At 37.6% G+C, this 209,410-nt stretch overlaps 1 protein-coding gene and 1 long non-coding RNA gene across 2 annotated transcripts; both read left to right on the forward strand.

The window, feature by feature from the left end:
- The first annotated feature begins 18,271 nt into the window (after window positions 1-18,271).
- On the forward strand, window positions 18,272-208,880 carry LOC136019277 (connector enhancer of kinase suppressor of ras 2-like). The gene is made up of 25 exons (XM_065689303.1): window positions 18,272-18,432; window positions 19,301-19,374; window positions 82,353-82,516; window positions 104,416-104,618; window positions 105,936-106,023; window positions 113,685-113,726; window positions 118,001-118,120; window positions 129,797-129,856; window positions 133,935-134,003; window positions 146,339-146,485; window positions 156,252-156,385; window positions 158,148-158,353; window positions 163,136-163,221; window positions 163,782-164,036; window positions 172,829-172,863; window positions 181,339-181,387; window positions 184,634-184,682; window positions 186,008-186,183; window positions 187,408-187,481; window positions 193,655-193,726; window positions 204,932-205,002; window positions 205,714-205,817; window positions 207,227-207,734; window positions 208,038-208,237; window positions 208,604-208,880. The coding sequence occupies exons 1-25, from the start codon at window positions 18,275-18,277 to the stop codon at window positions 208,817-208,819; spliced, it is 3,360 nt and encodes a 1,119-aa protein (XP_065545375.1). The 5' UTR covers window positions 18,272-18,274; the 3' UTR covers window positions 208,820-208,880.
- On the forward strand, window positions 53,042-78,490 carry LOC136019278 (uncharacterized). The gene is made up of 3 exons (XR_010614796.1): window positions 53,042-53,405; window positions 76,572-76,636; window positions 77,569-78,490. It is a non-coding gene; the product is annotated as an uncharacterized LOC136019278 (long non-coding RNA).
- Window positions 208,881-209,410: the final 530 nt, after the last annotated feature.

Here is a 209,410-nt window from a genome sequence, read left to right on the forward strand (position 1 = left end):
GTGCACGCCTTTGGTCTGGGGAGCAAGGAAATGTCAGCCTCTTCAGGGAGGCAGCCCAGGCCCTGGCCTGTGTGTCACTTGGAGGTGGTGACTACAAGCACCACAGCCCAAAACACTCAAAGCACTGTTACTGTCCACGGCACAGCCCTGAGCACTTGTTTTCCATCCATGACAAAACCTGGTCAACAAACAGCGGGACATCTGATACAGCTCATCAGTGCTGACAGTGTCTGTGGTAGAAATCACATAAGGCATTATTTGGTGGCTCGGCTGTAGGAGCACTAAGAATTGGGAATCTGATTTGAGGCTTTGTGTGCGTTACAAAGCCTGTACGTAGGTATGCCGTGGCCCCGTCTTCAGTAGTTCATGCTGTAAGTCACAACATTAAGATGTTAAAACAGGCAATTCTGTGTCATGACTTCAGTCAGAACAACTGGTAAACACTTCTGCGTGACTGAAGTAAAATAATTGCTCCTGGTTATTTACAGGCAAGGAGGAGAAAAGTGGGCAATGTGCGTGTTCATTTTAAAATTACGTTGTTCAAAGTTTTTAATACTGACTCCCGACAGATTTAACGCAGTTTTTGGCCACCTAAAGTTTTGTCTATGGTTTTCCATAAGCCGTGCGGCAGGAAAACGTGCTGAATGTTTGGTCATCCACAAATAAAGTAAGACCTTCTAGAGTGTCTTTTTATAGTTGAATAGTAGTTCATGTTCTGTCCACATTGTAATTACCCTTCACCACTTGGGAAAGTCAATCACTTAATAAAGCTTAATCTGAGCTAAAAATTTTCAGTACTTGAACTGTTCCAGTCTTTATCTTCCCTTTCCTGCTGTATAAAGCAGAAGATGTACCAAGCCAGCTCTCCTCTGGTCATGTACATCTCCCTGGTGTAGCTGATGTGGAGAGCTCTGCATACTTTGAACAACTTTTGGTAGTATACAAGATACTTTGATACAATATTTCCTTCGCGTCACACCGAGTGATTGTGTGGATTAGATGTAGTAAACACCCTGGATTTAATAACAGGATTTTACAGAGAGTCCGTGTATTTTAAACCCTTAATCTAGCATTATACTGCTGCTTCCTCTACATATATCCCCTTCCTCTACATGCCATCAACACATACCTTGTAAAAATTAAATACAGCAATGTAAAAGCCCTACACCACTTTAATAGAAAGTGTTGTTTTGGAATTTGGAAGGACACCAGGGAAATATGGTACATTTTCTTCTCCCATTCTGTGGGGCTTGGGAAACAAACATGGTGAGACGGTCTCTCAAAATGAAAAAGTGTTTGATAAAATACCTCTTATTAAACTGTTAAAATGTGAAATGATACTAATACTTCTAGAGCTGTTATTTGACTAATAGTGTGCTCACGGGTGCTTTTTCTATAGTTAATACCAAAAGGTCATAGGATTGTTCTTAAAGGAGACATCAGCTGTGCATTTAAGTTGTTGAAGAAACTTGTATGCAAACTTCTGGCCACAGAAAAAATTCCTAGATCATAGTGTCGTGGTTTAAACCGAGCCACACAGCTTGTTCGCTCACTCCCCCTCCCCCCCTTTCCGCCTCTTTCCTTCCCCACCCCCTACCCCCCTCCTCCTCCTGGAGGGATGGGGAGGAAAATCGGGAGAATGTAACTCCCACGGGCTGAGATAAGAGCAGCCCAGTAACTAAGGTATAACACAAATCACTGCTGCTACCACCAGTGATAATAATGATAAGGGAAATAACAAGGGAAGAGAATATAATACCACCGCCAAACGAGTTCGATCTGCCCCCTGAAGAGAGCCCATGCCCTTCCGGGTAACTCCCAGTTACATCCTGGGCATGCCGTGCTGTGGTATGGAATACCTCTTTGGCTAGCTTGGGTCAGGTGTCCTGTCTCTGCTTCCTCCCGGCCTCCCACTCTTCCCAGGCCAAGCATGAGACTCACAAAGTCCTTAGCCAGAATAAACATTACTTAGCAACAACTAAAAACAATCTGTGTTATCAGCTCTGTTCCAAGACTGAAAGTCAAAACACAGCGCTGCACCAGTTACTAGGAAGGAGCAAAACTGCTACTGCTAAACCCAGGACACATAGCAATAGAAATTGGTCTCAGTATAGAAGGTAAGACCAAGAGCTAAGAGCAAGCAGAATATGAAAAGAAAAAAGAGTAAAGGACATGCATAAGTATAGTCATGCTAGTGATAGGAGCTGGATAGAAGAGCTGCACTTAACAATACACACAGGACAATACAAAAGAGTAAACTGGATGTATGGGATCAAAAAGCCACTGCCGTTTGCAGCAGCAGAATGACAAGCTCCAGAAAGAGCTTCATCCTATTTACTTCCTTCCCTGGTTTTTGTTTGCCCTGAGACACACCTGGAGGGAAAAAATATGGCAGGATGAAATAAAACAAATAATTCTTCCACTGCACCGACATCCACATGCTTTCTCATTCATTAATAATAGATTTAAATTAACAGAGGCTGGCAAATTGGTCCAGGAGTTTAAACAGTAGCCCAGGACATAAAAGGACTCCTTACATGAGGGAATTAACATCAAAGCGAGACTCTCTGATGTAGCTACTTTGTATTAGCTCATTAAACTAATTAGCTCAGCTTACTATTAGTTACTTAGCTCAGTATGGGTTACTGCTTCTACGTGGCAGAGAAAGCATTTCCCAGACATACGTGCGCTGGTTTCTAAGCACGGTGCGTAAGTATTCCCTGCTTTAACGGCAGCCCCATCATTCCCACATGGGATGTGGAACATGGTAAAAGCCCTATTCTGTAGTCCACAGTCAGGAACCCAACTGTCAAATAACACAATTCCTCTCTTTCCTGTGCCAAGACCTTCTCCCTTTTCCAGCAGCTTGTACCGTTTTCATACTTCTAGCAGATCATGCAGGTAAGAGCTTGGGGAGATGTATGGGAGAAGCCGGTATTGCAAAGCCCACAGTTAATCTAGTGCTTGACTGTCCCCCCACTGTGAAATTTTTGGTAACATTCGTGCTGAATCTTTGATAAGTTAAACCCTCAGAAGAGATTACTTAAACTCCAGGCTCAGGACTGACCACAGCAAAACCCCGCTTGCTCCTTTTGTTTCATCAAAAGACTATACCAGTTTTCTGAGCAGTTCCTCAGCTTGTTCTGAGCCTCTGTGGCCCTGGCTTTGGTACAAGAATATCGTGTCTGACCATGCCAATTGTGTATAGTAAAACATGTTTTCATCCTTAACTGTTTCACAAAAAATGATTTTCCTCTGAATATTTCTAAAAGAACAGCACAATTCCTGAGATGGGGTGAGACCAAGTGTATCAGGTGAAGTGTCCTCCTTGTGCGACAGCCGTTGTCTTTCTGAAGATAAAATATCCTACTTTCTTCAATCCTGGAGCATCACATATATTTTGCAGAAAGACTGTGTAAGATTAAATGTTATCACAAACTGCTATCGCTCATTAGAAAATTATCCTATTAAGAACTATGTTTACAAAGGAATCTTCCATCTCTGTCCTTCAGAGAACAATGAAATTGAAGTATTGATGGTTTGATGCCAAATAATTTTCCCTTTAGACTAATGCTGTCAGTTTATTCTATCTACGCACAGAGGAGTTTGTTTAAATGCAAATTCCTTGTTTCATGAAAGCAGGCAGTCATTTCAAAGCTTCACAGGCACTTTTGTATTAATCATTATTTGTTTGAACGATTTCCTAAATGGAGTCCTACTTGTGGTAGGACTATAGAACTGTTTGCATTGTTTCCAACCTGGTTTACTTCCTCCATACGTATAATCTTGTTTAATCCCAGTCCAGATAAAGTGGGATGATGTAATATTAAAGGGAAGATTTTTTAAGGGGAGGGGAAGGTTATACATTTTTCCCAGTTGCTGCATCTACAGTTTGTACTGTTGGGTTCCTGACAGATGCTTTTTCTTGAACAAACACATCTAGAAAATGCCCTTTTATCTCTTTTGAGTGTAAGACATGGTGCCAAATCTTTTTTAGATACAGGCCTAGCCACTGTCATCTGTGCTTGTTATCATAAGGCAATGCTGCTGTGGCGATGCACTTGAAAGCAGAATTTGGTGCAGAAATAGAGCTGTGTCCTTTTTAAAGCAAGATAAGAGCACAGGATCACAGGACAACTGTGTTGTATCGTATCAGAAGCCTTTTTCGCCTAACATCCTGTCCCTGACAGTGGCTGACGATAGATGTTTTGCGTTAAAGAACAGTAGAAACTCACATATAGAGTGTTATTCAAGCAGTCTGTATTTTTGATGAAAGAAATAGACTGTTTATCATGTTTTAATGCACCAAAGATGACCCGTGGGAATTTGTGTTTGACAGTATCAATGTATTGCTGACCGAGGAATTTCCACCTATGAAACCTTAGAATAATAATGTTAATCATTAGTGTTTATCAGTATCAATAACTAATTTTGATCTCTGTATTTTCCAATGAAAAATCTGGATTTCATTATATACTTCATCCATTGCATACATTTCATTATAAAATAATATATTTTACACTCACATGGACATTTTGATTCATTTTGTCCCCAAAGTCTGTTACTTCATCCAGCTTCATCACTCATTCTTTTTCCACCTTATTTTTTTCCGTACAGTAAATAGAATTAAAGATCAGAAAACCACTGGTAAACTTTAAAACAAGTCCCTATTTAAGGCTTCATATTTCAATAATCTCATTAATATATATTTTTTTTGCTATTAGTTATATATTTAGGAGAATATTATATACTATTTGAAATTACTATAAGTAAACCCAAGCAGCATTACATTAGTGTCAGCAACAGTGTGGTATCAGCAACAGTGTGGGTTGTGCTCTTTTATTCTGCAGTGAATAAAACCAGGGCAACTCTGCACTGCATTAAAGGGAATCTTGTTTACCACATACTTTGTTCTGAAAACTGACTTTGCCTAAATAAATCCAAAACTGCAAAAGGATGCACTAGCACGTACAGATGGTAAAATGTGGAGCATAAACTACCTCCTCTGTAGTGGCAAACTCAGTGACAGGCATGGCCAGGCCACTTACTTGACCGAGACCTGTAGCTGGGAGTATGTTGGCCTTAGGGCATATGTTTGAATGCAACAATTTTGAGTCAGAGAAGGGTCTGTACCACCAGGACTCAGGATCTCCTGATGGTTAGTCAGCTTGTCACTTGGTTTCATCTAAAAATACCAATACTCAAGCAGACGTGTATTTGTAATTAAGCACCCAAGCAACCTGGGTTATTTGAGTACGTACGTGGATAGATGGATATCTGTGATTTATGAGAGTGTCTTAGCTTGCCTGGAGTGACTCAAAAACTCATTTAAATTAACAATTTGAATCACAGAAGGGGCAGTGGCATCTGGAAAGGGCAGATGGACTTAGGTGCTTTTGTCTTTTGATGCCATTCTTCTCCCAGCCACCTATCCCAGTATTCTCTTCTAGGCCCCCCTTCCCTGGGGCACCTGGGTCCTGGCTGTGAGACCCTGCCCTGTGGGGAGCACCCATTTCTTCTCAACCCTCAGGAGCACCACCTCCACTGTGCCCTAACACATCATATTAAAACACGCTTTTTGATACAGTGGGGGAGAAAAAGAAATAGTAGCTGTTAGCAGTCTATTTCAATAAAGACCTGAAAGCGAAAGCAGCAGCAGCCTGTCGTGCTACAGCGCTGATGGATTTGCCCAGGAGACCTAAATCACTGGGGTTTTTTTTGGATTCACAGCTAATGAAAGGGTGCAGTGTGCTGCAAGCCGTGGAGCTGGAGCTCCATTAACTAATCGATTTCTAACTCTGGGAATTAAAAGCAGTGGTCAACACAATATCGTACCTCTACAGTTTCACAGGAAGCAGAACTTCAAAGCAGTTTTTTAACAGGAACATGAAAACTGGGTTACAAAGGAGACACCAAATATCACTCTGTTTGCTAAGGGAGAACAGGGCAATGAAACAGGGTGATAAATGTCTTGAAGAACTAATGTGCTTTGGAATTATAAAGCATAGAATTAAATAAATCAGTAATTGTTATCATCAGTCAGATGCTGTAGGTACAGCCCAGCAAACAGCATGTCTCAGATGCTGTGCCATAGGAGACGTATCTTTTGTATGTCTTAAAAAGGGGAAGGAAAGGTGGCTTTGTGCCATACCACAAACATATTTCCCCCTGAGCTACTTGATATATCTGCAGACGCGGTTCAATATTGTGCAGGTATGTCATTGTAGTTTGCAAAAGCAATAACGTAGCACTGTTCCCAGGTTAATTAGCTATGCCCTTCAGCAAGGATTAGGAAAGATTTGAAAGCATCTAAAGCCAGGGAGGATTCAAGAAAAGCAAATAGCCTGACTTGTGTGGCAGACTCTATTGCCAGGGATTCAACTTTGACTTAATCGAGATCTGTGTCAGCTGCATTGAGGGGCCTTCACGTAAGTCATTTAATTTTAGGTCAACATTTGCAAGTGAACTTTTTTGTATCTGTAGCATCATTTAGGAAAGGGGTAAAAAGGACTATCCTACCAGCAGTGGTGTTACCTGAGCTCTACAGAAACATTTAGACCTTTCAAACTAAATGTCAAGTTGTTTCTATTGAGTCAGATTATTGCAAATTTAAGCTAATTAGCATAACCACTTTCCAAGTCAAACCAGACCCTTGTGCTTTGCTTAAGTGGTATTAATAGGTGAATACGTTCTGATTGACACAGCCCATCATGAGCCCAAAGGATTTTTTACTCGAGGCAACAAAATTCTTCATGGACAAAACTGTAACTTTACTTTTTAATACAGAATTTCATTGTTTTCCGAATCCAAGTAGGAAACATAATCCTGGTGAAAGGGCTATAAGAGAAGGGACACAACCAGCCAGGAAGGAATAGTGAAATAGCAGTTGTGGGGTTTTTAACTACAAGACTGGCACAACAGGCTCATAAAAGGTGAAGACCTGAGTTCTAGAGAATGGAAATGTAATTCTGCTTTGTTTTCTATTGTCAACCCTCTCCTTGTCGCATCGGTATGCTGCAGAGATGCCCCCCTTAAGTGCTGAGCCTTGTGCTCTGGTTAAAACACTTTATTCTCAGTTGCTGAAACTCTCAGCCTTACTAAACCTGGGCACTGGATAAGCTGGTGTGAGCCAGGAAAGCTTGCCCTGATTGTGCATCACTTTCTAGGTGTTACAAGTGGAAATTGAGATTAAAATCAATCATGTTTTAGATCTATTAACTTGATGCAGCTAAAATTATACAAAGGGGAATGCTTATTTACAGCATAAACCCAAAATATTTGCCTGGGGAACATTTTATTGTCAAAGACATTTGTGCTACATCTAAGAATTCAAAAACGCTGTATCAACAAAGAGGGTCACAGCCTATGCAAGTAGTGACCCATCCAAATCTAATCCACGATACAAATCTGGATTTGGTCTAAAAGGCAAAATTCTTCTGTCAGTTAATGTGACAGGATCATTGCTGGTTTCCAAAAGACTTGGGAACTTTTGGGAAGACATCACAAGACTGTTCTTATAAGCCACAGTATTTGTGCATACAAGTACCGACAATCTCTTTTTGTACTTGGGCATTTTGTACAAGATGTGTTCATGTTGAAATACATGTGTCGAAAAGTTTCAAAATACTCTGAAATTAAGGAGTTGAGCCCAAGGGCTTATTCATTTAACTAACACGAGACTGTAGCTTGCTTGCGCTGGCATAGTGAGAGTGCAGGTGAGCAAGTCTTCGGAAGACAATCTTGGCTTCATATTTTTAGAAAGTGTCATTTAACCAGGATATGGTGCTCTAGTTTTGAAATCTCTGTGACAAATCCTGGCACAACACTAGATTAAAGTCAGATTGTGTGCCTGGAAAACCAGGCGCCAGCTGGGTGGCCAGCCAGTGGCCTTTTCAGATTCTTCAAGGCAGACGCTGCATCCTGCAGCATTGCACCAGCTGTGGGTAAATGTCCAAAGCCAAAGCATTCAAGGATCTTTGCCTAGCTGTCCTTGTTGAAAGTGTCCTCAGCAGCCTCTCACACTCCTATCCATGGCTTATAACAAAGGTTTAAAAACTTTACATGGGAAACCAGATCCCAAATTATCTATTTAAAATACTTTGTCAGCATTTAAATGAAATAGATAGTATAAAATGCAATTGCACAAATAATTGCACTGACAAAATTAATTGCCATATAAAGTTTTCATTTTCATTAGGCAACTCCATCTACTAGCTCTCAAAGGCTTTTTTTTCTGTATTTATGTGACAGGGTGACTTCTGCTATTGAGCCTCTCCAGAAGAACACCTCTTTTTGCATGTGTACTGATTTAAAAATAAATTGTTAATCTGAAGAATTCCTTTGGGGCATTTTGATTGTGTTTTATTTGGAGACCTGGAGTTCAAACAAAGGATTCATGCTATAGTTCTAAAAACCGTCCCTGAAAACTCCTTCCACAAAATGTATTTAAACATTTGAATGAGTGTGAAAGAAGCCGAAGATAAATATCCTCCGGTTAACTTGAATAAAGCACTTGAATAAAGCAAGATTTGCAGAGAAGCTGTGAACCTGTGAAGACAAAAGTATTGCGAATGGAAACTAGGAAGTTGTAAAATCACCAAAGGATCCCTTTTCCTTGAGGTCAAAACTGGAAAAACTTGAGTCACAATTCCTGAAAAGCTTTGGTGCCAGTGGTATTTTAACAGGAGAAGAATTTACTTTTACATTCTAATATGTATTCTAGCAGGACAATGTCCTGCCAGAAAAGTTCATCAAAGACGTAACAGCAACCAGTTTACATGGCTTTTTTCAATGAAGCAATACATTTCAAACCCAGTCGTCTTTCTGTCACTTCTTCACAGCTCAAGGTGATACGTATTTTTGTTTAAGTGTAACATCATGACATTTGGAAATTTAGGGGAAAAAGCTTTCAAGAAAGTTATCAGCCTAACCTGGTTTTAATCTTGGCATTTTCTGTGAATAAAGAGAAATAGGAAAATGAACTGTGCTGTGGAAAAGCACTAAAACAGCTTTTCCCCTAGGAGATTATAAATGTCTGTATGTATGAGCAGAATATTCAATTAACATGAAGAATGTTCTGCTAAGTTTCATGATGAAGTAGTGTGAGAAAGCAGCCATACAGCAGATTTGGTGAGCTATAGAAAAGGTGTAAGAACTTCCTTAGGAAGATACATGATTGTATAAATGTAGACATTTATTGCAAAGATAGATGCAGAGATGTGGCAAATGTGGCGCTTCATCAGTAAAATGTAGGCAGCATTACACATAAGTAACATTGTGTGTTTAAGGTTAGAATGCAAAATGAATTTATAAATAATAAATGGAGCTAGTATTAATAAGTTTACAGATAGATAAATCAGTATTTTTCCTAACTCTCCCAAATTAATTTAAAAGAGTTGCACAGTTACTCCACTTTACCAAAGAGTTAAGGAAATATTAAATGTGTAGCTTTAATGATGAAAAGTTATCATCCCAAGATTAACCTTGGAGGAACTAGGATGGAGGGGGAGGTAATATTGGAATATACAGCTTAGATTTTTATTTAACTTGAGATTGGTGCTGCAAGTGTGAGCGACGATGCCTCCAGACACCTCTTACTTCTCTCTGCCACTGTGGCTGGTTGCTGCTGCAGCACCATCTCCAGAGTCCCATCACCCATCCCAAGTAAAAGTAGGTACCAAGTTCAAAGTGAGTGAGGATGTGGAATATGAGCAGAGTCAAGCAGTGGGAGCCTTAGTCTCAGCTGAACCTAGGGAGAAGTTCCTCAGCTGCATTTATAATGTTGTATTTTAATATACCTAATAAAAAAAAGCAGGCCCAAAAAGGCATGAGGACTGGAAGCTGAATCCAGTCTAAAAACAGAATGAAATAGTCACTAAAATCATCGAGCTCTTCCAAACAGAAGGCACAGAACCTTGTCTATAGGGACTGTGAAATAAGGGTCAAGTGCATAACAGCTTTCTTGTCTGTCTCACCTTTTCACAGCGCTGGCTCACAGTGCTAACCACCTACCGAGAGGTTTTGTAGCCAAAAATTGCTGCTGCTGCTGCTACTTCAGTGAACTGAAAAATGAAAACACGACGACTCAAACTGCATGAGATATTTTCCTCCGGAGAAAACCTGGTGGACTGAATTTGACTGGGAAACTGACAGAAGCTTGAGGAGCGAAAAGAGGAAAACTTAGTGACATGGGGAACTGCTGATGGACAGATAGCACGGCTCCAGGGGCAAGGCTCAGCCATGGTCATATCTGTGTTAAAAGAGTCATGGCTCCTTTTTTCAAGACTAGGTATTTTGATACTTGCAGCTATTAGCATTTCTAATTATTCTGATAGGCAAAACAATCCCCATTAAGAGAAGAGCTAAAAATGCTAGCTGTTGTAAGGCCTCGGAGGACACAGGTCCTAAGGAAACACTCAGTATGTGTCATCAGAAATTAGAGAGCATTTAAAGAATTGTTGTAACTGTTGAAGACCGCTGAAGCAAGGAGAGATGGAAAAACTATGCCCAGATTTTAATGGCAGGGCTGCGGATGGTCTTTGTTGGCTGAGGAACATACTGTCGAGTCTGTCCTTCTCTCACAGGGAACAAAAGGACTACGTCTGGCTGCAGAGCTGTCGAGACACCCAGCAGAAGGAAGGAAATGCCGCGGGTCAGGGGGAGGAAGGCGAGCAGGAGCTGCAGATGGCAGGGGGGTTCTGACAGCTATTGCTATAAACAAGGCTTCCGGATGGCAGGTCTTAATTTTGGAGCTGAGCTCATGCAATCTGTGACTCCAGGAGAGTCAGAGGGAAATGAAAGCTGACTTTGAAACACAGCTACAGAGCTTTCCAGTTCTTGGAAATTACTTTATACCTACCTCTGCTTGATCAGAGCAGGTATTGTCACTATCTAAAATGGTTTCAGGTTGTTTAAGGGCACTTTTAAGAGAAGAGGAAAACATGATGTTGTTTGCATCCTGAGCTCTTTAAAAATAAAGCTACCATTACATATAAGAGAGAGCAGAGCTGTGTGGAATAGGAAAGGCAAAGTCCCAACAAATTAATTGCAGGAGGAAAGCTGGTTGCTAATGCAAAGGCTCCTGGTTAAGAGCAAAGAGCATGCTGCTGGGATATAGTGGAAAACACGACAGGGCATATCACCATCATCTTTTTGGTCTATTTAAACGTCAAAGCAAGTTAATTTGGGGAGACAGGCTGAAGGGAAGAAACCTTTTTATTCTGCATCCTTCTTTTGTATTACTGTTTTCCTTGTGTCAGTGTATTATTACAGAGAGAACCAAAACCTCCCAGCTCTGCATTTAAACCCAATGTTTCATCCACCAGTCATTCATAAATTTATCAAGGGCAGTATAGGAAGCTTCACATATTAAATTCTCTAAAGTAAACACAGCGAAGGCTGCAGCAAATGTTTTGATGTTAGGTTAGTCTGGCAAGTCTTAGAGACCTATATAGATTTTCTTTTTCTGGCTTTCAGATTATATCTCTCTTTCTGTTCACAATATTAAGGCAACAAAAAATTTGGCTCTAGTCACGCACCGAGACTATCTCTGTAGTCACTGCACAGCCAGTCCTCCAGGCAAATATTTAGTCTAACTAAACAGCATGAATGAAGAGGTTATTGGAGTATAAGGTAGGAGCATAATCTCTGAGGTTTTAACCAAGGCATTAGAAAGACCTAATAATAGCAGGGCTTTGCAGAGATGCTAAGATAAAGGCATCTTGCAAATGCCTCCAAGAAAAGCTTTGCCTGTCACCAGTCACTTGGCAACATGAATGACAAGCTTGGACCAAGAATCATGCAGAAAAATGAAGATGGCATAACAATAATTGTTTCATGAATCCGACATTCTCCTTGCCAGCACATCCTGAGTGACCCCATCAGATATCTCTGCAAGGCAAAATGACTCTTTTAATATTTAAGCCCATGTTCAAATATTTCTGTAAGGCAAACTTCACCATGGGATGATGGAGAAGAACAACAAAATGTTTCTTCACAGTGGAATACTTCTCAATATCATTGCCTAGATCGCATCCCAGTATTCTCCTGTATGCTTGAACTTGAACTTTTATTTCCTTTACCACCGGAGTGAGTGTCTTTCAGTAGCAAAACAAATCCCATTTGCAATGCTGCTGGACTGCTTTCTTCAAATAATAAATCTTACATGGAATACACAGATCAAGTTCCCTGAAAACATTAGGAAAATCAACAGGCAATTTTGTTTCAAAGCTTACTTTCCAGCCAGCAAATGAATAACAAGGGAATCTGCTATCAACAGTTTGGAAGTTTTATTACTGTTGTCAGGTTTCCCATTATTACTGTTTTCTTCCGAAGTAATATGGTTTACTTCATGTAGTGAGAAGCAGATGGTTTATCGTTTGTAAGTGGTTATATGCTTCTTGCCGAGGAAGCATATTGAACACTTTGAATGTTTTTATCAACGAACTATTTTCCATTTATTTACTAGAAGAACGGGAAAGGCAAAGAGAAATTATATTGTATACAAATGAATATAGATGTACTGACAGGAAATTAAATTCACCATAGTAATAATAATTCTTCATTTGTTAAAATACTCTTTCTAATATTTTCTTAAAAGAAGCTAGAGTTAAGAGCCACTCAAATTTTAGAACTCATAAATGCAAAGATTTGAGGGCCAAAAGAAGAGTTATGAAAATGTAGTCTGATCTACACAATACCTACGTAATACAGACCACTGATCCACATGGAATGATTTTGGCATCACACTGACAATTTCTGGTGAGCTGGAACTTATTTTAGAAGGAGGTTGTCCGCTTTTGCTTTCACAAATCCCCATGTTGACCCTGTGAGTGTTGATCCTATAATCCCCATGTTTTGAAAAACTGAGGGTGAATCCATTTTGAGCGCAGAATCATCTGCCCAATGCAACAGGATCCCCTCAGAAGGTAGCGAGTTGCATGGGACTCAGACAGACTTGCTATAAGATGTTTTCCTGTTCCTCCTTAGTTTAGTTACACTAGCCAGTCAGTTCTGAATTTAGCAGAATTTTATAGTAATTCCTAGAGGAATTCTCTGTGGAAAAATGATAACAAAGGATCTTTCTGCTGTTTTTCCTTGTTTACCAAACTGATGATGGCAAACTGAGGAGATAAATTATGCAGATGAGGCATCTGTATTACTAATCCTCTCTTTTCCATCAGCTCAGAGTGAAGATTTGCCCAAATATCTGTATCCTCATGACGTTTACTCTTCTGCGGGGAGGAAGCTATGATTAGCTCTGGTGGTACAAGTCTGTATGAAAGAATCCTTTTCCTTGGCAAGGTAGACGCATATTTGACAGGTGCTTCTTCAAGATGCTTTCTTCTTGTATCTGTGCTTCAAAGATTGCCCCAGTGATTCACAGGTTTGAGTGTGCCCTGTTATTTGGAGCTGTTTAGAAGACTATAAACATGTTGACGATATTAGCAAGCAGGCTAAAAACAGACGATCCTGTTTCCCTTTAATACAAAAACATCTTGGTATTCTCCGCTCAGAAAAACATTTGCAGTCCTAGTCAAAGCAATACAGAGTTCGTCTTCTGTGTGAATAAATTACTCCAATTGTAACTTCACAATGTTTTTTCTGAAGTCGATGGATTTATATTAGAGAAGAACTGTATTCTTCATGTTAATTTTTGGTATGGTTTCAGATACCTTTGATATTAATACACTTAGTGTGCATTTTAAACTCTGAATATGGCTGCAAAAAGTGATCGTTTTTTCCCAGGGATATGTAATCTGGAGAATTCATCCTACATAAACTACTGCTGACATCAAGGAATTCTGACATACTTGAAGGGCAATTCTGGGGGGGATGGAGGAGGAGAAAGATATCATGATAAAAGTGATAGCAAGATAGGATGAAATTTGCACCTCCCCTGCCCATACTATACATGTTTTGTGGCTGAACAGAGGACTTCAGTCTCAGGAGGTGTCAAGGTAGGAACTTCTGTGAACACTAAAATATGCTAAGAAAAACCACTCCATAAAACCATCTCAGCAATGTCAAGACATACTTTTTAGTAAGTGTTTATGAAATAATTTCCCTCTAGTCCTAAAAAAATGAGTATTTCTTGTATTTTTGCGATCTAGCCCTGATTTCCAAACCGTTTGCTAAGGGTGTTTTAACACCAAATTAATGTAAAGTATCATGTATTATCACCAACGCACATTAATAAAACAGTTATATCACCTAATGCAGCGTGAAAAATATAAATTTCTAATGAAGCTCCATGTAAAACTGGCATATAAATACAATATCTGAGACTGAATTGCAGGCGCTACAGTGGGCTTCTATGAAAAAGGTACTACAAAATGTTGTGGCGATAAAATCAGCAGTCAAACCGAACTGTTTGCTTCCTACTTTTTGTAAGCCAAAATGATCCTGCCTTCAAAGTTCAAAATCTTCATGAACTTCAGCTTGCTGAGAGTCGACGCAGGTGAAATCCCAGGGGGATGCTTCCAGCCATCATTGCAGCCTAGTCAAGAGAGAAAAATCTTGCAGGTGAAACAAACGACTGGCGGCCTACAAAAGGGAAGGCGATGGGTGTTTTGCGCAGCTTTGTGCTCACTCCTGGCAGGTTCCTGGCTTGCACAGATGAGTGTGGTGCCAGTAGATGGCACTCCAGAACGTGTAACACGGGCACTGGGTCTGCGGGCTGGCTGGGTGCGGGCAATGGCCTCCACTGGCCACCCCTTGTGCTCTGTTGGAGTCGAGATACTCGGAGAAAGGAAAATAAGAGCTAATGCCTCCACAGGGCTAAATACCTCCCAGTACCAGCTGGTGTTGTATCTTCTCCAGCATATGCTCACTTTGTATATCCAACCCATTTCAAAAGCAGTAGGACAGACCTATCATGCAGCATGTTAGTGTTAACCCTTGTTGGCAGTGGTCTCACCCTTCTTTACAGCCCTTGTAGGGGATTCTCAAAGCATGGGAAGCTTCCTCCAACTCTTCCAAACTTAGGTGAGGACAGTCAAAACCCAACTTTTCAGTCTGTAAACACAGGGTAAATGAAGGCAAAGGTTTATAATTAAAGAGCCTATAACCACTGTGAGCCAGGGTTTTTGTTCCTCGTAGCACAAGCTTTATTGCTATCATACATATTCACCAAAGGCAATATTTTGCCCTGCATCTTTGACACACAGGTCTTGAGAGTTATGATGCAAAGAAGAGATGGCATGAAAGCAGCACCAGGCAGAACGCAGCTTAGAACAAAACTGAGCTAATACCGTCTGTTCTTCAAAAATGTGCTTTTCCACACAAAATGGCTGTATAATAGGTGAATGTTACATGATTAAAAAATTTCATTATAATCAAGAGTTCAGTGGTCATGTCCATAGAGATTTTTGCTTATATTTCCATTAATAATATAAATCATAGATGTCCTAAGATATAACATCACATACCGCTTTTTCAGGGCATTCATGACTTAATTAATCTGAAACTGCGTGCTTATATTTTCCATTAAGGCTATCGAATGCAATGTCAAGATTTTCTTAAACTAATCTGCTTATAAAGCACTTATTTCAGAACATGCAGGCCATTTCTTCATCAAAGAATATGAGAATAATTGTTACCAAATTAAAAATGCAAGAAATATATGATTGCTCTCAGTGCTATACTGTGTTACCAGGTTTGAGCACAATCATTAACAGAAAAGTTATCGCTGGCCATGAAATACACAAGAACGTTTAACTGCTGCCCACAGTGACCATGAAAATGCAGAGAATGATGATTTAATTAATAATCCCAGAGATACCAGGCACTGCTCAAAAACTAAAGAACTACCAGCATTATTGCTGTGAAGAAGGAGAGACTCAGAACTTTCCCACCTGTATGCTCAGCCTTATGCCTTTGCTGTCAAAGATGAGAGCAGAGATTATGGCTTGGAATCACCAGATTATTTCATATAGGTCTTCGACAACAATGTTGCATCATATAGTGAAGGGTCTGTTTCCTTTCTCTGTTTCAAATGCCTTACTTTGCTCCTATGCTTATGCAGACTTCAGTCAGAAAGTATTTCTCATTTACATGACCTAGATAGAATAATAGTGAGAAAGATGTTCCTTGATCTTTTTTTCTCTTGATTTGCTATATTCAGCCTGGAAGGAAAACAGAGTCATGGGAACGCATTGTTTCTTTTATGTTGGTATTAGGAAGCAGTGCTAGGTAGATTGGGGGATAGATCTAGGCAGAAGCCTTGCAGTAAATGGGTAGAAAAACACATGGAATAGCTTTAGGGATTACACAGTTTTGCTTATTTTTAAAAAAAAAAGTTTCTTGTTTAGTGACTTTTCAAACTTGATTTTACTACAGTGACCAGGAGCTGACAATAACTATAAGGTCAGTGATTTAACTCTAACATAGCTATGTTTAGAACCGTGTCAGTAGTAAGGATGATACCTTAGTGCAATGGGTGTCTTAGTCCATGATTACTCATTTCAGAGTCATTACCTCAGCTGGCATACTGGACAACCTATATTAAAAAGTGCTATGAACTGACTTGAGCTGTTATGAAAATAGTCTGAACACATCTTGCCTCCATTTGGCCTTAGCTATTTCTCCGTTGTATTCATTACTCAGACCTGTGGCCCATCACAGGCTCCTTTTCTGATCTAGACATGTTTCTGTGATGTTTTCATATGGCAGGGTGTGAGAAAGTAATCTTTCTTGAACTAACAAAGCAAGAAGCAGAGGAAATACCCAGGTACAACTGTCCATGGACTGCCATGATGAACATACCCGTGAGGCAAGTTAAAGGTACATTTGCCTGGGTTTAGAATGATTCTTGACAAGCTGTGGCTACGTGCACTGAACTATGCAATGATAATGAAGCTGAATAAAACATCTGCTCGGGAAGGAAAGAAACAGGGTTACTTTAAAACAGCGTTTTTAACAACTTTAAATATTTTATTCCAAGAGCTAGAAGGAAGTTGCCCATAAGGCTGTAGAATCCCCAAATACAGACAAACTGTGACTAGTAATAACAAAGGAAAGGAAATCATCTGGTAGTTAAGATCTTTCAGATAAATGTCACTGCTGAAGCCTGTTGATGCATAACAGTATGAATAAATGAAAACACAAACCATCTTTGTGGTTAGCAGCCTCAGGAACAGGACATGAAAAAGGTTTTAGAAGTTCTTATCCTGAAAATTGAAGGACCGATTCCAAAATAATGGGTTTTGGTCTCTTGTCATCCAAGTGCAATTAACATAGATGGAAGTATGCCCACTGACACTGGGGCATACTTCCACACAATCACCGGCACTGATGGGCTGGAATTCAGCCTCCATGCTCTTTCAAAAATATGTCAAAATGTATATATAAAAAAAAAGTCTGTCCAGTCAAACATGGGTAGGAAACGTGAGACAAAAGAGCATTGACAGAGCAACTGTCAGATTGCAGGAATTGGGGAAATAATCCAAGCAATCATGAATGAAGATTATTTCGTGTAATTGTATCCAAGTAATAAATTCATACAAGTACAGCTTACTTCAAATTCTTCCATGCTTGTCTTGAACTTAAAAGAACTTATGAGAGGTGATCATTGGGTGAGAAAGAATTTAAGAAAGCCTGGCCCCCAGACAAACAGCTTGTGTGGTTTCCAATCTCCAAGCTGAGAAATATTTTTTCTACATATCTCAATTCTAGCCCACTATTGTATAAAGGAAGAAGTATTGTGCATTTGAAATCTTTGTCATTATTATGTCCACTGTAAACAGCCATTTAGACAGAACTAAAACTACTGAAAGTGGTTTCCCAAAACTCATAGAGGATACTGACATGCTCTTTTTTGAAGGAGAATTGATGTGAGTCCTTTTATACAGGAGATCTGTGCTCTGAGCACTCAAAATACATCATAGAATCTAATCGTACTACTTCCCAAAGCAAAAGAAAAATACGAAAGGGTAGAGTGCACCACTGAACTGAGAGTGGTACATCTCTTTGGAGACATTTCGGGGGGGGATGCCTGTCTGCATCCTTATTTATATAAGGAACCCTGAAACAGTATAGCATGAATCCTGCATTTGTATTTTATGTTCCCCCATATGAGAGAGAGAAGAGAGATCTCAGCCTGCGTAAATGAGGCAGACATGGTAATGATATCATCTTCTTACCCTGATGTGCTCGTGGAACTTGGAGCAGCGCAGGATGAACAGATGAAAGATTACCGAAAAGGAAGGTGAAACTGCTTTGTTCTGCCTTTTATTCCTGGAATCTGAGTTTCTCCCCTGAAGATAAAATAATGGGGATGCCTATCTCAGACAATGGATCATACAGAAAGCATGCATCTATTCAGTGGTATGATGCAGAACTTGTGCTGCATGAGGTGCAAAGAGTCACAAATGGGTCCAAAATGGGCTGTTTGGTACATCTCATTGCAATGTTTCACCTTCATCTTATGGAAGGGTAGTAAACTTCAGTATTGGGAATATTGAAACATTTTTTTCCTCCCTAAAAAAAGAGAGGTTGGCTAGTAGTCCCACTGCTTTGAATTAAAATACTTGCTATACTTGTCTGTATTAAAGTGCTGTAGTAGTAAAAATTGACTCTTCCATGCTGTCATTCTTTCACTATAAAATGAGCAGCTCATAGGAGGAAATATATTGGCTCTGAATGTGGCCAGAAAAAAGAGTTTTCTTCCAATAGTTTTTTTCTTGGGTAAGACTTTTCATACTGTGTTTGACATTCTGAATTACATGATTATGTAGTGTAAGACTCCAGCAACATTTTGTATTGTAGAGATGGAGATGCTCAGCATTTTGCCAGATGCCAAGTGATATTCTGATATTTATCTTTTCACTTTAAACTGAGTGACAGCATATTCACAATGAAGCCAAGACAATCTGCTATCAAGTTACAGTAATGATATTTTCCCTGATGAAGATCCCAGAGCTTGTTGGAATAACGCTCCTTAAAACTCAGAGCCTGGAATAGCTCCAGCTTGAATTGCTCTCTGTGTAATATCATTTTATATTTGTGCCAGTCTAATAAGTAGATCACTGGGTAGAGGCTTTGGTAAGTAAGTCTATACGTACTGCACCATTTCCTGGCTCTGTGCTCCAGTGTGTTGCAGGCTGTGTGCAGTGGGGGAGGTGCCAGCGCTGATCAAGCAGTGTAATTTTATACATTACTGAATCAGTGCAGGAGAAACCTGGAGGGACAAAGCATCATCTTCTCTTTGAACTGCACCGTAAAATCCGACAGCTCTCTTAGCCTAGCCATGCTTTGATACATTTTTTCTCTTCTTTTTCTGATTTTGGTGTGAATGATAAAGTGATCTGATGATGGCTCTCGTTATGGAACCTATTAGCAAGTGGACGCCCAAGCAAGTAGTGGATTGGATGAAAGGTATGATCATTTATTACCATGTATTGTCTGTACTTTGGATCCTTGCAATTTACATATTTGCTTTTGTATTCTTTGTTTTGGGAAGAGTTTATTCAGTTTAAATCATCTGTATGCTGCTTTGCACAGTAGTTTTAAAGACACAACTGAGCAGAGAGGCTGTTTCAGCTGTGCAGAATGTTGTTGGAATTTCTGCCGAGAACTGAGTAGGGATCAAATGCATTTGTTGCTAAATGCAGGCATAAAGTGTTTGTGTCTCATGGCTCCATTATTCATTGCACAGTGTAACATTAGTATGTTTGGTTGCTTTAAATTTGCCCTGATTAGGTCTGTTTTGCTCATATCAGGTGATCTGATGCAGTGCCTGTGCAGCACTTGTGTGTAGTTTTAGGGTACCACAAGGAGCATAAGGTGCCGGTGGCTGGATGAGGAATTCTGCTTCTTTACTGACATGATGTCACATTAGTCCTGATGTGTTCACGCTTCCCAGCTGCTCCTGCTCGTGCTGCTGCCATGTCCAGCACACCCGGTCCCTGTCCGCCACTGGTACCGTGGACAGTGCAGCCCCTGCCGTGCGTGGGGTGCGCGAGGGGGAGCACGCAGGGCTGAGCCTGGCTTCGCTGGGAAAACTCTTCCCGGTAACTTGACAGGAATGATGATTTCCCTGCACATTTGCAGTTTCACAACACAGCCATAAGCTGTGACATGTTTTGCCTCTCAATGCTCGACTGTGCTGCAAACAGATTGGATTGGATGGGAGGGTGAAGAATTGTTTGTGATGATGAGTGGTTTAAATTTCTCCAGTGTGGGGAAAAATGTATTTCCATGGTAGGGTGCATTAGTGTTGTTATTCATGACTTCTGATGAGCTGTCTGTCTTAGAGGCAAATAATTTCTGCTCCCTTATATAAGGAGAAGAGGTGCAAATTTTGGGTTTATGTTACACATTTCTGTAATCTGATTACTGAGCTTATTAGAGGGTTGAGTCAGATGCCCACTGTAATATCCTTAAAGCTTTCAAAGTATTATCATTAATAAGAGAACGGTTCTAATTTCATTTTGCTGAGATGCATCTCTGTACTTAACTGAAATTGGGCTCTTTAGGTGCTTATCAGACACATTACAATTATAAGCAAAGCATTCTTTTACAAGTATATAGTATTATGAAACAAATGGTATCTTGGAGAATGTATGGAGTTTTTCTCAGGTGTTTGTGAGCTCAGGTTATTTGGGAGGTCTTAAGCAGGTCATCAGGAAGGATCCTGAGACCGTTAGATACAAGACCGATTTCCATTCCCCAATGTCATTACTTGAAATCAAATCCTAATGTATGTGCAGAGGAGAGTTTCCAGTACATACAAGATTTAAAAAGTGGGCAGGTAATTATGCTATTTTAACTCATGACTTCAATTATAGCATAAATTAAATGTCAAAGTGTGTGTAAGACTTGTTGCTAATTTAAAAATACTTCCTGCTGCTTTTTTACCCTTTACTAATTTACCCTAACTAATTACATCTCGGTTAACATGAACCCATAACATCTGTAGTGCATACCATGGGAAGAAAGAAGATCACACAGACAAAAGGTTTTAAAATGTATGGAGTTGCCTGACAGTAAAATTTGTATACAAGACTGCATCCTGCATCCATAGGGATGTGTGGAGTAGGCAGTGATGTCTGTGTGCCTCTGGGCTTCAGCATAAATGAGGATAATGCAATGAACATTGAAGTATTTACAAGAGATGTGTGTTCCTTGGTAACATGAGTGCTACACATCCACAAACATAAAAGTTGCCCATTTGTCCATTTTTCCCATGCTAATATTGCAAGCCCTTCTTTTATCCTGGTGTTTACCTTTATAAATGCATTCTCCAGCTGTAGCCAAAGAAAAGCCCTAACACACATAAATGGAAGTGTACCAGAGTTAGTTTCAAACTACTTGTGAATACCTCACTTTACAAAGAATGCCCAGTTGTGGCCACTGTTTGCCTGTAATTTACATATATTCTGTATGTCAGCTCTATTAGCTGTAGTCATTCTGCTAAACAGCTATTAGTGCATTGGAGAGGTCGAAGGTCTGCATAGGCAGTAATTTTCAAGTGATAAGATAGCATATATACTGAAAGGTACATTTCTTTGACAGTGTTAAAAAGATAAAGACATTCTAGGAAAATTATCACGCCATGAATGTGGAGTGTTATCTCTACTACAGATAGCAACATGTTAATAAACAATGTGACAAATATGGCTAGTGTAATGTGCCTTTTTTTGGCTGAAAAATATGTAGTCAATCATCTTTGTTTGTAAAGCGAAAATTTCATAGGGAAATTATAGTAATATGCCTTTTAAACTTGAATGTATTAGATTATTTAAGCTATCATAGCTTATTTATAAAAGCTGCTAGCAAAGTACATGTTTTAAACTCAGATAGCAGTGAGTACCAGCAACATCAAATAATTGAAGAGAAGATGAAAAAAGTCACAAAAATAATGCTCATATTTTGAGACCTGGCTGCCCAGAATGTGTCCTTGTTCCAGTGTTCTGTTACCAGAAGTAGCTGCAGCCTAAGCCCCGACCAGGAGGGGACACCCTTCTCGTCACTTCTTCCTTAAGGAAACATTACCTGCCAAAAAAGTAAAAACTGGTAGGGTTAAAGGAACATTCTTATGACAAGCTGGCATCTTGTATTTACCCACAGTTCCTTTCTCAGGAATGCATTCAACTGGAATTCAGTTTGGGAACTGTGGACAACCTGAAAAGGCCATGGAAGTCTTTCAAAATGGGTTCTTGAGGTTTACAGAGGCTCTAGAAGTTACAGCTCCAGATAACTTTGTGCTAAAAAGTTATCTTCCTACTAACATATTCGGTAAAGTTTAGCAAATACACAGCAGAAGTCACTGTGGTTTAAAAGAAAGTTTTCAAAGGAGTGGAAAATGTTAATTGTGAAGATATTTTTAACAACAGTTTTCAGGCACTATTCTATTTTTTTCCCAGATTTCCTAAAATTTTAAATTTCTCTAAATGCTTTTTGCTTCAGAAATGAAGAAGTTTTTCTTCTGGTATATAGCCATTTCTGACACAACTCAATTTTTTTCCTGGGGGTATCTACTATGGGCCCAAAAGGCATTTTAAGAGAAAGAACTTTGCCTTGCTCAAATTCCATTGTGGCACTGTTGGAAAATAAATACAGCCATAAAGCTTTCAAGTACATGAAGAATCAGAGCAGTTTTCTAACTTGGTCAGTTTTTCCTGTGATTTAGTTTAATATATTAATGTGACACTTTAATATTTACATCTGTAATGCTCCTACCTGCAGACTTTGATTGCTTTTTGGCCTATGAACTTTCTGTGAAACTGGGTGACACTTTGGCGTTGCCAAGAGGTTATCGGAGTGAGCGCTCCTAAACCAAAGGCCGTCTGTTTCTATATGCACGTACTCTGGAAGGTGATCCTCTACAGAATTTCGGGGGCTTGGGGCACAGAGGGGAGCTATGATGCCTTGCTGCTGCCTCTGATTTGCACTTAGAATTAGTAAAAGCATGATAGTTTGTGTTTTCATTTCAGGCTGTAGACGGTGTTCTCTGTACTTATAACAGAATTTATGAGTTTGTACTTCCTAAGTGAAGCAGTTTACAAGTAGGTCATTTAAAATGTGAACTCATTTACAGTGAAGTGATGCCTCTTTCCAACTAAATAATAACTTTCCCAAACAATGCAATGCAATGCAATGAAATACAATGGAATAAAGCTGTGACTCCGGGGGAATGGAATGTTATTAAACAGCTGAAAAAAAAAAATAAGAAACCAGTTGTTTCTTAAGTACCTGCAAGTAATAACTCCACATGGAGTCAGTTATTCAAAGTCTTGGACAGCCTGCAGTGGTGGTTTCTCTCACAATGTATGCTCAGCTTTGGATACTCACTTCATAACTGCAAGGCGGTTTTTTTCCCCTTTAAATCCAGAATTTCTCCACTCTCAACAGGAGATGCAGAAATGGAAAAATAAAAATTAATTCAGTTGGTAAACTGACTAAATGTGCTGCACTGATCCTGTGCAGAATAATTATATGTTTAGCTGAAGGGTTTTCCTTAGCATGTAATTCCCTGATTTCAAGCTGGCTCATAAAAGAGAAAGGAAGGGAGGGAGGGGGGAGCTGAGAGCAAGGAAGCTGATGACGTGAGTGGACTTGTTAGCATTCATGTCACGCAGGGCTCCGGCAAACCCCTTCTCAGTCTTCCTTTGCTTTTCATTCGATCGCTACCTGTTCTGTAGCAATGTCGTAACCAGGGAGTCTCCCTCTATTTACAGCAAGTAATACATAAAATCTTACAGCATGCTGGAAACACAGCTAAATATGATGATCTACTGCAAAAGCAGCCTTATAGGTACTGAGCTGGATGATACTTGGCTTCCTAGGTCCCCCTTCATGACCTTAGAATCCCATAATACAAGAACTCGACTTCACAAGATACAATTTGAAACTTGAGTGGTTAACCCAGGTCATATCTTATTTAGAAAAATGTAGGGTTTATAACATCGTTTCAGTTCTTTCTGAAGACAAATAGGTTTGGAAGAGAACTGAGAGCCACAAATAGAGACGCCCTCAGAATTAGCTTTGAATTTTCAAGCAATTCCAATGTAAAGGTTTCACCAGTTTCTTTCTACTCTCACCAATTTCAAAACTGAAGCAAATAATTTACTGTTGTGTCTCCCTCTTGGAGAACTATGTTCCTCTTGTACTACATTTCCAGTTGTCATTAGAAAGTCACTGAACCGGAATTGCCTGCAGTTCCTCTCCAATTCCTCTTACAAGTTTCAGACTGCAGTACTTTTTAGATATAAATTTTGGCAACAATTACTCTGTTGAATGTTGTAAATTGTTTGCGTTTAAAAGGTCAGCAGAGCACACCTCAGAGTTGAATGCTTTGCAATGTAGGTGGTTAAGATCAGATTTAAATAAACAGACATAGGTACAGCTAAGTGTTGGAATAAGCTGTCTGGGCAGGTTTGGCTGTTTCCTTTGTAGGAGATGTTGAACATAACTAAGAAGAGCTCAGACCAGCATCCCTCTGGAATGGTTTATTTGCCCAGTCTGTCCACAGCAGAATGGCCTAATGTCTTCTCAAAGCTTCTGCAACTCAGGCTAGATCTTGGGATGGTTTCTTGCATATGTATGACCCTCTTCTTTGAAATATGTGACAGAGTTCTGAGAGATTGCAGCTCTAACTTCCTTCTGGATATTTCATGGTTCGTATTTTCCAGAATACCTTTCTGAGAAACTTATCCTAGCTGCAGACATAGGTAGACAGCTGGGATGAATCTGCATTTCAGATATTCTGAGAACTCGTCTCAATGGGAAAATTGCATTGGGGGAAAACTACAACTTATTTAGGAGAGTATATGAAAAAAGTCATACACAAACTGTAATCTGAAAGCTCAAGATTACAGCTCACTTTTTCTTGCAAAGGGAGCCTAGTGCAGGTGAGTTGTTCTTTCATGATGAGTAAATACGACATAAGGATACATTGCATTTTGCTTTATTCTGTTTCATTAGATTTTTTATTTTCTTTATTTTTAATTCTCATTTCTTTTAAAATACCTGCATTAATACTAAGAATTAGTATTTATAAAAGTTACTGGCAAACCATGTTTCTATTACCACCTACTGTACACATGGAAAATGGAAGCAGATGTAGTCAATATTGTCTATAAATTGTAAGCAATATAGGTGTATGCGTAATATTTAGACATAGCAGGAAAAATATTAAATTCTAGTGGAAGTGTAACAAAATCAAGTCAGACACAAAGTATTCAAGATCAAGTCAATACTCTGTTCCAAATGTCTAAAGTTCAAAAATCTTAATGTTGTGTTTTATAAGAACCTGGTGGCATAGCCTCCTGAGAACAGAAGACATGATATTCATCAGTTTCAGCGCCAGAAGCAGATATATACCCATTCCACTTTTACTAGCATTTTACAAAAGCCCTATTCCTTTCAACCTAAGAGATCAAGATATCATACAGAGTCTAGAAGACCCAGAACCTTCAAGGCTTTAACTATCTTTACTTTGAATTCAACCTCTGTTCTACTCGCAGCCTGGATGGACAGCCTAACACTTTGCTGAGTCCACTACTCCATTTTCTGCCTTCCCAGTAACCCTGCAGCCGTATTTAGAGTCACGGTAAGCTGACCTACAAGCTGGGTAGAGTATTGTACAAAGACCTCTGTATACCAGGTCTAACTGTAATATTCTATGGAAATTATTCAGCTGAGGTATTTCCGCATCCCTATCACTATTACCTCATTTTTACTAGCACCTTTTTGAGGACCAATTAGAAACTGGTCTATATATCTTTATCTTCCAAGAACCAAGTGAATTAACACTATCTCCGTAAAATGTTTCAGCAACATTTAGCAATTTAAAGGTCTAGATCTGTTATCTGGAGATTTAGGAATATGTCCTAAAATTTCCCTAACTATAAAGCAGATACATTCAGACCTTTTAAAGAAATGTAATTCTGCAGTTCTGCTTGCAGAGAGAAGTCTGAGCTGAATGAATGTCTCTCAAGTCATATCTGTCAAACCTAACTAATCTTCCCAGTCATTATATATATAAGTTTACTTTATTGTCTTGAACCTTAATATAGGCAGACACAAATGTCATGCATTGCTGTGTCTTGTAACCTTACTGTATGTTCTTAAAACACATTATGCAAATCCTCAGCTTTCTTCAGATTCTGAGCATTATAGGGAGAACAGAGCGGCAATGAGATCAGATCTGCCTTCTCCAGATCGTCATTATTTTGCAATCTATCATATTAGGAAGCAAAATTCAGAATAAATTGGATCCTGTGAATGACACATTCACACTAAATGTCAAGAAACTGCAAAGATCCTGGATCCTGCTGACCAATAATATACTTCCATGATTTCTTCCCAGATGTAATGCTGATAACATGTTCTTGCCCTAATAATTCTGGATTCTAAATTTTTGCTTGCTTTGACAGCACACACACACATTGAGAATTCTGTGTGTAACGCGCCAGAGTCACTTTTACAAGTTTATAAAATGTATATTTCTTAGAAAAATAGTAGAAAATCTCAGTATTGCGGTATCCCTGGCTACCCAAGTTGGAAAGCAGTTTTAGAAACATTACGCTTTGCAGAAAAATACGTTATGAATAGCATTTTAGTGCATGCTAGCGAAATGCTGTCTAGACAGCAGAGAGTCAGGCAAAATTCTGTTCCCGTTCTCATGTCTCAAAACCAATGGGAAGGCAGCTGCATGCTTTCTGCATCTTCCCTAAGGTACGAGGTCAGATGAATGCTTCATGTGCTTGAGTAAAGAAGTATTCCTACCTAATGAAATTTCCATACATGTCCTTCTGATAGGTTTAATGTCTTGCATTTCTATTTGTAATGAAAGAAAAAAGGCATGAGGCACAATAAATATTACAACGCTTGCATATGCCAGGAAACTAAAAAGTATGTTACCATTTGTCCTGAGGTGCTTTATGCACCTACAAAGCTTTAAAAGCTAAAAAGGAAAGAACTTATCCTTTTAATGCCATTTTGTCTGAGAACAGATGTCCTGCCATGCTGACAGAAATGGAAGTTGTAGTTCTGCTGGTGAAATTAGTGGCACCATTATATTATATTATATTAAATGAAGTATTGCACTTGATAAATGACAACAGTATAGAATATTGCTGAGCAATGATATACATTCATCCTTTCCCCCCGAATAATTTTGTAGATATCTTCTAAATGCTATTTTTGTAGTTAAGGTTCTTTCACTCAACATGAAACTTTCCCCTGTCCCCTGATGTCATTGTAGTGATGACAGGAGTTGGAAAGATGGATCCTCAGGAGTTATTGTTATAGGATTCAGAGAGATATAAAAATTACAAGGTTGTATTTGTGAAGAGCTCTACGGATGGATCAAAATGAAGTTATTTCTGATTAACTAATAGTCAAACAGCTCTCAATAAGTATCGTTGTTGACCTTCTACTCAGAAGAATTCAGTGCAATGTTCAGTTTTCCTACCCAAATTCTCCTCCGACTGTTTTCCAGTAAAATGAGTTATAAAAAGACTGTGGTACATTTCAGTTGTAATGTAGATGTACATTTAAAATAAAAAATATCAGACAGTAATGTTCAAAATACATTCAGCTTTATTCCCTACAGCCGTGACCACCTTTCTCATTCTAAACAGCGTACAAAGCCTAGAAAAATTCTGCAGATTTCAGGAGTTCTGAAGACAGAAATTGTGTCTTCTATAACCACACTGAAACTACTACAACTATAGAGAGGATTAATTTGACAATCTGCTTTTTAGCTTACATAGAAAACTGCCTCTGTTTGAGTTAAAGCAGACAGTAGTGTCATCAGCCTGACAAGTCAGACATAGCAATTATCACTTGAATGAAGAGCATGTTATAGCTCTCTCTCCCCACCAGCCTGTCCTGTTTTCTCTTTGTCTCTCTCCTGTTTATTCATATTACTCATTAGCAGTATATTTCTTGTCTTTTTCATAACCAAATAGAGAGTAAGCATCAGATTGTGAAGAAATTCATTCATTAAAAAAGTCTAGGTCTGGATTTATATATCTCAGAGAGGTTTGCAGTGATTTGGAAATGAACAGTGTTCAAAACCCAGGAGAGGTAACAAAGGGCTAGCAGTGGGTGAAAAGAGTGGAAGAAACAATGTGGGAGTGATATCTTTTCCTCCTCTGTCCCTGTTATTCTCAGATGGGTGCCTGATCCTGCACAGGAGTTTTTACTGTCCTATCATACAGAGTTCAGGTACTATCTAAACTGTCTAAAGAGCAGACACCTCTGTGCTGTACCATGTTATCTGTCCTGACATGCAAATATTTCTTCTTTCTCAAAATAACAAAGACATGTCCACATTAACCATTACAGGTAACATAAAGTGACATGTATCAGCAAATTTAGATCTTGAGCTTGGCAAACCAGGAGTGCTTCTGTATGTTGCAAATGTGAAAAATTCCACCAGAATACTCTTTTATAAATAAAGGGTTACCATTTCAACATCCTTGGATTAAGTTGAGCAGGATGAAAACCACCTGCCTAGAGAACTCTATGACATCTTCTGGTAGCTTTGAAGTGCAGTTGCAAGAGGACATATGTTGATGTTTCATTGATTCTATATTAAAAGCAAGAATGCGTCTAAGTTCTCTTTCAGACTATGAAATGTTGCTTCCCTGGAAGACATGGGGGAGGTAGTTCAACAATGGCATCTATTTACAAAATTCTTTGCAATGACTAAGAACGTATCTTATACTAGATAGGAATGTGCTGCAGTGGGCACATTCCTAAACCCAGGAAAGACATATGTAGGCATCTGTTATTGATCACTCAGCATGAACAATGAGCTCATAATGAAAATGTCCTAAATTACAGAACACTAAGGAGATATTTTAATGGGCCATTGTCAAGAGATTTGGGGTTATTATTGCCAAGCCACACTAAGAATTTTCCTTAGTTATGCAGGAAACAACTTTATGGTTTACAGAGGCAAGAAACATCCAAAGCAGAGAAAAAAACCACTTTGAAAATTACATTTGAATGTAGTTGGAGGGAACGGGTAGAGTAATGTAGGAGAAGTCCAGAACTAATAGAGAAGTTTAGATTATTCACTACTTGAATGTCATATAAAAAGAAATGGATCCACTTAGTGCAGTAGCTCAGAGATGTTGTTTATCCAGAAATAAACCTTGAAGAATGAAGAGAGCTTGTGAATAATCCACCATGGTATTTATCATTCAGAAAATGATAATTTTTCTAAATCCGTATTAAACCGAGTCATCATGGTGGCACTTCCCTCTTTGTCTCAATGAAAGTACAGGCTAATGTGATCTAAACAGATTCCAACAGACAGAGACGATAGAAAGCAGTTCATATTGCATGGTTCACTTCTGTTTTAAGCAAGAATCACATTTCATCCCACAGCTTGTATTTCAGTTAAGGATAACATTGTCCTTGTACAGTTTTTACACCAGAATGTAAAGCTTCTGAGGTGAGAAGCGCTATGTAAATGTAGGATCATTATCAGCATCCTGCTGCTTGTTAGGTTCTTTTCTTTTTCAGATCAGGTAACTGGGGACAAAGCAATACTTATGACCACAGACTAATGGAAATCTTATATACATTGTAGACTATTAACTTTTATTTAGGCTCTGGTGTCTCCCATGTAGCAGTATTTCAACATAAAACTCTGTTGTTGCATGGTTCAGAGCATTTTTTGATTGCTAGAGAGAATGTCCACAGGGACAGACAGAGTTGGTAGGGACTGGAAGAGATATGAGAGGTTCAAACCAGAGGTTCTGAACTTTAAAGATAAGTATTTCAAAAGCAACAACTCTTAATAGTGACAGGGAGACATGGTGAAATGCAGAGAACTGGCAGTTATTACCATTAGCATCTGTAGCACATGAAACTTTCATTTTGGGTGCTTTCACTTTAGAATCACAATCATTGTTCCATAGTGCAGGGAAACTGCTCCAGGAAAGGTCTGGCAAGAAATGGCTTCATTCGGGAAATAGCATCTTCGAGACTGAAGCAGTTTTCTGCACACATATAGGTTATTAATCAAGAGGAAAAACTGAAGTGTATTATTCATCATGTTTGCTGTGTTTGGATTTGAAGTGATGAAAATTAAAATAATGATCTTGACTATTATTATTAAGTAATATGAAATGGTTCGTCTGAAGGAATAAATATGATTTGGCCTGTGAAGGTTCAGACATCTGGTACAAGCATATGGGTTGGGAATCATTAGCTAATTGTTACAAAAATACAACAAAAATGTCTTTTTAATGACAGAATCAAGTCCTTCAGGAGGACTGCTCCATGTGCTTTCCTCTTGAATTAAAGCTCCTTACTGTCCTGTCATGCCTCACAGCTCTCCAAAAGCATATGCAGTGCTTGACAAGTTATTGAGTTTACTTATTTGGAAACATGTTCAAAGTAGAACATAATTCACATATCTATTGTCAAACCTAATTTTCAGAAAATGGTTTATATTGCACTGTTTTTTGTGGGTTTTTTTGGTTTTTTTTTTTTTTGGTGGTGAGTTGTCTTCTTTTCTAAATGCATCTATGTTGTGGATTCCTATTGCACTGCAATGTCAGGTCTTAGTATGGATTTAGTTAGTACGGATGTCCTGATGTAAGATTTGGTGCAAATGCTCAGGTGTTCACTTCTTTGAAGATGGAAGCAGGTATGTGACATAACATGAGCTAGTGAAAGAACTGCAGCTGTATTTTGTGTGGTCTGGCAAGATGTATAGTGGACAGGAGGAAAGACAAACAAGATGTTAATTCTTCATGATCGTTGATCTTCCCTGCTAACTTGAAAGAGTCACTCTGTGGCTGTCTTTTGCATCCATGGGCACTTAGAAAGGAACGTGTTTTGCTGAAGGGACTACTTTTTATAACAAGTACGTGCAGCATGAACATAATAAACCTTGTTTCAGAAAAATCTGATGATTTTTTCACCTAATGATACAGTGCTGTCCCCAAGCCATGATGGAGAACAGTTTCCTTGTCTAAGGCCAAACAACCTTTACAGATTTCTTTGATAGGTCACTATGATACTAATTCATGTCTAAGTATTAACCAGGAATCACTTACGGAAACAAAATTAAGTCATCTCATCATCGTAAGCCTGGTACTTTGTGAACCAGAGCCTATGGAAAAATACAATATTAATTCTCTGCTCCTTTTTTTGGGTGTATTTTGATTTCATCTTTGAATTTGTTAAGTTAAAACATCTTCACAATTTATTCAACAACTATGACTTGCTGCAATCCTCTTTATGGTAGCAATTTAAGAAAAAAAGCCTTGGGCTGCATAGCATTATTAACATTGAGAATTCCTGCTGTTTCTCAGGTAGCTGTCAGTTCAGCATAAGGAAGAAGCTAATTACTGTAAGCAGGTCAGTCAGAAAGAAAACTGATGTTTTACATAGCATTTAGAAATCAGTGTCCATTGACTTCAGCTGGAATTTGCCACTGCAGAAATATGTGGCTGAAAAAAGAATCCCCTGGTAAAAATAGATACTGCCAATATTTAACGATGTAATCTTACTAGGCTTGAAATTGGTGTTTTTCATGCCACTCAGCTCACTGGTTTGTGCTAGAATGAGGCCAGGAAGGATGATGAGGAAAACAAGAAGATGTGAATAAGAGAAAATAAATAAAAGTATGTGGGTACATATCTTCTTTCTTGATGTAACAATTTTTTTCTACAAGAAAAGTGGGTAAGAATTATAGAAAACTTCTCAGAGACTGGGCAAGATCCTAAGGAATTGTACTATAATATATTCTGTATTTTTATAAAATACTTATTAATTTTAAAAGGCTTAAATTACACTTGGGAGTGTCACATCCCTTGGAATTCAAAGGCATTTAAATACTACAGTCTATTTACTTATGTTAAAGAACCACTGCTAGACAAAAAACTTAAAAAAACTCTATAAAAATACTTCTTGTATTATATATAAATATAAAATTTCCTGTATCATGTGGTGTCCAAAAAATAATAAAGTGAAGTATTTTACTATCCAGCCTATTTCTTCCAGTGTTAAATGCTTTGATATTTCATTTTGAAGGATGCAACAGGTTAGACAATTTTACTTTGCAGCAGTTACACTGGCCTTTTAATTAATGACAGTATATATATAGGAAAAAACCACTTACGGGGATATGATGCCTCTTTCTCCTGTCACTCCTGCCAGTGTAAATCACTGGTACATTTTCACTATGAAACACTGCATCCAGCTGTTAACAGATTTATGCTTCATTGCTTACAAAACCAATCTTGTTTAGAAATAAAAGGAATTCTCTCTAATAAAATATAAAGGAAGTCCACTTTAATTCTTCATGTCAGATAATGAAAACTACTTTATTCACCCCCAGGTGACATCAACAGCATGTGCACTGAATGGTCCACTTAAATCAATGTTACTACTTCTAGAATACGCTACTATTTAGCATATTGTTTTGTCTGTGAAGCAACAAACATAAATAGTATCTGGTGGAACTGAAGTACCTCAATGGAAAAGGCACTTTTCTATTTTATTTTTTTTTTTTTTTAAAGAGAATTAAGGTAGAATTTGTAGGCTTGCTGGGCCAAAAACCGTGTTGGCTCTGTTAACCTAAAAAGCTCTTGTGGTGATCATTTGTCTGTTCATGTGTACCTCCAGACACCTATAGGCTAAGCTTGGCTGTAATCCTGTAACTGATTCGAGCAGAAATTCCTTGACTCCATCAAGCTCTCTTTTAACAGGGGTTTACAGTCTTAGTAATTATTTCTTTTTCAGATGCATTAGTTCACATTTTTACTGCTTCAAGGGAAGAGTCAGATCCTCAGAGCTAAACTTGCCTGCTAAACTATGCATTAGAAATATGGTTTTGTTATTTAAATATGTACTACCTGAATATCCCTCTTAGAAAGAGTAACCTTGTTTTTTCTTTTGAGTGTATAAATAGTGTTTTCTGAAACAACAATCTAAACATGTCTTTCAGGGTCCTGTTTCAAAAGAGAAGCAGATACAGCAAAAAAAGGAAAGCTAATCTGGTTAATAAAAATTATGAACTGTTCTGCATAGACTGTGGCTATTCTGATTACACATTTAGTTCAAGGTTTTCCTTAGCAGGCAGTTCCCTGTATTCAAGTTGGCTTGAAAAAAGAGGGAGAATAGAGAGTACAGCAGGGAAGCTGATGACGTGAATAGGCTTCTTAACATTCACATCACACAGTGCTCCGGCAAACCCCTTTCAATCTTTGCGCTTTTCATTAAATCACTACCTGCTTTGTAGCAGCTTTTCTCAAGCAGCGATTCTCTTACATTTACATAACATAAACGCTAGCAATGTGCTAAGTATCACTGTGGGATTGACATGCATCCAGGCTTCTTTGATGTTATCCTAAAAAAAAATGTTTTACATCAGCATGCAATTCAGAAAGGAGGAGGACCAGGCTGAGGAAGACATCAAATAAGACAGACAGACAATTCTGGGACGTTGTGTCTGAAGAACAAACTCTTGGAAAGAGATAGCTGGATCTTTGCAATATACTTTGTTACGTTGTAGAAAGCATTGACCTAGAATGTTCATCATTTTCAAAACCAGATCAAGCGAACATCAGAAAAAAGCCAAAAAATCTTCCTGCAACCAGCATGTACACTAAGCCAATAAATGTGGGTGCCACAAAGGAGAATCACAGCAAAAGGAAGGATCTTCTGCCATAGAAATCCCTGGACTATACAAGAGCTCTAACTGTCATCATCTTTGCCAAAACTCCTCAGTCTTCCTTTTTATTATTCCTTTTTTGCAAGGAAATACTGAATACTGAATTTTTAGGCAGACGATTATCCCAATAGGACAATGCATCTCCTCAACCAACCTTCCAGTGTATCCCTTTCTACACTGAGAATCTAACACTTTGTCACAAATTCCAACCGTGAATTCTGAAACCTAATCAGGTATTTAATTGCAGAGTTCCATCTGTTTTGCCTGGGGTACCAGCCTTCAGGTCACAGAAGTAGCTGAATCCCCTAGGCCACATGGATGTGGAAGAAGAGACACAGGCAAGGTCTGCATGTGTTTTGTGAAGTGACACAGTTACACTGCTGTTAAAACAGAACCAGGAAACTTCATTCCTAGGGCAAGGATATCATGTTAGCTTCACATTTCCATTTGTGGTATCTTTTATCACCATCAAGAAGGTGAAAATAATGATTTCTTTGTGCAATAAGTGTAGGTGTGGAGAACTAAAGCTATGGGTAATGTCCAAAACCACAATGATTTCAAGGGTGTGTTGCTTAATGTTGCTAAAAAACTTGCCACTTTTGTCATTCTCTTATTTCCCATTTTAAAACATGGAGAACTGCCTCTTCAGAACCAGCCCCATACTCAAAAAATTGTTTTAGCAATTTAATAGGGTGAACTCAGTTCTGCACTGCACAGACCTTTAAGACCAAAAAAATACACTCACTGTTAAGCATTAACTGAATGTGTAAAGTTTGCTTATTTCTCTCTTGGCACTCTGTGCATTATAGATTTTAATTAGTTCATGAATCTAGAGAAGGCTGTTTTCTGTGTTTCAGTTCCAAACGGGCTACCCAGCCTCTCTCTTTTTTAATTGAAGAAGTGCCTATAATGTTTTTTATCTTCTGCTGTAATAAATATATTGGAAAATATTGCCATTTCACGAAGAATACAGCTGTCTGCTCTACCATGTGGGGATGCCTCTGAGTCATAAGAAAACTCCAGGCAATCCCCTGTGTTTCTTCATTCACTTTACAGTACCTCTAATCACAGAATAGATTTTATGGGAATTTCCATGACATCTCTCCCTCTTCATTCTACTTTTTCCTGGTTGTTGTAATCTCACATAGTTCCTTTGCTCTTTGTAGGCAGCGGGGCAAAAGACAAGAGAAAGAAATTATTCTGTCACTTTTTCCAGGTTTCTACCTTTTGTCAGCCCTTCCACTAATGGTTATTACAAGATTAAAAAGGCATGGTTGGTTAGAATGTGGAGCACTAACACGTTACATCTGAGTTACACGATTTTCACTTCAGTTTTGAATTTCTAACCAACTGCTCCATTTTACGTGTTCCATCAGGAGAAAATGAAAGTAAGCAATTAAGTGTGTGTGTGTGTGGGGGGGGTGGTGGTGGTGGTGGTCTATAAAATTATAACAAACTAGATTCCATAAGACATTCTTTTTGTTTAGCAAGGGCTCGTTGTGCAGTACATTTTGTCTCAGAAGACTGAGAGCTTGAAACACAGGAAATAGCGTCCCAGAATACTGCCTAAATGCGGACTGATGTTTGTGTTCTCTTCCTAAAATGTCTGATCTTGCTCATCTTAAATTCAGGAGCTGAATTCAGTCTTCTTTGGAATTCAGCTGAAGCTGACACAACTCTTGTAATCACCAGTTCATAGAGGTCTTTAGAAATTCAGGAAAGTCCAGTCAGTGTCGTGCAGTTTTTCTGTTTTCTTGAACCAAGTCAGGAATGCCATCAAGGGCAAAGTCTGAATGAGAACACAACCTAATAAAAACATGTACTTGCTCTCACAGGTAAATGCTTTCATTATAAATGGGATCTTCACTTTGCAAAAGACAATTGCTATTATAAGCATCATAAAAGTGATAACACAAAGCTCTAGGGAGCAAGCTACAGAAGAAATCAATACATGCATCAACTGAGCATTTATGAGCAAAGGTGTTAAAAGAAATGACAGAAGGATCATGAGAGAAGGCACAGATAAACTACTGCTGTAAAGAAATAATAAGATCAGCATGACCAACAATATGTACTTGCAGCCCAGGAAGCCAGTTGTGTGCTGGGCTGCATCACCAGCAGCATGACCTGAAGGTCAAGGGACGCAATTCTCCCCATCTACTCTGCTCTTGTGAGACCCCACCTGGATACCACATTCAGCTGTCTGGTCCCCAACATAAGAAGGATGTGAACATGTTGGAGCGAGTCCAGAGGAGGCCACAAAGATGCTCCAAGGGCTGAAGCCCTAGACATATATATATATAGACTTGTTATCTGTGCTCTAGAGACAGGCCGAGAGAGCTGGGCTTGCTCTGCATGGAGAAGAGAAGGCTCTGGGGAGACCTTAGAGCAACCTCCCAGTATCTATGTCGTGGTTTAAACAAAAGTCATCCATAAATCACACAGTCGCTCTCTCACTCCCCCCCTTCTTGCCCTCCCCCTACACCTGGAGGGACAGAGAGGAGAATCGAAAAGAATGCAACTCCCACAGGTTGAGAAAAGAACAGCCCAGTAACTAAGGTGTAACACAAATCACTGCTGCTACCACCAATAATAACAATGATAAAGGAAATAGCAAGAGGAAAGAATACAACACCTCAACACCAGCCAACCAATAACACGCCCCACTCCCCCCAGCCTAACACTGACCAATACCTCGTCCAACCCTGCAGCCGCTGCCCTTCCGGGTAACTCTCCGTTACATCCTGGGTATGACGTGCTGTGGTATGGAATACCTCTTTGGCCAGTTTGGGTCAGGTGTCCTGTCTCTGCTTCCTCCCGGCTTCCTAAAACTCCCAGCTACTAAAAACAACAGCTTTATCAATACTGTTTCCAGGCCAAAAAATGAAAACATAGCACTGCACTAGCTACTGAGAAGGAGAAAAATGGCTGCTACTGCTGAACCCAGGACAATCTAAAAAGGCTACAAGAAACCTGGAGAAGGACTTTTGACAAGGGCGTGTATGAACAGGACAAGGGGGAATGGCTTTAACCTGCCAGAGGGGAGATTTAGATTAGAAGAAGCTCTTCCCTGTGAGGGTGCTGAGGCGCTGGCACAGGGTGCCCAGAGAGGCTGTGGCTGCCCCATCCCTGGCAGTGCTCAAGGCCAGGTTGGACACAGGGGCTTGGAGCAATCTGCTCCAGTGGAGGGTGTCCCTGCTCATGGCAGGGAGGTTGTAACAGGATGAGCTTTATGGTCCCTTGCAACCTAAAGCATTCTATGGTTCTGTGGTTCTTTGACTGCAGTCTTAATGTAAACTGCGTTTTTAATCACACTTTTTGATACAGTCAATGTTATGCAATCTACGTGGTCAAGAGTGTTATCAGAATTTGTGTAAGTATCTTTATCAGATAGTCCCATAAATAATAATAATCATCAAAACTTTCTTCCTCACAGCTAACTTTAGTATTTTCCAGCCTCCCAATAATTCTTGTCCATATTTAATTTTACAAGTATGATTTAGCTAATTTTCAGAATACAGACTATATCTTTTTGCATGAGAAATTACCTTTCTTACCAAAAGGCTTTCACTCCAAAGAAATACCTGTGGTTTAATTCTCTCTAGTGGCATTTGGCTCATCTGCCTGGAAAATTAAGATTGGTTTTGCTTACAACTTAAATTCCCAGTCACCACATTACCAGTTTGGCAGTTATGATAACTTTTACTGAATTAATTTTCATCACAAAAAAAAAAAAAAAGCCTTTTCCCCCTGGCTTTTGAAGCTCATTCTGGCTGCTGGTGAGAATTCATTAATGCTTCAGACGTTACTGGTTCCTTTTTAAATATGTTTGTCCTTTAGGGAAAAAAAAAAGAAGGTCCATCTCACTGCTTAAACACTGCAGGCCTAAGTGCAAGGTATGACAGCTGAGATACCCCTCTTTTCAGTTTTACACAGTTTAAATTTGTATTTGTTTAGATGGTTCTTGACCAGTTAATTTGTTTTGACAGCTCTGAGGGTCACATTTAGTTTATCCCCATAGGTGCCTTGTTCTGGAGGAAAATAAACTGCATTTGTCTCATCCGCTTGCCTTTGATTTCCATATTTATGTGAATAACCTCAAAATCATAAGAAACATAAGTAATAGATTAAATAAAATGTCTGTATTTCCCTAAAGCATTGCCTGAAAGATCCACTGATGGACAAAATGACCACTGTCTACACCAAATGCTGAAAAATTCTGATGTTATTGTACCCTTAAAAAAGCAGCACATCTTCCTTTACTTTATAAGCAGTCTCAAATATTTTCATAGAAATATTTACATTATGGTTATTGGAATATCTATATGTGGGAGTGAGGGGACTCAATTTGTCTAAAATGATGATACACCAGTGTTGGAGGACATTGAGTTATTGTAAAGGAAAAAAATGAGAAATGTCCTAATAGCAATTCTATTCAAACATGTTTAAGCAGAAAGTGCTATGCTTACTCTAAAAAAAATACTGAAACCTAAAATAAGCTTCGAGGCCATAGAAGATCTTTGAAAAAGAACTGCATGAAGACAGCATCTTCTAATAGCACAGCTGTTTGTAAAATAGAAGGAAATAATAAGTAGTTACTTGAGCCCAAACATCTCATGGCACTTGTGACAACAAAAAAAGAGGGTGGCTAGGATGTAATGGGTCCACACAGTTATTTGATAAAAATATATTCATATACTGATTAAAACCAAAACAAACTGAAGTTGATCTACCTTCAAAATGGCAGAGGATTTTTCATACTGCATATATGGAAGTCATTCAGCTCCTGCATGCTGCAGCCTTTCCTGTTACTTTCAGCTGTGTTCTTCCGTATACAAAGAAATATCATTCCCTATTACAGCAAACTGCATATCAGCACATGATATGTAAATCACATCCACTTGAAAACCTCTCTCTATGCGTAGGAATATTCATTCCTTTTAATAACAGGCATCTACAGCTGCCAAATATGTCTATTATTTTACAAAACTTAAAAGACTTCATAGTGTCTGCAAAGAAGGACCCCATGGGTTTGCTCATGAGTGTCAGTGACATTGGGAAATACAGTCAGGATAGAACATAAATTTGAATTACATGCCAAAAAAGGCTTTAGTTCATAGCCCTTCAACAGTTTTCTTTAAAACATTTCTATTCCAAGAACCCAGACAGCAAGACAGTGTTCCCATCTGTAGATAAGAAAAGCTGTAAATAGGTTTAAGATGTATGAGTCCCCTGAACCTTACTGGAGTTAAGGATCTTGCTTACACAGAAAACATGAACTTCAACTCAGGTTCCCACCAGACTGAATTACACATGAAGTGAACACTTTTGAGCTGGCAGCAGAAGTGAACGCTTTTGAGCTGGCAGCAAAAGTGAGTGTACTTAATGAAGGACAATCAGTTCATATCAAGATCACCGCAGCAAGCGAACTGTCCAGACTGCGTGCCTGCATGTTTAAAGGGGAAAAAAGAAAGGCACCACAAAGGGTAGATGTATCTGGCAGTTTTTCCAGAATAAAGAAGTTAGTAAAACCAGTAGCATTTGCCAAAAAATAAAAGAGAGAACATTAGATAAGAATATTAGAAGTCAGAGAAGCAGATGCATAATGCATGACTGCGAAAGGTGGTAGGCTTAAACAGTGGAACAGTAATCAATAAGATCCTGAAAGGGTTGGCTCCAAAAAAAGGAAGATTAATTCATGAGGGCAATATCTTGGCAGTGCACCGAGGGGATTCTCACAGGATCATATTTGCAACTGGAAAAGAACACACATAAGGTTATGCAGTTAATGCCTAACATTATACTGGTGCAGCCTCTGAATTGAAGAAAGAATTATATGTGTAATACCAAAGGCAAAGAGAGAACTGTATTTAATAAAGCAATAACTACAGCTGACACTACCTGCCTGCATAGGTTGGTGACTTCTATCAAGGCAGAATTCACAGAAATGTCTTTTCAGCATTTCAGTCCACTGTTTCTTAGAATTAATACAGAACCATCAGGAGAAGCTACCCTAACTCAGAAACTCAGGAATAAGCTGAAGAACTAAAGTTAACTCACTGAGGAAAAGTGATCTTGACATATATTGTTACAAATGCTGGTTTTCATCAGCTAAAGAAGACTGCAGTTTTCACAAGCAGCTACAGATCTTCAGGATCAGTTCCTGTGGAAAGTCAATTCTGAAAATTATCTGGATTAATTTAAGCCCTCTTAAACTAGTGGTGGGGTTTTTCATCTGGAGCATTTAGACAATCTAACTGAGAAAAACCACACATACGCTTCTACATAGAGATCTCTTAGGGGAAGGATGAATTACCTCTGAAAGAGGGTGAAGGAACATAGTGAAAACAGGATGACGACCTGGGTGGAGTGGGTGCCTCTTAAATACAGCACTGAAACACCTGCACTGCACATCTGGATTCAGATCCCAACTATTTTAGAGGGGTTTTGCATTTTATTTTTTTCCTCTAATGAATCTTAGGCTTGAATGGCATTTAGAAGCTTTCTGATATTCATACTAACACTTAGGGTACCAGATCTTGGTGGTGGAAGCTTGTGATGGACAAGGATAGTCCCTTGGAAAAAATACAGTCTTTTGATTCTTTTCAGTAAACTACTGGAGGTTGGGAATTATTGCAACTCTGACACAAAAGTGAGAGCTATTACATGCTACTAATATTTTCATGAAATATCAAATGGAGGAGTGGAAACCCACAAAAGGAGGAAGAGAGGAGGTAGAGCTGATTTTTCTGTCAGCTTTCCAGGTAGAGTCAATGAATGAATTCTGAGCAGTCTGAAGCTCAGCAGAGAAATGACTCATTGTGCTGTCTTCTCTGAAGATTACAGAAAGAAAGGCATGCAGGCTGGCTTTTCAAACATATTTCCATGAGACATTCTATGCATGAATTATATGAAGACATACCTACTAAACTTAATTTGGATCCTTCAGTCTGACTTGATAAAGCGTGTCTATTTAGATAGCTTTCATGGGTTGTTTAAATTCAGTTCAATGGGTTACACAGGAAAATTGCTTGCAACAGCCCTGTCACATCATAGTGGCTCAGCAGCCAGTCACAAAATGAGGTAGTGGCTAGCAATCAGTAGCTTGATGAGGGCTAGATGCCTGAAATGTGTTTCACAGATTATACCACCATTATTATACATTTATACCAACAGATCTTTATAATTTGTCTAAATATCAGGTTATTCCAACTTACTTTTAAAAATTAATCTACTGGAAATAAATGGGTCAATTATGTTCTTTCATACTCTTCTGTATTCAGCGATGGTTCGCCTGGCTTTTAAGGCAATGAATGAAGAGAGCAGTGCAGGTGCTGTGAAGTGCAAATACACATGTGCATGTGAATAATTTTATGCAGACTATTTTGGCAACGCTGAGGCAAAAACTAACAAAAGAACTTTTTGGTTTCAGAAAGATGTCACGAAAGTAGGGGACAGCTAGTTAATGGTTTAATAATGTTAACAGCCATTATCTTCTATATCTAGAAATATTCTACAATATAGCCAAGTATCTTGTGAAAAAAATTTAACTCGTTAAAGTATAGTTTTCAAAAGAAACATTTTTTTCTTTCCTTCTCTAGCACTAAAATGACCCACATGCTCCAACTGTAATTGTTTACATGTTTACTTTAGGTTTGGGCCTAAATCCCCTGTACTGCCTTTGAATAGATATTTTTAGTTGACAGAACTTAAGGTGACGTAACTTGCAGGATCTGAGTTATTGCAGGTAATAAGGACAGTATTATTTGCCATATCCTAATGAGCAGCAATAAAAGAAGTAGGAATAAATGATGATCAGCATGTGCAACAAAGACAGAGGGTATGATGAAAAAAGAGCTAGAAGAGTAAAGCAAAATAAAATACCAAATTAATGGCAATTTTTTTATAACTGCATTGTAAACAACTCGATACTCAATCTCGTAACACATACACCCCCCCCCCCCAGCTGATGCAACACGGTAATAAGGCCCATTAGTAAGTAATTGCTTAAATTTACAGCTATGTATCAGCAACTCCCTTGAATAATGCTGAAGTTGGAAAGACCTTCTCTGGGTTAAATAAACTTGATGCAATAGGTTAGAGAAAACAATAAAATTATGACTACAACTCATTATTCTGTGTAAATTAATGTTTGCTTCTGGGAACTGCAGAGAAAGAGTTTGGTGAAAAAGAGTACTTTTGCACTGATATGCGTGCAAATACTTAACTAAATCACGTTGGTGAAACAAAGCACGCTGTGTTCAACCAACACAAGCATAGTACTGATACTGCAGTTTAAAATAGGACATGCTTTTCAAAATAAAATTTTCTTCTTCAAACTTGCATTTTATTTTATATAATAATGTAGTTTAGAAGAACACATTTTGGTAAACAGGTGGTACGTTTTCAGTGCCAAATCAGCACGAAATGGCTTCTAAGAAAAATGATATTACTGTTCAGTAAATACATGTTTCTTTTTTACAAGGCTTCAAAAATGTGAGCTTCAAATTTCAGTGACCTCAGGAGTGTGTCAGTAAGAACATATATGGATGATACGGCAGTGGCCATATGAAGTGCTCCACAGAAAAATTAATCAATAAATGTGAAATTGTCTCACTCGTAGGAAGATACTATTATCTTCACTTTCTGCAAAGTCCTTGGCCGTGAAAAAATTATCCAAATTATTTAGCAGATGATGTCTTCTGTTTTTTCATTAAACTAGTGGAGAAGATTAAAAATGGCTTTACAATTTTTGATAATGTCAGTTACTGTTCTATCTTTTTACTGCTCCTGACAGCATGTAAATATTTAATGGCACTCAAAAGGTAAACTGTCTGGGGAGGAGGACCAACATAAATAAATAAGCAAGAGTTGAGTACTAAGCTGTTCAGTCTTTGGAAAAAATTTACAGTAAACTTCATTCAGTCTAATAAACTTAATTCAGTCTAATAATACAGTCATGCCTTATTGATAACTTATGTAGTCATATCCATATCAGAAACTGAATTAATATTCTCAGAGTTGCACAACCAAAGGATGTATTTCTTGGATTCCTGCAAAGATACATATATATGTGTGTGTGCATTGTGGTATCTCAATGACACCATACATATTTCTGTTGACAGAGATTAATACACATATTCCTATGATTTGATAATGTCAAATGTTTTATCTTCTTGCTTTTAAATTAGGCAGATTCAATTATAGACATGCTATCACAGTATGAACTGATCCTAGGGCAAATATTGTATTTGTCTAAGTTTCCTACCATCATCTTTATCGTGCAGGAGCAATGACGATTTGCAGTTTTTACCTCTTTCTAGTATAGTTTTTCCACATAAGAGAGATGGGATGCTTCTGTCTTTTCTACTTGATAAATGCCTTCCTCCTGATCTGATCTTCCTCCTCCCAAAATAATCTGAAAGTAAATGAAACCAAAGTTAAGTGAAACATGAAAACAGTGTGTAGGTCTCTATCTTATTTGCCTAGCACTATTTTCTATCTACCTTGGAAATTTTTAAGTTTTTTAAGCACTATTAAAAAAATCCAAGGAAAAGGAAGTCCATGTCGAGAGTCTCACAGTGTTTCTACTCCAGGCTGAAGTACGTTGCTGAATGGTACTCACCTATCAGACATTTGAATTTCCATAAATCTGTCCATAAATCTACCTAGCATGTTGTAAATGCCAATGTTGAACAAATTCTAATATAAAAGATTTGATTATTTATGCAGGTTTTATTTTCTTCTCAAAAATAGATTTTCTTTTGATTCAGGCTTTTGAAGAGGATATGTCTATCTGCAAATAAGACTATTTTTAATATACAACAAAAATTGCTTGGCTCCAAGAAACAATATTTTAATGATTATATTGCACAATAAGTCCCAGACTAACACTGAGCTGCACTCAGGAAACATGAACAATCTGCTGTTGAGGTATACATGCCTGAAAGATCCAATATCCTGAGCATATAGAAACATTTGAGAGCAGAAAAGGGCCTGGAGATCATGAACCAGTTCTTCCTGCAGCTTCCAGAAAGCTGGTCTGAAAAAGACCCCAAAGTCTTTTTGATCTCCAGTATACAGAGCAACAACCTGTGAGGGGACAGCTCTGTAACGCTGGTTTTTCACTACCACCTCCAGCTGTTTTTGCCAAACCAGCCGCACTCATCACTGATTTAATAACACAGTTGGACATTCAGTTAATTGTCTGGGTCTCCAAGATAAGCAAAATCTCCTGAGTGAAACCTGTTTCTGATTTTTATATGGATGTCAGGTATATGATCGTGGAGGTTTTGTGTGGATATAAAACATAATTATCATTAAATTATATAATCATATAATATTATAGATAATATTATATATAATATAATAATAATAATTTATTGCTTTTCATTATAGTATTGTACACTGAATAATGCACATTATGATTACAGCAGCAAGATGAAGCGAACACTTAAAGCATATAAATCTAATATGAATCCCTACGGCCTCAGCATGCTTTTCCCTAAGATTTGCATTCCTGAATGACCTATTAATGTGAACAACTTCTATGCATTTTGCAGTGCTGAAACAGTCTGTATAGGATATAAGATATAGCATATAGAATATACAGTAGAGAGTATACTTAAGAATGCATAATATTTAGAAACTGGATTGCTCCGTGAGCAATTCCTGCCTTCTATGGTTAATTTTGTGTTCCCATTCGGAAAGCAGGGACCGACACAACAATTCCACGAGGCCAGACACGTGCCTGCGTTTGATACGCGGCGTTATTTCTGTGCTGTTTCCCTCTGGGCGAAACTCCCTGTGCCGTTCAACCGGCCGGAGTGCTTTCAGGCTGAGGGGAAATCCAGAGCCCCCTTACCTCTAGGCCACCTCAAGGATGCCATACAGATTGTCCCAGTCACTGAGGCTTGGAGAGACTTCCCTGCTTCAAAGGGCATGCTGTGGACTGCAGCTCTGCCCTCCATGAGGAGGAAGGAGGATGAGGGGGGGATTCCCCTATGGGCGGCCTGCAGGACCCCCCCGCACTGGCAGCTAACACTCTCTGCCCAGACAATGGCCTGTTGAAGGGTCAAACCCGCTGGCAAAGCTGGGCCAAGGAGGCAGAATGGTGGAGTGGAAACGGAGGATGGTGATCTGGGAGCGGGGCACGTTTCTGGTGATGGCGTGGGCGCACTGGGCAGTGCAGCTCGAGGGAGGGTGGTGGGTGGTGGAGAACAGGGATGTGAGCAAAGCCAAGGTGGCAGAGGCTGGAGCCGGCGAGCAGCAAGGGGCACTGCTGCTGCTCTTCCCGAGCTTCCCCAGGCCTTCCTCCACGAGGTTTGAGGAGGAAATGCAGGTTTGTGTGTGTACAGTGATATATACGCAGTTATTATGTGTATAAATGTTATAAACATGTTGTCAGAAAGAGTGCCAACAAAGTGCAAGGTTCCAAACTGCACATAATGAGTGGGGAGAGCGGTGTAATGGACGGCTCTGTGGAGGAGGCTTGGACTCGGGCCTGGAGCAGGACGATGAGCTGCTGCTGCGAGTAATGTATACGTAAATGCCTGTCTATGTGTATAACGTGCTAAATAGATTTGTGATGGAGCCTGCTTAAGATGAAATAACTCCAGCAAGTGTTTATGTGGGATGAGCGCTCGCTGACGTGAGTGGGTGCGAGTAGGACAAACAGATGCAATGTGCTGAGACCGAGCACGTATTTGTGCAAATATGTGTGAATGAGATACTGCTGTTGTTTTCCAAACATTGATGAGGAGCTGCTAGAATCATACTAGTCAGTTGCTTTGTCTGTTTAGTTTCTTAAATTGAGCACAGATTGAATAAGTAACGGCTGTTGAACAAAAACAATACCCACGTTCACTTCTAACCTCATCTGCACCTTGATTTCCTACTATAATCTTCTTCCCAACAGTTTTATATGCCTTCTGCCAAAAGGAGCAGCTCACTGAGGTGCTTGTAATTTCTCCCTTGGATATTATTGACTAACAAAATACCTATATATTCAGCCCTAGTATATTGGGTATGTGTCTGTTTGTTCATATATCAAGTATGAATAACTCTGTAATTATCTAATATGCTAAGAAAATGTAACGGTATAAAATTCCAAGCCACATTTTAAACTGCATATTTGTTGTGAATTTTTGTGTATATAATTTTCTAGAAAATGACGAGGTACATTAAAGTTAAAATCATAGCTGTTGAGGAAAACACTAGTCCATTATTTTCCATTCCTTTTCTGGTTCCTTGCAATCCATATGCACTGCAGTGAGGCCTTTGTGCTAAATAGCTCTGCAGAAAGCAAAAGCTTGCTCATTTTCATTTGATTCCTGCAAATCACCTCACAGTTATTCAGGCTGCAGGTGCAGAACCATGGAGCTGGTTCTCCTTGAGCCTGTGGGTGTGGAAGCAGAGGAGCTGTACTTGATGCAATGCTGCGCTATGTGGCTTCATGACTTGGGTCAGTGCTTGCTGTGGGGTCTCTGCCTTCGCAGTCTACGGTGTTCCTGGTTCTTTGGTGCTCTCTGCAGTTTAATTTGCATGTGTTTGTGTAACTGCTGTGGTTTTGCTTCATTTGTGTTACTGGAACTCTCAATCGCTTTCAGTAATTGACAGGTGATTGTGCTTGGTGGTGTGGCAACTTGGTGTGATTTTGGAACAGATTTTACTTTCGCCTTCCCCAGGAAAACTAATGACAGGTTTGAGGGAATTGAACTAAAACCTCTGTCAGAAACAGGTTGGCAGCTTGGTTTCAACCTGTATTTCAGTTTGACTGTTTAGCTCAGATAAATTTGAATCAGATTCAGTCAATGCACATTGCCATTTTTGCTCTGCAAAGAGGTTCTTTCTTCCAAGAAAGTATTTTTTTCCTTAAAAAGAAATTAAATGTACTTTAAACATCAGAATTTAGGAAACAGTCATGTAGAAAACCAAATATTTTTCAAAGTGAGTTGAGTATTAATAGTCAGACCTCAGTCTCTTTTTGAATGTAACAAGTAGCATAAATGTTCCAGGACTGACTCATACTTTGTATGCTTGCCAAGAATGACGTGAGTAAATATATCCCAAAGCCAGCTCTTTTTCAGTAGACTATTGTTAACTGGCATTTGATATATTATAGCAGCATTCATCACAACTCTTCAGATAAAGTTCAGTCAGGAGTCCAATCATATTTGTTATTTTTCTCTCCCCCACCCCTCCTCTTTTCTTAGACTCTCTCATTCAGCTACATATGCAAACTGGAGCACTTGACATAAAATAAACTATTGCCATGACATTTCATGTTGGTCTTGTAGATGCCCACATAAGGTGCACGTTTTAGCATTTTTTTTTCAGCTTATGCACCTCAGTAGTTATGAGGTTTTGAATTTGTGGATGCCACAGAGATTGAAACAAGTTTACTTCATATTTAAGATCCGGAAGCACTTGTACTACTCTTCTTAGATGTGCTTGGTTTCCAGGAGCTAATCCTGGAGAGAGATTTAATAAAGGTCTGAGTAAGAAGCTAGGCAACTACTTCACAGAGGCTTTTGGGGAAAAATGAATGAAGTTGCGTGTTTCAAGTTCTATTTATTCCGTGGATGTAAAGCCAAAGCCATGTACGTGAAAGCTTTTATTGCTGGTGAATTTCTAAAAGATTTTCTAAATTCAGAATTTGTAAAGTACTTTAGTTGTAGCTTCAATATTCCTATCGTGTTGTAGGCAATGCAGTGCTCTAGTAATTCTTTAGGTAAATTACTGCAATATCACAAAAAAGTATTTGTTAACAAAATGAAAGCAACACCTTTTAAATTATGGTTTGGGATTGTAATATGTATGTATTTTGTGTCATTTGAAAACAAGTGGGGTTTTTATTTAAGCCGTTAAAAAATTGGCAACAAAATGCAGCAGGTGAAAATAAAGTGTTTGAATCTTGTGTGCAATTCTTCTAAAATTCCATTGTTATTTCATAAGATAATGAGATGGTAAATCCTACCGAACGCTGCAAACCATGATGTCGGGTTCTGACTCCCACAGTTACTACAGCAGGTTTTCAGATCTCCGGGCACCAGACAAGGAGCTCTTCTTTGAATCTCAAAAGAGATAGCTTTACAGCAGAGATGTGCCTTGAAGCTGGAACATTTATTCATGGATCAATGGGTGGCATTGCTTGAGAGAAGCTAGCAGCCTTGCAGTCTTATTCCTGTCAGTATGTTTTGATGTTAGACTGGAGATTTGTCTAACACTTGAAAGGAGTCTCGGGATGGGAAAAAAGGGGAAACAAGATCAAAGGCCTGATTATACATTGTTTAAATAGGAGTTTCCAGTGCATATATACAGCAGCTTTGAAATATTAATCTTATACCCTTTATTTTTTCTGTGTAAGTAAAAAGATACCTCTATAAGTAAACAAACAAGTAATGGTCAAAATGTGCAAGGTGGAGGTCTGATAGGTGAGCTATGAACCTGATACATTGATGGAGGAAAAAAGACCTGGTTTACCATGAGCCTTGGAATTTCAAAGGAACACATGCTATTGGCCCAGTTTACATCCTAGTTAGAGCCGTAAGTTACTCCTTTTCATAGGGATAATATTTTCTGGGTGTATTTTTTGTTTTGTTATTTTGCTATAGAAAGAGGAATATGGAAGTCAAGTGTGCGCATGTTAATAAGAAAATAACCTACTCAGGGACTTGCACCAGCAGAAGTGTTTCCAGCATAAGATCATGCTCTTTCTTTGCTGTAAGTGGTATATTAGCGCAAAAGCTGTGTCTGTACTGGAGCACGTGCCAGCAATCCTGCCAAGAATTTATATTGGGATATATTTCACTGGAGAAAGTGTATAACACATTGCTAGTCAGATTTTGTCTGCAAATATTCACTGATAGTAGGTCTGAATAAGGGTGATATAGGATTTTAGTGTTGCTCGGAAAGTATTTCCAGATTTTGCTGTGGTGAAAATCTTCCAAATGCTACATAAGGCAGTATTCTCTTACTGAATCTCTATAACCATGCCGCTCAGAGAAAAACCTCTTACAAATCAATCTTAAATGGTGCACAAACTGTAAAGTTAAATAGGCAAATTTAATGCTTTAAAACGCTATCAAGACTGTTGTTGATAATAGCTACAACTGACCATTTCAGCTGAACATACTGGTTTTCTAAGACCATCTTGGCATTAGGGACTGCTTCTCTCTTATTTTTTTAGTTACTTTTTAAAAATGTTCATTTTGGTTTTTAACATTCAGGAAGGAGTTACTGTAATGTAAATAAATTAAGTCTGTACTGGAAACTGCCCCATAGTGCACACAAACCCAAAAGAACTTCAGATAAGTCCGAAGCCAGCAAAGTTAACTGACCCACAGTAACTAGGTTGGTTCTGTTGTTCTAGACAGTTTTTAAGCTCACTCATTTTATTCCTAGGCTACATTACAGCCATCAGTGGAACAATTTCCAGAAACACATTAATTATGAACATACAGATGCAAGGAATTAAGACTGCAGCTTTGATTTCTGGAGTCCTGAAGTACAGTTCTCTGCCACTTGAAGTAGAGGAAAGGTTTATTAGTTTACGCTTTCCTTATGGATTGATCTCTTAAGAGTAATTTCACTTTTTATAATCAGAAAGTCATTGCATTCCTCCATGGCCTCTTTTTGCCTAAGCCCTAAAGAATGACTACCAGACCAAAGAGTCCCAGTAGTATTGTTGTTCCATTCTTGCCAGTGTGAATAAAGAAGGTATATGGTCTCTCATGTGGAGTAAAAAATGGTTTTGAGCAACATGACTGTAAAAAGTTTCTCTTTCTTATTTGCTTGGCATCTTATTCTCATGTTTTTCCAGACATCCAACAGTACAAAAAACATTTTAATTATTCAAGAAGCTCAGTGAATGCTGGGACTCAAACAGATCTGGGTATGGAAGCCTAAAACTTTTTTGAATATTAAGAACTGAATGCATTCAGTGATTAGCACTTCATAAAGCGTCTTAGTGTTATAGCACAAGCAGTTATGTCCAATTTATTCCTTCATAGTCAGTGATGATCGACACATTGGCTCAGAAATTTAAATACATAGAGCTGAGCAAAACTCATTCTCAAATAGCAAAAACCCTGTATTCCTGCTGAAGGAAGAAGGGGAATAATGGGAAATGTACTCAGTGAAGGATAAGTTCGCTGAATGTAAATATATACTTTGTGCTGCTTGATACAGCAACAGTCCCAGATGACAAATCTGATTTAAAATATTAACGGATAGTTAGAAGCTTTGTCAAATTGGACTCTGAATGACAGATGCTGACCTATATATTTTCTGAAAGATCTCTAAAACTTGCTCCCAGTTAGTAGATGCTGGTGATGCCTTAATGGCTTTGTGATTCTAGCAGTTATTCATGCTCCAGTTTTTTCCTCTGTGTTCATGCCAGCAGTGCAGCGCTAGTATTCTCTGAAGGGGGGTTTGAACAACAACATTTGTATAAATGTAGGTGTACTTGAAGCAGCGCTCTATAACAAGACCTTAAACAGGAGGAAATCTGTTCTCTTCATCTAGTTTTCTAGTTTCACAATAGATACAAACAGAGTAAACCCCAAAAATGAATTATATTTTCATGGATTATGGTATTTTGTCTATAAATATATTAAAGTAATAAGGAAAAGGATTTAGTTTTGAGCAGTTATGCAATTGTTCCAGTTGGTCTTTTTATAGAGATAATTACAGAGAAATTCTAAATGAAATGAAACTTCTCCCTAAATATATATATATATAAATATATATATATATTTTTTGTCTTCTTTGAGCAAATTTTCAGGGTATGTTAAAAAAACTTGAGACCAAACAAAAACATGTGAATTTTAAAGCACATTGCCAACCATTTCAGGGATGTGTTGCCTTGGATCTGAAAGGCTAGAAAGGGGAATGAGCAGATATTTGCTCATTTTGATGCATTTTCTGAAAGCAGATTTACCCAGAACATAAAATATGAATAAAAAAAAAATAATTACCAAGATGTGCAGAATATCCTGTAGAATAGTTTTACTCCCCCATGGCTTTTTAATTTAATCCATTTCTGGTTAAACTATGGGAAACTGCTGAGTTTTGTTAAGGAAAGCAAATCATTTGAGCAGTTGTTGAAGGTGAAACAAATAAAAAGTGATACTGTTTAAAAGTAGCTTTTATAATGCCAAAACTCAAAAATCAGCCTTTCTGAAACTAGTATTGTCTGAATAAGACTTTCTTACTTATTAATTTAAGAGATAATCATATATTTTCATTATTATCTGAGTTCTTGACTAGTATGTGGAACCAGAATAAAAGAAAATAAACTTAGCACAGATTCTATGTTTTGGCCTCCAAAGGAGAAAATATTCCTGAACCATGTTTATTTGCTACATACCTATAACGTATTTTAACCAACACAAACTAATGCTCATGCTGTAAATCGTTAATTTCTCTTGCCTGCTGATATGGCGCTTCATTCTTTTGGACTATCTGTAAAACATGTAATGTGGATCATATTTGTCAGGGCTGAATATAGGATTATTTATTTACTGCTGCTGGAAACAAAGATGTATTGCTTTTGCTGCTGACACTTTGAATTGTAGCCATAGGGCAGTCTGTTCCCAATTTGAAAGTGTTACTAGTTAAAAACGCATGTTTAAAGATGCCTTAAAAAATGGACTGCTTCCACTTTAGCAGTTGATATAGAAACCATCTCAATCTATAAATATAAGTCTTTGAGATGTATGTAGACTCATTTACTATACCTCTTTATTTTTAAATAAGATTTCCGGATACAAATTTTATCTTTGCTTATTTTTATCATTGGCCTAGTTAATGGAAATTATTGAGTACCCTGTGGAAACAGAAAAATTGCATGTTTTAATCTTGTTGTAAATTATCTACTTTACTTAAAAGCAGAACAGAATTGTTGGGATTACCTTAATAAACATCTTTCAGCTTTTTGTAGTATGCATTTTCACACAACAAAATAATTGACTTATTTAATTATGATTTAATACATACCAGTGCATGGCACTTACAGTCCATCCTTGTTTCTGGTCAAGAGGCAAGAACAGTAAAGGTGAATAATCTTTAGAAAATATATAATCCCTAATGTAAAAGCGATGATGTATGCATTTATATTTAATTGTACATAAATGCAGCAAATTGTAATCATTAATAGCATAAATGCCAATTTAATGTTCATAGTTGGACACATTCTGAAGGGGCCTGTGGGTAGAAAGACACTCAGGCTGACTCTGGGTACTCCTTTTTAAAGCAAAGCAAGCCTGTTTTCAATATGCTTAAATTTGCCATGCGGCTTTGGAATTTTTTGAGGATGTAGGAGAGAAATTGAAATCAGTGCAATAGTGTGAAGAGTCTGGGCAATTTGATCATTTCAGAGGATTTGCAGGATTTGCACAAAGAATCAGATGAAGGTAGAGGTGGGGAACTGCAGTCAGATATAATGATAGAATTCAGGAAGAAATAGCTTTTTACAAGGCTAAAGGGAAGTAACGAGTGAAAATAACAAAGGGGTATAGGGACCTTTGGCATCTTTTCAAAAGCAGAGAAAGACAGGGGTCTTGTGTAATTGTTTTTTCATGGCTGCATTAAATACCATTTTGGTTCTGACTTGCTGCCTGGTTGCATGGCCAGCAGACATCTGCAGACAATTTTGGCACATTCTACCGACATTTGTGTCCCGTATCTGAGGAATTCTGCTAGACATTAGTTTCAATGCACAAGCTGTAAAGCATTATACTTTGGAGAACCCTGTATTTATATTTCTGCAATATTTTTCTCCAAAATAAGGAACAGTATGTATAATTTAGCAAGTGCCTCGTTAGATATTATATTACTCTTTTCTGTGCTCATTCAGACATGGAACTGAGCCTTGGTTTCTTTTGAATGCAGTAAACTCTTTCATTTTCCTGCTGAGCTTTTGACTACTTATTTTTTGGTTAAAGAAAAAGCTGGCATGAAGTTAGCTTTAGGGATGTGGCTATGAGCATTTCACATGACTGCAATAAGCCGGTTTTAGATCTCTCCATTAACAAGAAAATTTATTCAGGAAGTGTAAATAATGAGCTTGCTAATAATATAATGGGAAGCTGATTCTCAGGTTGATGTACCCACTTCTATCACAAGTTTGAATATAATTTTAAAAATCCTGTTTAATTATGGAAGATGACATGCTAATGATAAAATCCTGCTATCAGATCAGCTGGAGAAAACTCAAACGTAATGGAAATGAAGGCTTGACCTTTCTCAGGTGCAGACTTTTATTTCATTATGTGGCTCTGCCTTAGTTCCCTTTTTGAGGGGATAAATTCAGGCAGGTCCTCTCTAAAGGTTAAGAAGTGTGGTGATTCTTTGTTAATCTTATGTTGCATCTTTAATTTCTAAGGGGCTGTTTAGCTTGCCTTACTCCAGATTATTTAGCAGCTTGGAGTAGCGAGCATTGAGCATTTTTCTGATAGGAATTTCCAGTTTTAAGCTGGTTTAAGAACAAAGTTACTTTTGGTGTTAAAAGCCTTTGTAAAGAAATTCCAGAAACATATTTTTATGTAATATTCTTTAAAAGCATGTATTTCATTTCCAGTAGAGCAATACATGTATGTGCCCCTAAATATTGTGCTGATTAATTTATAGACCACCAAGATATGTATTTTGTTTTCAGTGGATGCTCAGATGAGTTTGTAAACAGGAGAGCTATGTTCCATGTTCTCTTAGCAGAAGCATATATAGCTCTTATAATGCTTAAAGAAGAAAACAGGTATGTTATGTTAAGTCTTTTATGTGATATGCACTTAAAGTTTCCATTTGAAATGCTTTCAGTTATGTTTGATAGTCCCAGCTAAAGAATAGGGTAAAATAATTCTAAGGAATGTTTTGGTAGAACTATGAGAGCATCAGTTTCTTTTTGGTTAATTGGAACATTGGAGTTGAGCACTTTTTCTGAGTCTAGGTGGTTTTTAGTTCTTTTAATGCGTACAAATGATACAAAATTTATTCTTCTTTACAATTAATTTGCATATTTTCAGTTTTAAAAGTGCTTTTTTTCCTGATGTACATAATTTCACATATTTATGCCAAAGCATGTGTTGTTATAGAAAAAAAACTGTTCCATAATTTCTGAGATGGGAAATGGATAAGTATTCCTGATCACTGTTTCAGAATTATATGATGTTAGCTCTATATGCATTATCTAGTAGTATTCTTAAGTAAGAACTGAGCTTTAAAAATACGTAAGATCATCTTGTACTGCAGTTCAAAAAACTCCTAAACTTTCAGTTCTTTGCCCAAGTACAGTTCCCTGCTGCTTTTTACTTGAGTGACGGCATGCCATATTAATTGTTACTCACTGCTGCTAAGTATGGGTTTGTGGGTTCTGTTCTGATCTCTTATGATAGCTCTTTGATGTTACAGGAACCTCAGTGCTTCTAGAAAATATATGTTAAATAACAACTTAGAAACATAAATTTCATCAAAAATACCAGTTTTCAAACCAGAGTGACTGCTGATTTAATTAGAAATAGAGACTTCATTTTACCTGGGGCTATGTATCACTTGCATCAGAATGCACTTACTAGCTCAGTAATCTGTTCAGCATCCAATTCTATGTAGGGGCATTTTGCTTTGTCTTGAGTTTTTTCGCTTAAGAACATGAGTATTCCTTTCATTTAAAGTCCCTTACTATGGGAGTTTTCTGGTTCATATCACAGTTAGTAGCAAGAAAAGGGTTAGTAAATTTTGGCTGAAATATGAAACACTCAGCTACTCAGCATTGTTTTAGATTGCATGATGTAAGTTTTATCTTTGTTTTTTAACTTTTGGATTAAGATTGGGGTTTGTGTGTGTGTCTGAAAGGGGATTAAAGCTCTGATTCATTACTGTGCTTGTTGGTGCTTATGAAAGCTCAGCTCTAAGTATCTCAGTAATCTGTTGCAGTCTTCTAGCTGGTATATGGTCTCTCTAGAACACCACAGCTCTAATGCATTTTGTTATTTGTGGAAATCCCTTTTGAAGATCTGGATCTCAATGCCAATGTCACTGTAGCATGTGCTGAATATTCTTGTCTATGCACAGCTTTTGCTGAAGCCTTGGGCATCTGACTGGGATATTGTATGCAACTGGTCTTACTGGTTCTGATGTTATTTCATAAAACCTTAGTCTTTACCTACTGTTAGCCTTCTGAGGAAAATATCTGAAAGTCCCAGGTACCTTAGGACAGAAAAGCTGTCAGTCATTATTCACTGGTTGGTTTGGGGTAGGGTGTTTTTCTGGTAATAGGTTAATTACCTCAGAAAGTAATTGCTAATTACATGAAAGACAAAACAGTGTGGTAAAGAGAATATAAACCTGAGAAGGAAGAATCAGTGTACGGACACTAAAATCCTTTTTTCAGACAGTAGGCTTACACTTAGAATTTCATAGGTATATGTGACTTCGGAAGTCAGATGGCTTCATCTTTCTACTACTGTGTTTTTAGGGCTTGATCTTATGCTTTTACTTGGTGGCAATTTTTCCTTCTAACCTCAGTGGGGCCACATGCAGCCTTTAGAGATACTAGATATTGTATTTGATCCCAAAGAAAACTGGCTGCAAATGTGTACTTTATTGGTTGGGTTTGGGGTGGGTTTTTTTGTACAGGGTTTTCCTATTTATTATTCTATTCTTATCTTGGCAAAACTCCACAACTGATGTTTTTAGCAACAGGGCCATGCATCTGAAATCAAATGGATGAACGAAGAAGGTATAGCAATGAGACTTTGTAGAGGTTGAGGTTCTAACTGGGGACAGTCACATAATTCACCTGAAAAGGATCTGCCAGTGAAGTTTGGTTTTCTGTTTTTTCATATTACAACCTAAATAATGCTGGCACTCCTTGGGTTTATATGCTTTTCTGCATCTTCATTATGACATGATGGTGACTTTTACAGATGATGATATTTCAAGCAGAAATAATGATTATTGATGCTTTAATTAAGGTGCTTGAATAGTAAACAATCTTCTCACAAAAATTTAGTAATGTTTTCATACATTATTAAACTTAATAGGCATTATTTAAATAGAACAATTAGTTCCACGATTCAGAATCAAAATTTAGCTGTTTAACAAAAGTCGTCATCACTCTCAGCAACAAAAGTGTAGCTATATTCCAGTTTTGTCATTTTTACTACTTATTGTCATGCATAGATTTATAGCCTGTATGTGAACAAATCTCTGCTGAAGAGCAAAGGTCATCATTTCACTGCCCAATGAACACATAAAGTACACTTTTATATAGTTTTAGGTAAATCTAATGTAAGTAAAGTCAGTTAAATTCAGATTAATCCAGTTCAGTAAGTCCCCATCTCCCTGACTCTGCTAGGAACAACTGTATTATGTAGGGGTTTCTGCGGAAGAAATCAGTGGGCTAAAATTGCCCCTCTGCCCTCCTATTCTTTCTACAGGGCCAATTTTAAGCTAAATAGTATCACTAATTGTGTTTACAACTTAACTCCATATACATACTCTATGATTCACAAAATACCATTTCCTTATTATTCCTTTTCCCCCTTTTCATTAGTTTCTTCAAAAATAAATCACAGACTATATTGAACACAAGCCAGATTGTTCAGATTCTTTATCTAGATAACCTTATAAAATATGTGAAGTGGGAGTATATCTACATGGACACTAAAACCTCATAGTCTGGCTGTATGTAAACAGCATAAGCACATTGTTCAGAGTCCAAATATTTATTCTGGCATTTGAAGACTATCTGAATTGGTAGTGATAAATATGGTGGAGTAATACAGTCCCGCTAATGTTCCCCTTTTCAAGCCAGGAAGCTGCTTTTTGACATTTATGACTCCTGCAGGGTTTACCTAACTACCTTAGTGTGCTGTGTGTTCTACACAGTTCAGAGCCTACTACACAAGGCAAGATTTTCCTTACATGGAATAGCCTTGCTGAAAGTGTAGACTGGGATCAACAAAAAGCTTGAATCTTAAGTCAGGGAAGAAAAAGGGAAGATTCTTGACTGAGCAAGGTAATTTCTAAGGTAATGACTAGTGAGAGCACAGCAATTGCTGTTTGGCTCCTTTCTTATGCACGTGATATAGTCTCCATCTTCTCTGGGTTTTTTCCCTCACTCTTGGTTGTCTGAATTTTTTCCTAAGGCTTGCAGCAGTTGTCTTATCTTCTTGCAGTCTGCAGTGAGCTAAAACTGCAACTACATATAGTGTTTAAAAATAGTAATAGTGGTAATATAATTTATTATTTACATATTATTGAAAGTTACAGCTGATGGAATATCAACCCCAGTATCTGTATTCTGAGAAGACTGGTAGGGTTTGTGTACTACATGAAATCTGGGACCTGTTTGCAAGGTACTGTGTTCAGTAACTGACTTGACTAAAGCAGGATTTTCCAGAGAGGTACATTTGAAAATATTAAGAAACAGAATATCCATTGCTTGAGGGCGCTTGTTCTTCAGTTTAATGACATTCACTGATGGGTTTTCAGTGTTCTGGTGTTTGTTTTTTGAATCAGTTAATTTCCATCTTTTTGTCTGGCTTTAACTTTGAACCAGTCTTTCACTGCTAAAATGAAAGTGCTTCAGTTCCTGGTATATTATTTCTTTGAACAAGTACTAATAAATGGTAGCTGTATCACTTAAGTCTTATGTTCGTGAAGTCAAATGAATTGAGGAGATTATCTCACAATGTTCCCCTAAATCCTATAACACTTCTATGTATCATCTCTGATTGTTTTTTTTTGACATCCTAAAATTGTAGGCATCAAAATTGGCTGCAATATTTAAGTACCACTTCACTCATGGTACATCCAGAGGTAAAATTACTTCCCTATTTCTGTCAGTACATTCTTACATATTTACCTAAGGATCAAGTTATATCTTTTACCATAGCATTATATCCTGGGGCTTGTATTAGGTTACTGTCCCATCTCAAATCTTTTTCAGAGTATCTGATTTCCCTGATGTGTGCCCCCATTCTGGAAGTATGCCCTCCAGTCCCCGTTTCTGGATGTGTAAAATGGATTTGACCATTTAAATAATGCACTACTTTGAGTGGGTCGAACATCGAATGATTCAGATTGTGCCGTACAACTGCCTCAACGTCATCATTATTTACATCTTTCTGTAATCTCTCCATTTTGTTTACAATGATCTTGTATTTAACACTAGCAGAGATTTTTAATGAGGGACAGAAAGAAATTGTGGTAATTGAATGTAAAAAAATTAATCACCTGCCAATGGATGTGAAAAATGAAGATACATAAAAAACTTGGTTCAAAAGAAGCAGTGAAAAAAGTTGATTGATAATAATAATACACAAAATGAATAAAATGTGTTCAGGAATGGCTTGCAATGGGAAAATGAGGATTTTTAGTTTGCTGCAGAAGCAGTCAAGGTATAAATATGGGATGTTGGAACTGAATAGGAGAGGGATAAGGGACTATGTGTATTATGTAATAAAGAGAGAAATAATGTAAGAAATGCAAATAATAATAAAAATTAGACAACCTTTGTCCTGTTTCTTTGAAAGGTCAATTTCAGTGTCCCCTTAGTTAATATGTATGTTTTTAATAATTTTCAAATACACTGGAAAAAAAACAAAAGTTCTTTAGGGATCATAGTTTGGGGATTTTTAGGTTGGTTTTTCAGTTGTACTATTTCCATGACATTGTGTAAATAACGTAAGATTTCTTCCCCCCCACTCTATTCCTGTAAGAAGCCTGCTGGTGATGGCAGCCTCAGCAGTGCTGGCACTCACAAGCTTGGAGTGTGAAGTCACTAGCTTCTTAATTGATAACTGAATAACTTACAGTGTAACATATGTGTTTAAAGCACCTAATATAGGATCCAGTTGATCTATGGTGTTTTCCCAATAATTTTTCTGGATGTGCTTTCATTTTAAAAGAAAAAAAAGACTCCTCCTTCACTCTTGCCAACAGATTGATTATATTCTCTTCATGACCAAATTAGAAAGCTTTCTGCATTGTTGTTGAGATGCAATCACGGTTAAACAAGATCGTTTCCTAGAGGTGAAGTTTTGCATAATGTCTCAATAGCATTAGTACTTGCACAGGAATCCCCTGGCTTTCCTTCGGAAGTTAATTAGAGTCTGTGCAGGGAATGAGTCAGACTGAATTCTGCGGCTGAGAGTGTGTGTTGATTACAGAACTGAAATCATACTAATGGCTTCTCTCAGTCTGCTAGTAAAAGCAATTACCTGCTGATATTTTTTCAATAAATTTAAAGCTATAAAATGTCATTTTAAGAAATAATTTGCTTCAAATGGCATTATGAATTTAGTATTATGAAAATACTATACACAAAAAAATGGTGGCCTTCATGCTCTTCCATAGTTTCAGTTTTGGAGACGGTGACTTTAGGATCTGTACTTGGGAGACTTTTTGTGAAGGTTTAAAAATTACTTCGCTGAATTGAGAATGCTGTGAAGCTGTAAATGCTTTCTAATATTATAGATTCTAAAAACTGATCCAAAATAGTTTACAAAAGGAAGGACGTACCTTTTAAAGACATGAAAATGAAGGGCTTTTCCCCCTCTCTTACTGATTCAGGCATCGCTTTTTGACTCGTGTATTTTGGCTGTCACAAAAATGAGTGAATTCCTAGTTAAAGTCAACCATGAATGAAAATAAAGATTTTTGCTATTTTCTTTTCTTTCCGTCTGAGGAAACTGAAGTGAAAGCCTTGTTTGGCTCCTGGGTAGCTCTGACTTGCAGAAGTTATCAATAGGAGATTGTGATGGAAAGCTGAGCATGGAAAGCTTTGGAGCTTTTCTGATGGAATAGCATGTATTTTACAGGCTGATAAGGATAATTTTCTTAGGAAGATTTCACTCACATTAGCAATACTTTGGATAATGACGTGATGGCTGCAGGGCTCTCCCAGATGGTATCAGAGTTTTATGAGCCCATTGATACCTGCATATTTTACTTTCCACTGTGTGCTGATTGTCTTTCAATTTGTCAGTTCCTTCCTTTTGTATATCAGCTATGGTTCAACAGTGATGTTTATATCTATTACTTTATTATCAGAAAGTCATTTTATATATGCACGTATTTTCAAAGGAGAGCATTTCTCATTATGATAGCATGAATTTGGATATTACTAATTGCTTTTTATGCTAACAAACTGTTGCTCAGTAAATTTAAACTTTGTAGCAAAGGTGTCTTTAAATGATGCTTAGACCATCATGGATGCATCAAAATTGAGATTGACTTGCTCTTTATCAAATATTTGAATGAGGGGTACGTGTCACTTGATATTTGATGCAAAACTTAGAAACTTTTCAACAGCTGAGATTGGTAATATGTGCTATTGCTTCATACCTCTGACTTGCTCTTAGTTCTCTCGTTAGAACAAAGAATTAGAAGATAAGCCTAACATAATGGTGGGAACATCCTGATTTTTAGACTCTCTTCTTTTCCCCTTTCATTTCATGTTCAAATCCTGAAAGTACCTTTAGCATGCTTTTCCAAGCAGGTTCCCATCTTCCCTCTTTCCTCTTTCTTTTTTTTTTTTTCAGTCCCTTACTCTGATAGCACATTCCCTGGAAACCACTAATTCAGAAATTGCATTGCATAGCTGAACCCTGAAATTACTTTAGAGAGATAAAAATACATGCAGGTACAAAATAATTGGTGAGTATAAGTTACTATGAATTAAGTGCTGTGGCAGGAGATGACAGGTTACAATGAGCTGTTATTAGGTTTTCCTGCTGCAGTCATTTGAGCCACTCATTTTTCATCTGTTAACAATAGAGTTGCATTTTGATAACAAGTTTAATTTTTCTGCTAATCATTTATTTCAGTACGTGGATATCTACATCCATTTAGGAGGCTGTGGCCTGTACATAGTACCAGAGATACATCAAAAACGAGCATGATTGAGTTTAAGTGCAATATTCATCACAACTGTTTTACGAGTAATTGCTTAATTTGAGCATTACATGCTCCTCTGATAAACTATATTATACATAACATCATTTGTCTTTTGTCTGCTGAATTGAAAATATAATGTAAAATAAATAATGCCTTACTAGAGGAGATCAGGAGGATATTCTGCAAAGGAAATATGTCTGGAGCATTGTCTGAAATGGAATTGTTAGCAGAGAGTTTATGTAATAAATTGGTGGGCAATAGGAAATTGTTCAAGGTGTTTTATTAGAATGTTTCTAAAAGTTTAAAACCAAACCAAACAATCCACCCACAAAACACAGCCCAACCTCAAATGTGAGAAAACTGATAGATCATCTCTTCAAAGGAGTCCCAGTACCAGAGAGATAGAAGATTGCAAATGAGATATAAATCTTTAAAAGGGATTATTACATGACTGAGGAGGACTGGAGAAATAAACCTGATTCCTCCACTAGCCAAGTTTGGTAGAAACCACGTTAAGAATGAAGAGTTACATGAATAAATCTGACACATCTGAAATCACTTTTACATAGTTCCTGATTCACTTTTTGTATCAATAAAGCCCAAACACTCCCCTGCCCCCTTCTAAATTATTGGATACTTCCAGTAATTCTGGTTCTTTTCATTCTGAAACCTTGCTCTGTTCTTCCTTCCATGGCAACATGGCACACTTGAGGAAACAGTTTTACACTTTCAGGTCTACTTTTCTTAATGCATTTGTGATATTTATAGTCTTAATAGATGTGCACGAAGTTTCACAGGCCTGAAAAAAGGTTTAATATTGAAGTTTAATAAAGTCTGAGGTAATAGCAGATCATTTTGTTATATGGCGAGCAGTGCAAACTTGCTAGAAAAATGTGATAACTTTGGTAATCTGATAAAATTGACAAATGTGACAATAGTTAATTTTACACTGTATTAATATAATGTGATGTGAGAAGTGCCTGGTTAACCCAGAAATTATGCTAGCAACTTACACTGGTAGCTGCAAATATGCTAAATTCAGTGGCAGTGAATTGAATATCTCCTCAGGCACTTGAAACTTGACAAGGCAAAGGATAATTCTTATGAAGGCTTGTATGAGCAGATGTAGCCAGAAACAAGAACTGTCCCTGTGGAACACCTCACTTGTTATATACAACTCCACTTTATTATTTTTTTGTGTATAGGTCTGCTATATAAAAAAATAACCTGTTGATCAGTAACACTTGAGGTTGTCATCACTTTCTCAATGCTGCTGCTTCTCTTTTTAGGTGTTATTCCAGGTAAGTTTCTTAAACGTGAATTCAACGATTTCTGAAATCAGAATTGCAGTGAGTTGAGCAGAGAATTGGAACATCTTTCATAAGATTATCTAAATTTGGGGAGTGTTTTTTCTGGAAAAGAAGGGTGTGATAAATGCGGATGGAGCAGGATGGGCTGTGTTAAACGCCTAGAAGCAGTAGCTATAATTTTTCTGAGTGCTGCTGTGATAAAAGTTTTTCTACTGACTTGATTTCAAACTTTGAAGTCTTATTTGTCAAATAATGAAATTTCATATTCTTTTAGAAAAATTAATGTGATTCTGCAACAGGGTGCGAGAGTAGCATGCACCTCTCCCTGTTTTGGCACTCCAGATGATGTACTGTTTAGGGAAAACTAAAATGTGGACATGTAATACATTTGGTGGGCTCTGGGTTTAAGAGAATCCAATATGTATGGCACTCCAGACTCCTAAAATAAAATGAGCAAATACAAAATAATTAAGGCAATCAGCCTTAAGAGTGCACTTCAAGTTATTTATATTTGTGGCATAATCTCAGGAGCATGTTTTTGCTTAGTAGTAATAAAGCTGATTATTAAGGAAACTTCGACAGATTTACAATAGAGAAGAAGGAAGTCACTGCAGATCTTTGGCTGATTTGCATATGAGTAAATTAAAATGCTGAAGATTTATCACCCAATTCAATTGAGGTTTGTATTTCACTTCCTCACAGCCCTGGCTCATTGCTGTCAGGCAGTCCTCCATCCCTAGAGTACTCAGGTTCTTTGCTTCTCCACTTCCCTCTTCTTTTTTCCCTCTTTGTCCTCTAACTAATGACTCTCCACACAGTAGCAGTAATCTGTTAATAGTTCTCATGGCATGACCTGTTGTATTACTCTATTTCATTCAATTTCAAGTGATCTAGTTCTCAAAGTCATACAGTTCTCTTCAGACAATATTTCAGTCTTTTTATTGACACAGCCTTTTAAGTTTATTGTTAATATGTTTCATGAAAATGAAAGGGAGCACTTTTGATGGAATGTGAAAGAAGCCAATTTAAAAAAGCCAGCAGAAAGAAAATGTGTGCAAGAGGAAGAGAAAATATGCTGTGAGACTTGGAAGGTAAATTGGTGGATGAGCTATAAAGAGTTTGGAGGTGGATTCCCAGAGAGACTTGATGTTTTTCAAGAGAGAGGGAAGAAAAAAGTGCTTAAGATCAAAAAGGACAGAGTAATTAGAGGATAATGAGAGTAAGAGTGAAAGAGAAAAGGTATTTTGTGTGAGATAACTACACTTCACAAAGGGGAACTGGAAGAGAAGGGTAAATTTGAGGAACTTCTAATAATTTTTTACCTGTAAGTTCAAGGTATAGCAGCAAGTTCAAGGTATAGCAGTGTGCACATTCGATTAGTTTAGTTTAAAAAGTTCTAAGCAGCCCTTACTCACATTTTTACCATTTGGTGTCTGTGAAGTGAGAAAAGTGGAATCTTCTAAATTTTTTTGGAATATGAATGGGAAATGAAGAGCCTTTCAGCTGAGGTCTGATGCTCTTAAGCATTACAGTGATATTTCACATCAACAGTTACGTTCATGCTTGCACTTCTGAAAAGACATCACCAAGGTGCATGGATAAGAAGGCACCGTAACTGAAGAAGCAGCTTATATCCTTCCGGTTCAGAAATGAGGCAGAAACTAGAGTTTGCTCATACTGCAGTCCACAGTGATTTTCAGTTATGGAAACAATGGTGAAATGCTTTGTGTGTTTTTGAGAGGTCTTGGTTGTACACTGCCCTGAATTTTTTCAAAGACTTCTTTCCTTGCAGTTGGAAGTTGACTCTTCTGTTGTCCCATCTCCTGATCAGAGATTGAAACCATGCAGAGATATGCAGACCTGCAGATTTACTGCAGCAAGAGAAATGGTTGTAGGAGAATTATGAGAATACTTAGGATTAAAATAATGGAAAACCAAGGACTGAGATTTTTTTTTATGCTATGGCGCAAAGGTGTTCAGGAGAAATACAGGAGAAAATTGATTATCTTTGTTTTATTAACTTAACAAAGCTTTTGAAGGGGATTAATTTTGACATAGCATTGGCATGCTGTTTGAGGGGGAGAAAAGTGGAAATGCCACGTACTTGCAGAGTGGACTTAGAATTGTTTAGAAAGGGATAGAGTGAACTGCAAAAGGGGATGGACTGCAAATTGTAATATATCTGCATCATTGCTGTGCTCTCAGCAGCTGCTCAGCTGCACGTTAGTAGAAATGGCAACAGAAAGCACAGGTTAGGAAATAGGAGTTAGAGCTGACACTGCAGGAAGCAAATGGTATAAACAGAATGTCAATCTAAAATCGGAGAGCAGAGATACTGAGACTAAGAAATGGGAGTACAGAGGACTAAAACAAGACAAGGATGTAAAGATAGCATTTGCAAAATGAACAAGAGATGTGTGGGAAAACAAGTAGAGTTAAAGAGCAAGCAGCAGAATGTGTGAATACATAATACGTAGTAATTTGATCTTTTTTTGGCATGAAGAATGTGATAAAGATGTCGTAGATCAAGTGGATGTAATTTTCTCTGCCTCGTTTACAATACTTGGTTGAATTTATTTTGATGATGAACACTTGTGAACTAAAATGCAGGAGAGGAAAATGCTGCTTGAGCAGTGCCTATTGCAAATACTTAGAAATTCTTTCCAAAAAAAGTGGGGCCAAAGTGTATGTCATAAATTTCCCTTTTTTCTCTTGGAGACCATGAATGTTTTGGTGGAGGATTAGTTCGTGTGTGATCTCCCTTTCACTTCTGTTAGAGAAGATGGGAATTTGTTCCCAGTTAATTAGGCTCCTGCATGAAAGCTGTGAACAGGCATGGGCCTATTTCTAGTTCTCCCACTGCTCTTCAGTGTGATTTCATGAAAATTGCTTTACATCTCTTTGGCTCGGTTTTCCTACCTGTGAAATAGGGAATTATGATGAGCTCCAAGCTCTTTAGGTTTATGTATCTGTGCTTCTTGACAGCTTGTATGCTAAGAAGCCAGAGCTAACCTTGGAGTATCTCCTTTCAGCAGGAAGGTGATTGCAACTGTGTAAGTGCATTTCAGCCTAGAAATTTTTCCTTATTATTTTTTCAGGTGAATTTGAGCTCTCCCATTTCTTTTGTCTCTTGGACAGGCTTCAAAGAAGAGAGTTGTCATTTCTGCTACATTTAAAGAGCTATCTGCTCACGGTGTTTCTGCTTGTCACTGGCTTACCAAAACAGTTTTGTCAGAACTGTCTTGAAGAAATGATGAAATATTTGGAATGTTTTGATCAATATTAGACTTTGAAGAGAAACAGTTTTCTGAGAAATACATATTTAGCTGTCTGGAAGTTCATGTCACATTCATTGTGAGAAATGAGATCTTTAACGAGGGGTGAGCTCTGAATTCTGGCCCTGTCCCTACAAAGCTTCATTCATCATCCTGCATTTTTAACTGAAATTCTGAGGTTCTCTCTAGAATAAAATTCTGTATTCTCAAAGGGAATTTACTTCAGTCAGAAAACACCCCTTAAACTGGCGTGCTTGGACATCCCCGTGCTGCAGCAAGTGATGGCTTGTGGTAGTGCTGAAACGTGTGTGACCATAGAAGCCAATCCACCCCAACTCAAAGCAAACACAGTAAAAAATAGAGAGAACAGGAGGTATCACCTTCCTGCTGTCACCTCTGCTTCTAGTCCTTGGGAATGCAATTGCCTTTTTCCAGCTGATACAGCTGTGCAGTGCTATTCCCTGCAGATCTTTATCTGACACTGAGACAAATTCAGCTTTTTTTAAGTGCAGAGGAGTTACATTGACTGTTCCTTTCCTCACAAGCGACTGCTAAATTCAGCTTTTTGGGTTAAAAATGAATAGTGCAAGAACACGGCATATGGCTGTTTGCCTAAGAAACTGTGACTTGTGTTTACTGAAAGAAATTGTAATGTGTTGGCATTCATTGTAGTTCAGCTTAACTGGGAGCCTGCCAGAATCAAATCAAAATGTGTTCACAGTATACCCAAAATACAGCACAACTGCCAACTTTGTAGTAGCAAGATGTAACAACCTGTTTCAGAATGAAACATGAAAATTTCCCAGCATGTAAGATAAACTCATTACGTGTTATCACTGAAGTGGTATGGAGGTATTCCTTACAAGACTATCTTGTCAACATTTAGAGTCTGATTAGGTATTTATAGCTGGAAAGATGGCAAAATATGCTTTAACTTGTCCCCTGATAAGCTACACCACTGGATTGCTTGTTCAGATGTGTGGTTGACCACTTCAGCGGGCCTACCAGATCTGAAGGAGCTATTGAAGATGTACAAGTACTGTGGGGCACCATTTCTGCCAGCACAGAGAACAGATATTCTGTTTTTCTGTCTTTGAGTGAGTAGCACAAGTAACAGTTCACGTCAGTTTGGATATGTATGTGTGTTGGAGGACCAGAAACTGATCATTTTCTTGCCCTAGCAATATCCATATGGCATGTTCAGTTCTCATCTCAAACATCAGCATTAGCTCAGTGTACCCTGCAACTCATTGTATACACAAAACACTGGTGACCTCGAGGTGATGAGATTTGCAGATGCTTTTAACACTGAGCTTAGAAGATAGGGTTTGTGCATCGTGTGTGTGTTTTTGTCAGGCACATACATACCAGTACATTTCATAGGAGATGTTAATTCTTGTATTTTTCAAAATGGAGAAAGCTTTAAGTGAGATATAAATTTTCTGTGTGATGTCCTTCCACAGAGACATGAATTTCGATCTGTGAAATTGAATGGGACCATCTCCAAACCTTTGGCTCTCGTGGGCTCAGTCATGCAATATTCAGTGCACTCTGGCTCTGCTCCAGCAGTGCACTTAAGTTTGATTTGAATCATGTGAATATCCCTGTTCAAATCAATTGGAGGATTAGCAATATACAGGGAAGCGAGGCAGGCACTTAAATTCTTTGTTGGATCAAGGCCACGTTCACACAAATCATCACTGTAGTGCTTCCTATCTTAAATAATGACTGGTCAAATAGGACCCTCTGCAATCAGACCAGAATTCATGAAACATTTATGCCTCAAATAGCTATGTGCCCAGTAATCTGGGCATGAGTAAGATGGACATAAGTCTAATTAGATTTCTATTTTAAAAGAAAATGTGTTTGATTTGGTGAGTTATACAGTCTGACTGCTGTTTCAGTCATGAAATTAAACAGAACATACATCTTAGGAAGATTTTCTATAACTGCCAAGGATTTAACTGATGACTTCTTAATTCCTAGTGCAACATATCAAAATTGGCTGTCTACCATCTTACAATTTCATTGACACAATCTTTGGTTTCATTCCTCATATTTGCATGAAGAACCACCAGAGACACTCCGGACTAAAACAGTTTCTGCCTATTGGAAAAGGACTCATCTGTTGCGCTCTGTGTTCCACCTCTATGCTTCTTACGTTCCCGCAATTCCTCTTTGCCCTGTCTCCTGGGAATGCTGGCTCTGGTTTCTGTGCCTGTGTTGCAAACTGGAGAACAGTCATCTGCCAAACAATAACACTTTTCCTTTTATTTTTTCTGGGCTATTGTTCACATGGATCAGTTCCCCCGTGCAGCTCAGCATGCAGCCACAAAGACATTTGGAGGTAGCAGCGAAGAGCAGAAAATGACAGCTTCAGCTGCTGGATTTTCAAGCCAAAGTTGTTCACGGGCTTTTGACAAAAAAGGGTGAGCTTCCCTTCACCTTCTGAATGCTTCACCTTCAGTTTGCTGAAGCAGGCGGATCTGAGGCGCTGTGCTGATGTAAAATTACTAACGCCAGTACAAGTGGAGTGGGGAGGAAAAGTTGTTGCCTTTCTTGGCAGCAGAATGGTCTGAAATTGGCTCAAGCCCATTATGGAACTGCACCTTGTGACATTTTTCTATCTAAAACGATAAGAAATATATCATCTTAGGAAGCATAGTAGACACATCAGATACCTAAAAAGTAAGAGCTGCTGAGGGGTAGTGAATAGACATGTAGACATACAAAGCACAGCTTTTGCAAAGAATATAGCACAAAATTATCTCAGCTGATCAGGATTTCTGGTGGCAGATGTGGAAACACTGGGACAATATGATTAAGTTTGAAGCCCCAGACTCCAGTTAAAGTTTTTAGTAGTGTATATATTCTTTGAATCAGGAACTTGGTTAGCAAGATTGTCACAATGCAGACTTAGAGAAAACATAAAACAGCAGTTTATTTAGTATGTGACTTTTGCATATGCATTGCCTTAGAATGTCTTGATAAATCCTGACGTAATATTAGCGTGGTATTAAAATAATCTTTGAAGTGAGGTCAGGTTCTCCATAGGGAGAAATATTCCAAGAAAACATAAACTGAAAAGGTATTCAGTATTTCTAGTAACAATAATCATACAGTCTCCGTCTCACTGTCTGGTTTCCTATAATGGCATTGCAAGGAGGGGAGAGTAGCCATGACAGGCTCATCAGTGTTATCTATGCATTTAAGTAATTGTGACTTTTTTTTAAAGCAGGAGCAATCAGAATACCAATGAGCCTCCCCAGCCCTCAGTAGTGCAGTCACTTAGTGAAAAATAACTTAGAAGACTTGTGAAATACTACAGACCTTGAAGCCCTCTAGAGGGAATGCTAATTTCTCATCCTGTCCATGGAAATGACTAAAGTCAAGGACGTTCAATTTCCGTAAATCATTTTTAGCATGTTTGCAGGTACCTGATTATTTTTTAGTTAGGATTTGCAAATTGGTCTTAGGGAGCCAATAGCATCCTAAGATGTGTAGTAAATGTCATCATAATCTGAATTTTTCCGGTCTTATTTCTACATTTTTAGGGAAAAGAAACACTGTGAATAGTACTGCCAATTACTATACATTATCAAATTACTTAACAAGTCACCCTACATTTGAGAGTGTATCTATGATTCTATGATCTGACAAAAGCCCCGTCCAGCCTGGCCTTCAACACTTCAAGGGATGGGGCATCTAGATCATCTGGAGAAGCATACAGTTGCAGCACAACAGTACCTAAAACTACTAATCACATGCTCTTATGCCATAAAAATGTGTCTATGTTTCTGGCTGAAGTGAAGATGCAAGTTGCCACCCTTTACATGTACAATCCTCTTAACACAGGTGCACCAGGCTTCCATTTCCACCTACTGAAGAAGCAAATTGTAGCTGAATGTTTGCTAAATCCTCTTAGTGATGAAGCAGCCTGAAATTTCGCTGTGGTCTGTAAATTTAGCAACCAAGTTACATTTGCTCTTTGCCTGCTCTTTTGATTGACTATGTCACGGGCCAGTTGTGTAATGTATTCCTTTAAGTAGCTCTGCTCACCCAGCACTTTCCTGACTCTGCAACACCTCTATATAGCCTATTTGTAAGCACTTAATCATCAAATGTGGGCTAAAACCCTTTGTTATAAGTGGCAACATTTCCTTTTTAAATCAGGTAGTATAACACTCACATAAAAGCTTTTCAAGTTTTCTTTTTGCTTTTGTTAATATAAAAGTTTGAAAGAGAATATCTCTTGGATCCAGGATGCACTGACCTTTTTTCATATTTGCTGAAAGAGATTGGAGCAACCACATTTGCTTATTAATTTACCAAGTATCACAGGAAAAATCCTTGCAGCAATAGGTGACACAATGCATTTTCATGGAGAATTACTGACATCCAGAGAAATTAGGCCATCTTTGTTTCATGTCTTCTAGAAGTTTAGGAAAAAGGCCAGTTAGAAAAAGCTAATCACATCATGATTTAAAGACAAAATGTTTTGTAACTGTGAAGGTCATACTTAGTTCACTCTCTGACCTTTTTGGATTATCTCAGTCTTCCCTGCATTTTTTCTGATCACAGCTATTTTATTTTACACAGAAACCTGTAGTTCTTTAATCTATTTGTAAACTGACTTTTCCAGTAACTTGTTGCTTCTGTGTAACTCTGGGTATAACTTGGTGCTGCTTGAGATTCCCAGCCATGTTATCTCAGGGTTATGCTCAGTGACCAGAGGATGTCATCTAAAGCATGTCTCTCTGTTGCAGCCTCCTGCCTGTATCATGTGTAGTAGCACAGTGTGGTGAGAGGATCAAATCACTTCCTGAGCATGTCTCAAGGTGCTGCCTAACCTTTAATGTCTTTCCATCTTTAGTTCTCTGTCACACAAACAGGGTAATCTAGAAGAGACTTTTCTTTTTGAGGCTTTACTGGGAAAAGCTGCTACAGCAGGACAGGAGCCTGATCCCTGTGAAGCCATGAGGAATATCTCCAGAAACGTTATTTCATATTGCGCTACTTTTGCTGCCATAGAATTAATTTATCCTGCCTAGTTAATACAGTGCATTGCTCTGGGTTGTTGGGTCTGTGTCTTTAGTGAGTTCATACATTTATGTTTTCATTAGCACCTTTATTTAGAGTTTTTATGAATAGTTCTCATTATTATTACGTATCTCTTATTCCCTGTCTGATATAAAACAAAAAAGGAAGCTTCAACTCTTCACTTATGAAGAACAGGAAAATAACTAGGAATGGTTCAAGAACTGCGTTGGTTCTCCCGTTATCCTCTGGCAGTAGGAGGCTCTATAACTACACCAGTGTTTAGGCTGAGGTGGGGACTCTGTAGTACTTCCAGCCTGATGCTTTCTTGGCAAAGAGAAACAAATTTCAGGTGCTAGGCCTGACCTATGTCCCTTTTTGTGTGCTGCCATGTAAAAGAATTAATCATTTAAAGTATATGAAAAAGTAGTATTTCAAACATATGACTGAGTGATATCCTGTGGTTTTAAAATGGTTTGTAATCACTTGATTATACCTTATTTTTTGTACTGAATTACCAATAACTTTATTTCTTTGCTGGGCTGGTTAGAATTTTCTTATGCACTGAGCTGCAATCATATTTTATTCATGGACTTTGGCTACATATTGCTTTAGATATGATAAAATTCTAGCCTGTTTCATGTTACTTCACAAAGGTATTTAATCTTGGATAAGCTATGGCCAGCTCAAATAGCAAAACGTTTAGAATTCAGAATTAAAACACAAAATAATAGTGATTTAAGATGTAGTAATATTTTTTCATCATGTAGTTGAAGCCAGAGACTTAATCTATCTTAATCTGATACCGCATGAAAACTGGTAGTGAATAAAAGTTTCCAGCTCTCCTTCTGTTCAATAAAAACTACAATAAATTTGGCATAATCATGTAACATAAATATGTGGAATAAAAATGGGTAAATGTAAGGAAAGAGAAAAGTTGCTTCAGTAGGATTTACAATCTGATTTCTCTTTGTTTTGTGATTTCTTCACATTTGCTTATTTATGCTAGTTTCACATCGTTTGTCACGAGAAAAGTATTCCCAGGTTGGGAATTTCCTGACAGCTGTTCAACAATTCCTGACAAATCCACCCGCCTTTTAACCAAGCTAACTATCAATTAGTAGAGCTAATTCTTCCCATCTACTTAAGTAAAGAACCTAATTTAACATCATCCAGGTTTATAGAGTCAACAGAACAGCATAAGCAAGAGCTGCAGTGTTGGGCATGACTCCTCAGTGTTTCCTTGAAGTAAAAGGAATGAGAGGGAGGCATGCATGGAAACCCAGATCAACTGATCTATAGCCTCTTCCCAAGCTGTTGTCCAACAGATGCCATCACCAAAGCTTCTGAAGATCCCCGAAAAACAACAACTCCCAGCCTTTCCTTTCTCTATTACAGAAATCTGAAAGCAGCTTCCCAGTGATTTTTTTGGCAACTACGTGAAGAACTGTGTTAGGAATTGCCAAGGCCACCTTCTGCTTCTAGGATTTGTATCTCACGGCTGTTTAAACTATTAGTTGTGAATTAGGTTGTAGACTTATAGTTGTTGAAGAAATTGTGTTGAGCAGAAATACTACTTGTTGAGGCTTTTCACTGTAAACACCTACACTGGATTTGGCTGTTCTTCTGATACCTGGGATTTTTAGTAAAATAGGGCAATGAAATTGAAACAAGAATGAGTGTATTTTGGAACTGAAACATCTGTAGCACTTCTTGTTTGACTCTCCTATGTCAGTGGTTTATCACCACTCAGCTCTGCAGGCATTGGCAGTTCTGACAGAACACTGTCAGAGATTGTGGCTGTCCTGTTACAGGTTTACTCTGTTGATAACATCTTGCAGCCGAAGGTATGCCTCGGAAAACTTCCATTTCTTTATGCATGTTTTGGCAAGGAAGTGTGTTCTGAAGCATCTGTGGCGTTATGCTGGATGTCTTCGAATATGAACTGCATTTATTGTAGAGCCCTATAGCAAGGGCTCATCAGATACTTCTAGGGCAGAACTAATTTCACCTATATTGCATATATTTTGCCCAACAAGTTACTTCCTATCTCTGTTGATCAGCTCAGACAGACTTGTTATGTATCTCTTCGGTATCTTTTTTCTTCACAGGGAACAAGTGAAAAGTGGGGAATATCTCTGTGTTACTTGTACAAAAACTTGCTTGGCATGGTTTTGTGTGATATCAAACCAGTGTTTTTGAAGGTCAGTCTGTGACAGAAACTTGCCTGTGGGGAGTGCAAGGAGGATAAATCCTCGGAAGCTGCAGAAAGGAGCTTTCAGTTATATCTATTTGTTCTGGTACTTTTGCTTTTAAGATTAGTCCTTGTAAATGAGAGCATGGTTAATGCAGTTCCTTCTTTATTACAGTTGCTGACCTTTCTAAAATAAAGACAACATGCTTACGCTCTACTGAAGGAAACTTGATTTTCTCACAGTTTTCTTTCCACCTAAGAATGGTTCCTTTTTGTTGGTTGTTTTTTGTTTGGTTTGTCTTTTGGTTTTGGTTTGTTGGTTTTCTTTCCCACATCGTCTTTAGTAGCAGGTTAATAGAGAACTGTAATACACCGCTGCCCTCCAGTCCAGGGAGATGAGAAGACAGCCTTTGGCAGTTACTGCAAAAAGGAGGAATACAAAACTTGATCACCTCAGTTCTCCACTTGTAAGCAACGCTATCTCTTGGGTATGCAGGGTAGATGTTGTTTCTTCTAACTTACTACTGATCCTAGAGATGTTCAGTCATCACCAGAGCTGTTCTGACACAGAGATCTTTGCTCTTTTATGAGTGGGTAGAGATTTGAGAATTTGATTATGCTGGTTCTGCATTTTGGTTTGAGTATAAATCAAGATTCTTTGAAATAGGAAATCTGTCTTTCACCTTGTGAATTTATTTTATATTGTCTTTCTAGCTAATCCTAAAAGCTTTTCAAAATTTAGGTGTGTTTCAGGGTGGCCAGAGCAATGGCTGGGATGGTGATCAGACGTTTGCTATCTTGGCAAATAGGAGAGAAAACTAAGTAAAGAATTATCAAATAAGTCTTTGTCGTGGTGTAGCTTGAAAAGAATGTTCGATGGCAGTTGTGCCAGCTTATGCATCTGCTCTTTCATCCACTGGTGTGTTCCACTGCATCTGTGCCAGTTAAAAATAGCTGGTAACAAAAAGGAGTGAAGTTAACATGGAGAGAATTCTGACCCGATTCACTACACAGCCACGCACAGAGCTGTATGAGGCACAAGGATGTACAAAGGTACCACTCTAACTTGGAGCCAGTGCTTCTGCCAGCAGAGATTCTCATCAAACTCTGACTGGAAAAAGAAGAGCAGCGTGTTACGTGAGTCTAGTACAGGAAATAGACAGAAAGACTTCTCTTGCATTTGGCCAAAGCATTACCCTGTTAAAATAAAGGTAATGAGGCAGATTTGGGGTCCAAGTATTCTCAGCTTAGTCACATTGGAAAGTGGAAGCATATAATCATAGAATCATAGAATCATAGAATGGTTAGGGTTGGAAAGGACCTCAAGATCATCCAGTTCCAACCCCCCTGCCATGGGCAGGGACACCTCACACTAAACCATCCCACACAAGGCTCTGTCCACCCTGGCCTTGAACACTGCCAGGGATGGAGCACTCACAACCTCCCTGGGCAACCCATTCCAGTGCCTCACCACCCTAACAGGAAAGAATTTCCTCCCTATATCCAATCTAAACTTCCCCTGTTTCAGTTTTAACCCGTTACCCCTTGTCCTGTCACTACAGTCCCTGACGAAGAGTCCCTCCCCAGCATCCCTATAGGCCCCCTTCAGATACTGGAAGGCTGCTATGAGGTCCCCACGCAGCTTGGAAAGTGGAAGCATGTAATCAGGCAAATGGAGGTATGAATGTGCTGGCTTTTGGGGGCTTGCTAGCACTTTCAGGTCGCTTCAGCCATGCTACTTCAGAAATCTCTCTTTACCAAGGAGAAAGTTACTGAGGCTCTGGAAAGACTTAAATTTTTATTAACACAGCAATCTAATAAAGACACTTCTGGGTTTTATCACTTCTGTGGGAAATTCACTAATAACTGCATCAGTGACATACCTCGAGGTTAAGGTTGCTGTGAAATGTGACAGCAAGGACGAGCATTTGTGTTTGAAAATGTGATACATTCTCTGAGTGTGACACTTCTCTTCCAGAAGCATCTTTAAGGTCAAGCCTAGTTCTCGTTGTTTATTGCCTCTGTGATAATGCCACAGCTCAACGGCATGTGTCAATTTTTGTGGAAGAAGTTAAATGGCTTCATTTCCTATTATTCAGACACAGGTAATGAAGGCAGAACTATATTAAGTCACTTAATGTCACTTTAAGGGAGATGGCATATTATTACATCAAATTGTATAGATGCAGCAGTTTGATAATTTGGTATTAATATTGCTTGACACATCCCCTTACAAAACCTTCTCAGATGCTCTGAACTCTTAAAATATTAATAATTTCAGCACAATTTTGGTCTTGGTGGTATGTTTATCTTGGAAAATTGCTGCCAAAAGAGCTTATAATCATAGACACTGAGATAATGGGAAAGCCATGCACATGATGATGTAGTATATACCCATTGGTTTTGTTTATTAGACAGAATTTGGCAGGCTGGTTTGTGTGTCAGACATGCACTCTTGGTGAAGAGGCTGTGATGTTTGCCTTTATTCAGTGGGGGGGGGGTGTGTAATTCATATGCTCATGAACTTGCAATGGATTTTTGTTGAGGATTGCATCCCTTTTAACAAAGGTGCTTTTGGCTGAGGAGATCTGTCATTGCAAGTGAAACTCTGGCATGTTCTGGGGATGGAAGAGGAACTGAGATTGGAAGCTCCCAGCTCCCTCCAGCTTGTGCTCTCATAACACTGCTTCCCTCCTGGTACAGGAGGGGCAAAGCTGCCTACCTCACCTAGAGAAAACACAAGAATAGGGACGGTGTGGAAAGAGGAAAATATGTGACAACTGGGCTTGGAAGCTGGCAGTAAATGGAGTTGAAAATATATGGGATTTTGCTGGGGGGGAAATGGAATGTGGTAAGAATAGGAGGGTGAGGGGTGAGATGATACTTGTAACCAGGGCTACTGAGCCAGTGACATAGGCTGGTGTGTGGGATGTAGTAGCAGGATGAGGATGAGAGAGGCTGGATGCTGCCTCTTGAGCATGTCTGCTCTTACAGGGCCGATGAGGAACCCGGCACTCTCAGGAGAGTAGAACAGGAGCAAGAGAAGTCAGATTGCGGACCTCAGCCAGTGGTATGAGACAAGTGGAACAGTTTGTCTGGTGAAGTTCAACCCACTTTGAAGCCTGGAAGTCAGCCTTTCTGGGTGTCAGTTGGTCTTTGAGAAGCACTCATTCAAAGTGCTCATTCTGCACCAGTTCCTGTTCATGCAGATGATGGGTCTGTAAATGCAAGCAGCAAAAGTCTACTTGTATTTGCATCTAAAACATCCATCTGTATCTGTGTGAATATTACAGTGACGCAGAGGAAACTCATCTGGGAAGCAACATTTAAGCCTATAATACTTGCACAGTCAAGCATTTAAAGGTCAGATAATGCCAGAATTCAGGGATTATTTTTTCCAGATAATCTTAATTCTCTCTTTTTGGGGTGTTTGTGCATTCCTGCTCTAACTTGCAGTTTTAAACGTACTTTTTGTGTGAAATTTTGTAATCTAGCTACCTTATTGCTACAGATCGGGTTTGTAACAAGTAGGGTAGCTTAAAGATGCAAATACTGCATGATAGCCTGGTTTCTAAATAGACTCCAAACCTTAGGGAAGTTTAGGTCTGTAAAGCTCTCAGTTTGGTGGTGCAGAGTGTTTTCAAATGCAGGGTTGTGTGGGTATGAAGATCCTTTTCTCCAGGCACTCCTAACAGTGTTTTGGTTTTGCTTTTGTGTTTGTTTCCTCCTGAAAAGGCTTTAAGAACAAATAGCTGATATCTGAGAGTCAGCTTAACATGAGCATGGGCCTGAGGATTACGCCTTTTCTTTATTTGGACTGAATAATTCTTCAAAAGCTTTAAATGTCCTTGACAAAAAATACCCACCTGATGGTTTTCATTGTTACAAGTTAGATAAGAATGGGAAAAGATTCACTGTGCCTAAGTCCAATGTAGTAAGTCAAAGGGGTCTGCAATAAAGAACACCCATGAACTGGTGTGTGTGTGTGTGTGCTTTCAATAAAATTACGCTTAGGAAAAGGCACACATTACCTACCCAACTTTTTCACTTTCTGACGAGGACTGCCTGGGCTGAGCCTGTAGATGCTGTTAAACGTTGGATATATTCAAGCAGATCTGCGTGTGTAAGCCGAAGGTTGTGCTGCCTTCCCCAATTAATTAGGTAATTTCCAGCACAGAACTTAGAGATTTCTTTTTGTCTGACAGTGAATAGTTCATTTTCTGGACTTGCAAGTGCTTTGCCTGAGAAGAGAAGCCGCTGGTAGAATCAGGTGAGTTGTCTTGGGTGCAGTCCTACTTATCTGGAAGGTCATGTACGAGGTCACTTCCACAAACCAGCAGGAATCAATGTTTCTTTGCTTATGGTTCTGAACCTACTTCAGCGGTCTTCTCTATTCCTACTCTCAAAGCGCACGCAGTTTCTGGTTGTCTTTTACCCTTTCTCTCCTCTTCTTTGCGGTGTTTCTATCCTTTTTTTTCATCCTTGTCACCTGAGGCAGTTTCAGTACAATCAGTTTTCTCTTGAATTATTAGGTGACCCTGGTGCCTCACACTGCTGAGACGCATGCGCTGGTGCAGGCACGTTCCTGTTGTGTGCTGTGGTCATATTATACAAGATTCCTGTCCTCATGAACAAGTGCAGTCACTGTTTGCATTTATCTTCCCTGAAGGACACTGCAGCTCCAGTGGATTTCCTCCAGCATCCAGCAGGAGGACATCTGAAAATTGATTTTGTCCCTTTTTCACTTTGATTTATTGATTTTCACAAGTTGCCCATCTGCAAAACCAGATATGATTGTTGTATAGCTTTTATTAGTCAAATGAGACACATTAAGAGGAATATTAATTTGCTCTTAGACCAAATTGTAATTATTCTGAACAAGCTGAGATCATTCCCTTGGCTTTCAGGTTTTGTACCTTAGATCCAGATCCCAGCGACACTTGCATATGTACCTCAAATTTGCTGCTGTGTATAAGCCTTTATGCAATTATGATTTTCATAGTCTATGTGCTCTTTATTTTAGAAGTTATTTTAATTAGGAAAGGTGTTTAGTACTTTCCCAGACCCTCAGTCAAGGTGGGTTTGACTTCTTTGCCTACTGGCTATAAATGGACTCTTAACACTTCCATGTAGAAGTCAGCAGTGGTAAATGCTTTTCCACTGAGCTGTTTTCTTTCTCTTTCATCTTGTACCTAAAAGCAGAATGAGCAACGCTGCATTTTTAGAACGGAGTGTATCACTTTGCGTACCCTCTTCTGTCAGAAGAATCCTCTCATGAGAGCAGTCGTGTTTGTGACAAGCTGAACTGGCACAGACCTTTCCTGTCTGCCCTCCACGTAACCCCTCCATTTCACAGCCAGTGTTCTGCTCTTCTAGCCAGCTGCTGTACATTTTCCTCTGGGAATAATGATGTGGTATGAAGAAAACCATCATTTTGTGAGGATTTTTTAGGATAGATTATAAAACCAGCATAGGTAACAGAGTTCCACTAAAATATATGAAAAAAGAAGCAAGTAAATGTAGTGTATGGAGAGATTTATGAAAAATTGGAAATTAGACTTTTTAAACTTAGAAATTACTTTTCTTTTGTGATGGATCACATCTGATAAAGTTATTGTCACCACATTTCCCCCTGTGAGAGCTGCCCTGTCTGCATAATTTGACTTCCTGAATAGCAGGCAACAACTTATGGTTTTCTTTCATTTATTCTTACAGAATTTTTCTATCAGTATCTCTGTCTAGTGCTAGAGAGAAAGGGACAGACCTTAACGTAACATGACAACTATGTTTGTGCTTTCAATGTAAAACAAACGTGATGTTGTTTGACATCAATGAAAAGATTCATTTTAATTTCAATGGGTCTTATTGCCCACAATATGTAGCATCACTTTTGTAATGTTGGCTCGGAACTAATACTTCTGTCTAATTTTAGCTAGCTCTACAGAGAGGTTTTTTTTATAACATGTTGGTTTGCTTTGTTGTTTTAATGATTCTGTTTTCTTAATTACGCAGTTCTAAAAATAAACATGTTAGAGCTAGCTGGCTTGTCTTTTCCTGCCCTTTCTTCCTACCTGATTTTTCTGCCTCCTCTTTTTCATGTCTCTTTGATTTAGGCAATTTACTGCATGCCTTATTTGCAAAAGCGTAGTTTGCAGTCAGTATATCACAGATGCTTGGTTTTCCTCTGCTCTTTGAGCACAGGGATAAAGTTTTCCTAGCCCTAGCTTTTTACTTAAAAATGGAAAGGATCACAGAATCAGCTAGGTTGGAAAAGACCCTTAAAATCATCAAGTCCAACCGTTCCCTAGCACTGCCAACACCACCACTAAACTGTGTCGCTGGGGACCTCATCCGCATGGTTTATGAATGCTTCCAGGGATGGTGACTCCACTGCTGCCCTGGGCAGCCTGTTCCAATGCTTGACCGCCCTCTCTGTGAAGAAATTGCTCCTAATACCCAATCTAAACCTCCCCTAGAGCAGCTTGAGGCTGTTAACTCTTGTCCTATCAATTGTTACTTGGGAGAAGAGGCCGACCCCCATCTCACTGCAGCCTCCTTTCAGGTAGCTGTAGAGAGCGCTAAGTCCCCCCCCGAGCCTGAACGCAGTATGCTAGGTGCAGATGGTCACTGTCCTGGCCCTGCTGGCTGCACTGCTTCTGATACAGGCCAGGATGCTGTTGGCCTTCTTGGCTGCCTGGGCCAGGAGATGCACAAGAGACAATATAGCAGATCTCTCATCATGTCATTTTAAGTCTCAGCTTTAAAGCATATGTGTTTAAACCTTTTTCATTGAATTAATTTACTGCAGTATGATGGATATATTGGTTACTTACAAACTATACCCCAAAAAAGTAGGATCAGAACTGCAAGCCTCTGTGTTTCTTGCCTGACACCAATACTGTATAACTTGGCAGTAGTGGTTTAATTTAATTTACCTATCTATAAAGCAGAGTTAATGCCCGTTAGTTGTTTGTATAATGAGTCTTAGCTAATGTAAGTCTTACCTGTAAACAGAAATCATATTGAGAAAATTGTGTAAAGAGTGGCTTGAGGAAATAAATATTCCACTTGGCTTTGGTGAGTCAAAATGATCTTATTCCATACTCTTTCTAATTGCATCTTTGATATTTTCATGCTAAAAACAATTACAGCCACAGTGATAAAGAATGAAATTACTCTTAGCTAAATTCCTGCTTTGTAACACCTCACAGTTATCAAATAACATTTTTACATTGCAAGAAAAGGAACAATGGAATACAATTCCTACCTCCTAGATAGACAGAAAAGCAACGAGCAATGGACAAATACTTCTTTCTCTGTGTGTGTATTTATCAAATGCTGTCATGCAATGAGACAGCTTAGTCCTTTAATGATATATTTCTGTATTCTGTTGTCAACTGCCATACTGTTTGCACTATTAAGTAAATGCCTTCTAAAGATGCCCTGGGGAGCTATTACAGAGCAGTATGAATAATGCAAATTTCATATTTTGCTCTTGTCGTACATTCTCTCTGGCACAAAGGGACATTTAATACATCTGGCTACACAGTTTTTATAGGATGTGATGTTAATCTGGTATTTTCTAAACCTTTCTGAATACTGCAAATGCTTGTTTGTGGCCACTGATACTAAGATTTTTAATTAATTTTCTTCACTTTTGTTCAAAATAATTTAATATCTGGTATCGGTTTCAGTGGCTTTTTATGATGAGTTTCAGGCAGATAGTCACTAAAAGCAAACCTGAAACACAGGGGTCTTGGAATTTGCTCTGGAATTGTTCTTGAGCAAGCAGGGAGCAGGAATGTGTAACGGCTCTGAATTTCAAATGTTAAATTCGCAGTGGTCAGTTTTTAACCAATCCAGACTGAAATACGCTTACATAAAACTGTTCATCGAATCGTTTAAAACCACGAACAGATGCAGAGAAATAGTGTCCTGTTTGCAAACCATTCCAGAGCAGAGAAAAGGCTTAGGTATTGGTTACAAAGAGACTGCTGATTTGAGTTAAACAACGCCCCGGCAAAACAAAACCAAGAAGCAAAATTAAACTAAACTACCTCAGAATTATGGATAGCAACATAAAATGCGACATTTTACATCACTGACCTAGTTTTGGATGGGCTATATGTCTAAGTGGCTAGAAGGTGGTGATGGCTACATGGTAAATGATAAAAGAGCACTGTAACACAACTTAGGCCTATCTGTTTACAGAGTAAATAACTGAATAAATTTGAAAGGTAATTTCATTGAAGGAAACTGCAGTATATCCCCCTGTACTTCTGGAACAGAAGACAAATACATTATTTTGTTTATTCAATTCTTGTGTCATCACAATCCTTGTATCTCAACTGAATTATGTTGGCTTAACTGAGACTTAAAGTGGCAATATTCAGCATGCCAAATATAAGACGTCAGATCTCTCTTTCTCAGATACTCTATTTAGTAAACCTGAGAATAGAAAAACATGGACAATATCAAGTATTCTTGTCTACAGGATAGTTTTAAATTCCATGTTTGCCGGCTTGCTTTCAGTTCCCCAGGATTCCTGCAATGTATTTCTGTTTGTCATTGCCATATTCTATCATCTGGTTACTTAAAAGGACCTCTGTGATTCAAGAAATGTTAAAACACCTACAGGTTTCTCTTTCAAAGATACCAAGGTGAACGATAGAATTACCAGTTTCCATAATAATAATCCAGGAAATTAAAACACAATTAACTTCGCTTTAGTTCTGTTTTTATTGTGTCTGTGAGAACTTTTGAAGAGGCAAACAAGAACAAGATTGTTCATATGCTTCTTGCTTTCTTTTCTTTATATCCATTGGATTTTCTTAGTGTTTGCACAAACATTTTCCCCTTAATTTAACCATAATGGTGACGTTCTCTGGATTTAACACAACGTTTCTTGCCTTATCGATTTTCAGGGCGAAATGGAATAGTTCTTTGTTCATGAGTTAAATTGAATTATTAATCACAGGTTTTATAACAGAATCATTTGTATGTAATTGAGTTTCAGAAAGTTGAGAGTTTGACTTAAATAAATCTATTGGCACTGGGTGTAGCAGTTAGTGTAGGTGGTTACTGAGCCTCAAAACTGCTCTCCTAATGAGTGCTATGATACAGTGGCTACACTGTATGACTTTGAAGAGTCCTACAAGAGGAATACCAGGAAGTAGTGTGTTCCTAATCATATTCTTCCATAACCCAAATTTACATTTAGGTCCTCATGACATCAGAAGAAAAAGGTTTTATTGTAAAGGCACTCTCTGTGCTCCCTTGCTCTTCCTGGGTATCCCTAGTGAGTACCATGGAGGATAAATTAGTGCTAAAACAAAGAGGCCACGAGGATGATCAGGGGCTGGAGCGCCTCCCGTATGAAGACAGGCTGAGAAAGTTGGGGCTGTTCAGCCTGGAGAAGAGAAGGCTGCGTGGAGACCTCAGAGTGGCCTTCTAGTATATGGAGGGGCTACAAGGCTACTGGAGAGGGACCCTTCGTTAGGGACTGTAGTGATAGGACAAGGGGTAACGGGTTAAAACTTAAACAGGCGAAGTTTAGATTGGATATAAAGAGGAAGTTCTTCACTGTGAGGGTGGTGAGGCACTGGAATCGGTTGCCCAGGGAGGTTGTGAGTGCTCCATCCCTGGAGGTGTTCAAGGCCTCAATGTTGGATGAAGCCTTGGGTGGGATGGTTTAGTGTGAGGTGTCCCTGCCCATGGCAGGGGGGTTGGAACTGGATGATCTTGAGGTCCTTTCCAACCCTAACTATTCTGTGAAGAGTTGAAAATAATGTCAGTAATAGAAACTTTTCTCTTTAGCAGTATGCACTGAACTATGAAAGTTAAATTATACTTTTTGACACATTTTCCCATAACAAATCCAAACAAGGAATTATATTTGCATTTCTAAGCAACTTGTAAACTCTGCGAATTGCAGAATTATTATTGTCCCTGTTCTCTGAATATGCGTTGTTGGCTTTTTCAAACAGGCCTCGATGACTGCCTCCAACAATACATTAAAAACTTCGAAAGAGAAAAGATCAATGGCGAGCAGCTGCTGCACATCACTCATCAGGAGCTTGAGGAACTGGGAGTCACTCGGATTGGCCACCAAGAGCTGATTCTGGAAGCAGTTGATCTGCTCTGTGCATTGGTGAGTGATTTCTTGTATCACTTAATAATCTGGGTTTATGAACTTGCAAACCACACTAAAAATAATATAGACTGCACTCCCCAGCTGTGTGCTTGTATGGACACAGTAGCTTTCCTTGGACATGTAGAGGCTTCTTTGAGCTGTAAAGAAATTATATACATCCATTTTATGATTATGATGGTCTTTTGTTGCTCTTCCTCTGACTTGCTTGGTCTTGAGTTCAAATACTGTTGACTATCACTACTGGCATCCATATGGTTCTGTAATTATATGCCATATGCCCTCCTATTTCGCTGACATTTGCTACACTGTACTAAACCAAGTAAACCTGAGTGGTTTAACCATGCCAGTATTCAAAAGGATGGTACGAAGGAGCCAGAAGGTAATGCTAATTAGACTGGAAGATTGTTTAAAACAAGCTTTGAGACAAGACTGGAATGGTAAAATTGACTTTGTCTAAAGTATAGATCCATGTGTCAATTTGAAGTTTGGGGAGGAGGGTCTTTAGCAAGATGCAGGCATTTGGAAGAACACTGGGGCTTATATATAACAGGTCATTAATTCACCCAGCTTCTTACCAAAGTATCTGATGTCAGAAAGTTCCTGTCCTCTGTTATGTAATCCCTACCAGCTAATAAAATGCAATGTATTAACTTAATTCTAAAGGAAAACTAACTTTCTTTTGTGTAGGTGAACAGTGAAAGGATATTGGAAATTCAAAAAAATAAAATAATAAAACTACATATAGGTAAATTCTATATAACATCCCCAGTGGTTTCATTCTTGATCAGCTCTGTTTTTGCACAAACTAGGTTATCCTGTGAGATTCTGATCCAGTAAATTGTCTCCAACGGGGAAACTGGCACTTAATAGTAAAATAGAAAACAAGTGGGGAAGAATGCACTTGAGCTGAGAAGAAGGCATTATGAAGTACCTCTTATTATGCATATGCTTCTTGCAAGTACCTCTAATTACAGAATATAATGGGTGTAGCTTAAGATCCTCTCTTAAAGTAATGGATATGTCAAACCAGAGACATGCCTTTGGCCCGATGCAGCTGTACCTGTGCACTGGCGCATAGTGCGTAACCCAACAGACTTCTGTGTTTTGGAAACATTTAAAATCGAGCTCCAGAGTTTCCCCCCGACACGCTGTTTTCCACATGAAAGGAATCGTGACTACCCCACAGTGTTATGTTGTGTTATCTAAAGAACAATGCAGTGCTGTGCCCTGACACCAGGGAGACATAGCAGACCCAAGAAGTTTCCTCTGGAAAACGAATGCCCATCAGGGAAGTCTGCCTATTAGGAGGACCCTTGCTGCTTTTTCTTATTATTATTTTTCCTTCTTTAAACAAAGAAACTGTACCTCTTAAACACTGGCCCTGCTGCTGGTCAGTGGTGCAGCTCTTCTCTTACTGTGCTGTCTCATGACCTTATTTCTTCTTTTAAAGCACAATGTGGGTTTTCCAGCTTCTGGTATCATTTATTTAGCCTCCTGCCTTAAAGTCCTTACCATTCCTCTCTCACTCAGTCTCTAAAATGCCTGTTTTGGGGTTTTTTTCCTAAGTTCTTATCTTCCTGCCCATTCCATGTGCTTTCTGCTGAGTGAGTCTGCTGCCTGCGGCTCTGCGCTTGGGGGTATTCTCCTGCTTCTGACATTTCTGCCTTCCTTCTGTGCACGTCATATTCTTCAATTCTTGCAGCTTCTTACTGAGCCAGGATCACAAGTAAAAGTTTCACAAGATGAGGAATGCATATTTTGAATAGGTAATAATTTGTAAAGGTTTTAATCTATGTAGCCAAAAAGCATCATTAAGAATTCATCTTAATTTTTTAAATAATGACAATAACTGAATGGTAGGAGATCTGATGCTGCCTTCGTTAACAACTGACATACACGTCTGAAAATTACAGTTGTATTCTTATTCTGTGCTAAATCTTGAAATATTAATAGATTATTGCAGTAAAATACGATGTCTGTTTGAGTGATCAGTGAAAATTGTTCATCACTGCAGTGGATTTTTAGATTAACTAGTCTAAAAAGAAAACAGAAGAAAGACCCTACTTTTAAAAGTAATTAAGAAAAGGAGGGGAGGGTTTAGGGGTATGCTTATGCCATTTAACAGGAACTAACATGTAAGAAATTATTTGAATTGGAATGTCTTAAGGAACGCACCATTTTACCCCTGATTTTCTGAGTTACATTGTGAGCAAACTTAACACAGTTTGCGAGCAGCTAGAATACAGCCACAGTCAGTAAGATGTCAGTGCCTTAACGTGTGTGTGTTTGTATCTATGGGGCAGAGAGTGTGAAGTGTATTTGTAGATTTGTATATTAATATACTTTAAAATTTTTTTCATAGGTTATTATGAAAAATCATGAGGGGTAACATCAATTCAGTCTAAAATTCCACGTGTGGAGGGGTGGTAACAGCAGGAACCATAGCTCGTTCTCTCCCTCCATCCCTCTGTTCGCCCCATTCAGCATGGCATGTGCTCCCAGTCCCATGCTGGCAGGGCATCCATGATGCGCACACTGTGTTTCCTTCCTGTCTGGATCACGGATAGCTGCACTCCTCGTTACATCAATACATGTCAGTCCTGCTTTGTGCTCTGCGTATCACCCACTCACTGGGCCATGTCAGTGACCATTGATTTTTCTTTTCCGTACATGGATTTCTCAATTGATTTCTATTTGGCAATTGGCAGTGTCCAAGTTACATGACCTATTTCTTCCAGGCAGTACTAGCAGGATGTTCCACTCCATCTTTGCTAAGGTTGTGTAACACATTAAACAGAAGCATCTCCAATGTACTGTAGAAATCTCTCAGGTAAGCTTAAGCTCAGTGGCGCATCAGGAATTGAGCTGCATGTTGGTCATGAGTTTAGCTGCAGAACAGCTTCAGGAAACCAAGAGAAATTTGGCTGTCTCATCTCAAGCTCTTGGAAGGCACCGAACATGCATGTTGTGATGCCATATTTTCCATATGTGCTCCCTACAGGGCTGGCCATCCCAGTGGCTGACCAGCCAGTGAGCATACCCCCTGGCTTTTAAGGGTAGCTGTTTGATGGGGTTCCACATCAAAGAGCAATGCCTCTGCTTGTATCTTAGTGATACAAGTCATTATACAGCATACACGTAACTAAGTGCTGCCCCATAATGAGGGTTCTAAGAGCAAGAGAAAATGAAAAATAAAGGAGGCACCTCCTGTGTTTCTCTTCCCTGTCCTAAAGCACCCATTAGTTAGACTCTCAAATGCAAATTACTAAAGGGAGGAAGGTTTACTATTATGCATTTGCCCTCGATATGATTTTCTATCCCCTTTACACAAATAAACATGACCCCCCCATTATTATGTCTCGGTTAATTGATTCAAACCACCATATTATTTCTGAATGAATTCAAAAGAGGGAGTACTATTACTATTACAGATCATAATTTTTCTTTTGAGAGGAAGCTAAATTGAGAGCTTTCTGTAACTAGGCATTATATATGAGAATTTTGCCTAGAGAAGATTCTACACTGGAAGAAGATGACCTACAGCAGGGAAAAAGGAAATGTATGGAATATAAACAAGGAAAAAGAGAATTACTGGATCCCTCTGTGCATAACAGGAGTGGCAATGTGGTGATCTGGAAATAATTTTAAAATGTTGGAATAATCCAGGTTCTGAAAGGGTAAAAGCGAAGTGCAGAAGATGAGAGTATCTTCCACTGTAGCAGAGAAAATACTGATGCTTTCTTGGGATTGCTCAGGGGTGAATTTATGTGGGATGAAAGGAAAAGTCATAGGTGAGCCATGCTTTCAGCTTTGATTCTTTGCCCATTCTAGAAAGACATTTTTGAGTAGGGTTTTAATTATGAAGAAAATTGGGAATGATGGCTGTGGTGGGAAAAATCCAGTCTTAAACGTTCTTCACACTGTGGTCAGGAGCTGCTCTGCAGTTATTTATTTGAAGGGACCTAAATAACATTTATGGACTAAACAGTGCAGGCCAGTTAGGACTTGGACTGTAATTTTAGTAAAGCTGAAATACTAATCTGGATATGTATTGGAGGACTAATTGCACAAGGGCTGACTCCAAAAAAGTAGTAGGGCCTGGGGAAAATAACTCTTTGACAGACAGTCAAATACATTGGACGGAAGAAAAAGGAGTACTTCTGATGTTAACAAGGGCTTGTTGTTAAAGCTGTGCAAGTAAATTTAATTTAATTAGGGCAGTATTGGAGTCAGTATATTGCTGCACAAATTAAAATATAAACAGTCTAGTAAAAAGAGACTGATAATGAATGGAAGAAAAATGAATGCAAAATGAAAAGCATGCTCAAATATAGATTGTATCTAAAGTAATTAAAAGTACTGTTAATTCATAGGCATCCAGCTAGTGAAAGTTAGGCACTGTGCTGTGATAGCATTCAAGGAGAAACAAAGATTAGGAAATGTCTCTCTCTGCAGAAGCTGGCAATCCAAGCATGAGAGTTTTTCTGCTAGAAGGCACAATAAAGTCACCTGTGGGTCAACATGTTTGTAACAACTGGCGTGAGCTTCATTTGCTTCCCGATGTGCTGCTTCTTTTAAGCAAGGGATGGGCACAGCTACCAAACAAACACACTTCTTTCTTTGTTCCTTTTCCTACCATTTCCTAACAGATTTCTTTATTAGGCATCTCTTTAGCAAAATTGCACCAGGAATAGTGTTTTGTTGGTCAGATGGAAAGCAGTTTGCGATAATTTGTTCTCAAGTATGCCATGCTGGTGACGCAGCCAGCCTTTCCTTGCTGTCTCTGTATCTATTGATAAGGTTGTTTCTTCGGAATTAAAACTATTCAAGTTTTGCTTGAATTAATACTACTTTTTAATGGCCATAACTACAAGGATCTCTCTTGAGATCCTTTTAATCTTGCATTCTGCTGATGCGCTTTTTGATTTGTCAGTGCTGTGCATATATTAGGAAGTATTTTTTCTTACTTTACCCAATATGTAATCAAGTTTCATTTCGAGCAAATCATTCAAGATCTCACATTCTTATTTTTCCCTCACATTTTACAGGTTATTCAAAGGTAAGATTTCTAGAGTAAAATCCTCGCTTTACATATATATTGATGCTTAAATAGATGGAAATGAATCTTTGAAATGGAATGCCATCTCTCTTAGTGAGAGATGAAGAGATAGTCCATCTCCTCAGTATAATGAGGACCCTGGCACATACATTATTTTTGTCTATGCAAACATATATGCATCCAGAGAGCTTTACTAATCTCAGTTGAGAAAGGAGTTCATCTTTCAGCAGTCCAGTGCTTTTTATTAGGCTATGCCAAACCTTGGAATTAATACTACTGAATGTGTCAGTTAATTATTCCATGTATTAGAAAGGCAGTGTCATCTTTTGCTTAGTCGAAGTAGATGCTTCATTCTTTTTTAGTCTTTCCAATCATGTAATTTTTGGTAAAATGAACTATTTTAAGGATTGTCTTTTTTTTTTCTCATTCCCAAGTCTCTTACCAATTTTTTTGCATTTTAAAAAGTCTTTAAGGACAGGATGTTGAAGGAAGATAAGTAAGCTTCACAGTAGCCTTAAAGTGCTTGTCCTCACAGGTATTTAACACTCATGCGTAATAGTTTTGTCTTACTGGTAAGAAGTGAGAAATTCAGGGTCTGCCTAAGCGGGTATGCTGAAAAAGGAGGGTCTTGAATGCAATTATATGTTATTTGTGGGGACTATCTGGTGCAAATGAAGTTCTTCCATTGTGAACTCGCACAGGGTTCCCTTACCAGATGTAAAGGCAGCTGTGTGAGGTGATACAGTAGAGAACAAAGTAGAAGGTAATTTCTCCTGACGTCTTCTCAGTTTTCTCTTCAAACACCATTACCTCTACACCAGCTGTTCCATGGCAGCACATGGTTTCCAAGACTAGAATTTGCACAGTAAGAACATTTTGTGCTATCTATGTTTGTATCAATGATTACTAAGTAAAATTTTCAGAGGTACCAAAGCACAGGATTATTTTGAAAGGAATTTAGAACCTAAGTGACTTGTGAATTTGTGTTTTGTATGTTAAGTTAGGCTGGGGCTCTTTGGGAAACTCACTCCTATGTGACTTTGTCATTCTTGTCCAGCAACAGTGCCTCAGCAGTCAGGCCACAACCTCTGATGAAGGCACAGGACCCTCTGGTTATGTGATGTTTGCATATCACGTAGCCAAACACAGATGGAAATGGTCCTGTCCAGGTATTCCAAAGTGTATGTGATCTGTTCTCATAAGATGAGGTGTATGCAGTGGCAATAAAAGAATGGAGGTTGGCTGCATTTTACTCAAATTTCAGCTACCTTCATAGAGCCCAAAAAGCAGACTGCAGGTCAGGTGAATGCCAGTAGACCACATCTAATTATTTTCCATGAGTAATGCATTCAGTCTTTGTATTATTAGGCTATCAAACTTCAGATAAATTACTTCAGGCCATAAGTATTTCTGTATTTTTCCTACTTAAGGCTGGGTTTGCATTTTAAAAAAGGAGAAACATGTTCTATTCAAAGTGCTAAGTCTGTTCCAAAGCTTGTAATTTTCATCTGAAATGCATCTTTTAAGTAGCAGTGAGAATGAGGATCTTAATCCATTGCAGGCTAGGCTGGTGAATAGGCAACTACAGGCACTACTGCATGCTTCTGAAAATTAATGTACTTATTCCCATTTATAAATTTATAATACTATATCTATCAATATATAGTAATAGATTACTATAATCTGCAGCAATCCATTACTGTATCTTGTGTCTGGGTAAAACCAGTGGTATTCTATCAATGAATGGGTGTTTAATTCCTTTTCATATTGTGAGCTACTGTCACTTGCTGGTAGAGAACAGTGCATAATATGTACAATTAAATTGCATTGCTGCTTATTAGGTCAGCGTAGAAGGATAAATTAGTGCAAATGAATAGGTGCCATAATGATACGGCACCAAAAACCACACATGTCCGATGCTGTACATGAAGGCAGGAGGGAAAATGCTGGCTGAAATCCAATCCAAATGGTGTTGGTATACATTGTAATTGGTGTATGTTCTACCCCTGTTTTAGGGGGTGTTAATGGTATATTCATTTCTGACATCATTTGGATTCTTTCGGGTTTTACGTCTGGAAGACAAGGGTTTTGTTTGTAATTTCAGCCCATGTGGATATTTGGTTTCCTCTAGGCTGGTGATAATGATCACAATTACTTCTAGGGATAAAGGAATGGACATTTTCCCTGCACAGTGAAAAGTAAAACCTACATGGTAACATTCTGTTTTGCTTCAGAAGCAGCTGCTGTACCATTGCATGTTACAGTGTTGAGTGAATGTTTATTGCTTCTTTTGCTTTGATTTCAGTCTGTTCCAGAAAGCATCCTTTATTGCCTATTGGTCTAGTTTGCCAAAACCAGCAAAAAGCAGGAAGGGTTTGTTTTCTTAACCTTGTTCCCCTGCTGCCTTTCTCCACCACTCTGCATTGCTCTGTGTAAGCTCTCTTGTATCCCAAGACACAGGCTGGGCAAGACTGGATACTTGACTTATCTGCAGCAATTTGGAGATACAATGCAATTTGGATGCAGTCTCCTTAGGACACTTACCTAGCCTTTGCGGGCTAATTAGAATTGACATATCCAATCAATTCATATGAATTCTTGCTTTCGCTAGAATTTCTATGTGAAGTGGATGGAATAGCCTGCTAGTGACACGTGAATAAATTTTGCAGTGGAAAACTCACGTTTGCTTTTCTATCTTTTTCTTTCTGCACAAAAGGAATTAAAAAGCACTATGCTTGTAATGTTTGTGTCCTGTGTCATCTCACACCTCATGATAAAGCATGGTGCCAGCTGTCTACACTGCTTTTGATAACATTACGATGTGCTTGATTAAAGCCTTCCACAAAAAGGAACCTTGTGAGAGGTTCTTGTCAATGCTACCACAAACATTAATCTCTGAGATAAAATAGTGCTTTACGCTTTTCCATTTCTGGATGGTATTTGTGGGGCACTTTGAGGTAAGAATGCACTTATGTTTTCACAGAGCCTTGAAGAAAGCAGCTATTTAATGTTTTGCAAGACTATGAGTGCAGAAAGAGAGCCAACCACTTGTGAATTGACCACTGTGGAGGTAGAAAGCTCTAAGTTGTAAGTGTGAGGTTTGGTGCAAGTCAGGTTAAGCCTTTTAGATCACTCTGGTCTTAAAGTGGCGTTTATTATGTTATAATACTAGTAGCAATGCTGTCATACAAAAACACTTGCACAGAATGGTCAGCTGTCATAGCCTCTTACTTCTAGACTCCCCGCTTTTATACATAATGCCATAGGCCACCAAATATAATGACTCTAGCAAATGTGCTTTTCAGATAACATTATTGCATTAAGTGGTGCTTTATGCTGAGCAACTGCATCTTCCTTTTGTGTCAAAGTGGGCATTGGTTTGGCATTTCTTAGCGCTGTATAGCGAAAATGTCTGGATTCATGCAAGTATATAAAGCAAAATGCTGTATAGAGAAAATGATATGAAAAGTGGCTTAGATAACTGAATCTTGACCAAGAGAGCGAGTAAAGTGAGTACCCTTGTTTTGAGAACTATGGAAATGTCTCTGGTCTGGGACAGTGCAGAACCACTGGCCAAGTTTATATATCTAGTCAGACATGTTTTGAGATTTGGCTGGGGACTACATTTAAGCTTGGGGTGGGTTTGGGTTTTGTTTTAGTTTTGGTAGATGCATTAAATTTTGGAACTGGTACCACTTCTGTGGTTGAATATAGTGCGGCTCTGGCTGTAGGAATTCATCGTTCTCCTGCTCTTTATTGGCTGACATAAAACATAATTACTGGTTGTTGATGCAAATCCATGTTAATTTACTGGGTTGAGACATCCACGTGTGCACTGACTTGTAAAAACCAAGTCTCATGTCAGTGGCTTAGACAGTCTTTGTTTAAATTCTTCACTCACAAGAAGGGGAAAACTAGCAGGAGCAAAGAAGTGCTGTTTCAATACTGGTAACTCTTCAGTTCGATGTTCTAGTGTCTTGCATGCTATACATACTTTATAGACTATTACAGATACATTCTTTATAGTAAATAATTTTACTGCTGGAACAATTTCACTGATGACTTCAAATCATTGTTACAAAAAACATGGTTTGAAGTGGTTGGCCTGTTCTCATCATGAGATTTTAGAAAGTTAGTGCTCCATTCTGTGTAAAGCATAAAAAGACAGATCTTGCAAAGTGTGCTGTGGTTTCACAAAACCCACCATCCTTTTGTACAAGAGAGAAGTTTTAAGTTCAGGAATCTCAGTGGTACCTCTTCCATTCTTATCTTTTACTGCAAACACGAATAGTACTTCAAGCAGTGTATATGGAAGGAAAACATTGTTTTTCTGAAATCATGACTTGTAGCAAGGAGGGTTTTTGTGCTTTCTGTCAGAAACCAGCCTATGGTTTGGAGTGTTGGTAGATAACAGCACTAAATTGGATACTGTTGCATTAAACAATATATAATTTAAATCCATTAGCCTGCTGAAATTGATAATTTTGACTTGGCATGCTTCGTTAAAAGCCTTTACGAAAACTATTTGAATTCCCATACATATTCGGGTGTGAGACCCATCCAAACATGAGTAATTCTGAAAGCAGAGAGGAGGGGCTTTGTCACTGTGCTGCCCATGTCTGCACCGGCTCATCCCTGTAGCATGTCCAAGAAGTTTTGGGAGTTTTAGCCAGTCTCATCCAGGGGTGTATCCTACACCAGTAACTTTCTGGGCGAAAATGCACTTGGTCCTTGCAAAGAGACATGAGCCATATGGTCAATGAGAGGTGCCTGTGACCCTTGTTGCCAGCTATGAGGTGGCTTTCCCTGGCTTCCAGAGCTTGTGCCATCAGCCTCTCTTAGTGTGCAGGTTACATGGGGGCAAGTGAGGAAGGAGATGTGGTAATTAGCAAAGCAGGTGATTGAAAATGAGCCCTGCTCAGTACCTCACTGAACAGTTTGTTATTCCTTACGCTGCGATTTTAGATATCTGTGTGACTCCTGGTTTGCTAGCATTGCGGTAACTTATGCTTGTGGTGTGCCAGCCCTGAACACCTTAGAATTAGAGCAATGAAAGCAGTGAAAGACAGTTCATTGACTGAATCCACTTAATGGAATAATAATTCAGGCCTAGATAATTGCATTAAATGTAGGGTCAAGGTATATTAAATTAATAGTACAGGGTTCTATTTTTGGAACAAAAAGGAAGAATAATGCACAGTATTGCAGGAAGGGATTAACCTGTCACCATAAAATGAATAAAATATTATTCCACTAACATAAAAAACATTAATTTTTTAATTACCCAAAAGCTCAGTGATACACAGAAATTGTTGTGGTTTGTTCATGTGTTCGAAGTTTCAAACATCAAAGAAATTGTTGCCTCTGTAATGGTCCATGTGAAACACATTGGTAGTTCTTAGTCTTTTAATGAAAATAACTACACTACTATTTAGATAGTATTTTAAATAATCAGGCATAAATGTTATTATGAACTTTAAAAATTAGCCTTCTTTTTCCCAAGGCTGTAGATTGTTTGTCGCTGTCAAGGATTACATTTTATGTATTACTTTTGTTTCATTTGCAAATGCTTCTTTCTCCTGCAGAAAGCACTAGTTAATTTTTTCTTCAGGATCATGATTTGAATGATGCAATGATGCAATGCACGTTACATTGCACTGGTAGCATGTGCTATACCGCAGCAACTCTCTGTGCAAAGGCAATGCTGGGAGTGCGTCAGCGTTAAGTTAGGAATTATGACATTTGCCCTATGAAAAATCACTTTCCTTATTTACAAGGAGCAGTTTCTGTCATAAATTCCCAGTAAGTTACTTTTCACAGCACTCTGTGTTACAATAGCAATTGCTATAAGCTGCCTGAATTCCTGAGTAATTATCTATGATCAGTTATTGTTATAGATGGTCATATGCATGCAAATATATATATGTATGCACATGAATATTCACGTGCTTGTTGACAACTGTGAGCTGCTTGAGCAGCCTTCAGCAAATTCATGATAAAAATAAATGTACTTTTTTCATATTCTCATTAATGCCCATTCAGAAGAATCTGGTTGCTAATTTAATTTCTGTATGCTTCCCTCTGAATTTTTATGAATATATGTAACGTATTTTTCCTGAACGGGTACAATTTTCACATGGAACTGCCAGTCCTGCGAGAACCTAAGCTAGATATCTGACCTAAGTGAAACGGTCAAGGTTGATATTTTATTTCCAGAAGACAAGCCCATAACTTATTCTCTGAATTATTCATTCACTGCTGTTTAAAATTCTAATTTTCTGTTACGTACAGAAGCTCTTATTCTCCATAATCTTGCATTTCTGCCTCGTCATTCATTTTAAGAGGCACTTAAAAAATTGAGAAAATGAGACTTCCTACAAGGAGATGGTTGGTTTTTACACACAGCTAGGATTATTATGAAATAAATAGCAAAGTTTAATTCGTCACAAGGTTTTAGTAACAAATAACAAAGGTTTGTAGTTACTGAACAGTGTACTACTACGCACATGTACGGCTTCATTAGATCTTGCTGAGGATGCAGCACATGAATAAAGATCAGAGTCCTGGAAAGCTATAATAAAAGCTTAAGACATTTTGTCCTTGCAATAAAGCCAGTGGAGCTCCTTGGATTAGCAACAAGAAACTTAAAGACGAATTTGGGTGTAATTTCAGTATTTCTGAGAGACATAAGTGTTAGCGGTCGCATGCAGCATGGCACACACTGGAAAACAGCAATTGGAGGCACGGGAACAACTAATGCAGGCAGTATTTGGTCATCAGTTTCAAAGTTGGCAGAACATCTTCTAATACGTTTTTGGAAGTAATATCTTCTAGTCATCCTTTGGTCTTGTTTATTTATCGTGGTATCCCCAGTCAGTATATTCTGCATAGCTTGTTTTCATACACATATGGAAGAGGTCAAGCCATCACAGATGTCTGGCTTACATATGTTTTTTAACTGAATCCATATACGGATCAGTCCTTACTTAATACTGAAATGAAGTGATTAGAAACAATTTCTCTTGTGATGAAGAAGCCACAACATAGACTGACTTCCCCCATCCTCCTGGGTCTTGCTTCTGTGCATGTCAGAAAAGAAATGCTGCCACAGCTTTATTTTCCTACTGATAGTTTTCCTAAGATTTGACATTGAAGCTATTAAACATGCACAGATGTAAGTTTGACAGAGGACAAATGGTATATGGATGGTGTGATACGTTCACCGTTTTATGTCAGTATGCTTATGAGAAGGTTTCATTATCCCATGCTGCTGTAATATTCAGCTTTGCTCAAAAATGTAAGAGAAGATGAAATGCATTTTGAACTGGAGACATTTTTTTTAAGTGCAATTTGACTTCCAAGGAATTTAGACCTAAACTCTTTGTGAAGACAGAGTTGAGCAAAAGATGTGCGTTAGAAGTACAGTGGGAGAGCAGTCAGGAACAGCTCAGAGGGATGCTGCTCAAGTTCCATCAAGAAGTAGTTAAAAGCATTCTCTTTCAGATAAGCTGAAGTACTGTTTTAAACACAGGTTAGGATGAGCCTGGTTAGGATTAGCCTGACAGAAATACTTGTATATTCTATTTGTTTAACATTGTAGGACATTTTTAAATCCCTGTGCTGTTTTTAATGAATTTCATTTTCTCCTATCTTTTTGTTTTGGATACTTGTACCATAGTAATATATTCTCACTCTCTCTCCAGAGATAGATATGTATACATACATAAACAGGAACATTAAGATGTTCCAGTTTATTCAAGCTTACCTAATTAGAGTATTTGGATATTATACTATTTAAGTCACGTTGACTTCATTAGGATTAAACAGACCAAGAAGGGCTTTACACAGTTTGTTCAGATATCTGTAGCAAGAGCTACAGTGTAAAAGCTACTTGGAAAATGTTTAGTCAGGAGATACGAACACTGGTTAATTCTTGATCATCTTGACTATTTCATAATAGAAACCGGTATACAGTGCAGATTTAGCCTGGGTCAAGCCTTGTCATAATCAGTGACCCTTCTGAGATCCATTAACAACAAACCTGCATGCTATGGCTGAGGCTTCTCTTGATCATCTTTTATGCATAGTTACTTCAAGGTCCAGTCTCTCCATGTATTCTTCATGTTTTCAGAGAGGAATCTGTAGGGATATAACCTCATCTTCTGCTTTTCTCTAACTCTGTTCCTCTTACCAGCTGTCCACTCATTTGAGTCTTTAACCCTTAAGCATAAACTTAATGATTGATTTAAATACCATATTCTGAAAAAACCTACTTCAGAGGCTAGTCTACAGTCTTTTTGAGTCCAACTGTTAAAGGAAAGACTCTCATGTCTTTCTAATTCTTATCCGAAATCAGAAACATGTGGCTTTTTCAATAAAATACTCGATGACATTTATATGTATCAATTACAATGGAAATGCTAAAGCTTCTTCTGGAAGTAAAAGACACAATGCAGGTGCTGAGTTTTTAAGGAAGGTTAAAATATCTAATCTTAACACTGTATCTACTTAATGTGTCTATTTACAAGATAATAGGAAGGCATAGGAAGGGCTTAAAAGCACTGCGACAAGTTCCAAATTATAGACTCGGGAGACAAGAACAAGTTGTGACATAATTTGCTTCTGGAAGGTGGGATAATTATAATGGAAGGGAGCCCAAGAGGGAGGAAAGCTGCACATAGGAAAGACTCGAGGTGTTTCAGATAATACGCTCTAATTTGTACCATGATGTTGTATATTTGCATAGTATTACCATAGTTATTAATAAATTGCAGACTTGCATTTTTATGAAATCTCACTGTGTTCCGTGTATATAAACTCGGTTATAATACTGCAGTTTAACTGTTTTAATAAAGTGATAAGCAAATGTTATTAAAGGTAGTGAGAGGGATGGTTTTTATTATGTAGCATTGCTAATTTACTGATTTAGAACAAGAAGAGCTTTTAAAGTAAAAGCTGAAACAAATTTGGGCGCTGTTGTGCGTGAACTGCAGTCCCCAGCCATTAGGATGAAATGTATTATCTTCATACATTTGTAGTTTGCAGAACAACAGGAGCTAGGATTTTATGTATCTTTAAAATCTTATAAATTATTGAGTATTTCAGCTTAAGTAGCACATATACAGAAAAGCCTTCTATTTTTTAACTTTCCCTAAGGCAGAGCAAAGCAAGTTCATTTAGTAAATAAGGCTTCTCTTGTCATTTGAGAAATTCATCTTGGTTAATATCAAACCAGGTATAATTCTGAGTGTTAATATACTTTCAGTGTGCAGTACAGCATCTCCTTGCTGTAAAGTGAATGGAATGACCAGTACAGTAGTAATTCCACTGGACGGTTACTACAGTCAGATAAGTTAAACTGCACAGAAGTGGGCATTTGTGATCAGACACGGGAAGATTCAGCCACATCGGGTTCAGTTACCTCTCATTCAGAGGCCCCATTCCTCTGCTCACAGAGTAGGTGGTTATGATGAACATGACGCTGTTAAAACCCTACTGTGCAGTGACAAGCCTGACACTGTATGAACTACATCTGACATGGAGTTTCCTTAATAAAACTTACTCCATTTCTTTGATTTGATACCAATCTAGGTATTTTAGCACTTTACCTGAAGTCTAATACTTAAAGTGGGTCATATTCTGTGGAACCAAGGTTGAACGCATACTTCAGACTTAGTATTTTCAATTGCATACTAAAATGTGTTTCCTTGTTCAGATAATTTCAAACAAAGGACCTTTGTGATTTACATGAAAAGTTCAATTTACTTTCTTCAAATTGCTATTCATATAAAAGATCTTCCACTTGGAAATTCTTTCTAAAGCGGAAGATGACGCTCCTGATGGGAATGCACCGCCTCACAAACTTTGACTTCGTGCTGTTCTGAGAATTTCAGGTTTAAGTTGTATCATGGAAATATCACCACAAAATTTTAACTGATCTGCCTGATGAAATCGCAGAAATGGTCAGAGACAAGAGTAAGGTTTCTGCTGTGTTTGCGTTAGGCTCTTAGCCTTTGAAAACATACCTCCAGAGAGGAAAATGAAGGCAGAAAATGAGTTTTGGTTGTTTTCATTCTATTTATGTGTCAGAACTATTTAGGCTAAAATTGCAGTGTATGATTATTTTACGTTTTTGCTTTTATTAAACAGGCTGTTTGCCTGGTTTTATTCAGTCAGTGCTAAATGGCTACATGCTGTCACAAGCACCATAACTTTCGTTGTGAAGATACGACCTTTGCAGGAGCAGCATACACAGCAAGGCAGACAGCAGGGAGTTGTGGGATCCCATCTGGCATGTCGTGTTTTCCCGAAGGAGATTCTAAAAGCCCAGAGCTGCCTTAGGGAATTCTGTTTCCTTGTCATCTCAGAGCCCTGTGCTCAACCATGCCCCCAGGGAGACTGGTGGGAGAGGTCTTGCCAGGGCTGTGAGTGCAGGTCCCTGGGACCAGGAGGGCTGGCAGGCAAGCAGGGACCAGGCCTGCTTTCCTGGCAGAGCAGGGGCAGAGCATCCCTGAGGAGCTGCATCTGATGTAGGAAGTCCACAATAAGGTCAATTTGTGCATAATCTGAGAACAGGTCGAAGACCACTGTGTAGTGGGAGAGATGTTCCTGAAGACCGAGCTTTAAAATTAACCTCCTAATCCTGCTCATTGTACAGTGGTGCTGGCACTCAGGGAGAGGGCATGGCAACGTCTTTCTCTGGCAGTTCACAAATACATTCAGCTTCTAGCAGTCAGGAAGGTGAGGCCTGAGGAAGAGTGGAGTATGCCATGAGTCCAGATGTGCTGCTTTCAGAGTGGGCTGGGGTGGGAGCAGCCTGCTGTGCCAAGCACGGTTGTGTGTTGGGGCAGGCTGATGATGAGGGGCAAAGGTGGAGCTGCTGCATGTGTTTATTAACGGTCCTGAGCTTACATTTGACACAGAGACCTGCAGCGGTGGCTACCAGAGTTGAACAGGGCTCATAAATTGTGGGGATTCCTTAGGCTTGTGCATGAAACACAAAAAAGCACACTATTTAGGTTGTGGCATTTTAAATGCCTTAACATGGTGAATTTAATGTAAGATGCTTGAAGTTCTGTCAGGGCTGTTTCCTTTAATCTCCTCAGTCAGATCTGTGGCTCTGCACTTCCATTTCTCTGAACCTTGCAATTCAGTGAAAATGCGAACATTCTCAAAATATCACCTACAGAAAAAGCAGTGTATACATCCATGTGTTTATATGTATTTATTCATAAATTGCATTGACTACTTACATGAATGGCAACATCAAGAAAAATTACTATAATTAAAAATAACTCTGGTTTTGAGGTAGGTTAAAGTCATCACGTATGCAATATAAATCATCTAGCTAAAATTATATCCTGTGTCAGGTAAATTTTGATGTGCACACATTTTTCACCTCTCTGTGACACATCACAGCAAAGCAATTTCATCATATTAGTACTTTAAAGTATATAATGCTGGGGTGGGGTGTTCCCAGAAGAAACAAACTCTTCTTATATTGCAGGTATTTCTTGCTCTGCTATTCAGGTGTTTACCAAAAATTGATTCGTACTTACCCTTTTTTTCCCCCATTGTACTTGTTATTTTTTATTTCAATGTTTGCTCCAATAATTTGGACTATTTTATCTTAGTGGCTAAAATTTTATTCACATAAAGTACTCATTTGTGATGTTATTACATACCTGCTGTAAGATACGAAAACACCCTACGCTATAGCTGAAGACTTTTCCTCATTCCACCTCTTTTGAGTAAGTACAAACCACAGGTATTGTACGGTCAGATGGATAAAAAATGTTCTCAGTTTTCCCACTGTCTTCTAAAAACGGAACTTCAAACCAGAATGTATGTACAAAACAGGAAGAGTTTTTACCTGGACTTGCAATACAGACACAGAGCAGGAGGGTTTGTGTCACACTGTATTTACCTATTTATTTCTGCAATTTGGATTTATGATGCAAAAAGGAAGAAATATCTGTTTGGAGATAGATTCCCTGGTTTTCAATTTCCAATATGCATTTTTTACTATATGGAGTATTCAATAACTTCTTTTTTACATCATCCCTTACACTCTGTCAGCACTTTGACCAGCTGAATAAGCACTGGAGCAACCTGCCTTGTCTCTTCCCTCTTACTACCCTACAATAACCTGAATCACTAGAAACACTGGAACAGGCATCTCCAACCAAACAGGAGAGGGGAGCTGGGGGAGTGGCAGGAATCCTCCCTGACAGTCATTAGAGAATGAGATTGCTAACACTGAAAACTGTGTTTTCCAGACAGCAAGCAGACTTATCCTTAAACACAAATCAGTTGTACATCTCATTAGCAAGTGTCATTTTCAGCACAGCTTCATCTTGGCATTATCACTAATGATATTCTTCCATAATAAACTTGTCTGGCTTTCATCTCATTTGCATTTCATTTCTACCTCTTGAAATCCTTCTTTTCAACTTCTGTTATTGTACGGGGCATTAGGAATTGCTGAGCTCTAACCTAAAATACACGACTGCATCAGTCTGAGCAAATCAGATAACCTCTAGGTAAATCCCTGTATTTAATGTGAAGGTAATAATGCTATCATATATTATACTCAGTGAATATACAGAATTTCTCATTGTTTGAACAGTGCTTTTATGTGAAGAAGCTTGAGTAAACATCTAACAGATTTACCAACATACAGTCATGTCTTCCTGTGTTCAAGATGTCATTACTTTGGCCCTGGCCTCCCAGTTACCCTTTCTGCAGTGTGCCTGTCAGGCCTGAAGGTTGACTTCAGTCCACTTTCTGTTCTCATTAAACAGTTTATAATCCAGATTTAGTAACAATTTGACAATTTGTATGACTGTGTAGTTCTGGGCAGACAGTGTTTGGGGTCACTTTTAATAGTCTGTATTAATTCTCTAAACCTGTATGTCCATTTCCACAGATCAAGTAAAGAAAAATTGGTAAAAATGGCTGTGCAATCTTGCTTCGTTGTTTTTCTCCCTGCTCTTGGTATGAAAAATAACCCTGCCTATGCTAATGGCACCCGCTTGTCCCTTTTAGAGTCTTTTCCCTTTTTTTTTTTTTTCCTTTTAGAACCAGAAATTATATATAGGATTTACTGTGGAAGAAAGAAATCACCTGCCAGGAGGCAGAATTTTACAGGCTCAGGAGCATCATTTCTGTGGTGCATCTCACAATAATAGCACGTATTTAACACAGCAAGAGCAGAATATATGGCTGTGAAACTGAAGGCTGGTAGAGTAGCTGGGATAATGAGTTAGTCTGGCAGCTTGAGACTATCTCAGTCATCATCATGCAGATGAGATGCCTACAGGAACTGGAAGTGATCTGGATACTTGCAGTGTCACATCTACAGAACAAGGCTACCCACCTACTTACTTGTTATCATAAACTGCATCTCTTCCAACTGTGTTTTCAGGTGCATCCACAGAATCCGAATCGATGCAGTTCACATCTCTGTGTGCACCCACTTCCCTCCTCTTTGCTGCTCTGGAACAATCTCTTTTATATCATGTCACCTTGGTTGCTGATGAGGGAAGGTGCATTGGAGAGAAACATGCAGCTGACACGAGGTTGGCTGGGTGCTGAAAGTCAGAATGAGGTGCTCAGAGGTGCTACTTTTGAGGATTATTTCTGACTTTTTCTGATTTTATAATTAATTATGGTAGTTTCATTTTAAAATTAAGACCTTGGATTTAAGGCAAGCTTAAATGTAGAGCAATATAATTATTGTCTTCTACAGAGATACTGATTCACTGTAATTTCTTGTATTATTTTTATCTTTTCCCCTTTACTGTGGCTTGTGAAGTCTCAGCTAAACCACTCACTTGCATCAGCACTTCCACTGTGAGGAACAATTTCCTTTCATCTTCGGATTATCTTTATGAACATACTTTGTCTGCGCTTTGCTGTATTTTGAATTTGATGCTCACAGTAATTGAGGTTGCCATCGGCATGTAATTAATAAACTTGAAGATAAAACAATGAACTTACTCGTTCACTAGGTGGATTTCCTTAAATGCTTTTTCTGTTCAATTCTGCATATTTACTAATGACTTGAGAAGATCGCTCCAGTTGCTTACCTCTTGGTAGCATCTAGCATACTTTCTGGCTTTTATAGCTTCACTGGCCAATCTGTTACCATTTCTGCTTAGCTTTTCTTGACAGCAAACTGAGAGGTTTCCAGAACTTTTATGCAATAGTGAATTACTGGGAGAAATATTTTCTGCTTGTTTCCACAGGGATAAGCGAAGTTGGACTTGGAAATAAAACCAGGAGGATCTGGTTTATCATCTTTGTAATGTGTTGTTGAGTGTGCAAATTCAAACTCTTTCCAAGGGGAAACCAAGCACTGTCTAGTTAGTTGCTAGTCAGTAAAGGCATCCTAATACGTCCGCTTAGTCATCATCTTGGCACAAGGAGAAGCTGAGAGAAAAACAGGGCAGGGGAAGGAATTCCTTCAGTGCTTTAATAAAATAAAGATTTGCTACAAATATAAAACAGATGGCATATTAATATCAAATAAAGCTGGCTTTTTAACTTTAAACTTTTACAAAATAGAATGACTTACTTTAGTGATGCTGACTAACTGCACAGTATTTGTTATGGAAAAAAGATGAAGAGCGTTGTTCTCGTCTGTAGCTGAACCATTGCAACTTCTGTTTGTTTCACTGTTCTATCTTAAACTCAAATTCCAGACTTCATTGACTGATTGTGATGCTTTAGGCATGATATGTATATAAGAAATAAATTAATTCTGCCCCTACTATTTAAAACTAGTTTAAAATCTGAGTTCTTTGCAGAACTAACTCAGAAAATGAACATGAGCCGGCAGTGTGTGCTCGCAGCCCAGGAAGCCAACCGTATCCTGGGCGGCATCCAAAGGAGCGTGACCAGCAGGGCGAAGGAGGTGATCCTGCCCCTCTGCTCTGCTCTTGTGAGACCTCACCTGGAGCATTGTGTGCAGTTCTGGTGTCCTCAACATAAAAAGGACATGGAACTGCTGGAACAAGTCCAGAGGAGGCCACGAGGATGCTCAGGGGCTGGAGCACCTCCCGTATGAAGACAGGCTGAGGAAGTTGGGGCTGTTCAGCCTGGAGAAGAGAAGGCTGCATGGAGACCTCATAGCAGCCTTCCAGTATCTGAAGGGGGCCTATAGGGATGCTGGGGAGGGACTCTTTGTCAGGGACTGTAATTATAGGACAAGGGGTAATGGGTTAAAACTTAAACAGGGGAAGTTTAGATTGGATCTAAGGAGGAAATTCTTTCCTGTTAGGGTGGTGAGGCACTGGAATGGGTTCTCCAGGGAGGTTGTGGATGCTCCATCCCTGGCAGTGTTCAAGGCCAGGTTGGACGAAGCCTTGGGTGACATGGTTTAGTGTGAGGTGTCCCTGCCCATGGCAGGGGGGTTGGAACTAGATGATCTTTAGGTCCTTTCTAACCCTAAGTATTCTATGATTCTATAGCCAAGTGTGTCCATTTCTTGTAGGTTGCCCTCCAAGCGGGAGGCAGGGGCTTGATTTATTTTTCAGTGTGAACTTTAAGCGGGAGAATGGCTGGCAGAGAAAGCATGGTCCTCAGTATGAGCTGTAAGTGGTCCAAACAACTTTACCAAGTGTCTGTGTTTTGTTTGACTTCCATCCAATCCCATTTCATAAGCTTGCTATAGGTCAATGCATTTTCCTTTTTTTGGTGTTGGAAATTATGATTGCCAATATCCGTATTGGCATCCATCAAGATTTAGTGTTGTTTGCAGTTCTTAATTTTCTGTTTTGAGGAACAAGTTTAGGCAAGAAGAATAACATGTGATATTCATGATGTAACATAAACATAGTTGAAATTAATACTGGGCAATCAAACCACACTCTGAAAGCTGATTTTGTTTAAATGCTCATTAAATTCTTTCACATGCTACATCCTGTTGTGGCAGCAAGAAATCTGTGTTCAATTCAGTATGTTTCGGACTTTCTACGTGAATCTGAGTGAATTATTTAATGTATTTGAGCTGAGATATCTTTGTGCTTGTTACCTGGCTCTATGTGGGGAATTGGCTTGGTGATAAAAGGACAGAGATATACATGAAGCAATGTTGGATAAAGGGAAAAGGGACTTGTGTGTGGGAAACTTTACTTAGGTACAACACCCCAACCCTCCCCCACTCCCCATCAGAACTGGAATGGTGGAAGAAGATCCATTAAGACGTATTAAATATGAAGACCCTGTCAGTGGCTGATGTCTCTGAACACTAACAGCTGTTGCAACATGCCTGCTCTTTCCTCAGATTCTTCCCTGTGCAGTTACTGGACACAGGAGTACCATGTCTTTGCTCTGACCTGATTTGACTGTTCCCATCTTACATTACGTATGGGACAGCTGCTCACCACCAATAGCAGGGTTCAGGAATTTTCCTGTGAAAGCATAAGCGAAAAGGAAGTTCTGCCAAGGCTAAGTCATTCCAACTTAGTGGAGGCACTGACACAATCTGAGTGAGATCCAGTGCTAAACACTTGCTAAACACTTGCTAAACACTTGCTAAACTTTCAATACACCACATAGTTGGCTAACACTGAAGTGTAGCAGGTAGGGAATGATGGACTGACTCATCCCCACTTTTCAAAAATGTGAAAGACCTTCAGACTCAGCATATAAGGGTTCTTTTTGCCTTCCCCTTGGTGACTTAGCTGGACTAATGGGTTTGCGGAAAACAGGCATCCATAAGTCCCCCAGCCTTTCAGTCAATACCATTCAGAATGTTTAACCTCCCGGTTTTGTTTACGTAGCTGACAATGCACTATTTCACTTCATTGTGTGTCTTCTTCTTTCCCCTCAGAATTATGGTTTGGAGACGGAAAACCTGAGAACTCTGTCTCACAAGCTGAATGCCTCAGCCAAAAATCTTCAGAACTTTATAACGGGTAGAAGGAGGAGTGGCCATTATGATGGCAGGGCCTCCAGACGACTGCCAAATGATTTTCTTACCTCTGTAGTTGACCTGATTGGTGCTGCCAAGAACTTACTAGCCTGGCTGGACAGGTAATTTGCTATTCCTTGATCATTTATGCATAAGAATAATTCTTTGGGTTGTTTTGTATTTGTTTTGTCTTTTTCTCTTGTACTCATATTAATACAATATTAATATTAATACAATATTAAAATGACAGTTCTGGAATTCTAGTTCTAAATTTTGTTTGGCAAATTTCTCAAATGTAGGAGGAAAAAGTCTAGTACCCTTTTCTGCCAGAGGGTGTTAAAGTTTTCTCTAGTTAATTTCAGTCTGATAGTATTTTATATGAAATGAATAGTTCTGTCCTATTCCAAGTTGACATTTCACTACTACAAGAGGCAATGTCACGGGTAATTTCAGAAAGAAGGGCAAGGAAGAAAAGATTGTAGAGTTTGAACTGTCCTTCAGCCATCAAAAGCTAGAGTTGAGCAAATCAATTAAGAATATTCAAAATAAATTATAGTACATGCTTCACCTGAAATTTGGTTTTACTTATTAGAGTTCTTATCAAGAGTAGGATCAATGTGTTCGATACAGTTGTGGTGTTATTTCTCAACAATCAATCATTTCCAAGTTCAGAATTTGATGTATGTGCCTCTCTGAACAAATGCAGTCAAAAATTTTGTGGGTGGAAAGACGGAAACCAAAACACAAACTAGCATCAGAGCACTTATGTTTTGTTTCTCTTTCTTTGGAGTTATACCAACAAATAGTTTTATCTTGAATCTGAATGCTTTTGAGTGTATAAATGGCACCTTAGAAGTCACAGTGAGAGAGAATCACCTTCCTTTTCAGGATTTGTATAATCCTGGTGACATTTTTCTAACCTAATGCCAGCAGTCATATTCTCTTGGGCTATGACCTTGTCAGTTCTTATGAATTCAAATGGGGCTAGATTCAGCTAGAATTTGCAAAGCCTGAAGAGAATCCGAGTGTGCAGGAAGCTGTTAGTGACTAAGCAAGCATTACTTTGCTGTCTTAATTAAGGTGCTAACTGCTGCTGAAGAGTGGTGTCATATTAGAAAAGCTGTCTTTGTAATAAGCTGTACAAAGGAAATCTGGACTATTGACAATTTTTAGGAAGCTTCTATTTCCACTTGCCACAAGAACTATAACTTCTGATATTCTGGCCAGAATCCAGTTTACAGCCTTTCTGCCTACCTTGTTTCTTATTTCAAAGGTATACTTTAGAAAAGTTGTGTAACTTGCTACTGGAAATTGTTATGATTAGGTATTTCATATTTCTGTGATGTAGAATTGATCTCTATATTACGTATGTCTGCTTATTCAGTGAACAGAAGGCGTAATTGTTAAGTCTGTATTAACCTACCCTTCCTTTCTGACAGGTCTCCATTTGTCAGTGTGACAGAATACTCACTGCTGAAAAACAACATTGTTCAACTGTGCCTGGAACTTACAACCATTGTGCAACAGGTAGGAGTGATTATCTTCCTCTCTGAGTCCTCCTCATTCTCATGCTTAAAAATTGCAGTAGTAACAACATGGCTAAGTTTTTACTTCATCAGAAAAATTGTTTTAGCTTTACCTCTCTTCTTTACATATTCTCTTTCTCTGGGAGGGCTGGGAAGATTTCATGTCAGGTTATCTGCCACCATGCAAGTGTTAAAGAACAAAGCTACAGTGGGAAACAGCATAACTACTGCTAACAGTTTATTACAGGTTAAAATATGAATGATCAAAATTCTTCCAGGGACAAGTTCTTAGAGTGCATACAAATAAATGTGTTTGTACTGTGGCTTGTTCAATTAAAGGAGACCCAGTTACCTGAAAATCGTTTAGTGATTAACATGAAATATTCATAACACTGAGCGAACCAAACATGGAACAGATAATGGTAGTAGTGTTATCATCACTAATGTTCATTAATTAATTGTAATATAGTACTGTCCACAGGTACACAAAATAAATTTATCTGGTCTGTGGTACTACGTAATATACAAATAATAATAGCCTCTAACAGTGCCTGCCCCTGAAGTAAGACAAGAGGTGACACACAGGTGCAGAAACACTAAGTGGAGTCTGGTTTTACAAACATTGACAGTGAGCTTCTCCTCTTGTGAGTAGATGAAAGTACTGATGAGAAAAAACAGTGTTACTGCAAGATGTGGAGAGGTTAAAGAACAGGCAGGGCTGTCTTGGAACGAAGCAAAAGAGAAACATGAAAGTGTTGTAGGAAGGAAAACAAGAAAAAAGCTTAGTTAAAGCTGTAGTTTCATAAGCACTGTCTAAACAACTGGTCAGCCAAATGGCCCTGCCTCCAACATAACAATGAAGTACAGAGTAGCTGCTTATTGCAAACTCTTTTCTTTTCCCCCTCTTCAATTTCATTTTAATTCTTGGAAAAAAAAATTAAGGCTGACAAGTATTAATCTTTGTATTTTACACTACTATCCTTAATTTATAATGTTCAGCTTTATTCCTGTTAGAAATTTTGTCCTTCATGCATTTTTACAGTGCAAAACAAAGATCCTTTTTCTGTTTTCTTGGTTTAAAAATCCCTATGTAGGCATTTAATTATTTATGTATCTTTATTAAGCTTTCTCTTACAAGGTGTTTATAGCACTAGGCTATTTTTGATTTACAGACTAAGCAAAATGAACTTCTCTACAGCATAAAAAGTTTGGATTCTGATTCTGCCCTGCAGCTGATATTGCACTTTGTGTGTTTGATTTTTCCCTCTGGTCTAGGTGAGAACAGTATACTTTTGAATCGCTGTCCCCCTTTCTGTCATTCATTTCGCTGTTTTGGCAGATGAAATTCAATTCTGCTTTGCCAGCAATAGTTTGGTAGTTTGGTTCTTTTTTTAATTCTGAGTCTTCAGCACCACTCCCAAAGCTGTCCTCCTTTTGACAGCATAAAAACAATCTATCTTTTAGCATGAACTCCAAGACATTCCAAGATGAGAAATACTAGTTCTTCAGGTCTGTTAAAAATCAAGTTTTGTCATTTCCTTATTGTCAGGTCTGGGTTGTTTGATAGTCATCTACTGAGACCTTTTTACAGTAGACTAAATTTAGCAACCAGAAAGAGTAATAAAAAACAAAATCATTGATAGGGAGAATGTTCTGATGTTACTAAATCTGAGGAAAATTGATCTTCATGTGTGAAAGCAGAAATGTTTCACCTAACCCAGAATTTCAGTCTTAACTATAGGCTAAAATATGAATTGAAAGGTGGAACTAATAGAAACCTGGATCTCAGATCCTTTCAGGTACTCTTTGTTTCATAAACAATGTATATTTTACGTGTCTAATTTAATCAGTGTGAAAGTAGCAGCCAGGGCTATGCATTTGGCACATTGTGGAATGCCTTCAACCTGATGATTTATTTTGTGCAAAATTAACACGCTTTTGTGGATAACTTACAGCTGCCACTCAGGGTGAACTTCCTTCTGAATAGGGGGCATTGCTGCATAACCTTAGTTTAATACAGACACTGCTTGTGAAGCTTCTTGCTGGGATGTACTGTATGTATCTGAGTGACATACTCTTGGCTCTAATCAGGAAGTAGTTTTTTAGCTTCTATGTCATATTCTTTCTCTGTATGACTGTGAAGATGAAATCTTCATTTGAAATTTAAACTAAACATGAACTGCAATGCTGGGTATTATTTACACACCACGTAAATGCTATGATGAATAAGCAACCACTTGTTTATCTGTAAACAGTATTTTTTAATACTGGTTATGAGAACACAGATCTTTAGTTTTAGAGGAGTTTTACACCTGTCCATTTATGCTTGGGATTGTACTTTACTCAGTTTTCGTATCTCTCACAATATCACCTTCATTAGAATATGCAGGGAAACTATGAAAGAATAGCATTATGCAGAAAGCTGCAGGCACATCCTGATTTTAAGGTGTGATGTCCTATCAAAATGTGCTGATGATAACACGCAAAAAAAGCACGTTAGAACAGAGTATTGAAGTGTTTGAGCTGCTGACTTCATTTTGAAGTGCAACTTTAGCTTCAAGGTAGACTAGCTCTCCTTTTCCCTCTGAAAATGAATCCACTAGACTTACTTAACTGAATTTGGATTTGGTCATGCTCTAGTGCCAAGGTTACCCTGGGGGAAAGATAACTGAAATAACAGGGGAGGAGCAGGTTTGGAATTTTGTTCATAAAATGTAGATGCTGGTTAATTTTTCATTGGGTAGAAAGAATTCACTTGTTCTAGTAGAAATGGGTTTCTGATTTTTTTCCCTGTTTCTGTCTGCGATGTTTAAACTTGTGATAGATGCTTTTGGTACATCCATTACACTGCATGAACAAATGTCCTCTAAACAAAAAGTTTGACTGTGCCTCATGAAAGAATGTCAGCACAACTCAAGCTATTTTTCTTTTCCCAACAAATGCCAGACAAACTTTTGCTTGTTCTCCCCTTTATTAATGTTTAATTATCCTCACTGAGATAAATTCAGAGACCATAACACAGATTTTTACCCTACTTTTAGCCAAACACTTTGTGTTCAGGAGGAAGCTACGTTTTCTAAAGCTGTCTAGTTTGTACTGCCATGAAAAGAAATTGTTTTACGGTAGTTTCCTGTACCTGGTATAACTTTAATTTGCTCCTCTGAGCAGGTGGTTGGACTAGATAACCTCCAGAGGTCCCTTCCACCTGAACTATTCTGTGATTCAGCAACTGCCAGTAAAAACGTGGGTGTTATTTTGAGTTTGAACTTTGCAGACTTCAGCTTTCAGCCCCTCCATCTTATTTGGCTTGCATTTGCTAAAGAACATTTTGTTATTGAACATCTGTTCACTGTTTTCTAAATATAGATTATGATCAAGTCTTTACCTTAATTAAACTAAGTAAAATAAGTTACTTCAGTCTATTTACCACTGCATATTTGCCTAATTTCAGAGCAATCTCATTCTTTTTAATTCCAGAAGTGTTGATTTTATATATGCAAACAATATATTTTTAAATATCATGTTGTCATATCCACCGTACAAAGCTTGCGGATCTTTACTGCAGTGTTATATTGAGAAGTGGCATTCAACTGGCAAACATCATAAAGTTTGAAGTTCTCTTCCAGGCTGCTCCTTTATAGGGTCTTTTTTTTTTTTTCAGTAGTTGACTTAACTCATGCGGGTTTATTGTACTAAGGTAATGAACTAAATATTTTATTTGTATTACTACCGTTATGTGTTGGTTAACTGTCCTCAACATTTCTTATAAAACGTTCTTTATGGTATCTATCTACAACTTCAGTAGTGCTTGCATTTTTCCCTTTTGGAAATAGAACCTAGAATTATGAACATAGTGTGGGTGAGCACAAGTCCTACTGACCTTTTCTCTTCATGAATATTCAAATAATGCTGTTTTACTTTATCAGAATTATGAACGTGTACTGTACCTTTGAAAGGTAGGATGTTCTCCGTAGTGCAGAAACTGACTTGTATGTAACACTGCTGCTGTGATTGTTTTGATAATTCCTGTATTTTACCATTTTACATAGGGGAAATAGAATGCAGGTGCGTTGGTAAGAGGTTTTTTAGCTCAAACCGTTTTTAAACATGTCATCCTGCTTAAGGAGGATGTAGGAAGAACATCACTATAACTATTATTTATTTTCTAAGGGAAATGGATCAAAATTCTATACGTTAGTCCTGGAAGGTTTTTATTTTTTTTTCATAAGGTCCCTAGTGCATAGCTATGTATCAGAGAAAAATAAATCGGAAGAATATTGTGACCCACATATCTTAATATATTAGTGTAATATTGGAAGTGCTTTTAACCTCTCAGTTAAACTAGTCTGATGTATTTAAGTAAAAAAGTCAATATGCATCTATTTTGGAAGGAATCCCAAAGCCATTAACATTTTTAATGCTAATGTAATCTTGAATGTGCAACATAAGTATAGCTGACATTAATTCTGCTCTACAAAACATTAAAATTTCAGTTTTTCTATACAAAAGGCTTCTATTCTCTGACCTGAAGTAATTAAGTTTGTTCAGAATGAAGCTCATATTGCATTTCTAGTGCAGAAATTAAAGGAATAATTTAGAAAGGAGCATTAGCTCTGAAGTCAAGCGGTATGCCCTGCTGTGATCATTTTGTTCTCTTGGTACTCAGAGGGTTAAAAGGAGATGGTGGATGTGCTGTTTGAAGTGTGTAAAACTTGTAGGGAAAACTGCCTTGGGCATTGCCATCCAAACTGACTAATTGAATTCTTTTTTTGTGCTCTAGAAAATAACAGTGTGAATACAGAAGAAACATCAAAGGAATACTTGACCATGAAATGCTAATATAAATTCTTCTCTGTGTTTCTTGGCACTCTCAGTCTTCTGATTTTAACTTTCTTATTCTGTCACAATATTCACTAAACTGTGCTCGCTTAGAAATCAGTTTCTCTATAAGAGTGCTACTGTTCCAAAATAAACGTGACCCTTGGGGCAGAGGCTGTGGCAGTTGCCCGTACCCGGGGCTGAGCGGCTTGGGCAGATTGAATCAGATCTGCAGCAGCCACGGATGGGCTGAAGGACAAGGTCCTCAGAGCAGCACCCCAGGAACATAGCTCGGGAGCTGGGCACTGTATCCCTCAGTGGGTGGGGTACAGCTGAGGTTTTAAGCCCCTAGACAAGTGGAGCAGAGATCTGCCAGTCAGATGCTATTTCTCCCAGAGTACCACAGCCCAAGCTGATCATATAGCTAACCTGCTTCTAGAGTAAATAGAGCAGGGATGTGGGAATTATTTAATGGGAAGTTTAAAATAATCGACTGTTATTGTAAAGGTATTATGATCCGGGAAAGAGAAATTTTAAGGAATCTTAAGTTACTCGAGGGGGTCTTTTAGGTATATCAATAAGTTAAACTTTACTTGAAAACTAAACACCTAAGGCATCTAAACAAGGCAGATTGTTTTTTACTTGTCATGTCCTCATCCTTACAAATAGGTTGTGAAATCATAGACTCATAGAATCATAGAATAGTTAGGGTTAGAAAGGACCTCAAGATCATCCAGTTCCAACCCCCCTGCCATGGGCAGGGACACCTCTCACTAAACCATCCCACACAAGGCTTCATCCAACCTGGCCTTGAACACTGCCAGGGATGGAGCACTCACAACCTCCCTGGGCAACCCATTCCAGTGCCTCACCATCCTAACAGGAAAGAATTTCCTCCTTATATCCAATCTGAACTTCCCCTGTTTAAGTTTTAACCCATTACCCCTGGTCCTGTCATTACAGTCCCTGACAAAGAGTCCCTCCCCAGCATCCCTATAGGCCCCCTTCAGGTACTGGAAGCTGCTATGAGGTCCCCACGCAGCCTTCTCTTCTCCAGGCTGAACAGCCCCAACTTCCTCAGCCTGTCTTCATACAGGAAATCCTCATCTTGCTTTGTAGAAATCTTTTTCCAACACGGCATATCATTTGGAGAAGTATTTAACAATCTCCCAACATAACTTTTCTGTTAATCATTAATTTGCTTAAATGCCATCGATCAATGCACGTATGGCATTATAGGCAGGAAGCCTGTGCTAAACAAGGGTGCTGGTGAGGCGAGGAGCCCACAGCTTGGTTGTGGAGGGCTCTCCTTTCCCTCCCTCACAGGGCTCTGGGGCTCCTGCCCCCTCAGGGTCAGGTGTGGGTCTCCCTGAACACAGGGACATGCCGGGATACCTCAGGAATATTCTCTCCTCAGATTTTCTTGCGAAAAGCACCCCTTTGATGCTGGCTGGGTGCTGCCGGCTGGTGCCATGACAGAAGGCTCTAGAGCAGTGGGGAGAGGGAGCCTGGCCGGGATCGGTGTGGGGGGCAAGGCCTTGGCTGTGGCTGCCCTCAGAGGTGAGCATGGTTTCTGGGGACACTCATCTCTGTGAGGCAAACCTGAGGTTTCTGTATCTCCCTTTTAATTCGATGTTTTAGTACATACAGCTGGCGAGCGGGGTGCTGACCGGGGTGGGCCCGCCTCCGTGCCTCCAGGGCCTCTCCTGTAGCAAGGGGTGAAACACTTCTGCCATGGCCGTGCCTCAGAGGGCTGTGCTGAGGAAATTCCCTCAGCATTCAAAAGCAGTAAAGGCTCTTTTTAGGAATTTGTATGCTTTGTTCCACAAAGGAAAAGTGCCATTCTAGGCACTGTAATATCACTAAATCAAAACAGATACTAAGGGAGAAATAACTCTGAAGTTACGGAGTTGTAAGATTTATTATTCTTTTAAAAATAACTAAAATAGGAAGAGGACTGCTCTAGAAGTTACAAGCAAAAGCAGAGGTTTATCAGGAATATTGTTTTTCAGGCCTACTTTAAATTGGTTACGAGCAACATAGTGTAATGGAAAGCTGGGATGGAGCTGTTCTTCAGGAGGTCTTACGGCAGTGAAACCTCCTGGATAATCCTGGATCAGCGATTGGCATGAGCAACCCTGTGTCCTTTCTCATCCCTTTTTGGTGTGGCTTGTGCCTTCCGTAGTTCAAAGCTCAAGCAGCTATGGGGCTTCTGCAAGCAGATGGGACCACTGCTGTTTTCTGTCCCTTGTGCACAGTGTAGACAGTCAGGCCTTGAAGCAAAAGATGGAGCGGAAGAAACTGACAGAATGGACACACAGTGTTTAGCATCTTTAGCATTGTACTTGTCAAACATTGTCTGTTCACTCTTCCTTCCCATGCCTTATAGTAACACAATCTACCTAGTGATAGGACTGACATGACTGCACCCCGCACAGCTTGTGCGACAGGTAACAAACATTCTGCCTGATTTAAGGCCAGGCAGTGTAGCTCTTGCTCTGCACATCACTGAAAATCTGACGTGCCACATTAATTATACCCAGTTACTTTTTTCTCACTGTCATGAATCTCTCCCCCCTGCTTACATTTATACTGTTGCTAGTATTGAACACGAGTTTCAGGACTGTCAAGGGATGAATAGATCTCTGAGGTTAACTAGCCACAAGAGAAGTCAAGAGGTCCCGAGACTGTAAAGTAACCTTTTGGTCATGACGAACTCAAGAGCTCGTTTGTCTTTACACGTACCTCTGTAAGAGATAGCTATCAGCATAAAGCCGCCTTTTATTTCTTCACAGGAAATTTAATATACTGTATACTTATTGTTTTTTGTTTATTTTACCACAGGATTGTACAGTGTATGAAACAGAAAATAAAATCCTTCATGTGGTAAGTAATCTAAGTATTCTGCTTTGTTCTTCTCTAATCCTACCCCATTTACTTAAATGATATTAAAAAAATAAAATTAAAGCTACTAAAGAAAAATAAAGTTCCTTACTGTTTGACACAGCTTCTGATGAATTGTATCAGTTGCTAAAACATAAAGATTTCGTAAATAAGATCAAGACCAGCAAGAGAGAGATCAGCTTACATGTTTTGTGACCCTGCCTCAAACTGGCTTAGTAAAAGCTAGCCCTGCTTCCTACCAGCCAGTTTACTGACTGCCCCAGTACTCTAGATTTAACACTCTAAAATGTCTTTTTTTACATCAACATAAAGAAATGGAGATCCTACCCAAACAATAGTGATAAAATAACACCCACACCTGTTTATTTTAGCAGGCAAAGTCAGATACTCCCTCTCACTCCCCTGACATAGTTCTTATATTGCTGTTATACCTATAGTTAATAACAAATACATAATTATTGCTCTTAGATTGTTTCAGAAGCTTTACAGTACTCTTACTAGTATAATACACCTCTTACGATTGCTGGCGTGAAATTCCAGTGATGGATCACTCAGACCTGGTGCCTTCACTGGTTGTCACACTGAGCCATTGGTGCACAGTGTGCACACAAAAAATACAGTGACGAAGAGGAATGGAAGAATCTTATATAAAAAGTTATTGATTAGATACTGGCCTGTAAAGTTCAATGACTTTATATTTTACTGGCACTGAAAACTTGTACTAACTGAGACAGAGTTAAATCCTATGGTGAAAGGGAAATCTCAAGCGATTTGCAAGTTCAGATAAGCTTTTGACAAGCTCTAACCAAGTGCCATTTTAGCAGGAAAACAAAAACAAAAACCCCAAACCTTTTACACGTACTCTGCTTCCAGCAGGGATTAAAATACATCATAAAACATTTATGTGCTGTTAAATTCAGAAAACGTGCAGTGACTTTTAGAAAATAACTTACTATTCTGAAATAGCTTACCTGATTCTGAAATGGACTTCTAAAAGCACCTGAAATCTTCTGGGATTTGGAGTATGTGTGTGCATCTATGTATATATAGATACATATATGTGCATTTTCAACTCACGATTCTAATTGCATATGACTTTCACAAATACATCTTTAGCACAAATATTGCTTTTGAGTTTTCTACCTCTTGTTGATGCTAACCTGAAAAGATGGAAGTGAAGAGAGAAAAGTTTCCATTTTTAAGCCTTCCACAGGCTCAGCAGTGAGAGTGTGATGAACCTTAAGGAGCCTAAATCCCAAGGCAGTAGAACTCATCTTAGCCTGAGCAAAATCATGTGAAACTACCTGATCCGGAGCATCCTGGCTCTAAGAATTGACCTGATTATCATCATAAGTCTGGGTAAAGTGAGAAGAATCACCTTCTTTCTAGCAGCACCTTAAAAAAAAAATAAAATTAAAAATTATTTCAAGGACACTGAATTAAAGAATAAACTTTGTAAACAGTTAATTTCTTTTATGGTCTCTATATTTATAAAAATAAATAAAAAATAAGAAAAATAATTTTGATGCTCTGAAGTAAAAATTTACACTTGTAAGAGAATCTATAACTCTTAAACACCACATGGCCTTCTTTTCTATTTCTGAAAGATATTAAGAAAGGTATACTTAGAAGTAAATACAGATTTATAGAATGATGATCGATGGCTGACTTTCTTCATTGGCTACTGGAGATATTCACTGAAGTGTAAATTTGTTTGGAATAGCTCCACACTGAGGGGGAATGTTCTTAGCTGTGATCACAGGGCACAGATGCCATTCCCTCAGTAGTCATGGGACTGGGCTGTGTCTACTCTGCTATCAAGTATTATGAGAAAAGACAAATTATGAAGGAGTCATCTTCAGGATCACTCTAAACTGCAGGTTGGAGAGTCAGGTTTCTTTTTTTATATATATATCTGTTCAGCAAATGTGGTTATTGGGACTGCCTCAGTTCTTTAGACTAATATAGTGTGCCTCTCATAATAAATAAATGACAACCTGCTAGTTCTTTCTCTCAGCAGTACATACAGATTATTAACTATATCCGTTCTACCATCCAAGCAGTAGCTGCAATACTAAAAAAACCCTTTTGTGACGTAGAAGTTTGTATGGCATGTTCAAGGCTTAGTGGTTACCTAGAGAGTCTATTGTCACGACCCATTGAGGGAAGTCTAACAGATGCATGTTGGTGTCAAACAACCTGTAAAACTGCATGCAAAGTTCCTCTGCAACAGGTACTGAATTTCTTGACGAACCTTTTTTTTGTTTGAGATTTTCTGAAGCACGGTAGTATTGCGCCATCTGCAGAGTGTGCACTTTGCTTCTGTGTGCTTTCAGAACCACTACTCAAGACTTCTGCTCTTCCCTTTCTTTCAGCGCCCAAAATACGTTAGCATATGATGGTGTATCATCCCATGTTGATAGTCCATAACAAACATTACTTCCTGACCCTGGCCTTGTCATTATTTACAACTGGTGTTAGGCCTCTCTTGTATCTGCTGAACTACTTTTGCAGCAAACTGATATTTTTAAATACTTTAATACAATTTTCTTGAATATTTTCCTCATGATAAAATCCTACATAGATTTTATTTAATTTTCTGAATCATGGGGAGATCTTACAGATTCATAACAGTAAATTTGACTGAAACCTTCTTTGTTTAATTCATTCCAAAGTTTATTTACTAAAAAAGGATTTGAATTACATCAGAAAGTAGAAAGTGATGTGTCTGGGATTTAGTCTGCATCCAGTCTATACATATGATCTTAAATGTTAGGCATAAGAGAGGGCTTCAGTTTGAAATCATCATAGTGTTTTGATATGTCTAATTCAAAAGTTGGATGAAAGCATATACTCACAGACAGGGTCAAACATGAATTCATATGTAGAATAAGCAGTAGGGTACACTTTTTGAGCAAGCCAGTTTCTATGTCTCTGGTGGGAGAAGACAGGACCTAAAGTTTTATCTGCAGGTTCTGGCCCAAAGCTGAAACTACTAGAAATGTTTTGGGTAATGATGACCTTTAGGTGCAGTCATGTATATCTGAATGGGAGACTTTGCACCTTGTAACTTGTACAGAATACAGATGCCACATCCAGTACTCCAGAGCTGTACTTGGATTTCCAGATGAGTAACTATACAGTGAATGGAAACATAATCTCTAAATTCTTATGACTTATATGTATAATGTCAAATGAGTTATTAGAAGTCTTCATGTTTTTGTAAATGCCTGAAATAAAACTTCCCTTAAGAGATTTCACTAGAATTTGCTGTAATTAGGGAAAATGAGAGTATAGTCCCCAAAGGAAAATGGATGCATACAGCACAGCTTTGACCAGAAGAGCATCCAGAAATTCATCCATATGAATGCTTTCACTTTCAGATTAGGTTCAAATATTTTCAGGCATAGTCTTTTTGAACGAAAGCTTACTTTCGTTCTTACAAGCAAACTTGGGAATCAATCTTTATATATGAAGATTCTCCAAGAGTACAGATCGACCCCTTTCTAATCCATATAATTACAGTTTGCCTTTGAGAGACATGTTTAATCTTTCAGTAATAATGTGCAATGGAGTTCCTACTTCAAAGGTGTTTGTGTGGATTGGCATTAAGATTTTGAGATCTTTAGCTGGAAGGCAGGATAACAAAATTATTGCACAGTTGCAGTGATCCAGAATATCAGTTAAAGGATGTGTTCAAAGATGCATAAGAATTTTACTTCTTGTAATTAGTTAAATAAAGCACTCATCTGCCAATGTAATTTTTAACAAAGAAAACACTTTCTAAGTTGTTTAATGCAGAATTCACCTAATGATCACTGCTGGTAGGGTTGCTCTTTTGGTAGCCAAAATAGATTATTGAGTTGGTGGATAAGGCATTTATTTTGGCATTTTTCACTTGACTTCCATTGTATTTATACTGATACATTATAATGACAGATAGGATGAAGTTCATCGGGTTGTTTCTGGTTTTGTGTGTAGTTGGAGTCGAGAAGATAGTTCAGATGCACAGTTGTTCTCAGTGCACAGTAAAATCTTTTGATCAGAAGAACATGCATGTACATGCATGTAAACTTTCTTGAAATTAATGGATGTTTTCTGTTCCCTTAGCTTCTTGTTCTTGACTACCATATACCTGTAATTTTTACAATACTAAGAAGTAAAATTATCTATTCTCAATTAGTTCTCAGAATAAGAACTTCGCTAGTAGTTTCAGTTTAATATGAGGAATTATATTGACTTGTTTTTCTTCGTAGTGTAAAACCTTGTCTGGGATTTGTGACCACATCATTTCGCTCTCATCTGATTCTCTGGTGTCACAGTCAGCACATCTTGAGGTAGTTCATCTCACCAGCATTATGCCCAGTGAGGGTTTGGTAAGTAGCAAAGCAGTTTAAAGTTTACCTGTTAGAGTACAGAATACAAGCCTCAATTCTTCAGGGTGATAACTTTTTTTGATTATCATGAAAGCAGAATGTATTTACATGCAGTGTCCTACTTATTTGGTAAACTGATTCAGATTTCTGAAAGTGGTTTAATTAACATTTATCTAAATAAAGGAATTGTATTTTTTTTAAGAAATTTAAAACCTTTTTTTCACCTAGGGCTTCGTGTGCAACTGGTAACTACATGAGCAGCTAGAGAAAGGTTATAGCCATTTGATAGCCATATTGCAGCTTTTGGCATGTACCAAAGTAATCCCCAAATACATACATATACAAATAAAATGAACTAAATATTGTTAATGTGGTTTGAAAATGATTAGTGGAAGATATGTTTCTTGCGGTTGCATAAAAATAGTTATATGCCTCCTTAAGAATTCAGTTCAAATAAAGCTTTCAGAAGTATCATCCCAGAAACAAAAGGGAATCTCATAAGTTATTGTTCACTGAGCAGACTACTCAGGTATCTTTTGAATGCCACAGCTGCTCTACGGTAAAATGGGTCACACCATTAACATTTTCTCCAGAGGTAATAGTTTAATAATTATCTGGCTACCACTTTTAAACAATCTGTTACATATTTTGGACAAGGGATTTTTGTGATGTTTTAGGGGCAGTGGGTAAAGATTTCTGTCTCCTCTCAGTAGTCCTTTACATTCTATTGGTAGGCTGCAGGATGACAGGGGTTGTGCTTGGGAACCTAGTACCTCAATAAAAGCTGAAGCGTAAGGTAGCACTGCAGGCATGAGGATGTTCTTGCACATTCTCCTCAAGAGACAGACTAGTTTTCCCAGTACAATCTCATATAATGTCTCCAGCTGCCCTCTCAGGGTTCGGGTTTGGTTTTCTTAGGTTTGTTCCCCCCCAGCCCCTAAAGACGAGGTATCCAAGAATGTTGTTCCTGGGTTGGTGGAAGCAGCTGGAGGAGGAAAAAAAGGAGGTGTAGAGAAATTGGTAACCATAAGACTTATCTGCCAAATATCCCAGCTTTAACAAATAAAATACATGTGAGTGTTACTATAGGCATTCTGGCATGTTTCTTGATTGCAATTCAGCATGATTTACAGTTAAATTTCTGCTAGTTGAGATGTGGTGTATTATTTCAATATCTTACTCTTTGTTCTGACATTGAATAGCATGAATTGAATGCAAATCCTGTCAAAGATACAAGAACATAATTTTGAGGTGTACATATTAATTTAAGAATGGTGCATTTTAATCACATGAGGTGGTTTTGTATGACTGCATAAGTTTATTTTATTCTTAGATTAAGTCAACAAAGATCATTACAACAGTATAAAACTAATCTAATTTTAATTCTGTGGCATCACAGTTGCAAAGCCCAGTATGTAATCCTGAAGACAGATATAATTTGCTCGCTGTGCTCCTGCATCCCAGTGGCCAAATGTGTTCCCTTTGTGGCCCAGTTTCCCCTCTTGGTCTGATTTCTGTGTTAGTGCAGGGGTGTCCAGAAATACCAGGTCATTTACAGTTTGTATAGTATATATGCTGTAAATCTGTCAGTGCTTCCGACTCACATTAGGACTAATACATCCTGTATGCTAGTAGTCTGGATGTCTATGTAGCTTTCCTTTCTCTCAAGAACTGTATTTCTGCTGGTCTACTTGAAGGAAAGGTCACTCTCAGTGCTGAAGAGAATGTGAACAGAGATAAGATGCCTTTTCCTCAGAGATGATGCAGTATAACAAGCAGGGCTTGGCAGTGCTAGTGTTTCCTGTTCAGTGATAGCTCTAGATCTAGGACAGGGGTGTAGACTGCTGGAGGACAGAAAGAATGTGGCCTACTTCAAAAATGGCATGTCTGGTTATGAGCTGAAAATGTGCAATATTAGGCAGGTGTCTTTCCAGAGCCCCTGGGAACGAATTATATACTTTCTAAGCATCTTATCATAAAGTATCAGAGTATGATTTAAACCTTTAAGGTGTGAATGTCAAGATGAGAGTTGTTGACTGTATTGTTGTGGCCTGTCATGTGGCCCACACTTTCCTCCACACTGCTCTCGTTACTAATGGGACATCAGGCAGAGAGGGCCAATGCTGTGATCTGCTGTAGACTGGACTCTATCACTGGGTGGAAGAACCATGGTTTAGTCTTCACCCACAGTGCACACATAAATCTATAGCCAACAAAACTGCAGTAAATGGGCACTGCTGACAGAGGATATGAGACAAATAGTGCAATCAAAATTGCCTGACTATTTTTTCCTTTTTCTTCTTTTTCTTTAAGAAGAAGTGAAATCACGGTGAATAACAGCGTTTTCTGTGCCCAATTGTGAAGGCGCTGTAACATGTTAGGTTGGAAAGTTCCTTATAATCAATCTTGCTGACACTGTGTTCTGTTTGGAAGAAAATATGAAAAAGGACTATAAATGGGAATAAAAGAAGAATCATGTGAAAAGGAAAAGAAAACATTAATCAGAATCAAATATAGAACAGAGTAATGAATTACAAATGGTTTTCTCATGATTGTATAGCAGGTTTTTTTTTTTCCACAGGATCTCTGTTCCATTCAAGAGAAAAATGAGTGCCATTCACTGAATGGAATGTATTCAGAGTTCCATTTTTATCCTTATCATTCAGTGTAGAGGTTGAGGTCTTATTTACCACACTTCAGCTAAGCTCTGCATTCCTTGGAGTTACTAATTTCATTGTGAGTTCTTGGGTTTGGGGTTTTTTATATGGCCTTACTGTGTGCTTCACGGAAACCAACTAATTCATCCTCACAAAACACTTGTGAAAATTATACTGTAATTTTAGATTTATGGATAGGAATCTAACAGAGTCATTTGGGTCAAAATCCCCCAAAATCTATTTTTTAGGAGAAGCTTACCACCATACAGTTGTTCAGCGCACTTGTTACTTTTAGAGTGTAAGTTTAACACATAGTCTCTCTTGCTTTTAAGTGTAGCTAAGGTTTTCAGAGCTATTGAGAACTCCAGCTTGAGATTCATACGTTTTGGCACCTAGAAAATTGACACAATTATTTGCCATTGGTGAAAAGCATAGTGTAAATTACACAGATTTATATAAGAACACACTTATCTGGAATGATACTCAGTTGACTCAATTATAAGTCTTCCTCTTTTTTCAAAACTCCGTTTGCAAACTGGTTTCATTATATGCCTTCTAATTTCTTCAACACAAGAGCCAGAAATCCTATAGACATTGCAAAGGCTTACACAGAAACTAGATTAATTTCCAGGCCCAAGTCCATGCAGTTGCACAGAGTCAGAACTCCTGTGGGGCAGTGTCTGTGTTTAATTGTTCAAACAAATTCTGGATCAGAAGTATTTTCACAAATGCACATCTGCAGTTCCAGCATTTTCTAACCTTGTGTCCATGCTTTTATGAGCTTAATAGTTGGGGGGGGGGGGGGGGGGGGCAGGGGGGGTGTGGTTGGTTTGTTTGTTTTTTAATTCTCTTCTTTTCAGTCTGGTTTATAAAAAAAGTCTTACCTCACCCATTGCCCAGAACACACTCTCTGTTGCTAGTTCCATGGCAGTTTTTGCCATGCAGAATTTGCATTGGGAAGCACATGTTATAGGTTCCATTCCAAGTTCTGATGACTGTGTTTGTATCCTGATATCTGCAGGCATATGTTTGCCTCCAGAAACATACTGGGATTTTTCCTCTCTCTTTCCATTCCTTCCCTGACTATGCCCATCATACATGTCAGTCTAGTTGCGTCCTCCTTTTCTTTATTTAACCACTAAATTTTCACCTTCCATGTATTTTCTATTTAATTTTAAAATAACTTTAAAGATTGTAAACCACTTTTTCTCCTGAATTGTAGTGCTGGATAAAATAATACCATTTACGTCTGATGTGTATTGCATGATCAGCCTGAATAAGATGTCTGGAAAGTAAAGCATATTTCAAACAGCCAATTTCACAAACTTGAAATAAACTCCTGTACTGAGAAAGTGTTAGCTGACAGAAGCACTGTCAGCTGTGACAGAAAGAGAACATGCATACGGGTGTTTTTATGAAATAGAATAGAATAAAATAACTTCAATGTTGTGATTTGAGAAAATTCACTTCCTCGGCTTTTTGTTTTTTTTAATTCTTTGCGTTATTTATAGTGTCATTTGTAGCATAACGAAGGACAATGGATTGTTTTTATACTTACAGGTTTTTTTTACAAATTGTTTTCTTACTGCTTAGAAAAAGATAGGTTTCCATTTCATTGCATTGCACGGTAAACTTATTGAAGTTTTAGTGTCAAATAACCTAAGACAGGCTAAAGGAACAGACTGGTTTGTATGAGGTGAGGGATATGGAGACTTCCTAGGATGGGAGCAGGGAAGGGTTTTGGAGGCTTGGGGCTTTTTTCCCTTCTCCTGCTCTTGGATGATCAGGGATTGTCAGTAACAGAAGATTTTTTTTATTAGAGCCAGTATTATTTCAGACGAAACTTTTTCTTAATGTTCTGACCTCGATGTGCTGTATGTGTACATGCAACTTTAATCTTCTTTGAGGAGATTAATGATTACCCTTAAGCAGGAAATTCTAACCAGGCAGGCTGTTGGGCTTTTATTGTTTGGTTTTGTATTTTCTGATGTCTGAGGAGTGTTTTGCTTCTCGAATGCAGTAGCACTATTATTCCACTTCCTTTCCTCCCCCCCCTGTTGTTGTCTCTTGTGTCTGAGCTTCCTACTGCTGATAGAAACAGTGTAACCTGTCACCCTTTAATTGAGATATACACTACTTCTATCCACAGCCTTGTTAACTTTTCTGCAGAGGGAACTTTTCCAGTTTCATTTAATAATTTAAGGGAAGCAAAGATTGTGGGAATAAACAGTTTTATAAGACCAGCTGTGTATCACTGGACAATAACTGCAAAACCAAAGAGACAAGCTGTCAGAAACAAGCCCTTTCTTTAAACCCTTTCTTTATTAAGGGTTATTCGTCTATCTAATGTACAGTTACCCTTTCAAATAGTACTTCTCCTTCTGTGGAATTTGTAATTTAAGGTGATGGAAACCAATCTTTCCATTTGTACAAGAAAATAACTGCAAGAGAATGCAAGAAGAAAAAGCAGAATAGGAAGCCAGCTTTTTTTGTGGAAATACTTATGTCTCTCAGATTTAGTTCACATTATTTTTTAAAAGCTTAGAGAAACTAAAGCTTCCATCATGCTTGACATAAAAAGGTTATCAAAGCTTACCTTTTTTGCTGTCTATGGGTTTCTATTTAGGTAAGATTCAGTAAAAGGAACATAAGAAAGAAAAATAAACTCTCTTTTGAGTTAGATGAATGTATTTTAAAGACTTAAGAAAAAAAAAAAGAAGTTAAAATGGGGGGGGGGGGGGGGGGAAGGGAGCTCAAGAAGGACCGAAAAGCCAAAACAAACCAAACTCTGCTTATATAGAAGAAGAATAAAAATGCTACAGTATAGCAGGAAAGAAAGTAGAGGCATTTAGTATAAATGTGGGCAAAGGACTGAAGCATATGAGGTAGACCAAAAAAATATTTCAAGAAAGGCTTTGTAATGGTATGAAATTTAAGTGAAAACTCTTTCAGGCACCTTCTTAAAACAACCTTGTCCGTTTGTTTATATCTGATGTTTGTTTATATCTATCTTGTCAGTTGTTTATATGCCTTTGTCCAAATTTGATACTTAAAACAAGGTTAAAGAACCATTCTACATTAGGGGCAAAAGATCAAGGGATGCAACTGTTCCCTGGTAGTTTCTAGCATTACAGACCTGAATCTTGGCTATTGGTGTTTTGTTGTGTTGTAAAAGTCGAGCCTGCACTCCTCTCCTTCTAAAAGTGCTGTTGAAGACACATAGACCACTATACTGTAGTTTTAAAACCCTGAATTTTTCATGCACAAGTATTTTGTCATATTTCATCAAAGAGTGGTACGAAAACATGAACCCTCTGAATATAGGTCATTGTTATCCAGAAAGCAATAATAGCCTACATGGAAGTGCTGGAATTATGAGCCAGAAATGCTAATACCAAAACAGTTTAGTCTTATTGTGAAATTCAGAGCTCTTCAAACATTATCTGAAATATCCATGAATTGACCTGGGTATAGTTGTTGACACATGAAATTACACTGCTGTCATTTGCAGTTGTCTGCAAGAAATTTTCAAGAAAATCCTGCTTACCATTTTCTGGGGAATAGTCTCTTCAAAATGGAATTTTAAATGGCTGGTTCCTTCCCATAGTTTTTCAAAGGTCAGATTTTAATTAAAAGCTTTCAAGTCACTCTCATCAGAGGCCAGTGACAGAGTTACTTGGGAACAGTCCGATTCCTGATATAATGCCTGTGAAACATTTCCGTGTCCTGTGGCACCTCTCACATATCAGCGTAATTCTTTGGTGTTTCACAGTTAACATATCACATATTAAAGAGCAACTATTTATTTCTAACCCAGTAACTTGAAGTGACAACATATTCTTTGGATATCACTATTAAAGCAGATGAGTTCCATTCATTCTGTCTGCATAGTGATTCTGGGGCTGGATGTGTGTAGGAAAAAGCTTGTAGTAAGACTGGGGTTTGGGTGCTGAACACAGAAGGCGAGATCAGAGCTAATGGAAAGGCTGAGGGGTAGCCATTCATGTTGAAGAGGAAGGACCAGAAGAAAGAGGGAGGTGGAAGACAACCAGAAAAAAAAGCCACTTCCCACTGGAAGTTTCCCATCCAGAGCCTAGGATGGATTCCAGGATTCAGAAGTTCCCTCATTTGTGTGCTCTTTGTCTGTGAAACCCCCTGACAAAACATTCTTCTTATTTAGTCCTAGCTGATGTTTCTGCTCTTTTGCTTTTACAGCTTATATGGCTGAAATCTATGAAATAGTTAGCAAGCAGTTTGCGTAAAGAGTGATTTGAGAATAATCATCTTACAAGAGTATAGCTTCATTTCCATCACATTTAGTTTGTAAACAGACATTAATAGGATCACAATAGCAGATAGGTGGATCCTCTTTCAATAAATTAATTTACAGGTTAATTAAAGATTATGCTTATGCTATAAAATACATTATTACAGAATAATATGGCTCTTGAATATGCTGAATCAGTATAACTGCTCTAAGTCACAGATAAATAGAAAGTAAGTGTAAACAAAATAACTCTAACTAACAGTTCCAGAAGCAGTAGCAGTTGTCACAACAGGATCTACTCAGCTATTCATATCTGTGCTTGGGGAAAATAAGCTTGCTGCTTCTGTTCTTCAGCTGTGATATTCAATCAGTATTTGCCTGGCAATTACATTATCTGACAGAAAAAATAATCAGAATATATTTCCTTTTTTTTTTTTTTTTTAGTCTTATTAACCATTAAAAATGCTTATATTGGTGGAAACAGAATGAAACAATGATGAACAAAGAGATAGCCAATAGCCCATTAAATTGAAAGAAAGGTCCAATCTTTTCTGCCTAATTCAGGCTGTAAATACTTTTTCAGGGTTCACAGAATTAACAGCTCTTTAAATGACTACGTTTTGCAGTTTTGGACATTTCTTATAAAACAGAGTAGATTAATTTTTAAACTGAAGTTTGATGAAAATGACCCACTTTTAAAGCCTACTTTGTCTATGTATTTGAGCAATTTTAACTTTTAAGAGGTTCTGCTAACCTGTGCCAGTATAGCTTGAAATATGCCTGGAGATTCTAGTCTTTCTCTTTACAAATGATGGTTTTGAGAAGAAAAATGAGGATGGGGTTGGGGATGAAACACATGAATCACTAAAATAGGGTTGACACAGATTGTCCTTTAGAAATAATATTTTTCTTAGTGTGAGTCTTTTCATGTTGAAGGATAAATTGTCCTTTAAAAATCATCCTACAACAGAAAGCAATTGCAAGCTGGATTAAACTGTGGACAATGTTACACACGACATTATCTGTTGTAAAAGGGCAGGCAAGTGCTGACAGTCAGCGTATCAAGGACGGGGGGAGCTAGGGAAAAATGTTTACAGGGTTGGAAGGAGTGATTTAAAGGAAGGAACATAATCTGGCCTCTAGATCAGATGACGTAAACTAAACAAAGCTCTTTCAGACTTGGTGTATGTTGACTCATTGTCCAGTTGAAGATCAGTAAGGACTGGTGTCCCTCAGGGATCAGTGTTGGGACCGGTCTTGTTCGACATCTTTGTCGGTGACATGGACAGTGGGATTGAGTGCGCCCTCAGCCAGTTTGCTGATGACACCAAGCTGTGTGGTTTGGTTGATACGCTGGAGGGAAGGGATGCCATCCAGAGGGACCTTGACACACTTGTGAGGTGGGCTGATGCCAACGTTATGAAGTTCAACCATGCCAAGTGTAAGGTCCTACACCTGGGTCGGAGCAATCCCAGGCACAGCTACAGGTTGGGCAGAGAAGAGATCCAGAGCTGCCCTGTGGATAAAGATTTGGGGGTGCTGGTTGATGAGAAAATGAATATGAGCCTGCTTCAGTGTGCGCTCGCAGTCCAGAAAGCAACCGTATCCTGGGCTGCATCAAAAGGAGCGTGACCAGCAGATCAAAGGAGGTGATCCTGCCCCTCTGCTCTGCTCTTCTGAGACCTCACCTGGAGCATAGTGTGCAGTTCTGGTGTCCTCAACATAAAAAGGACATGGAACTGTTGGAACAAGTCCAGAGGAGGGCCACAAGGATGATCAGGGGACTGGAACTAGCAGCCTTCCAGTATCTGAAAGGGGCCTATAGGGATGCTGGGGAGGGACTCTTCATTAGGGACTGTAGTGTTAGGACAAGGGGTAGTACGTTAAAACTTAAACAGGGGAAGTTTAGATTGGGTATAAGAAAGAAGTTCTTTGCTGTGAGGGTTGTGAGGCACTGGAATGGGTTGCCCAGAGAAGCTGTGAACGCTTCATCCCTGGCAGTGTTCAAGGCCAGGCTGGACAGAGCCTTGGGTGCCCTGGTTTAGTGTGAGGCGTCCCTGCCCATGGCAGGGGGGTTGGAACTGGATGATCTTGAGGTCCTTTCCAACAATAACTATTCTGTGACTCTATGTTTTTTAGGGGTTTCTTTTTAAGAGTACTTTCAATCTTGTCATGAGTATTATACAGAAAACCTTCTCCCAGTTGGAAAAATAGTTTTGAGCTATTATTTTGTGTGATTTAGGTATGTAAAATGTATATATGTAATATATTATACAATATAAAATACCTTGCATTCTGAACTATATTTTAAAACCCCAAATATAACAATTTTAATATTTTTATATAGAATGCAACCTTTCCTGGGGTTGGGTAACACAGATATGTCAAGGAGATACAGTTCTACTGTAACAATCAACAAGAATCAAGCTCTTTTCATTATTTTCCCTTTGGGAAAACAAGGATAAAAGCTCCACCCGGGTTAATCTGAAGGCCATGAGTCATTCACTAAAGTTGTTTATTTTTATATAGTTTGTTCTTAAAGTTTAATAGCTACAATGAAAAAGCAATAGCAAAATGTAGGATAATTCTTAGTGATTAGTCCGTATTTATGTCTCTCCGATGTTGTATGTTAGGAGATAAAATTGTAATTTGATTTTTCCAAAAATAGACATAGCTTAACAGGCGGCTCAGAACTTTATGAAGAATTACGTGATGAAGTCTAGTTAAAAATTTAGCACTATGTTCTGTTTTGGTCTTAAAAATCTTAGTCTGTTGGTTTAAGTGAGGAACGAATCTTGTCAAAACAAGTAGGGTGTTAAAATTGTGATATTAAATTTGATATTAAATGTGTGGTTGGAAATGTGTTACTGAAGTTTACTATGTGTTAAAATAACAGACTTCTGTGATGGTTGCAGCAGTGTTGTGTAACATTCCAGCTAAAATTTCACTATGGAAATCCAGCGTTACACATACTAGATGGATTTAAATGTTTAGATTTTTTAATGGAGAGTCAATGTCCCATTCTCAATGAGAACCTTCAGGTTTTTTTGTGATCTAGTGCTCCTGTTTATGTCTTTTAGTGGGTAAAGAGAATGAGATGTTTGTCAGTAACAGCTCAAGGTAGTACAGAGCCAGTAGAATAGCAAACTGATAAATTTAATCCAACTGTATAGAAGAAAATACTGGAAGACTCCCCAGAAACTTCTTTCTTCCAACTAATCAAATTTTATGAATATGATTTCAAGACTTTCAAGGTCTAATTTGGATATCCTTATTTTTCACAAAAAGCTCGTAAAGCAGTCTCATTTATGAGAAGTAGTCACAGTGAGTAAAATCTAAAATGGAGTTTTCTATGCAGCAGAGTTAAGCAACCTGATGAGTTTTAGCCAGTTCTAGTTTTGAACCTTTAAGATTTAAATAAAATGAGAACTTGCTGAAATTGAACTAGCTTGCCTTAAGGTAGAAGTCACATTTTCTCATGACAAAAAAATCAAAACAGATCCAGCTAGAGCAGGTTACTCAGGGCCCCATCCAGTCAAGTTTTTATTATTTCACAGTTAGAGATTCCACATCCTTCCAATCTGTTCCAGTGGTTTATTATCCTCACAGTAAAATTAAAACAAAGCCAAAACAACTTCTTCTTTAATTGAGTTCCAACTTGTCCCTTTCTTCTCATCTTACCGCTGTGCACTCTGAAGAAGAGTTTGGCTGTATCTTCTCTTTACCCTTCCAGTTTAGGTACTTGTAGAGAGCAGCATGATCTTTCTGTTGTAGTATTTTACCTTTTTTGACAGGGGTGGGGGTGGGGGCAGGAGGGACAGGGGGAAGATTGGTAGGGTGTGGAGTGTTTGTGTAAACAACTACCCTGAAGATCTTCATTAGTGTTCAGGAATCTTGAAATTGATCAGTCTGAACAAAATGTTCTTTCGTATTGCTGGGGGCTCTAAACTTCCAGTTTGATAACAGAAGGTGATGCAGAATTATTGAAAGAATAATAAATCAACAGTACAGTGTACCAATTAGATTAATTAGATTTCAAAATTTGACGGATAGCCATACTAGGGAGAGATGTGAAGCTATGACCTTATTCTTGAGAGGCAAGCGTACAAGGAATTGAGTCTCACTGACATTTAAGGTTCTGTGTGTGTGTGTGTATAGCCAGATAGATATCTACTTCGGTTGTCTCTCTTTATCTTGTTCATTGCCTCCTTGAAGCGGAATTATTGCTGGACTAATTGTAAAGCTCCTGTTAGTTCACCAAGTTCATTTTTCTCCATAAATCAGTAATATGAGCCCTGGCTCATGCGTTTTCTGAGTTAGACTGTGGTTTCATTTTTATCGAATCAGTAACTCTCTGAAGATAGGGCATTTAAGTTTAAAGGCAATTCCTGTTTGTATTTTCATTTTTTGATACTACTTTTATGTCTCTTGTAATGAAAAGAGGTCATGTTGAATATTTCAGATGCTGAATACGCACAAGCTTTTATACTGATGCTCAGTGTTGAGTTCTGTCAAAAAAACCTTTGCTTGGAATTTGAAAAAAGTATTAAGTAAGAAAACTATGCTGTTTATATTGGGTCTTGATACATATTTGTTAAAGTTCAATTCGCAAATGTTAATTGACCATGCTTCCTTCCAGTCTGTTCAAATGTAATGGTCCTTAAAATGGAATAAATATACTGGTTTAATTATTATGCAAACATTTGTTTATTTCCTGCAAATATTAATTAACTCTCTTGCTCTTTTTTCCAGGGAATGTATATCAAATCAACATATGATGGGCTACATGTAATCACAGGAACAACTGAAAACGTAAGCTTAAAGACTCTTATCATACATAAAAGTATTTTCTGTACATATGCAGTGAATTTTGTAATATGAAATCTTGCTTTAAATTAAGCCACTTTCATTAATACTTTCTATCTTTGCTATACATCTGTCATATTGCCTTTTCAAAACTTGGGACCCTTGAAAATAGACAAAAATATCTGTGGTGAAGTGACTAATAACTAACAATATAGTAAAATGAAAATCTTGAACTTCTGTTCTGAATGGCTTTTCAGAGACTCTTTCCTAATAGTGTTCGTGGTGATGCTCCCTCTGGCACAAAATTGTTGTCCTGTATATTAAGTAAATTTTTCTAATGTAAGAGCATCATCAGTAGTCTAAAATAATACTTGTATATCAGAGTTGCTGATGAATGAAGCTGTCCTCTGAGCAGCCTTTAATATGTGCAGTCAGCTTACTTTATGCAGTGGGTAAATGTTGTCATACAATAATGAATACAGGTTTGCTAAGAGTTCTCTGCGTTTTTTTTTTTCTCGGAATGAACAGTAATTTTATTGTGTGATTTTTCTTTTTAATTACCAAATTAATTTAGAAAGAATGCTAGAGTAATCAGACTTTTGGAGATGATGCCTTTCCTGGAATTGACTCATAGAAAATGAGTAGCTTCTGTATGTATAAGTGATTTGATAAAATAGATTGTAAAATAATAAATTTTAAAACAGTTACATTATCATTAGCTTGGGTGGATGAAAAACACAAGTAATGGAGAAAGATAATGAAAGATACTGTATTTGATATCAGGCAGGTTATAGAATAATCTTTGATAAAGCAGAGAGTTTTCCAAGCTAGCAGTAATTACTGACAGAACTGTCTCTAAGAAGGCAGAAATTGTGCAAAGAAGCAAACAGGTTTTGGTGCATGAGTGGAATGGGATGGATGATTTGACAATGCTAAGAAAACGTTAGTTGACAACCCTTTCATGTGATCATGTATGAAAAAGTTCTTTTATGAAAATAATCATTCATTGTTCAGTGTAAGAAAGAATTGTATTAGGTTAACTTAAGCACCATTGCATTTTCATATTTTCCGTCATCTGTAGTAGAAATACAGAAGAGACCAAGAAAAATGTTATTAATTATCATTTTCACTGCAGTCCCAGAAGTGTTAGCCAAAGCACACAGAAATGCTGCCGCGCATGAATCAGTATGACTTATCACAGGAAACTAAAAAGTGTGACAAGAATAACAAAGTAGCTTCTAAATATCCTTCTTGTTACTTGACTTGCAATTCATAATTAGAAATTAAAAAAAAAATCAAATCTGCTTCAACTGCTGCAACCTAATTACCATCACAGACTTCATAATAGGACCCACCCCTTCTGGTTTTGATATGGTCCTTTAGTCACACTCTTTTCATTCAGTCTTGGATCTGTTAAACAGCACATAGCTGGATAAATGACAAGTTCAGATTTTATAAAGTGAATATTGAAATTATGTAATGCAGACACACAGGGAATATAAAATTAGCACTATGCAGCTAGCCAAAGCTGTAAATACTTGCTGTGGTACACTGGCCCATATGGGTAAGCTTCAAATGCGATGTTTCGTTCTACATGATTTATATCTATTGGGTAGTACTGCAGCACACAGTTTTTGTCACTCAGCTTTTAGCCAGTGCGAACCCATGGAAAGGCTGAGGATTTGCGTGTCACAATTTGTGAAGACAGGTCTAATGTAAATTAAACTTCCAGTTTGTTACCTTGTTTATATTAATGTCATTGGCAGCAGTTAGAGCTATTAAAATAACTATATGTGTACCTTGGGTCCTGAAACTTATGAATGATCCATCTTGATTATGTTGCAGCAGGTTATGTTCATAGATTGGATTACTCGTGCTCTAATTAATACACTTTTTTACTGTAATTCTAATTCATTTGAGAAATATAATGCAGTTGTAGGGAAAATATTTATATACTTATAACTGAAATTCACAGGAGGAATTTCTACATTGCCAGTCACTATAATTTTTATTTTGAGTAAACTTTAGATGTCAAAACTTTTGGTAAGACACCCCCATAAGATGTTGCTTTTTTGTTTTCGCTAAAAGTATAATCACAAGTGAGATAAAGCAGCTTCAAAGACATTTAATTTCTGGTGTTTCAGCAAATTGATTTTTCGTTCCTTTTGAAGGAATAATTGACCTCAGAACCAGTGTTTACTTTTAATTTTCATAGATAACAAGTAGCTCATCCTCATCAAAGTCAGGAAAGCAGCTAAAAAGAGAAAGAACCAGGCCTCTGCTTTTCCAGCAAACATCAACTGAAGTTAAATATTCTAAATGGTGGTACTTCAGTTTCCTGCTTACCTTTCATTCACTGCTTAAAGCAATCAAGTTTGCATTTACATCGAATGCCAGAAATACCTTTCTGTTACATGTCTAGTCCTGTGCAAAACAGCAGTCTGCCAAAATTCTACAAGCTTCCACTGAAAGGAGAAAGTGGCACTGGAGCCAGGTGGCTCTTTACACCATCCCATAAAACACATAGGTAAAATACTGTTTAATTTAATGCAGAAAGACTCAGATGGCTGGAGTTGAGATGTGAGTGCCATGACCATGTAGTTTAGCTCAAGGGCTGGACTTCCCAAGACAGGAGATGCAAGAAGCCCTCATGAAAGATCAAGCAAAGATCAAGCAGGTGAGGGGTTGCAACATGGCTTGTGTTGGGGAGGCTGGCCAGACCATGGTTAGGAAAGATAAGCAAGCAGTAGGCTGAAGGTAAAAGCTGGGTTTGGAATCACTATGTCAGATATTGGCTATTTGCCCTGTTGGCTTGTTTTTTCTTACTGATTGAATAATTAATGATGTTTCCTACCACTCTCCAGCAGCTGTGTAGGCTGCAGAATCTATTGATTAGTCAGCAGGTGCTGACGATGGGAGAGATTTGGCGTCCTCATAGATGAGTCTCTTTGGCATTTTATTCAGACGTAATTGCAGTCATTTTTTTTCCCAGTGGCGATTTAGGGGGTTTTAATATTGTTTCCTCTTGTCTTGTTCCTTTTATTTGTTTATCTTATCTTTTTAATCTCCCTCCACAAAACGGATGGAAATGATGGGTGGAAATGATGGGTGGAATTTTTGGTTGATGAAGACTGTCCAGCTGGAGAGCTCTTGCCTGTTTCCTGGAAGTCTTTATCGGTACGCAGTGAGCTCATGTTTATGAGCTTCGACAAATCGCTTTGAGTTCAGATAAATCTTTTCTTCCTCTGCATTTGACACCTGGCTCTTGTGCTGTGAGCAATTTATATATATAGGCTGTCTCTAAAAGAGATCCAGAAACTGAACTAAGTTTTGGTAATGTATCTCCTTTTCTGTGAGGAAATTCTTCAGCAGTATTAGGGCCACTCCACTTTCTGTAGCTGCAAGTGGCTTTTTTCTTTCTTTTGTTAGGAGTCTGCTTACTTAGGGAACTTTAACTGTCAATCCAAGAGTATTTTGCTTTTGATTCTGCATTAAGATGGGACAGTTTGTCCTCTCCTCTCTCTGACTCTGTATCTAACAAATAGAGTAAATATCCAAGCTTGTCTAAGTCTCCTGGCTGATCTACTTACTTAAGAGCTAACTTCTACAGTGATTTACTTCTCAAGGTGATGTCTCAGCTCTTCAATTATTTCTTGTTATTTTCTCTTAAATTTCAAGTTCTGTCAGTAGCACGCTCTTGTAAGCTACTGTCCAATGCAAGTAAGTTGCCTTGAATTCTCAAGACTCTCCTTCTGGGTATGACTGCTGATCTCCTTCATGCCTTACAGATTTGTCTTAAAGATACTTGTACTCCCCACAGAGAGGTAAAGAAGCTAGAGTAATTCAACCAATCAAAAAAGCTGTTCACCACCCATGGAAGTGGGATTCTAGGTTACTTCATCAAATTGCCATCTGTAACCAATAAAGACATAGTTACTTATAAATATGGGTAATTAATGCTATTTGATAGCAATAATACTCCTTTGTTTTTTTGCCTCCATTGACATTCTTTGTGTTAATTCCTGCTCTTCCTTTCCCTCTCCATGCCCCCCATGTAAAGTCAATTATTGTCTCTTGTCCTTAGTCTCCTGCTGACCAGTGTAAGAAGATCCATGCTGGTGATGAGGTGATCCAGGTCAACCATCAAACTGTGGTAAGTGTTCTGGAAATTCTGTTCTGCAGCCTTTGCCCATTCCCACTGCTAAAAAGGTCATAATTCTTCTTAGAACGTAACTTTGCTAAACTGTATTATTATTTATGTCTCTTAAAATATCATAAGCAATACTTATGCTTCATAAGGCACAAGTTGAGTCAGTAACCAGCCCAGCAGCATTAAGCCAAATTTTTATTTTGAACAGTTGCTGTTCAACATCGTACTCTTATATGAGGAGATCCCAGAATATTTCATTGAAACTCTTAAATTTCTCATTACAGATGAGCCAGCTAGTTTAACTTCTCTTAAACAGGATTTTAGATTCTCTTTAATATAGAATTTGGATTAAAAATGCGGAACTGCTGTAACAGATATATATTCTGAATCTATTGGGGAATAAAACATAAAGACGATTGAAGTGTTGATAGAAATTTGTCAAGATTTTGCTTTTGTGCATTCTTGTTTGATGATTTATTTTTAGGCAGATGAACAGTTAGCAAAACTATTAATCTGTTTAAAATCACGTGTGTATGAGAAGTATATGCTGAGCCTCAGGTATTGCTGTACATAGTTTGCCTACATTTAAATGTGCCTACTATTGCATTTCTTTCACAGCTGTGTTCTGTATTGTGTGCTGTATGCACACAAAACTACATTTCATTTTATGTGGAAATACAGTAATATGTTTCTGCAGCATCCATAGAATTTTATTCTGACTTAAAACACATGTGACTTCACTGAAGAATTAATAATTTCATTTTGAGATTAAATCATTTGTAATTGAGCTCTAAAAGCCTATCAGCCTCATCCAAGGTTGCATGATTTTTTTTTCCTTCCTATTTTGTGATAACATAAACTGCTGCTTTATAAGTCATATTAGTTACAAATCTGGTCATTACTAAAGGGAATGCAGTCACATTTTGTCCCAGTATTATCTTATGTCATGAGGACTGTCCTTTTTGAAAAAATGAAATTGTATGTTGCAGAAGAATGGAAGCACTGTTGATGGGACTACAGGTGAAAGGAACACTTGTATTTATTACTTATTAGGCATGAGTAGCATTGTGACAATGATAAGTTCCTAAACTGCTTACAATTTAGACATTTAACTTCATCTTGCTGAACCCCATCTCCAAACACAGCAGCAGCAAAATTAAGAAATCTTCTTCTGTCTGTCATTTGTGGGAGGTGGAAATATGAAAGTCTAAACTATTAAAATCTTATGATTGGAGAGCAAATATTTTCTCTTTAAAAGAAATATAACTTATTCATTTACACTTTCAATATTCATGCAATGGGCAGCTCTTAACTATATTAGAGAGGTTCTATGAGTTGTCATAGTTACAAGTTGAAATATGCATTAGGCTGGCTTTCTCCATCAAACATACTCTTCAAGTGACAGGCCTGATTTAATCTTTACTCCCAGAAGTGAAATCCCTTTATTCAACTACTCAAGAACTGGTTTTCTGGGCATGAACTCTTTCCATGTGTGTTGTTACAACAGGCCCAAGGTGCATGATACTTGTAATCCCTTTCCAACAGAGGGCATGGTACCAACAGCTGAGCCAAGTGACATAAAGTACCTCTTTCTGAAAAAAACCTCTACTATTAATTATTCATCCTGAAGTCTATAACAAGCAAAGAGATAAATGACAAGCTGTTTCTTTCAGAAATTTATTCTTCTTTTGAAATGGCTGGGAAAATCTCACTCTTGTCTTCACTGTGACTTTGGAAAGTCAGACAGTAATAGCATTTGCATGTTGTGATGATCAATATCATGCTTATCATTACCATTATTTCCATTAGTGCACTAGAATAGTTCAAAGGCAACAGCTCATTAAGTTTCCATGTAATTAATATTTTAATACTAGCAAGACCAGCTCATGAGGTGTAACCCACTGCTTTCATTTTCCCTTCAACTTGTTCTGGAGCTGAAAGAAGTGGAGTGTTTATTTCTCTGCTGTATAATTCTGTTGAATTAATTTCACATGAAGCTTTTAGCATTGCCCTGTGAAGGGACAATTTTTTACGTTTAGTATCCCAAATACTTCTTGGGTTGTAACAAAAATTTTCAAGATAGTTAAAGTATGATTTACAGTATATGTATCTGGTGAAATCCATGGTCTCCAGTCTCAGTTTTCCACAGAGACTCTACTTAAAGCACTAAAAACCTAGGTGACAAAAATATAGGTCGTAGTGTTATTTCTTATTCCTACTTTTACCTGTTTATTGGTAAGGGAGGATCCATGCTTTCATAAAATTTATACACAGGTTAAACTATACAATGTAAAGATTCAGAAATACACTTTCTGCAGATACTTGTATGCTTCAGAGACTCTGCATCCAGCAGATTTTATCTTTGTTGTTCTACCAGAGACATTTTCTTAAGATTTAAGTTTCTGTAGCTCTTTGGTAGTCCATCAAATACAAATCCCATTCAACAGAACGTGTTCTGAAAGAATCTGTTCTGAAGGTGATTAGATATAGTCATTTAGTATTGTCACTGATGAAAATACCGATAAGAGAAAGTATGCATCTCTTTTAATAGATTCCAATCCTATAACTGAATACTGGTATCAATTAATCTGATTTTACTGAACTAGGCCAAACTAGATGAATTCATATTTGCTCATTTAATGAGATCATTTGAGCTTTAAAACAACCTGTGATAAATTGTTGTCGTAGTTAATTATTCTCATTGCTGGGGAAGAAAAAGAAAGTCATTTTAGTTGTAGTCTACGTTTGTCTGGCACAAGCTTCCAGTGTGTATTTTTATCCATTAGATCAGAGAGTGGGTTTCTTATTTAGGTATTTTCAGGATGCAATCAATTTACCTCTTCACACTTTTTTGGTAAGCTAGATAATTTGAGCACTTCTAGTTTGTCATCCTAATGCATGACCTTCCTCAACAACCTCTTCAAATTCCCAACTGTAATACTTTGCATATTTAGCACAGTGTTACAGAGCTCTCCAGTGAAAGCATTCATTCATGGTTAGGGCGGTACTCCTCTGCTAAAATAGTACAAGTGAGACTACATTAATGTAGCCATTACCAACTAGCTGTTTATTCTTCCTTAAAAGTTTGTGTTCATTTTTCATTTATACGTGGGCAAAAATGAAACTGAGACCACTTTTTCTTGGTTTTTCTTTCCTTTAAAACCAAAACTTGTAATTTCAGTTTGATTCTTTCCATCAGGAAGCCCATTTTAACAGAAGAATCTGTGAGAGAACTAAGCTCTTAAACAGGTTTAAGATGTAGACTTGGAAATAGTTGTACTATCCCTGCATTCGAGTGGAGTCAGGGCAGCTAACAGCATTTCTAATCCTGGAAGAACTTCTCTGGGGCTGCACGGCTATACCAGAGGATTAAGTGTGCTGACAGCATCAGTCCCATTGAATTGCTGGATTTGTGGAATTAAGCATTTTGGGATTTATGTGATGAGAACAATTTAGCTGTATGTTTTCCAGATTATTACCTCCAATTAATATAATCATGGAATCATAGAATCATAGAATAATTAGGGTTGGAAAGGACCTTAAGATCATCCAGTTCCAACTCCCCTGCCATGGGCAGGGACATGTCACACTAAACCATGTCACTTAAGGCTCTGTCCAACCTGGCCTTGAACACTGCCAGGGATGGAGCATTCACAACTTCCGCTTTATATAAAGCGTTATCTGCATTGAGTAAGAAATACCAAATAGCCAGGAGGTAGCTATTCTCATACTTTTTTTTTTTTTTTTTTCTGAAACAATGTATATTAACAAATATATTAAAAATATTAACAATCAAAGACACTTGCTTTTCTTTTCAAATAACTTTTCAGTGTAGTTGAGAGTTAGAAAAAAATAAGGAAAAGAGTTCAGAGTGTATCAAAGGAAAGCAGCTTACAAATTACACAATGCAACAATTGCAAGAGTTAGAAATAAAAGACTTAAAATGTGGAATCTGGTCTGACCAAGAAACACTCTGTAATACAATTAAAAAGATCAAAGAAAAAATAATAGTACTTTAAGTAAGAAATTAATTAAATCGGGCGATTCACCACTGGCTGTTAAGATCATTTAATCATGATCCAATTTCCTTATTTGCTTTTCTGCTTCTTGTTCTTGCTTATTTTTAATAGAATAGCATAAGAAACTTTAAAAATAAGTTATACATTCCAAATTACTGCCGTACTAACTCTTTATTTTCTCCCTACAGTAACAACAGCAGTAGTTCTGCCTTTTGTAGATTTTTTGCTTTTTCTCTCATAAAATTCTACAGAAGTGCTGAAGATGCCACTGTACATTTCTTTGTTTGCAAAATTAATAATGACACTTTAGGTTCTGTGGATGCTGTATTTTCTGCTGCTTAGTTGAAATAGTGAATTTCATGGTTTTTTTTAAGATAAATTTATACACAGAACATAACTCTTTAATCAGAGAATTGGGACTGTAATGCAGTTAAAATAGGTTAAAATTAAAGCTAAGATAGTCACTAGCCAAGAAATACTTGTTTCAATTTTCCATAACATGGATAGTGTTGAGCATAGAACAAAGAGAAGAAAACCAGTCATAACAAATATATAGGCATATGTATACTCACAATGAAAGCAAAGTTGGATAATTTAATGCAAAATCATCTACATCTCAGTTTATTGAAGATACTGAAGCTTTCTATTGCAAGTCCCTAAGCACAGATTTTTTTAATGAACAGTCTGCTTTAGGATAATATTGTATGCTGTCAACACTTCACAAGATTTTTAGGTAGCTTAGAGAGGAAAGGATAACTAAAGACATGAAGGAAAATGTATGTGAAGTGAAATGCGGCATCAGTTCATGAAAATTAAATAGTGCTAATGTTCCACCTTTGACAATTTTTAAGACATAAGAAATATTGCAGATCCAAAAAAGTACTGATCTAGCTGCGTGACCATCCGTAAAAAATCTGATCTACTTCGGTATAGAAAAGTGTTTGATAACCTGGGGAAAGCTGACTTGAATTTTTCTTCTTTCTTTTTTTTTTTTTAAGATCAGAATTTGAAGGTCATTTAATAGGACAGAGAGCAATAATAATAGTTTTAGTAATGCCTGTTGAAAGCTTGATGTTACTCAGGAGCAACTGGCAAGACTCCAGAAGTCAGAATGTAGTAATTAATCCCAAATCAGCTGAGCGCCATAGAGGTGATGTGACTGAAAATGGTAAGATGAACTTGGAAGTTCAGGAAGAGGTTTCCAGGAGAAACAGTTTTAATGCCATTGTCTTGACAATGGTAATATCTTGTCTGAAATACTGTGTGATGTTCAGGTCATTTATAGTCATTGAAAGTGTGAAGTTAAATATGAACATTAAAAAAATTAATGGGTGAAAAAGAAAATGTATCCGCTGTCTCATATGAAAATAATTTTTTTAAAGATTTCAGTTCAGTTAACCCAGCAGCAAAGTCTGAGACAGAATTCCTCTTTCTTTACAGAGGCTATAAAGACCAGAAAGAGAACTCACTCTTTCAGGTATAAACCAATCTTGTGTCACAACAAGTGTTCATACAAATACCTGTAAATCCATAAATTCAAAGAGGGCTGACAACGATTGTGGTGTAATCATTTCCATCAGTTCTTCTATTATAGTTGCCTGCAGGTATGCAGAAGAGTAAACAAATGGATGTAGTAGCCTAGAAGGGCTCTTCTGGTTTTAACACCTTTGCTTTGCTGTGTAACATGTTTCTTACGTTATCTTAAAATAGCTGGGTGTATTTTTTAACTAATGGACTTGCAATTTCATACTTGATAAGGTTATTCTTTGGAATTATATATGCTACGGTTTCAGTACTTAAGGGGAGCTTATAAGAAAGATGGAGACAGACTGCATAGCAGTGCCCATTTTGTTAGGACAAGGGGCAATGGATTTAAATTAGAAGATGGGAGATTCACACTGGCTATAGGGAAAAATTTTTTATGATGAGGGTGTTGAGGCACTGGCACAGAGAGGTGGTGGATGTGCCATCCATGGAAACATTCAATGCCCGCCTGGATGGGGCTCTGAGCAACCTGATCCAGTTGAAGATGTCTCTGCATATTGAAGGGGAGTTGGACCACATGACCTTTAAAGGTTCTTTCCAACCCAAACTGTTCCATGATTCTAAATACGTGATCAGCAGACTAATGCGCTTTCATACTGTTCATTGTCAGATTACATACTTGAAGTGTGTCGGAAGCCCTGGCACAGTGAAATAATTTCAGTACTAATTTATTTGCACTAAGGTATCTATTGAATTAATAGCCTCGGTATATGTTTGCTGAATTGTAAATATGAGTCTTACTGAGAGCTCATTTTAGATGGAGGTAAACCTCTAAATGTAGTGCCAGGTCACACCATATGTCTTTCAACATGATGTGTGTTGTGAAATACAAGTAGGAAAAGGAATGACAAAATATGTCATAAGAATTACAACTTCTTCCCCCAAAAGATGTCGTTCTGTTTCCAAACGCATTGTCACATGTTACTTATTCTCAGGTTTCTGCCTTTTAAAAAGGCTTAGTAATGCATGACTTCAGTAGCAGATACTCCATCTTCTTGTAATCTTGCAGTATTTCTCCGTTAGTTAATGAAAGCTACTATGCAAAATAGCTGAAGAACATTTGGGTTTCCATCATCAAATATTGTTTGCAACAGTGAGGATATTAAGGAGTGAATTAACTACAGGTGTTAATAATGAGCTTCCCATTCAGTGACAGAAAGTAGTCTTCTGATCTTCTTGCACATTTTTGTCTAATAATAATTTCTGATTTCCATGTTAATCAAGCCAATTCCCTAATGAGGCAAAAGTGAATTGTAGACTTAAAATAAGAAAGGATAGTCTATTTCCTTAACAAAAACTTGAGTTTACACAAGCCATTTCTTTCTTTTTTTTAATGTAAATATGAAGAGGGGTCATACTCTTGGGGTTCAAGTAAGTATCCAGATGGCTTTGGTTATGTATTTGAAGAGCCTTAAGGGGAAACATCTGTCCTGGTTCGTGTAAGGGTTACTGCAGTTAAAGCAGAATTACTTGCTTTCAGGTGGTGTGCAATATAGTATGTTGTAAATTTTTAGAAAGAATTCTGTCCAATTGATTTTGAGATTAAATGCCTAACAAGGGAAGTCTTAAATTCCTGTTTAGTTATAGCTCTAGATCCTAGGTAACGTTAAAGCTGGTATATGATGCAGTGAGTAGAATACGCATAAGTTTCACAAGCAAAGTGTAACATACCTTTCTTCTGTGAGGTGCAGTATGTATTTTTGTATTTCTTGTGACTTTTTCATTCTTGAGAGCCATGATAGATGCTTGTGGTTTGATAAGGCAGTGAAGGAACTGTGGAACTGTGCTTCTGCTTTATTCCCAGAATTTTCAGAGAAAGGAATACAGGTATTCTATCCACTATGCACTCCTATTTCCATTATTTGAGCTGTGTCTTCTACATTTGTACCATAACAAGCGTATAATGTGTTTGGAAGAAATTGATATGGAGGTCATTAACTGTTGTGGTGGTTTTGACTGCTGGAATCCTTTGATAAGCACCAGCATGTTCAACAGTCCAGCTTGTTTTTCAGTTCCTTCTAACAGACAAAGCTATCACTCACTTAAAGCCTATGAAGTCATCCACAAACTCACCAGTTTGTGTTTTCTTCAGTCTTTTTTTGTGTGTCTGTAGCGTTAAGGATTTTTTGTATTACTTTGGTTTTTATACCCATCATCATTAAGTCATCGCTGGGCAGATAGCCTTTATTTTAAAAGAGGAGAAAAGGTGCTTGTCCAGCATGAATAGGTTTTGGATTTATAAAAATGCCAAAATCCCTATTGCTGGTAGCGTGCATTCCAAATCCAATCCATCCATATCTACATGAGAAGGAACAAAGTCACTATATGGAGACTCTAAAGAAGATATTGGAGAACTAGGAAACAAACTAGTTCATTGTCAGCTAATGAAAGTTAGTTGTATTTTTCTAAGCATATTAATTATGCAGTCCCAGCTACAAAATTATCAGGTTTAAGTATGCAAAATTACTACATGACTGTGGACATTTAAATCATTATACTTCTATGGTGAAGAAATCTAGCATTGTAGGGAATAATATTTTTGGAACCATTATTTTTTTAACTTACTATATTTTACAGTTTCCACTAATTCTCTAGCTTGTGCCATCAATGAGGAAACTAACAAATCCTTTAATTTAGAAAGTAGTACACGTTTTTTCCCCTGGAGTCCTTCTTTCCACACTGAGGATGTACAAACCAGCAAAAAATATTGATAAGAGCAATTTTAAGTATAAACCACCAAAATCTTAAGCTTCTGCCTGGCTCTTACCATTTAGAATCATAGAATCATAGAATAGTTAGGGTTGGAAAGGACCTCAAGATCGCCCAGTTCCAACATGCCCTGCCATGGACAGGGACACCTCACACTAAACCATCCCACCCAAGGCTTCATCCAACCTGGCCTTGAACACTGACAGGAATGGAGCACTCACAACCCCCCTGGGCAACCGATTCCAGTGCCTCACCACCCTAACAGGAAAGAATTTCCTCCTTATATCCAATCTAAACTTCCCCTGTTTAAGTTTTAACCCGTTACCCCTTGCATTCTTCAAGGTTTCTTCCATATTCAGAATCTAAATTAACAAATCAAATCTGAAGTTAAAAATCGGTTGTTTTGAGCTATTAAGTATCTACAAACTCAGTGTGTATCATTGTAGTAGCAATTCTTATTGGCGGCACCTGACTGAATTTTTATGTTGAGTTATGAAGTAAGACTGCAGTAGGCATGTGGCTTTATGCATTCTAGGTGTTGTAGATCATAAAAAGATCAAAACTAGTGCAATGTATTTCAATATGCAAATATGTTTAGCAGAGAACAGTGCATCATGACTACAGCTTTACTGTGCTGTGCAAATAGGACATAATAATGTTCTGAATTTGTTGGTTTGAATGTAATGGGTATCATAATTGCTCTTATTTAATTTATTTAGGAAAATACAGAAGGTATCACATTAGTCTTTTTCCTTCATTAGTCTAATTTTAATGTTAACTTTTATTACTGAAAGAAATATCTTAACCCATATTGTAGAATCTGATTCACTGAAATCTTACAGGAGCAAAAAGCCCTTTTGCTGAATATATCTTAGAGCAGCTAGGAGCTAGTAATTGCTATTAGAAACTGATTCTTTAAGAATAAATGTCAAAATCTGTCTCAGGGACTGGTTTTAAAGCAGGATTTTTAATTCACTGTAATGACTTCTATTTTTTCAAAGATATTTTTAGTAATATGATTTATAATAACATGTCCAAACTCCTAAGAGCATTTTATCATCGCCTAGTAGTAATGACTGCAGACTGTTCTCTAATAGATCTTGGTATTTAATGGTTTTGTCATTAAGGTTCTTATTGGAATAATTTATCATTAACTTAATTATTTATCATTCTTTTCTAAAAGAATCTCATGGAACTCTGAAGATTTCCGCATTCTTACAATTACATCAAAAAATTACATCAATCTTATAAAAATCAAAAATAGTTCATTTTTAATTCTATAATTGAGTAAGATAGATAGATATAGCCTCTGCCATTTTATAAACAAAGCACAAACTAGAAGAGTTTATTTGGAATGCAGGTTGACAAGTAGCTTGGCTGTGGCCTGCTTGTAATTACAACTATTTTCTGGGTTCCTGTGGCCAGTGCATTTTTAGAAAGTTTTCAATCAAACAGCAACATTAAAAATAGTATATTAAAAAAAAAAAATAAAGAAAAGCTAATAAAATCCCTTGTAGAATTACAGCGTATACTGCAGCTCTTTCTGAGCCAAATGTTCCTGCTGGGGAGCCTGACTTTGGCCCACTGTGGAGACAGGCTAGAACTTTATAGTTTATATCTTAGCTTCTCTTCAGCCCTTATAAGAGGATTTTAATTTAAATCTCTCCAAGGTTACCTTTATTATTTTCCTTCCACCCTTGTGTGTAATTAGGTATTATCTTCCTCTAAGATGAAGTCATTACAAACTATCCCTGTTACAGCATGGTGATATATGCTGACTTCTCTGATTCTGAGCACCTAAATCTTTTTCTTTTTTCTTTTTATCTTCCCATGTTTTTTGATAGCAGTGTGAATACACACTTAGGCCAGAAGGGCAAGTCTGATTAAAATGTTATAGTGAAGTTCCACACACAGGTCAAACATAGCTAAAAAGCCTAGCAAATACAACTGCACTTAATGCTTGCACAATGCAAGAGCAATACAACAGCAGTACAGTTACTGCTCTTGTATTCCCTAAGGTTTTCATTCTTAAATGTTCACTCTCAGGCTGCTTCAGTTTGGCCTCGCGTAAGGTTGTGTTTGGAGAAGAGCTGTACGAACCCAGCATTCCAATTCCTATTTGTCACAGGTCTGCTTGACACTAGGCTTAAGACTTGTGATAGTTATAACATTTATGACAGGTCTTTACTGTGGTCATTTATTACTGCTGTAAAAATCTGCCATGTTTGGAACAGAAAACGGAGGTAAGAGTTTTATACAGGCACTTTTAGAGGTGCTGGGGGCTCAGGTTTTCTGTGAAAGAGATTGGTTTTTGAAAAAACATCCTGTGTGTAGTGCTCTGTTTAGCAGAACAGTGCGTAGAGAATACCAGTCTTCAAATTAACACCTGACTCAAGTCATGTTTGATAAAGGATGCAATATTTAAAAGGGTAAGTGAAGAGTCTATCCTGCACCTATTCATTTTCCTTCCTGGCAAATCTGGGAATCACGTATGAACTGGAGAAGATGTGAATAGGTAAAGCTAGGAATATTCTCCAAAACCTCCCTTTAAACATATATGCCTTACTGTTTCCCAGAGCTGAATGTGAACCAGTAATGTAATTGTCACCTGCAAGTGGTTACTCTTTCCAGTAATTCCTTTCTAGGTAGGCTTGATCTTGTAATTTGAGTTGCTTCAGCAAGATCCTTTGTGTACTGCCTGAAAATAACAAGATGAGAGTAAATGGAGGCAATAGCTGGGCACCCAGAGCTAAGATTAGGCATGAGTAACTAAGAGTCTGCTTTAGACATCATACTATTTTCTGGTTGCCAGTGGAAGATCAGGTCACAAGTATATTGACCAAAAATACAAGCTTTAGAAGTGAATGTTAGCAAATCCTACAAGCGTTGCAATGTATTTGTCTATCATTACTAATTTGGGTCTTGCAAAGGATTTTTTTTTTTTTTTAGACTGTAATATTAAAGAAACTTCCTGTTACTCAGGAAATTGTGTAAATCAACTTTAATGATAATTCCCTGTGGAGTGCTAAGCAGTAGGATTTTCTCATTTTATTCATAGAGAACAAACTAATGCATCAGTTGCATATAGGAAGGGCAAAAGGACTGCTGAGTGAAGCCAAATTTATCCTCTTTTTTCAACTAGTACAATTGCAGTAATTTCAGTGCCATAACATGGCAGATTGGCTGAGGTTTGGAAAAAAGTGAATTTTTCCTAATTTCACTTTCAGTTCTGAATTTACATCTCTGACTCGTTTGATACACTTTTTGTCGCTGTTTTCCGGTTCTCATGTGCCTGGGGAAATATGGATAGAAATTCAGCAGCACTTAAATGTGTAAGAAAGTACTTTTATCATGAGCATATTGTACTGGCATTTACATTATCTTTCAGTTTTAAAATCTCTTCAGCTGTTCAGGATAACATATTGTAAACATTTATTTTTAAAAAATCCATAAAAATACATTTTCTGTGTTCACCTATAAACAGTTCACAGTAAATTCATATTTAAATATTCAAGAAAGTTAAGAAATGTCTCTAAGTAGCTTTTTGTTAGCAGCAAATATGAAATCCTTCCAGTACTAGTGATCTCCTTTCTTTATGGCTTTGTTTACAACTTACAGGAACTTGAATTACTCAGCTCTGTCCAGGGGTCAATAGATAAATCAAGAAAATGATCATTCCTCTTCAGTTAGGATCTTAAAGCTGTTACATATATGTTACATATATTGCTATAGCATAGTTTGTCTTCCTCCTCAGCAGTGAGTGTTTCAAGGACTGTTTCAGTATCCAGGCTGAAATTATTTCATGACTCCTAGTCCTCCTCATTTGATGTAAAATGTACAATGATCTCACAGATTATTAAGAAGGAAACAGTGTTCATTGTGAGAAACTAAAAAAAAAAAAAAATACAGTTTCAGCAGCATCATTTCAGTCCAACAGTAGTCAGACAGTTTATAAAAACTGCTTATGTCTGCAGAGCTGTAATAGACCTTTTTTGGTTAATAGAAGACTTTCTTCACATTTAAACAACAAAGCTTACAAAATTCAATTATGGAATTTATCCTTAGGTTGGCTGGCAGTTAAAGAACCTAGTAAATGCATTGTGGGAAGACCCAAATGGAGTGATTTTAACCTTGAAAAAACGTCCTCAGAATACCCTGGTTTCTGCTCCTGCCCTTCTGAAGAATGTGAGGTGGAAGCCTCTTGCACTTCAGGTAAGAAGGCTGCTGCAATGTTCGTGTCATGGTAAAACCTTTACTCAAAAGAAAACACTAGAATTTTTCCTTCCAGTGAAAGGGACAGGAGCCTCTAAAAAGTCCTGAATTCCTTCAAAGTAGGTGCTGAGATATGTATGTGTGTCAATACCACATGTGTCAATAAGGTTGTTTTGTTGGGAGCCACAGGAATTCACAAAAGGAGAGAATGTTTGCAGACAATGTTACTGAAGAAGAAGGCTGCCTAACGTTCTGTAGCTTGCTTTGGCTGGCAGAGGCAATATTTCTCTCCGTTTCCATTATTTCACAGTCTGTCAAAAATACTTGTTTGTAATCAGGTGTGTCAGACCTTTTAAATGTCAGGAAAAGTCTGCTTCTGTTCCACATCTCTCAAGTTTGAGTTTTTGCTTATAGAACCTCTAATATTTTTTGCATGCTTCTTCCTTGAAAACCTGTTATCAAAAGAATCAACTGTGAAGATCACAGCTGGTTCTTCCTACAGCATCAACATGTAGGAGAAACTGGTTCACCATAAAAAGACTGAACTCAAAATGTCATTAAAGGAAAGTTTTTGAGTAAGTTAGTAAGTGCGCATGTTTAATACTGTGCAACATTCTGTAATAACTTTATGCACTTTCAGAAGGAGGGAGCTTCAGAGTGGCTTTGTTTGGATCACATAATGCATGAAAGTGTTTCTGAATAATTTTTCAATTAATGAAACAGAGCAAACCCTTCAAGCTTAACCAGGCAAATTTCCTTCCTGCCTGGCACTTCCTGAATTTTTCATTACTCAAAGTGCCTAAATCCTATACAGCGGCTTCACTCAATGAGTCTGTGTAATCCTTGCAGGGCAGGAGTGCTGAAACTTGGATTAAGTGCCATCTTTTCTTTCTCTGTGGCTACCTCTGGGGGAGAGGAAAAGGGCATGGTGACACCCAGAGGAGAATCAGGACGGTTCAGGTTTTTCTGTCACAAGGGTGCAAGAAAGACACTCTTTGCTCTAACAACATGCTCATGAATCTACTTCTGTCCTGGGTTCAGCAGTAGCAGTCATTTTTCTCCTTCTGAGTAGCTGGTGCAGCGCTGTGATTTTGACTTTCAGCCTGGGAACAACGCTGATAACACCAATGTTTTTAGTTGTTGCTCAGTAATGTTTACTCTGACCAGGGACTTTCTGAGCCTTGTGCTCTGCCAGGGAGGAGGGGAAGCCGGGAGGAAGCAGAGACAGGACACGTGACCCAAACTAGCCAAAGAGGTATTCCATACCACAGCACGTCATGCCCGGGATGTAAAACTGGGGGCAGTTACCCGGAAGGGCTAGATCACTGCTCAAGTCGGGCTGGGTACTGGTCGGCGGGTGGTGAGCGGTTGTATTCTCTTCCCTTGTTATTTCCCTTATCATTATTATCACTGGCGGTAGCAGCAGTGATTTGTGTTATACCTTAGTTACTGGGCTGCTCTTATCTCAGCCCATGCGAGTTGCATTCTTTCGATTCTCCTTCCCATCCCTCTGTGAGCTGGGGGGGAGGAAGGAGGGGGAGAGTGAGCAAGCGGCTGCGTGGGTTGCCGGCTGGGCTTAAACCACGACAGTTTTTTGTGGCACCCAACGTGGGGCACAAAGGGTTGAGATAACGACATATCTGACCAGAGTGTGTCTAATCGCATTTGTGATATAAGCATTTATTGTTTCAGATTAATAGTCACTCATCACAATGCTGATTTATTGGCTTTCAAAGTTGTTGCTCTTGATCTCAGAGTTTCAGCATATCGTACCTTAGTTACAGCAGGTATTTGCTGGTTTAGTGTTTATCGGCTGGGGGGCTTGGGCTAAGGTTCTTGTTTCACTGTACTTTATCATAGACTCATTGATCATGAAACTGATCTGGCTTGCGTTCCCAGTGTGGTCACCACCTCTATACTTTGGGAGGTATATAATAGAAGTATTTTGCAATTACACATCTTTTTTCCCCTCCTTGGGTGGTCAAACTATGAAGGAGACATTCTCTTCTGTTCCTAGCTCCCCCCCCCCCCCCCCCCCCGATTATTTACAGCATTATTTGAGAGTTCTGAAGGGTTTGAATGGCCTTTGTGTACCCTTGAGACCTGCCTGCTGATTGTGATGGGGATCAGCATGTTGGCACACATACAGAGTGTGGTTTACCCACAACCATTTCATCTGATCTCAAGAGTTAAGTAGAGTCCAGTTTGGGTCTTGTCTAGGGTTAGACGACAATATAGGAGGACCAAGAGGTTTTCCCCGAGGCTGGACAGTCATGAGTGGCAGGGTGTATGGGACAGTATGGGGAAGTATCTAGGCAAGTGGGTCCCTCCAGTGCTTTGGAACTTCACCATGGAACAAGTGAAAAATACAGAAAAATTAGTAAAACACTCAAATGAGGTGTGTTGTCATGCTGGTCATACCAGAGAGGGACAAATCATGGCAATGTACTGGGGCTTGGCCTATGCTTACATAGCCCTGCTCAACACTATTCAGGACCTTCAAAGTGAAAAAAATGTCTCCAGATCCAATAGCAAAGCAACAGACAATGCAGCTACTCCAGCTCCAAATACAGCAGCTACACCAACCCTAGTGTCAAGTACAGCAGCTCCTCAGACTCTGACTGCAACAGATAACGCAGCTACTCCAGATCCAAGCACAGCAGCTACACCAACCCCAGCAACAAGTACAGTAGCTACTCAGACTCTCTCTACAACAGACAATGCAGCTAATCCAATTCCAAGCACAGCAGCTACACCAGCCCCAGCGACAAGTACAGCAGCTACCCAAACCCGAACAACAGATACTGCAGCCACTCCAACCACAGTGATAATCACTGCAGCTAAACCAGAGGACCAATTTGTGCCAATACTGGTTGCCCCTGTACGCAAGAGGAAAAGCAAAAAAGAGGTGAGAAGGATGAAGAAATGTGAAGAAACAGTGCACTTAATACACGGGACAGCATCTGATCAGAGTGATTATTATGTGAATCAGAGGAAGAAGAAGAAGAAGAGGTGACTTCTCGACCCCAGACCTCAACTGAGCCATGGAATACGTGAAAAGATTTTACCCGTCAAGCAGGGGAGCACATCATCACCATGGTCTTGTCTGTCCCCAAATGCCCTTGCTCATGAGGCAGGGCCACCAGTTCGGTGCAGACCAGCTCAGGCACCACCCAGACTGGGAAGTCTGCCACCTCCCTCCTTGCCGGGACCAGACCAGAGACATCTTTCCACACCTTGCACCCTTTAGGGTGTTTAGAAAAGCCTTCCACTTTCACTGTCAGAATCTGCGCCATGATTTTACACAGCCACTTAGGATCTACAAAATATAGATCTCTCAGCTGCAGTGCTGTGTCTTGAAAATAGAGGCATACACCTGATTCATTCAGAAAGTGAATTGCATGAGGGAGTTCATTTTCATCCAGTTGTAACTGGCTTTCTTATACCAGCTCCAGTAAGCGTTTCTAATAAATCACAGGAAATTCAATTGAGACATTTTTACTTTCCAGCAACATTCTCTTCTCCAGCTCCAGGTAGCTGTCAGGAATTAGCTGACCAACCACTGGTTGATCTCTGATCTTGAAGTGAAGACTCTCCTTTATTATGATTTTCCGAAATCTGATTCTTCAGTAGCATTCACAAAGTGATAATCTTGGATTGCTGGGAAGCCTCGCTTATTCAACAGTTCTCTAGTAATTTTACTCATGCAGGCCTTACGTTGCATTTCATCAGAAGCTTAAAGTACTGTGACATGTAGATCTTAGGAAACTTGCTCTTCTTTAAAGGGAATTTTTCCACATCTGAATGCTTTGCAATTCCTTTAACTTCATATGAAGCCTCCAGGGGCAGCAAAATGGAAATTGCATTTGCAACAGGGTTTCTGTAGAGATCCTCTCTTTATTAAAGAATCATCATTCACAAGCAGCACTAGTTCTGGAAGTTTTGCCAGTGTGAAAACAATGTGTACTGTATACATGGCATTTCCCATGAAACATGCTGACCTTTATTGTGGTGGCCAGATAAGAGAAAGTACACTAAGCTATTTTTGTGTAATTATCTGTGATGTGTCCTCTCCTGATGACCCAGAACACAGGAGCCCATGAGGATAAAGGGTGCTTTAAGTTTCACATCACTAGAATATGTTTTTTTCTGAATTGGAGAACAATGCATTGAGGAATTGAAATAAAAAAATACATAGTTTTGGAGAATCCAAAAAACATTGCCAGTGATACTTCTTAACAGTAGATTTGGTAATATGTTGAAAACCAACTTTGGGTCATCTTGAGCATCTTTAGGTCTTCTTTAGTCTTCGCGCCACAGAGGCAGGCTCCAGTATCAGGACCTGGATATATTTCAAGATACAAATTTTGCTTTCGCCTGGTTTCCGCAGGTCTCACCTGGATCTGGTATTATTTGTTATTGTCATTAATGACTTGGAACTAGCATGATTAAATTTCAAGATGATACTAGAGCTTGTGTTTCCTGGACAGCTGACATAACAGCTTGATGCTGCTGGAAAACAATGATCTCACTTCCCTCTCCCTGTTCTTGGCGGCAGAATGTCCTCGCCTTTGTTTGACTTTGGCATTTTTTAGACTCTGTAGATCAGTTTAATTTGTTGAATTTGTAGGAACGCTTCTGGGTTTATTTATTTGTTTTTCTGGAGTTTTCTATCATTAATGGATTAAATTGGTTCTCACAGAGCAGGCACTGTCTGAGGCTGTTGACAGAAATAAGCAGGATACATTCCGCATAGGCAGAAGGTTTTATACTTACAAAAAAAGTAAGCAGCTGTATGAATGTAGGAGATGGAATGACCAGTTTAAGCAACAATCTATAGAAAAAGAGGCGAGAAATAGTATTTCATAACTCCATTTAGTATGCAGTGGGAATTTTTAAGAAAATGGTGTTGTGTTTTCTATTCTTGCTTAAGGCACTCACAGGTGTTACTGGTATTTTTTCCACAATAATTACGTTTAAAATTATACCACACAGTTAATTTATGAATTATTAATGATACACAATCTATGCATCCTTATAAAATTTATTTCTTGGTGTCATAGTATTCCTTTGCTGCATATAGTTTCCCTTGATGCTTAATTAACAACCAGAATGTTAACATGCTGAAGTTTGGTGCTAAAATTATCTTTCAGTAAGGCATGTCAGTAGATACCATTTTCTCCTTTTCCCTCTAGTTGGCATTATGTGATATTAGGAGACTCTTTTAATTTTAAAGCTCTCTGATTACCTTCCCACTCAATATAAAATGGTTCTTCCATCTGCAATGACAAATAGTGCTCTGTTTTCTATAAAAGTGAGCACACCAGCCACTTCAATCAAAAAAATACGACATTTATTGCATTTTTTCTTTTTATTTGCAGAATTTTTCAAATTGGATTACAACTACTTGATCCAGATTATTGCACTTCTTATTATTTGAGATATAGAATCTGTCAGCTGGTATGACTAGTAAAGCTTATGTCAACAGTGACAATTTATCTTGCGTATTAGAAATGTATGTTGTTTTCTGCATCTTTATAAGTACCTTCAGAATGATTCTAGCTAAACAGCTCATTTCAGATTTTGAAAACCATACAAATTTGGAGAGTTCTTTCTTTGTACAAAGATAAATTCTACAGCATTATGAGAACAGATGCTTGTAGAGTGAAAAAAGGAAAATAGCAGGTTTGGTGTATACCACTCAACTCAGTTTCCAGTTCATAGTTCAGGTACTGTACCCTTATAGAATTGCTTAGATGAATTCTGAAATTATGTGCTGCCCATATACTTTATTATCTCAGTGAGAAAAAAAACTGCAAGGAGAATCTTGTAGCATAAAGAAAATGCAGCAAGTAATAAAGTTGTGTCCTGTTCTCTAAATGTCTTGTTTCAGAAGAGATGCTGAACCATCATTTCCTTTTCATCATAATGTCACTAATGCTTTTATTGACTTCTGTCATAATAATAAATATTTCATTGTATTCTCTTGCTCTGAAGACAAAAATTATCATTTACACATAAAAAAACCCAATAAAGTATATTATTTCAAATTTCAAAATCCACAAGACTTGAAAGAACCATGAACATACCTGCAATCTTACAGAACAACTATACCAACTTACCAGTATGCAGGAAATGCTCCACAATATTGAGAGTTCTGTTTCTTATTGTGAGTAGTATTTGTATTGTTGAACACTAATATTTATTTTTTTTATGGAAGCTTGTCTTATTAGTCAGCTGTATCACTGGCATGAATTAATCTATTCTGACAAAAATGACACGCTGTAGGAATGTATAGGGTGATACGCAGTTACAAAGCCCCATTTTCCCTTACCGCAGGCAATCCATGTAGAAGAGTGACACCTGTGTGTTTTCTGTGAATTCACCCATCAGGGGAATTCTGGGGATTGAGTTTATTCCTTCAAGGGAGAAAGCAGAGACTCAGTACCCCAACCTTAATCTTCATATCCCCTCAAAAGGTAAGGGATGTCCATATTCAAGCTTCCTGTTGCTGTACCACCAGGCTTTACCAGCTTCCTGCATCCTGTCCTCTTAGTTTTTTGCAGGATGCATAGGATCTTGCTTGTTGTTTTGAACAGCACTTTCAAAAGAGATACAATATTTAATTTCCCTCATATTTGCAAAGTTCCCTCAGAGTTACAGCAATGCATTTTGTTTCTGAAAGAGTCTGAAATTTTCCTGTTTGGCAGACAATTGCTTATTTCTGATAAGTGTTGAATTTACCATTTGTCTTTCTTTTTTATTACGATATTTCAGCATTGCTTAATTATTTTACTAATTATTACCTATTCTCATGAAAAAAATTGAATCACAACAGCAGATACCTAAAGTGTCACTTTTCAGAAGTCCCCTATAAAGCAAATATGTTTTTCTTGGGATTTCTTTCATTTCTGCCTCTATTTGCACACACTTCTTAAACTAGTGTTTTAATAATATTATAAGACCCCTGTGCTATTATGCAGATACATAAACCATTGAAATTCCATGTCTGATATCACAGACATATCTAGAGCTCAGAGTGCAGGTACGCATCTTTGCTACCTTTGCTCTGAGCTCCAGATCATAGAACAACCTAATTAGCTGGAATAATCTGAGTTATAATAAAGGAGAAGAAAGAGGGTGCTCTCTTCTATTTATTAAAGATTCCCAGGCCAGCTGAGTGAAGATTTCTTGTCAGAAAGCAGCAGAATCACCCAATACGGTTTATTTGAATTGGATGCATCCTGTGCGAAAGGGATAGAAACAGGCCCTGTTCCAAAGACATAATGGCCCACAAATTCTTGGAAAGCAATAAGACAGGTATTTTTCATACAGAATGTAGAGAACATAAATAAACCTGAGAGGTGAGAAAGCAGGAGACAACTTACTGAGAACAGTCATGAGTCATTGTATTTTCTTAAAAACTTACAGCCCTTTTACATGGAAACTGAACTCCAAGAACACATTTTTGTAAACTCAGCAGATGAGCTCTTACAGTACACCAATGGAAAAGGCAAGAAGAGCTGGGGTTTGTTTTATTGTGTTGGGGGCAGGGCACTCTTTGACCATTATTTTTCAAACATATGTGTTTTGAAATTGAGAGATGGATGAATTATAATAACATTCAGAAAACAAGAAGTGTAATGCTTGTCTTCAGAAAGTGGAAGGGTAAGGGCCAGAGAATTCTAAGTCAGTCACTTAGTATGCACAAACAGTTTGTGAGCACTTGGAAGATAACAGATGATTAAAATCAATATGAATTTATTATGAAGAAATCATTAAACAGATCTAAAACTCTTCTGTGAGCGGTTACCTGGCCTGGTGGATAAGACAGAATCTGTATATCTTACCCTGATATTAATACATTTTCTTATGACATCCTCATAAGTATGGCATAGAGAATTCAGGACTAGATGGAATTGAGATTGAATAGGTAGAAAACTACTCAATGGTACCTTGCGTAGTGAATAGCTGTTAATGGTTTGCTATGAAACAAAGAATATATCCTTTAATATTAAACAGATAGGTTATACACCTGTTTTAGCTCCATGTTTTCCCAACACCCTGAAGGATCTGCTTACTAAATTTGCGCACAGTTCTGACCCCAGAGGGCACTTGGTATTTAAAAATTGGAAAATTATAGTTTAGAAAACTAGAAAAAAGCTCTAAAAATGTAATGAAATGAAAGAGGGGCAAATGTAACTCATTCTTTGATTATTTCTACTTGGAAACAATTAACTGAAGTTTTAAAGAATGTAGCAATGGAATAATATGGCAATAATTCCAAATAATGTGAAAATTACAGTAAAGAAAAAGCTGAATGTCATCTTGGAAGGAACTCGCCTTGCTGAGAGATATAAATAGGAATATGTACATCAGTTATTTCACTTGTGTTTCATATTCCTAATTTCTGGAGATATGAGAAAGTAAGTAGTGAATTATTCTTGTCTTTGCATGTCACTTATTATCTATTTATATTGATAACATGAAAGAAACCTAAAACATTTGATCGGAGTGTAAGAGGCTTAACAATAAGCATAGCAGTGTATAATCTGTACCCCTATGCAGAATGCTAGTCTCGTGAAAAAGCATCCTTTTTTAGTATTTAAGATTGCTTTTTCTTTTTGAATCACACAAAAATAATGTCAGTGTTGTACTTTGGAAGATAGAAAAACTTGCATTTAGAAAAAGATTATAACTGGTCTTCATAGCTTTCATCCAGTTTTTAGGGTCACTGTTTTCTTTCCACCTCTACAAAACTAGCTGTATCTATTTCAGCACAATTTTGTATTTGAACGGGAGTTTTTCATATTAAAAATCTAGACAGTAATACTAAATAAAAACATTTTCTGTTTCTTTGCTATAAACACAGACTGTACCTGTGTTGAAAAATATTCTTTGCATATATTTTTGTATCCTTCGCAGAATATTTGGTTGTAGTCCTTGTAGTCATTGCCTTGAGCTTCCTTATGGCATTTGAGCAAAAAATAGTGTTTAACTTTAGTTAAAAATTAAAAATGCAAAAATCTCCAAAGACACCCATATTATATTATATTATATTATATTATATTATATTATATTATATTATATTATATTATATTATATTATATTATATTATTTTTAATATTTATTGTTATTATTTCAATATTTATTGCTCACGTTTATTGCATAGGTTACTTTTTATTTTATCGGTAGTCACCAGAACCTCTCTTTGTATCACAGTGGTACAATCGTCACTGCTATGGATTCATTAAAGAAATAAGAAACAATACATGACTATAAATTCTGCTTTCTTAAAAGAAATTTAGTTATTCTGTCCTTGTTAACAGTAAATCTTCTACTGAACCCAACATTCTGCTTCTGTATACTTTCATTCACTGTAAGTATTACAGAGTTCTGTAATTATTTTTGTATTAATGGCGTTTGATAGTGTCTGCCCTCCTTCCCCATGTAATTGATTTTCTGCATTGATTAAAAACCTTATTCTGATTCTGAGCCTCAGCTTTTTCCCATGAGATGGCTTTTAAATTAATTTCAGTGGTCTTTTATCAGTTTCCTTCATAACTAGTCTTGAATTCTGGTAAAACAGTATTTTGGCAAACATCTTTTTGGAAGAAAGTTCAGTTGAATTTGAAAAGAAGGATAATCCAAAAAAAAGAGGTCAAGATTCCTTAAATGGTGCACATTTACTCCATTGTTAGCACATTTGTAGCACAGGAAACATTAATTTTTCATGTGCCTTTTTTTTTTTTTTCCCTTTTTACAGCCTGTAATTCCAACTAGTCCAACAAGCAGTTCTACAACACCAACGAGTACAATGGGCATATCCTCAAAAATGGAGAACTCCACACTCCAGGATGTTTTCATTCTGTCTCCTATGTCAGGACTTTATGGCCCCAGGTATTTACTTCCTAATTAATTCAAGGTTTTGAAAAATTAAAGTTTACACTTGAATTTCACTAGATTAATAAAATAGGGCTGGACAGTCATGAGTGGCAGGGTGTGTGGGACAGTGTGGGCGAGTATCTAGTCCACTGGGCCCCTCCAGTGAAAATATGGCTGGACAGTCATGAGTGGCAGGGTGTGTAGGACAGTGTGGGGGAGTATCTAGTCCACTGGGCCCCTCCAGTGCTTTGGAAGCATTGGAGATGGAAGGCAGCTGTATGGAGTCCGCAGTGACAAGTTGCAGAGACTGCTGAAGGGGAGAGTGAATTATTTTGAGCCTGGTGGGCCCAAGGCACTTCAGACCATCAGGGCAGAGATGCAACATAGAGATGGACTCATGATCGAGGGGTGGACTTAGCAATGGACACTATTGCCCAGGTTATTCACAAGTGTGAATACTGCACACAGCCTCTCCTGCCCTGAAAGTCTGTTACAAGAGATGGAGCCTGACATCATGGACCAGACGGACTCAGCAGCTTTATAGCGATTGGTCTATGCACTAAGATAAGAGTGCACTGAGACAAGAGTGCACTGAGATAAGAGTGATGGTATATTGAAATGTGGGATCTGAGCATGACATGAATGGTATGGAATAAGGGGTGGATACTGTCCTGGGTTCAGCAGTGGCAGTCATTTTTTCTCCTTCTTGGTAGCTGGTGCAGTGCTGTGGTTTTGACTTTCAGCCTGGGAATGGTGCTGATAGCACCGATGTTTTTAGTTACTGCTCAAATGTTTGGTCTGGCCAAGGACCTTCTGAGCCTCATGCTCTGCCAGGGACGAGGGGAAGCCAGGAGGAAGCAGACAGGACACGTGACCCAAACTAGCCAAAGAGGTATTCTATACCACAGCACGCCATGCCCACTATATAAACTGGAGGCAGTTACCCGGAAGGGCTAGATCACTGCTTGAGTCGGGCTGGGTACTGGTCGGTGGGTGGTGAGCGGTTGTATTCTCTTCCCTTGTTATTTCCCTTATCATTATTATTATTGGTGGTAGCAGTAGTGATTTGTGTTATACCTTAGTTACTAAACTGTTCTTATCTCAACACGTGGGAGTTGCAGTCTTTTGATTCTCCTTTCCATCCCTCCAGAAACGGGGGGAAGAAAAAGTGGGGGGAGTGAGAGAGCGACTGTGTGATTTATGGCTGACTGGGTTTAAACCACAACAACCAGACAAAACAAGAAGCCCCAGAATGAAGCTAAATATTTATTAATATAAATATTAACATTATTAAAATTGGTAGTAATTTTTATTGAAATGTTTAGTAAACTTAAGCAGTGTATCATTATTTTGAGAAACTTAACTTTCATTTAGATAGACACAAGTTGAGCAAAACCTGGTTTTAGGCTGAAACCAAGAAAGCATTTAAAGAAGTCTTTAACCATTTAGTTTTATTTACCTCTACGTGATCACTTCAATTTTCTTCTAAATCATGCATTTCTGCAAGGGAACCCTTTGTCTCCTCATGTTGTATCAATTCCTTGCACTACCTCTCAGGTACTAGAAAACTCCTGAATAACTATGTTTATCTTACAGGTAAAATGAAACCTAATGATGATTTCATTAATTTACATTTGTTGAATCACTTTTATGTAAGTTCTCACATAATAGCATTTCAATTATAGGACTTTGTAGTGCTTCGGAGAGACAGTTTTACACTTTAGCTTTATCATAAAGTGGTTAAATTCTCCAGAATCTTCTGGTTTACTGTTTATAGGGATGAAATTGGAATAATGTCTTGTGATGACATCAGCAAATTTGGAAAGTCTGGGATGAAAGGCTCTGACTCTCCAAGCTATTTTCTGGAGCATGAAAGTGGGAAATACTACACCCTAATCGAGAGTGAAGGCCACCCTGTGGGCTCTGAGTATGAGAGAAGCAGAGCTACAGGAGTGCGGAGGAGAGAAAAAACACCCACTCATGGTAGGTTTGATTTCTTACATTTTTTAATTGACTGAATTTGGAGATTGTACTGTTGACATTGCAGTGCCGTCAAATATCTGTCATTTTTTGTTAGACCATGACCTCTTGGCTCTGAATAATAAACAAAACCCAAAAGTTTATGTGAAGGAATGATTAGTATAATTACAAGCCAACATTCATGATCAGGGGGCTAAGTTGGATATAGATTTATTCTGAAGTGCATACTTAAAATTTTGAATGCTACTTAGGTTCATATTATTTGTATTGCTAGCGTCTTGCTTTACTCAATTTCATTCACAAACTCTTCGAGATTATTTTAGTTGCAGTGTTGTGGGCTGCTAAACTTCAATGGAGGGCCTGAAAAGACTTACTTGGAGTATGAAAGTATCTGTAAGATGCAAGGCCCTCCAAAATTCAGTGCTGTATTAAATGGATATAATAACATTAGTATCTTACAGTGCATTTGTTAATACCTGAAATATATTTCCAAATCTTAGAATGGGGACTGCTTAAAACCTAAGATGCTATTAAAACAATAATTTACCGTGGGTTTATATAGAAATTTCTTGTGTATGTAAATCCATATGAGTGTACAGGTATATGCGTATGTACATTGTATATTAGTATACTTATCTATATAAAATGTATTCCTGAAAATGAATTGACAATTTTTTTTTGCTCACCTGTTAAAATTTATTTCCTTGGTTCTGGTGAATTTTAGAAGAACACAATCGAAATATAACAGTGTATTCTCCATATAATTTCAGTGGTTTTATTTTAAGGAAGTAAGTTTTTTTTTTGTAAAGTTTACCAATTTAACAGTTTTCTTTTAAGAACTGTTATTATATCTGCTTCTGAAAATAGCATTATTTCTGAGCCAAGAGAGAACTTGTCCTGATCATAGCATTATGCATGGGTAGGTGCTATCTTTTGAGGGGTGTGTGTGTGTATATATATATATATCTGCAATGCCACCAGTACGTACTTCATTCACCTGAGAATGAGACTCAGAAAACATTCTGAGACTCAGGTTTTTTCCTTTCTCATATTTTGTTAAAAAAAAAAAAAAAAGAAAGAAAAAAGAAAAAAAAAGAAGTTCATAATTTTTGTTGGTCTTTGATATTTAGGAAAGGGAAAACCTCACACAAGCTCAGAATAGTAAAGAAAAATGTGCCTGCGAAGAAGCCAGGTAATAAAAACATGCTGCAGTTCAATTGAGATAATAGCAAAGGCAGTTATAGTGGAAGATACAATAACAGCTGAAATGGAACACACTGCGGGGTGGGGGGGGGGGGGAGGAGAAAAATCTTTCAGCACTCCAGGCACTGATTTTGTTGGTCTGCCACAGAAGTGGCTGGTCTCTGCAGGACTTGATACCATGTGTGTTATTAAATGGAGCTTCCCCTGCTTCTTCCAGTTGTTAGAACTTAGAGCCAAAGCAGCTTCTCATCCCTGCTCTCAGACTGAAGTGTTCTTACCATCATAAACGTTAGAAGAGTTAGAACTGATGGCTCCAGATGCCAAAACAGGTTTTGGTAGTTAAGCTGTACATTTTCCTTTGTCAATAACTGTTTGCTGAGGTTTTCTTATTTTATGTGAGGTATCTATGACATAGTTTACATAGCTTACCTTGATTAAGGTTTCAGCTGTATTACCTTTTGCCTAAGGTCAACTAATAAGTGGCAGTAAAGTAACCTCACCTGCTGTTTCAAGAGCTGAGAGGGTAGAATCTAAAAAGCTTCAAATTATGTCAAAATGCACTGGACTATCACTGCTAGAGTGTGGTAATTCACTGTAGCTAGACTTTCCCAACAAAGGCCATCCATCTTCCCAAGTTTTGTCTTGGCTTTGTTGTTCTACTAGATTGAAAGCAAGTTTATATTATGTTTCTCAATTAAACTTTCGTCCTGTATTTGTATTTTGATAACTACAGCTGGATTGATGGTAAAAATTGTGTATATACATCCACATACTGTGTTTTCAGAACAAGGAAACTTTAATAAATCTTTGTGAGATACAGGATATATTTTTAGTAACTAGTACAGCCATATACTTGATGCTTGAAAAAGCTGTAACATTAAAGAATAGGATTTCATCTTAAGACTAGTAATATTCAGTCTTTATCCCCCTGATAAGTGACATCATTTTATAATAAAATTAGAAAGAAAGATAAGTCTTAACTGTGATTAACATTGAGGCCAGGTGGATGTATTTGGCTTGCTTTCATAAAATCAGGCTGCACGATGACTTCTAATGTCGGGCTCTGTGCCTGATCCTGGTAATATGCAAGATTTTTCTAGTGTTTCTGATGGACAGTTCTGATTTTCTGTAACTTTGAAAATCTAGAAGGAATTTGATTTTAAAGTCTCAAGAATATGCCTTTGTATCAAAACCAATTGTTAAACCCAATTTTTTTAAAATACAGATTAATCTGTCAATTATATCAGACTTCAAAATGAGATTTTTTTTGTACTTATTTATAGTATTTTATTTTTTTTTTTTTTTTTTTTTTACTTAAAGATGTGCATTTGACCTTTCAAAGTGACGATATGTCTTTTGGTGGAAAGACAGGATTTATGGTAGGTCCAATAAACACCTGTCCAATGCTGGAACCAAATGGCCATGGGCAAAGTAAGGAAAATGAAAACTGAAGTTTTCGATGGTTGAGCAGACACTTTCAATATTGCAAGGACTCACATAAACCACAGTTCAGAAAGTTCCTGACATGGACCTAACAGAATTAAAGTGGTTATTAAAAACCAGTCTCTGATGCAGCAGGTGGGTGGCAAGATACTCAGGCAGATGAGGCACTCCATACTGATGATACATGCAAAATCTAGTAAGGCAGATAAGTTCATTTCCTTGAACCATTTTTTTGAACAATTTTTTTAAAGTTAAGCTTGTATTTATCAGTGCTGCAGTGAATTTTTTGTCTTACCAAGAGTTTACTATAACATTAGTCCTACTCTAACATGCTATGGTATTTAGAGTTCTTGTGCAAAGCATTGTCAAATTGTTTCTGTTTTGTGTTAGAGGCAAAAACATCATAAGTAAGTTTGGAGGGGTTTTTTTTCCTTTTGATTTATACCGGTACATGTGCACAATAATTTTGTATATTTCTAAATGTCCAAGTTGCAGTGTTAAAACACTTCATGGGTTACATTTGTTTGGAAAAGAACTTGGAAGCAAAACAAGCAATATGCAAAATCACTGGTTCCTTTGTTTGGCTTGTGTACTTCCTTTCCTGTATTTCTACTCTGATGTCAATTGTGCTGAGGTATCTAGCGTTTGTGTTACAAATCTCTCCAGAACTCCAGACATTACTTCTCTTTACAGAAATACTGCTAAGTTTTATTACATTGATCTTCATCCATTATGTGCATTCTTATTTTCTTTTTTTTTTTTAATTTAGAATCTTCACTTGTTTCTCATTCTTTTCCATGTTAACAGTTCATCCTTTCGTTTGATTTATTTCTTAATTTGTATTGTTCTTCTAACATCAAATTTGAGATTAGGACTTGAATAATATGTTTGTAGTTAGTTGCAACTGTCAGGCAGATAGGGAAACATTTATTTACCGTAAAATTAGTTATACACTATTATGGTATGAGCAGAAGTATAATATGGGAATATCTCAGTACTTTAGGTGTGTTATCCCTTCCATTTTCAGAAAATCATGTTATCCAGAAGGATACTTGTCTGACAAACCTGTTTGTTTTAAAATCTCCCCAGCATTTTAGTAGCTACGAATCTGTGTTTTGGAAGAATGGTGAATAAAACACTATATTGGCATGCAAATAATCCACAGAAAATACTTTGTCACTCTAATCAACCTGGGAAAATTCATAACGGAAAAGAAACATTTGTTCACCTCTAAGTTCCATAATTATCCTAGAAACAGAACAGTAGCAAACGAACATAAAAAAATGTGTTCAAGTGCTCAACAAACACACAAAGTCTAGTCAGCAGGTACATGGAAACATGAATCTTTGGCTTTATGGGTCAGACAGAACTTAACCCATAATGTAGAGGGTGTGTTTCTGTGTTTTGTGATAATAATGCACACTGACAAGGCCAGAGTGCAAATGCTTTATAGTAGGGTATGCAGTATTCCTCCTTTAATGGCCTGCTATTAATGTTCTACTGATACTATAGCAGGGAATGACTAGTGCCCATTAATATCTTACAGCCACAGAGCAATAAAATTGTATTAATAAAACCCCTAATGTCTGAATCTTCTTTTTTTGTTCTTGTTGCTTTTGTTACCAAACTGCACTCCATGTTTTCTTTTTAAGACATTTAAAATTCATGCTCTTGAAATGAGATCCCCTCATTACTCACCATGTGGTTTTCCGAGCCAGACAGGTTTTACTGTTTAATTGATACATATATAATGTTGTATCTGTATTAACAGTCTTCCTAGTTTCACTAAAGCATATTAGTCCATTTAAAAACTGATTCTCTAATTATTCCAAAACATCTATTTAATGAGTGAGCAAGTTCTTACAGAACAGAGTTCAAAAATGTATTTGTAATCTACTTCCCATTTACAAGGATTTTCACCAAAGTCAGTGGTACTTTCCTTCAGATTGGCATGATGAAGAGGAGAATCCAGCGTATATGATGTTTAATTGATCCTGAATGCTACACCTATATATAGGTGCTGATAAAAAGGATTGCTCTGAAGGGTCATGTCATGACTGTAATTTATAAACATAATATATACCTCCTCTATTTTTAGCCTCCAAAAATTATAATCGTCTATCTTGGAATTGTTTACAGGAGATTTAAGGCCTGTTTCTATGCCTACTGAGTACAGTTGGATAGGGGAGTCAAAAGAACAAAACATGTACAAGAGGGGAAGCAGAGGTGAGTATTTTTTTCTTTTCTCCTCTCCTGTTCTCCAACTTTTTTTTCTTTGTTACCTAAGAAGCATGGAGATACAGGAACCCAGTCTGTTTTTCTTGAGTACCACAGAGAGCATAAAAGAACCTGTTTAGTATCAGGGGTTTTGTGTTTCTGCTAATTAAAAAGTTTGTATTAGTAGAAGGGATTTACTCTATCTAATTGTAATATAAAAAAAGATAAACATCAAGGGGAAAAAGAGACTTATAAAATTCAGATATGTTAATAGCAATCAGTTCTTAATCTTCACAGTTCTAGAAAACACTAATTGATGTTATAGATGATATGTCCTTTGAGACAGGTTTCAATTAGTATGAATTAGTATTTGAAACAAGAATCTGCAATTGTACTGTCAGTGTTCAGACCAGCAGTCCTAATTGAATAAGTTTCTATTGATTCCAGTGGGAATTATGAACTTTGCAAGAAGCATGGTAATAGCAAAGTTCTTTTTTTCCTTTTTCCTTATTCTCTTTTTGTGTCCTCTTACTAATGTTTCTTTTTTCTTTTCTTTCCTCCAACAACTGACTCTGAGAATTCACTCCTGCGGTATCTGAGTGATGACAAGATACTGGTTATCCAAGAAGAGCCTTTGACACAAAAGGACAACAAAAGGGACACAGGTCGTAGATCAAGAAAAAAGGGCAAACCCACAAGCAGTACAAATTACCCTATTAGTCCATCTGTATTGGCATCTACTATTAATATTAGGCTTGAACCTGGACAGCAAGATGTCTTGAATTTCTCACTGGCAGAAAACAATACAGTTCCACTTTATCACGTAAGTACATAAAAATCTTGAATAGATTACCTGGATCACAAAGTCACAGAAAAGGATTTCAGATCCAGAGAGAAAAGTTCGTTTATAAGATGAATGAGAAAATTATGCAAGTCAGCAGAAAACTGAACAGTATTTCACAAGATGGTAGATGAATCAACTGGCTTTAGGTAATATCTGGAAGAGTGATGGTTGTCTGTTGACTCACCTGTCTTCCGTTCTTCGGAATGAGGATATGAGGGATATGAGTCATATGGGGTAAGATGCTAATTGCACCCTTTAAATAATGATAGTTATTGGTTAAGTTCCCAGGCTTATTGTCAATTTATTTCTCATCATCAGTAGTAACAGAAGTTTCAATAGAAATATTATTTTATCTTAAATATCTGCAATAAATACACAGTTTTATATTATTTTTTTCAACTGTTTCTGTTTATAAGTCACAGCGACTAGGAGCAGTTCTTCATTCTGTGGCTTTCTTTGCACGTTAATACGAATGCAACTATTTGAAACAGGCAAGATAAATTAATAATATGATATTGTAGGATAGCACAATAAATATGAAACTAATGACATAATGCATCAAATGTAAAGGGTCTGAAGGAAATACAGGAAACCAGAAAAAAGGAGATAACGTTACCTGTAGTGGTTGGTCTACCCAAGAAGTCAGTGCAGTACCTCTTTCATAAATTCTAATGTGTAGTAATTACAGAGGTGGACACATGAAAATCATTATTCATTGACTGAGAGAGTGGTATAAATTCTTTTATCACCATCCATGTTTTGAACGCTAGAGACAGACCTTTGCAGTCCTTCAGGAGATAGTCATAGGAATCGGAATATCTCAGGCACTTAGTCAACTGCCTTATAAATATACAAGAGGAACTGAGTCAACAAATACACAAGAGTTGCTGACACAGGTTTTGTGGGTTCTTGCCAGTACAGAATCATTCATATTTGCATCTGTCCACTTTGAATACTGAAAGAATTCAGAAAAGAGAAACAAAACACTGTTTGGCATATCTGTCCTGAAAGATATCTACCCAGAATGAAAATATTAAATACCAAAGAATATTTAATGGCTTTTGGGTAACAAAAAGGAAGATAAAAATAACAGATAGTTGTGTTCCTGAATTAAAAATTAGTTTTTACGTAGATAATCTCATGTCTGAAGGTGTTACTGGGACTTTCATAAGCACATTAATATATTTATTTATTTGCATAATGAGATTTTATTTTATCAAGAATTCGGTCTACAGCAAGATTAAGGTTAATAAAAAGAAGATACTTCTAAACTTTGGCAAACCAAATCACTATAAACCAGTTTTTGTTACATTCATATTAAAAATAAAGAAATAATAAGAACTTTTCTGAGGTCAGCTTAACTCTCCCTTGCTCTTCTGCTCTGTGTTTTGTTTTTTCTCAGCTGCCTGGAGGCAGTACTATCAGATGACAAAACTGGTTTAGTTTTTTTGGCTGGTTGGGTTTTTATGGAAGTCAAAACTGCAGAACTGTTATAATCAAATTTCTATTATTTCCTCTACACTTAATACATGCCCAGAACAACTTTGGGATAGAGATAAATATTTAAGCCTACCTAAATGCTTTGAAAAATGGAGATGACCCTGCTGAACAGGGTCTTAGCCATCTTTAGTAAAGGGAAAGTGATTGATAGTGTCTTTTAAGCCAACAAGAATGGCATGATGGAAGGAGGAACTGAGATACCCAGCGTAACTTAGCCATTGCTTTATTTTCTAAGCACTTACATAAATACATACACACAAAAAAAAAAGGCACTCACTTAACAGTAGTTTAAATTACCAGACACAGACGTAAGAAGTTTTACAAAATGGGTAATTGCATAGATTCACCACTAGATTAATGCTTTGGAAAGAATGTTGATTTGGAACCTAAAATTAAACAATTAGGCTGATTTCATAAGTTGCTGTGAGGATGCAGAGTTACTATATAAAATGGATATTTAGGTAATGCAACATTGGCAGTATGCCCAGGATATAAAATGATGCATAAAGCTATGTTGCAGTAAAATATCACTGTCAAGAAACACTGCCCCTTTCAGGATATATTTATAATGCTAATTTGATACGCAATTCTGTGACTCATGTCACAGAATTTGAGGAAGAGTCAATTACAATTAACAACGCTATTATGGTTAATTATTAATCAATAAAGTATTTCTTAGAACATGACTTCCGATGTTTACTATGCTTCACTTCTGAAGAGACATTGTTCACCAAATTAAGCTAAATAATGAGGTATATGTAAATACCACAAAAGTATATCCATTAGAGACTGTTGAAATGCACTGCTGGGATAGACTCTGGGCTTACCAGAAAAGAGTTAAAATCTGGATGTGTTTTTATTTTATATTGACAAGAGGTCATTCAGAATAATATTAGCTCATCAAGTTCATACTCCAGACCCAGTCTGAAAATCCACATGGTGTTCAACTGTGTGGTTTTACTGCCTTAGATCTGCACTAGTTTCTGAAACTCTGAAATTGAATTCTGGTTACTACATTAAATTCTCAAATAAGATAATGATCTTTTTTCTGGTTTTACTTGGCAGTAAATGTTCTGGGCCTATTATCTACTAAGTAATTGGATATTTTGTTTTGTAGTGCCATATATTAAGAAATTGGATTATAAACTACTGAATCTTCTAGGGTTTTTTGTGAATTAGAATTCAGTATGTAGAAGGGACTTACTTTTTAATTAATTTTAAGATAGATTTTTTCATTTCAATATTCCCTATGCAGTATAACAGAAATAATGACTGCTTCAAGGTAGTCATTGAGAATATTATGGCAGGAGTCCCTTTTTATTTTAAAGGTAACTTGAAGCATTATAGTAGTTCAGGGTTAGTCATTGTTTCACAGCATTTGCTTTAATTTGCTTTTTCTTTTCTTCCTGCTGACCCCAGGAAGTTGGTAATGCATGCCTTTCAGCACAAAGTGATGTAAATGCTATTTAACTGTTCTTGGAGCTGCAGAAGTCAGCGTGACAAACGACATAAAATTTAATGGTACATGCTGAGAACTAAAATGTGTCCAAAACCAATGTAGATCTGTTTTTTCTGTAATGCATGCATGCTGGGATGGGCCAGATGTTCCAGATGCCTCTTTTGGTGATAGGCAGCCTGAGTGCTATAACAACTAAGTCTAGGAGAATCATATATATTCAGCTCCATACGACTGAAGGAGGAGTCTTTTACTGCCAATTTTGTAGGAAGGAAAAGTCCTCATCTTTTATTTCTTCTTTCCTGGTCCTGCAGGGAGAAACAAAACTGCACTGTCAAGGATGAGAATTACTTTCTTCATAGTTGTATTTCCTTTCTGAATTGCTGAATAAAGTCTACCTTTGCTTTTAATTTAAATCTCTTTAATAAGGAAAACTTCTTTCCCTACCTTGCGATTGTGTTGAGAAATCACTATGAGGATGCTTATACAGAATCTAGCTGCTCAGAGAAGCTAATATAAGTCTATCTAGCTTCTGTAGCTTCACACTGATTCTGTCCAGTTGTATTGATTTTAAAATAAGATTTGGCATATGTGCTGTACTATAACTGTGCACATGAAGGCTTGAGCTGTCAAGTATCTAGGATCTTTCAGTAGCAATGTCCAATAACATATTTCTTTACAGTTCTGTTCAAAGATGATTCTCTAAAGTATACTCTTCAATGACCTATATACAGCTCAAAAGAGAAAAGGCATTTTACAGTACAAAGGAAAATAAAATGTTAAAAAATATTCTTTTTTATTAGTACTGTCAATGGCCTGTAGATTTCCACATTTATTCAGTAATTCTGAACTTTACAATCAACCTGAGTCCAGGAAAAAAGGCCTAAAACAGTGTTAGTCTAGAACTATGGTTGTCCTTTATTTCTGTAAAAAACACCTCCTTGCAATAAGAAGAAGCAAGAAGGCAGTTGGATCTGTGTTAGGATTTAGTGCAGAGCAACTACTTCCACAAAGGAAGTTCTGTCATGCTGAAAAGTTTTGCCTTTGATCTCCACTCCACTAATGAAGAGAAATCACCATTCAGTCTGAACTTCTGGTACCCTTTATACCCTGTGCATAATGCAAAATGAAAACCATGTATGGATTCTGTATGTTAGACCAAATTTAAGTCATGGATCTGCACAACATAAACCAGCTTTGTTTCAGATAGACCTTTTCGGATAAAGAAGCAATTTAGTAAAATGGTTGAGCTTACTCAAATAATATACTGCCTTTCAACCAAGCATAATGTGTGCACCTGTCTCTGTAGAGCATTTGTGAAGCTCGGCTGAGGTATGAGCATTCGTTAAGAAATATTAGCTGATATTATTAACTGATACTATTACTCCCATAATCTCAACGTATATAATCCAGAGGAATGATAATATGCAAACTCATAACACAAATATCATCTCCCACTGTTGCTGACAAAAGGATCAGTACACGGGAAGCCAGCTGTTGTACTCTGAAGACTCTCCTCCGAGTTTTTCTCCCTCACTAGTTCAAGCATTGATTCCTGCCCTTTACCTCTTCTCAGCAGGCTTCCTATGTTCCTCACCAAGAGAATGAGGAGGGGGCTTTGGAGGATGAGAGAAAGCATTGCACGACAGAAAAGGCCAGTCCTGTATAGGTCAGGTCACAGGCAGCCTGTCCCTAGAGGAATGGATAAAGTGAGAAAAAGGACAGGGAAAGAACTGACTTTTTCCCTGGCCTGTGTAACTTCTTGAGCTACGCTGCATCCTTTCAACTTCAAGGCCATTCCCCTTTTTCCACTTCCCTTCCCTTTCCTGTGGAGTCTTGTGCAGCAAAATCACTGCTGAATACTGGGCTGCATGTCAGATGGTCTTATCTTCTCAGCAAGAAAATGTTTGTGCTTTGTGACAGTGGAAAGTTGTGGATAGAAATACATTCCATCTCTACCAGCATAATTTCATGTGACTGGTTTTCCAGCTGTATCAGGAAGAACTGCATCATGTTTTTCATTTGAAATCTGTGAAACTTCATCATACTTTTTATTAAATGGCACTATATTCTACCTTGAATTTTTTCTCTGATAAAACACTCTAAACTTTAGTGGATAATCCAAGTGAATGTCCACTTTAGTCCCTCTATGTCATGTATAAAATGAAGATTCCTAGTATGCAACATGGAATGTTTGCTAAGTCCTTAAAATTCAATAGTTATAGTTGGTTTATTTCAACAAAATCATACCTGGTGTCTGCTCCAGAAAAACATGAGTTTGAGAGAACACAAATATATTTACAAGTTAATACTTTGATTTTCCTTGACCAAGAAAACCTCACCCATTTTTTAAGAATGCAGGATTTATTCTTAGTTTTTGAAGAAAAGAACTTTTGTGCTGGGGTTGGGGTTTAGTTTGAGTTTGGGATTTTTTTGATGGTGTGTTGATATTTTGTTTTCTTTATTTTTAAAAACTTATCTTTTGTTTCGCTTAAATTAAAAGAGCAGATTGATGAGGACAAAGGTCGGCTTTGGTCAACACAGAACACGGTTTATCCATTGTTGTGATTTGTCCTTTTGGACTATTTTTTGCTTTAACACATAAGATAAATTTTGTTAGCCACAAGACACTCTTCCTTTATCCATTCTTTCAGAATACTTTTTTAACATCAAATATAATCTGGGGTAGCTTCTCTTTGGGATGTAGCAGTTTTCAAAAAATGGAATTTCAATTAGTTAAAAAAATTGTTGCTTAACCTGTTACCTACTGTGTGCTGATATAATGTTCATAATGCACCACATAATTAAACATTCTGAGTGGATATTTTTTTCTGTCTTCAGTTAATTTTCTTATCTGTCATTTTGTGGTTTTTATCAGCCTAAAAATTTAGTACCTCTGAAATGTACATAGATACAGATTGCATGAGATTATTTCCTGTCTCTATTATCTCACCTCTCAAAGAGAGCAAGTGGAAGAAAAACCTCAAATGCTGCTTTCATTTTTAGCTGAGCATAATCGTTTCACAAGTGTATTCAATAGGTTAAGCATCAGCTCACTGAGCTGGAGAGATCAGTAAAGCCCCCAGCAACAAGGCTACTGTTTGATTTTGAAACAAACATAATGTAAAGTGATGCTTAGGATAATGAGTATGTGAGTTAAGGAAGCAGAAGAAGAAATAATTTTTTGTATGGAATTCAGTATCTGAGTATAGAAGAAGGACAGTATTCATCAGAATGGTGAAAATCTTTTTACCATCTGAATAAATGACATATCTAGGTGGAATTGAATACATTACATTTGACCACTGAGATTAGTAACACTCACTGTCAGACTATTCTAGTCTCATTCCCAGCTATTCTAGCCATTTCCACTAGTAAACTGCGACAATGACTTTTGAATGTTTTCACACTACCTCTGCGATTCAGGGTTCTTTTTTTTTTCTGATTTACGCATTTTCTTTCCTTTTTAAGAGGAAATATTTATTTGCATTCTAGGACACAATTTTTTTTGTTGTCAGTTATTTGTAGAAATTTCAGGCAAACAGAAGTTTCTACAGGATTTGCTCTGGGAGAGGACCATCAGATCTCCCTGTTAGACTTCACAGGCCTTATTGTCCTTTCATTTCTACTTGTGCAAGTGAGAAGTAGATCCACTAAGATCCCTAGAGCTCCATAAATGTGCAGCTGACTAAAGAACACTGATAGGTTCCAGTGACCTGAATTTCACAGAATTTGTGAATTTATAGTCTGTGACAGCACGACAAGACTTGTGCCTCCTGAGTCTCCCACATGTCTACTAGTCATGAAAGTGGCCTTTTAGTAAGATGAAGTAAAATTCTAGTTTGGGAACAAAGCAACTGCTGAAATATAACGATGCTGAAACTGTAGATAGGAGTCTACCACATGTAAGTAATTGTCACTGTTCTATCTGTGCAGTTACACACTATTCATTATAGCTAAGTTCTCTTATTTGAATGTAACCATCTTTGACACTTGTATTTGCTAGAATATTTGAAGAATACCAGAAGTAAAAGGCTAGTAGTTAATGTAGCAACAGAAGAAAATCAAAAGTTACTTGTAAAATTTGTAGCATCCTAATATTGCAGAAGGTAAGAGACAGGAAAGGCTATGCAAGTGAAAATGTTTAATTGCTTGTCATTTATGTTGTGTTGAAAACAGTTTTGCCATGACATATTCTCTGCCTTGAGTGTGGGTTAACTGTGGCAGTTAAAACACAAACGTGCCACAGAATGTGCCGGCTGCAAGATCAGAGGAGTGCTTTCCATTGTTTAATTTTTAGCCCTATAATCGTTATGAAACATGTACTGATTTAGTGATCCACTTTTGACTTTATCTAGGCTGTCAGTAACTTCATACGCTTGATAGTTTGGAAATAAATCTTTGCCATTAATAATCCTACTGTCTGTTCACGATGTTCCTGTGGGAGGCTGATTCTCATTTGGATATGATGAATGATTTGGATAACAGGAATGCTTAAGAGAAAAGAAAAAGAGTCATGTAGATCTACATGGTCATGCTGTGGGGAAGATGTCTGTTGGATCTTAGCTTAGATATCTTATTAGATGCAAGCAGGTGACAAACAAGACTCTTGATGTATATTCATATTACTGTAGTATCATCAGTCCCGTGCAAACCTATTAGTTAATATATATAATATATTAGTTAATATAATGTATTATATACCAGGATAACTTGGTCACTTAAGGTGTTTTTGCCTTCTTCAAGTGGTGAATCTTCTATTACCTATAGTAGAAATAGCAAGGTAAAAGATGAGAAATTATTCTGTATACAGATACACCAAAGGGATATGGGAAGGAGGGGAGTGGCAAAATACATACTTGTGCCCTGAAGATTTTAAAGTCTTCTTAGAAAAGCCTGCTGTTAGACTATATCTGTGTTACAGCCCATGTGGTTACACAGAGCCAGCAGACTTCCTGTCTTTTACATGTGCAGCATCCTTTTCAGTTCTGTAGCTGTTCCCTGAAGTCACATGTGATTAAGTACCTTACCCTCTGCCTAAAGTGGTGATACTAAAACACAAATATTATACCTACAAAAAATAATCTGTTTCATGTTTGGTTCGTCAGGAAGCATATAGTCAAAGATTTTTCAAGCACAGATTTCTACATTTATAAACAGATATGCATTCATTTTAAAGCATACTTTGTTGAAATTTCAAGATGAGAAACTGGTTTTTTAGCTGTGGGAGAACTCCATCATAAAACTTGATTTAAAGTAACAAAAACAGTCAGAAGACTTTATTTTTTAATTACTGTTACAGCTGAACCATTCTTGAATCACTTGCTACTGCAAGACAAGTTCATTTCCAAACCTCAGAGGAATAACCAGTGTAGTAAATCAAGTTATATAAAGCTAGGTGAGAACAGTATTAAAGAAAGTTTTGGTGACAGTTTGTTCTTCTGAAATTCTGTATACTACATTCTAATATTTGTCCTTTACATTTAAACCCCCTTTTAAATACAAATATTTTTGCAAACACTGACATTATGACAAAATTTTAGCTTTCTTATTTTAATGATTTTTGATCATAATTATGCAGCAGCTGAAGCTATAAGTGCAGATGCAAATTGCTTTAAGCTTGATCTTCACTCTGAAATAACATTTAGTTAGAAATTGAACTGAATTTTCCGTTTCCTTTTCCTTAAAGTCACAGCATGACTACTGTGGTTTACTTCTGTGACTTCTCTTGCTGCAGATACCACTATGTTGAGTGCACCAAGGAAGTATATATAGTCTTTAGTTGTGTTTAATGCTACTTGTTTTTCTTCTACAGAGAGTAGGAGACACAATCAGCGGAGATACTGAAAGGTAATTACTTCTGTTACTCTATATTTAAATACCTACATAACGTATCTATGAATTATATTTACTTGTTTACTCCCAGAAATTAAGTTGCAGTATTTGAGAAATAAACTGTCAGGATTTAGTGATATTAGCATTAATATAATCTAGTAAATGTCCTCATTTTCATTTACTGACATCAAATATAAATATAGGTTCCAAAAGTTGAAAATATATTTCAGGTGTAAGTTTATTAAAGATTAGGAGGAGGAAAAAATTATACTACAACAGTGGGTTTGTCTTTCCTTCCTTTGCAGTTTATCTGATGAAGTATGTTCGTAGTCTAGTTGCATGCAGTAAGTCATATTAAAAGAACAAATTTTAAATAGCCAATACTTGGGTATCATAGTATGTCAAAATTAAGTTTAATTGGGATCTGTTCATCTAGTTCATAGTTACTCTTTAAAACATTTTTTCATCCTCTATATGGCCTAAACCTATTTAAGAATTTAAACCATGCACTGAACATAAAATAAGTAATTAATTTAGAGTGCTTTCACCAATCTAAAGGATTTACAATTCACAATGATATTCTTCAATGATACAAGTACCACCACATTACAGCTGGAAGTCTGAGGCACAATGATACTGGCTGCTGATCATAAATACAAGTCACCTCCTGCCTGATCTTTCAGGAATGTCAGCATTTTTGCATCTGTATATGTGTATTAAACATCGTAGCTCATTTCAGAGACAGTTGTAATGGTAATTACAGTAATCAGTAAAAGAATTTACTGATGCTTACCAGTTGTAGGGTACTGCGAACATTTGAAATGTCATTCAACTAAATTGAACAGCACTGTTATCACAGGTGAAAGCGAGGTAAATGTAGAGTTTGAAAGACTTTTTCTAGGTTAAAATTCTACTTCATCTTATACAAGGCAGGCTTGTCTCTCCATTGTCACCATTGTAGTAGTTCATTACCTTGTCATCCATCACCTCAGCTAAATGTAGGTTTTTATTTTTACAATAAATTAATATAGTCCCACTTAGTTACAATTCAGAACCAAAGCAGCATCTATCTTGTGTAAGGTGGGGGTTACATGGGGGAAAAGTGTGTCATTCTCAGTATCTTTTTAAGTGACTGTTGGATTTCACCTTTTGCCCTTACTGCTCATGTTGGAGTTTTCAGAACTTGCTGTTTTCTGTGAATCTTCTGCATTTGCTCCTTCCCCTTAATCTCCCAACTCCTTCATGCCAGGTTCTCTTGTCCTGTTCTTCCTCACACTTGTTTCTCCCTACCTTTTGTCACTCCCTTTTCTCACCCTTCTTCATTCCAGGATGGCTGCTCCTTCCCTCAGGACCTTCCTACCTGACTTTCTGCAACAGAAAGAAATCACATACCACTCCTAAAAAAGCCTCACCCCAGTTTTGTCTTCCTTCTCTGCCACCTGTAGTTTCTTGCAGCCAAAAGCAGCAAATGAATTTTGCTCTTCATAGAACAAAGCATGCCTAATTATTCCAAGTGGATTGCACATGCTCAGTTTGGCAGGGACATTGCAATCCAGATGGAACATGCTTTGTGGACAGGACACAAGTCTCTACTGGACATCTGCTGAGAGACATTTTCCAGGGACATATGACTTGATGAAATTTTGGCAAACTTTCATAGCAAAGGGCTATTCTTTTTATATTCTTCCATAGGACGACTGTCCCTTTCTTAATCCTACTCCCAATCATTCTAAAATTCAGGTCCACAATCATTCCAACATGTTGAAAAATACTTTAAAAGAGGCAGAATTACAGCTTCTTGTTCCTAATAACCTTCTTCTAAGTAGTTTAAACAGCTTAAACCAAAATAAACCCCCTTCAGATATTTATCACATACAGTTAGGTTTTGGGGAGCAGGAGACAAACTATGTGGATTGAGGCACATTATTTGGATGAAATAGCGTGTGGCTGAAATAGCATTAATTAACTGTGCAGTTGCCTACTGAGTTTCCATGATATGACTGCATCCTTTGTTTATGGAAAGAAAAAAAAAGCCAAAAGCCAGAAGAAAGATGTTTCTTGCACGTAGCAGACTGTACCACAGGCTGCAAGGAATACACATCAAAACCACTAGCAGCTACGTGAGAGATATAGAACTACAAAATGTTACTATGAATATCTCACTTTTTCAACTCATCACATAAGTAGAATGTAAAGCAAGTCTAGCTTGTGCAGAACAAAAGCTGCATTACAACTCTGTTTTCCTCCAAACTATTTTGGCACATCTACATCACAGATTTGGCCCAGCACTATGCACAGGGCTGGACTTTCACCACCCACGCACAACACCCGCACCCCTCATTATAAGATACTGTCCATTTACACATTAAACTCTGCCCCTCTCTGACAGACAATGGAGAAAAATCTGAGCTATGCTCTTGAGCAGTTTTGTGGCTAGAAAAGTAGGGCAGCCACAGGGAAGTTGTGACTTCACTTCTGAGCAGGTGTCATGAGTTAGGAAATTACACTCTGCGATTGGAGGTGGAATCACTAATGTGTGATCGTTCTGAGGTTTCAGGAAGGCAAGCTAACTTAAATGCTTCCTGAAGAAGCAGCCAATTTGTTTTCCTTTTACCAGAAGCAGTTTACGCTGTTTATAATTGTTTTACAGAGGAGAAAGGGGTAATAGGCATCTATCACGTAGTTGCTGCTGCAGCTTTTTTTGCAAACAGACATCTAACTGTATGCTTAGCACAGTTCTCCGTGTTCTTTGAACTTCATTTTACTTTAGGAGAATTTTCCTTCTAGTAATAGGAGACTTTGACATTTAGATTCTAGACAGGCATGTGTAATGTAACCATCGTTACGGACACCTTGGGTTTGAAGAGTTTACTCTGCTCAGCTAACCATGTAGGCCTGCAATGGGAAGAGAAGGCAGAAAGGAATTGTATCATTCATGCATTGCACAACTGCTAGTTGAATAAACAGGTTTTATGAATATTTGCACTGAGTTTCCATGTGAAAATGCTGCTCAGGCTATATTTTCATAACACATTTTGTCTTTGTAAATATGAATGCTTAAAAGTTGTTCTAGTCATGTCCACAGTAGCATGCTTTGGAAATTATTTTATTGTGGTTAGTGCTGGAGAGGTCAGAGGAGATAAATACTTTGAAAATAACTTTCAGTCATGACACTGTTTTGTCAACTTTGCATGTGCAGATACCCCTGTAGTGCAGTGACTGCCTAACAGTACAGATACATCTGAGCTAGCTGGCTGTTACTTGAAGTATCAAGTCATAGCCTGTAGCATAGTTCAGAGCCAGTAGCTGAGCCAGCATGGAACTGAGAAGGGATTTCAAATCTCACTACAAAATACTCAATAATTAATTTGCGGTGAGAATTGACTTGTTGTGTCAGGGGTAGGTTACATAAGCTGTGGAGGTTTTAATAACCTCAATATAAATCATGAATCCCGACAAGGTGATTAAAAATGCAGTCCTGTGACCAGGTAGATAAATGGAAATTGCTACATTTGTGTTCTTGTGAACCAGCCCCTGAGGAAATTTCACATTGTATCTACAATACCTTTTTCACAAATGTGGTTCCTAATATGCGGAATTTAGGTGTTTTTTCTCAAGTTAATTATGGCGCCCCTGCCTGACCCCAAACTGCAAACAGATAGCACTTGAAGTAGTTCAGAATGTGAGACATGAAGGCTGAAGGGAGCTTTGCATGCCCCTTTCACCTATAAATTTACATCTACCAAGTGTCTGCCACATAAAAAAGGCAGGATTATAGGTGCCATTGTGGAATAGTTTATAGCTGCTGTGGAGCAGTAGAGTTGTCCCTCAGGCTCTCTGTGTTTTGAATCACTGTATGCTTGTAAGAAATGCAGGTGGCAGCAGGGATTAACCGTGTGCTTTCAAACACAGGCATCGCTGTTGTCCATAGTGTTTAACCAGCAGCTTTGAAATTTTCTCTTGATCATCTGTGCTGTGTCCCTAAACTCTTACATTTATGTAACCTTATGAAACAGGAGCCATCCTACAGAGGGCTAGCAAGAAAAGCTCTCAAAACAGTCTGTTTATGGCCCGTGCAGCAACTTGAACACTCACATGAGTCTCCAGTCAGAATGCTCAGAGCGTGTTGTAGTATGACAGAACGTGAAATGCACTGCCAGTAATTTCTACCCAGGTATATCTGTTCCAGGAGTAAATTCTGGCTAACAGTGTTCTCTTTTTACCTACTGGAAACTTTCCTAGATTTAAAAAAAAACAAACAAAAAAAAAAACACAACAAAACCCAACAAATCAGAATAGTCAAAAAATAAGTTTGGATTGCTTTGTTTGGTCAAATAAATGCAAATCAAAGAAATTATTACATCCAAAATTGTTTAATCAATGGTAAATATATATTTGCAGTTTGTTATAACTAGAATAATTTTATATTACTCCTAGTTTATAATCCTATCCATTACTGCCAGAATATATTGATTGTAACTATTACAGATACCAAAGATGTGGTAAAAGGTAAGTAACACTTGAAGGAATTATTGTTGTTTCTAGACTGTGTTCATTCATTGGGATTTATTATCTGTATCCTGTCACCTGTGGAGAGGACAAACCAATAGCAAAGTAATAAGATACATCAGTTTGTTCTGAGACAGTTATAACTTTCATTCAGTGAGGGATTCAGTGATCCTATAGGTAATAGAAAGAGAATTGGTAAGTTATAATTAAGAGCACTGCTATCGTGTAAGAGCCATTCTATTTAATTTTCTTTATGAGTATTGCTTATGTGATCAAGGAATGCTTAATTTGTATGCAGCTGGTTGAAATCAGTCCTTGGTTTTGGTAGATATTCTATATATTTTACAAGCTAAGACACTATCCCTTACTAGAGTTTATGGGATAATTAAAGATGTGTTGTTATCTTTTTATGGCAGAAACTGAAAACACATTCCTCAAAAGGAAAAGAGGAATGGGTGTCAACATGGAGGTGGTATTCACAGTTGTACTTGCTTAGTGATGACTTGTTTCATGAAGCAATAGCAAGTCACTTCTGTTCATTATAATGAGGTTTTGTATGAACAGAGAGTGCAGGTTACTCAGCATTCTGGTGCTGCTCTTAGATATAACTGCTCTGAAAGCAAATGTGCAGAAATGTGTGCATCTATGCTGTTAATTTCATATATTCAGTCTTTGGTAGGTGACAATTCCCACCATTCATGAGAAACCTTTTACTGAGTATGTTTTTGCATTCTGATTCCTCCAGCTTTTATCAAACACATTAAACTGGTATATAGTACTTCTGCTATTCCCATATTTCTAGGTTTTTCTATTCTAGTTTGTTTTCTAGAGATTTAGTATTACCATTTTCTAATCATGCAACACTGTTCCTCATTTGAAATCCTGATTACAAATCTTATCAGTACACTTGCACTTCATTTGCATGTGCTTTAAGATGGGATTCGGAATTTACCACACCTACTGGAGTCCTTTACATTCTCAGTGTTTGTTTCCACTTAGGTCAAATTCCCATCCATTTTTTAGCTCCACTTAGATCAAATTCCCATCCTTTTTTTAGCTCAATCTTGTTAACCTTTCTACTTCTATGTTCAGAAGCATCATTCTGCTTGAATACTGAGTCCATACTGAGACCAGATTTAGACTGTATTTAACCTTGATCTGTGTTTGCTTCTTAGTACCTGCATTTCTCTAATTCTTCTTCCCTTTTTATATTTCTTTTTGTTTGCTTACAAACATAATTTAATCAGAGTTCTGAAGACTGAATAAGAGGGAGGCAACCTTTTTATCCATAGAAATTCCAGTATGTGCCACACAGCTAGACAGAGCATATCAACACTTACAATAGACATTGCTCAAGTCCTTTACATTTCTGTCAAAGAGGAATACCTCAGAAATTCATTTGAGTAAAGTTGTATGATAGAGTAAGTATTTTAGAATGAGCTTTATTACAAAATCAAATTCCTTTTAAAGTTACTTGCTTAGTGTTTTCCCTTTTTATGTCATACTCTGCATTGAATGTTTCTGCAAACACCCTAAATTATTGTTTGATTTGTTACTGTTTGGTTTGGGGTTTTTTTAGTTGGTACAAGTTATTCATAAACGATGGCTCCCCCTTTCTCTAGGTTCTGCCAGTTTCAAAACCAATATTACACAAGAGCAAGAAAACAAGCACCTAGAGATCATCAACTGTTTTAACTGATTTGAGATGTATCAGTCCTGGTCAATATAACAATACTATGCATATACTACCCCCACCCCCTCCTGCTTTTTCTCCCTTTTACTTCTGTAACAACTCTTTTCCTAAAAAGAAAGATGAAGAATAATTATGATGCAGAGTATTTCAACCAGAATAGACAACATTCCAGGGTTCCCTCCTGTCTAAATTAATTGGGTCTGTCACTTTCACACAGATCATTTACTTGCCTAAAGAGAAGATCGGTATTTCTTTTCTGTGACCTGTAGACTTGAATATTTGAGGAATAATTAGACTTGGGGAGGAGTATTTGATACACATAAAATCTTTTAAAAAAGGAAAAACAGACACAAAACCAAGAACACCTCTTGCAGACTGCTGGAAACTATGCACAAATAAGAAAAATAAGCTCATGGCACATTAGAACACCCATTTCTGACCTTTCATAACACGCCAACTTTTGAAGAGCTTTCAAAAGTTCAGTTGCAGACTGCTGCTATAACTTTACAACATATTTGCTGGTGAAACTCTGTGATTACTGCAAGGAGACACATTATTGTGTTTGCATGGAAGCAAATAAAACTTGACTAAGGACTTTTTACCTAAAAACACAGATGTATTATTCATATTGTATATTGGCTGAGAGAAAGAATGGGAGCATTGGAACTGACACTTTCCAGATGGGTCAAAGCCAGGATTAAAGAAACAGACCAGAAACAAGGGGGGAAATGCCCAGCAGGGCTGAAGTGCATTTATGGCATTCTCATGGGCAGACAGAAATGGAATAGTTATGACAAAACCTGCCTTGCAGCAGTTTGGGTGTATGTCCGTTCCTTTACTAACTGTTGTAAACTGAACTTTTCTGATTCTCAGTTGTTTCTTTTAATCCTTGTAATCTACAGATAGCTCACAGTTCCCGAGTCTTGCCCATTAACTTTTATGGTTTTAATTTTAATGTTATGCATCTCATCTTTTCACTGCTGTCTGGAAATTTTCTTTGACTCAGGACTGAGAGATGCTGTTAACTGACAATGAAGCAGTTGTTTCTAGTGGTAAATTTGATTTCTCCTAACAATGGAAATCATCTAATGAGAAAATGCCCCTTCTTGTCTTGCTGACTGAAGACGGATAGTAATATGACCAACAGAATTTGAGAATATGTTAAAAATGTCCACAATCCTTTTATCACTTTTTTAATGTCTCCATTTCTCCCTTTCAAATCATTTCCCATTCCAGCACTCCTTTTCTGTTTGTATGACATACACAAAGACAATCACATTTTTAGGGTTTTCCCATTTCTCCTTTTTCTTACTTCTGAAAATATGAAATTTTGTCTAAACCATGGGAATTGTGCCTAAGAATTTCTGTGCTAGATCAGACAAAGGAGACCCTGATTCAGTGTCCTGTTTCCATCAATGTCCAATACTGTTTGTAATTTTATAAGGAAAGCATCTGGTGATGATTTCCTGCTTTGTTCTCCAGCCTTTAAAGAACTCCAGGAGGAAGCTTGGATACTCCAAAAATACTATTTTTGCATTTTAAAATCTATGTAATTTTTTTATATCCATGGCATCCTGTATACATTGCTGAAGATACCCAAAAAGTAACTCAAAGGAAGACACGTACTACATAGTTTGAGTTATCCTTGGTTTGAGTCTGTAATGACATGGGGATGACATTTTGCAGCTTTGCAAAATAAGGAACATTACGAGTCTTTCCTGAAGGTCAGAATTATCAGTTGAAACACAAATCCATAAGTTGTTCTGTTTTCAAAATGCAAATTACTCTTAAAACAGAATTGCTAAATTACGTGTATGTCTACCTTTTTCCTTCTTAAAAATACTTCATCTTTACCATTTTAGATTGGGCACTATGAATCCACTGTACCTGTGTTAAATGTTGTTGATGCTGCAGGAAATGCACAAAGAAGAGTTACCCCTGCAACAAAGAATGATTAATGTATCCTAAAACTGTAGTCCTTAGGAGAAAGGAATTGCTTTGGAACCCTAGCTGATCAGGATTGAGTATTTTTAGGCCAGTGGTTGAATCAGATTCTCAGATTAATTATGTGCTCTTAAACCAGAATATGAAGAATGGCTTTGTGTTGATTAATAACATTAGCACTGTTCATTGAAAACAATGGTTACATTTCCAAAGGGCCTCCCATTCAAAGTGCCGTATTTGAAATAGTTCTGATACATGATCACATCTGTAAGCATACTTGGAACGACTTGGAAAAGCAGAGTGTGTGTCCATGTGCACTACATCTTTCTTCTTTCCTGTCCTAGATATGCAAGTTCTGCCATTGACCATCAAGGAAGCACGTCCATGAGGAAGGTAATGATTCAGAAATGCACCTTTTTAAAAAAAAAAAAATCTCCAAAAATTCAATTCATTGTCATATTTTTAAAAGCCACAGAAGATATCACAAACCTTGGTGTTTGTCTGTATTATGAAACAGCTGAAAATAAAAAGCTAGGTATAATTTCCACACTCAGTGCAACCACAGCAGGTCAGTGTGTATGTATTTCTTCCTTCTAACTGAGCACTGTTTTCACTAAGTAGCTGATAAAAAACTTTTCAAAGTTGACAGATGTCATTCTGCCTCCCAAATATTTACAAAGTGAGGCTAAAGACCAGTGACAGTAGCAAGAGATGTATGAATACATCTGTGGTTTGTTGAAAACCTGCGCTTGTGTTTGTTGACATGCTGCCCCTACCTGCCAATCCTTCCCTTGCCTGCTGCTGGAGAGCACAGACCGGTGGCTGTTCCCGGGGGTGCTGGTACTGCGGATATGTGCCCCGTTCTTTGTGTACTTTGCTAGTGAATGCACTGATGGCTGTTTGGAACTTATTAATAGTTTTCCCTAAAAACTCCCAAGGCTCAAAACAGGAGAGGGGCATGCAACCAGTCTTGCATTAATATAATATGCTTGGTCCCCTTCATCCTGACAGGTAACTGAATCTCTAGTCTCCAGGGCATTTTTTAAACATAGCATAACTTTTCATTTGGTGATGCTGTGACAGCACTGCTCCTACTACACTGTGATTATGTTGAGGCCTCATTAATTTAGCTTCATGTAGCATAGATTCAATTCTCTCTTTTTTTTTTCCCCCCATGGTGTGCTGCTTTCTGGGTTGTGGTGGGAGGGTGTGCGTTTTGTTTAACATTCTACTTTGTGTTGTGGTTTTGAGATGAGAACTTAAATGCTGACAACCATATCATGTTCTCACATCATCTGTCTCCCATAGCAACTCTGAGTCATTTTAGAGTCGCAAGTTATGTTTTCTTACAGTATTTACCACAAAGTTAATTATATAGTAGTGCCTTTATCTCAAAATCTGAAGCTTGAATTTTGTAAGTTAGCAGTGCTAAGTGAGTACTGTTTATCAAGGTATTGCAAACCATTCACTTTTTCCAGTTTTCTTGCTATGAATACATTGTATGTGTGCATAAACAAAACACAGTAAGGCCAATTAACTTATGTTTTTAGAAGAGTTAATATTTTAAGCTCTCCTCGATTTGTTGTGTCTGTATTTCATTATTTCAAGACTTTTATATGGAATGGTGCATACCAGTTTCTGCTGAGGATCATGATGTGCATGTCATGCAGCTGCTCCATTTTTCTTGAAGATCTTTAACCACATATGAAAACTGTATTTAATTACAGGCTTTTATTCCATCACCATATTTTTTTAGCCTAAATTGTGAACAAATCTGGTGATCTCTTTTTCAGAAATAGGCACTTGCTCTGTCCTAATGCATTTTTATGCAGAAAGAGGAGTATCGAACAGATTGTTTCAGTCACAGTCACCAGAGAACTCCAGCTGGCACAGTTTGACTGACCAATACTGCTGCCTTGGCTTGCAGAACATGAATAAAAGCCCCAGTGTTGCTGTGCGTCTTTGACTCTTTGTCACAGACTTACCTGTGGTTTTTTCATTTTCTGTTTTTTTACTACTTTTCCTATAGCATAGGAGCAAGCATTAATCTTTGTCTTCTCTAGTGCTCAAAACAAAGGGACGGATTTGCAGTTATCAGCTTAAATGGAGAATACATGCTGTGTTACAGCGATAAAACGTATATGCACTTACAGAGCTTGTCACCTGTCAGAATTACAATATATTTGTGAAGCATTCATATACTGTGACTGACTGGGAGAACAGCCTGAGACAGAGCACAGAACACCTGTGTTCTCTCAGCCAGCTCCCTCAGGAGTCAGGAATTGCTGATTTCTTCAAGTCACTAGAAAATGTCCATGCCATTCAACACTATAAACTGGCTGAACTGCAAAAGGTTGCAAACAGGTCCCTGCCTGTGCAAAACAACTCCCCCCTCCTCCACTTTATTTGAAATAAAACTCCAATATCTGGTGACCTGTTTCCAGCTGTTGCTTTTCTGTAGTGCTTAAGATGGAATCCTTCATTATCCTGGATATTAATTTAAATAATTTTTAATTTTAATGATCAGTTTAATAATCCTCAGTTATTTTAAATTTTCAGATTGTGACATTTAAACAATTAGTATGCTGCAGCACAGTTAATAAGGACTTTTATAGCACATGTTTGCTTTTTGATCGCAAGGTGAGGGCCTGCTCTAAGGTCAGGTAAGCAGAGAGATGATCCCTGGGAGAAGGGAATTACCTGTAGTTATATCACAAGTTAAGGCAGCATGGAGATACCCCCCTCAGGGACTGTGGCACCCTTCTTCTAGGCCCTCTGTGGAGCTGAATGTTATCTGTCACAAAGGAAAAGTCAAGAAAAATTTAAAAATGGCCCTTTCTATGCCATTTTTGGCCTGGATCTGGTGGTTTATCATGCTGTGAATGTCACTGGTTTTTCTATTGGTAATGGCAGCACAAGTTACCAATCAGGCAGCTACATCATTATGTTGATTTGTAAGTTTTCCTCTAGCATTTACATGTTTGAGGTAAATCTTTACCATCTTTTGAGTGTTATCCCTGGTTTTAAAAGTTTTAAATAATGAGATGCTTTTAGGTTTTTCTTAAGAATCCAGAATGCTTTTATGATGCAGCCACAAAAGTAAGAATTTATTTATTTCTCCTCAGAGTTATTCTGTCGACCCACCAACCTAAAAAACTGACTTGTTTTCCATAGTTGGAAACAATTAAAGAATGGGACTTGAACATGTCATTGAGCACATGACTTTACGCATCAACTATGTAATGTTTGTGATGGATGTTTCTGAATGAGTATAGCTATCTCATGTATACTTACAACAAACTTCAGGTATCATTCATTAGGTCGTTCATATGAGTTTATATCCTTAGTTTTCAGACTACTGCATAACCATTCATGCAATGAATCCTTGATAATTTCATTTAAATTGTAATTAATAACTGGGGAAAAAAGGGGATTTTAATTTGCAGGCATAGAACTGTGTTTTCTTTATGATGTTTATAATGGCAGCAAGAGAAAAATGACAGAAATGAGATCCTATGATGACTGATTCTATGTTAACGGATCCTAAGATAACCATGGAGATGGGAGTGAATGCCAGCCTCTTCGCGTTACTACTGTTACCTGCAGTGGGTTTTCACAATTAATTTTTTTTTCTTACAGTCATTCCACTACGCTTCCCTCAGGGTAAAAAGCAGAAAATGGTCAAAAGGTAACTTCCTTATGTTAACATTGTGAAACTAGAAAATGAGACTTATTTTCTCATGAGAAATGATCTGGATCAAATGCCAAAATTCAACTTCATTCAGATATTTCTCAATTTGATTGTAAACCCCAAAGTAAAATACCAAATAAATGTGTTACAAGGTACAGTGTTGCTAGACTTGGTGGTAAAATTTCTTCTCACTTAAGTTCTTCTCTGTTTCTTACCGACTCATGGCCTATTTGAGACTGTTTAAGCAATGACCATATGAAAACTAGTTACAGCATAATAAATTTGTAGGAAAGTGTGCTCTTTTTATTCTATTTGTTTCTTCAGTGTTCTTTCTATGAAAATTTTCCTTTTATTGTACTATACATTTTTAATTCTTCTAAGTCTGACCAGGGCACAGCACAGCTATTCTAAAACGAACAATATGTTAGGAACTTGGTTGTAGAATGTTGCAGAACAAAGGATGGCATTTTGATGTTATCTACATTTATTTACTGTTTCACAGTAGGACAACATAGTTGTTCCACCGTACGACAAATATAATTCTTGCAGCAATATAAACTTGATTTTTCACAGAGAAATGTCTAGCATTTTGAGGAAATCTCCTAGAGAGTTTTTTTCAGGAAAAACAATGCCATAATTATGACAAAAAAACATTCTTTAGGATAACAATTTTAAGCTGCTCAATTAGGATGTATTGAAATAATAGACAAACCCCCCAACTTTTCCTGGTGCTGGGTTTTAAACAGAATGCAGTAAAGATAAAATACTGTTCTTCAGTTACATTCGGGATAGAAGATATGTAAGCATGTGCATTTTTATGGAAGTGAATGATCTTTCTTTTTTATTTACTATAAATATCGACTATAAAAATTGAGCTTAAAAATGCCCAAAATTTGACAAGCCTTCTATTCCTAAAAGTAGTAACAGAAGATATATGGAAGAAGTAGTGTCTACATCTGTATATAGATTATGACATTCTCTAAGTTTCGGACTGAGGGCTAAATTAATACATTTTTACTTTGGAACAATGCTGCCCATCTTAATCAGATAAAAATGCATCCCTAAGAGGAATGAACCCTTTAGTGATTAAATAAAGCATTACAGAAACCAGGCCCTTTTCATTTTGTATTCATGCTGAAGCCAAAATTGCAGAGCATTGTCAAATTTGGAAATTGTTCATTCCATTTTCTCTCCCTGAAATTGGAGAGAATTTGGCTTGAAGGATTTTGAATTGAATCGTCATTAAAAATTAGTAGCGTGTTTATATAGTTCTTTCACTCTTCCATTCAGTGGGATGTCTCACACTATTGTTGCCTTCTCAGGGAGCTCTCTAACGAGTGGGAGCAGAAGACGGATTTCCTGCAAAGACTTGGGGCATGGAGATTGTGAGGGCTGGCTATGGAAGAAAAAGGATGCAAAAGGTTATTTCACTCAGAAATGGAAAAAGTACTGGTTTATTCTGAAGGATTCAGCCTTGTACTGGTACACAAACCAAAATGTAAGTATACTCAGTGTTTGGAGAAAGCCAAAATGAAACCTTAAGCTTTATAATTCTTTTGAATAAAGTCTACTTTTGCTGCATGATATTTTAGTAAACTGCCACTTTGACTGTCAGGTCAGGGTTGCTCTACCTGGAAATATTTTAATTGAAATTATATTTTCAGGTCTCTGAGTCCATGTCCAAACTTAATAAAATAGCAGATGTTCATGTCATTCTTAAAGAAATGAATATGTCAGTTGCTGATACTTTTCCACAGATAGCATTTATTTGGACTAAAACCGTGTTCACACTCAGCTCTCTTTAGTTTCAGTTGTGCGTGGGGATGTATACAGTTTAACCATTCACGTTAGTGCAGTATTATGTAAGCAGATGTGAACATCTGAATTTGTAGATCTCTTTATCTGAAAGTTATTCTTATATAGATGTTCCTCTTGCTTTTTGCTGAATTAGTCTGGAGTTGGCAGTTTCTCATGTGTAAAACGCTGTTCTTGGCGAAATTTTATTGAAAATCACTGGGCCTACGCTTGTGCAATCTGCATATATGTAGGAAAAAATAATGGCGGGGAGAAGCCAAAATTCCTTAGACTGCTGTTCTTCCATTTGTATGCATTGAGCCTCAGTGCCAAATTGAAATTGTCAGTGTCACACCCTGCTATGATTACTGATATTTTACTCCATATTTTCCATTTTCCATAGGAAGACAATTTTACTAGCATAATTATCCTCAGTTTTAGTGGTTTCTTGTCAGAGAAAACCAGTGTTGTTTCAGGTCTGTGGGTGATATATCCACTGGTGAGCTCACTGTAGGAACCTTCTCAATTACTATTAGCAGGGCAGATGGTCTGCGCAATCGTGACTTTAAAAGGAGGCATCCACAAAATGGTTTTAAAATGTAAACTATGTGATGAAGAAACTGAGAATTCTCTGTAGCTGTCAATGTCTTGAATGCTATTTTAGGTACTGAAAGGTTTTCTGCAGTCTTCAGCAAAGGGGAATTAGGATCACCGCACCTCCTTTACACAATTGTCAGTTTAGTTACTTCAGAAAAGTTATTGACACTGTATGATTAAGTTAATATATTTTTTAAAGTAAAAACATTATGTGGAAAATGTTCAGTGTTTCAATTGATTGGATGTTTGTTCTTAGTATAAGACCCAAATGGCTACTGCTAATTTCTCTTCATGTTCTTCTTCACAACTGCTTTTTCTTCTCATTTGATAGGATGAAAAAGCAGAAGGATTCATTAGTTTACCTGAGTTCAGGATAGATAGAGCAATTGAATGCAGACGAAAACAGTAAGTAATGTGTAAATTATGTTTGTAAATTAAAGGATCACTCTTGGAAGTATACTATATATAGTACTGAAAATTGGCAAAGTCCAGAGAAGGCAGTTTCACAGAAAACCTTTAAATCTGTACATAAATCATAAAAAGATCCACTTAATCTGTATTGTTTGTCTTTATTATAAAAGATATAACTTAATGTAAATTCCATATACTGTCTTATAAAGAGTTGGATAACTATTTGGTCAGCTATCCAGATAGCCCAGTTACAACTTCAGTTAAATAAAGCAAAACACAATGAACTTGTTAGTCAAGAGATAAAATTTTCTTAGGTTCAGAATGATCATCTTGATAAGAATCAAGCGTGAAAGAAACAATTCCCATATGAAATACCATAAAAAATACCATAACAAGGGATGGTGAATATAAACTTCATTTCCTCCTTTATGGAGGAAGCTTACATACCCAATATTGTGTTATTCTCAACTGCTAAAATATTTAGGTTCCAGATGCAAAATGAACATTGTGTTATTGCTTCTGTGCAGATTGCTACTGATGCATTATGCTTCCAGTAAAAAGCATAAGCTAAGCTTTGCCACACTTAAGGGATATTTAATAACAGAACTCATTGGAAATTGTTTGCAAGCAGTGTTGGGATTGCAAAATGCAAAGCTGTCAAACAGCGGGTTTAACAGAACAATCCTAGCGCTTTGAGACTAGCACTTTGCTGGTATCTCCTGTATTATTTGCACGTGTGTTCTATATGCTGCATCTGGATTTTTGAAACTTGCTGCCACAAGGTGCTACATAGAATAGTATCGAAGATACTCTCTAACTAAAGCTTTCATGCTTATAACTAAGCATCCTGAATTTCTGTTGCGCTTGTCCAATGACTAAACGCAATTTTGGGCTGAGAAATACAAGACCTACAGCTATGAACACATGTACAATAAAAATATTGACCATATAAATTACAACAGAGACTGCTCATCAGATCAAACCTCTTCAATTGCTTTTTCTTGTCTTGAGTTATTACTGTCTGTCAGAGAATTAGAAGACAGGGCAATTTATACTTCTATTATTCTTTTTAGCTGAGGGTATCACTACAGATATTACACATGAACTGAGCACTATAAATACCTCTAAGGAATGAGTAGATATTAATAATTATATTGAACAAAAATACCCCAAAATAATACTCTTTTGTTAGAATATAAAACCCTTCACAAATTTCAATGAATTAACAAAGATCAAAGAGAAGGTCATTGTGCACAGCTAGAAATAGCTTCCAGAGATTTCCTCTAAGCATTAGAACACATTTCCTCAGAACACTTCTTAGTGTACTATTTCTGTAGGATATGTGCACAAGAAAAAGTCCGATTAACTAAAACTTTGCACGCTATTGAAAACTAAGTACCTTCAGGCTTCGAATCCTTTCAAAAAGAGGTAAGCCCAGGACTAAAAGTATAATAAAGACATTAATAGTATTCCCTTTGTTCACTGAGCTGAATTTCCCTTTGATTTCTTCCTTCAAGGACTCTCATTTGTGTATTAACCCATTGTAAAAACTACACCCTACTTTTGCCCCTGTTTTACTTGCTCTTCTGAAAACTGCAGAGAAAGTAAATCCAGTGTTCCGCTCACATTCTGGTATATCTAGCTTATGTGAATGGAGGCCCCTGCTTGTGTGGCAACTAGCTCTAATCCACAGCCTCTCTAAGCACACTTCCAAAGCACTTACCTATCCTCCTCTATGTTGTCATACCAGGCGGGACTCAGCATGATTGCCATTGCCTGAATCCACTGGAAAGCTAATGGTTCTGGTAAGCGTAGGGACAAATAAAATTAAGGAATTTTATTCCTTATAAAAAAGGCCTATGTTGGCACAGCATATGCTGGAAAAGTTCTCAGACTTCATTACTGTTTCTGCTAGACTAGAGGGAAATGTTCCAATTAGGATTTTCTTGCCTCCTTTTCAGAAAGCTAGTGAAAGTTGGATTTTACAAGATCAATTCTCACTTCTTTCCACTTTAGGAAATCTTTTTCACTAGCATTATCATTTTTCATTGAACAGTGGAGTTTCTGTAGCATAAATCCATTGCAAGCTTGAAATCTGAAAATACAAATGTGGTTGTGCTCTCACTTGTGTATGATTGAGTCCATTTTAACATTAATGTCAAAGCTAGTAAAGCAGTTACCTTGACAGTTAATAAGAACAGGAGAAAGAAACCTAGTTCTTTCCTTTCTTTGTTTTTTTGGTTTTTTTTTTCCTTTTCTGTAGGTTCACTTATTTTTAAAATAAAATTTCAAAATAAAATCCCCAAAAGTACACATAGTATTTTAGTGCATAAAGAAGCCCAGCTAAAATCACAGCATTAGTTTTCTTTCAGCTCCTTCAAAATCAAAGCTAAGGACATTTTGGTACTCAGCTTGGATTTCTTCTCAAATTTCTGTTATTTTCAGAGCCCTCCATGTGAAATGATCAAACTTTGTTGAACAAAAGAGTTTGAAGTCTAACTACAATAACCAAGATTTGTCTTTTCCGCTATTCTGTCAGATGGAGAGTGCTGTTTTATAGAATGACTTACTGATGGCCATAGCATACATTGAATGAAATAGCCTAAAGAAAGATTTCACAAGAATGTATAGTAATTGAATGCATTATTCTGTATGGTTTGATGATGTGCTTCTCTAATGCATTTAATGAAGGTACTCTGATTATTATATGAATCATGGCATTATCTCAGACTGGTTTAGCTCTCCAGGCTATATTTGGATGTAGAATGACCTTGTCCCTGAGAAAGGAGGTTTCTTTCATTTACACTGAAAAACTTTCCACTGCTTTAAGGCAACACCTGCATTTTCATGATTTAAAATCATTATAGTGTATTAGAAATCTTAGTATTTAAGTTTGTGTGATGTGGAATGACCTGAATATTATGGTATTTTCAAAGATGCTCATAATTACAATGGCCCATAATGGATTACATATATAATTACTCATTGTTAACTAGTGCTTCACCTGAACTTCCAAAAATCTTCACCAGGTCAGAATTTTCATTGCATAGTTAATGCATATTCAGGTCTTGAATTTATGAGAGCACATACCGTACTGTTTATTGGAACTGTGCGGTCTGAATTTTATATAAATGTCATTGATACAGTATAGGTAGACATGAAGTGGTCTAAAGGTTGCTACAGCTTCAGTAATTTTTATTACTCCTTCTGAAATGAACTTTACAGTCTTAGTAGGCAGTAAACCAAACTTGAGCCACCAGTGGGCCCCCCAGGAAGGAGAGCTAATAGCTTACCAGCCTGTGTTAACTGGAGTGCAGGCAACAGGTAAAGGAAGTGATTATACCCTTATACTTGGTACTCATAACACCACGTCTAGATTACTGCATCCAGTTTTGGGCTCTCCAAAAAAAGGCAAAGGTAAAAATGTAGGTATTGTTCTTCTGCATTATTCATATTCCTCTGTACTTCTAGATTTCCCTGGAGAATTTTCTGCAGTTCTTAATGCTAGCATATCTAAATGCTTCCCTAATAATAATCTTCGTGACACTTCTGGGAGTTGAAAATGGCTTTATTGTTATGTTTTGCAGCCCAGAAACAGAACTGCAAAACGTTTAAATAAAAAGTTTCCACAGAATTGAGATCTCCATTTCATAACAATAAAGGCTTGTTTTCTCCAGAGTATGTAAATATGTAACAGTAAAATACATTATTGCATCTGTAAGTGCTCACCCTTTCAGTAAATTATCAGAATATCAGGCACAAAGATATTAAGGAATATCTAATAACCAACTATGAAGTCTATTTGCTGTGACTTAGCATGTGAGAAATCCTTTGCGTAAGCAGAAGACCTGCAGCATTTAACTGATACCTTGAAAAAATTCTGCATTTTATGACACATTCACAAATTCCGTAACAACCAAGACAGAAAGTGGCCTATCTGTTGCATTATCCTGATTCACCTCTCCAGCCAGTCCACTCTCTGTACCCTAACTGAAGTAGGGCTTGTGTGAGAGTGTAGAATTCAAATCCATAATCATAGATTGCATCACATTACAAGAGCACAGTGGAGCCAAATTTCAGTTCTGTTTATCGCACAGGCTCTGGCATATTGTAAATTCTAAAAGGTTCACTTTGAATCCCTGATATTGGCATTTAATGCTTTTATGTACGTAAATTTCCTGTCTAGGAAAATAATCCCATTTACAAGCAGAAACTCCATCATGTGATACTCTATCAGGATTAGTCAAGAGGATCAGAATCTTTAGATCCACCACATAATCCTCTCCAATTTGAGCCAATTCTTTAATCTCAGAACTGGAAGGCAGTTGGGCAAACGAAATACTAGAAGGTGGAGATGTTGCACAGAGTTCATACCAACTGAAAACTGTGTGCTGATGCAAAAAATACACCCATCAAAACAGCATACCATAGTATAGCAGTGCAGGAGTATTTGCTTAGTAATTACTTCCTATTTTTAGTATTAAAGGTTCTGTTAGGAACTTCTTTAAGGAGGTATAGTATTTGTTAATTACTTTGTAGTTACCAATGTGTAACATACCACTTTAATATATATACGTGTCTATAAGGACATAGAAAACTATTCCACATTTCTTATTCACAGTTGGGTATCCAGTTTTGCTAACGCAGTTGGAGTTGTGGGTAGTCAGCTGGCATAAGGGGAGCAAATAGCTCTGCGTTAAGAAGCAGAAGACTAAGGATGATAAGAATTTTTGTCATTAAAATTATATTACATTAATGATGTAAACCAAATCATAAACGTATTTAAAATTAATGATCAAAATCCCTTGCATTAAAATCTTACCATTCAGCGGATATAATTAACAAGTGTATGCCATCTAGTGGGCATGAGGAAGGTTTCCTCCCTCTTCGGGGTTTCCCATGCACGCACTATTTTCATTTGTAAAACACAAGTAGCTAAGGAGAGGAGGATCTGTAGCAACAATTATCAATGTCCAGAATGCTGAAATATTATTCACATATCTCTCAATTCTTCTTTTATGCAATTAAGACGTTTTATGATGACCCTCTGTGCAAAGGTAAACTTACCTTAATATACATCTAATCTCATGAAAAAGGAAACAACATAAATACAACTGCTGTTATCAAATTTGTCTTTAAAACATCTTTTAGGAAAGCCTGGCACTGTATACATTTTTATTAATAGTACCTATAAGGAAGTCAGTGTACCAAGTGAAGCTTCTTCAGCTTTCATTTTTTCCCTCTGAAAACTACAATAAATCATAGTAATTAATAAAACACTCATTTACTTGGGATATGGCTGGTTTTAGAGTAACTTGGCATAGCAATTGCTGCAATTAGAAGTGACTTAGAGTTACGACTCTCTAAGAAACTTCTTTATTATTATCTGCTTCCAAACAAAGCAAACCTGCAACTTACATTCCCTAGAACTTTCCATACTGCTTCTGTTAAACTCAAATTAATATTATAATTGGGGATTTAAAATATATTGCATCAAATTTAGGAAACATTCCTTTGCTTAAGATTATTCTAGAGATCTTACAGGCTAACGGCTAAGTAAAAAGAATTTGAGTGTCCTGTATTTTAAATGTCATCTCTAGTTGAGTACAATTACTGGCTGGTTATTCATATTTATATTCCTTCTCTTCTTCATTTATTAACTTTAAAAAATTGGATAAATTCATGCATATCTCAGAATCAAAGTTGAAATAAAGACATGAGACAGTTATACCAATAAGCTGGCAGCCCTCTGTATCTGAGTAGGACCAGAACACAGTCATCTAAATATATGAGAAGAGGTGACGGGATTACATTCTTATTCCTTTAGTTGATCTTTGGACTACACCTAAGATGTAGTTAAATATACTCAATAAGATTTTTAAATTCACCCAAGAATTTTTCAGATGCATAATATCGTGGTTATTGAAAGGATTTATATTTCTAAGTCATTCAAGGGCTTTTTACAAAGTAGGAGTTAGGTTTGCAAATGTAGATGCAACTGGATCAGTAGGAATCTATCTATAAATTAATCCAGCAAGATTCAGACTGGAGGTTCAAAATTACTATGAAACCCCTAACATGATAAGGAATCATAGAGCAAGTCAGTCTTGCATATTCATAGACAAACTGTCTGAAATAAAAGGTATTTTTATTTGTGTTTATTCTAGTGCCTTCAAAGCATGCCACCCCAAAATAAAGAGCTTCTACTTTGCAACAGACTGCCTTGAAGAAATGAATAGGTAAGTTATGTTTCCTCTTTACCATGGCACTCCAATAATTGAAAATGATATTTCATCTCACATAGAAATACACTCTTGGAGCATGATGTCATGCTGATTGATAGGGTTGTCAGTACTTAGTCCACATAGCTCTCTGTTAATTCTAATACATACATTACACTGTGTGACTCACTTTGCTGAAATGTTTTGTCATGCTACATGTCAAAATTTGGCAAAGGTGTGTTTGGAAAGTTAGTTCTGTTCGTCTCCTCTCCACTCATACTTAACAGTATACCCACATGATGGGATAAGATATTCTCAAGTTAGATGTAGTGACAATCCACAGTAATGTGGCAGGACCTAAAACCAGGCACAAGAAATTTCAAGTATTTTTGTAATCAGTCAGGAACAGGACTGAACCTATGAGGTGCTTTTTATATTTCATGCCACAATTTGAAAACAAAACCAAAAAAAACCAACCAAAAAGCCAAGCCCCCAAAACCCCCAACAACGACAAAACCCTGTGGTAATTAACTTATTCATCACATCACTCTCCCCACAAGGCACGGAGCTAGGAAAGTTCAATTTTTGGCATTCTGTGTGCTTTTAAACGCCCTTGGATGTGCTGGGAGGACATTCAAAACTTGACTGGACAAGGCCCTGAACAACCTGATCCAACATCAAAGTTGGCCCTGCTGTGCATGGGGAGTGGGAACAGACAACCTCCTGGGATCTCTTCTAACCTAAATTACTCTGTGTTTCTATTTTGTGATGCAGTGATGAAGGCAGAGGTTAGATAAAGGTGGGACAGCAACTCTGATCCTCAAAGGCAGAGTCAAATGTTCTACCTCCTCCTGTTACTTCACTAATTTGTTTATTCCCAGCTGAGGTAAAAAGCAAGGACACATGGGACAACGTTACCATGTTCTGAAGCCTTAAATCTTTCCTCACATAGACGGCTCAAACTTTGAGGTTTAGTTAGTTTTTTCTGTTCACAGACTTAGAAAGACAAAATTACTTTAGAATGCAGCTGGATCTTTTTCTTTGGAATACTAATGTCTAAAAATTATTTTTAAATTGAGCATTTATATCCTGTGGCTTAGGTAGCCCTTCAGGAAATAGTGTATTGATGTGTAAGACTGGCTGTATTGAAAGAGTTGACGCCAGTTCATCATCCACTGATGAGGATGATGCTGAGGTTCAGTTATCCAGAGTATCTCATTGTGGTTAGCTGTCATTTTTAGGATATAAATTTGCTGAAACATATTGTCTCCAATGTTAATAATGTTCCATTGTTCATTTATGTGATGTGGCTGAGATTTCTTTGGTCCAAAACTGAAGTGAGGGTGTTCTGCTATTTTTAACCGTGCATTGTCCCTCCCTTGATTTTAGCTACTTTGATGGCTATCATTTGCTGAACTGCAATTGATCATGTCTTCCTATTATACCATAAAATGCTCTGACTCAAGGAGTCTTGACATACATTAGATAAACTGCTCTTACAATATTAATGGATTTTTCTATGGGGAGCCAATGAGGTCATCTTTATGAGAGTTTACAGCCTTCACTGGGAAGGTACCAGGATGTATCTTCATATCATACTGTCATTTCATATCATTTAGTATGGAATTTTTGAGAGCGTTTTTCCTGACTTTTGGGGACTGATTCCTATGGGAGAAGACAAAAAGTGAACTCCTTTTGAAGTATTATTTGCACTATTTTTCCTTCAGAAATGCTGTTCTTGTAGAGTAATTGGAATTCATTCTCCAATCCAAATGGTGAATTACTATGCTGCCTCTGGGGCATCCCTTGCAGCTTTTAAACGCTTCCTGGAATTCCTTCTTCAAGATATTCTGTGTGAAATTAAAAAATTAATAAGCAAGATTCATAGATGAAAAATGCACTTGAAATCCTAATTTTACAAATCTCTGTCTTCCCAGCAAATTGCTAGCTATCTGAGGAAAAAGGGCATCTCATACTCCTGCAGCCACCACAAAATTTAACTGGATTTTCTATGCTCATAGAATGGTAGAGCTTTCATGCTGAAAAGTAAAGGAGTTTTAATATGGAGAGGGCCACAGCATCTCTTTATTCACTGTGTGAGGAACATATACCCTTTCTTCAACTGCGTTTACCACCAGGTTTTGTTTTAACAGCTGTTTTTAGAGTTTCCTACTTCACATTCACTGTTTAATAATTTTCTCCACTCCAGAATATTTTAACCTGCCTTTATTACCGCATTGCTGTTGAAAGAATCGTATACCAATGGGTAGTAATTGATTTGTATGTAGCAGGTAGAGTCACTCCGTCGCAGCTGAATTTTGCCTGCTGTGTTGTGTGGTGCAGACAGACTTTGTTTTGCAAAATTAATGCTCACGCTGTTTTGTCAGATCTTACATGAGCATAGTTGTGTTCTTAAGAATGAATTAATAATGAAATTGATGAGCTCATCTTTTGCTTGCCATGGTCACAGGGTGCTCCAAGCTTGTTAAAGGCCTTATTTCCCAGAAATGCTTCATCTATTACTATATCATGCATAACCTGTTTATGGCTTTAATACTCCTAAGGAAACAAGCGCTGAATTTAATATTCAGCTGTTTTACAATACCTACTTTATTTAAAACTTGCATGTGATTGAAGTGTGCACTGCAGTGCATTTAAAATCTCCTTATGGACTCCAAATATTAAATTTAGAAAAGTTCGTATTTTATGCTGAATAATTTGATCACATTTGATTTTAATAACTGGGTTAACTTTGCAATATTAATAACTTCCATAAACCTTTGCATTCATTCAAAAAAAGAGAACAAATATATGCTACTGGGTTGCTCCCGATATTTTTCGAGTAAACAGCTAAAGAATTATAACACAATATTTCTCTTAAAAAGAAACTCTTTGAAAATGGAAGTATTCTGAATTAAATCTGTATTGATAATAAGTAAACTTCAGGATGCATATCTTTTTTGATTTTTATGTGTAGAATATAACCAAGCAAATTACTCACGGCTTTTTCTAAACCATCTTCTTATTACTGAGGTTCACTCAGCTGTCTTCCTTAAATTTTTGGCATTTTAGTTTCTTTGCTAGATCTTGGCTAAATCAGACGGTGGGCCAGTTAATATTAAAAGATGGTGGGCCAGTTAAATAATTAAAAGTATTAACACATCTTTTACAGTTCTAACTTACTTTCAATCTTCACTTACAAATAAAGTAGCAGCTAAGAAGATATCTCAGCAACTAAAAATTTCAGACCCATGTTCTTGTTAGACATTGCCCATCTTATAAACAAGAGTTCCTTGAGAAGTGAGCAGGAGAGTAATCATGTCAGATCTGTCTGCCCTAATTTAACAGTTCTTTAACAAATAGAGCTGAATATGTTATTAAAGAGCTCTTGCTCCCCCGTTCCTTACCCAATGACAAGCAAAGAGATCATTCTGCAGAACATGAACGGTAGTTTCAAATAAAAACCCCTGAAATGGAGATTCCCAGTGGTGGTGTAAGTAAACAGAAACAGCATGTTCTCTTCTTCTTCCTTTATGTTCCTATAAACTTGTTTCAAATCCAGGAAAAATAGTCCATGCCCAAGGCCACTTCAGTCCCCTAATTTAATGTTCTCACATAAAAGCTCTTAAGTTGCAGCACCAGTAAAACAATTTTCTGATCAGAATTAGCTGCAGGCCCCAGAGACCTGATTAAATCACTATGTATGTGAACAGTGCAATAGTAGAGCTACCATGCTCTGTTTGGGGAAAACACTACACCAGGAAGTACTAGTACATGGCTGTACATCTTTAAAATCTCCTCTTCCTGGCTAGTCACCTAACTCCTCCTTTCTATGATTTATGGACTACTTACTACAGACTTGTGAAGTACCATATTCCAGTTAATACAGTTTGAGAACTAGTCGCTTATAGCATAGCTCTAAGGAGTTTGCAGTACACAATTACAATCATCCAATACCCAGTCCAAATCAGCATTCAGGTATGAATTTATCCCTAATGTGTGGGAGTTAGAATTTGTATTGTCCTTCTGTACTAGTTTACATTACAAAATTAACTTAATCAAATTCTGCTGTAAATAATATCATTGTGAATTAGTATAGTTCTTCTGGAAGTTAAACAGTTTAACTGCATTTAATATAGCAGATTTTTGTGATTACAGTGCTGTACCTCTCAGTGATGAATGCACACGCATCACAGTCACACATCCCTGGCAGTGCTCAAGGCCAGGTTGGATCAAGCCTTGGGTGGGATGGTTTAGTGTGAGGTGTCCTTGCCCATGGCAGGGGGGTTGGAACTGGATGATCTTGAGGTCCTTTCCAACCCTAACTATTCTATGATTCTATGATTGTGATGTTGTGCTGGAGATATGAAGTTAATGCTGCAACACCTCAAGTTTTTAGTAATGAAAATAAGTAATATATGCATAATTAAATAAGCCAGGTATTTAACAGTATTGTTTGGCCTATATGATCTGATTTCTTTAAGAATATGTGGAAGTAGTATTACATAATTTCACAAGTAAATCATCCCATTCTTACAAAAGTTGTCCTCTAAAACCCAAAAAAACCCACTTATACCTTTTTGGACCATACTAAACTCAGTTCTCTTGCTCACAAATAATATTTCATGTCTTCAAAGCTTTCTTTTGGGCCAAGCACTTCTACAGCTTTACATCTCTTCCTTGTACTTTGGTAAGAATGGTAGAAAATTATCTGGAGAATACTATGTGGCTGCACATGCTGAAGGATATATAATGTCACAGTCAGCGTAGGAAGCTGTAGGAGAGTGCAGCAGCCAGTACTTGTCCTTAAGTGGATGCCCAAAAAGTCTGGTGAATTACCCAGAGTAACATGGTAAATCCAACAGTACAAGGTTACAGAGGAGTAAAATTCAGAAGCCACATTTGACTAATGAGGAAAATATCTTATTGTCATCTTAACATATTCCTTTAAGTATCAGCTTCCGTACCTTTAAGTACCAGCCTTCTGACTACAAAGGCATAGTAGTGCAGCTGGCTGACAGGGTGAAGTCAAAAATCCTATTAAGTGGATGAAGTAGATGCATATGCACGGAGGGCACAAACTGCCATGGTTCACTTGCCAGCTCTTAAGCTGTCTGGGGCTTTTTCATATTTTTCCAGCCTGACAAATCTAAGAAGACAATGCACGAAACACGATCAACAGAGTCATGTCAAAGGATTAAATGAGAAAGTACTTGCAGTTTAGCCGTGAATGATTTTACTTAACAAATTCCAGCAACTGTGACAAATACAATAGAAGAAATACAGGCTGCTAAGAGTTGATATGTTTGGAGAGATGAGCTCATTGAGAAGACTCTGCTTAGTGTTGTGTTTCACTGTGAGACGTCAGTTACATTCTGGGGCTTTGTTTTGTGTTGAAGAAAATCGAGGCATCATTTTAGCCATGCTTACCACAGGAACCTTTATTCTGTTAAATGAATATGTTAACTGTATAACCTTAGAAAATACTGAAAGTAATGTACCTTAGGAACCAACATGGGAAACTTACTGATTTCTTTTTTAGGTGTCCAGTAAGAGAGACTGGTCAGGAAGAAGCCAGCATAGCAAGAACAAAAACAATTAAATCAGTTTAAAAATACAGTTTTGTATTACAAAAAAATTGAATTCTAGAATCCAATTACCCACATGCAAGAAAATAAAAAACAGAATACGAAGTTTTTAATCAGAAATTAAATATGAATTGCAGTGAATAAATTCTATGTATTAAATAAATAGCTCAAGGGAATCTATTTTTAATAGACTTAAAGATAACTTGATTAAGTCAAATTTAGCTTCCACTTTAGTTTTGGTTTTTTCCTTTTAATTAAATTATGTGAAGTGTAGATGCAATCTCAAAAGTGAAGAGAGATATTTTCCTGCACTGAGATGTTTATTGCACAAGCCCAAGACAACATACAAGTGCAAGTACCAACTGATGAAAACATGCAAGAAAGAAAGGAAATACAGAAATTTATCCTTCAATGTCTCAGTATTTCATCGGTTTCATTTTCAAGGGAACATTTAATAGAAAGAAAGTGGATAGGCTCTTTCTTGAATTTACACCTTTCCAGGATACAGCCTCTATTTACTTTTTCAGTTGAATTAAATAGTTTCTTCTTTCTTCTACATACCAGCCATCTTGTATATGCAAAAGTATATGCAGAATTGAGGATATGAGCAAATAAAACTTACCTGAACCATAGAAACTCACTACTTCATGACCTGTTCTCCAGAACTTATGGAATGGTTTCAACTACAACCTTAAAAATTACAGACTCAGACCTCTTTCGTTAAAAAATGGTTACCCTTTTGCCTCTGGTTTTCATTCTCATGCACTAAATCTAATTGTTCTCTCAAATTTATTATAACTGAGATTGTCCAAGTTGTTTTGGCTTTTTTACTCATGCTATTTCACTCTAAGCTGTAGGAAGGAATAGCCAAGTGGGTAAAGTGTGATGCCACTATGAAAACTCACTGCCTTCAGTTCCAGAGCCTCACACTGACCTTAGACCAACTCATCTTCACACTCAGCAGGAGTAAATTATAAGAGACACTAAACAGAAACTTCCTGCATTCGTACAATGAGTAATAGCATACTCTCATTTTTAATGCAGTGTGTTAGGACAGTGGAGCTATGCAAAATTGTTTCCCCCGTTGTTTGGTCCTCTTCAGTATTTTCCAGTGTTTTTATCAGATGAGTAAGAGAATGTGGTTCTGACTCCTGACAATTCAGGGCATTTCAAGCATGACTCACTCTTCTGTACCAAGTTTTGATTATTGCAACAGCTACTTAGTTCATCACTGCCCTCAGTGCCTTTGTAATCATCACTTGCCAGGCCTGGGGATAGAATCAGACTCTCAAAAGACACCCTGGGCTGTAATCCCCTGGTACTAACCAGAATTAACTCAGTAAATTTAACTTAACTTCCTACCATGCAACTCTATTTTATCCCAAAGCAATGACAACAGTATCTGTTTCTAATTAACAGAATTAATTAAAGTCAAGTCTGATTTATTTAGAATTTAAACCATTGAGACAAGTACAAAACTCACTTATGTATTTAGATGACAGCACTCGAAGCTTATCTTTTTTTGCATTTTGTTCAGTAAGTTACAGTCAATAAAAATAATTAATACACTTGCTGGTCCCTTGCAAGTTGTTACAATGTACCTCAGTAAGACAGATACCACGTCTTATAGAGATGTTGTACAATATTGAAAGTAAAATTGATTTACGGACTAGAACTTTGCGACTCACAAAGAGTTATAAAGCAGGTATGCTCACTGCGGCGCCGGGTGCGAGGGGGTTCGCTCCTCCTAACTCGCACACCGAGAGCTCAACAAGCTAAATATTTAATACACACAAACGTACACATTCATCAGATTTCACAAGCATAGGAGGAGATTCTTACAATTAGTTCCAAGAACTCATTAATACCATTCCTCTCCCCTCTACTCTTGCACACTGCCATCTGGTGGTCTTGGGCCGGGGTCTTCTGCATGAAGTAAGAAGTCTTCCTGGCTGGGCACTTTTCACCCTTGGCGCAGTTTCCCCAGCTGGTAACCTCAAGTCTTTTAGAGACTAGTTGAAACAAGTTCTCGTCAAACATTCATCTTCTTGAGGGAAAAGGGTCCCTGATTTTAAACGTGTTTTGGTTACCTATTTCACTCTGGATTATAGTTTAACTAGCAAGAACACGAACATACCTGTTGCTATACTAAGTTAAGACAATCAATACATAGTTTGAAGAAAACTCTTAACCCTTTCCTTAGTCCATTACTATTCCTTGCATCAAAATGTTGTAGCAAAGTATCCTTAGGATGTTTAGTACAGCTCCATGTCACCACAACTGATTCAGTGAAAAATGCTGTTTAAGCTGTTTAACTATCAAAACAAAGTATTTGAAATCATCAAAGAAAAAAGGCAGAATTTGGGGGGAAGAGGAGTCCAACTTTCTGCCTCAGAGGAGCAAGATACATAGAGACGTGCAAGTAAGACTGCTGTGCATGTACCTCCCAGAATATCTCGTGTCTTTTTATGACCACATGAAGTTCAAAAAGCTATTAGGGATATAGCTATATAAACCAAATTAGACAAATATCTTCTGGGGTTTTTTCACTATAGCTGCTTGTCAGGTGCAGCAGAGTCTTGTATTGCATGACCTTCAATTACGCAGAGGGTCATCTACACCGTAGAGAGTCCAGTTCTGACAAATACTCCTACAAGGCATTCAATGAAGAGTCCAGAACCAAATAGCTGAGTTTCCAAGCTTTCCACGGAGAATTTTTTATAACCTTGACTGCCTGTTTTATTAAAAATGGAAGCTCATCAAGTAAATTCATCAAGTTTACATAGCTTTCCTTTGAACTGAGCTTGCATTTGATGATAACTGTAAGAAAAGGATGTGTAATCTTAGCACTTCTATAACTCCTGATTAACCAAAAACATTCACCCATGCTTTTTTAAAAAACACAAAACCTCAAATTGAGATTCTTTTTCTTTTATCAGAAGAGAGTTTATCATTATAAGCCACTGAATGTCATCAGATACCCCTTTTTGTTGTCTTGTCAAAGAGCTAACTCTAAATTGTGGTAAAATGAAGTAAGAAAGTACTTGTAACTATAGCTGGGGAATCTTCTGGCCCTCTGGAAGGGAAAAATCTGGGCAGTCTTAGAGAAGTTACATTGGAGACCATATGAATAAAGCTGATATTCTGCATATGCTAAGAATATCCTTGTTCTCTTGAAGATTAGTATTAACACTTTGGCTGTTACCTATATATGCTTCCAAGATCTAAAAATCTCAAATTAACAATGAGCAACAAGATAAATCTGGCAAGAAATTTCAGACAATATAAATTTCCATGCACTGACCAACGAAAGAGCTGAATCTGCTTTAACTTTGAAAATGGTAATGAGTCTTCATTTGTCACTTGTGCTTAAGCAGAACCTTAGTTGAAGCTGCTCAGGCATTCCGCTTAATTGCCAAAGGCATATGGTAAAGAATGAGTAAAACTATTGTGTTCCAATGCTAATGAGTTTAGAAATTCAGGAACAACAGTTGAAAAAATAGTGAATACAAATGCTTAATAATGAGCAAGGGTATGATGTCATTTCAAATGCTGCAATGAAGAATATGTCTTTCAAGAGAATGTCAAGTGATCAGCATGCTGTTTGTGGAATGAAATTAGACTGGTGAGCACTGTAGAAAATCTTTTCTGCAAACCTGTTAATCCACTTGCAATTTACTTCTTTTGTGATAAAGATAAGTTATTGATATGCCAATGCAAACAATCTCTCTGTAAGCAGTTCTAACCCTGCCCTTGTGAAAACTAACCAGCATCTCCATTTTTATTTCCAACCTGCTTGCTTCTGTTCTAATACTGAAATGCAAAACAATATTATTGTACAATCCTTATATGTTCATACTTTTGCAAGTAAATTAAACCCTACAACAATTCCTTGTGAGAAGTAAATGTTGTTGTCCCCTTTGGATACTTATGAAAGTCGTAACATATGTAGAACGATTTGCTGAAGGCCATGCAATGAGTCAGTGTTATATCCAATATTACAGATTAAGATCATTGCTCTGAGCAACTGCCAAGCATTGCTTAGACCAGGAGATCAATAGATGCTGAACCGCGAGCTATTTTTAGTGGAGAGTTCACTCATCTGTCTCATCTTGCCTCCCTACTGTGTATGCCACCTTCCATATACTGTACTATTAAATCAATAACACATTCACATATATCCTTAGAAGCTTTTTTCTCTTCAAGTAGGAAAGAATAGTTTTCTTGTTTTAATCTGCAAAAAACCTGCCCTTATACTATGTATTGTTTGCTCATGTCTTTCTTGAAGCTTTTGAAAGATGTTTTTGTCATGATAAGATTTATTAACAAAGAACATAATTATTAACAAATTTCATGTTGCAATGTTAAGGAAAAAAGAACTGCTTCTGAAGATTACCTTACATGCAACATACTAGGAAATGGATAACATAGTAAACACTCTAGTCACTGTGAAGTGAAGAGTTAAGAATGCATCCCCATCATTGCAGATGTCTATTAATAGGGCTCTTTTCTTTGGTTATATTTCCTTGTTGATGAAAATAGGGCAATTCTTGATTTTCCATTTGCTTAACATTAAGAAGTGGCTTTCCCCTCTGTGTGTTCATTTCTTTTTCTATTGTCTTTCAATTACATATTTTATATAATATATAACATCTCATAATGTTATGTAAAGAAAACTCTACAGGTATTTTCCCCAAAACTTACTATACTATATACAAAATATACTATGTATTTTCCTAATGAAACAATGAAACTTATTTTTGTCCAAACTGATTAATTTTGGGACAAAGAAAGAAATCAGAACATCCAATGTAAAATGCAAATATTGAAGTATTTCAACATTCCAACTCCTGTTTCAGAAACTTAAAATTTCATGTGAAAAAATCAAAGCAAAATAATATTGATATCACAGCTCAACAAGCCTAGGGATTTACATCACCAGTAGCATGAATCTAGAGTAGCAAATAACCAGTGGAATTCTGTCACTGTCTGGTTTAGGTTTTTGATTCTACACATTTAATACAACTTATTTCCTAATACAGATCTTCATACAATTATTTTCATAGCTCTGTTTTATTTGATAGCATTTTTGCAATTCAGGTTAAGTTCCTGAAATTAATATAAGTAGCAATCAGAATAAATGCAATGTGCTCCTTTACGCAATGCCTCTGGAAACCATTCCACACAAACAGTTTGCAGATGCAGCTTAGAGAGGATTTGAGTCTGCTTGATGTGGAGACTGAGCTGGATGCTCTCTGTTCTACACAGATTATTCTAAACTTTCATTCAGTCACTGCTAAAGTTAGAGTGTTGGTGCATATGCTTCATATTGTCTTGATGATGTAAGGAAGATTTGATGTCATGATTCTTCAGTTTTCTATGCAGCAGAATAAAATGCAATGAGTCTGATACTCCGCTTCACAAACATCCTCCAGCAGATGTGAACAGAAGCCCAGAGGTACAGCTGCATTGTACTTGAACTGGAACATCCCTCACTTGAAATAATTAACCACTGAACACAGCTGAATCATGATTTTAACTGTGTTCAATTTCTGGGCTAAGCATTGTCTCTTCCAAATGTTAAGAATGAACGTTCCTTTTAAGTATATCTCTTACTCATTTTTTATTCTATTAGATGGATGAATCGTTTGGGTCTCGCAGCAATTGGTTACACACCTGATGACAAGGATATTCATCCAGATGAAGGTAATGCTTCAGATATAATTGGGAGAAAAAAGCAGAGAGTACATATCTGTTCATTATTTGAACAGAGTTGGAGATGTCATAACTGTCTTCTTTATTAACCATATCTTTTAAAAAATCAATTTTCCTAAGAATCCCTATCCTTGAAGCACTGTATTTACTGGTGCCACCATCAGAGAAAATAAAATCCTAAGCAAAAATTCTTGAAACTGTTTAAAACCGGCAATAAGGAGAATACAAGGTTGAGGGTGAGGTATGACCCCCCCAGTCAGAACCATTGGGTTTGCTCATCACCTTGGAGCAAGTGAAGACATCACAAACACAGATCACTGTGCTTTAGAACTGGTTTTGCATCTCCTGAGCTCAGGTGCCAGCCTTGCCTCTTTCACCACTACCCATGGTGGAAGCTGTTATGCTGAGATAATTAAACAAAGTGTTGAGGCTCAACTTTACTTTGACATCTAGAATGAAGCTTCTCTTTGAAAATCTGTGATCAGAAGGTGTTTTTTACGTATGGTGGTAGTTAGGTGCCTATCCTGCTTTCTGTAACACTATCCTAAAACCTTTGATGGTGGTTCTACATATCAATGTGCCAGACATTTTCACGAGTCTGTTCCTTAGTGACAGCCAAACACCTAGGTGACTGTGAAATGTTTACCTTTGCATGCTAATGGTATTTAAAGCACATGAGTGAAACCCAGAATGCTTTGCTAGCAGATTACTGGAGTGAAAGCGACCAGGATGACATTGATGGCTCTCTGACCCTGAAGCAGGAAGGCTCTTCAACACTATGTGACAGCTATCATCGAACACCCTCAGTGAGTTATAAATACTGCATTTGACAGTAGGTCACCAAAAAATGTATGTGCCTTTATTTGCATTTTCCTTGGTTTGGAATATTTAATTGCCATCAAGGCAGAGCAAAGATGAATCTCATTGTAAGAATGAAATTACTGCTGTTCATCATAAACCAAGACCCAGGTGTTTCCTTAACAATCTGATTGCAAAAAAAAAAAGCTGTGGTAAATGTCTCCTTACGCAGATATGTCACCAGACTGTGAATGTGACCTTTATAGGATTTGAGAGACTATATCTACTAATAGACAAACACTGACTTTTCTGCAGAATATGAAAAGAATGTGGTGGATGGGATACTGAGACTGTTTTCTGAGTATGAATATTGGATACCAGATGCTAGAGATTAAGATAGATCACATTCACGAGTGATCTTGTTCTAGGACAAACATATTTTTAAGGAACATATCTTTAGAAGCAACAGCTTATTTACAGTATGAAGCATTGTGTACAATACCATAGTAGTGACAGTATCTTCTGATAGTCCTAAGATGGGAAGGAGCTGATAAAAGTACTTCTAATATATTGTGTGCAGACAGGTTTTGATAACTGAGGTAATAAACATTTTGTATATGAACAGGCTCTAGCAGCGAATAAGAACATCTCTGTTATATGGAACATAGACAAGCTGTGATAATTATTCTGTATTTCTAAGTGCAGATAGGACTGTTCTCTATTTTTCTTTCAGATTTTTCTTCAGCATGAATGACACGATCCTCACACAGCCAGAACCAAAGAAAGAGTGACTGAGACAACAGCATCACATGGGTGAAGTTCAGACTGATTTTCACTCATGTGATGCTGTTTTATCAACTGAGATACAGGTTAAGCCCCTCCCTTTCTGTTTTTCCACATTTTTGCCTTTCTCTTTGTTTTTGAATTAAAATTATATAAAGACCCAGCAGAAGTAACTAAAATAATTTGAGAATTCAGCAGTCCCCCTGGGTGCTGAAGTTGTTTTGGTCGGGGTTTTTTTTCCTATTTGGCTGGATATTTGTTCCCTAAAATAAAGAAATCCACTTATGGGGTTTTTTGAGGACTTCCTTGTCTTCACAGCATACTGCTGGACTGAACACAAATTGGATGGGTCTTCAGGAAATCTGTACCAGGATTATACTGTTCTTTCCAGCAGGAGTTGCTCATGGGCAGAGAATGTGTAAAACAAGAATAGGGAGTGGTTAAAACATAGCACTGGCATAAAGGTTCTCACTGATAATTATATTCTGTTTACAGAGGTTCATAGTATGACATATCAAAACACACACATCAGACCATTTTATTAGTGTATCTCATATAACGTTCTACGCTACAGTCATTTCTCGGGTCTGTCTAAACCATTGGTTTATCGTCAGGTACTTTTGTATCTCTTCAGGTGAATTCTTCAAGTCCATTCCCTGAAGTCAAACAAGGTCGACACTTTTCAAGTGAATCAACATATTCTCATTCTTCTGCTGAGGATTCTCGGCAAGATGTAGCAGGAAGCACCCACTCATCAGGATGCAGACCTCCCTACCGAGAGAGACGCTCGTGGCAGGATCTGATAGAGACTCCACTAACCAGTTCAGGGCTCCATTTTCTTCAGACTGTTCCTCCTGATGCAGAGTACATGAGTGGCCAGCTGGGAATGTCACCAGACAGACGAAGACAAGCAACGCTACCAGTCCAGAGACGACACAATTATGAGCAGGATGGGCCTTTCCCTTTGGTGGAATGTCAAAGGGGACATAGCTCTCGTAGCAGGCCACAGCAGCAGCGTAGTCAAAGCCTTCCCCGAAACAGAGACGTGAGGGGTAAGGGCCGTGTAAAGTCCATAGAAGGAACAGATGACAAGCTAGAAGAGAAAGTTCCTATTAGAAGGCATAATAGTTTCTGCGCAGAAGGTAAGCTTTTGCAGATGTTCTGATCCTCTGAATGCTGTTGAAAGCCAGAGCAATATTGCCATTACTCTCAGGCAAGGTTTTTGTTGTTCAACAGTTTTATGTTGGCAAATACGTGTAGCTGGAGTTTGTACTTGAAATGCTTGGATATAATGCTAAGAGCATAGCTTTGGGGCTGATCAAAACATTCTTGTTTTAGCAAACAAAAATTGGAGGACTGTTATGCCTGAATTTGCAGTATCGCTTGCTGGTTTTAAAAGCTTCACCTGAATCATTGGATTGTTAGGCTTCTTTACTTTCTTTCAGAAAATGTGAAAGATATTGGAGAAAATATAGATGGTCTGCAAGAGCTCTACAAGTCTCTGGAACAAGCCAGTTTGTCAGCTTTTGGAGAGCAGCGTCCTTCCACCAAGCAGGAGTTCCGCAAGTCTTTTGTAAAGCGATGTAATGATCCAGTTATCAATGAAAAGCTGCACCACATCAGAGTTCTCAAGAGCACTTTAAAAGTAAGGCTTTATCACTAATTTTGTGTATAAGCAACATAGACTAGTAAAAGTATAAATGTTTCCCATGGATGAGGCTTTCTTTGGAGCTTCAGAATTAAGTTCCAAAGAAATGAAAAACACTTGAAAACAAACATGTTCCAGCTTAAGGAAAATAAGTAAGTAAATTATTTGGCACTCTTCATAGGCATGGGATGGAGTTCTCACAGTTTAAGCTGTAAAAGTTCCTGAATGTAGGCGAAAGTTTCACGTCCATAGCAGTTTCCCTAACCCTTTGCACTAAAATGAAAGAAGAAAGAAAGTGACAAAATACAAAATGTGGCATAAGTTTCATTTTGACATGTATTTTGTCTCTCTGGAATTTGATAGGCAAAGGAAGGGGACCTTACTGTTATCAACAGTCTTCTGGATGATCCCAACTTGACATCAAAGAAGTTTAAAGATTGGAAACTAAAGAACTATGAGTTTTTCCTGGACATTTGTGAGTACAGTGCTGCTGTGAAATCTCAAAATGGAGCCTCTGAAATTGCATCCTCGGCACCAATGCTGACACATACACACTCCTTCATTGAAACTCACGTGTGACAGGACTCATACCCTGAATAATTGCTGGGTGCCATGAAAAATTGAATAAGACAAATACTGTAATATTTATTGATAATGTACTCAGCAGTACTGTAAATAAGTTGGGTAAGAGAATAGTGCCACAGGATGCCTACTACATTGCATGATAAGACAATAATATTCTTTATTAATTTTTTCCATTTGCTATTATCAACCAATGTCCGTATCAAGCTCTGCATTAGAAAGAAGCAGTGCAGAAGTGTAACTGAAAATAAATACCAGTATATTTAAAGTACTGTACAAAAACTAAGCTTATAATATGAGCTCCTACAATCATTTTATATATTTAGATATAGATCAAGACATATCTATCTATATAAAATGTAACACAGTAGTTTACATTACTTTTAAAATGCCCTGAAGTTCACATCCTCACACATTCTTTCTTGAGAAAAACACAAAATGAAAACATCAACACACTGGCCACTCTTAGAGATGAACGTTTATTTTTGCAACATTTCCAGGTAGTGACCATCATTGCAAATAAAAGGACAGAGTTATCAAAATGTAAACTCAATCCCTATAGTGTGCCTTAAAATGTACACTGTACAT

Source organism: Lathamus discolor, chromosome 9 (genome assembly GCF_037157495.1).
Source record: "Lathamus discolor isolate bLatDis1 chromosome 9, bLatDis1.hap1, whole genome shotgun sequence".
NCBI lineage: Eukaryota > Metazoa > Chordata > Aves > Psittaciformes > Psittacidae > Lathamus > Lathamus discolor.

Excerpts from the sequence above, each read along its gene's own strand:
- LOC136019277 (XM_065689303.1), top strand. The coding sequence starts at position 18,275 with ATGCCTATCTCAGACAATGGATCATACAGAAAGCATGCATCTATTCAG. Across the intron at positions 18,433-19,300 it reads CACCTTCATCTTATGGAAGG|TGATCTGATGATGGCTCTCG; the intron begins GTAGTAAACTTC and ends TGAATGATAAAG. Across the intron at positions 187,482-193,654 it reads ATTGAATGCAGACGAAAACA|TGCCTTCAAAGCATGCCACC; the intron begins GTAAGTAATGTG and ends TGTTTATTCTAG.